General features: G+C 36.2%; 2 protein-coding genes and 1 pseudogene across 3 annotated transcripts; 2 read left to right on the top strand and 1 right to left on the bottom strand.

Annotated features, from left to right (window-relative positions):
- The first annotated feature begins 13,268 nt into the window (after positions 1 to 13,268).
- ODC1 (ornithine decarboxylase 1) lies at positions 13,269 to 22,104 on the top strand. The gene is made up of 12 exons (XM_051976193.1): positions 13,269 to 13,450; positions 16,578 to 16,715; positions 17,269 to 17,402; positions 17,600 to 17,773; positions 17,929 to 18,101; positions 18,374 to 18,508; positions 18,635 to 18,716; positions 18,964 to 19,047; positions 19,785 to 19,947; positions 20,037 to 20,149; positions 20,253 to 20,467; positions 20,973 to 22,104. Exons 3-12 carry the CDS (start codon positions 17,301 to 17,303, stop codon positions 21,115 to 21,117), a joined length of 1,386 nt encoding a protein of 461 aa, XP_051832153.1. The 5' UTR covers positions 13,269 to 13,450; positions 16,578 to 16,715; positions 17,269 to 17,300; the 3' UTR covers positions 21,118 to 22,104.
- A 10,498-nt stretch (positions 22,105 to 32,602) lies between these two features.
- HPCAL1 (hippocalcin like 1) lies at positions 32,603 to 217,953 on the bottom strand. 2 transcript variants are annotated; one of them, XM_051976197.1, is made up of 6 exons: positions 217,412 to 217,953; positions 124,818 to 124,958; positions 80,462 to 80,553; positions 45,558 to 45,960; positions 41,960 to 42,065; positions 32,603 to 33,807 (listed from the first exon to the last, which is right to left on the bottom strand). In XM_051976197.1, exons 4-6 carry the CDS (start codon positions 45,933 to 45,935, stop codon positions 33,710 to 33,712), a joined length of 582 nt encoding a protein of 193 aa, XP_051832157.1. In that variant the 5' UTR covers positions 45,936 to 45,960; positions 80,462 to 80,553; positions 124,818 to 124,958; positions 217,412 to 217,953; the 3' UTR covers positions 32,603 to 33,709. The 2 variants fall into 2 exon arrangements, with proteins under 2 accessions (XP_051832157.1, XP_051832158.1); XM_051976198.1 differs by lacking the exon at positions 124,818 to 124,958.
- Positions 217,954 to 234,910: 16,957 nt separating this feature from the next.
- On the top strand, positions 234,911 to 251,795 carry LOC127546540 (26S proteasome regulatory subunit 10B-like; annotated as a pseudogene).
- Positions 251,796 to 288,358: the final 36,563 nt, after the last annotated feature.

The raw sequence follows: 288,358 nt of genomic DNA on the forward strand, positions 1-288,358 counted from the left end.
GTATCCCTTCATTTTGTTTGAAACCTATTCCCCTAAATAAATCTACCTTTTGCCAAAGAGAATGGCCATTGTGAATTTTCACATGACCGTACCTCAATGCCTTCCATCATTTGGTGACAAACACCACACTATAGATCACATCACTACTTGCTAAACAATAGAATTACAAAAAAAAGGCAAAAGGCAGCTTCTGCTCTCAAAATGCTGGCAACCTAATGAAAAATAAATATAAAGTAATTTGAGAGAAGGGCTAGGGGACTGGAGGGTTGAGGAGAGTAGGTATGATCTGGAGAAGTTTCATGTAGAAGCTGGCACTTGAGGTAAGTTTGGAAGGAAGTAAAAGATTCTAACAAAGAGGGAATGGGTTCCAGTTATGGCAGACAGATAGGGCAAAGGCATTGAGATAAACAAGAAGTGTGTGTGTGTGTGTGTGTGTGTGTGTGTGTGTGTGTGTGTGTATACATACACGGAAGTAAGGCACATAAAAATGTTAAAGGAAGATAGAAATTCCAGATAGAGTTAAGGTGCTCATTCCCAAAGGTCTAGTGCCTTTAGGGTCTTGAAAGATTCAGGACTGAAAAGTGGAAAAGTGAGGAAACTGACCATTCTCTAGCAGAAGATCCAAGTTACCAATTTTGGACAAGAATTTCTCATTTTGAATGGACCAGCTGTGAGTTGGGGCCCCAGTTCCCTATCAGGGCATTTCTACCATTACTCTCTCCTGTTATCATCAGTAGTAATCTGTCCACTACTGCTGCTGAGAGTTGTTATCTCTCCACTGTCAGACAATAAGAACCAGGAACAATGTTCTTGAGGGAAGCAGTAAAGCTGTGGTTTTCAGACAATGTAGTTTTAAGACAAAAAAGTCACACTCCTCAACACTTTTCACAAACAATCTACGCAAATAATTTTCCTAGCTCACACTTTGTTATTTGTTTATTTGAGCAGAATGTGGAAAACTAGAAGCTACTCATGGCCCAATTCCAATACTAACTGGCTTGGAAGTTTCACCCTGCTCTTCTTTTTCTGACCTGGGCCAAGTGCCCTTCTGTAGGCAACTTAATGGTCCTCTGCTTAAGGATCATCACATTGGAGATGACCTGAGATTCCCTACTAGCTTTTGCCCTATTGCAGTAAGAGGAATTGCCAGTATGCTACCACACCCAGCAGTTCATGCTTTATTTAAGTAAAACTAAGAATTTCCTATATTTGAGAATCACACAAAAGAAATATTAAATACAAAATAATATGGCATATATTAATAAATTCCATTATAATTTTCATATTTGTAACCTTGGTGAGTTTTTTTTTTAAGTTATAGGTTACTTTTGTAGCTTTTTTTTATTCTATGTTTATCAAAAGGAATGATATTGAGAAACATAATAACTATTCTGGTACTTTTAACTTCCACATACAGATTGCTTGACTTTGAATTTGCACATTTCACATTCAAATGCAGAAAACTGCGTGAAAAACAACTCATATGTATCATGAGCATACAGATGGCTCTGGCTGGAGCAAAGAGTACTGATGTTGAGATTTGACAGGGGACAACTGTAATTTGGCCTCATTTGTATATAATAATTGTTGTGTTGGATTTATTATTAGGTTGCATTTACCATCTTAGTTTCATTTTTGTTGAATTTGATGTAAAAATTGTTTTCATGGAACAAAGTGTAAAGCTTTACACAGTTGTGCTTAAAATCATCAAATGATTGTGACTGCTGCTGTTCCCCTCCCCCCCTTCCCCCCCAGGGACACACCTCCTACATTTTGGAAAGCCCTCAGCAGAGGGTGAGGCCTGGACTCTGGGATGGCCTTTGAATGGAAGGAATTTAGCTTGTCACTGACAAATAGTCATCTTTCAGCCAGCCACTCCCCTGAAAAGGTCAGGATGAAAAGATTTCCTTAAAACTAGGGGATAGCATATCCTTCAAAATCTACTTGGATTTCTCTGACTTCTTTGGGAAATTCTATTTCTGCCCTTTCTATGCCCAAGGGGTTGGACAGCAGACCCCTCTGGAATGTTCAAACAGAGACACTCCTAGAGGACGTTTTCTCTCCTCTCCTTTATTTATCAATCAAACAAATGAGCAGCATTTATTAAGTACCTGTATATGCCTCATGAGAAAATTAGGTGGGCAAAATGCTGGGCCTGCAGTCAAGAAGATTCATCTTGAGTTCAAATATGGCATCACACAGCAAACTAGCTGCGTGATCGTGGGCAAGTCACTTCATCCTGTTGCCTTAGTTTCCTGTAAAATGAGCTAGAGAAGTTAATGGCAACCACTGCACTACTTTTGCCAAGAAAATTACAAATGGGGTCATGAAGAGTCTGAGCTGATCAACAACAAAAATTAAAAAAAGCATGTCAGACATTGTGCTCAGCTTTGGGAATACAAATGCAAAAGTGAAACAACCACTGCCCTTAGGAAGCTAACATTCTCATGAAGGACATAATGTGTATATATGTTGGAATCTTTACAAACTGCTAACTTATTAAAGTTGATAGATTATTGATCTGATCTTACAAGATGTTTTGGGCCAGAACCTGAAACAAGGTACTAAGTAGAACTAATTGATACAATGCTTGTGTTTACACTTTACTCATGGAATTCACAAGTATGGGAGATTCACAAAGTTAACTGTGTAACTCCTCCCTTGAAGCTCTTAGGGCCAGAGAGCACTCTGGGAAGAAACCCATAATCCCTCTCTCTCACATCCCACAATCCCTCTCTCTCGAAGGAGCATAAATAGAGCTTCAGTGAGCCCAGTCAAGAAAGTTCAGCTGAATTTAGATTGAGAGGGGAGCAGCAAGTGAGTTCAGCCAGAAGCCCTTTCTGAGTGAGGAGTTTTACTTGGGAACATGGACTGGGGTCGGAGAGGAGCACTCTGGGAGACTGAGAGCCAGAAGCCCTCTCTCAGAGGCAAGACAGATTCAACTTGGTGCTGGCTGGAGGCTGAAGAAAGCAGAGGCAGAAGCAAAGGACAAAGCGGCAAGAGCTCTTGGAACCAAGCAGAGAGATAGGCCTCAACTAACCGGGCTATTTTGGAAGGAGAAAATAAACATTTGCATTTTTACCAGCTGGCTGCATTTTGGGTGATTATTACTTTTAACTGAAACTAAGGCTGCCTCCAGAAAACCTCCCTGAGAAACCTGCTTTCTCCCAGAGAAGAACCATTTTATTATTATAAAGAAGAAAAACACCACATATATATAAATATATAGCAGACATAATGACTGGAGAAAGGAATGGAGGAACAAGCGTTTAGTAAGTTCCTACTAACTGCTAGGCATTGTGCTAAGTGCAAATATTATTGAATTTGATCTTCACAATAAACCTTGGTAGTAGGTGCCATTTTGAAACATTGAGATAAAAAGTGGATAGATTACTGGGTTTGAAATCAGGAAGATCTGAGTTCAAATTCGATCAGCCTCAGACATTTACTGACTGTTTGATGCTAGATAAATTCATTTAACCTATATGTCTCAGTTTCCTCAACTGTAAAATGGAGATAATAACAGCAACTTAAAGCTTAGTACAAATACTGACACATAATAAGCACTAAATACTTATTTCCCCCTCACACACATCATTTTTATTTTCATTTTTACAAAAAACTAAGATAGAGACACATTAAGTAACTTATTCTAGTCGTTTTCTGGGATATCAATTAGATCTGTTATTTCACTGGTATGGGAGCTCCTATAAGAAACTCGCTGTATAATGCAAGACAGGACAGAATCTACAACTCACACTTTTAGCAAGTTACTTAGAACACCAAAAGGTTAAGGGATTTAAGGAAGATTACACATCAATCATGAATTTGTCTTCCTGACTCCAAATTCAGCTCTTTATACATTAAGTGACTTGCCTCTCACATATACAAGTCCTATACAAATCAAATAAAAAATAGCTTTAAAAAAGAAAGGAAGAAGGAGGAGGAGGAGGAGGAGAGGAGGAGGAGGAGAAGAGGAAAGTGCTGGCAGCTAGAGGAGCAAAAGCAGGAGATCAGGAAGTCTCAGAGGTGACTGTACAGCCAGACCAAGCATGGAGGACAGCCCTAGAAAGGCAGAGACAGGAGGTGAAGAGCAATGCATAAAGGGGAACAAGTATGCTAGTGGGGCTAGAATGGAGAGATCACAAAGGGAAATCTTGGAAAGCTAAGAAGAGGCCAGTTTGTAAATAACAAACTGTAAACAGTTTGTAAATATATTTTTTATTTTCTACCCTCCTTTTTCTCTCCTTTAACAAATTAAAATACAATAAATATTTATTAAATGACTTCTGTGTACAAAGTCTTATTCTAAGCCCTGAGGAAATAAAGATAAAAGTGGCATAGTTTCTGGGAAGGAAGGAAACAGGTGTTTATTAAACACCTACTATATGCTAATCATTGTAGTATATACCTTATAAATATCTCATTTGACATTCGTGACAACCTCAAGAAGTAAGTATTATTATTATTATCTTCATTTTACAGTTGAGGAAACTGAGGCAAACAAAGCTCAAGTGAATTGCCAAAGGTCAGATAGTAGCAAGTCTCTGAAACTTGGACTCAGGTCTCCCAGATTCCAAGCTTAGTCATCTAGTCACTATATCAGCTAGCTGCCATTTGTCCTTCCTTCCCTTCTTCCTCCTTTATCCTTGCCTTTTTTTCCCTTCTTTATTTATCTTCCTTCCATTTCACTTTTTTCTACTTCTTCCTTTCATTTTCTTTCTTCCTCTATCCCTTTTCTCCTTTGTTTTCTTTTTCACTTCTACTTTCCATCCTTTCATCTCTCTTCCTCTCCTTTATTTTCCTTCTTTTCATCCTTCCTTCCTTTTTAAGGTCAGCTCTTTATCCATTAAGTGACACTGGCTCTCATACATGCAAGTCAAAAGCAAATCAAAAACTAAGTAACTTTGAAGGAGAAAGGCACTAGCAGCTGGAGGAGCAAAGAGGAGGCTTTCTTTCTTTCCTTCCTTCCTTTCTTCCTTCCTTCCTAATTTCCTCTCTTTTTCTTTTCCTTTTTTCTTCTATTCCTTGCCTTCTATTCTTTCACCTTCCTTTTATTTGTTTTTTCCCCCTAACATTTTTTCCTTCTTTCTGAGCCATTTGCTTCCTTTTTTGGTCATTGTCGACACTGCTCTGACAGGGGTTCTTAAATATTTTGTGTATCATGGATCACTCTGGAAGCCTGGTGAAGCCTAATACCACAGTCATTTATTTATTATTCAAAATTGAAAGAAATAGTAAATGTAAGTTAGAGGTTAAAAAATATAAAGATGTAATTTTTTCCATCCAAGTTCATGAATCCCTGAAATCTATACATGCCCCTATATAGTTTGATGAACCCAGTTTAAGAATCCTTGTGCTCTATGATATTTTTTTCCCTTTCATGAAATACATTCCTCCCCCCTTTGCTAACTACATCCTTGCTCTACCTAGAATAATAAAATAAATTTTATTTCATACCCAGGTTCTCTTCTGAGTGGGGACTGATACATTCCTTTTTACCCTTGAAGCCATGAAACTCTCAGCATCCTCCTTTCGGTCAGGTACCACTCCTGCTGCTGCCATCAGAGGGGTGGGAGCGGATGGAAACTTAAGAGGTGTGGACACTCTCAGACAAAGGCTAGGTGGAAGGTCAGCATCATCAGTCATGGGTGAGCCTCATCAGGGCTTGGCCGTCCACCCACATATCTCCAGTTTCCTCTGTTGAGAGGAACTCCCTCCTCTAGAAGCTGTGATCACTCCAAGGAAGTCACACCAGTCCTTTCTAAACATCTCCCGAAACATCAAAGATGCTGGGTGGTGCAAGGTAGTGGCCCTCTTGACAAAGCCCCTTCATGAATGACGACACAGGCCTTTCATAGGGCTCAGATACCTGTGCTGGGGCTTAGGGCGCACCTTCAGGAAGATGGGATTACACAAGCTCCACCAGTCCTCCCGACAAAAGTTATTCCCCTGCACAGAGGTGGAAGAAATCTTTCGTGACCTGGGGCTTCCCCAAGGTGTGCCCCATAACAGGGGTAACACCCCATAACAAGGGCCAGGGTGGAGCCAGACTCAAAATGGGACAGTAGTAAAGCCCAGCAGAAGTGCTGCTAAGACTTGTCCTGGAGGGAGGCAGCCACAAGGAGTTCACAGTGACACAAAAAGAGATTAGAATATAGTTCTAGTTGTATACATAGTCATAGTTCAAAAACATTGATTTTAAGGTTAGAAGAGTCCAGGTTGGAATTCCAGCTTCTATGCTATCTCTGTGATCCTAGGCAGATCACTTTGCCTCTTTAGGCCTCAGGTTCTGTAAAACTTGGCATAATATTACGTGTACTATCTGCCTCACTAAGTTGTTATAAAGGACATGCTATTTAAATCTTAAAGATAGACACATACTTGAGTATATATTCATGTATGCATGCACATATATGTATATATACATTTATGTATGTATGTGTAATATGTATGTAAAAATATTATTGGGCAGCTAACTGGTATAGTGGATAAAGCACATGGCCAGGAGGCAGGAAAACGCATCCTTTCAAGTTAAAATCTAGCTTCAGACACTTAATTGTGTGAGCTTGGACAAATCGTTTAACCCTGTTTGACTCAGTTTCACCATCTATCAAATGAACTGAAGAAGGAAAAGAGAAATCACTCTAGTATCTTTGTTAAGAAAACCCCAAATGAGGTCATAAAGAATTAGACATTACTGAAACCACTCAACCATCACCACTACCACCAAATTGTTACTGCTACCTTAGCAGATGGCTAGGATTCTGTTGGCTTAGATTGTTTCATGAGTATCTAAAAGTAAAAGAGCTAAGTAATATGGAAAAACCATTTGAATCATTCCTCTAATTTTGGATGTCACTTGAGAAGCAGATGGGTCACGTATCCTGTCCATGCTCATATAATTAAACTATCTCTGAAGACCATTCCTAAAAGAAAGGTTCTTGAAATGTCTCCAAAAAAGTCTTAGGGCAGCTTTAAGCTATTAGAGCTGTCATGAGACTTTTTGAGACACCTTGTATATTGATCAGTGACAGCAGCTTTGATGGAACAGCTAAGTGTAGGGCCAAACAAGGGATTACTTGGCAGAAGACAATCCTTATTTGGATAAAAGAGGAACATTAGTATAGTAGACAGAACTATACTTGACCTTGAGTTGATTCTTAGACCTGTTATTTACAATCTTTATGAACTTGAGAAAATCACTCTGTCTTTGAATCTTGTTCCTTCATTATGGTGGGGATATACTTTCATGATCTAACTTATCTGTTGTTAGGAGGATCAAAGGAAATAAGGAATGTATGTATGTAGAATGTTTTGTAAATCTTAGGTCACTATATACATGCCAGCTATTACTACTACATATTCCTAGTTTCAATCAAATTCCTAGTTAAATATAGCTCACTGGTGTGGAGTTTACATTTTCTTACTGCAAGTTTGATTTGTTTGCACAAAGGAAGATTTGCTTTTAAACAACAGTATATTTGCATAAAAACACAAGAGTAGAACAAAACAAGGGCATATACTTCACAAGAGAAGGGGACTTGGGAAACAAAAATAAAAATTTCCAAATGTTTAGACAAAATGGCTTAAAACATCAAGATATTGTGACACTCTTGGTCCTGTACTTCTCCCATTTTTTGGGTAGCTTCTGTATCAAATAAAATCCCTGTGACCATGACCAATCACTTAATCTTTCTGGGTCTCAGTTTCTTCATTTGTAAATGAAGGGAGTAGATTAGATTACCACTCAGGATCCAGGTCTAAATCTATGATCATGAAGTAATATCTTCATGCAGCAAAAAATCATGTGGCTAAAGAATGTCCATTACCCAGTTCAAGACATGCAGTTGGAAGGGGATTTCATCCATCAGTACATGAGTTCCTCCATCAGTACATAGAATGTAGATAGGTACCACAGCTGGCCAATGAGGATCAAGCCCAGAATTGAATAAGAAGAGATTTATCATTAGCAAATCATTGTTGATAATATTTGAAAAACTTTTAATGATCCCAAGAAATTTCTTGACATGAAAATCCATCTTCTTACCACCAAAATCCCCCTGGGAATGTTAAATGGCTATAAATCATGGTATACTGTAATTTCAAAGGGTTGGGAAAGGGCAAAGAGCATGCTAAGGAAGTTATGGTATAATACCCACAATAATTTGGGAATAAAAAGTGACATAGAAGATATTATCAGGGACATGTATGACCAGAAAAGAAAGTGGGTCCCTCACATATAAGGAATGAAAGATGACAAATGAATAATCTAAATTGTTCATACATTAATAATCCCAAGGGATTAGAAGACTCAGAGGAACGTCAACAGTATGTCCAGTAGATTCTCCCTGTACAAAAATACATGGGCAAGAATTTCAGAGATTGGAAAAGTATGGATTTAGAGATCTACAGAAGAGGAAGGAGTACTGACCCTGATGAGATCATACATCTATATAAGAATCTCCACGTGGGAGTCTTAGATTAGGAGCTAAAAGAACAGGATTCAAGTCCTGACCTTGCTTGTTATTGTTTTTGTTATTATTTATCCTTCATTTTAGAAGAGGACCAGTGACTTCACAAGGATTATGTCTTGACTTGCTCATGCTACTTAACAGCTGAATGATTTTAGCAAACCATTCTCCAAGCCACTATAAACTGAACATGAATCATCAAAGGTTTGCTCCAATGAGATAATGAATATTAAAGCACTTGCTAAGTATGAAATACTATACAAATTTAAAATATTATTGCAAAATAAACTTAAATTTCTATGCAATGCTTTATTTCATAATAATTTGCTACTCCTCTCTATTAACTGAGGAAGATATTAATGTACACTGAAAATATTTTTAAAGTATGCATTTAAATAAGATGTAATTTACTCATCAATGTATCAAATTTATCCCTCTCATCATATTGCATAAGACTACCATGGTGGAACTTCCCTTCTCTGTGAGTCAGCTACCAGACTCCAGGTGCTTCACTCTCAAAGAAAGTTTGCCTCAAGCAGTAGGAGTGAAGGCAATTACATTTCAGTCACTTCCACTTTTTTCTCATTAGGGACAGATGGGCCAAACTAGGCAAGGTTACTATGCTCAGAGTGACAGCTTGGTGTGTGTATGGGTGTGGAAGGAAGAGGATGTCTTGCTATTGACAATGGTATGGGGAGTAGGGTGGGGGAAACTACAGATCAAATGAATGAGTTAAGTAAGCCTTGAAGTAATGATTACAGATAATTTTATATATGTACTCATATATAGACCAGTAACTACTCTGCAACTTATAGTCTTGAAAAATTCCCAATACCAATGAAATCATGGGTCCTAGACCACCACCACATTTTATGTTTGTATGCATGTATATGAGTAACACTCTGGCTAAATGCTTAATAGAATAATTGTACAAATATATGTACATGATTTTATTTATATACTATAATACTTTTTGCTTTTCTGTTGTATTAAAGATCTTTGCAAGAGGTCTTCCACACTGTTTTCATTCTAAGATTCTAGCTACCTGCAAGGCTTGCTTCTGCAGTCTTTTACAAGGTATATGATAGGTTTGCAAGGCCAGACATAGCTAACTCAGGTCTGTAATGCTCAAAGATTCCAAGGTGTAAATCTAAAAATGAGATAAAATATGGAATTTATTTAATTGGTGAATTAAAAATGTAAAAAAGTGCAAAACAGATATCAGGAAGCAAACTTCAGAGATATTATCCCAAAAAGGAGGGTAAAAATAACAGAAATGGATTATAAGATTAGTGTTGTTTGTTTTTCCACAGATGCTTGATGGATGTTGGCATTGAGGTAAACATAGGCTGTTGGTGTAGAAAATATCAGAAGACAGAAGGGTCGTTTGAAGAACTAACATCCGTGGAGGCCATCAAGCTTTTGCATTTCCATGTTCTTAACATATCCCTAGAACCAGTCAATGGCAGTGATACTATTGCCTTGAGCAAAACTTATTCAGATATATGAGTTGAATAGAGATCATTCTCTTCATTCCTGTATTAAGGTCACAGGCTTATCTAACTATCTGAATAATGAAAAATGGTCAAGAGAAATTGGTCAACTCTTGGCCCAGACTTATGACAGGCTCTAAAAGGCAACACCCATTCAGGATGATGAAAAATAGGATAGTATTATGTGGAAGGATAGTCTTCAGAATGCTGGTTAAAAATTCTAGAAACTAAAATATAATGACAGAATTTTAGAGCAAGATTTTGGAACTCATCTAATCCTATACACTTATTCTACAAATGAGAGCATTCAAAGGATCATAACTCTTGGATGGGAAGGGATCCTCAGAGACAATCTAGTCACCCCCTAATTTTATAAATAAAATGAGATTTAGGAGAGTTAAGGTCACACAGTTACTTATTGGCAGAGATAAGATTAAAATACTAGGTTTCCTGAATCCCACTCTATTTTTTTCAATTTCAATTTACCACCAGCAAGAAAATATTAATGAAGTGTTTGCTTGGAATTGTATGGATGGAATCATTTGGTAACTGGCTGGATATAGGAAATGAAGTGAAAGGCATGGAAGAGTGAGCTCACATTTTCTCCAATGATTCCACAGTGAAACAGTTGCCTGGTCTCTTTATCCTTGAATAGGATCATCTAAAGGCTAATGTTGTCTATATCCAGCTGGTATTGTTCATAGAATATTCTGTTTCTCAAGGATATATGCACTTTTTTTGTTTGCATATCTGAAAAAGGATAGAGAATGCCTCCTCTTCCCCCCCCCACTTCCTATGCCATCAGAAGAGCAAGGACACATGCGTGTGCATACACATGGCACTTGGTCCCCCTAAATTTAGGTTCTCTTAGGGATTTGCTTATTTAGCACCTCATTTAGAATACTCTGGCTTGTATTTTTGAGTAGTTGTGTTAAAATGTATGCATAAGAGACAAAGAATCAGAGACAGAGTGTAAAAGAGAAACAGTCTTGTCCTGTCAGAGAGACTGTCAATTTAAGAGGTAGTATGGTAAATATTATAGATGTCTGTGTTTGAATCCAAAGCTTACTAGCCAAGTCACTTTGTTAGATATTGGTTTGAAAAAAATGTAGACAATGCTTCTTTTACTACCTAAATACTTTGCAAAAAACGTTCATGGCAAAATTGTGGTAACAAAAAACTGAAAACAAAATAGGTGCCCATTGATGGAAGAATATCTGAATATGAATGTGATGTCAATGTAACACAATATTACATCCTTAGAAACAAGAAATGTGAATAATTCAGGGAAAGAGGAAGAAAGAGACAGTATGTTGCTATTAGGGGGTGATGAAAGCAAAACTGAAAAAACATGATTACATTAATGTAAATGATAATGACACTAAGAACCAATCAAACTGGAGGGTTTTTAATGATCCAATCTCAGATTTGGAAAACTTAACGAAACAAACCTTTCCCTCACCAGATAGGTGAGGACTACAGATGTGGAATGTAGTATGAATATACTGGTAGACTGAATTGTGGTTATCCATTGACTGCTTAAATAATTTGTTTTGTTTTATTAGGAAGAGTTAGTCGTTGGGGGGGGGATTTGTGGTGAAAAACATAAAAACAAAAGATAAGATTATCTTATTTCTTGTTTGAACAAAGCTTTTTAAGTTTTAAACGTTTTTAAAATAACAATACCCAGTAAAGTTCCCTGAAAATTGGAATACAGGATGATTTTATTGGAGAAGGAACTCTAAATGGGGAACTTCCTCAGCTTAACTCTTCCTCAGTCCCAATTTAAAATTTACCATACATACTTCGCAATTTATAGTTTTAAGAGAGCAGCGTAGAGCATAGATGGTATATGATCCAGCAGTAGGACTTGAGAGTACCTAGGTATTGCTCACTCTGGGGCCTGCTCTGTACTATGCAACTGTTTCACAAAACTTAGTTATGTTTCATAGATTCATGGATATTGAAGATGAAAAAGACTTTAGAGAAGACTAGGGATACAAAGAAACAGTCCTTGCCTTCCGGGGGGAAGTCGAAGTAAACTTTTTGTGGGCAAGGACTAGATTTTAAGTAGTTTAAATTCTAATTGCATTCTCAATGCCTTGGGCAGTTCCAGACAATACTGGAGTAGTCGCTTAATCAATGTTAGTTAATTGATGATTAAAGGGTAGTGTCTAGAGTGGTAGACTAGGAAATCCAGCTTCAAGGACCTTTCTTCACCTTTAAACTAACATTTACATATCGTTTAAAATATGCCAGGCACTACCCTAAGTGTTTATCCTCATTATTTCATTTGATCCTGAAGGAAGAAAGTAGACCCCATGATTTATAAGGTTCTTTTCTTTTTACCGATCAGAAAACTGAGGCTTCAGGAGGAAAGGGATCTTGAGGATCAAAAATACACTTAAAACCCTAATCTTTTCACTAATTTACTGCAACAATACTTTCACATATAGTTTTCGGCAATTTTTACCTAAGGGATCCAGTTAAAAAAGGAAACCCGGATTAAGTTTGTCCTTGGGGATGTGTACGTTCCCTAAATCTGTGCGAAGGATTTAAGTACACATGAGGACTTTTATCTAGGTTGCTGGGAGGTCCTAAGAAAGATACGGATTGTAAAGAAAGTTCCTCCTTTCCCCATTATGGTTAACATCACTAACAACTGATTTCGAATAAAAACAAATTGTGTTTTGCTAGTGCATTAAGGAAAGATAGAAAAATGCTCAGGGTATAACGTGCAGTTATTTAAGACTAGTTTTCAAAAAGGACTATGTGGAGCCCACTCGAAAGGTACAAGAATTCATGCTAGTGCTTGAGTCCATAAAAGCACGCAAACCTTAAGAAACAGCTCTGTGTGCAGAAGCGCGCTCAAGGAAACCCAAGGGCGCGCGAGGGGGTGTGTTTAAGTGTTTGCGCGCGCTCCCGCCCGCCCAAGAAGGGGGAGTCCGTGAGCCTGCCGGAGGGCTTGCACCGCTTAAGCTGGGGCGTGAAACTGGGGAGAGGTGGGGTGGAGGGGGGCGTAGAGAGGAAGGCGGAGGATGGCGCGAGCCTGGCGCGCGGGCGGCCGGGGCGTGCGTACTCAGGGCAATATTCAAATACGTTGACGTTTAACCGCCCGCCTCCCGCCTCTTTTTCCCACCTCGTTCTCCTATTGGGTGCAGCTTCTGCCTCCGCCTCCTCCCGGACGGAACCGATCGGGGCTGGTTTGAGCTGGAGCGTCTCCATGACGACGCCGCCAGCGCTATAAGTAGCAGTGCCGCGGCGCCGTCGGGCTTTGTCAGACCCCTTCAGCCTCCGCCGCCGGTAGCTCCTCTGCCACCAGCTCTTGTGCCACCTCGGGCCGGCGGCTCGGCGCGGCTCCTCCAGCTGGGCAGAAGGCGGCTGAACGGGGGCGGAGGTTGGGGGGAAGGCGTCGTAGCCGTCGAACTCCGTTCATCTTGAGCATCTCCATGGGGTCTGCCCACTCCGTCCATGCCCTTTAAGGTGAGGGATTGGGGGTGGGGAAGCGCCGCTCTCCGTCCCTGGGACAGCAACCTACTGGCGGCCTGTGACGGGTCTGAGCGGCCACGTGTCTCTGTGGAGCCGGTTCCGTTCTCTGGTCGGGGAGGGACGTGGCGACTCTAAGCCCTGGGAGATTAGCTGGTGAGCAAGGCGAGGCGAGGACCCCCTACACTATCCTCCCGACAGGCGGGTGGGCGAGACCACCTCGGATGCTGCCGGGGACGGGGGGGGGGGGCGGGGAGGAGAGGAGGAAGCGGTGGTTGAGACCACCCTGCTATCGATGTGGGGGGAGTCGCTAGCTAGAGTGAGGCTGGAGATCCGACCCACTCCCCACGGACGGATTGGAGTTGAGCATCTGGTGATCCCCCCCGGACCCTGTCCGGGCCCAGCTGTGCGGCAGGTAACGGACGCTTTTGGGGTTTGATGGTTCTTCCCGGAGGCGCTTCCTTTCACTACGCCAGGCCCCATGCGGGTTGCTGGAGAGGCGGGAGGGTGAAAGAGCTGCAGCTGTCCTTTCACTTCTTCTTTTACCTTCAGTTCTAGGGACGTTGAAGGGGGGGTGGCGATAGGAAACAAACGCTCCAAATTCACCCTTTTGAATTCGTCTGTGGTGCGCTGCTCAGGAACTAGTCCTGTAGAGCGAATTCGGCCCCTGTACTCACTGACCTTCCACTCGGGGTCGTCACGTCACGCTCTCCCAGCTCCGTGTTACTGAAAGCAAAAATCAATCCACAGGTCCATTTGACCTGATTTGCAAAGACTGTGGGGAAGGGAGGGTCCTTAACTTAAGGTTCCTTACTTTAGCATTAAGTTTCTACGAACTCTTTTGACGAGGTTTTGTGACCTTAAAATGACCAAAGCCATTTTAATTTTTTCTTGTAGAAAGCTAAGTTATTCCAACTTCAGACTTATTTTAGTGTTAGAGATCCTACTAAATCTTCTGATCGGTTTTAGTACTCATCTGATAGACGGATTTATGTGGTAGTTGTGAGGAAGTGCTTGTAAGCCATATTGTAATAAGTATAAGCTGTGATAATAGTAAATTATTTCCTGTGTTTTCCAGCCAGTCTTACCGACAGGTGGCCCTTTTTTCGATTATAGCCTTGAGAGACATCTTTTTTCTTGCTGGGGGAGGAGGGTGTGTATGAAGTGGTTGCATGAGTATTTACCTGATACAGAAACTTGTTAGAGTTGTTCCTGTCTTTACTAGTTCATCATGCTGAAATGGCCTTGTAATAGTTTTGATAAAAACATTGAGCTAAAATGACCTGAGAAATAGCAACTCCCTTAGTTGGTGTTGGCTAAAGTTTTCTTAGTTCGTGAATGGTAATTCTATAAAGATTTAGAAGTAGACATGAATACTTTAGACCTTAATGACTATGGAATTTTAAACCCAGGAAGACCTTAAAGCTAGATATATGTATCTTGGCTAGCAAAACTAGTGCTGGTACCGGACTCTAACGACCAAAATTCAAAGTTGACAGCTGTGTTTAAAGTCAGATATAATTGTACTAAAAAAAAAAAAAAAAAACCTTTCCCTCCGTGCCTCCAACTGTTTAAACGAAATGCAATTTTCAGGGACACTAACCACAAAAGATATTAAATTTCAAGTAAAATTTGGTTGTGAGACTTTGGGTCTGCTAATCTCAAAATGCATATTAAATATAGTTCAGAAATTGATCAAGGGGTTAAGTAGACACATACCTGTGAGTTCATTGATATGGGGAATTTATTTAAAGTGAAGGAACCTCTCAAGTGGGGAGGAGCTGGTTAATATTTAAACCAGCCAGCTCTTTTTATAACTCTTGCCATTATAACTAATAATGAGTTTTTGCATTTGCATGGTATCTTTTTGGTAGATGGGAAATAAGGAAGAAGAGCACTTCAGCTATTAATTAAATCTTACATATCTTTTATCACAGACATATGTACAAAGGCTGAAGGACTAGACCATTTCAACCTGAATTTGTTTACCTTAAAGTTTACAGGGAAAAAAACAATCTTAACTGTTTAAAACCTTGTTTTTGTGCATTGATTAACTGTTTTCATATAGGCAAAAATGAACAAGTTTTGTCAAGGCTGGAAGAAAATTTAAGATTGTATTTTAAAATGCTGATTTCAAATACTCGAGATCTATTTTTCATTTACTCATTAGCCACTTTTGTGAAGTGAAGCCCCAAAGAACAAACGAGTCTAGCAAATTATACCCTAATTGCTCTGTTTTATTTTTGTTTGTAAAGATTAGAATTAGCAACAAAGTTTTTTCCTACAAACATTGAAAAATCTTTCATATATTCCGGTGATAGAATCCCAAGAATAAGTTTTGTAGAAAGATTTTTGAAGAAGGTAAAGATAATGGTATGTTTAGATAACAACTTATGATCAGCTATTAAAGAATAAAGGTTACTTTGTTATATTGCAAATATAATAGTTAAAATAAAAATAATAGTTATATTGCAAATATTTGCAAAAACACCAAAAAACCCCAAGGAGAAACAGTATTGAAACAATTCTCAAAATTAGTTTGGTTCAAAATTGCATATTAAACTTAATCTTAAAATTGTGCTACATGTTACAATTAGGGTTAGATATTTTAGGCATTTCGATAAAAATGACTACTTTTCAGAACTTAAGCTATAAATTTCATTTTGTTTTTGGTGATTGGCTGAAACATTTCTAAAGGGTGAATTGGGTGTTAGAAAAGGGCAATTTGGTGTGCATCAAAATTTCACTCATCAAAAAAGCATTTTGCATAAAAGCTTTATAAAAAAGTTTTCGTAATCTGAAATTGAATTTTGTCTATCCCTAAATGTGTTTTGAAGAACCATACATATATCATTTAAAAAAAAAAAAAAAACAACTGAGGAAGTACGACTTTTTCATTTGAAACTTGGCTAAAAACTACCTGTGTGTGACTTTGGACAAAGTTCTTAAACTTTTCTCTACCTCACTTTAGCGTTTCACTAAATAATGGTTTCCCTTAAAATAATTTAACATCAAAAGCTTTTTATCAAATTAAAATCATAAAATTATTGAGCCTCTGAAAACTAATTTATCATGAAGGATATATATGATCTTTTGAATTGTACATTTTGTATGTCTTTCACAGAGAACGTCCAGTGCAACGGCTGTACCGAAGGGACATTTGTAGCCTTGTATTTAACAGGACTTTTATCCTCCTGGAGAACCACCTTCGGTGTAAAGCTGAAAATAGTTTGTCTTTAAATTCCATCTTTTAGTTTTCCGTGTGAGTAATTAAACAGATTTAAGAATTTTAAACTTGCCATTTCTGGGTCTTTATTTGCCTGTAGCTTTGTTTTCTCCTGTCCTCCTCAACCCCTTGAGGAGGTTAAAATTCATGCTTTTAAGTCTTAGCTGTGATACTGTCTTTAAATAACTGATATGTACTCTTCTGCCTGGACATTGCTTTGTATTTATTTACCTATTACAGTATTGATTGGATTTGGAAAATTCACCAGGAAGAGCTGAATTCAGATTTTGCCATATTACTAATTTGACTCACCTAACTTCTCTGAACCTCAGTTTCTTAATTTTTAAAATGAAATAGCATCTATCTCTCCAGGGCTGTTACTAGGAACAAATGAGACAATGTTTCTCACAAATCTCTTTAAAGTATTATAAATGCTTGACTATTTTATCATTTATAATAGATCCTCTTTTTTTTTTTTTTTTTGAAGTATCCCTGATCCTTTTATATAATGTTGTTTCAAATTGAATTTTTAAAGCTTTTGGATCTTTGATATTCAGACTTGGATAAATTTTTGCTTTTCCTACTATAGCTTGTTGCACTTTAAAGGAACACCAAGAAACCATGAACAACTTTAGCAATGATGAATTTAACTTCAATTTCCTCGATGAAGGCTTTACTGCAAAGGATATTCTGGACCAGAAAATTAATGAAGTTTCTTCTTCTGTAAGTATTAAGCTAAGCATATATTTAAGTACGTAGAAAAAAGCCAAAGTTTATATTCCTAAAGAACATTAATAAATGTTTCTTTAAGTCATAGTCACTTTTTCCTGTCTAGGGTCATTAAATAGGGTAAAATAGATATAAAGAATAATGACTTGAAGAAAGGATAACCTTATAATCTCCATACTAACTTATTTCAGGATGATAAAGATGCCTTCTATGTTGCTGACCTTGGTGATGTCCTAAAAAAACATTTGAGATGGTACAAAGCTCTTCCTCGAGTAACTCCTTTTTATGCTGTTAAATGTAATGACAGCAGGGCTATAGTGAAGACACTTGCTACTATAGGAGCAGGATTTGATTGTGCTAGCAAGGTAAGTTTTATTTGTATATGAGTAAATTGCTCAAATCTCTATTTAAGTATAGAAAACTGAATCTTAAAAAATCCTATGGCTTAAGTACTCTCTGGTATATTCTGGGTTTTGTTCATTCCATTTTCATAATAAATTGCTTCTTCTCCCCTCCCCAGACTGAAATACAATTAGTACAGAGTCTTGGGGTGCCTCCAGAGAGGATAATTTATGCAAATCCATGCAAACAAGTGTCACAAATTAAGTATGCTGCCAACAATGGAGTACAAATGATGACTTTTGATAGTGAAGTAGAGCTAATGAAAGTTGCCAGAGCTCATCCAAAGGCAAAGTAAGTATTTAACAATATTCAGTATTTTAGGATTGGATAATTCCAAGTCTTCTATTCACTACATAGTTTACATTTCTGTAGATATACTTTAGTATCTGGGTTGAAAATAATCACATCGATCTTAACATTCCCATTATAGGGTAAACCATCTTATTACTTAAATATAAATGTGGCAAGGTGGGATTTCAAAAATGCTAAAAGTAAAAAAAAAATTTTCACTTGAAACCTAATAGTGTTGGTGAAATTTGACTGAATTTTACTTGATCCACTAGGCTTGTTTTGAGGATTGCCACTGATGACTCCAAAGCTGTCTGTCGGCTAAGTGTTAAATTTGGTGCCACTCTCAAAACTAGTAGGCTACTTCTTGAGCGAGCAAAGGAACTGAATATTGATATTATTGGAGTTAGGTAAGCTCATTTATTTTGGAATTTTATGGGAAGGTGTTAAATTTCCTTCTCTCTCTCTCTCTCTCTCTCTCTCTCTTTTTTTTTTTTTTTTTGGTCAGAAATAAGTGAATAATATTCTTTCCTTAGTTTCCACGTGGGAAGTGGTTGCACTGATCCAGAAACCTTTGTCCAAGCAGTTTCTGATGCCCGGTGTGTCTTTGATATGGGGGTAAGTAATAAGTAATAGGATTTTACAGGGGTATAAAAAAACCACCATTGCTAGTCAGCAGTAAAATTACTACAATTGTCAAAATAACAGTGCTACTTGCCCTAGCTTATTTAGTTTTGATTACTGTGAAAACTTGGAGCTTTTTAAAATGTTTCACAAACATGTAACAAGTTTTTGTGGATTATGAGGATGTCTGGGACAATCATGAGCTATGTTGTGACAGTTTGCTTAATTTCTTTGACCATAGGTGGAATTTGGTTTCAACATGTATCTTCTTGATATTGGTGGTGGCTTTCCTGGTTCTGAAGATGTAAAGCTTAAGTTTGAAGAGGTATTTAATTCTTAAATACTTTTAAAAAACTATGCAGGATTACTAGGAAATAATTTTCAAGTTTCAACCCTGCCATGATTTACTCTTAATTGACCTTTAAATTAAAATTTTGCAGAGCTGTATTTTTACTTTATTTCTCTAACTTCGGTTTTAATATGCATGACTTGATTTATGAAGGCTTATATCCAAAACATTTCTAGTGCTTTCTATATAATATATATAATTAGTGGGTTTTTTGAAGATTTTTTTGAATTATGGAAATAGGTATTATCTCATTTAAGGAAAGTTGGGAAAAACAAACAGCATTAGTTCATAGATAGAAAACAGGCTTTACAATTAAGACAGGTTCACAAATGATTAGTGGGTTTTTTTTATTTGTTTGTTTTTACCCTGAGGCATTTGGGGTTAATTGACTTGCCCAGGGTCACACAGCTAGGAAGTATTAAGTGTCTCAGGCCTGATTTGAACTTCAGGGCTGGTGCTCTATCCACTGCACCACCTGGCTCCCCTGATTAGTTTTTGGAACTTGGAACTTGTTCACAAACATAAAAACACCTTTTTTTGTGTGTGGAGTATAAGAGTGTCTGGGAATAAGAATATAGCTCTACTGTTTTGTGTTTTGGAATTTAGAATTCATGTTAAATGGTAGTGACCCCTATGCCATGGACAATTAGTCAGCAATAAATGCTGTCTCCTGATTTTCCTGTAAATAATTCATGATTTATTCTCTCACTTAGATCTCAAGTGTAATCAATCCAGCATTGGACAAGTATTTTCCTTCTGACTCTGGAGTGAGAATCATAGCTGAACCAGGCAGATACTATGTTGCATCAGCTTTCACACTTGCAGTTAATATCATTGCCAAAAAACTTGTATTAAAGGAACAGACAGGTTCTGATGGTATGTAACAGTCTATAGTACTGAAGTAAATAAACTTATTTGACTAATACAAAAAACTCAGTAGGATTTCCTCCTTTTCCCTTTTGTAGATGAAGATGAGGCAAATGACCAAACCTTTATGTACTATGTAAATGATGGAGTATATGGATCATTTAATTGCATCCTGTTTGATCATGCACATGTTAAACCTATTCTACAAAAGGTAAAAAAAAAAAAATCCCTCTAAGAAATAGGACTAGTAAAGGGTCTGGGTGAGGAGGTGGTATATAGCTTATTATGTTCATGTTTCGGTTTTTTTTTTCCAGAGACCTAAACCAGATGAGAAGTATTATTCTTCTAGCATATGGGGACCAACATGTGATGGCCTTGATCGAATTGTTGAACGCTGTGATTTACCAGAAATGCATGTAGGAGATTGGATGCTGTTTGAAAACATGGGTGCTTACACTGTTGCTGCTGCTTCCACTTTTAATGGATTCCAGAGACCCACTATCTATTATGTGATGTCTGGACCAGCATGGTTAGTTTTAAGGTTGATTTTACTACATAATAGTATAAATGACAATATATATGAAATGGGGTAAATAGACACCTTTCAGGATTTGTGTTCTTGGAAAGATCCTGGTATTAAAGAAATGGCTGCATTAAGAAATTTATATTGCAACTGTATTTGCCACAATACAGTGAGGGGGGGGGAGAGGGGGGAAGGAGGGAAATATAGGAGGCCATATTGTCAGAATAGGATGGCGAGGTGGCACAAGTGGGATAGAGTGCTGGGCCTATAGTTCCAAGAAACATTGAAATTCAGTCTCGCACTTATTAGCTATGTCATTCTGGGCTTAACCCTGTTTGCTGCCATTTCTTCATTTGTAAAATAAATTGGAGAAGGAAATGCCAAACCACTCATCTTTGCCAAGAAAACTTAATGGAGTCACAAAGAGTCAAACGCAACTGAAATGACTCAACAAAAAAATGAAACTTATATACAGTATGGCTTCTTAATATTCTGCTTCTGTATCTCTCAGGCAATGTATGCAACAAATCAAGAACCAAGGTTTTCCAGCAGAAGTAGAGGATCAGGATATCAACACTTTGCCATTATCTTGCGCTTGGGAAAGTGGAATGGAACATCACTCAACAACTTGTACTTCAGCTAGTATTAATGTATAGAAGCTGTTTGTAGCCATTAATTGCAAATTTAGCTTGAATTAGAGCATTTTGGGGGACCATTAACTTAATTCCTGCTAGAGTTTTTAAATGTTTTAAGAAATAGGATTGGCACAAATGCAACAATATGGAAGATGTAAGAGATGGGGTCACACTTATCTGTGTTCCTATGGAAACTATTTGAATATTTGTTTTATATGGATTTTTATTCACTTTTCAAAAATGCTTCTAAAGATTGCCCCTCAGCTGCTAAGCAAGCATTTGTAGCTTGTATAATAGCAGAATGGGATTGAGCTTAGTGTTGTGACCTGTTTTAAAATAAAAGTATATTGAAATAATTAGGTATTGGGAAATTCTTATGGTCATTCAAAACTGGTTTGCATATAATCCCATTAAGAGAAGTAACCATGAATACATAAAATGAATTCAGTTTCTTCAATTGAAGGTTTCAGCCGAGGATTTTATTCTTGTTGGGAGATATATATGGAGTAGAGGTGTATAAAATTTGAACTCCCATTGTAATGGTCCAAGGTATATCTATTTACTATTTTAAGGTCCTGTACTTGTCAGGATGAGTGCAATTCTGTCCTGCCATTTTTGTAAGTTATGGCTAGGAAAGAAGGCTATCAAAATTGAGAAAAGCTATCAAGTGGAAGGTTAAAGTAGACATAATCAACTGAGATACTTAACTTTTAGCCTTTTTTGCCACCAACAAGTCATTGTAACTATAGGTCAAAACATTGTCCAAAGCCAATTGACTATTATCTAATGTCTATTTAATGTCCTTGCATACTTATTGAGGTAATGGGACAACTTTGTTTCAGTCAAAGAAAATGCATAATAACTACATCATTGCCTTCTTAGACCTTAAACTCCATTTCTTTCTCTCCATTCTCCCTGTCTTTGCTACTGGGAAACGAGGTACAGTTGCAAATTGAATTAGGAATGTAAAATGTCAGTAGTGACAACTCAATAAATTCAAAGCAATAATTTTTTTGGTGTTGTAGGTGTTTACCCTTCATTGCATCTTATTTCTTATTTCCTATTCTCATTTTTTAGTGAAGGAAAACTAATTCTGGACTAATCTCTAAATCAGTTAACAAAATCCAAACTTGGGCTTATAAAAAAGATAAACTAGCAAAATATATTTTTAATTAATATTGATGGTGAACTACAATTTAGGTAGTACTTTAAAGCTTATGTATTTCACATAGTAGAACCTAAACATTTTCCCTGTAGTAAGTCCTAAACTCTTAATTTGGCACTCTTTAGCTTTGTTGCCACTTAGCCAAATAATTAGATGGATATTAACGAAGGAAAGCTTTTTATCACTCGCCAACAGATCAGATGTGATTGAGCAGAATTTTAACAATGATTTTGAAGGCCTGGTCTTTGGACTATGTTTAAGGGAGTAAGCAAAAGTTAGTGCAGCCATCATTTGGTGCCCTACTCCAAGAAAAATCTATTCCCACAAGGAGTTTTTCAGAACCTAGGTAGTCACAACCATTTTGGCTCCTAAGCACAAATCTTCCGAAAAAGTATTGGGCAAATCTGGTGGTAGCCTTTTAATCTTTTATCCCTAAGAATCTAGAGCAATAAGCAAATTGAATTGCTGAAATTGTTTTAATATTCTTCTGCCTCCATAAAAATAATACTGGCAAGTATTGAGGCAGACAGAAAACAACTTTGTGTGGTTGGGTTAGGTCAGAGTGAGTAAGCTAATTCAGGTAGCTAAGTTAACTGAGAGATATGGTCTGCTTTATCATCCAGTGGATAGATTGAGCACTGGGCCTGAAATCAGGAAGTTAAAAATCAACTACAGACAACTTACAAGCCGTGGGAATTGTCATAAATCAAAAGATGAGAACAAGGGATGGGTTTTCATGAACATCAAATGGAGTAAGAACTCAAAAGGACTCTGTTGAATAGACCAGACCCTATGGCAGGGGAATGAGATCGCAACAACAGGAAGGTTGCTTTGACTTGTTACCTATAAGAAGCTCTGGCCAGACCAGACCATCAGTAAGCTAATGTGTCCAACTCATAATCCATCCATTAGCAATCACTATCTTTAATGTTATTTTATAAGGAGTAAGTTAAAGGAAATTGATATGGATGCAGAGTATGGAAAGAAAACACTTGAGGTTTCTTTTGATTATCTCTCTTTAGGATCCAACTAGTTCCATTACAGATTTTATTAGCCTTAGTCATGTAAATTTGCCTTTAAAAAAAGGAATCAATTTAATAATATAGGCCCAAGAAAATTTTAAGTTAGAAATCTGAGGATTTCCCTAAAGATCACATGATATCACTGGCAGAATTTGGACCAGATTTCCGTTTTCCAGTTCTTTCTGTTGTAGCATTTATAAATTTATCAGAAAGCTATGTCATTGGAAATGGTCTTGTTGGCCAATCAATCTTCAATTTTGTTTTCTTATCAGTCATTTCCTTTTGAAAATCACCTGGGCTTAGGAGTATAGTTTTGTGCATGTGGAAGAAAACCCCTTGTTATACACTCAAAATTCCCTTTCTAAAAGGTACTTGTTAGCAATGAGATTATCTGTTATAGGAATATTCGCTTTTATTTGTAAAGCACTTCAGAGTTTACAAGATGCTTTTCATTTAACAGTGTGAGATAGGCAGGGCAGAGGATATAGTTCCCGTTTTACTGTGAACCTAGGCTCTGAGAAGCAAGTAATATATTCATGGTCACATTGAGCTGAGATTAAAGTCCATGTTGCCTTCATCTTTGTAGGTATCTTGGGAAGATCATATGAGATAGTGGATATTCAAATGTTTCATCATCATTAGGTCCTCCTTGTACTCACTGCAAAGACAACTTTTTCTCCAAATACATAAATCCAAACCAGTACTGACTGATACAATTCTAGGAATCAAGTCATTCAATATTTATACTAAAGTACACGGTATTCATTATAGTAGGGCATTCGTTGCTAACTTGTCTTGATTTATACTAGGAATAGGACAGCTGATCTTATAATTCACATTAGTACTTACACATCTAGGTTTGGTTTTGATTTTGCCACAATGTACAAAGTTGAAGATAAAATTGCCCTCCAAGAAATATATTAACATTATTTTGAAAGACAAAGGGGAAGGTGGGGCAGAGAGAAAAGGAACAATTTAAAAAGTCACTGCCTATGGAAATTCACTGAACTTTGAACTCACTGAATATCCACTGGATACTTTGCCAAGCTGGGAGAGATCTTAATTTGGGGGGAAAAAAACAAACAATAGAATAGTTGATTGTAAAAAAATAATGCATATATTATGTTTGCAAAGGAAATAGGTACTATTACCAGCACAGCATTAAAATCTTGGGATGGGAAATTGTAAATTTATTATAATTTCTTACCTTATTGCATTCGTTTGCTATTTTTGGGCCTCATGGTAAAACAACATGCTACTAACAGTTGAAGAGGATCTGCATTTAAATCTTGTCTCTATCGCTGTGTGACATTGGGCAAATCACTTTTCTGGATTTCCATTTATTTGTTAGATGAGCAAATTTAAATGACTAATAAGATTTGTACAGCTTAGAAAAGTACATTAATGTAAGGAGAACACTTATATAAAGCATTTCATATCAGTCCACGGAATTCTAGGATCTTTGATTTAGAAAGTTAGAAGGCACTTCAGAGGTCAACTATCTTGTTCAAATTTCTCATTTATAGATAAGGAAATGAGTCAATTTAAGTACTTTGTCCAAAGTCACACAGAGAGTGATAGAGGCGGGGTTTGGTTCTAGTTAATCATTTCAAAGGGGCATATTGAGGAAGACCCTTTGCAAAGTATAAAGTGCAGCAATAGGACACAAGTCTGCTTTTTGGGGCTTGTTGGGCTCATGAAATTGGCAGCACTGCCACAAAATATCACTAGATGGCAGGATAATATTGTGATTCCTGGAATCTGAAAATAACAAATAATAGGATTTTTAAGAGTTAAAAGAAACAAAAATTAAGGGTTCCTATAACTATAGTAAGATTTTTTCTTAAAAGCTATATGAGGCAGGTAGTAAGGGCTATGCAGTTCTTGCCCATTGTTAAATTTTAAGGGTAAATGTATATTTACATTGTAGAACACGAAGTCAGGACTCGATTTATTGTTTGTTCATTATCTAGACCCAGGAAAGTGGTAGATAAAACATTAATAATGCAAATTAAACTTAAGTGTGTCATGCAAACATTTTCCCAGAGAGCCTGTTGTTAAACATTTACCAACATGATTTTACAGATAAGAAAAAATGTTCATCGGGCTTAAATGGGTTGTCAATTAAGTAAAACTAATAAATGCTGGAACCATGATTCAAACCTAGGATTCCAATGACTTTTCTGCTACCCCAAATTACTAATAACACTACCTCCTAATTTTCCAGATGAGGACATCTCATTTTATCAATGAAAGGCTGATAAAATTTCCCAAGAGCATATAGTCAGTAGTACAACTGGGGTTTAAATCCACTTCCCTTGACTCCAAATCCAGGGATATTTTCACTACACTGCTCACCTCAAGGTCTGCTTGAGTTTATTATGAATGCCTATTACCACTACTGCACTGTGTATTTAATACAAGACTACTGACTCTAGGAGGGGCAACACCAGCTTAGTCAAGAGAACCCGAGTTCAAACTCAGATACTTAACTCTGTGAGCCTGGACAAGTCCCCTAACTCCTGTTTTGTCTCACATTCCTCATCAATGGCAAATCACTTCCAGTATCTTTGCCAAAAAAATTTTTAAGGGAGGAAGGGAGAGGGATGAAAAGTTGGACATAATTGAACAATAAACTGGTTCCAGGAATCAGCATCAGGATTCAAAAACCATCTCTGACACTTAATAACTACATGATTTGGGTAAGTAGCATAAAGGTTGCTGGACCAGATAGTCTCTGAGGGTTCTCTGACTTATTGGGTTCTCTGACTTATTACATGACTAATAAGTGTCTGAGACTGAATTTGAACTCGGATCCTTGACTCCAAGTCCAGTAATCCACAACTACACTACTTAAGATACCTCAGATCACAAATGGCTTTAAAATATCAAAGTGGAATTTGTATGAAAGGGATTCGGATGGAAAGCATTGGAGGGGTTGACTTTGGCAAGGTGAAGTACCCCCTTCGGATGAGCCTAGCATAGGTAGGGTCAGTAATCTACCTTTAACAACAGAGAGAAAGCTTGGCTCTTAAAGTTAGAGGTAGAAAAGATACAGTAAAGGAATATTGGACTGAAGTCAGAAGAGCTGGATTTCAAGTCCTGGCTTTAGCATTTACCTACTGGAAGACCTTGGATCACAAAGACTGGAATCCTGATTAGAAAACTACTGAACACCGAGGAGCTGCAGAAAGTCTCTCTGCTTCCCTGAAAATGTCTCTCCTCTGCATAAAATGAGTATAATGATCCTTTCCTTAGCTATCCCACAGAGTAGACGCAAATGGTATGTTAGGAAAGTCCCCTGCCATCTTAAAATAAGGCAGAAATATGGGGTGCTTATGAGCTACAAAGCTTGCTCAGAGGAGGTGCAGGATCAGGCACCAGGGGGCAGAGGAGAGCACATGATTATGTGCCCATCCTTCACTGCCTGTTCAGTTTGTATGTGTGGGGGAAGGGGTGGGGTGGGGGAGAGGAGGGGAACAGGGAGATGGGGCAAAAAGATGAACAGAAAGGCTTCCTAGAGATCCCCATTCAATCCATAAGAGCTATGGTTATACAAGCTTGCACACTAAACAGCTCCCAAGCAGTTTGAATCCAGTAAATAAATCTTTCAACTCTGGATAAAGGGGAATTCCCTTCTATCAAAATTGAGCCAAAAAAAAAATTTCTTTCCTTCTGATCTTTGGCTCTCCTTTTACAAGACCTGTCTACTTTTAATTCTAAATTCACCTCTCAAGATTGGGAGGTAAAAAAGAAAAGAGAAAATTGTCTTCCCCCAAAATAGAATTTTTTTTTCGATCATGTTTATAGGCAGTAAGGAAGGAGCCAATGTTTAAAGAAGGAATGAAGAAGAAAGAGAAAGAATAACTGAGATAGCTTGGTCCCAGAGAAGATAGGAGAGGGATGGATTCAAGAGTAAGGGAAGATTGGCTTTGGCAAAAAAGGAAGTCTCCTCTTCTTCATAGATTTTTCTCCAAAAGAGAATAATGGATAGTATAAAAGGTTTTTGATGTGTGAAGAAAAACTTAGAATGAATCTTTTCTGTTTCTTTGAGAGGAAGAAGGTTGTATAGGGAAGAACTTCACAATTACAGCTATACAAAAGGGGACTGCCTCAAGGCATGATAGGTCTTCCTCATTGAAGGTGTTGAAGCAAAGGCTAGATAGTCACTAGTTGAATCTGTTGAAGAGGGAATTAGATTAGATGATCAGAACTCTGGAATTCTTTGATTACATAAATCCTACTAAATAGGCAAAATGGTATAGTAGATAGATAAGAGTTGCCTTCTGAGTCAGGAAAGTCTGAGTTCAAATCCAACCCTTAAAACATTGACTCTCTAAGTTAATAAATGAGTTTACATTCTACATCAAAAGTTTTTCAACACTAATAAAATCACAAATTTGGACCAAAAGAGAGGCGTACCAATCAGAGGCTTTGTCTTAGTGTTGGAAACAAGATAGCTTTGAAGATGTATTATCTTAGCCTTGACAAATCGTTAATGAATTGGGCCCAGAACTGAACAGGAGAACAGACCGGATCACTTCTGGAAAACTGTCAAAATTACTTTAATCACCCCAAACTTCTCCCTTCAATAAATACCAACATTCTCCCAGTGATGTTTACCTGGGAATCATGGAACACCACTGTCTCTACAGATGGGAAGTGAATCATTGCTCATAGGACAATGGGGAGGTGCAGTGTGGTTCTGAGCAGTTGCCGATTATACAGAAATGATACAGGGAAATCAGTGGAATGGATATCAGCAAAGAAACATGATCGGATAGGAAAATGAGTTGGTCATGTGGCAATAGGTGCAGGACAGCCCATGTTCTTCATTGATGTCTTTGTAATGACAAGAAATACCCTTTTTCACCCTGCCCCTAAAATTGAAAGAATACCTATTGGGATGATCCAGTGAGATGATACATGGAACAATGCTATACACATGTATATTAAAGCAGCCTAGGGCACAGTAGTTAAAACCCCTCACTGGATCTGAAACCAGGAACACCTGTGTTCAATTCTGCCTCAGACATGTACTAGATGTGTGACACTGCATAAATCACTTGACCTCTATCTCATTTCATCTGTAAAGTGGGGATAAAAATAGTACCTACCTCCCATATATTTTTATAAGGATCAAATGATATGATATTAGGAAACCTTAAAGTACTATATAAATGTTAAGCTATTATTACTGATCTATTATTAATTCAGATTTGGGGAACTTGCTCTGCCTTTTTCTTTAAAATAAACAACAAAACTTACCCAGCAAAAATCTATAGCATCAAGCCTCATTAAAGAGTTTGTTTTTTCTCAATCTAAAGTGGATTTGGTATAGAAAATGAGCAGGACAAGGGAACTTATCAAACACCTCCCATCACATGCCATTTGATCAGGGGCAGAGCTGCCTGGCTTCCAGATGGCAGCTACCCTTACAGGGAGCTGGGGGGGACAGCAACATTCCCCTCTGGATAATGTTACTGGAAAACACCCAAATAAAACCTCTTAGACAAGTTTTCTAATGGAAACTGAACAGAACCCTTCTGCTGATTGATGGGAAGATCATTAACAATGGGTGTTGAAAACATCCCATTAATGTCTGCTCAGCTGCCCTTGCCCTGATCATTCAGGGCACTTCAGGGTCAGAACACAAGTTTGGAAATGGGATGGAGAGAGGAATCCATCCTGGCTTGGTTTGCTCTGCTCCCTCACATGAAGAGAAGGATGACGATGGAAGAAGAAAGAAACCTTTCTGTGCCTTAGCCTTGGTCATCCTTATAGAATGAGGTTCACCTATTAAAGGCCACAGAGGGGAGTTGCAAGACCACTGAAGCCCTTCTATTTCTCTTTTGGTTTCCAGTTTCCTGGAAAGAACATTCTATTCAATTGCCTTATAATTTTAAAGACTATTCCTTTTGGCTTAAACTATCCAAACACTCTTCCTGGCCACTCCTCCCTGGTATTTATTAGGTCAGGCTCTAAGGTGAGTGCTCTTTCCATACTCCACAATATAGCCTATTATCAAGCAATCACTCAACAAACACTTGATTTCCCTGAGCCTGTTTTTTTCATCTATAAAATGAGGACAGGACAGTGATAACCCTACTCACCATTTCTAGAAAAATATTTTACACATTTTTACCTTGGTACACTAGCTCAACTCTTGTTTCCCCTGCCTGAAATGACTTCTGCCCTCCTCTCCTGATCCTCAAAGGCCAACTTTTCTCTGTGAAGCATCTCTTGAGCTTGTCATGATTGCTTTCTCTTCTGACCACCTAAGTCAAGGATTCTTCTCTCTGTAGGGATCCACAAATAGAAATTGAATGAGAAAAAAAAATCACATCTTGATTTTCACTAACATTGAGTTGAAATGTAGCATGTCTTTCAGTTATTTAAAAAACCTTATTCTGAGCAGAGTCCATAGGTTAGTTTTTCTAAAACAGAATTTTTTATAGGATGTGGAAAGAACTAGATTTGGTGTTTGAGGTCTTGAGTTTGAGTTTGGCTTCTGCTACTGTGTATCTTTGAGCAATGCAAATGGCAGCTAGAAGTGAGTTTGTTGCAGTTACAAAGTCTGGATACCAGAGATAAGGTGGGGAGGGTAGGGACTGGAGTTGTAGAAAGTTAGGTATTTAGGATAGACTTCAGACTCCGGGTATTTTTGCATCATTTCCCTTGTTCCTATTCCTATCTGGGAATATTCCTTCTTTATTCTAGAGTGGTTTTTGCTTTAAAGAAAGCCAATGATTCTCACAGATTTTAGTTCTTTGACCAGGTTGGAGTCAAAGGAATTGGGTGAAAATTCCACTTCAGCTACTTACCTACCACTTATGTGACCATACGCAAAATTCCGTTCCTTCTGTGGGTCTTGGATTATTCATTTCTCCTCTGTGAAATGCAGGTGTTTGGAAATGTTGATCTCTAAGGTTTTTTTTTTTCCCAATTCTGTATCCTATGATCCTACTAATAAAAGGAGATAGACAGATGAGAAATAGGGAAGGTGGCAAAGAGGGGTAGAAGCAGAAAATAAAAGGAAACACTAAGTCAGGGATAGTTCAAGATAGATTATATTTAAGTGTGGATTATGATGCAGGCAGAGCCAATAGGCCATCTGGAAGGTGAAATCTTACTATTTGGGAAATGTCAGCTTTTCTTTTCTTTTCTTTTTAAGGACCAAATAAGCTCATTAATTATTTCATGTGTACTTGGGAATGAGATTTGTTGTTTTCAATTTTGTCTGACTCTTTTGATCCCATTTGAAGTTTTACTGGGAAAGATACTAGAGTGGTTTGCCATTTTTCCCCCCAGATTTTTGACAGATGAGGAAACTGAGGCAAATGGGGTTAAGTGACTTGTCTAGGGTGACATAGTAAGTGTCTGAACTCAGGAAGAGTCTTGCTGATTTCAGAACTGGTGCTCTCTCTAGCTGTCACCTGTAATACTGCCATCCTCTAATTTAGGTTTTGTAGTTCTTTCCTTGTTTTTTAAATTGAAATAATTTCATGTGTTTTAAGATCATTAAAACAAAGAGACTAGAAATTCATGGATTAAATACTACCCCTAGACTTCCCAGAATCCCAGTTTGGGTTAGTTGAAAGTCTGGGTAATTAAGGACAAGGTGGGAAAGTGAAGGGCCCCAGTCCTAGAAGCATTCCCCTTGTTCCCTCCCTCTCCCATTCCCATCTGGGGAAATCTATCAAAACATAAAATCCTAGAAGAATGTTTACAGATTCCAGATGCCCTCTCTCTTCATTCCCTCTTTCTTCTAGAATGGGTTTTGTCCTAAGAAGAGACAGTGATTCTCACAGATCTTAGTTCTTTGACATCAGGAAACCCAAAGATTATTGACTATGGAATCTAGGACCTAGGTATGAAAGTTCATAGTTTAACAGTTAGAAAAGATTGTAGGAAATAATTAGTTCAACCTTGTCTTTTGACTGATAAAAACTGGGCTGAGGAAAGGAAAGTGATTTGTTCAAGATCATCTAGCTGGTGAGTCTCAAAGTTGGGATTTGAACCCAATAGAGTAGAGAGTGGGCCTCTTACTATTGAAATTCTTCAGGAAGAGAATAGATCAGGGATTCTTATCTTCTTTTGTGTCACTGGCTCTGTTTGGCAATCTGGTGAAGCCTATGAACTCTCTATCCAAAGTTTTTAAATTCATAAATTGGAATATCCATGATTAAAGGAAACAAATTATGTTGAAATAAATATTTAAGAAACAAATTCACAGACCCTAGGTTAAAAGCCCTGAGGTTAGAGGGTTTGTCTGGGAGGTTGTGAGAGGGAATTCTTGTATTAAGGAAGAGGCTGAATTAGATGCCTTCTAAGAACCTTTCTTACTCAGAAATCCCATTACTCCTTTATTTGTTTCCCAGCTGCTCTGAAGCTGATACTTACCTTCAGGAATTTGGCCAAGCTGGAGTTTCTTTGAGCTACTCAGAGCATGTATAGAACATCAGCACTGTTTCTGGAAACCCGTTGGGCCATAAATGGCAAGAGGAAGCTGTATGTTAGTGGGGTCTGCCTCTGGAGAGGCTTTCTGGCAGCATTTTTTGTTTACCTTAACTGAACTATACATTTTACATAAAATTCATCAGGAACCTGTGGATGTAGTTTTATTCCATTTATATGTAAATAGCCATTCCTGATCTTATATTTAGGGAATATATTTTTCTTCAATCTTCCCCTCTTGGATGATATTGAGTGGATCTATACATTCATACTTTTTAATTATTTCATGTAACAGGCAATTTATCTGGACTCCAGTGAATTTCAAAGTACATTATCGGAACTTTTGGTAGCAAAATAATTTAGTAAAAAGATTATTTTTTCTCCACTGAATATGGTCAATGATAGATAGCCAAGTCCTTCAAGTAGCATGTGGGGTGAGTACCCTAATCCCCAAGATATGCTATCTTACTGGGATACTTCAAGAATCTAGAAACTTTTTAATCCTGCGACTCTCAGTACAGATGCAGAGTAAACTTCTCTATGTTTGAGAACTGTCTGGCTGGAAAAAATATCATTGTGTAACCAGTCTAGTGATGAGTCTTTCTAAACTTACCAAATAAACTGATCTCTGAATACCAGACATACTGGGCCTGAGCTCACTTTCCAGAGTAGCAGAACTTACCAGAGGTAGGACCCCAATGGTGTGGCCTGCAAGAGTACAGGCTCACCTCCAGATGCCAAATAGGCACCAGATGGGGGGGCTTTCATGCTTGCACTATCCCTGTTCATATTCGCCCTGGGCCCTGCTAAGCATCTTGTCTCCTTAATTACTATACTGATTAAAATTGGACAGAGAAACAGCTGACAAGAAAAGTCATTGTTTTATTTCAATTAATATCTCTTGGCATTAGGCAGATATTAAATAACACTGGAATGCATAAGATTGATCAACACAGTGACGGTGCAAGGGACAAGGGGAGGAGGCAATGTTTACAAAGAATAGGGTAAGTAGAGTAACTACCCCTCAGGGGATGGTGACCACAGAAGCCACATCCCCCGGAGGGAAACTTTGATGGAAAAATGCAAGCTTCAGATCATTCCTTTTATTTCATGATTTTAATGCAGGACACGCTGGACCAACCAACAGTAAAAATGAACCTTGAACAAATATGTGCATTCAGATAGTGGACAGTGGAATAGCCACATTAATGGCTAAACATGCATTTCTTTTGAAAGACGGCAAGTTGCAGATGCATAAATACCACAAAACAACCAGCATTAGGTTAATCACAGGCCACTAAGGGAGGAAAAAGCTGGAAAAGGTATCAGATGCATTAAGTAGGTGACCTTATCATGAAACTGTACTTCACCATATATATATATATATTTATATATATAATTTATATATTAAAAGAAAGCGAAGACCATCATCGGATAAGTACAAGCCATTTTTTCTCAACAAAAAGAAAAAGAATAAAATCATGCACAGGAAAGGGTTCATTCTGTCTGCTTTTAGCTCCCAACTATTCAAACAGTCATTTTCAAAGCAAAATAAATTAGCTAACCTTGGCTCTATTTTATAAAGTCCTATCTCAGCTCTTCTCATGGTTATTAGAATGTATTCATACAGATTTCCCAAGTGAAAGGAGATGTCGCTCACCCCAAGGACCTAAGCCCCTCTTGCTGTCTACATGAAACATATCTCTAAGTGATATCAGGGCTCTGTAAAAGGAATCAGGATGACAGAAGGAACACTGAAAAGAATTTTGGATGACCAAAAGACTTTGGTCTTGGCGTGGATGATCGGGGGAGCTGTGGCTGGCCATGCTGCTGCATGGAGGGAAACCACCGGACCAAGGAACCTTATCCGAGAACAGCAGAGGAATGGTTTGAGAAGGCATCCATTTCTGTAAGCAAAGCTGGAATGACAAGCCAGTGGCTTTTTGCAACTGTCCAAGTATGGGTGGAATTAGAACTGACTTGCGCTGCTTGGGTCGCACTGTAACAACCGGACAATGGAAGGATCACTCTTGGCACCTTTAATGAATTCTTCCAGTGACAGCTTGCCTGAAGGAAACAACAACAACAAAAAAGACAACCAAAAATTTAAAAAAAGAGAAAAGAAAAAGAAAAGAGAAAAGAGTAAAAAAAGAAACCAAACCAAACAGAAACCCAATACCAAATTCCAATCAAATAAGTTGTTCCAAAAAAGTGCTTACCCTCCTCAAAATTAATAAGCTCACTTTTCAAACCTAATCCTTTAGCTTCCTGGAAAAAGCAAAATATAATATGCTCTCTCTAGTTAAAACTGAGTCTTTTTAAAAAAAAAAGTTCTTCATTTTTCATGATGAAGTACCATTGTAAATTATGTGGAAGGTTCAACATAGTAACTACAGCAAATGCTAAAGAACTTTGTGAAATATTATAAAAATCTGCTTTAATTCTCAAAATTTCAAGATGTTAGTAACTTAAAAAAAAGATATAACAACCCAAACTGGGGAAGGTAGTACTTAGTTGGGGAACAATCTGAATAAGTTTCTCACTGATTGGAACTACTATATCAAAGTGAGTCTCCTACCTCTGGCTTTCACCACTGAGCCAGAGAATCACAGACACCACTGAGCCAGAGAATTACAGAATAAAAGAACTGGGAGAGACCTTCAAGATCACACATTCCAACTTCTTCATTTTATAGACTGGGATAATTAAAATTTGGAGAGAGGAAGTCACTAATAACTTCCAACGGTTCCCTATTACCTTCAAGATTAAATAGAAAATCTGTTTGGCTTTTAAAGCCCTTCTATCCTGGTCCTTTCTACTTTTCCATCTTTTTATACTTTACTCCCATCCACCAATTCTGAAATACAGTGACAGTGACCTTGTTTTTCTTCTCACAAGATACTCCATCTCTCAACTCTGTAAATTTTCACTGGCTATCCCCTATACCTGTTCATCCCCATCTTCTGGCTTTTTTGGCTTCTTCAAGGTCTTCAGGACAAAACTTCTTCAAGAAGCCTTTCTTGGTCTCCCTTAATGCTAATTTATCTTCCTTCTGAAATTACCTTCTATCTACTATTATCTATTTCATTGATCTATCTGTACATATGTGTATCTAGTTATATAAACATATCTCTATCCATTTCTCATATCTCTATAGATCTATCTTGTAACTATATAGTCTAAATGTCTATCATATTTATATAGACATATAAACCTAGACAGATATCTATATTACACACACACACACACACAAATATACATAGATATATCTTTACACATATCTAAGAGCATACACACATGTATAGATCTATGGGTTCATATTTTTCTACATATATTTATATAGATATATCTCTATATAATCATATGTAGATCAATGGAGTCTCTATAAAAACAGATATAGATTTATATAGGTACGTATGCATAGAGATATATAATAAATATCTATACATACATCTATATCTTCCTGTTTATTTCTCTATTTCTTGTATGTGTCTATATATTGTTTCCACCATTAGAATATGAGCTGCCTCCCCCAGGGAGGCAATCCAAATTAAGTGAATTGGCCAAGATGACATAGCCAGTAAATAAGTGTCTGAATCTGGATTTGAATTCAGGTCTTTCTGATTCCAGGGCAGTGCTCTATATACTGTGTCAACTAGCTGCCCCCATGGGCAAGGACTTTTAAAGCTTTTCTTTTTATTCCAGTGCTTAGTACATAGTAAACTCTTAATAAATACCTTCTTGACTGACAGACTGGTTATAGAATTTTAAAATGTTAGAGCTAAGATTCAAATCCAGGGCCCTTTGATTCCTGGTACATCTTCCAGCTTCTTGCTAACGGGATCTAGATACAGTGGTTCTCACTTTCTTATCTGTTTTCAGCCAGGACTACAGTAAGCCATTCAGAATGCCTGAATGAAAAAGAATACTTCTCAGTGAAGAAAAGAGCTCTTTTTTAAATAAAAGAAATCCTCACTAGTCTTTCCTTCTAGGCTGAGGGTTCCCATGGTAAGGAGGATATCATACTTCCAGCTTAAAGAGAAAGTAGAAAGGAATGAAGTCAAGGGACATGCTGGAGTCAGCTCTAACAGGTTTTCAATTATTAAATTTTCTTTGTGAGCATTTTGCCTCAGAAATTAGCAATCATTACAAATCAGGGCTTCTGTTGACTGTCTAGACTTAAAAAGTGTTCACAAGGCAGATTAAACTTCAAATTGTGTATAGCTACTTTTTTTTTTTTTTTTTTTTTGCTCCAGAAGATCCTGGTTGTTAAACATTTACCAGCACATCTATGTATTGTTCTATAAACATTCCTTGAGTTCAGTGGGAGTGCAAAGGAAGATTCATGTAATGAAATCATCATCTTATCAGAGGCCTGGTGAATACAGGTTAATAAGAATAGTTATAAAAATAAAGTAATAAAACAATAATAACTGATATTTATATAGTGCTTTGAGGTTCAAAGTGCTTTATATCCATTATCTCATTTGAGCCTCATAACACCCTGATATTTAATGGAAAGGAAATAGTACTAATTATTAGAAGAACTATGTTTGACACCTAGTCTTGTTATCTTAGCTGACTACTCAACCCTAAAATGGGTCTGATTCTCTTTGACTATAAAATGAGTAAAATAATACTAATTAAGTATCTTTGTAAACTATAGAAAATAATGCATTTCAAATTACTCAGGAGAGGATCTCATGTGAAAGAAAGTGCTTTGAAAACAGAGTTAGTTATTTTGGGGGACTTGTGATTTCATTGGTGTAGGAAACTAGAGTGAGGGATGTCTTCTGCAAATGCAGATCAGCAACTACAATTGTGACTCTTAGCCTGAGTTCAAGGGCCACATCTGAGAAATCCAGGTTGTGTGATCCTGAATATGTCATTGCCTAGACAATTGTCTCAATAGTTATGAATAAATGAGAAACCTTGCAGCAGACCTGTGTGAGAAATAAAGAGAAAAAAGGGGGGCAAAATTTTATAAATTAAATAGTTTAAATTTCAGTGGGAGTTGGCATGGCACAGTGGAAAGGGGCGATGGGCCCAGAATTAGAAGACCTCATTTCATCTACCAGCTCCACTATTTCCTACCCATGGAACTTTGAACAAGTTGCTTAACCTCTAAAGACCTTTTCCCAGCTCTGATTCTAGTATGAATTAGTGATCATTAGTGTGAGAAGTGATCATTAGAGATCCTGTAGACTGTAGAGATCCTATAAGATGTCAAACTAAGAGGCCCAAACCAGGTTAAAAGGTAACTGGGAAATATTCAACAGAATAAATAAAAATATAATGCAACACAAACAATGTTAATTTGTGGTTTTCTGAGTCAATATGCAGCCTTGGGGATATCTGTTTCTATTTGAGTTGGACACTATTCATCTAGTCAACTTCTGTTCTACCTGTCCCCCAGTCCGACCTCCTTATTTTTGTACATGGGGCAATTGAGATGAAAATCAGATGTTAACATGATTTATCCAAATTTGTGCAAAGTAGCACCACAATGCACAGAATGCTGGGCCTATAGGCAGGAAAACTCATCTTCCTGAATTCAAATCTGGTTTCAGTCACTTACTAGTAGTGTGACCTTGGGCAAGTCCCTTAATCTTGTTGACCTCAGTTTCCTGTAAAATGAGCTAGAGAATGAAATGGCCAACCACTCCAGTATCTCTGCTAAGAAAACCCCAAATGAAGTCATGAAGAGTTGGACATGACTGAAACTTCTGAATTTCAAGTCAAGAAGACCCGAGTTCAAATCTTGATGCAGACACTTCCTAGCTGTATAACTGTGGGCATGTCATACGATCCCTGCCTCAGTTTCCTCATCTGTAAAATGAGAATTATGATATCTACTGCTCAGGAAATTGTGAAGATAAAATGAGAAAATATTTATAAAATACATAGCAAACCTCAAAGAGCTATATACTTGCTGGCTATAATTAAATAATAGTATTGATATTTAAAGTCAAGTGCTCCAATTATAAATATGGCACTCTTTCTAGGACTGCTTAAGGCAGATTCCTGAGATAATTCAAGTAAAAGTGTTTTGTAATTTTAAATCGCTGTATAAGATCATCACCACTGTCATCATCACCATTGTCACTGTTGTCATCATCATTATCATATTCAGGAATGAAAAGATTCAATTTCTTTGGGTAATGTATTCCAAGGTCTAAAAGTCTGTTAAATTGGGAAATTGTCCCCTTAAAGTCTACTCTTTTGAGAATAAAAACTTCATTTATTATTCTGTCCCTGGTAAACACAGGGACCAGGATGACTACCTAGGGACATTTATAAGATCATAGAACTTACAGCTGAAAAAGTTCTAAAAAGATCATATAGTAGTAGAAGCAAAAATAATGGATGTATTTCTCCCCAGCATTTTAAGGCTTGCAAAGTGCTTCAAGTCCCTTGTCTCAAGGCAGGTCTTTTTACTATTGATTCCCTCATGTCCAAGGTCACTCAAACATGGAGTAGAATCATGATTTAAGCCCAACTCTTCTGCTTCTAAGTCTAAAATTTCTTCTTTTCTAGGATACTCGAGTCAGAATATCTAGAATAGTCTAGAATGCTAGAATGCCAGAACTAGTAAGAACTTCTGAGATTATTAAATTTCCCCAGCCCCATTTTCCAGATGGGGAAACTAAGGCCAGAGAACTAGTCACTTAGAGAACTAAGGTGAAAAGCAGATCTGGAAACCAAGACCAAGGCTATAACACCATCCTCAAGCACTGACTCTCTTATCCCTCTTCCCCATCCAGACTAAACAATGCCCATTTTCTTTGCCAGAAATTTATTTGTGAGGCAAAGAAACTTTACCTGATTCAACCTTTGCTCCCCTCAGGCTACCTACAGCACAACCTTGGACAGGAGGAATAGACCATCTCCTGTGTATTGTGACTTATTAGCATATAGTGAATGTGCTGCTTCTAATTATATAAAATAACAATAATCCACTGCTATTTAGCATCTGACTTTTTTACATGTTGAAAATATTGCAAAGTATTGTGGAAATTGCTTTATAATAAAAGAAGCATTGTGCTAAAAAAAATAATAATAAAGCAAGATAAGCATATAGCTTCTTTTCCTTTCACCTGACAATTAGGTGTTATTATGGGCTCTCCATCGCTCCCTCTGTCACTCCACCCCCGGTTCTTGAGAACTAGTGTTACTGTCCCAGTCAGTAATTAGACACTCATATGTAGGCGAGATGTCACTTGAGGGCCAGAGACGGAATTGGAATCCGGTGACTGAGTTTCCTACCTATCTTTTTAGCTGTATTGTGTTTAAATGCTTCCCGGAATGCCAGAGATTATGACAGACGATGATAAAATCTCATGCCCTGGCAGTCCAGGCACTGCTCAGCCCAGTTGGCCCTTATCAACAAGACTTAAAGAACTGGTTAAATGCTTAAGAAGGCTTCAGTGCAGCCAATGTCTCTGTTGTCTTCTCAGGATGGTAGGAAAGGGTAGGGGTTGAGAAGCAGGTCTGACTCTTCCTGATGCAGTAAATGTCCTGGGGTTGGAGCACATAAACTTAGTGGGCCATCAGTAAACCAAGCAACCCGTGATCCAGGACAGAGCCATTTGTTTTCCAGGAATGGGTTTAAAAGGTCCTAGGAGGGCTGAGTACACTAAATGCTTGCTTTTACAAATAGTCTATCTTTTTACGAGGCAGACAGGTCTCTTTCTACCAGCATATACTCAAATTACCTTAGTCACCACTTCCCATTATTTTAAATTAAAGTTAGGAAATCCTAGAATGTCAGAGCCAATGTCCTTTCCCTCCCTGTCACCCCACCTTCCTCCACTGGAGTGAATCTCTACCTCAGACCTCATATAACCCTTGAGTAAGGTATTTATCATGAGGCAGCTGCTGGCCTCTTGGCCTGGAAACATCAAGATTTGAATTTAAATCTGGCTGCAGAGACTCACTAGTTGTGTGACCCTGTTTGCCTCAGTTTCCCCATCTGTAAAATGAGGATAATAACAGTCCTTTCCTTGCAGGATTGCTGTGAGGGTTAAATGAGATAATATTTGTAAATGTGCTAAGCACAGTGCCTGATCATATATACTTATTCCCTTCCTTCTTCCTTCCCCATTTATCATGAAATACTGTTAAGTGACTACTATTCCATGTGTTTATGCCGTAGTCCCCTAAATCCTAGGTTCACAGTACAACAAAGCCAAGGATTTGGAGATGGAGGATCTGGGTTTGAAAATACTTTCTCCGGGCCTTCCTAAATCCCTAAATCAGGTTTTAGTAGATTACATGCAAGATTCTTCCCAAACTTTAACACCATATAATTTAAAATATCCCATCTCCCTCAGCACTTAGTTCAGTGACATTTAATAAATATGTTATTAATTGGGACTTTAGAAGCTCTCTCATTTTTCAGAGAGGTAATGACTCGTCCAAGCTTCTGAGGAACATTCCTTTAGGATGCTCTTCAGAATTGAAGCACCACTATTAGACCTTGGAGTTTTCTTTAATGAGATGGAGTTATTGTTTTTGTTTTTGTTAATTGCATAGAATAAGGATTTTAAAATTTTATTTATTTTTGAACAAGGAATTTTTAACCCCATATCATCTCAAAAGACACAGGTTAGGATCAAGAATGTAACTTTCTTAATTAAACTGTACCAAAGTCAAATGGCCTGAGTTGGAATGTTGTTGTTCAGTCATTTTTCAGTCATGTCTGATTCTCCATGACTCCATGTAGGATTTTTTTCAGCCAAGATACTGGAGGGGTCTGCCATTTCTTTCTCCAACTCATTTAACAGATGAGGAAACTGAGGCACACAGGCTTAAGTGACTTGCCATGGTCACAAAGCTATTAACCCTCTGAGGCCAGATTTAACTTCAGAAAGATGAGTTTTCTTGAACCCAGGCTGATATTCTACCCACCACCCCAGGTTTGGAAAATAGGAAGTGTGATCTTGGTATTTATTTGGAGATAGGAAACCTGTATTTAAATGCCAGCTTGAATATTTATTACCTATGGGACATTGGGTGAATCACTCAGTTTTTTTCATTTGTAAAATGGTAGGTATAATACGACTAGAGCAGGGGTTCTTAACCATTTTTAGGGTATTATGGGCATTTTTAGAAGTCTGGTGAAGTTCATGGGCCTCCTCAGAATAACAGTTTAAAATGCATAATATAAAATATATAAATTATATATACACATATATATAATATAGAATTACAAAGAAAACCAATTATGTTGAAAAATAGCTATCAAAGTTTCTTTTTTTTAAAAAGAAGTTCATGAACCCCAGATTAAGAACCCCCGTGCTACTTGATTCTAAACCCCTTTTTAGCTCAGTCGATTCTTTTTTTTTTTTTTTTGCTGAGGCAATTAGGATTAAGTGATTTGCCCAGGGTCACACAGCTAGGAAGTGTTAAGTGTCTGAGGACACATTTGAACTCAGGTCCTCCTGATTTCAGGGATGGTGCTCTATCCACTGTACCACCTAGCTGCCCCAAGTCCATTATTCTTTGTAGTTCCCAATCCCTGGAGTTTTATGAGCAGAGGCTGGATGGCAGGTATTAGGATGGAATAGAGGTGATTCTTGCTCAGCAACAGGTTGGACTAACTGAACTCTGAGTCTCTGAGACTGAAATAGTCTCTTGTTCCTTACAGAGAATGGACACCAGGGAGTATGGAGGGAGGAGAAGGTCACTATTGCTCAAGGTCCTCTCAGGCTTTTCTAAATTCACAGGGAGGGCCAACAATTCCTTTGAGTCCTAAGTAGGAAATTCTTAGCCCCAGAGGATAAATTAGAAGGTGGAACACATTGTTCTAATCTACAAAGTGCAGAGAATGCCATATGTATTTAGAGTTGGGCTGGATGACTGAAGGTGTTTATTAGGGAATACTCAACATGATCTGAAGATAGGAAAACAAACAGAGATGGCTGCAGGGTATAGTTTGTTACGGAAAATTACTAAGTTACCCAGGTTTCATCTGAGCATAGGAAAAAGTATTTTTAATCAGCTCCAAAGGTGACTTCAGGCACGGTCTGACTTTTTCTTCCTTTGCCGTACATTTCTCTGCTGTCTGTAGGTAATTCAGTTACTGTAATTTCCCACCCTTGACCCCCACTCAAGGGGTTTGACTTTAGACAGGATGACTGGAGGAGGGGAGGGAGAAACTAGTGGTATAAATGAATGCATTCTGGTTTCTAGCAATGACGATAGCCCCATAGCCTACCATCATTGTTTGTGTCCATCTGCCGGAATATTTTGTCCGTTCGCTTCTCGGGAGTGGACTCATCTTCAGGCATTTTCATTACTGAAGATACCATTTTGTATATGGCCTGGAAAAGTACAAGGAAGAAGTTTTTAAGGACTCTGGAAAGCTCCAGGGTGAGAAAAAGATCTAAGATCATTACCCAGTTTGCAAACGCAGTACTTGATGAGTTGGGACTTTATATAGCCAGAATGAAAAAAGGAAAAACTAGTTAAACCGTTCTATCCTTTCCTACCACCCACACCACTCTAATGATGCATGGTGAAAGGAAAGGTTTGGAAGCAAAATTCGATGAGTGAGAGATGTTTCCCAATATACTAATCATTGGACCATTTAGAGCAGGATCTCTGATGTGACTAGCTGCTACCAGAGTTTCAGGTTATCATTAACTAAAGCTTTCTCTGTCAGGTCTCTAATATCACAGCAGGGATTTGTTAGTTGCCAGCTAGTTAAGAGCTTACCATAAAAGAATGGGGCTAACATCATTAGGGCTTTCATAACCAAGTACATATAAATTTGAGAATCTCTAAAATCCTGCTGAGTCATATCTAAGGCTTATAAGCACTTTCTCCTGTAGTCTCACAAAAGTACTTAGTTTCATGAACTTGTCCAGTAATGCTGGACTTTATCATATTTACCTTCTAGACTAAGCTCCATATAGGCAAGGAAAATGTCTTATCTAACTCATCTTGGCACAGAGCTCTGCACATAGTACTTAATAATTATTCTTTTATAAAAGAAGCATAATAACCATTTATAATTATGTACCTAGTGATAAACATGGCACACTGAAAACATCAGAAGATACTGATCAGATTTTCAGGTTTCAGGATTTTGATGCTGATAGAACAATCCTGAATTAAGTCCCATTTGGGTGAACCTTAGTTTTCCCTCATCTGGAGTCAGAGCCAAATACCTCAATGGTTGGCAGTGATAACTGAGTCTTTTGCTGATAGAATATCTACCTAAAAATAGGTCAGTTTTTATATATAAGCTAGGGTGTAACATATAAATGAGCCCACAGAAAATAGAGCTCTGTTTTCTATCTTAGGTTTACATGTAAGAAACAGATAGGTGGCAATTGAAACATATACCTTAACATAAAGATGTCTCACAATTTAATCTATGCATGTTAAACTCAACCTATTTGAGGGAGTGATAGAACAGATTAACGATTGATCTATCCTGGAGAGTATGAAAATGCCTTTCACGGGAGTGGTACCTCCCCATCCTTTCCTCCCCCAGAGGAGGATGGCACAGAGAAGATGGTAGCCCAAAGTGTTCCAATATATCTTTCTGCCATGGTGTTCTTGGCTCTGAATAGGTTCCAGGAGGCCAGGACTCTCATTTCAACTTTTTGCATTCATAGAAGAGAGATGAATCCATGAAGAGAACTAGTTTTCCTCTGGAACTCAGAAGTTAAAGATCTAAATTTAATTGTATTACTGTCATAATTGAGAGACTATTTTGCCAATTATAGAGCAGTATGTAAATATCAATTACAACTCTTCTTGTTATTATTTTTTCTTCTTCCGCTCAAAGAAAGGGTGGATGATCTATAGCATGTGAGCTGAAGATGACATGCCATTAATAGGATCTGGGCTAAGACAAATAGGATTACTCTCAAAGAAAACTGGGAAATCAGTTTGTCTTTGGCCCTTTCCCAGCTCTGCCTAGATGGGTGATTTGGGGCAATTCATTAATCATGTCTGAATTTTAGTTTCCTTCTTTCTTTAAAATGGGAAGACTGAATTATGACAGCGATGGTCCTTTCTCATGTTTTAATTCCTTCTTTTCTTCCTGGTAACTAGATGCCTAACAGTTCCGGCTCATTCTTGCTTTTAGCTAACACACCATTTATTTATCCCTGCTAAGGAGTTAACAAATTACTAAAGCCACAGGAATTGGTGATAGCCTGCTATCTCATAAGGTGATTGCACACAGTAGGTACTCAATACATTTTAAATGGTGATTTAAATATGATTCCTCATAGGGGTTAGTTGCATTTATCTTTTGACCAATCACATTAGCTGCTGTGGGGCTAAGACTGTTTTCTCAGGGTGTTATTATGCATAAGGTTCAATCACCTCCTTGCCAATCCCAAGGGTGGAGTGAATGAAAAAAGACTGGCATATTTCCTCTGAGAGATTGCCAATGCATGTCCTCAGGCAATGTTTTTCTCAATGTTAGGGCTTGTCCTACCACACAACCAACCCAAGCAGCTGCTGGGGTCAGCCCAGACCGCTGAAAACCACTTATGTTCGCATAATGCTTTAGGGGTTACAGCTAGTACTCGGCTTGATCTTCACAAGTCCATGAGGACGTTGTGAAGATAAAGTTTGAGAATGGTTATACTCATTGTTCTGATGGGGAAACTGAAGCTTAGGAAGGCCTGAAAACTCGTTTAATGTTGCTGAACTGGCAAAGTTGGTACCTGAATCCAGGTACTATGCTCGGCTCTTAGGGGGAAATAACCTAAGGATTATTGGGTGAGAAAAGCAAGTCAAAAAACAGGAAATGAGACAGTTTTTACACACACAGGCACATATATATATGTTGATGCTTACTAGCTAAGCAACTATGAACTAGTCATTACCTTTCTGAGACTCATTTTTTTTTACCTGGAAAATGGGCATAATACTAGCTGTCACAGGTTCCTCCTAGAGTTCTTCAGTGGTACAAATAATATAATGTATGTGAAATCCTTGGTAAATTTTAAACCATTATGTAAAAATCAGCTATTACATTTATTGTAGTTATAGACTTGTCAGCCTTCACATGATTAACTGTTATTACTATTATTATTACTATTATAGATTTCCCAATTTTCATGTGCTTATACCATACAATCCATCATGAAGATACTTCAATTATTCAATTCTAGCTGAAGAGGAAGCAAAAAATGGCCATGTGTCTCAGATAAGGCTTAGAACACAGGGTGAGGAGGAAGCAATGCTTCATCATTTCTCAAAGGCTGTCAGATCTCAGAGCAGAAGAAGCATTTAGAAGTCAGCAAGTCCAGCTCTCTCCCTGCCTCCCAGAAATGTCATCATCATTATCACCATCATATTTATATGTTTTAAGTTAAAATCCTTTACTACATGCAAATCATTTTATATAATATAATAATTCACATTTATAAAAGCACTCTGAACTTTACAAAGTGCTTTCTCTGATATTATTGAGGGAATGGCTGCAAGTATCACTGAGGCTCTGAAAGTGAAATGACAAGGCCAGCATCATAGAACCAACTTTGGAACGGCTACTTGTTGACCCCAAGGCCAGTCCTTTTTCTATTATATCATAGTGGAAATCAGGCCTGAAAAGCAGGCAAATCCCATTTGTAAAAATGATAATAGAAAGATATCCTTCAATTTCCCTTAGCAAATAAGCTAAATTGATGCCAGTTTAAATAACACCATGCTTAAGGAATTTTACAAGCACCCTGAGGTCTAGTCCCAGCTCAACGGTTCCTTGCTGTATGATTTTGAACAAGTCACACTGGATGCTCTCTTATGCCCCTTCCAGGGACAGCACATGAGCTTCCCCGAGTCCTCACCTGTACAATTTCGAGCATCTCCCCACGGCTTATATAGCCATTACCATCCAGGTCATACATGCTAAATGCCCACTTCAGTTTCTGTTCCAGCTTCCCCCGAGAGGTGACACTCAGGGCAATGATAAATTCCCTGAAATCAATCGTCCCATCACCATTTGTGTCGAAGGTGCGGAAGACATGTTCTGCAAACTTCGATGCGTCGCCATAGGGGAAGAAGTTGGCGTATATCTTTTTGAATTCATCGACAGTCAAGTGGCCAGTAGGACAGTCCTTTAGAAACCCTTTGTACCATTCTTGCAGCTCATGGTCAGTGAATTCAGTGTTCTCCCGGAGATCCTGAAGCACCTCAGGACGGAGTTTGCTATTTTGCTTCCCCATTCTGTTGTCCCAGGGAACTTATAACCTGAAAAACATAGAACTGTGTTCAGTTACAGTTATTTACTATAGTCAATTTATGTAGCACCCAGATTATTCACCTTTTAATATTGGGTGGGATGGCCCAGAATTTTGAACTATTCAAGTGAGAGTTTTTCTTCTAATATATTCACAACTTTTTTTTTTTTTAAAGACTCTTTCCTTAAAAGCATTCCTCTTTTAAAAGATTTTTCCAGTTTGAGTCCATCCCAGCAATATTTTTCTTTCTTTCCAAAAAAAAATTATTTATTTTTAACATTCTTTAAAGACAATTTTCAGTTTTGAATTCTCTCCCTCCCTCCAGGTTCTTCTCCACCCAGTAAGAAGGCAAATAATATGACATTAATTATACATGTGAAATGAAGTAAAACATTTTTATATTAGCCTTGCTGTAAAAAAAAACAAAGCAAGTAGAGAAAATGAAAAAATTATATTTGAGTCTGCATTCAGATTTCACAGTTCTCTCTTTAGAGGTGGACAGTGTTTTTCACCATGAATCCTATGGAATTGTTTTGGACCAATGTATTGTTTAGTTTAGATATGTCTTTTACAGTTGATTAGCATTACATTATCTTTTGAATTATCCCTCCTCTCTAGTCCTATTGCTTCAGTTCTATTTTCTCTAGCCCTTGATACCTCCCATCTGAACTATCATAAATGCCTCCTAAAATGTCTTCCAGCCACCATTTTCTTTCTCTTTCTAGCTTCTACAAGGCTGGTATTCTTTACATACAGATTTGATTACATCATTCTTTTTCTTGAAACTAATCAATAATTCCCTAATGTTTAAACCCTAAATGTTCAATACATTCAACTCTTGGACAATCTAAGACTTTCCTTTACAGTCTTATTTTTTATAATTCTCCTTACATACTGTACACTGTCAAACTGGTCTGCTTTCTTCCCCTTGGACATATACCTCCATATTTTTCTTGGCTTTTCCCTCATTTTGCCTGCTTAATTGCTACTCATTCTATCAGGTCTAACTTAAATTCTACTCTTCCATGAAGTTGTCTCTGATCCCCTCTTGATAATAATGAACTTTTTGCCCATGGGGTTTCCATAATACTTCCCATCTTTTGCCCCTCCCTTTAATATACTTTTTATGTAATACTGTATCCTATAGTTATACATATTCATGCACAGCCTCCATGTAGAACATTTCAAGAGGGCAGGGGTTAAGACTTGTCTAAACTTTTTATTTCACAAGAATTTCAGAACAGGAAAGGTCCACTTGTGCAACTAATCCAACCTACAAATGAACAGGAATCCCACAGCTAGGTGGCATAGGGGAGGAACAGAGTCCCGGACCTGGAGCCAGGAAGACTTATTCAAATCCTATCTTTCAGACGCGTTTTAGCTGTGTGGCCACTTGACTTATGCCTGCCCTCATCAGTAAGACACAGATAATAAAAGCATCTGCCTCCCAGGGTGATTGTGAGGATGTAATGAGATTAATATTTGTAAAACAGCTTAAGAACTTTAAAATTCTTTATAAATGCTATTATTATCATCATTATTATTAATTATCAAATGCTATGCCATTAGATTGTAAAGTCTGGTAGCATCAAGAAGGAGGACATGGAAGGGGCAGTATTTGAGCTGGACTCTGAAAAATAAGTAGAGTTTCAAAGGTGGAGAAGATGAAATGGGAAAGTCATTCTATATATAGGGGACAGCATAAGCAAAAAAAAAAAAAAAAACAGATATAAGAAAGGATAGAGTATGCATCCAGGGAACATAAAGTCTAGTTTAGCTAATATAGAATTTATGAAAGGAAGTTGGAAATGTCAGGTCAAAGATAGGGGATTCAAGCCAGGTTGTAGTGGATTTTTGAATGCCAAATTTTGATTTTATTGTTCCATCTTCAAACCATAATCTTAGATACAGAAAGACTAAACCAGAGGTAAATATTTATAGAACACAGTCATAGTGAATGTAGGGGAGAATCTCTGTCCCCATTTCGGCACAGTATAGCATGCACAAAGATAAAATATAAACATGATAGTTTGAGCAATTTTGGCAGAGTACACTATTAAAATGGCTGGCAAATCTCATGGAGATCTAAGTTAATTAGATAAGAATCAAACACTCTTTTACCTGGGCTTCAAACACCCATTTTATATATGAAAACTCAGCAACTCAAAGGCGAGGCCCCAGACACCATATGGCCAAAGAATTTGCAAGCCTCTTGCTCTCTTTTTCATTTTCTAATTCAGTCCATTTATTCCTCCTTTGTCCAACCTCTCTATCAATCCTCATTCAGCTCTGGGGAAAAAATAACACTAGCTGCTGCTCATTAATGATATATATACAGCAGGCTGAGCCCTAGAGAGGGTGTGTTGCCATTAGCTGCTTCTGTGAAGGAGGCAGCTCCCAACATTGCAGCCCCTAGGGTTAGTTATTCTTGCTCCATCAATCATTCACGTTTGATTCCCTGTTGCAGCTTTGCTGTTTAAACAAACACAATTTCCTGGTTTCAGGGAATTTGAACTCAATGCTCCCGGCATCCCCTGAGATGCCAGTTGTCCAGTTGGCTCTGTTTGTCACATCACTAGTGGAGGCATTATGGTGTGAGAAGGAAGAAAGCTGGCTTTGAAAATAAGCGACTTGAGTTCTAATTTCCAACTCAGAAAAAAATGATCAGTAGCAGGTCACTTCTCTTATGTTGGTTCTCAATTTCTTTACTTGTAAAAAAAAGAGCTATTTTGAATCAGTGATCTCTAATGAATTTATTATAAAAATTGAGAATTCAGGCAGATCCTAGGCAATCTTGGAGACAAGTATGAGCAGGGTATCTTTCCATCCAACATATTTTAATACATCCCAATAATGACCTATAGGCAGGGGAGAATTAAGAAGAACCCAATACTGGATAGTTATAGTATCTTTGCTCCTATTGTCTTATTGTAATGTGAAGAAGAACCTGTATTCTGAACGCTATTCCAATGGAACACGATTTCTGGCAAGTTCTATTGAATGAAGAAGATTTTAAGTATAGGTCTTAAAATGAACTGCATGTTTGTTACCCAGATAAATTCACAGAGGCTTATTACCAAGTTATTTGTAGGATGAAGAATTTGTCAGTAACTCTTGAAAAACATTTACTAAATTTTAGCAGGGCTAAGATCTGTTTTGGGAGAAAGAGCACCAAGAAAAGAGTAGAACTCTTTAGTGGTGAAGTGTGAAGTTTTTGCTAAGTGACTCAAGCTTTTCAGAACACTACAAAAGCTCATTAGTATCCAAAACAATTAGAAAGAGATTTGTCTAACCGTCTACATAAAAAAAACTAAAGTGGATGAAAAAGCTATTATTTTTCTAGATCATGACATGTATGTAATAGAACCATCCATCAATATGTATATCCTGTACAAGAATTACACTTTCTTATTTGACTTCTCCATTTTAGTCTCCTTTGCTGGATCATCATTTATCCTAAGTCTTTGTCCTAGGCTCTTTTTTCCCTGCAAATTCCTTTGTTTAGCCATTATCATCATTGTTATCACCATCATTAATGACAATCAATCATAATTATCATATATCAAACTGACCCTGATATGTTTTTTAACCCGTCAAACAGAAATGTGTTATTACTGGTGGGGCTTTGAAAACTTACAGGCTTGTCTCAGTATCCTACAGTCTAAGACTGAAATCAGGAGCTCACTCTACTAGTACTCCCCACCTCACACAGGACTGCTATGAAGAATATTTTTTGGAAGCCTAAAACTATAGAGAAGTGCCAGTTCTTTGACTCTGAAGCCTTAATAACTGTGATAAATAAATGTTCTAAACATGGTTCTAAAGGTCTAATGATGAAGAATGCTACTATTATGCTGACAGATAATGGACTCGGGTTTAAACACGAGATACATTTTTGGATATGATCAATTTGGGAATTTGTTTTGCTTGATTATGAACATTTATTATAAATGTTTCATTTTTGTTATCTTTAATGTGAAGGGAATGAGTAGGAAATAAAATAAATGCTTTGTTAAATGAAAAAAAAATAATTAAAAAAAAGTCAATTCTTGGTGATAACCTATGAGCTTGTTTTCTCATGGCTGAAGGCAGTGATACAAACATTCAGCCCACTTAGTTCACAGGTTGTTGTGAGGAAGGTGTCCTATAAATCTTTTTTTTTTTTTTTTTTTTTTACTTTGGTCTTCAACTTTTTCTTTTTCTTTTAATTTGAGTGTTCTATAAATCCTAAGGAGAACTAGAAACAGAACCAATTTTCTTTAATTTATAAAGATAGGACCTCCTGGGAGAGTTTGAGTCTGCAGGCTGGAGCAAAAGCCTCCCCTATATCATCCAAACCTGTGTTAAACATCCCTCCAAGGGGTCCTACCCAGAATTCCATGCTTTTACATCAATGGAGAACCATTCGTCAGAGACTCACCCAACATTGAGAGCTTAGTTGTTCATTTTATAATCCACTCATCCTTGCTGGAAACTAAATCACTCCCCTGAATGCACAGATCAATTTGCCTTCAAAATGCATTTGTCAGGTTTCTTTTCTTACCCAGCATGTTAAGCAGTCAGGGCTGTGCAGCCTTCTTTCCCCACAAATTACATGTGTTTACAGAGAGGAAAAGATCAAATTAGAGTACAAAGCAAGGTGCACAACTGACAGAAAATAATAGGTTGAGTGGATTTTCTTCTACCTTGGGAGATTAATGTTCTTCCATCTACTTCCCATTAGCATCGCAGATTGAAGAAAGTGTAAGATTATGGACACAAACTGTTTAGATTTGGGCTCTCCGAATGCCTTTGCATTCTATTTTCACAGTTGACTCTCCATCATCTGGCTAATGAGAAAAAGCAGGAGGCACATAGAATCATTGCATTATAGTATTTTACAGCTAGAAGGGACCTTCAATCTCATCTAATAAAATCTTATTTTATAGAGGTAGGGGTGGGGAACTAAAGCCCAGGAAAGTAGTGACCTATCTAAGATTTTACAGTTCATCTAGATTTCTGACTGCACGGCTTCATGGAAAGAATACTGGATAGAGAGCTTCAAATTCTGTCTCTGTCACTTACTACTTGTGTGACTTAGACCAAATCATTCCTCTCAGGGTCTCATTCTTTTTATTCTGTAACATGATGGGGTTGGACTACATGGTCTCAAAGATCCCTTCCAGGTCTAAAATCTATGACCCTATGACTTCCAGATCCAATGTTCTTACCTATATGTAGAACCATCTCTCAAGAACAGAAAAAAAGAACTCCTTTAGTTACCCATTCAGGGTCACATGCATGGGCTCACTTCTAAATCAAGACAGTTCCTGCTTTCAAGGAGCTCACATTCTTAAGAGAGGATGATGCATATGGAAGGTGTCAGATGCAAGTCAGATGGAAAAGATTATATGGTCCCAAGGGTACACTGGCAAAGCAGATAGTAATGGCCATACTATCATTTTCACTGATAAAATCCTATCAGTTTCTTATACCATTTGACAGTACTTTGTTGGCAAGAATTTTAAGTAGCAGTGGCTACAGCACCCACAGAAGCAGTTGTCAGGTAGCATCCCTTGGATCCCTTGATATTTTAGCTAGGTAGGGGTGTCTGCCCCAAAGTGGCAGCTAAAGCAGTGGTACAGATGGGTGGCCCTTTCTCCCCAGAAGTTGCTTCCTTAAATAATGACTATTGTGGCTAGACTGGAAACTGCTTGAGTGGTTGGGGTGGAATCTGACACTCCAAAGGCTCTTTAGGAAAATAATCCTGCAAAGATACACAGTATGGATTGCAGTGGGAAGGGACTTGAAGTAGGACGATCAATTAGGAATCTAGGCAAGTAGTGATAAAGGTTAATTGTTTGGACAGAAAAAGAAGGGGATAAATATGAAAGATGTTGCTTTAGGTCAGGGGTCCTAAAACTTTTTAAATAAGGGCCAGTTCACTGTCCCTCAGACTGTTGGAGGGCTGGACTATAGTAAAAACAAAAACTTTGTTTTGTGGGCCTTTAAATAAAGAAACTTCATTGCCCTGGGTGAGGGGGATAATCATCCTCAGCTGCCACATCTAGGCCATGGGCCTTAAGTTTGAGGACCCCTGCTTTAGGTACAAATATCCACCATGCATATCTAGTCACTTAGAAGTGAAGTATGTAAAATTAGATAATACAAGAATTCAGTAAAAATAAAGGAAGCAACATAAAGGATGTCAACAGAAGCATACTCTAGGTGCCAAGACTGGTAGAGGCAATAAATGCTAACAGAATCAAGTCTTTGTGGACGGGGAGGATCACAGAAGGCTTCAGAGTATGAATAATTGAGCCCAGAGGAGAACTAGGATTAATATCAAATGAGTGTGAACTGGAAGGTATCTTCAGTGTCAGAAAGCATCTTAGTTCTACCTTTCTAGTCCTTTCAAATTAATCCCATTCATGTACTCTATGTTAAAGTCAAACTAATGTTCTAGAAATTACCTGAATTTTCTGTGGTCTCTCATCTCTTTGCACCGGCTGTTTCTTGTAACTGAAATATTCTTACCTTCACGTCTTAGAATTCTTAGCATTTTTCAAGGCATGGCTTAAGGTGACCTTCTCTGAGAAGCCTTTCCTGATCATCCCAGATGCTAGTGCTCTCCCTTATTTCTAATCATCTTATATTTACTTATTTGTGTAATTATCTTATTTCCCCCTTTCCACCCATCATCTTAAGATCCTTAAGGCCAAAGACTGTTTTTGTTTTGTGACCCAGTTCCTTTTGGGTAGTGGGCACTAATATTTGTGGCTGAATTTTATTGTCCAAGGAACTGATTCAAGCCCACATGTTCTAAATTCAAATCGAATGGTCTTCCCATTACATTGACAATGTAGAATGAAATAGGGTATTCCAGGCAAGAAAAATGGCATGAGAATGAAGAAAGGAGAATAGATCAGTCTGGCTGGAGTCAAGGGAAATGCCAAAAATTTGTGGCTTTGGGAATATCACTGACTTCCTCTGAGTTTTACTGGCCTCATCTTTAACTGGTGATAATAATACTTTGCTGTTAATGGAGTCCATGTGTGCCAAATAAACTAGCCTGAAGGTAAAGGGTGGGACTGGATGTTCTCTCATCTATCTTCCCAGACCTAAGATCCATGGTTAGTGATCTGTACTCCATGATGGATTCTGTTGCTGGTTTTTCAGACTGAGTTCATTTTAGAATTATCTCCTAAGTGACACTGAAATCTCCTCACCAGAGCAGCTTTGTAAGATGGACGACCTACTCTAATTTTTATGGGGTCATTAATGGAATCCATGCATGCCAAATAAACCAGACAGCCTCCCATTCACTCCCAGTCACCCAGAGGGAGCAGCCTGCATGCATTTAACAAAGGGCCTGTATGAAATATTTAATAATAAGTATCTCATTTTCAATCTCTCCTGGAGTCTCTCAGACATAAGTCAGACAACCTTGCCAAGAGAAGAGATAGTGAAAGACATAAGATGGGGTGCCTTTCACCATTCACTCTGCCATTCATTAATTAAACAAGCTAATGAACAAAAACTGGGTTGAACCTTCAAGTTTCTCAGCTTACTGGTGGAATCTGACTCCAGACAGCAAGTATTTCTGCAATAAAGAAAAATTGTAGCTCTGTTTATCAAAGAAATTATTGCCCTAATATAGTCATTAGAAATAAATTACAATTTTCTACTTCCTAGAATGTATTACTTTCATCTCTGAGGAAGACAGCACCCTGAGGAAAGAGGAGTGTGTGTGTGTGTATATATATATATATATATATATATATATAGCTATTAGTGGAGGAGAGGGGAGGGGATAGGAGGCATGGGCTATTTAGAGTGAAATGCATTTTATAATTTGCTTAAAAACCTTTACTGAAAGGCTGGAAGTGTTCTTAGAATGCAGAATATGTCAGAGCTTGAAGGGACATTAAAAAGAATAATGACTATTAGAACTGTGAGAGACCTTAGAACATAGAAAAATGAATGTAAAAGTAGGAAGGAAATTCAGAGATTGCCTAGTTCAAGATCTTTCTTTTTTTCTTTCTTTTTAAAACAGATTTCCTCAAAGTCACATAGCCAGTTAGGGGTAGTATTGGTACAACCTAGATCTCAACTCCTGGTCCATCCAAATCAATTTATAACTGATTATAAACTTATAATTAATTTGTTTCTGAGAGCAAAAACAAATGAAAAAAATTCTAGCTCGACATGCTTAGAGGGAAGGAGAGAAATTTCAGATGTATTTACAATAAAAAGCTGTAATTTACATTTACCTAGAAACTGACCCATTTAGAAAGCACTTTATAACAAGTCAGATAATGTAAGTAATATTATCTCCCATCTTTTGGATGAGATTAAGTGACTTACATCTAGTCATACATCTAGTAAATGGGAGAAAGGGACTTGAACCCAGTTTTTCTGAGTTCAAGATCAATAGTTTTACCAACATGCCAAGTAGTTTTCACATCTTAGATGCCCCTCTCTGTCAGCTCCTGTATACAATTGTTGAATTATTATCATGAAACTTGCATTAAGAGAACACCATTTAAAAACAACAAAACCAAAACTTTGTGTCACCTCAAAATTAAAGTCTCGCTACTATCTATGATTCGATGTCGTTTCCTGCCTCTCTGATTTTGATGGTCTTGCCCAATAAAGTGCTCAAATAGCTTGTTAATCACAACAGAAAGCCCTGCTGATGGCTCCCAATTGACATTTCATTCCCTTGCTCTAAAATGCTTTTATCAAATACATTTTTCAGAAGCCTGATGGCCACTTCAGACTGAGAAACAATTGAAGCTAAAGAGAGATGGTAGGTGATAAAAGGAGGTAGGTGGAAATCCTGAAAAAGGAGAAAGATTTCAGTAGAAATTGGTTATCCAACCCTTTTAAAAAAACTTTTGCCTTAAAATGTCCATGTTAGGGGAGTAAGAAAAAGCTAGTCCCACCTATGTCTAAATCTCAGTATCACAAAGGGAGCAAAAATACATAGGCAAGAAGAGAGAAGAGGAATTTAGAAAACAAGAGGTTCAAGATATTCCTTCCTTGTATCCAGACTTCTATTTTCCTTTCTTTAAAAATGTTTTATTGATACCCTATTTTTCTTCCTACATCAAAATCTTCCCCTAATGACACTCCCTCCTCCTCCTAGCCTCTCCCTGGTATATACCAAAAAGTTCTCCCTTGTAACAAGAATAGTCAAACAAAAGAAATTAACATACTGATCATATCTGAAAATACATGTCTCATTTCTTACCTATAGTCCACCACCTCTCTGCTATGAGGTATATGGTAGCATGCTTTTCTATCAGTCCTTTTTTTTTTTTTTAAATCCCCATCATTTGTCTTCCTAAGTTATAATTAGGTACTATATTGAACAATTCTAAAGTATTTCAATTTTATTCTCCTTTGTTCTGTTGTGGTCACTGTGTAAATTATTCTGTTTACTTCACGCTGTATTAGTTGATATAAATTTTTCCTCAAGTTTTCCTGAATTCTTCATTTCTCCTAGTACATTAATATTCCATTATATTCACAGATTCTAATTTATTTAGCTATTCCTTAAATGATAAGAAGATACTCTGTTTCTAGTTCTTTGCTGCTCCAAAATTTCTGTATACATGGGTTATTCACATGGGTTATTTTCATCTATCATCTTCAGGGAACATTTCTAGTAGTGGAATAGCTGAATCAAAGACTAAGTGTGGTTTAGTGCTATGGGGGAATTCCACATTATTTTTCACAACTTTTGGACCAATTCATAGCTCCATTTATAATGCATTCACATGTTTGGCACATCAGAGGTACTTAATGAATACTTGTTAACTTACCTGTCTTTTCAGAACTACTCTGCTATTTACCATTTTCATCTTTGTCATTTTGTCAATCTGATGTTTGTTAGGGAAAACTAGACGCTCATCTTCCTGCCCTAATGTATCAGACAAGTAATCTTTCCAGGTGCAATCATATTTCATGGCAACATGAAGATATGAATATATTTTTCAGAATCTAGGTTTGCTTACATTAAAACATTAGAGCTGAAAATGGTTTAGAAAAACATTTCTCCTGCACATAGCACTGTGATCCAAATATTCTCTGGCTTACCATGTGGCTTTTGCCCCACAGGCCTGTAATGCAGGGCTGTGGCAAATGCCAGATCATGGACATATGAATGATCAGTCAAGTTCATGGACTTGGTTCACTTGAAGATGCTCCAGATGATTGCTATGCAACAGACCCTCCTCCTATTCTTGATCCACTTATAACAGTCTTGTGAAAGTCTTTGAAAATCTCCAATCAACAGTCAATATAATAGTGTTTACTAAGCACCAACTATATGCCTAATTCTATCGTAGGGAGTGCAGTCAGGGTTTATACAAAAGATATATAGGATATTTATGGCATACAATTTAGTCAGGGAGATGACATGAAACAAAGATCAAGAAAAATATAAAATTTATATTATATTATTAATACATATTAGGTAACAAATTAATTAGGAGGGACTCTAAGGACTTATAGTCATGAAGATTTGAATTCAAATCCTTCCTTAGGCTTTGTGATTTACTCTGCTTGAGTTTATCAGTAAAAAAAAGGGGGGAGAGAAACAATATTTTTGAGGGTTGTTGTGAAGATCAAATGAGATAATATTTGTAAAGCACTTTGCAAACCTCAAAGTTTATTATTAAATATAATTATGTGTTTATAATATTATTATCATCATCCTTATTATTAAAGAATGTAGGAGTTCAGAAAAGGGTGAAAACACAGAGGATAGGTGTTTTCTGAGGAGGAGTCATGGAGGAACTTGGTCTTTTGATATCCCTTGATGGATGAGTAGTATTTGAATAGGTAGAGCAGAGAACATTTCACATCCAAAGAATAGTGTTGACTCCAACCAAAATTTCCATTAATCCTCCATATGAAAGGAAAATAACTTTTGCTTAGCACCATTACCAAGGGATACAAAGAAAAACAACCCTGGTGTGATAGGCTATGCTTACAATTTTAATACACATTTCTCCTTGAGTAATATGGCTAATTTAGGTAAAAGACTGAACCCATGAAACTTATGTTCAATATGATATTCTTCAAGTTTCTTGTAAAGATAACTGATTCCTGACTACAGGGCTACATTTCAGAATTGGAATCCTCAATGAGGGAATGAAAGAAATTTTGCATGCATTTACAAAAGCAGTAACTCATATTTGCATAAAAACTGACCATTTACAAAGCACTTTCTTTATAACAAGTCAGATAGTATAAGTAATATTATTTCCATTTTTCAAATGAAATTAAGTAACTGACAATGGATCATACATCTAGTAAATAGGGAAGAGGAATCTGAACCTAGTTTTTCTGAGTTCAAGGTTTCATTCTATGTTAGTAAGACATGGTTACCTCTTTCTTACCTAACTGTAAACGTTTATTTACACTGGACCTAAGGTAGTTCTACAAGATTTTGAGTCAAGGGAACTGGCTGATACTTATATGATCTTGGAAAAGTTAGACTCTAGGACTTAATTTCTTCCCTAGTAAAAAAAGAAAGGGTTGGGCCAGATTCATTTTAAAGTCCCTTCTAGAATTAAAGTTCATTATTCTGTAAGGGAATTCGAATTACACAATTATATGTGAACTCTATGTGTCTTCCATTGAAGTGAATATAGCTGTCAATTCAATATTGTCATTTAGTGACAAATGCTACCAAAATTTAAGGTTTTATTTAAAAACAGTTTAAAGCTAATTTTTTTTTAATTTCATGATGTAATTATGAATAGGATCTTTAGGATTTAGCCCATTTTTTTTTTTTTAAATAACTATGAGAGTTGGCTTCACCTTTTATGTCGCAAGAATCCTTTTGACAGGCAATCTGGTGAAACTTACACAACCCTTCTCAGAATCATGAGTTTAAATGTACAAATCAAAATCCATTAGTTACAAGGAAAAGCAGTTCTATTGACATACAGTCATCAAAATATTAAATAAACAAGTTTATGGACCCCAGTAAAGAACACCTAGTCTATATATGCCTTTTTTAGTTAAGAAATTGGGGAAGAATAATTCCATAATCAACAATTAGAGAGATTTCCTTTATTCTAAAGAAATAGAGGTCACTTTTAAAGATCTTAATTTGGAAATAAGTCAGACTATAGAGTTTAGTTAGAATGATACTATCAAAATTGTTTACTTCCTAGTCATTGAGCAGCATGGCTGACTTAATGCTAATGATTTCTTCCCAGCTCCCAGAAATATACAATTAACCCCTATCTTTCAATGGCTTATACCTTAGCCATGGCAATCCATCATGGTTTATATCTGTTATCATCTGGACTGAACACTGTCTTTGATAGCTTGCCTGTACTTAAAATTTCTTGCTCACTGCTTGAGCTTTTTTTAATTTAGGGCTCTCCAAAAAAATACATTTTAAAAAACTTCCATGTATTACACAAAGCAAGGGAGCCTTGACAAGTAACTGTGCAGGAGAAAGAGTCCTTCAACTCATTAGGGCTAAATTCAATTTACTAATTCAATCACTTTATCCTTGTGGGTAGTTTGTTTCCTCTTTTGTAAAATGAAAGGACCCATCTCCATCAGCTTTAAGGTCTCTTCTGGCTCCAACATTCCATATGAGATATCTCCTATTTATGCATACATGATATACAATAATTAAAAGGTTAATTTTTAAAATAATAAAATTTAAAACAATATTATTTATTAGGTTAATAATTAACCTAAAAAGGTTAATTTAAAAAGGTTAATATCAGATTGCTGCTGTCTTGGGGAAGGAGAATAGGGAGAAAAATTTGGAATACAAGATTTTGCAAAGGTTAATGTTGAAAACTATCTTTGTATGTACTTGGGAAAAAAATTCTATTTAATAAAAAGGTCAGGTTGCAGTGGCCAGAAACTGGAAACTGAGTGAATGCCCATCAATTGGAGAATGGCTGAATAAACTGTGGCCTATGAATGTTATGGAATATTATTGTTCTATAAGAAATGACCAGCAGGATGATTTCAGAAAGTCCTGGAGAGACTTATATGAACTGATGCTGAGTGAAATGAGCAAGACCAGGAGATCATTATATACTTCAACAACAATACTATATGATGATCAGTTCTGATGGACGTGGCCCTCTTCAACAATGAGATGAACCAAATCAGTTCCATTTGTTCAATAATGAATAGAACCAGCTACACCCAGTGAGAGAACTCTGGGAAACGAGTGTGGATCACTACATAGCACTTCCAATCCCTCTGTTTTTGTCTACCTGCATTTTTGATTTCCTTCACAGATTAATTGTACATTATTTCAAAGTCCAATTCTTCTTGTGCAGCAAAATAACTGTATGGACCCGTATACATAGATTGTATTTAACACATACTTTAACATATTTAACACGCATTGGTCTACCTGTCATGTGGGGGAAGAAGTGGGGGGGAAGGAGGGGAAAAATTGGAACAAAAGGTTTTGCAATTGTCAATGCTGAAAAATTACCCATGCATATATCTTGTAAATAAAAAGCTATTTAAAAAAAAAGGTCAGGCATATTTCAAGATTCAAAAATAAGCCACATGTTCTCCCCATCTTACCTCATCCTCCTCAATAATACATATGGCAATAGTTTAAATATTTGGAGTTAAAGACTAAAAAGTTGAGCTCATCAGCAACTTTCCATTTCTCATCTTAAAAGTAGTCAATCAGTTCATTCCTTATATACACTGTAAGAAAGTCAAGAAACTCACTTGAATCCTTCTGAAGAGGAAAACTTTGAACTGCAATCCCAGTGGAGTTAAGGTGAGCTAGTTGAAAGAGCATAAATGAGCCTCTGGAGAAAGGTAGAAAGGAAATGAAAATTTCCCAAAAGAAATAAGTTCTTCCTTATAGATGCTAATTTTAAAAAAGGCGGGGCAGGGCAGGGGAAGTATATGAGATCACAGAGTTCATGCATGGATCACTTTTCTAAAGGGAAAAATACATCCCTACTTCTACGTTTCTATCAAGGTGTCACATAGGCTATATGTGATTAGTGGATTACCCTTGTTACATTGGAGCTGAGAAAGGGTGGAGTAAAACTAGATAGATAATAAGGTAGTTTAGGAGAAGCTTTGAATTAGTATCAGGTAGATAAAGTAGTACAAAGTAGTACAATACCAACAGGTCAGGTGGAAGTGGAATCAAGGAGCCAGGAAGTCTGGAAGTTTAGATAAAGTTGGTCAGGAACCAGAGCAGTAACTTCAGGAAAGAGACTTAGCAACAAGAAGTCAGAAGTCAGCCAAAGAATCTATCTGGACACCAGTTACAATACACCCACAATAAGAAAGCTGTCTAATGTGGTACCAATTCTAGGGATATTTATATGTCTTCTGTAAAAACCTGGCTAGAGTAGGAAATGTGGGAGTAAAAGGGGTAAGAGGATATGCAGAAGCTTGCATTTCCTGAAAGAAGTACAGATTTCAGTTCCCAGAATATTCATTTACTAGTGTGTTAAATGAAATTAAAACTAAGATCTATGGATCATGTATAGATCAAAGACCCTATAGTTTAACAAACTATACTCATATCTGAATAATACCACAGTAGGGGAAAAATATAACTTGTAAGCTACAACACGATAAAAAGAGCAATTAACTATAGAGAAAAATATCTGCAGAGACACCAGTGCATAAATTTATATGGAGCAGCCAGGACAACAAAAAGGAAATTTTCCTCCAGAGAATGGTTGCAACTCTATGGCATGCCATCATGGTGATTTGACTTCCAAAGGCAGCATGCACTTCAACATGCATTCCAAACATCAGCAAGCAGTCTAGTTATCCAAAAGTAAAGGTGATTGTAATTCTCTTTTGTATCTGTGTACATGTTGATTCTACCCAGGGGAATTTAAGTTCCTTGAGTATGAGGATTATTTTGTTTTTATCCCTGTATCACTTAAAAATAAATACGTTGTAAATAGTAGGAGCTTAATAAATCTTGTTTACTAACTTAATCTGGCATAATTTAATCTCTTTCTCTCCCATTCCAGTTTTTAGAGCTGTAAGAGAACTTTTAGATCACCTGGTCTAAATCTCTAATTTTAAAAGCAAGGAAATGGAGTGTTCATTGCTTGCTTTCAAACTGTTTCCTCTTTCTAAGGTCTATAAGACATTCCTTCTACTTCTTCAGTATATCTCAAGGGTTGGTACAGAATAGGTACTTTCTCAAAAAAACAGTTCCATGATGAACCAATAGTCTTTTTTCCACTCCAGTATCTTTGGAGTCCACCATGGGAAGACTCAGCAGGAAGCAGATGGACCTAATACTTCCCCCTACTTCCCTAAACCATAATGGGAATCAGTCACAGTTTATGCCTGATTTCTACCTAAACTAGTTCCAGAAGGAGGAATGTAGGAAAGAAAAGAGGGGAAGGAACTCAGATTAATAAGACAAGATAGGCCTACGGAAGCTGGATATTAAAACAACTGATTCCTAATTCTCCTTCCACCTCTAAAATCCTGTGCTTCTATACATCACCATAATGGCTCACTAACAAAGGAAAATAAGAGCAAGAACAATGACTTTCCCCATCTCTATCATATGTTTATCATATCATAAAAAAGCTTCTCTCACAACAAACTTATGAGGAAGGTGAGAGAAAAGGTTATTCCTATTCTGTAGATAAGGAAACTAAGTATCATAGAAATTGACTGACTTGCTCAGAGTTAGGATGCTGAATATCAAATATATTTGAGTTCTAAAGTTTTACTGTTGGAGAAGACCTTAGTGATGTGCTAATTGAACCACTTTATCATACATATGAAGGAATTGAGTCTACGTGTGTATAAATGATTTCCTAAAGCACAAGGCAGAGATGGGCTACAACACAAGTCTTTATTTTTGTCATTTCATTGGGGAACTTATCTTACAGCTAACCTGACCAGGAGGAGATAGGCCTTGGTGAAGTAAAGATTTCATGCTGCCATGGCAACACAACAATGTCTCATGTAAAATAATATATGACAGCACAAGACTTTTACAGAATTCTTTTTCTTTTTTTAATGTGACCATCTAATGATGCATCAAAAAATCCAACTGCTGAGTAATGATGTGGTTAGCAAATTTCACAACCACCAAATTCTCAGAATCCCAGAATTTCAGCATGTGAAGAGATCTCAGCGGTCATCCAAATTATACCAGAATAAAAATTCCTTCTGAAATACTCCTGACTGGGCATGTGAGGGGGAGGGAGGAAGGAGGGAAGGAGTGTATGTTGTCACAGAGCCTCTATATAAAATCTGTAAAGAAGACTGTGGCCTTCAGGACTTCTCGAGTCTTACTGCCTTTAGTGGACCTTTTTTACATTTCAACAATTCTCACAGAAACATTTTCCTTACATTGAGCTTGCAATCTATCCCAACAACTTTCAAACCAAGCATTTATAAAGCACCTACTATGTACAAAGTACTGAACATACACAGACAAAAATAAACCAGTATTAACTCTCAAGAAGCCTACATTCTCTTATGAGGGGAAGGAGTTAGCTTATATGCAAATAAATCAACTCAAAATAATTTGGGGTGGAAGGGGCAGAATAACAAAAATTGAGTGGATAAGTTTTTGCTTTATTTTGTTTTGTCTTCAAAAAGTGGCACCTAAATTAAGCCTTAACAGAAACTCTGAATTCTATGATGTAAAGAGTATTAAAGATATGGGGGAATCACTTGTGCAAAGGACATAGAGACAAGAAAGGAAAGATAAAGATATGACTAAGTATATAAAGGGGACAATGGTGAAATAAAATGAGAAACATAGATAGACCTAACAGAGATTGTGGAAAGCTTTGAATGCTAAGCTGAGAAGAATAGTTTATCTAGAATAATTAAAGACTTTTGAGCAGGGGCAGATTTTTTTTTTAAATTAAATCAGGGTTACTGGTAACACACATTATTTTTATATTGTGTGTGTGTGTGTGTGTGTGTGTCAGAGAGACAGAGACAGAGAGATACACACATACAGAGAGAGAGAGACAGAGAGAGACAGAAACAGAGACAGAGAGAGACAGAGGAAGAGAGACAGTGAGAGACAGACACAGAAAGAAGTGAGATGGAGAGAAAGGTAGAGGAACAGAGGGAGGGAAGAAGAAAGAAGGAGGGAGAAAAAGGGAAAGAAACAGGGAGACAAAAAAAGAGAAGCAGAGGAAAAGGAAGAGGAAGAGGAGGAGGGAGAAGGAGAAAAAAAAGAGGAAAAGAGGGAAGAACAGCATAAGACTCCTTGTGAAAGGACTTAATGAAATTCAGTAAAAGCCCATGTCATGCCCCTAATCTACTTATCTAGCAAGGAAAAAAAAGGGGGGGGAGGGAAACGAAGGGGGAAAAGACATGATACAAGCTGGGTATGTCCCTTTCTTGTTGAAAACATAATGATTCCTGGTTATCCTGCTTCCCTTTCTAAATACACATAACCCATCGTTTTATTTGCAAATTCTATTTTCCATCTTTTTCTTTAAAATTGGGACATTTGTACTGCTCTAAAACTAGAAATCTTTCCCATTCTCCATGATTCTTTCAAAGGTTACTGAAGGTTGTTCAACAATCCCATTTATCAGTTCTTTTATGACACTGAGTTGTAATTCAATTAGGCTGATGATCTGATTTCTGAAAACAATAAGGTGATTTCTTACTATTTTCTCACTTATCTTAGGTTTCAATTCCTTCTTAAACATTTTTGTTCTCTTTTTCTCAGTTCAAACATTATGTCCCCACAAAGTTCTACCCATTACTCTAGGTCAAAGGAGAAAAGAATCCAATCATATGACAATGCTTCAAATACCTACAGACATTTATCACATACTTTCTAAATTTCTTCTCCAGAGTAATTCCTTCAATTGACCTCCTGAAGCAAGTTTTTTAAAAAACATTTTTGTTTTCATTAATATCTAAGTGAAATTTAGCAATTTCTTTAATTATGATTTTAAAAAATGTTCTGAGAATGTCCATGGTTTTATCAGACAATCAAAGGGGTTCATTACAAAGAAAAGGTCAAGAATGCTTTCTTGTATGGCATGGCCTCATACTCTTACCATTATTTTAAATATGCTCCAATTTGTTTCTCTACCAAAATATGGTACTGAAACCTTTCCAGTGTGGTCTGATCAGGACAGTGGATATTTCCTCCCTCATTCTGGACACATGAACTTCTTGGTTGACATACTACAAATGTGAAGCTTGCAGTCACCATAATCCTTAGTAATTTTCTAGAGAAACTGCTGTCTGTCCATACTTTCCCTATCATTTATTTAATTGTGAAGTTGATTTTTTTCAAGCCTACCTATAAAATTATATTTATCCCTATTAAACTGAAGCTTATTAGAACTGGCCTATTGCTCTAACATGTTGAGATTTCTTTTTTGGATTCTGTTACTCTATTGTCATTTGCCAAATGACCAAATAATGCACCTCCTTTTATGCCTTCAGTCAATAACAAAGACAAGCATATGTCACCTGGGTTCTATCTTTCCCAGTAAGATCTGGAGTGAAGCAAGGTTGCCCACTATCACCATTATTATTTAATATCGTATTAGAAACACTAGCCTCAGCAATAAGAGTCGAGAAAGATATTAATGGAATTAGAGTAGGCAATGAGGAAACCAAACTATTACTCTTTGCAGATGATATGATGGTATACCTAGAGAACCCCAGAGATTCTACTAAAAAGCTATTAGAAATAATTCATAATTTTAGCAAAGTAGCTAGCTACAAAATAAATCCCCATAAATCCTCAGCATTTTTATACATCACCATCTGGGTTCTAGTCATGGGTCTGCTGCTAATTCATCATCTTACCTTAGGCCAGTCACTGAATTCCTTTGTATTTCCTTTCTGGGTCTATTTCTGAAGTAGTATGAAATCTTGATACCTAGATCAGCTTACTGTTTAAAATATTTTCCTTCTTTCTTCCTTTTCCTTGCTTATGATTCCTAAATGAGGTACCTCATTCTTTAGCTTATACCTATGCCCCCATCCATAATTTCACATAAATTTTATGATTTCAAGAAATACATAATTTCATATTTGGAAGTTACTTTGAAAGTCAGTTTGAATTACCCATGCATATAACTTGTAAATAAAAAGCTATTTAAAAAAAAGTCAATTTGACCAGCCCATACTTGAAGCCTTCTATAAAATTCAGATGATGGTCATGATGGTCATTAATCCTCCACTTCAATGACTTTAGCTATAGGGAATTCATTATCTTACAATTAGCAAATTCTCCTTTTAGATATTTTCTTATCTCTCAGGACAAATTTGCTCTACTTTTAGTCCAGTTTTCTTAATAAAGAGGTAGTCCTCCTCACCAACAAGATCAATCCCTTTACAAGTATCCTTTATTCAATCCCCTTTCTTCTCTAGCAGATAGTCTCCAGCATTATCCTTGACCCCAACCTATAGTATTGATTTCTTCTCTGGTCCCTACATCGACATCACTTCCAGCCTTTAAAAAACAAAAATAAAAACCCTTCATAGATTTTCTCTCTTCTAGGTGTTATATATCTTTTCTCACCTCAAACAAATTCCTTGAAGCAACTGTATGTACTTGCTGCTTCCACATCCCTCCTCGCTCACTTTCTTCCAAACCCTCTGCAATATGGCTTCTGATTTTGTCACTCAACTGGAACTGTCCTTCCCAAAGTTACCAAGAATATTTTAATTGCCAATTCTGATGGTCACTTTTTATAAATCATCTTTCTTGGCCTCTTTAAAGGAGTAATGGCCATCCTCTTCTCATGGCTCTCTATTTTCTTTCAGTGAGTTTGATGGCTCCTTTACTGGATCATCAAAAAAAAAAAAAATCAGGCTTCATAAATGTAGGTATAATCCAGGATTCTGTCTTGAGCTTTCTTCTCTTTTCTCTCCTATACCTCCATGAAACTTTCCCAATTCTTTTGATAACCCTACCACTCTAGTCACTGAGGTCTGCAACCTCAGTATCATTCCTGACTCTTCTCTCTCACATCTCTCACACATCCAATCTGGTACTGAATCTTATTGTTTATACTTCTTTTTTTTGGCATTTGAAGGTCTTCATAATTTTGACTCCAACCTTTCTTTCCAATATGATTATAAATAACTCCCTTCTATACACTCCATTTTACCTCCCTTTCTGTACTTGTACACTGGAAATCCCTCTTGTCTGGAATGCTCTGTCTCATCTCTATTCCTGGCTTCTTTCAAGTCTCAGCAAAAATCTCACCTTCTATACGAAGCCCTTTCCAAACCTCTTTTAATTCTAGTATCTTCCCTCTGTTGATTATTTTCAAATAATCCTTATATATATCCTGTTTGTACATCATTGTTTGCTACTGTCTCCACCCATTGTGAGCACCTTGAAAGTGGCAACTTTCCCTTGCCTTTCTTTATGATTAGCATACTGTCTGGCACATACTCAGCTCTTAATAAAGGTTTATTGTCTGACATCACACAGTTCAATTAGCAGCAGAGCTGAGCCTCTTACATACATCTTCGTTCCCCCAAAGCCAGGCCTTTCCCCCCATTATACTGCTTCCATATGAGATCCTGGGGCTGGAAACACATTGGATTTCCAAATATGGAAAAACTCAGAATTGCTTCAAATGGGAGAAGGATGAAATGCAATCATTCTGTATGATAAAGAAAAGGGCAGGACCTAGTTAATTTTCTAAGGGCTTTACCAGGCTGCCCCAGACACAATACTTGTTAGGGATCATCATGGGATCAGAGATTTAAAGCTGGGATTTGGCAGAAGTGTACTCTCCTTTTACCTTTTAGGAGAATTACTTCCAGTCTATCTGCGCCCATCCCTGGCATGACTCAATTACTGAAGAAAACTGACTTTTGAAGGGAGTGCATGTCAAGCAAGAGAATCAAGTTCAGAATTAGGGTATGACACCTGGGTATGAGTAACACTCTTTCCCCAAAGGAAAACAAATATACTCTGCTTTGGATGGACACAACCAGGAGAGAACACCAGAAGCAACCAAACTTTTTCAATAATTATCCCCACCCTGCAGGAACCTGGAGCTCAAGATATGAACATGGCCACATTCTTCAGAAGCAGCTGGGTGGCACAGAGAAAAGAATGTTGGACTTAGACTTAAGACACTTCTTAGCATTGTGACCCTAAGCAAGACCTTATACTCCATTTGCCTCAATTTCCTCATCTGTAAAATGGGGGTAATAATAAAATTTACCACACAAGGTTATTGTGATGATCAAGTGGGATAAGACAGAGTATTTGAGGATCAAATAAGCCAACACATAAAGTGCTTTGCAAACCATAAAGTGCTATATTAATTCTAGTTTTTGTTGTTATTATAACTTTTCAGGGCCCAACTTACAGAAAAGAGGAAAGATATGTTTGAGAAATATGAATGACACAAGACTGATAACACTCAATAGAACAGTCACAATAGGCCCCTCTTAATATTTTCTTTCCAATTACTCTAACACATTCCTTATTTTGTCAGTCTTCCCAGATATGTACCTTTGCTCATCCCATTCCTTAAGAGTGAAATGTACAGACTTTCTCCTTTGCTGGTGAATTCTTAGCCAGTTCTAAAGCCCAATTTAAACCAAACCAAACCAAACCTTTAGTGATTCCACCAAACTCAAATACCTTATTGGTAACCTTTCTCACTCAGATCAGATTTCACAGAGCATTTTGTTTGGTATCTCTCTAATGCACTTGTCAAGTAACACTGTGTATCACAATTGTTTGTTTCTTCTCTCTTTGCTACACTTTCAAGTTCCTCAGGAGCAAAGGCTTTATCTTATCTAATCTTTGCAATGCCTCCCTCATTATCCACCATAACTTTTTGCTCATAGTAGGAAACTGATAAATTATTTCTTATTGCATCTGTATCTCAGACACACAAGCTACTCTGAAGATAGGAAGGTCCTTAAAACAAAATGGATATATTTAAGATACATTTAAAAAAAAAAGTTTGTTTTTGGATGCTATTCTATTTCCCTATTTTTAAAAAAAGGAATTTTTCTGGGGCCAAAATAAGTATGTCAAAGTAGAAAGAGGCTGTACTTATTTCCTTCATTTCCTCTCCTTTCACTTACTTCTCAACCCTTCACTGTCTGGCTTTTGACCCCATCACTCAGCAGAGACTGTTCTCTCAAAGGTTGCCAACGATCTCTTAATCAACAAATCCATATTTTCTTCTCCAGTCCTTATTCTTTCCTATCTCTCTGTATGATCTGCTCCCGCCCTCCCGGCCCCCCATTAGATACTTCCTCCTTTCTCCTCTAGTCCTCTCCCTTCCCATAACTGTTTTTTTTTCCCTGTCTCCTTTGCTTTTTAATCCATATCATTTCCCAAAAACAAATTGTTGAACATTAACAAAATGCAATATTACAGTGCTGTGAGAAATGAAAAAGATGACACCTACAGAGAAGCATGGAAAGACTTAGATGAATGACACAAAATAAAGTGAACAGAGCCAGAAAAACCATATAAATAACTATGAAAAGGACAAATGGAAAATAATCAAAACAAGATGCTTCAAAATCATGATGACCAAATTTGGTCCCAAATAAGAGATGAGTGATATCAGTTGTCCCTGATCCTTTGCAGAAGTAGGGATTGGGATACAGCATATGCAATCAGACTTTTCTGATGTTCACTTTTATGTTGATGTTTTTTAAATTTATTAATTTCTCCATGTTTTATTATAAAGAATGGCTCTCTGGAAGGGAGTAGGAAGAATTATAGTAGGAAATATAAATAATGTGAAAACTAAAGATTATCAACAAAATCTTATTTTGGAGAAAAAAAGAAATACTATCTTCTATACATTATTATTATAATAAATGGTCTTTGATTTTATTTGATCATAAAAGAGTTATAAGCAGTTTAACAAGTTGAATCACAATATGTAAAGCTTTTCCCTAATTAAAAGGAAACCATTTTGTTTCCAGTTCTTTGTTATCAAAAAAGTATGGTTATAAATATTTTGTTTTTGTTTTTTACAGGGTCTTTCTTTCTGTCATTGGTCTCTTCAAAGGTCATGCCTACGAGCGGAATATCTAGGTTAGAGGACATAGACATTTTGGTCCCTTTCTTTGCAAAATTCCCATAATGATTTCCAAGCAGCAGACCATGGATTTTGTAGCCTATACTCCAAAACTCCCTACCCTTGTCACAGGTACTTTTCTTGCTCAGAATGTCAATAATCACGGCTTTGAACTTGGGAAGCACTATATAACTAAGATTGGCAAAAATGCCAGGGATCACAGCCTTATATACATTTGGCTCCTTCTTTCAGGGCTAGTGAAATACTGAGAGTTAGAAAGAAGAAAATAAAAGAAAAAAAGGGGAAGAAAAAACATAATGCAATGGCCCTGGGTGTAAAGCCAGTATACTCTTCTGAACATAGGATAATAATTCTGCTTACATTGAAAGGAAACTTGTTTTGAGTTGGGAATCAGAAGCATTTCTCAGCCAGAGTACTTAACCCACCCAGGGAAAATAGGTGAGCAGTGTTGGTGGAATGCAGTGGTGAATTAAATCAGTCAGCCAATATAGTTAAGGTGAAGGAATGGAGACAAGATAAAATATCTTTATATATGGGTAATAATTTACTTCCTTTTCCTGTCTTTCTTTCCCTTCTTGCCTCTGTCTCCTTTTCTTTCTCTCCTGTCTATCTGTCTCTGCCTCTCTCATTGTCTAATTATTTTAAGCTGGAAGCACATTGGCCATTCACAAACTTCAACCTCATAAAGAAGCTAGATCATTAGGTGATACAGTACATAGATCACTGGATCTAGGGGTCAGTCAGTCAGGAAGCCTGAGACCAAACCTGAACTTATTAGCTTTGTCATCTCTGCTCAAGTTACTTAACCTCCCTTTGCTTCAATTTCTTCATCTGTAAAATGGTGATAATCATAGCACCTATTTCACAGGGTTGCTATAAGGATCATATGAGTTATGTAAAATGCTTTACAAACATCAAATCACTTTATAAATGCTATTGTTACTGTTGTTAGTATTAGAATTAAATAACAAATTGTTGAAATCTTTACAAACTGTTAAGTCATTAGAGTTGATAGAGACAATAATTATCTAATTTAACATGGTTCAGTATTATTGATCTGATCTTACAAGGAGATGTTATGGGCCAGAAGAAACAAGGTACTAAGTAGAACTGATAGACAATAATGCTTGTGTTCATACCTTTACTCATTGGAGTTCACATGTTTGGGAGATTTCAGGGTTTCGTATGAGACAGCCGAATTCACACCTCCCTTGAAGCTCTCAGGGCCAGAGAGTACTCTGAAAGAAACTCATATCCCACTCTCTCTCGAGGAGATCATATATAAGAAACAGACAAAGGCTCTCTGGGAAAATTCAGCTGAAAAGAGTTAAGAGGGGAGTGTCAAGTCAATTCAGGAGAAGCCCTCTCTCAGAGCCACAGCTAGAGTCACTTCATCTCACCCATTGTGGTAGCTGGGCTCCTGCACTTCCCCCACTGAGACCAAGCTGGTCTGAAAGGCTCTCCAGAAAGCTAGCCGAGCCCCAAGTAAAGGAGGCAAGAGAGATTCATTCCATTTTCCAGCTGGCTGGCTGGAGGCTGAAGGACAAACCTTTGGATTTGGAGACATTCGGAGGGAGTTTTTGGAACCAAGCAGAAAGATAGGCCTCTAAGAAAAACTAACCAAGCTATTTTGGAAGGAGAAAATAAATATTTGCATTTTATCACCTGGCTGCGTTTTGAGGTGATTATTACTTTCAACTGCAACTAAGGCTGCCTCCAGAAAACCTCCCCAAGAAACCTGCTCCCAGAGAGAACCATTATATTTTAAAAATTATTATTATTATTATTAATTATTCAACAAATTTCATTTTTCTGACCTGGGCTCATTTACCCCTTCTCAGGCAACTCTAGTGGCCTACAGTTTCCTGAACTTACCATATTGGTAGTGGACTTAATGAAGACATTTCAGTTAATTACAATTTCATTCAATAAACATCTATTCAATATCTGCTACGTTCCAGGCACTGTGTTAAGCCTCAGGAATATTTTTTAAAGGCAAAAAAAAAAAAACCAGTTTTTTTCTTTCATGGAGTTTATAATTAAGTAATAGAGATAACATTCAAATAGTCAAATACCAACAAGCCAAGAATAGGATAAATAGGAAAAAAATCAACAGAAAAGAAGGTACACAATTAAGGAGAATAGAATTAAGGGGGATTTTAGCCGAGCCTTGAAGATAGCCAGAGAATTAAGGAAGTAGAAATGAGGAGAGCTTTCCATGCATGAGAGACAGCCAATGAAAAGACTTGATGTCAGGAAATGGAGTGTCTTGTTCAATGAACAAGGAAGCTGTCAAGTCACTGGATTTGAGAGTACATGTAGGGGACAGAAAATTATTTTGTAAAGCATTTAGCACAGTGTCTGCCTTAATAGGTTAGGTGTTTAATAAATGTTTGTTCTCCCCTCTCCCCAAATGAGGAGGGGCAGGTTGTGATAGATTTTGAATGCAAAAAGATTTTGTTTTTGATCATGAAGGTGATAAAGAGCCATTGAAATTTATTTATTTGAGGGGAGACATATGTGCTACCATCAGAATGATAGCAGTATCAGATTGAATATGGGGGAGGGGCAAAAAAGTGAGAATTTGATGACAGCTAAACTGTGAGTCTGGGAGACTAGAAAAATGTGGTGCCCTTGATAGAAAAAGGAAAGTTTGAAGGGAAGGAAAATTTTGGGGGAATAACAAAATGAATTCAATTTTGCACATACTGCAGTTTGAAATGTTCATTAGAAAGAAACTATTATAGATGTGCAGCAAGGTTAGATCATGGATAAGTAGATTTGACAATCATTAGCATAGAGATGATAACTACTGAATTGAAGATAGCCATGGTTTCTCCATACCAAAAACAATAGTCAAAAAATATTGAATACTTGCAATGTGCCAGATGCTTTGCAAATACCCTGAATCCCAACAATCTGACTTGTAGAAAACTTGATGGTGACTTCTTTCAATTCTTTTAATGTCAGGAAAATAGCCTAAGTTTCACTGGTTGCCAAAGAGGCAATTGTTTTCCTCCGGGCCCACCTTCTATCTGCCATCCACACAATGGAAGTATGCTCCCTCTGGTGCTGGAACCATAGTAACTGCTTTTGCAGTTACTATCATCTTTGCTTGCTATAAGACTGATGTCATCCATGTTTCAAGTATCTAAGAGGTAAATATCTGCTTTGATACAGCTGAAAGAGTGCTTGGTATTGTAGTCAGAGGATTTGGGAACAAATTGTTGCTCTAACCCTTATTCCATGCTTAGGCAAATCATTTTCTCTTTCTGATCTCTAAGCTCCTTTTCTCTCATAAATAAGGGGGTGGAGTAGATGATGTATTAGATCCCTTCCAAATCTAATGGCTATAGTCCTCTAGTCTTCTTCTTCTTCTCTAAGAGGGACTGCAATGTCCTGGGAGTTTGTTACCCATCCAGGTCATGCCTCTTTTGCCTTGTGAGAAGGAGTGACATGCTCAAATCCTAGGGGATCCAGCAGAGGCAAGCAAAGAACCTTGATATAGGAGAAAGAACAATGACTGGGAATTCAGAAGACTGGAATTTGAATTTGGGGTCTTCCATGACAAAGGACATGAGACATAGAACTTTAGAACTAAAGAGATGTTGAAATTATTTGGTCCCATCTCCTTATTTTAGGCAAGGTATTATTGTTAAAGAAAGAAATGTGAGTACAAAGAAATATCCAGTGTCACACAGCCAGAAATTGGTAGGACAAAAACACAAATCAAAGTCTTCTGACTACAATTAACCTCTCTGAATTTCAGTTTTCTCCTTTATAAAGTGTAGCTAATATTAGTATCTTTCTCAGGATTTTGTGAAGATCAAATGATCATGCATATTAAGTGCTCTAGAAAACTAAAGTTCTCTATCAACATTAACTATTATTGTTATTCTGTATGAATGTGAACAAACTGAAAATGTATCACATCAAACTCATCACCTATTATAAAATTCCAGAGCTGAAGTTCCCTTTGAAATTATCTAAGAGATGAAAAAAAGAGGTCACTGTTCCTACCATCTGACCCAGCAAAATCCCAATTAGGCATATACTACAAAAATTCATAGACGGAAGAAAACATTTATAGCAACACTTTTTATGGCAATAAAAAACTGGAAACAGAGGAAGTGCCCCTGTTGGAGAATGACTGTGCAAGAGATTGAACAAGTTGTGGCTTAAGAGTGGTATGAAATATTATTGCACTCTAAGAAATGGCAAATATAAAGTTTGCAGAGAAATTTAGGACCACAGATTTAGAGCTAAAAAGTATACTAGATTATCTAGTCCAACCCCTTCATTTTATTGAAGGCCTAGTGGGGTTTGCTCAAGGTCACATAGGTAATTAGTACCAGAAGAAGGATTTTAACCTAGGTCTATGACTCCAGAACCAACGTTCTTTCAACTATATCCTACTATCTTACAAATATTCCAAATGTATATCTGCTTGCTTAATATTTTAACAATTAGTATAGTGCTACAGTACAAAGAACACAATTGGGAATTAATATGCATGGATATCCCACAAAGAAAAACACTGAACAGAATTACATGCTCATTAAGCCTGTCTGCTCTAACCTTTTAGGTAGGGTGATTGAGTGAAGTGATGTGTGTACTAAGTAATATATACTTAGTACATTTTACATACAAAGTACAGTTGTATATATTTATAGATATATAAAAATATTTCATTAAACAATAGTATCATTATCTTCTATTAATATGATAAATATATTAAATGTTATAAATATATTTATAAATATTTATTCAATAAATATGCATTATATACATACATGTACATATATTACTATTATGTATGCTTTGTAGATACATATCTATAAAGCATACTAAGTAGTATATAGTATGTAAACATATTTGTATACATAATTGTCCCTTTATATAAAAAGCATATTTAGTATATTTATGTGTGTAAATATATGCACATATATAGTATTACTAAGTCATGTGTATATACATACACGTAACTGTTCCCAACACATACTTTATACTCGCACACACAGAATAAATTAAGCAGTGTACTATTTGGTAATATATTAAGTAAGTAGATACACACACACATACTTATGTGTGTATGACAATTGTGTGTATTTACTTCCAATAATTCTATTCAAATCCATATATATACACATATATGCATATATAGACAAATATGTGTGCATATATATACATACATACACATGCACACATACACAGTAAATTAAGCAGTATACTAATTATTAAAATATTAAGCAAGCAGATATACATACATATAATTCTACTCAAATCCATATATATATAATAATATAATATAATATATGCACACACATACATACACACACACACACACACACACACACACACACACACATTTTAATAAAATCTTCAAGGCCCAGGTTAAATGTCACTTCCTCTATGAAGCCTTTCCCCAGTTAAATGTTCTCTATCCCTTGTCTAATCATCTAGAACACTGTAGAAACTTGAAATTTTTCTATCCAATTCCAGCACACAGAAAAGCATTATCCTAAGTATTACTGTTCTTTGTGTCCACTTTTCATCACTATTGTCAGACTATGTCTTTTTTTCTAGAGACCAGTACAAGGTATCTGCACACTGTAAGGACTCAATTAAATATTTGTTTGAATGGTTGGGAAAAACAAGAATAATGCACGTCAATGATATCAGATTTCATTAATAATAGACACAGCAGAACAGAATTCTAAGCAAGAAGATTCCTTGGAGACCACGAAGTCTAATGTCTACATTTTATTTTTTAGGAAGGAGCTGAGCATCAGAGAAGGAGTCATGTTCAAGATCATCCAGGTAAATCCCAGAACCTAGATGTTCAGACTCTTAATCTGGAACTTTTCTATATTAGGTCACATATTTTCTCTTCTCTTCTTTATCTCTAGCCTGCAGTTCCATGCAAAAGGAACTAAATTATTGTGGAAAACATCATCTACACACAACCTCCTACAGATATTACAAAAATATATCACAAACAGAAATACTGGGGCAGAACCCTGAATTTGTCATGACTCTTAAACTTGAGAGCTGGTATTTGCTCTTAAGGACAAGAGATGGAAAAATAACTACTGAGGTGGTAGGGCATTGTGATGAAGTGGGAAAAACGTGAACTCAAGGAAAAGGACTATGACTTTAGCCTTTGCTCTGCTACTATAAAGCTGTGTGACTTTGCAAGTCACCTCTCAGGGAGTCAGTCTGCTTGCCCATAAAAGAAAAAGGGGCTGGACTAGATAATTTCTATATTTCTTCCTGGCTCTCACAATAAAGCAAGGTAGAGAATGGGAAGGAAATGGTGGTCTGGGAAATACCAGATCAGAAACATTCCAACTACTTTTTAATGAGAAGCACAGAAAAATCTCACTCAAGAAATAGGGAGTCATCCCCATCATTGGGATTGTCACATTAGGTTGAAAGCTTGATTTGAGTAAATTCTGAGAATAGGGAGAGAACACACATTTTCCTGGAAACCCAGATTTGGAGGTAACCCGACTATAAAAAAGCCTGCATAAAAGCAATTAGCCATGAATTCGGCACAGACGGCTGTTGTTTTTGACCCACTGAGATAATCATACAGCTGCACGGTGTCCAAAAATGGAACTGGTAATTTGTCATCTCAGCCCAGCCCCCAATTCTTCCTGCTCTGAGACCCTAAAACTAGCAGCACATTTGCTGTCCAACCAAATCCACTTCTGGCAATGCCCCTGGGGTAGGAATCATCCAAGACTGAGCTCTAAAAAATAAACATGAGAGACACTTAAAACATGCAACTAAATGCACACACACAAATATCTCCCCCACCCCATCCCACCCCCCCCATCCTTCCTCTTCCTCTCCACACTAGTCTTTTAGCCTTGTGGCAGAGCGCTAAAGAACCAACCTTTATAAAAGTTAGTCAGACAATGATAGTAGTAAGTATTTTCAATTCTTTAGCACATTAAGGGTTACAGAGTCCCTTCTTTATGACAACTTAGCAGTGAGAAGGGCAAGATTTATTATCTCATATTACAGATGAGGAAACTGAAAGCCAGAGATGACTTATCCAAGATCATAAAATTACTTGGAGTTGGAGCCAGAGGTCTATTGAGTTTAGATCCGGCTTTTTTTTTTTTTTTTTAACAGAACACTACTGATGCCTCTCTGTCATGTTATGAAGTGATAAATCAGCTAGCAATCTAAACAAACACATATTATCTGCTTCCTGTGCCAAGGGAAACCTATTTAACCCCCAGTTTCATTGAGGGCTCAGGGCATGACAAACACATAAAATCCATTTCTAAAAGCCTTTGATGAAAAGAAATAAAACATGGGAAAAAACACAAACACATTAAGTACCCAGAGTCCTGTTGTAGATGTGGCAGCTGACCATTTGCCAAGGGAGGGTATTTCCTTATTCCACCTGGTCTACAGTTTTAATGACTGATTAAGGCTTAAGACTGAAGTAGGAGAGATTGGGCGAACTCAGCCCAGCCACCTAGAATGTTCGAACTGGAAATGATTTAAGTGTCTTTATGCATCCAACCTCTTCATTTTATAGATCATAGGCCTCTTAGTTCAACCTATCCATTTCACAGATAGAAACTGAGGCCCAGTGAGGGGAAGTAACTTTCCCAAAAGAAGGGAAGTAGAACTAGAATTGAGGTTTTCTTAACTCCCAGTCCAGGCAATGCTCCTTCTACTGCATCACAAATCACAAGTGCTGGGAGTATTGCAATTAATGACAAAAACAGAAGCTTCCTCCCCACTCCCAGATATCTCTTTCTTCCCTTTCACCAAATGAAGTTTATAGCATTTATTTTTGCCTCATCCCTTGGTTGTTGCTATAGAACTGCATATGGATGCAAAGGGCACCTAAAACCTGGTTTCTAGACTCAGTTCTGTCACTGGCTTAGTGTGTGACCCTAGGGAAAGCAACTCATCTCTGTAGACCTCAGTTTCTTCATCTGTAAAAATCAAGGACCTCAATTAAATCAGTGGTTTCCCCATTGACTGGCTTGCAAATCTCAAAATACACAAATATAGTTTCTATAGGTTAAAAAAAGGACACATATGTATCATAATTTATCAAATGTATATAAAATTATTATGACTATTAAAACAAGTTCACTTATTGAATTCATAGATACTTCTCAGTGTGTACTTTCTTAAACAATGATATCAATAGTATTGATTAGGTAAAAGAGGCACCAGGAGTGGTAAATGGAAAAAGATCTATTGGGGAGAGCAACAGATGGTAAAAAGAATATCATATAAAAGTTTACAACATGGAGCAACCATGACAGGACATCCATCACACGTTACAAAGGGAGTTCCCTTTACCAAAGAAATCACTGGTACAGTCCATATCTCTATCCTAATAGTAGAACCAAAACTAACTTGGTTTCTATACCCATATATGGGTATATTTAGATATTCAGTGTTCCCATTTCCCTACTTTCCCCTCTGACTTACAATGATAGATCAGTTTTTAGCTTTGTCTCTTTGGACTTCTGGGGATTCTAAAGAGTATTTGATGAGCAGAGTTTCCCTTTAGGAATATTATAATTTCTTTCCTTAATATTTTCCCCTTTTTTGGGAAGCTGTTATTCCTAAATTTAGTCTTTTTTGATTCTTTCATTTCTACCTTGTTTGGGGAGTTTTTTCCCAAGCGCATGGAGATCATGTTACTAAATGACATCAATTCCATTAACTCCATTTTTTAACACTATCATTATGTATATTGTTTTCCCAGTTATGTTTACTTTACTTTGCATCTGTTCAAGTCATGAAATGACTCCCTATATTCACTGTTTCTTAGAATACTGTTTTATTTCATTACATTCATGAAGCACAATTTGTTTAGTCACTTCCCAATTGATTGGCATCTATTTTGTTTTTAGTTCTTTGTTATCATGAAAAAGTTCTGCTGTAAGTATTTTGGTGGAAATCAATGATTCAGTTCATCAAAAAATGACTAAATAATAATAATGCAAAATATACATATTCATAGATAGCAAGGTACTCAGGGACTCAGTCTGGTAGAATTGAAAAATTGTTATCATTGACAGATGGAAACATAATAATTTGCTTTACATTGACCCATAATGACATAATGGCAAAAAAAGAACCCCCTTTTCACCAACTTCCACTACTAATCTAATTTTATATACTACACCATTATTATTTCAGATTCTTTCTTAATACCAATGGAAACATTTTGCTTGGTGACCATCTGTCTAAATCCACTGTCATTCAAAAAACTGGCTTTGTCATTGACACCTGGGGGAAAAAACACATGTGGACATAGAGGCTACATTGTTCAGAGGGAACTCAAGCTGAACCAACTGCTGAAGAATCAAACCTTCAGTCCCTTCCTGGGGACAGGCACTGTAAATTGATAATAAACTAAAATAGGCACTGATTGATAATCAGCTGAACTTAGAACTGAATAAGATGAAAGCAAAAAGATCTCAATTAAGAAATTATAGATCCCTTTTCAATATGATTCCATGAACTGCACACTGCTGTCAAAGTATTTCTTTTCAAAAGCAACATACTTCCAGTGATGTTGTAATTATGATAGGATTTAGAAGAATCAAAATTGCAGATCTCCCAAAGGGCAATGGAAAGACACAAGATGAATCTAAGCAGGCAGTACAGTACAGTGGATAGGATGCTGACCTGAATTTAACTGTTCTCAGAAACTTACTAGCTCTGTGACTCTCGGCAGTCTTATTACCTCTTTTTGTCTCAATGGACTGTTGTAAGGATCAACTGAAATGATATTTGTAAAGCAATGAACACACTGCCTGGTATATAGTAGGCACTCAATGAATGCTTACTTATATTCACTTCCCTTCATTTCTCTACATAACCAATAGCGACTTATTTGTAAAATATAAAGGATAGCATAGTGGATAAGTGATGGCTCTCTCTCGCTAATTTTTTTTTTTTTTTTTTTTTTTTTTATGTAATGTCGATTTACAAAAGACTGTAAAAAGGAGAAGGGCCATTCATGATGTGAAAATGATAATGGATGTTCTAAACTTCTCTACAGGCATCCACAGATTAGCAAAAAGATTAAGAGAAGGCCTCAGGGCCATTGGAGGGGACTTTTTAAAAATTTCATTTTCTCAACTAATGAAAATCTATTTTTTTTTCCTACTTCCCTGTAACATGTGCATAGTCAAGCAAACAAATTCCTATAGAAGATTTATAGACAAAAACTGCCTAGGATGGAAAGAAGGGGAGAGTTGGAGAGATTATTCATTTAAATGTCACTACTATTTATGTAAAATATAACATTTCCTTAACTCAATTAAAAAAAATTCTTGTTCTATCCTCTTGGGCAGCCCCTAGCTAATATGGAACAGCTTGATATTCTAAGACAGCCTCTGAGCAAATCACTAAATCATTAAATTTTACTAGGTCATTTGCAGAAAGTTATAAACTCACTAGAAGAAGAAACAGATAAAGAAGTTAATGGCTATTGTTCTTAGTTACTAAAGATTACTTTCTGGTCTCAGATTGATTAAAGGAATAATAATAATTAGCATTTATATTGTGCTTTATGGCTTGCATAATGCTTTATAGATCTTATATAGTCCTCACAATAATCCTGGAAGGTAAGTGCTTTAATCATCCCCAACTTTCAGATGAGGAAACTGAGGCAGACAAGACATTAAGTGACTTGTCCAGCATCAAATAGCTAGTTAAATGTTTGAGGCCCAATTTGAACTCATGCCTTTCTGACTCTTGATGTAGCACTCTATCTCCACTGTGCCATCTAGTTGTCTAAGGGAAAAGGGTAAATGGTCTGGTAAATCCCAGGGAATTCAGAGAGAGAATCTGATACTGACAACTTTTTCTAACAGGCCTGTGGCCATTTAGTATCTCAGAGAAGGGAAGAGAGACATTATTGTGGAATGGATCTGGGCACCAATCCTGATGTTGCTACTTACTGCTCATGTAATCACAGTGTGGTAGATTTAGAACTGGAAGAGACTTCAGATGTCATTTAGGGCAACACCAGCATTTCACAGATGAGCAAACTGAGGCTCAAAAAGGCTAAGTGTCAGAGGCAGAATTTGAACTACAGCTAATTCTCTTCCCATCCTACCAACTGGATCTAGGACAAATCACTTCGAATCTCTGAGAATCAGTCTCTTTATCTGTAAATCAGAAGCAATTAACACCAGCCTTGTCTACTTCACAGTTCAAGAATCATTCTGTTGGACTAATGTAAGGGACTTTTAATATTGTTATTATTATTTTACCTATTTTCCCAGAGAAGGGGAATACAATTTTCTTTAGATGTTATCCCATCTCTACTTTTCATTGGGACATAAGATCATAGATTCAGAGCTGAAAAGAAGCTGAATTGTCATCAAATCTAAATTCCTTATCTCTGCTCTTCCCCTATCTACCTCTACTCGACCCTTCTTCCCATCCAAATCCAATCCTCATAAAATAACTTACCCAAGGCCAGCAGAATTCAGAATCAGAATTGAGGTGGAAATTTCCAGGCTCCCAGATTCCAACTTTTAAGGCCAGACCGCTAGACCATGCCCCTGAAAGAGAAGACAGGTACCTGCTGTCATTCACCCATCAATGAAGGCTTAACAAGGCTCTGGAGTGGAAGCCCCAAGTGCGTATACCAGGCTGCAAACTTCTTTTTGAGTCAGCTTGCTTTTTATTCAGCCTGCTAGCTGTGGAGACTGTGCCACCCTATACTGAAATAAATAAAAATCACAGTTCTTGGCCAAAGCCCAAGCTTTTAATTGCTAGATGTTTCTAGTAGGTGGCTCGGGCAGGCTGTGATCAGAAGCTGCCTTCTGAGAAAAGGAGCAGCCAGCCTCATCTTCTGAAAGTGCCCTGCATAGTAACAAGGAAGGTGGTGGGTGGGAGAAGAATAGTGGGGAGAAGGATGAGTGGAGCAAGTGCAACCCCATCAATGGAGTTACAAAGCAAAAACCAACCTGAGCTCTGGGGCCACAAGATGGTGCAGTAGATGGAACTTTGTACAGTCACAAAGTCCCGAGTTCAAGTGTGATCTCAAATGCTTAATTTCGAACTGGGTGATCCTGAGCAAGGCACTTTACTTCTGTCTGCCTTGACAATAACATGAACTCTCATAGCACTTCCTTTTTGCCTCTCATAGAATTGACCGTTCTGCCTTGTAGTATTATACATTTATTAAGCTTGCTGCATTCTAGTGGAGAGCTAGAAAAAACCTTAGAGATAATCTAGTCCAAGGGTTCTTTGTTCATATTTATTTCATAGACTGGCACTCTAACGAAAACAATAGGCCCTCAATAGAGCAGTAATGAACTGAACCAGCTACACCCAAGGAAATAACTCTGGGAGATGACTATGAACCACTACATAGAATTCCCAATCTCTCTATTTTTGTCCTCCTGCATTTTTTATTTCCTTCACAGGCTAACTGTACACTATTTCAGAGTCTGACTCTTTTTATACAGCAAAATAACTGTTTGGACATGTATACATATATTGTATTTAACTTATACTTTAATATATTTAACATGTATTGGTCAACCTGCCATCTGGAAGAAGGGGTGGGGGGAAGGAGGGAAAAAATTGGAACAAAAGGATTTGCAACTGTCAATACTGAAAAATTACCTATGCATATATCTTGTAAATAAAAAACTATAATAATAAAAATATTTTTAAAAAATAGGCCCTTCTCAAAATCATGTTTCTAGATGCAGAAGATAAAATATAAAATATTACAAATAAAATAAAATTGTGTTGACTATCAAAGTTAATATAACTATATTTCCAAAAAAAATCATGGATCCCATGTTAAAACCTCCTAATCTAGTCCAAATGCCTCATTTTACCACGGAGGAGATTGAGATCCAGAAATGATTTTTCTAAATTAAAAAAGGAAGAATTCCAATCCAGTCCTTCTAACTCATTTCAGTATTAATATTTATTGTTTATAAAGCACTTACTTTTTACTAGGCATTATGCCAAGCACTTTACAAATGTCTCATTTGAGCTTCACAACAACCCTGGGAGGTAAAGGATATTGATAACCCTATTTTATAGATGAGTAAATAGAGGCTTTATGACTTGTCCACAATCATATCTTGCTAAGTATCAGAGGCCAGATTTGAATTCAGATCTCCTTGACTCCAGGTTTTTTTTGACTCCAGACTCTAGATTCAACTCCTTAAGTATTTCACAAATTAGTTTCTCTCTCTCTCTCCCCCTCTCCCCCTTTCCCTCTTTTTCTTTTTGTCTCTCACACACATACTTTAAATATTTTATTTTTTTCAATTATATGTAAACTTTTTTTTTTTTTTTTTTGCTGAGACAATTGGGGCTAAGTGACTTGCTCAGGTCACATAGCTAGGAAGTGTTAAGTGTCTGATACCAAATTTGAACTCGAGTCCTCCTGACTTCAGAGCTGGTGCTCTACCTACTACACCACTAGCTGCCCCAACATTTTTAACATTTAAAAAAAATTGAGTTTGAAATTCCCTTATATCCCTCATTGAGAAGGCAAACAATTTGACATACACTAGGCATGTACTGTCACATAAAACATGGTTTGTAAGTTTCTTAAAGGATGAAACTCAGTTGTGGATTTCTTCTTCTTTTCCTTCTCCCCATACATTCAGAGGGTTGCTGGGTGGCTCAGAGGATAGAGCACAGGTCCTGAAGTCAGAAAGTCTCAGTTTTCTGAATTCAAATACTGTCTCAGACAATATCTGTATGACCCTGGGCAAATTCACTTAATCCTTTTTCCCTCTGGTTCCTCATCTGTGAAATGAAATGGCGAAAAAAATGGCAAAACACTCCAGTGTCTTTGTCAAAAAATTCCAAATGAGATCACAAAGAATCAGAAAGAACTGAAAAAAAAAAAAACACAGCACTCAAAAATACATTCAGAAAAAAGCCTTGTATACAACAAACTCCCAATAAGGATTTGTTAATAAAAGTATGAAATCTCATGAAGTTTTTTGTACCCCATTCCTTTCCCAAGGCCCAGTATTAGGGATAAAGGGATGGAAGATCACCTATTCCAGTCCTTGAATGTTTTCTTTTAATTAACTTTGCATCCAGAAGGGAAAAGAATGTACCTGAAGAATGGCAATAGGGTTTTTTTTCTTTCTGCTTAATGGCCTCATTCCCTTAGGAAGGTATTAAAAGCTTAAAACATACATGCAGCAAATTATATTGATAGTTTCAATATAGTTTCAGCCTGCAACACAGGCTGAAATTCTGCTTTGAATTCTACAAGCCAAGTGCTCTGAATTGGAAGGAATGAGAGTTGGTATAGAATTCCCATATACCACGAGATAGGAGCCTAAGATAGGTAGGGAACATGGAGGAGATAATTCTCTCATTTGCCATATGTGTGGCACTGAGAATATCACGTAATTTTCCTGAGTCCATTTTCTTATCTCTAAAATGAATCACATTGGGTAGATCGGCAAGATTTCTTCCAGACTGAACGATGCAGTGCAATGATAATCAAGATTCAAATGCTAAAGATGAAGCAGGTACTCATCTGCTGAAAGAAACATAATGGACTCAAGATATACAACGAAACTTACTTTTTTGGACAAGGATAAGGAAGGATGATTTTTTTGTGTGTTTATTCATGCATATTTGGTACAAGAGTTTTTGTTTTCTCTTTTCTTCAATGGGTAAGGGTGGGAAGGAAAAAATTACTGATAGGAATCCTTACGCCAAAAGAGAAGAGGACTAGAATGGGATAAGCAAGACAGCTTTGAAAGTTAAATATTGTTTTTATTAGTATTCCTGGCTCAAGGGACAGTCTTTGAAAAGATTCAGAATGAGGAATTAGGAGAATACCTAGTAGATCAGTTTGTTCAGAAAAACCGTTCTCAAACTTTTGAAGCTTGAGACCTCTTTACACCCTTAAAAAATTATTGAAGATCAACTTGGGATGGAAAATGCCAACTGCTGATTGATGTCAGTTCCAATAATCTTGTGATGAAGAGAGCCATCTACACCCAGAGAGAAGACTATGGAAACTGAATGTAGATCATAACGTAACATTCTTACTCTTTTTGTTGTTGTTTGCTTACATTTTGTTTTCTTACTCATTTTCTTTCCTTTTGATCTGATTTTTCTTGTGCAGCAAGAGAAATTGTATACATATGTTTATACATATTGGATTTAACACCTATTTTAACATGTATAACATATATTGAATCGCTTGCCATCTAAGGGAGGGGATGGAGAGGAGGAAGGGAAAATCAGAAACACAAGGCTTTGTAAAGGACAATATTGAAAAATTAACCATACATATGTTTTGAAAATAAAAAGCTTAAAAAAAGAAAATGCCATCTGCAACCAGAGAGAGAACTATGGAGACTGAATGAGGACTGAAGCATACTATTGTCACCTCCCTCTTTTTAATTTACTTTTTTTTTCTTGTGGTTTTCTTTTTTGTTCTGATTTTTCTTTCACAAAATGACTAATATGGAAATATGCTTAAAATGACTGTGCATATATAATCTATATCAGATTACTTGCTTTTTTGGGGAGAGGAGAGATAAAAGAATGAGGGAGAAAAATAAATTTGGAACTCAAACTCATACAAAAATGAAAGTTGAAAACTCTCTTTACATGTAATTAGAAAAACAAAATACTATTGAATTAAAAAAATTATTGAAGACATCCCCTAAAGATTTTTTTAATGTGGGTTATATCTGCCAACATCTAAACTAATAGAAGTTAAATATTTTAATATTATTATGAAAATAGCTTTGAGGGCAGCTAGGTGGCAGAGTGAATAGAGTACTAGACTGGAGTCAGAAGGATTTGAGTTCAAATCTATCCTCAGATACTTGATATTTACTAGCTGTATGAACCTGGGCAAGTCAGCTAATCACAAATCTCACACACACACACACACACACATACACAGAGCTTTGACAAGTGCACATGTCTAGCAGAGAGGATGTGTATATTGGGACTAAGGAGAAAGGATAGATTTGGGAATCATCTGCACAGAGATATTAGTTAAACTCATAAAAACTGATGAGATGGGCAAGAAAGAATACAGAGCACAATAAGATAAAGAAGCTTGACATATACTTAGCCAAAGGTGCAGAACATAAGATTATGATTTTCATCTTGGGGCCTCCATCTTCTCACTTGTCAAACATGGATAATAATATTGATGGGATCTACCACACAGGATTATCATGAAATTCAAATGATAAATGTGCAGTCAGTTGTTATTATGTAGACATTCCCAGAGTAACTGAACTTTACATTTGTATTATATTTAATACCTTTCAAAATTCTTCAACGTAAATTAAAGCTAAAAATAATCTCTCTTGTGTGTATATAATACCTCAGAATTTGTGAAACATTTTCACAAACATTACCTCAGCTGATTCACCTAAAAATTCAGAGGCAGGCCAAGCAAGTATGATTTCCCTTTTTATAGATAAAATAACCTCATTTGTGAGAAGATGCAGAGAAAAGCCAAAATGATAACAAAGGACTTTGATATCTCTCATCAGCTGAAGGAACTGAGACTAGAAGAGAAATTTTGTAGATTCCTTCAAATCATTTAACCTTATTTACCTCAGTTTCCTCATTTGTAAAACAGGCTAGAGAAAGAAACGGCAAAGCAGTCCAGTGCCTTTTACCAAGAAAACCCCAAATGGGATCACAGAGAGTAGACATGACTGGAAAAACTGAATAACAAATCTTCAACTCTTCCAGGCCCTGTCAAGTAAGATTAGTACATTCATTTTTTGCTTGGTTCCAGTGAGCAGAGGTAAGAACAGTGGTAGAAGATGCAGAGAGGCAGATTTTAGTTCAAGGAATGGAACAATTTCTTCACAATTTCAGCTCTCTAAAAATGCAATGGCTGCCTTGGCAAGGAGTGGATTCTTTTTTCTAGGTCACCAGACCAAACATAGACAACAACTTAATGGAGATTTAGAAGAAGAAATTCCTATTCAAGTAACAACTGGTGTAGAAGACTTGTAAATCTCCAACTTGAAGATTTTCTGATTCTGATCTTTCCAAGCACTATACCAGCTGGAATCAAAGCCAGAACTAGAAAGCCCAAATACCTCTTCATACCTCCTCTCAAAGAGCATACTTGTTTACAAAAAGGATTCCTTTTAAAAAATGCCCCACTTAAATTCTCAAGTTGAACATTAGGTATCCCAAGGGTTGAACTACTGGCTCCTTTTCCTCACTCTGCATAGAGTTCTCCTTGGTGCTATGCACAAACCACGTCACTGGGAGTCCTCAGGAAGATCTTTATACCAGCCACCAAAAATGTTCCTTGCTCATACTTCCATGATCCAAGGACTTCTGCCATTATTGAGGGGGTTCCTTCCATATTACAAATTGCAGCCCTATCTCCAATTCTTATAAACAATCTCCATGAATTTTCTCAGCAACAGATATGCACCCAGTGACACACCTTCTAGCGATGAGTCCTTCTGGATCTGTCCAGGCTGCTCCCAGCTTGGCAGAGTATCTTGCATATGGTAGGCACTTAATAAGAGCTGCTAGGTGTTGCTATAGTGCACAAAGTGTTGCGCCGGGAGTTAGGAAGACTCATCTTCGAGAGTTCAAATCTGACTTCAGATACTTCCTAGCTGTGTGACCCTGTTTGCCTCAGTTGTCCCATCTGTTAAATGAGCTGGAGAAAGCAATGGCAAACCATTTTTTCAAAGAAAACCTAAATTGGGATCATTTAGAATCGAATATGACTAAAACAGCTAAGTAACAACAACAGCAACAACAAAAAGTCACTTAAGAAATGTTTATTAAATTAAATTATTCCTTCAAAAGCATACAGCCTGTGGCCAACATTTTTTTCACAGAATTATTATAAGTATCAAATAAATGACAGATCAAAAAGCACACAGCACAGTGCTAGGCACATAGTAGGTACTACATAAATAAATGTTTAATCCTTTTCTTTCTCCCTAAGTATAATAATCACAAAAACAGAACTCACCTTAAAATATATTAGAATTTGAATTCATAAGAACTAAAAAAGAAAAAAGGGGGGGGTTCTTATTGAAGGGAAACTATATACACACAAGTTCTTCATTCTCTAGTAATGTTGCTAACTTAAATGTTCAGTGCAGAAAGGAAAGAAAATAGGATGCTGTAAGAACTTTCTAGTATTACAGTCTTGGAGCATGGACTGGGGTACTATGAGATTGAATGCCTTGCCCCAAGATCACACAGTCAATAAATTTAGAATTGGGACACAAACCCATGACTTCCTGACCTTAACACTGGCTTATGTATCTATTAATACATTGTCTTTCATGGACCTAATTATGACAACTAAATTTCAATAGGTCTACTTTGTGTAGAGTTTACATTAAGTTGTTCTTCAGGGACAAGGCCTTAATCATTGTATTAGGAATCACTTTTTGGTCAAAAACAAAACAAAAACAAAAACAAAAAAACCTTTTTTGGCCCTAGAGTCAAATGTGACCTCAGATATCTATTAGCTGTGTGATCCAGGGCAAGTCACTTAACCCTGATTGCTGCCAAGACATCAATAAAAAAACAATAAAATAACAATAAAAATCTGGATCCAAATCCTACCTTTGATACCTACTGGCTGTGTAGCTTCACTGGATTTGGAATCTTCAAGCTGAGGATGACTGACCATTTGTGGGGAATGTTATAGTGAAGTGATTGTCTTAGTTTTTCATGGTGAAGATGGCTTCTGGGAGTCTCCTCTAACTGTTAAATTTTATGATGCTAAACTAAATCAAGACACTTGGCTACCAGTTCTCGGCTCTGCTGCTATTTAGTTCTGTGACTTTGATTAATCTCCTTTCCCCTCTAGACCTCAGTTTCCTCCTCCTGGAAAATCAGAGAATTTGATTCAGTGACACCGATGAATGTTTTGTGATTTGAAAGTGAACAATTCTAAGCAGGAAAAAGCTCCCATCATCAAAAAGAACTTAGCTAACCTGTTCTCCTCAGCTTCTTGGGAACACAAGATTAACTCGAATTGCAAATTTCCTAGAAGCTCCATCACTAAACCACAGGGGTTCCCGAATAGCCAACTTTCCTGTGACAGATAAAAATTACAGTCGTTGTTCTGGACCAAATCAAGGAGAAGTCATTACACAGAAATAATTATGCTGCGTTACGACTGGTTGCTCTCGATTTTTGTCTAGTGATTGTCTTACAAATTACCTCTGCCTTTTCCTCATAGAGCATAAAAATTCAGAGGCCTGGGAATGCAAAATAAATCTACCAAATACAATTTTGCAGCTTTCCACAAAAGGACAGCTAGAGGGTCACCGAGCTCTGATTCTCATTTTATGATTCTTCTATATTTTAAAACAAATAAACTACAAAGAAACCAAGGGTTCAGGGAATATGTATCATTTTCCATCCCCCAACAACATAAAAACAAAAAATAACCCCCCCTCAAAAAAAAAAAACACAACAAACTACCACCACTTTTAAAACTACTTTAACCATATATAACTCTTTCTCCCCTCAAAAAAAGTAGAACAACAATATGGAGCATAAACATTTGAATGAAAGTTATTTTGAGGAAAGGACCATACTTGCCTAAAATTCACAGAGATAAAGTAAGATTTAGCTGAGAACAGGGAATGAGCAGGTAGGCAAGAGGATAGTATTAGGTGCTTCATAGAGAGGAGTTGGGGAGCTCAATACTGAAGGCAGTAGAAAGAGAAAGGTAAATGCAATAAATGTCTATAATAGTGTGTGACTTTCCTTGGATCACAGATGATAATTATACTGGTGAAAATTCCATGCAATAAAATATTCCAGGTAATTCTGATAAATGGAGACTGTTCTGAACCAATCTTTAAAGTGGTTATTAGAAGTTTAGTTAATTAATAATAGCTCATTTGCACACCTCTATTAATGTCTTCATCAAAATTTTCATTAGGAGTAGAGGGGACCTGGGCTCCCAAGAGCCATACCAACAAAACACAGGCTCTGACAGGCTCACCCAAACTACAAAGCCTTCAAGTGTAGACCTGGAAACAAACTTGCACTTGGCATCTGAGACATCCTAATAAAATGTAAAGAGACTCCTCAATAGGTTTGCCTCAAGGCGATGGATTTTTGGCCAGAATAACTCAGTAAAACTCCCCTTAAAATATAGAGGAAATATTCCTGCCAACGAAGACCCAGATGCATGAAGTCTAGAAATGTTTTCATTGCTGTATCCCTAAGTGCTATCTATTACATTATCTCATTTGATCCTCACAGACACGCAGGGAAGTATTCTTATGCTCCCATTTTACAGAAGCCGACCCTGATGTCTGAAAAACATAAGTGAGATACTCAAGTATACACAGATGGTAAATAGCAAAACTGGGATTCAAATCTACATCTTTCTGTCACGGCAGGGGGAAGAGAGGGGTGCCTGAAAGAAATTTGCCCATAATGCCTCATTTTATTCAGACAACTCTGACATAGGAGCGCGATCTGGAATTCCAAGCAGGTTTCTCATCTCTTCCCGCTCCCGGGCCTCCTTCCCTCCTTACTCCTGCCCTAGTTTGGAGTGAAGGTACACATTCAGGAAATGACAAACTGTTTCACTATTACCTCAAGCCAAATCTAATCAAAAAGATAAGTCTAGTGTGGGTAGAGAAACATAAATACAAATATGTGTATATATAAATATAAATTTATGTGTGTAGACATGTACATACATGTGTATAAATACATATTACAATCCAAGTCAGAGAAACATTATCTAAGGATCGTGATCATTTGGAGGCTGTGTTTTAAATGAAAACTTTTACTACTTTATACCAGTCAGTCAATAAGCATTTACAAAACTCCTATTTTGTGTTAAGAGTTGATGATATAAAGAAAGACAAATAACAGTCTTCACTCTCAAGGAGCACACAATCTGGTGTGGGAGACATTATGTAAACAACTATATATAAACAAGTCATATACAGGTAAAACTGGAAATAATTAGAAAAGAAAAGGTTTCAATGCTGTTTTTCAAACTCTGGGGCTCTGAACTCAAATCCAAAGCTCTCCCCAGTGTACTGTGATGCTTTTCATGTTCTTCCCTCCTCTTTTCTTCCCCCCCCCAATAATTAGTTCCTTAAATAAGTTTTACATTGTAAATATAATTTCCAATGCCCTTACCATTTTACCCCAGTTTGTCAATATCCTTCCTAAAAGGTGATGACCAAAATGGAATAAAATACTACAAAATTGCTCTAACCAGAACAGAGTACAATGGGACATTTCCTCTCTCCTTTTGAACAACGTATGTCTCTCAGATCACTTGATCTTACAGTCACTAAAACTGTTAGATCTATTTTTGGTTGCTACATTTCCCTATCTTGTATTTGTAAAATTGATTCTTTAATGCCAAATATGGGACTTTGCATTTGTCCCCTTGTAGAGCTGGAAAAAGAAAATAAAAATTCATTGAATACAAGATAAAAAACTTTCCAAAATCCCCCTTTTCTTTATGAGGAAACTGAGATCTAGGGAAGTAAATAACTTGCTACCAAACTCACACAACTAATGGAACAAGTCAAATCCAGAGCCCAAGTATCCTCATCCCAAGTATTCACTAAAGCTCAAAAAAAAAAAAAAAAGGTAATCATAAACTTACAGATAAAACAAAACTTTGCCTGTGCTGAGCTGGAAAAGGAATTTTAATATATCTGATGTATGAACTGAAAATTGAACCTACATATAGCTAGACTGTTCATTTGTAGTCAACTTTTGATCATCAAACAGGGATGGGGGTAGAGCAGATATGTTGAGGCTTTATGCCAGATATAAATCTTTTTAAACTTTGTTTTAGTTTCACTCTCTTCTCCCATGGTCATTTTATCCCATCACCGGACAAAATGACATATTTAAAATTCCTTCACTGCTTTCCTCCAAACAAACTCAAGTCACACAAGAGGAGTAGAAAGTAAGAAATAAGTTTGGTTGTTCCTGATACAAATTACAAAACTTTTCCAATAAATCAACAACAGGTGAATCCCTATGTAGGTATCATTTGTGTGTGTGTGGAACTAATGCCAAATGCCTTTGTGATTAATCATTCTTGGGATATCTGGATATCTTGGGATATCTAAAATACATTTTTTTGATGTCCTTTCCTTCTGAATTTTTGTGATGAATTAGCCCCATGACTGAAGAAGAGGTTTGAACTTTCTCCTCCTTTCTGTTAAAGGAACTAAAACAGGAAAAATATGAAAGAAACTATGAGAAAGAATATGTAATATTGTCTTTACCTTTGGATTCTACAATGTCTATGCTGATTGTTTCAGATGAATTATGAATGGCACAACAGAAAGAGACTTTAGAAATCACCCAGAATGCTTCTTTAGCTATGTACAAGAGGAGAGCAAGACCCCAAGGATACAGATATTGGTCCAAAGTCATACAGCTATGGACATAGCCAGAAGTAAAGTTCAGGTCCCAAGCAATTACCTCTATTACAGCAGCCAAATAAGTAGAGTTCTGAAAAATCAATGTAGATAACTCAGAAAATATATATTAATACCAGAAATAGAAGTAAATCTGGTGTAGAGATTTGACTGCTTTTTTTAAAATCAGGAAACGGATATAATGGTTTCTCAAGGTCCACAACAGGCCAATAGCTATTGATGTTTTTAGTCATTTTTTTTTTTTTTTTTTTTTGGAATCAGTGAGGCTCAAGATGTTTTTTTCCATGCCTTTGGTATCTTTCTCACCTTTATATATCATATCACATTGGTCACTTAGTATCCTCACAGTTGTATAACCTTCAAAACAGATTTCTTCTGCAAATACTTGTCCCAATCCAAGGGTTTTTCTAATTTTCATTCTCTTTAATGACACTTCTACTTTATAAATGCAGTAGGTACTACAATGTTAAGATCTAAGTGTGATAGTGCCAATATCTTTGAGGGACAAATAATTTGTTCTAATTTTTGCAAACTCTTTCCATTTTTTGTTTGTAGTCCTCTCCATTTATATCCTTGAAAGCTCTTGGATAACTTTGTTTAATGGTACATCTCACCAAGATTTCTTTAAAGTGATTGTTTCCTCTACTGGTTTTCTAGGCTCGATGAGAAAAAACATGCTTATAATTGTCTACCATGATTCTTTTTGAAATATTTAACAGCTGATATTACATTGTAAACTATTGCTACTTTTGACATCCATCACTTTTAGTTTGGCAAGTAGGTCAAATATTTGTTAACTAATGTCCTTTTGAAGTCCTTTTGTTTTAATTGTAGCAATTAACTTCTAAATGAAATTACTATAATCAATGTCAGTCCTGTGCCTTTTTTCCATTTCTCATTTTATATTTTCAATGCTTGTTTAAATATTTCAGAGTTACACTCAACTGTAGGTCATATCTTTTTCTGAATACTGTTATTTATTACCAATTCTGATTTTAGTGTTGATATGCTGCTGCTGTTCAGTCATTTTCAGTGGAGGCTGACTTTGTGACCTCTTTGGGGGTTTTCTTGGCAAAGATACTACAGTGGTTTGTCATTTCCTTCTCCAGCTTATTTTGTAAAGGAGGAAATTGAGGCAAACAGGTGAAGTAATTTGCTCAGGATCATACAGCTACTAAGTGTCTGGGGCCAGAGTTGAATTCCTGATTTCAGAATTCCTGACACTCTATTATTCACTGTGCCACCTACCTGTTGATAAATTGACAGCTCATAATCTAAGAGGCATCCTTGCCTCCTCAAGTCAAGAAATAATGACTCCTCATTATCTCTCATCTCCCATATCCAATCTATTCCCCAAACCTATTAACCTCAGGTTTGGAATGTCTCTCCTCTGACAAGGTCACTACTCTAGTGGAAGTTGTCATCACCTCACACTTTGATTACTGTAACAGCCTGCTGGTAGATCTGCCTGCTCCAAGTCTCTTACTCCAATTCATTCTCCATTCAGCCACCAAAGTGATTTTTTTTTAAAGGGCAGGTCAAATCACATCAACCTCCTAGTCAATACACTCCAGTAAGCCACCTGTTGTCTCTGGAATCAAATACAAAATCCTCTGCTTTGGCAATCAAACCCATTAGAACCCAGTGTCCCTCCCTAGTTACTTTTTCACTCTTCTTATACCTAATACCCTGACAGATACTCTGATAGCTATTGATCCTAGCCTCTAGTCTGTTCAATGAACAAGAAACTCCATCTCTTGGCTCCTGACATTTTCTCTGGCTGTCCCCTGTGCCTGGAGTGCTATCTCTCCTCAACTCTGCCTGCTGGTTTCCCCGATTTTGTTAAATTCCCCTCTCTTCTATGAAAAGTTTTTCCTAACCACTCTAAAAATTAATGCCTTTCCTGGGTTATTAAGTTCTTATTTATCCCTTACATAACTAATTTGGACATATAAATTTGTTGTCTTCCCATTGGATTGTTAGATCTTGTTAGCAGAGGCTATTTTTCCTTCTTTTTGTATCAGCATTTAGCATAGCCATTAGCATATAGTAAGTGATAAATAAATATTAATTGACTGATCCGAGGCACAAAGAAAATTGATTCAGGATTAACTCTCATGTCCCTAATAAGTCTTTCAATTCTTTTTTGATGTTGTTTGGTGTTTACTATATTCAGAGCTTTCCAATTCTCCTTCTTTTCTTTCTTTCTAATTTTCTAGTTTTAAGAGGGGTTAGGAAAGACTTCTCATAAATGAGAGGGGGACTTAACAAAATCAGGGAAGCCAGCAGGCAGAGTTGAGGAGAGATAGCATTCCAGGAATGAGGGACAGCCAGAGAAAATGTACAGAGTTGTTTTCCTTCATAACGTTCTTGTCATTGCACAATTTGTTCTAGTTCTGCTCACTTCATTTTGCATCAGTTCACAGTGATCTTCTCCATTTTCTTTGAAATTGTCCATTTCTTCATTTTGTATTGCACATGATGTTCCATTACATTTATATATCATAACTTGCTTAGCCATTTCTCAATAGATAGGCACCTCCTTAGTTTTCAGTTCTCAGCTACCACAAAAGGAGCTGATATAAATATTTGTGTCTGGCTGGCTCCTTTCCTTCTTTCTTTGTATCCTTGGCTTTATATTGATAGGACTGGATCAAAATGTATGAACAATTTAGTGACTTTTTGGAGCACAATTCCAATAACTGCAATTATTTTCATGGCGAGTGATATTTTTGCAAATTTTTTATTATTAGTATAAAAGCATCAGATTTTTTTTTTTTACTAGAAATGTAGCTTTTGAGTCTATGATAAAACTTGTTCCATTATCTCAGCCTCTGTAAGGAGTACTATAAGGCATTCTTTCACTTTAACTTTACTTTGTTGTTGTGGTGGTGGCGATTGTAGTTGTAGTTGTGGTTCAGTCATGTCTAACTCTGTAACACAATTTAGAGTTTTCCTAGCAAAGAAATTCTAGATATCTGCCACTGAGAGGTAAAAGATTTGCTCACTGTTGGTGTCTGAGGCTGGATTTAAATTTGGGTCTTCCTAACTCTAAGCTCAGTGTGCTATCCACTGAATTATTTAATTGCTTGGTTTACTATACAACAAAAATCTCAACTGATATGATTCGGCTCCTTCAGCAATATATTCATACACATATCACTGGACAAGGATTTCCCATTTAGAGTACTAACAATCAAAATCAAAGTTCATTTGGCAGCCTAAAAACGTATACTTATTGCTCTTTATCTCTTCCTCTCCACCTTGCAGATCACACAGGACTAAGGATCATATTTCATTTTTCCCCATTTCAAAAGTTGCTTTGGCCAAAAAACCATTTCATTATTAGGTGTGACCAACTTGCTGGCAAGGTGTTGCCCTGTGATCAGCAAGGCTGGTCTCAGTAAAATAGAGCTGGTCTGTTCCTAGGCCTTTCTAGCATGCTACAATCTGCCTGAGCTTGCACTGCAAGTGTGAGCACATGCATGCACACACATATACAAATACATATATACACAGAGCCCTTTAAGTCTCCATGCCATAAATCACTACAGTTGGACTTTTGTGGAGGCTGAACTTGCTAGCAGTGCAATGATAATAATAATGATAATGATCATTATTAAATGTTATAAGAAAGGAAAGTAACAAGCTTTTGTATATAAAGCTTTTTTATTTTCAAAACACATGCAAAGATAATTTTTAACATTCATCCTTGTAAAACCTTATATTCCAAATTTGAAACAAGCATTTGTTAAGAGTCTATAAGCACTAGGAACTATGTTAAACATTTTATAAATATAATCTCATTTGATCCCTACAACAATCTTGGAAGCTAGATGTTCTTATTAGCTCCATTTTACATATAAGGAAACTGAGACAGACTGAGGTTAATTGATTTGCCCAGGATAGTGCAACTAGTAAGTTCATGGGGATGGATTTGAACTCATCATTTCAGGCCTAGCACCAGAGCTCACTGTGCCAACTAGATTATAAGGATGATAATTCTCATTTTTTTACTATTGTTGAATCATTCTAGTCATTCCCAGTTACTCTTCATGACTCCATTTGAGGTTTTCTTGGCAATGATACACAGTTTGCCATTTCCTTCTCTAGATCATTTTAGAGATGAGGAAACTGGGGCAAAAGAGGGTTAGGTATTGTACATACCTAGTGTACACACCTAGTAAGCATCTGAGGTTGGATTTGAACTCAAGTCCTTCAGAGTCTAAAGTAGCTATTCCATCTATTTGTCACCTAGTTGCCCCAAATCCTTATTTTACAAAGGAAGAAACAGGTTTGCTCATAGCCACATAGGATACTGCAATTCACATGTTCTGGTTTTGAGCGCAGTGTTCATTCTGTTATACTGTGATATCTCTCAAAGAACAAACAAACAAACAAACAGGGGACGACTGAAGTACTGGGTCCTCTGCATGCACCCAAATCAGCCAGCTTTCCCCAAAGGGCCTACGGGAATTGGGCTGCGGCCAAAGTTGTTGGATTTGAATGAGACATAAAACCCCATTCATTCAAGACTTTCTGGCAGACAGTAGAGCGAATGAAATAGTTAGTTGTATATTAACAGAATTCTTGGAATCGCCTAAGCTTCTGGCCACTATTTTAAGCATAATGGTATTCTTCCCACTCCTTCCTTCTTTTGCTTCTAATATACAGAGCTGCTTAACCCCATCCCATCCCACCCCACCCCACCCCACCCCCAGCTCTGCTCTTTTCCTTTGGATAATTCCAAAGTTCCTTCTCTCACAAGGGATTAAAATGGAGAAAGAACCAACAAATCCTTATCAACAGTAAACAATGAAATAGGCAAGAAGCCCTTCTGGAGAAACAGAAGAATAAATGCAGATCTACTTTTGCTATTTTGGGGAAGCCTTCACCTATGAATACAATCCTTGTTCCTGCATCTTTTGGGGTTAGATACAGGATCATAGGATATTACAGCTGGGAGGGACCTTAGAGACCATCTGCCTTTGTCTGTCCTGCCTCCAATCTCTTTCCATTCCACCTGTCATTTCATACATCTACCAAAACAAGTTTTCTAATTTAAAGAGCTCATCATGTAAAAATATCTTATGGCTCCCTATTGTTTCTAAGATGAAATGACAACTAAAAAGCTAGCTTGACATTTAGGTTCCCTCATAACTTGGCTCCAATCTACATTTGCAGCTTTTCACTCTATTCCCCTTTATGTACTGTATAAATACTCGTCAAATCCTATTGCTAGCTGATTCCTAATCAGGTCCTATTTCTACTAACAAGGTACTATTACAAAGGCCTCCAACCTGAGAAATGGATTCTTTCCGTACCTTATTACAAAAATTCCTCATAAGGATGAGCTCAGCCCAGGTGGTACTTTATCATGAAAGTCTTCTCTACTTCTCCTGAGCTAAAAGTAATAGACAGCAAGGTGGCAGAGTGATCTTGTATTATATCTGTTTGGATACATGTCAGATTCTTTCTGTTTCCCTCATTTGTTTTTTAAAAACTTTTTTTTAATCCTTAAATTACATATATTTTTAATAGCAAAAACCTGCTTCCTCTCTCTCTCACTTTCTCCCAAATGAAAACAAAATTCATCAAAAACATCTTTAAGTAAAGGGCAACTAGGTGGCACAATAGATATTGAATGCTAAGCTTGAAGACATGCGTTTAAATGTGACTCACTCACTAGCTGTGTGACCTTGAGCAAGTCACTTAACCCTGTATGCCTCAGTTTCCTCATCGTTAAATGAGCTGAATAAAGATATGCAAGTCACCCAAATAGGGTCATGAATACTTGGACATGACTGAAAGAATGAACAAGTATTTAAATGAAATAAATTTCTGCATTGGTTATATTAAATATATATATATCTTAATTGGCATTCTGAGTCCTTCAGCTATTAATCAAGAGATGGGTAGCATTATACATTATTAGTCCTCTAGAATTGTTATTGGTAATTTTCCTGATCAAAGTCCTTAATTCTTTCAGAGTTGTTTGTCTTTAGTATACTGTTGTCACAGTTAAAAAAAAAAATTTCTATTGGTTCTGCTCACTTCACCGCATCAATTCACATAAGTAATTACTTCTCTAAAACCAACCCCTTCATTGTTTCTTATAGCATAATAGTATTCTATAACATTTAGATATCATAACTTGCTCAGCTATTCTCCAATTTTATGGGTATTTCTTCAGATTTCCTTTCTTTTGCTGTCCCCCAAAAGCTATAAATGTTTTTGTACAAACTTTTGCTTAGAATTAACCCTTCCCTTACCCTTTTTCTCTTTCTCCTCTTATTTCTCTATTTAGTGAAGTGTATTTTTAAATCCAGTTCTGATATGAATTCTTCCCTCCTTTGCCCAATTCAGATGAGATTAAGGTTCAAGTGCCATGCACTCCATTTCAATCCATCTTTTGTGATTGGACTAATAGCTTAATTTTGTGAACCTTTTCTAACTACACCCCATGTCCTCTAGTGTATTCCTTCTTCTCTCTTTCTATTTTTCTCTTAAGATCATTAGGAAACAACAGAACCACTTCTAGACTTTGTCCACTGAAATTCTCTCTATGATTCCTGATGATGAAAAGTGCAGAGGAGATACATGTATCATTCTCCCATATTTAAATCCTTGTTTAGTCCTTTATGATTAGTCATTCGTGTTTCCCTTTTTCTATTTTTCTGAAGTCTTGTGTTTGAATTGCAAAGTTTCAAAGCTCTGGTCTTTTTATCAGGAATGCTTGAAAGTCTTCTAATTCAGGAAAGATTAATTTTTCCCTCTAGAGGATATACTAAAAATTTCCAGGTAGGTTATTCTTAGCTGTAAACCTAGATTTACCTTCTGGAATATTGTATTCTAGGCTCTCCATTCTTTTAGACTTATGGCTACTAAATGACATGTTCCTGATTATGACTTTAGTATTTTGAATTCTTCTCCCTCCCTCCTTCCCCACCCCCGGCCCTGATTGCAGTATTTTTTCCTTTGGCCTGGAAACTCTGGATTTGGTTACAATATTCTTATGAGTTTTCATTTGTTTCCCCCCCCCCCCCCCCCAAGAGATGATCAGTGGATTCTTTCTATTTTCACTTTGTTTTCTAGTTCTAAGAGTTCTAGGCAGTTTTAAGATTTCTTGTTGTCAAAAAGTTGGTTTTGGACATATAGCTAGTCCAATAATTTTTTTCCTCTTGACTGTTTCCAAGTCAGTTATTTTCACTTGGAGATATCTTACCTTTTCATCTATTTTTCATTCAGTCTTTTGACTTTAATTTTATATGTTGTTTCTTCATAGTCACTAGTTTCTATGTGGTTCATTTTAATTTTCAGGAAATTTGTTGCTTGAGTAAAATCTTATGGCAAGCTATTAATTTCTTTTTCAATCTTTTCCCACATTTCCCCCCCCCCCCAATTTTAAAATTCTAACACTCTCATTTCATTTATAAATTTTAAAAAAATCTTTTAAAGAAAAACTCTTGCATGGACTTGTACAGGAATTCTAGTTGAATTTATGCCAACCTGTATTTTTCTTGTATCTTTGTCTACAGATTTTTGAGTCTTTCTTCTAAGTTTGTATTTTTAGCATTTTTGTCACCATAAAACTTTTTTTACTGGGATTATTTTTTCTTGATCATTCTTCTAGCCTACTTCCTATCTTGGACTTGATTTAAGAAATGGGTTCTGTACACTTCTGGAGGAAGTCCTGATCTGATCCCGTTGCTGCTTTTTGGGAGGTATTGAGTGCTGCATTATTCTAGAATCTCAAAGACAGCTGAGACTGTTTCAATGCTCCCAAAGTGTGGGATCCTGGGCAATATCTGATTGCTGTACCCATTCCCCAGATCTAGTCTGAGCCCAACAAGTTCTTGCCTTGGATTTGGGTCTTAGCAATAGTAGATTACTGTTGGACTCAGCCACTATTAACCTACTGGTTCAAAGTGACAGAAATGAAAGTTCCCCTTTGATCTGTCCTGATTATTTCTCTTCAGGCTTCAGACTGGGCTAGAGCTAGAATTGAGACTTTGCTCTGCTCTTTAGAGTCTGAACAACACAGCTGCTGCTGGCTTCTAACCTTGTTCTTCTCTTGGTACACTGCTACTACTCCTTATCCTGACCACCTCGGGTCCAGAAGTCCCCTCCTGAGACCACCCTGGATCTGTGACCCAGAAGTGGGCAGTGGAACTGCCATATGACACTTCCCCTTGCAGTGCCCAGTATAGTTCTGGGATTTCATTTGGTCCTGGTGTATAGTTTCTCTTTGGGAGCTGGAGGGCTCTTTGTCGTGTGTTCCTGGCTAAACCCCGTTTTCAATGTTCTTGCTCTTCTCTGTCTCCTTTTATTCACATGGGCTGGAAAAAAAAAAAGACTTATTATGACACTTTCTTGGATTCCTATTAGGAATCAGTGTGGTGCATTCTCTGGCTCTGTTTGGATGAGTTTCAGGGTTAGGGGAGCTTGAAGTACTGCTTCCTACTAATCTACCATCTTGACTTTACCTCTTTGTACTTCCTGTGCCCAGCATAACAACCCTGTAGGCAGCCGATGCATTTATTGGATTGAGATGAATTGAATGAAGTCAAAGCCCACAGAGGCAAAGTGACCTCCTCAAAAGTCACACAACAGCCAGAATTCTTTTAATTGTGCTCTTCAGTTTGTTGGAGAAACAGTAAAAAACCCGATGAGCACATGTGCCTCCCAGAAAAGCCTCCAGCATACATCATTTATCTCCTATATGAATCCCAGTTGGAGTAAAAAAGTAATGCTAAGGGGATGAGATCTTGCCTAAAGGGCAAGAATAGAGATAAAAAAGAAGTCAGTTCACAGGTTTGTCCACAGAGACAGATATTATCCCACAAGGGAGCAATCTCTTTGGATAACATAAGTCGCAAACACTATTATTAATCTATTAAACTGGGTTTGGAACTAGGAATACTTAGGATCAATTCCTGTCTTTGATGCATATTGGCTATGTAATCCTGGGCAAGTTAGTTAACTTTATAATAACTCTCTTTTTAATTTTTTTATTTTAAATAATATGTATTTTTAAAAATTAATTTTTCCTTCCCACTACCTCTCTCCATTGAGTAAATAAAAATTCTCACATTAGCCACACTGGAAATGTATATTGCTTTCTAAATTTTAAGTCCCATCATCTCTTTGTCAGGAGATGAGTGGCATGTTTCATATTTGTTCTTTTTAACCTGTGGTTTATTATTGTGTTGATCAGTTTTAAAGTCTTTCAAAATTGTTTTTCTCAATAATGTCATTATCAATGTATAAATCATTCTTTGTTCTACTCTCTGCATCTACTCATAAAAGTCTTCTCAACTGCCTCTGAAAAACTGCTTACTTCATCATTTCTTATGGCACAATAATATTCTAATATATTCATACACTTCAACTTATTTCATTTCCCTAAGAGAAGGATACATTAGGCCTTTTTGTGATAGCCTTAATTTCCAATTTTTGGCTATCACAAAAAAGCCTAATGTATATATTTTTGTATATGTTAAATTATGTTACACTATATGTGTGTGCATAATCATATATGTATATACTTTTCCTCTTTTTTTGACTTGTTTGGGGCTTATGCACTGTGTTGGTAATTTAAGGGTATGTACAGTTAGTGACTTTGGGGGTGTGGTTCCAAATTGCTTTCAACAATGGCTGGATCAATTCATGATTCTATCAACAGTACCCTAGTACTGTCTCTAGAACTATAAGTTATAGAAAAAGTGCCAACTTGTATCGACATAGGAATGTTCCTCCCCTGAGGGTTTTGATGAACTCTCATATTAGTGAACTCATACATCTGTACCCTATCCCTATTCTTGTTTTATTGTAAAGTTTTGAAAATGAATCAAAGTCTAACAGTGAATTTGGTCAAACTAGTCAATATAATCTTCTGTTTCTATAAAACTTTCTAGAGAAGGATAGAGCTTTGAGAAGAATAAATAAGCATTCATTTCTTCCTCAACTCCTATCCACTGGAGTAGATTTCATCTGCTAGAATATCATTGCCATTTCATTTAAAATGAAAGCAGAAAAATGTCCAAAATAAGTTTCCTCTGGCATAGAAGAACGTCTCCCTTCTTACACTCAAAGACAATTCTGGGATATCAATGGAAAATGGTAAGAACTGGAGCTAAATGACCCAAGTCCCCAGACTATGAGAGTGCAAAATGTTTCACAACACAATTTCAAAGAAAGAAGGTACTTTATTGATTAAGGTTTCTGAATCTGGATTCTGTGTACTTATTTTTAAAATTGGTAATTACATTTCAATATAATACATTTCCTTTCTAATTCCATGCAGCTTAAAAAATAGACCCCTTTTAAGAAGGGGTCTATAGGCTTTTCCAGACTGAAAAGAGTCCATAACATACACAAAAAGGTTAAAAATAACTAAATGGTATGGGGGCATAAAGCACAAGAAGATCTGAATTCATATGTGGCCTCAGACAGTAGATGTGTGACTCTAGATACAACTTTATGTCACCTTTAGTTTCTTTATCTATAAAATGGGATAATAATAGTACTTTCTATCCAGGGTTATTATAAGGATGAAATGTAATAACATTTGAAAAATGCTTAGGACAATGTCCTTAGGACACATACAGTATATGGTACATGATGCTTAATAAATGCTTGTTAAGCCCCCCTATTATGGATCATCTAGTTTAACCACTGCATTTTAGAGAAAAGAAACTGAGACCCACAGAGGTTAAGTAGGTTGAGCAAGACCTTGCAAGCAAATAAAGGATCCAAGATCCTGATTGCAGGCTTCTTAACTCCACACACAAGGAGGGATAATACCACTTTATCATACTGCCTCTTTGAAACCTGAAAAGCCTGTTGTTGGAAGTTCTTTCTGCAAGAGCAACATGTCAGAGTACCTGTGTCCTCACCATATTCTAATTAATTAATTATACTTTACCTCTCTGTCCCTAGGGCTCCTTTGGAGGAAAAAATTCCTGGCTTCCACTGCTGGCTGGCAGGCAGTGTGCTTCTTGATTCACCCCACCCCAGCGCTAGTTTTCCTGTTCTTGGGGACACTGATTTATTCCTAGATTTTTAGGTCTTAGAAATAGAGAGAACAAAAGATTTGTTCCAGAGATTTAGCAACATCCACATCTGACAGAAGAGGAAACTAGGTCTTGGAAAAGAGAAAAGATCTTGCCTCAAGTTCACATACTGAGTTAAGAGGTTGATCAGGTTGTAGACCCAAGCCTTCTGATTTGATATCTAATGTTCCCTACTTGCCCTACTATAGGCCTTTTTAGAGACCACCCCCTTCTTCCCCCCTTCCTCCTTCCCACTGCAGCTTTCCCTCCACATTTCCTAGGAAGGAAATTATTTTATTAGAAGGAAAAACAAAATACACCAACTTAAAACATATCCCACCCTCTCAACTCTGTTTTATAATGGAGGGAAAGACTATACATATTACAGTTAACCTTCTAAGGAGAGCATACTAAAGCATTTTCCTAATGGAAGAGTGAAGAGTACCAGGGTAATGGGAATTGGACTCATACAGAAGTTAGCTAAGTTCAATGTTTTTGAGAGAAAACTGTATGAAGAATTCTTGTTTGGTTTGAGATGTGAAGATGAGGTGAAAGACTATTTATTATTGATGTTTCTCTCTTTCTCCTTTCTTCTTCCTTTTCCTCTTTCTCCTTCTCTGTATTTCTTCTTTTTCTCTTCCTCCTCCTCCTCTTGCATTATTGGCTGAGTAGAAATATTGTTCTGACAAGAAAACCCTAAAAAAACCTTGGATCTAGGAGCTAACTTACAAAAGAACTATTAAAACTCATGTGATTAGATGAGACAGTAGCAGCAGCAGTGTAATAGAGGAGCAAAAGATAATAGGAACAGCCCGTCAGATAACATCAGCAACTCTGCTGAGGAGCAGCAAGATGCTGCTGCAGAGGCAGAAAGTGCTCTGGGTTGGCTCAAACTCTAGGAAAAATGACTTGTCCAGGCTATAGGAAGAAAACAAGAGAGGAGAGAGGAAAAGAAAGGGATGGAGAGGGGAGTAAGAGGAGAGTAAGAGACAGAGGGAGAGATGGAAGGTAAAAGGAAAAAGCATTTATATACTGCCCACCTCATGATAGCTATTGCGTTAAGCACTGAAAAAATCTCATTTAATCTTTACAACAACCCTGCAAAGTATAGGTTATTGTTGTTGTTATTATTATTATTATTATGAGAGAGACAGAGAACTAATATGCCTTTTTGTCTCCATAAAATATTTCATATGTACTCAAACTATTTTGGATATTTGTAGCCTATAGAGTAATTTAAATCTTGATATAGTTTCAGGGATAATTGTGTGTGTGCATGTCTGTAATGTTTTATTACTTGTAACTCATCTAGGATTTCTTTTTTTTTTTTTTTTTTGTATTTTAAATATTCTAGAGATTTACCAAAAATGTTTTATTTTTATCTTTTTAAAAAAGATTTTCTCAACCCATTTCTATCCATGATAAGACAGTAAGTTTGCTTCTAGAATCATTTGTGGCTTCTCTGCTGAGCCACTACCACCACCTGCTGCTTCCCTGTCACATTGCAGTAACGAGAAGACCATTTCCCAGAAGAGGAGTATTGGCTCTTCTGTGAGTCAGACCTGTCAGTCACACCCAGCCAACACAGCAAGATGCCCTTCCATCAAATCTAGCTTTTTTGACTGACTTTGCTTTCCTCCCCAGTCATTGTCATTGGAATGAATAAACTCATTTCATGCCCTTGCAAAATGGCACCAAAATACTGCAGACTACTCTGGAGTTTTACTTAGTAGTATGATTAAATTGGTGAATTTGTCCTCTCTTACTAGTATAGTTATTCCCAAATTACTTCTAGGAACTAGGAACTCAAAACCACATAAGGCAACTCATTCCATTTTTTGACAGCTCTAATGATTAGTAAGATTTTCTATACATCAAGCTGCATTTTTCCCTTTTCTGCAGTTTCTGTCTTTTACTCCAATTTCTGCCTATGGAACCAAACCAAGCCTAAAATATATCTAATCCTTCTTCTCTATGATAGTTCTTCACATATTCATAGCTAGCTATCATGTTCCTCATAAGTTTTTTCTTCTCTAAATGAAATATTTCCATTTTCTCCCAAATAATCTTCATGTGGATTCATTTTCAGTACTTTTACCATTCTAGCTACCCACCATTGAATGTGCTCCAAGTCATTCAATATGACGAAAACTCTTGAAAACAGTAACTATTTCAATTTGGTTTTTTATCCCAATCATTTATAGTAAACGCTTAATAAATATTTATTGATTGGCTGATTTTTAAAATATTATGTGTAGAAATGAATAGAGTTCCCATTTCAAGATGTTTCCATTTCAACTTCTGGATGCCAAATGGACTAGTTTAGCATAATTAACTATGAGAATATTTGTTTTTTTATATATGTGTATATACATATATATATATGTATATTTATATATGTATGTATAAAATGTTATATAAATCTAGTATGTAAACTTAGAATCCTGAGAATTCAATTTTCTTAATAGTCCCACCCCGCACACTGTATATTTTATTATTTAATTCTTATTGTGTCCAACTTTAAAATTGAAAGTGCCAACACTTAGCATATTTTTAAGGATGAAAGAGCAATACCAGAATGCAATGAGTAAGCATCTATTACTAGCCTGCCTTCCACTCAATCAGTATTTACTATCTTTTTCATTGCACAGTCTTTTACAGGAAAAACTTGAGACATTTTACTTATCCTCAAAAATCGAGAAAATAATATAAATCAATATATAGATAATAAGATAGGACACAAATGATAAATGTTACTGGAATTCAAAGAGTGAAGTAGTTCCATATGGGCAAAAGGAATTTAAGAAAATATCCTGGAAAAGGTCACATTTAAATTTAGCCTTAAAGAGGGAAAGGCAGGCAAAGAGGATGGAGGAAAATATTTCAAGCAGAACTGACAACAAAATTAGAAAAAACAAAATTGACATAACATTTAGAGAGGATAATGATGAGAATGACCTAACAGGGCAAGAAGTTCCATGGTAGCAAGTAGTGGGAAATGAGATGAAACTCATGAGAAGGATGAACAATACTTAGGTATCAATCACTGAATACTTTTCAGAGTCTCACCTTCCTAATAGCTCTGCCCCATTCCATTCTGTGGTTTGTTTAATCTTCAGCTAAGACCCCAGTCACTTCTTGGCATTTTAAGAAACAAGTTCTTTTTCTGTTTGTTGCTGCACTGTTAAATTGTCATCTCAAATACATCACAAATGTTTGATCACTTGGAGATAAGATTTCTTGGCTGTACTGATTTTTGCTATCAGGAATTTTAGCTTATTTAGAATCTTATGATTCTAATGATTATAATCATTCATAAGATTCTAAGGTGTAGAAGTCACAGTATCATAAAATTTTGGAGACTTGAAGACATCTGCTCAAAACTGTATCCAAGCAAAGGCATCCCTACACAGTATCCTCATCAAGTGGTCATAGGATATTAGGCTTTGCAACTGGAGGAGCCATTCAAAAATCCATCTAGTCTAACTCTCTCAATTTACAGATGATGAAATGGGGCTTCAGACAAATTAAATGACTCACCAAGGTCACAGAGGTAATAAATGGCAGTCTAGAACCCCATATCGCTAAAGGCAATATAATGTAATGGATAGGTACTGAACTTCAAGTCAGAAAGATCTAGATTCCAATTCTGCCCTATAAGCAAATTATCTAACTTCTGGACATCAGTTTTCTAATCTTTAAAATAGTTTTGGATTCAATTGCTTTCTTCCAGCTCTAAGATATATGATCCTATGATTTATAATCCCTTGCTTCCAAAATCCAATACTCTTTTCACTATATTTCTGCTTGTTTGGTACAGGAGACAGTAAGTTGGACCTGTTATTAGGCAGACATCAGTTCAAATCTAACTTCAGAAACTTAATAGTTATGTGACCCTGAACAAGATGCTAAACTTTTCTAAGACTTCGTTTTCTCAATTATAAAATGTATGTGAGTGTTGGAGAGAATAACAAAGATTATTATGAAGACCAAATGAAATACACACACACACATACACACACATTCCATTTGTACTTCTGTTTAACATATAGATACACATATACACATATGTATTCCATCTATATTTCTGCTTAATTTCATTTCTATGGTACAAGATTCTCCTCTTAGGATAAGCTGATACCTTTATATCTCATCACCAAGCTACTATACTAACTCAGCCTTGGATACTCAACACCTTCCCACCTTTCTCCACCCCCTCTCCCCTCTGACAGGAGCATATTTAACTCCTCCCCAAACCTTACTTTATAAAGGACAAAAATTGGACTTCTAGCTCACTCCACCCACTTTCCATCTGCAGCTCTGTTTGGTTTCAACTGCAAAGAACCCCCACCACCCCCAAGTATCCCCTAGTGTCACCTCCATCTTTTTTCCAGATTTCTTTTATGTGTTGTCTTCCTCCATTAGATTGTAAAACCCCTTGGATGAAAGCAGGGGCTGTCTTTTTCTTATTTGTAACCCTAGTGCTTAGCTTAGTGTCCAGCACACAGTAGGCATTCAGATGTTTACTAAGTTGAATAAAGTGCTTTGTAAATCTTCCAGCAATAAAAACAAAAACAAAAACAAAAACTGCCAGCTACCCTTATTTCCAGGTAGACTCTCAAAATGTCAGGAATTTCTAAAGATTTTTGTCATTCTTAAAACTCCCAGAGTAGGCTAGTAATCTGATCTTTGTTCCCCAGAGCAACTTTACCAGAAATGAAAGCCATCTTTTTCTTTGCAAATTGAAGACTCACATCACAAAAGCAGAGGAAACTTGTGAGACTGCACTTGGAAGGCAGCCTGTCAAGAAGTCAGAAGTGTTACTCTCATAAGGGGTACAAGAGTGAGAGATTCTTGGGCAATGGCTTTCTTAACACACAATTTACCAGACCTAAGGGGACTAATCTCCAGTATCTGCAGAAGAAATCATTCATTAAAACAACAACAACAACAACAACAAAAGATTAAATTATTCATTCCCCACAAATAAAGAGGAATCTGGGTTACTGCTTCAGGAATCATAGTACAAATGTCCCAAAGCCCATCAACAGAGGCTCAGAGAATTTGATTAACTGTTATTTGAGAGCAAGGCACAGGATTTTGGTTTTATATCATACTACAACATTCTCTTTATCAATCTGTTCAGGCTTTGTACCAAACAATGGAATTAACTAAGCTCATTACCATAAATAGCTATCTTGGTCCAAGGGAGACATGGTAGAATCATTCCAGGGAAAGTATTTTTTTTTTTAAAGCAAATGGCACCCAAAGAAGATATAGATTTGAATCCTGGATGTGTCGCTCAATATCAACATGATCTTGAGATAATGTCTCCCTTCTTTGAGCCTTACATAATTCATTGTAAAATGAAAGTGTTCAAATGGTGACCACAGAACATAATAGAAAAAGTCAGCCTAGGAGCTAGAACTGGGTTAAGGTTCTGCCTCTAACATGTCCTGGCTGAGTGTACTGGTCATGACCTGGACAAGTTACTTAATGCCTCTGTGCCTAAACCAACTCTTTGAAGTTTTTGAGATGTTACAAAAAAGTAGCATATTCTCCATTGGAAGTTGTCTGTCATTTTAGCATGATGTTTTCAGTGATATTAGATGCCTTCAATGAGGATGAAAATGACATCAACATCAACTACAGCACTGACAGCAAATTATTTAGCTTGAAAAGACTAAGATTTTTAGTCCAAACTAAGGTGGAAGCAGAGTTGTTGTGCAAATTTTTGTTCCCAGGTGATTGTGTGCTAAGTGCTTCCTCTAAGTCTGAGATGCAACAAAGTAGGGATCAATTCTTTGCTGTTTGTGCTAATTTTGGCTTGACAATTAACACTAAAAAATAAATAAAAATTAAAAAAAGGTTTCCCACCAGCCAGCACCACACTATTCATATGTGGAACTAGAAGTTATAGAAAATGGAGAAATTATGAATATTGTAGCTAAGTTTATTTACTTTGGCAACATACTTTCCAGAGATGTATACATTGATAATGAGGCTGATGCACACATTGTCAGAGTTGGCTCAGTGCTTTGATTGTTTGGAAGGAAAGTGTGGAAGAGAAGAGAAATTAAGCTACCTAACCAAACTTAAGGTCTTCACTGACTTCACTGTTGTATGCCTAAGAAACAGGCTAGCATACCAGCACCATGCCAGAATAGTGAATCACTTCTACTTGAATTGTTTTAAGGAGATTCTGAAGATCACTTGGAAAGATAAGATATCAGACATAGAAGTCTTTTCTCGAGTTGAATTGCCAAGTATTCAAATATACCACAGAGAACAAAACTCTGATGGGCTGGCCACATTGTTTAGATATCAAATGTTTATTTACCCCAAAATGTTATTTAATGGAGAATTCACACAAGACAAGTGCTCACCCAGAGGTCAGAAGAAATAATACAAGGACACCCTCAAGTGATATCTGAAAAACTTGGAATTCATTGTGAGACATGGGAGATTGGCAGAGGACCACCCAGCTTGGCCCTCATCAAAGAAGATGCGGTGCTCTAGAAGCAAAGCAGTATTCAATCAACACAAGATACATAAAAGCGTCTACCCCATTTATAGGGATTATTTCTGTCCAACGTGTGACAGAGTCTGCTGAACTCATAGTGGTCTGATCAGCCACTGTCGGCCACACTATACCTTGAATGCAACATAGTGATGTTATTTTGGTCCTCTTTGAGAACAAAGCACAATAACCTTATTCTCTGGTGGGGAATTCAATTGGGAATCTCCCATTTGAACAAACACCCATGCCAGCCTTGCTTACGCTACATCTAATTCAGCTCATGCCTTCCCAAACTCCTTTTAACTGTGTCTTGGCATTAGTAACCAGGTACTTCCTCGCTTTCTTCCTCCTTGATAGCAGTGAATATCTTGTTTTTTATTTGTATTAGGATTCCTAGCTAGCACTTAGTACAATCTCTTTTCTCTTCTCTCTCTTCTATTTTCTGCCTCCCTTCTTTCTCTAATAAAATGACAGATCTAGTTCTTTTCCCTGTTATCTAGACAATCATTAAGTTTCTTTCTAACTCTGAAACCCATTATCTTTTAATAAAACAGCCATAAGTTCCTCAACTGCCCATAATGAGAGACAGACAGAACAAGAGAGAGAAAATCAGAGAAGGGGGGAGGGGGAGAAAGAGAGAGAGAGAGAGAGAGAGAGAGAGGAGAGAGAGAGAGAGAGAGAGAGAGAGAGAGAGAGAAAGAACCACAAGGTAAATATTAAAGAAAGAACTGTAATCAGTGTCAGAGAACCTGGAATCAAATCAGTTCTGCTCCTAATTAGAGACTTGACTTTGAATAATCTCCCTCTTTGAGCCTCAGCTTCTTCATCTGTCAAATGAAAGAGTTAGACCAGATGAGCTATAACATCTACTCTATCTAAAATCTGTGATCTCTAAGAACATTTGAACAGATTTGCCCTTGTTCCTCATTTCAATTGTGACAATGTAATCCAGTATGGTTTTTATGTCCCAGTGAAACAAGAAAAATTGTTCATGTTTCTTTTACAGAGAAAAAGAATTGGAAAAAAAAAAGTTAAATTTAAGTAAACACTAAAATCATGTCTTTTTTTTTTTTTTTTTTTGGGTAGCCTCTGATTTTTGAATAATGGCTCAGGTCCTTAAAAGTTAGGAGGCCCTAGATCTCTCCAGATTTAAGAATGCCAAGGCCAGTTGAAATATCACTTTCCTCAAGAAGCTTTCCCTGATTACCACTGCTAACAGTGATTTCCCACCTTTCAATTCTTAAATTTTTTTTCTCTATTATTTATTTGGATCCTAGGCTTTGAAGCATTTTAAATCTATGAATCAACCTTAAAGATTTGCTGATCCTAGAGATGGGATGAGGTAGTAGGAAGTGTGCCATATAGTGAGTCAGGAGAGATCTGAGTTTAAATCCTCCCTCTGACACTAGTGTGATGACCAAGAGTGAATCATGTAACCTCTCTAAACCTAACTTCCTTATCTGCAAAATGTGACTAATAATATCTGTAATGCCTAGACATCATAGGATATTGCAAGGATCAAGTAAGCTAATGATTTAAACCCTAAAAGAAGCATAAATGCCAGTCATTAGTATTGTTATAGAATAGATGCCACTTGAGGTCACACAAGTAGCAAGCAGATGATAGACCTAGGACTAAGTGAACTTGCTTTGAATTATGAGGATGTCATAGGTACCTGTTTTCTTTCTCTTAAGACCAAATCTCTTCTGGAGGGCAAAGTTCTATGTCCTATTTTACATGTATCTCCTAGAGTTAAACATAGAATCTTGCATGTAATAGGTGTGTATGTGTACATACATACATATATATGTATGTCAGTTAGGTAACGCATTGATAGAATGCTGAGTCTGGAATCAGCAAGACTTGAGTTCAAATCTGGCTTCAGACACTCATTAGCATGCGACTGAGCAAATCACTTAACCCTGTTTGCCTCAGTTTCCTCCTCTGTAAAATAAGCCGGAGAAGGAAATGGCAAGCCACTCCAGTATCTTTGCCAAGAAAATCCCAAATGGGGTCATGAAGAGTCAGCTATGACCAAACAACAACAGGCATGTATAATAGGCATTTGCTGATTGTTAATCATTCTTCAAATCATTTGATACCATTCCATAATAATAATAATAATTATAATAACATCTATATATTGCTACATATGCCAGGCACTGTGCTAACATTTTGTAATTATCATTTGATTTTCCCTCAAAACAATATTAGGAGGCAGGTATTATTATCTCCATTTTACAGAGGAGGAAATTGAGTCAAACAGGTTAAATGACTTACTTGTCCAGGGTCACATAGCCAATAATTATCTGAAGCCAGATTTGAATTCGGCTTTTCCTGATCTGTGATTCAGTGTTTTTGCCATTGCCCATTCCATTAAATTCATTCTCAACGTGGGGAGGAAAAACACTATGATATAGTAGCAATTATACAATAGCTGACATTTACATAGTACTTAAAAACTTGCAAAGTACTTTATATCTATTATCCATAATAGCCTTCTGACTTATTAGGGTATTATTACTCCCATTTTAGAAATGAGAAAACTGAGGCTTAGATTGGTTAAGTAACTTGTCCTCTGTCACAGAATCAGTGTCAGATGTATACCTAATGTGTACCCAAATTTTCTTGTTTGCAAGGGCTTATCACTATTTTTATTATTGTTGTTGTAGTTGTAGTTATTTCCAGTTGAATGTCAAAAGAGCGCCGTCTTGGGCTAGTGTCATGGAAATATGTGCTTTGTTGTCTTTGGAACTGCCCCCCCATCCCCCACCCCCGGCTAGAATGCTGACTTTTGCTATCCAAAGTACCATAACCAAATAAACAGACACTAAAATCATGCCTTTTTTTTTTTTTTTGTAGTCTCTATTTTTGAATAATGGCCCAAGTCCTTAAAAGTTAGGAGGTCCTAGATCTCTCCAGACTTAAGAATGCCAAGACCAGTTCAAATAAATCACTTTCTTCATGAAGCTCTCCCTAATGAAAAGTCTCTTTTCATTGCAAAGTGAGAACTCACATCACAAATGCAAGGAAAACTTGGGAACCTGAACCTGTCTCTTGGGATACTGTCTCTTTAAACAACCACATTTAAGCAGATACAGAATGTAATTTATTTATCATCTTAGGAGTGATGGGCTTAAGGGACTGGCTTACTAACATTCCTTTTATTGATATTTTTCAATATAGGAAGAAAACATCCTTCAGGTTGCTCAGGGAGTAGCCTACAAAACACTCGAAGAAAGAATTTTTCTTACTTCTAAAGAAATATTCCATAAAGTACAGTTAAACAGGAAGAAGTCCTAGGAAACCAAGTTCCAAGCATTCCGGAAAAGTCCTCTGAGTTTCAGTTTGGGCACTATTGGAAAACAGGAAGAGGTAAAATACCTCATGACTCATTTGTTGTGGAAACCACAGTCAACAACACCAGCTAGACACAAGCTTTTTGGACATCAGTCTTAACTATAGGAACAACTGAGGACACAGGTCTCCTGGGCTCTTGTAAAGAGGAAAGGTTAAAAAAACTCAATGAAAAATTATAAAGCCCATATAACTAATAGCTAGAAGGAACCCTGAGGCATTATCAAATTTAAGTCCTTTGTTTTGATGAGGGTGTAATAACACCCCAAGATCACCAGTGGACTTAATATTACTTACTATTACATTGTCTTAGTGGAAATCCTTAATATGATTCTTAGCAAAATTTTTATTTGGGAAATCAAGGACCAAGAAGTTGAAATGTTTTTTCTTATGTCACAGACCATAGAGCAAGATTGAGGTTTGCACATTTTCTGAATCCAAATCCAAAATTTTTAATTTTACTAAATCAAACTAAACAGACCATGACTTTACTGGTTTCAGGGCACATTTACAGTCAGGTGGACTCAATTATAAAGAAGTAGGGGGCTGGCCAATTAAAAATATTCCTAAAGGCTCATGATTCACCAGTTTCAGTAACACTTCCAATAGTGCAAATTGCAATCCCTCTATGAATTTCAATATATAGATCTTGATGGATTGGTATATTGATTGTCTAAACTGCTGGTAATGAACCCCTCACCACTTAGCTAGGCTAATTTGGATAACAGGCATAAAGTGTGTCACTGGGTCCTAATCTGAAGAATTTCTAGTTGGGTAGGACCTGCTAGAACTTGCATTGGAGAACCCAGTGTCACTTCTGAATCATAGTGAAGCTTCAGGAGACTTAAGGGAGGCAATTTAAAATAAACAGCCCCCTCCCCCAGGCTTTCATCATCTTATATAAATACAATTAAGATAATTTCTACAAGTTCTCACAGGGCACCAGCAGGAGCACCCTGGCCAACCAAACTCACTCAATGTTTAAGCCCATAGAACACAGATGCAGTTTCATAAGCAATTAAATTAGTCACTATACTTACACATTCAAAGCACCTAGTTCCAGGAAGTACTTACTTGGACACTTTTTGAGAGCTAGATTTCATTTCTTTTTAATACTGCAAAGTGAAAGCTGCAAATAAACATTTTACCCAACTGCTGTAGAACAAATTCTTCAAATCTTACTGCTTTAGGCATACATGCAAATTAAAATCCTTAAGGTTTGCTCATGGCAATTAAATATTATATGTCTATATGGCATCTGGAATCTTCAAGATAGAAGGGCTGCTTTGAGGAAAGGAAGCACTTTGTAAAGTTCAAAGCACTATGAAAATATAAGTTATCATCATCATTTTTATTTTTAAATTCATTTATTTTCTATTATGTACATGTTCCCTTTAAATATATAATAAAGTTATCATACTTTTTCTTTTTCCTTTTTTCCCCCATCTTTCTCCTCCCACCTGGTCCTACAGATGGCTACCATCATACACAGACACACACAGACACAGACACAAGTAAAACTATCATCATCATCATCATCATCATCATCATCATCATTATCACCACTTAATAGTTCTTTTATATGGAAAATTCTTGGAGAGGAAACTGACGGTAGGAACTGTTGTACAATTTCTAGCCACAGAGCTGCTTGGGGAGGGGGGGGGGGGGGCCGCAGGAGGGTTTGCTTGAATCAATACGACTCAGAGACGACTAGATACTCTTGGCTCCAAGGTGATTCTAGAAAAGGAGATAGATGGATTAATTATGTTTTAAGAATATAGGAGAAGATATGCACTTGCTCTGCTCCCCAAAAAGAACCAGAGGAGGGCATCAGGCAGATTTTCTATAGCAGGATTTATGAAAAGAAATGGTTAATAATAGCATAACTTTAAAAATGTTGGATTTTCTACACCACAGGAATCAAACTCCTGACCAACACAATAGCAAAACTACCCAAATTAAAATATATTTGGGAAATGTTTAACAAAATAAATACAAATATGACAAAACATAGATAATGTTAATTTGTGTTTTTCTATGTTAACCTGAAGCCCACAGGGATATTCGTCTATTTAAGTCTGACACACCAGTTCTATGCCAATAGAGAGAGGTCCAAAATATTGAGACAGATCGATTGAATTGTTAAAGTGGATGACAGACAAGACCTGGAGTGATTGTACATCTTCATATATTTGTAACTGCCTTTGCTTAGCCTAAGTACATTAGAGGTGACAGAGAAAGAACCCTGCATCTGGAATCATCAAACCTCAGATTTATGAGTTTACATTTAATTATTTTGTCTTTAGTTTCAGCTTTAACTTTAGGCTTTCTATGAGATAGCAATTTTTTCAGCTAATATATTAGCTATTCCTCTCCCAGCTTCAAGTTATTTATAAATTCTATAAGGACATCTTCTGTTATTATGGAAAGATAATAGGAACAAAAGCATAACTGATAAAAATCATTGAACCAATAGAGCCAAGTAAAAGAGTCCTAACCTATCGCGTTCCACTAGGGAGTTCCCTTCAACTTGATATCATTAAATCAATCAGAATATTTTCAACTTTCAGATGTTTAACCAGTTATGGATCAATCTAACTATTCTATCACAGAATCATTGAAATCAAGTTGTGCCAAATCTGGAATATTTCCTTAATCCACCAATCTCTAGTCAAGAGGAGAAAGTTATTTGTTTGATGAGGTCTTGAATGGTATGTTGGACAGAGAGAAACTAAAAAACTGATCCCTGAGGTAAGTAGGGAGAAGACTCTGAAAAAGATCAATTTAGCTCCATGGTTCTATCCTCTGAGGGGGTCATTCAGTCAGAAATCCAAATTATGTCAAAATCCTGAGACCCACCCTCTTAGGAGTCTCCAGCAATTTTTCCAGTTATATTTTAATTTGGATAGTTTTGCTATTGTGGTAAAGCCAGGAGTTTGACTCCTTTGGTGTGGAAAATCCAATATATTTGATCTTATGCAATTATTACCCATTTCTTTTCATAAATCCTCCTTTAGAAAATCTACCTGATATCTTCCTCTAGTTCTTTTTGGGGAGCAGAGCCACGTCCTATCAAAAATCTCAGTCATGTCCCTGAGGTTAAATTTCCCCATAAAATCAACTTATGGGCCATTCCATAGCTGCTGCCTTCCTTTGGGTCAGTCCTCCAAGGCACTCTGCCTCTGGGTGTCTTTTCCTTTCCCCATCCCCATGTCATGTGGTATCTCCCTTAACTCCACTAGACTTACCAACTCCACTTCTCCTCTTTACAACTAACAAACTGGGAGGGAAAACCATCAGACAGAAGAATGAATAAATCTGGACATTCAATGACTTGTGTGTAAAGCCTGGGACACATGGTTCCTAACACCTCTAAAATTCTTTTCCCTTCCTCCCACCCCCAAATGGATGCAGCCAAAATTAAGTTAAAATGAACCTCTGTCTTTGAAGAAAGAAAGAAATCATCTAATATTAAGGCCAAAAAAGGGCTTTAGAAATCATATAAGAATTCAGACCCAGAAAGGTCAAGGCAGGCAACCAAGGTCACCAGCTAATTAGTAGCAAATTCATGACTCTTAACTATGGTCTTCAGACTCTAATTCCTAAAGTCTGTACTTTTTCTACTACTAGGCAATATACGGCCTGAAAGGGATGAAGCTGATAAATTATGGAGGGGGAAGAAGAAACAGTCTCAGATACAAAGAAGTCTATAAAAAGATCACATATTAAGTAAGTGGCAAAGTTGTAGTTTGAACTTGGATTTTCTGAGTACAAATCCAGGACTTTCCCCACTGTAGTAAGCTAATTGTCTTCCTCTCCCCTGTCCCTTACATTATATCTCCTATAGTAGGGGTCAGTGAACTTCCTTTCCCTAGTCTTAAGTTCAATCACCCTTTCTCTGAATCTCTGACTTCTCTAACATGAAGAATCTGAATAAGACAAAGCCCTTCCTACCTCTGTCTGATTCTAAAGTGGATAATTACTTTTTCAAGCTTTCATCAGTTAGATTTCACTCTTCCCCTACTATACCACAAGAGAGTGACTGCAAATGCTGGTGGTCTGCTACAATTGTATCTGCCAATTGTATCTCCCTCGATCCATTAATCCTTTTGCTTCCAAATCATCTGACATAAAGCTTTTCTCAAAGAAGGCACTTAATGAATATTTTTTAGACTGAATCAGAACTGGAGATTGAAATGGACAAACAGCCCTTCTGTCCACCTCGGGCCAGCAGAAGAAAGTTTGCTCAGCTAGATTGGGGGATTTCTTCTGCATTCCAAAAGGCCGGCTCAACAATACCCTTAAGGATATCTGTTCCGGGAGGGTGGTTCCAGGAGGGTGGTACCGAGAGGGTGGTACCCGAAACCATCTATCTATATTAATGCCCTGGTGGGATTTCTCCTCTTATCCTGTAAAACCCCCATCTTCCTGTTGTAAAATGCGAATCACAGATTAAAATGTAACAAGCTCGAACAAAAAATGTTTATAAGGCTGTCTTTAGTTCTGTAAGGTACAGAATTCGATCAGAATTCCGTCCTGAGCTCCGTACCAAATAAATTCTAAATCTTCCTCATTGCGGCTGTCTTGAATTTTATTGCCTGGGCTATTTCAGAGATAAATCATTTTTGTTATTGCAAGTCAATTAGAAAATAGGATTTGATTTATAAGAATTAAACAATACAATGTTTCTGAAATATTATAGCTATCATATAGAAGGAAGTGTTTAGTTCATCTCAAGAAAATCTTGGGCAGTTACAGAAAACACTGTTTTTTTGGTGGGCACACTAATGCACTGTTGGTACAAGTAAATTGTTTCAATCATCTGGAAAGCAATTAGGAATGATACATTCAGAATGACTAAAATATCCATATTCTTTTATGCCATTACTAAAAAAGATCAAGTGACAAAAATAAAGAAAACCTATACATCAAAATATTATTGCTGTTTATTCATTTTTAGTCACGTCTGACTCATAATGATCTCTTTGGGGTATTTAAATTTAGATTTTCTTCACAAAGATACTGGAATAGTTTGCTACTTCTTTCTTATCTCATTTTATAGATGAGGAAACTGAGACAAATAGGTTTAAGTGACTTGTCCAAAGTCATACAACTAGTAAGCGTCTGAAACTGAATTCAAACTTGTTCTTCTGACTGCAGGCCTGCCTGGCACTCTATGCCTTGCACCATCTATCTGCTCTTAAAATATTTATTACTGTGCTTTTTGTGGTAGCAAAGAACTGGAAACAAAGGATGTCTGTTGACTAGGGAATGGCTAAATTCTGTTACGTGTATATAATAGAATATTACTGTATTACTGTGATAGAAATGATGAATACAAAAAAGCCGAGGGAGATAAATACTGACTCAAATTGAAGTATGCAGAATGAAAAAACCAATATAGCAGTGAGTACAATGCTTATCACATAGTAGGCACTTAGAAAATGTTGGTTGATTTATTGATAATGACCAAGCTTAGCTCTAAATAAGAAATTATGAAAAGATTATCCCCTTTGCAAAAAGTGTGGAATTATAGGTATGGTATATGCTGCATATAAAAAACTTTTTGATATGTTGATTAATTTTGGTTCACTTTTTTCCATTTTTTTAAAAAAAATTCTTTTATAAGAAAGATGGCTCTCTGAAAGAAAGAAGGGAAAACACTGGATTATAGAAAGATAAATGTAGAGTAGGAAGGGATCTTAAGAAATGTATGTGATGATAAACATCAATAAAAGTGAATTTAAAAAATCAAACAATAAAACTTCATTACTCATTAAATAAAAAGTCAAAGAGCAGTAATTTACTGCTCTTGTTTCAATGTTTCAAATGATCAATATGATCCTTGCAGATTATAACTCACCATATGCCTTAGGAGTCAGGTCTCTGTGAATCACAGTGCCCCCACCCTCCACCCCCCAAATCCATTACCTTGTAACTAAAGTTTGCAGATGACATTCTCTGCACTTAAGCCAGTCCTAGAATAATATACAATGGTCACTCCTCTTTGGTTTGTTTAAGAATTGAAAAACAAAACAAAAACCCTAAACAACCTAATCATTGGTTAGACTATTAAACAAAGGAGGTTTCTTGTTGACTGAAGTTACCTAATTATCTTTAAGGATATTTTTCTTAACAGTCACAAAACCAACACTCAATCTCAAAGTTAAGAAGGTTGCCCAGAAATTTTATTTTGAATTCCAAGAATGCTAAGTATCCTGACTTAATTGAGATATTTCCAAATTTACTTTTAGCTGGGAGTGGAGTAAAGTGGGGAATTTAGGACAGTAGACACTCAGAATACTTAAATTCTCATTTGTCAGTTCAATTAAATCTTCAGATTTAAGAGAGAAAGTTGAGAAGAAAAGGGGGCCCTTATCCAAAGAGGCTTCAGGCATGTTGCCAAAAGATACAAAGACCATGCTATTGACCAACCACTTGTGAATTATTGTGGGACTGGTTTCCTGCAAATCAGTAAATCAAGAAATAAGCACTTAATAAGTACATACTAAATGAACATTCCTTGCACTGTGCCAGGCACTCAAGACACAGGGACAAAAAAAATTAAATGATATGAACATTCCTTGAACTGTGCCAAACACTCAAGGCACAGGAATGAAAAAAAAAAAAAAAGTGATGTAGGCTCCTTGAAGGTAGGGACTATAAGATTAAAATAACATATACAGACAATACCTCCTTATGGCTAACTTGCCCAACTCATAGCAATAGTAGGTTGGGTCCTAGAGTTGTAGGGGTAACTCAGTGGGTAATTATCTTTTTAAATGATAGGTCAAGAGCTCCAACCAGTAAGCCTCCCCTTAATGAACAAAGACTGAATTAGCAAAGGTATTTCTTCAAATTCAAGGAGCAATTAAATGGTGCAAGTACAAAGCACTCAGCCTGTAGTCAAGATCTCAATTCAAATTTGCCCTGGGATACTGGCTAGGCAAGTCACTTAACCCTGTTTGCCTTAGTTTTTCATCTGTAAAATGAGCTGGAGAAGTAAATGGCAAACCACGCCAGTATCTTTGCCAAAAACCTCCAAATAGGGTCATGAAGAATTGGATAAAACTGAAACAATAAAATTGCAAAAATAAAAACCACCCAAACCAGGAAGAATAGTTACCAAGCATTTTCCCCAACACTAAAGGCACATTCTCCCATAAATAGAGTCCAAGATAGGAAAGAGTAGGCATAAAATAGCACTGAGGCATTAGTGATGCCTCACCTTGATGTCTTTTCTCTGGAGTATCCCAGCATGTTTGCTATGAGTTGCTCTGATGTTTACCTGACATGACTGTAAAACATTTCTATCTCCCAGCTTCTTCCCAGAGGGCAATCTCTTGGGCCCACCTGCTATTAGGCTGGGTAGAGCAGGTTACTTATACTAGTTCTTCATTAGTTTTCAGCGCTGCTGCAAAGGGCCAAGCTGGGTGACTTGGATTCTTCTGTATTCTTCTCAGTTCATGGCATTTCTCATGCAGGGATGAAAACCTGGATCACTTTTTCTGGGCAGAGGTAGTCTTCATCTCATCTTCAGTCACTGGCTGTGCTAGAGAAAGTGGGCTCTCAGGAGTTTCTGAGTTCTTTGACTCTAACTGAAGTTAGGGCAAAGACCCTTAGCTTTAATACAAATTCTGCATCATTCAAAAGTCCCCATTGCCTCAGGATGTTTTCTTTCAGTTTAGTCATTTTCACTTCTCTTCCTCCCAGAGCTACATAGCTATAAGGCTAAAAGGACAAAGGCTGTGTGCTAAGCCCAGGAATCTATACTATAGTTTTTTAAGGAAAGATGGAGAATGTCTATTTGTATTTGAAGGCTTTCTCCTTTACCTTTCAAAGCCTCAGTCTTTTAATATCATTTTAAGATATGCAAACATATCTTAAACTTTTGCTGAAATTTCAGTAGAGCACAAATAAAACATATAGAAAAAAAAAATTACCAACTAATTTGCAGGGGTATGGGATAGGAAGGATTGATTGTTGGAGAAAATCAGGAAACACCTTAGTCATCTTTTTGATCCCAGTCTCAAATGAAAGCTATCTGGCTAGGACAGGAAAGGTACACCCTAAGGCCATGGCAGTATTTTCTCTGTGGGCCAAACTAATTCTAAAATAGACATTAGGCTTTTTTAAGTACTCTAACTAAATAGGCCTTACAATTCCAGATTAAACACTGTATTGGGAGTATGTAAAGATTTACAAGTTTTACAAGTATTACTTCTTTTTTTTTTCTTTTTTAAATGACTTGCCCCAGGGTCACACAGCTAGGAAGTGTTAAATTTCTGAGGCCAAATTTGAACTCAGGTCCTCCTGACTTCAGGGCTGGTGCTCTATCCACTGCGCCATCTAGCTGCCCCACATGTGTTACTTCTTAAACCAATTCTTTAAGGTAGGTATTATTATTATAATATCCCTTTTACAGATGAGAAAACAGATTCAGAGAAGTTGAAATTTGCTCAGGGTTGCACAGCTGGCAAGTGAATCAAGTAGGATTTGAAAAACAGAGCTTCTTCATTCTAACTTTGGCACTTTTATCCAATATTCTACCTAGCTGTCTCCACTATAAGACCAAACTATAAAACATCCACTAAAAATGAATTTAACATCAATAAGATCCATATTTTCATCCTTTCTCTGATATGGATTCTCTTCTCTCAGGAATATCATTATTGGGGTCCACTCGTCTAGTTTCCCTTTCTGAGTTTTTCCCTTTCACTTTTCTTTAATATATTCATGTCATGCACATTCCAGCCCTTCTCTTCAACAGAACCAGGATAAACCCAATCACATGAAGAGCAGAACTCTTAGTGCAAACAATCATAGAAAGCTAATGGCAGGAAGGAAGTTGCGAATCATCAGTTCAATAGCTTCAATTCTAAGAAACCAGAACCTACAGGTAGAAAATAAAAGACCTAATTGAAAGCAAATTAGGAAGAGACAGGATTAGAATCCAAAGATCCTGACTTCATCATAGGATTCTAGAGCTAGAAAATGCCTTAGTCCATTTAGCCCAACTCCCTCTTTTTAGGGATAAAATCTCTATCTCACATTGTTTTGGAGTCATTTAAATTGATCTTTTCAAGAAGACTAGGGGTTTGAAAACGAGGGGAGGAAAGAATACATTCCAGACCTGGGGGACAGAAGCTAAGCAAAGGCATGGATATGGAAAATGAAATGTCTGGCATCTCTATTCCTAACCTAAGATCCAATATATATATTTTCTCTTAAAGTAGAATCTTAAGAAATTGAGGAACAGGAGCTGAAATAGAGAGAAAAGTTTGAAGCTCTTTGAACTTTCATTTCCTGATCTATAACATGAGGATAATAATATTTGCATTACTTAATCTTACAGTGATTTGATATGGAAACTTTTAAATAAATTTGAAAGTACTATTAAAATTGAAGCTTTTATTTTTTTTTCCTGAGCAGAAAAATGGAGGTTGGCTATTGTTAAATGAAAGGGGCAGGAGAAAATTAAGAATAAAAACAGAAGGGGGGGAGGAGGGGTCCTAGAAGCTTCATTCCAAAGTCACTGATCCAAGGATGAGAAACTCCAATACTGTTAGGATAATCCAGTACTCATACCCTGATTAAAAATATTTAATCTTTAGATTTTTCCTTGCACCTGGGGCCTAACTCACTATCTTCTGGAAGATAATACACCAGGTGTGTGCCATAGCATTGAGATAAAGGTTATATAAATAAAGAAGTAGAAAGTTGTTTTTTCCAAAATGTTTTGGAGCATATTTGAAGAAATAGATAGTTTTCAAGGATATTCAGAGAGCAGTTTAGGTTAGTTAATGATTTCCTTTACATTTTTAAAAATTAAAATTAGTCGGGCCTCTTAAAGGATAGCAAGGAAATTTGTCAGGCTAGATTCATGGGTTATCAACGAAAACAGGTAATTTACAATCCTACTCATTTTCCGTTTTGTTTCAAAAATCAGAACATGAGAATACCAACTGATTTGGTTAATATCAAATTATAGATACTAGAGCCTTTGCCAAGTAAATAAAGTCCAAACTTCTTATTTGGGCATCCAAGGCCCTTTACAATCTGATTCGACCCTTCTTTCTTTCTTTCTTTCTTTTTTTTTTAAACTAAGACATCTTTTTATTTATATAAACTCTATAATGATTCATTTCAAAAGAGAAGATTCTCTCTTTTTGTATTATAATTTTTTATATACAAAACATAGGCATGGGTAATTTTTCATCATTGACCTTTGCAAAAACTTCTGTTCCATCCCCTCCCCTAGATAGCAGGTATTCCCATACATGTTAAATATGTTAAAGTATATGTTAAATACAACATATATATACATATTTATCTTGTTGCACAAGAAAGATCAGATTTTGAAAGAAGATAAAAATAACCTGAGAAGAAAAAAAACAAAAATGCAAGCAAACAATAACAGAAAGAGTGGAAATGTTATGTTGTGTCGACCCTGTCTTTCTAAGTCTTTTCTCATAAATATAAACAGTTTATATAAAGCAATGGACAGAGAAGCAGGAAGCTCTGGATTCAAATCTTTCTTTTGGAACACAGAAGCTGTGGCTTGACTATGGTCAGGTCATTTTACCTTTCAGTGATTTTAGGTGAGGTTTGAAGGAAGCCAAGCAATTAGAAGGTGGTAAAAGGGAAGAAGAAAATGCCAGGAAAGGGGAGCAGCTAGTGAAATTGCCCAGTCAGCAGATTTTGGTGATGGAAAAGGAAGAAGAGAACAGCATTACTGGATTGAAGAATATGTGCCTCATATTTAATCTATACTGTACTGCTTGCATTTTTAGGGAGGATGGAAAGAAGTAGAAAGGGAGAAAAATTTTTGCAAAGGTGAATGTTGAAAATTATATTTTGTATGTATTTGGAAAAATAAAATACTATTTTAAAAATATGTGCATGAGTGTAGAGAAAATATAAGGTGAAAAAAGAATAAGAAAAAAGCAGAGGCAGATTATGAATGATTTTGAATGTCAAACAAAGATTTTATATTTGATCCTGGAAGTGATAGGGAGCCAAGGGAGCTGATTGAGAAGGAAAGTGACATGATCAGATCGCTTTGTAGCAAGATCACTTTGACTCTGAATGGAAGCTGGACTGGAATAGGTGGAGACTTATGGCAGGATGACCAACCAGAAGGCTGTTAAAGTAGTCCAGGTGTTAGGCAATAAGGGTCTATGGCAGGTTGATGGGACATATGTGAGATGCTATCAAGGTAAAATTAACTGTCCTTGGCAACATATATGATGTGGGAAGTGATGACACCCAGATTTTGAGTGGAAACTGGAAGATGCCCTTGACAGTAATAGTGAAATTTAGGTTTGGGAAGGGAAGGAAGGATAAGGAGTTCCATTTTGGACATGATGAGTTTAAGATGTTCATGAGACATCTACTTTGGGATGTCAACTAAACAATTGAAGATTTGGAATTGGAAATCAGCACCGAGATTAGCACTGGATAAGTACATTTAAGAACCATTAACACAGAGAGATGATAATTGAATCCATGGGAGCTGAGAAGATGTGAAAATATAGAGAAAGAAGGAAAAAAGGGCCCCACTCAGTTGAGAGGTTATAACGCACAGATCTTTGGCTTAAGTTTAACTGAGGAAATCATTGTGATAAAAAAAGGTTAAATCCATGTCTTCTGAGGGAGCCGCTTGAATCTTCATTTTATCTAATACTTTTTTGAGTCAGTAAGCCAAGCTAGCAAACATTTATTGTATATTAGCATAAAAAGAGACAGAAGGTATAGTTCTCTATCCTCAAATAAATGTTATCAGGAAGCAATCTTATTAAGGAAACAAAACTTGCATACATTAAACAATCAGAGACAAAGATGATATGTAATTGAGTACTAAATTTTGTGGTTCAGAAAATGAGTGGTAGAGGAGTACAGGAAAAGGAGAGATCACTTAAGTCTAGAGTAGTCAGGGAAGGCTTTTTATGTAAGAGGGCAAATTTAAATGTAAGTTGCATAAGAGGCAGGAATTGGTCTTGGTGAGATAGTGAGGGACAGGTCATAAAATCACAAAATGTAAGGGCTATAATAAGCATTAGACTTCATTTAACCCTTTCCCCCTTAAAGGAAAATAAGACCCAAAGAGAGGAAATGTCTTTTTCAAGAAAGATGAGACTTGATTAGTTGACCCTCCTTATATTTCCCCATCATCCCTTTTTGAGGGTATTGGTTGTTTGGTTATCTGACTGCAATGACCAAAGTGTAAGATTAGATGGATGGGTGTGTGTGTCTGTGTGTGTGTGTGTATTCTAAGATTATATACATGACTAAAAGCATACATTCTTTTTCTACTCACTATCATGCTAAGGTATTGTGGGAAAAGTGTTGATCTTAGTCATCATAAGACATGAATATGAGTCTCACCATAACACTAAGTACCTCATTAATTGTGTGCAAGCTTCTCAGAGCCTCAGTTTCCATATCTATATAAAAATGGAGTCAATAAAACCTACCTCACAGGATGGTTTTGAGAAAAGTGCGTTGTAGTTGGTTCTACAGTTGTAAGTGATGATGATAGTGATGAGGAAGATGGTAATGATATGATGATTCCTTTAGCCCAATGAAATGAGGTAGTTGCCCAGCATGAGCAATTTCTAAAAGCCAAGAATAGGACACAGAAAATCAAACCAAATGCATTTTAGACCTTTAAAAGATTCAATTACATGCCTCCTTATCAGCAGGGAGGATGTGGGTTCCCTAGCCCAAGAGGAGCTGAGCCTGAGAGAGTCTTCATCTTTACCTGCCTTTTAAATGCCAGTCTGGTGCTGAAAAGAGCTCTAGAGTGGGACTAACAGCAGGGCCAGGGCACATGATAATGGCAGGACCACAATGCTTCCAAATTAGCACCACAATGACAATTTGGAACTCTGTGTGCAAGTGGTACCAAAAACTCAGGCCAGCTCCCGCAATCAGCCTCCTTTGGCTGATGATGGAACTTGTGGAAAATCACAAGATTACAGAGCAGAGACACTGGCTAAAAAAAACTCAGTCACTTGTGACAATCTCGAAAGATAAAAATCAATTAAGACTTTTTTTTTTATGAGTATAATTTTTTTCTAAAAAAATCCAATTCCCAAAATTCCATTTAGGAAATGCAAATGATAAGGGGGACTTATTTTTTTTTAAATTTTAGTTTTATAAAACTTTGTATATAAAACACAAGGATAAAACTTAAAAATATTATTTAATTTTAAAATCTATAAGTAATAAAAAAAAAAAACTTGCTCATTGAGATTCTGCTGTGTTCAAGGCTTTTTGATTAAGTACTGAGGGTTATATAAATGAATGCCCTCTGGCAGCTTGGCAAAGAAGAATGGACGAGAGTAAAAGGCAACTTGGAAGAGTTAAGAGCGCTTGGGATTGAAGTCCACTTCTACCTTTTCTACATACCAGCTTTACAAACCAGACTTTAAGAGCATGGAATTTTGGGGCAACTAAGTGGCACAGTGGATACAGCATCAGCCCTGAAGTCTGGAGGACCTGAGTTCAAATCTGGTCTCAAACACTGAACACTTCCTAGTTGTATGACCTTGGGCAAGTCACTTAACCCCAATTGCCTCAGCAAAAAAAAAAAAAAAAAAAGAAAGAAAAGAGCATGGACTTTGGTTTTTTTTTGAATGCCCAATACTTAGCATAGGGCCTCATATAGTAGGTGCTTAGTAAATCTTAATCAACTAACTGACCTTTTTGCACCACAGTCTCCTCATTTATAAAGTTGGCATTAATTACCACATCTCTACCTTACCAGGCAATTTTAAAAGAAAAAGTTCTATAAAAATAAATATAATTTATAATAAAATAATTATAATAGAATAAATATAAATTATAATAAAAACAAAAAATAAAATACACATAGTATACATATACACACACAAATATACATACATATATGTATACACACATATACAAATGTAAATATATGTTATGTACATCAGTATTATTATTATGAAAGAGTGAGGAACTTTACAAGTGCAATCTAGGAAAAACGTTCCCCCTTTCCTCTCCCACCTGGATACTGTCCCCTCCCATTCCCAGTTACTGAAGAGTCTCTGTTCTAATTCAACCCCTCAGCCCATAGTCCAACCTCACTACAAACTCATTCTAGAAAGAGTGGAAGGGATCAGATTCCACCGTGTTGGAAGCTGCCCTCCCCTCCTCCCCTTGCACTGATTCACCTAAGGGAACCAATTAAGGACATTGGGTTTGTTATTATAACATGTACAAGGTTATAGAAATGGTACCAACAAAATGTGTTGCAGGAGTTCAGAGAATATAAAGAGCAATGTGTTCTGAGGTTGTGAAGGAAGATTCACATATAGTTTAATGAATATTAATTGGGTAGAAAAGAAGTCATGGTGAGGTAAAAAGAGGGCTAAATATATAATCAGAAGACTAGGGATTAAAATCTGGTTTATGATTCCTATAATACCTGTAAAATGAGATGGTTAGACTAGCAACTTCTATATCATTTTGTGCTCTAATGTTCTATGACGTCCTTGACAAGTATAGCTGAGAGGTATAGATGAATACGTCTGGAAAGGTAATCATTTGAAGTGGAAGGAGAAAAAAAAATTTTGGAGGATATAAATTGAAACTAGTCTAATGAAACTTATTCTGTCTGTTCTAAAAACTGCATAAACATCTGCTTACAGGTAACACAACTCAAAGACTAAAATTATTCTAAAGTCCCTATTTGAGAGTAACATTTTAAAAACTGGAAAATATACTAAAATTTTTTGATATATTTTGAAAAATTCCCCTCAACAACCTTTGATAGAGCTCTGTTGCCAAATCTATCCTTTGAGATTCTGTCTTTGGAGGTCATGGTTAGCTCTATCAGGATTCAATTCCATTCAACTCAATAACTACTTATTAAATGCATATTATGGGTAAGGCTTAGAGCTAGGTTAAAATTCATAAACATAATTCCAATTGTTTTTTAAATGCCCAGTAAGCAATTTGCCTGGGCAGGTGGACCTTCCTTTGGAAATAGGAGAAATACTGAATACATCTCTTCAAAGAGGGAGCCCACAGTGGCAGGTGAATGCTAAAGATTCTATTGCCCATTTTTGCAAGTCTTGAGTACCATGTGTGTATTTATGTGTACTTGTGGTATAAGAGTTATTTTGATTCTCAACTTAAATATTTATTTAGCATTTATTATGTTCATTCCAAGGAAAGTTCAAAATACAAGCTCACCAAGAGACCACTCTGCTTTTCTAGGACTACTCTAGTGAATTACAGAGAAGCTCATCACACTAGGCTGGAGCTTTGGCAATGAATTCATCAGCCATGGCAACTCATGAAAAAAATTCTGTGAAATAAAAAAAAAGGGATTGGTGGTCAGAGGGTACTAAATATCACAGAATTTTTAGATTGTCTAATAAATGGAGCCCCCTCCCAACCCTGGCCCATGTATACACACATGTATACACATATACAAAGAATTTACAAACTAACATGTATGGAGAAAAAAGAGAGAAATAACCTATACACCTAAGGAAAATGAAGCCCAGAGTATATTTGCCTAAGGATTCCAGGGCCAATCAGTGGCAGAGCTGAGACTAAAATCCAAGTCTCTTGATCCTTTTGTTTAATTGTCCTCCAATTAAAACCTACATCTCCACAGCCACTACTGAGGTTAATAAACATCAAGTTGAATAAATTATTTTCTCCACCAGCTACATTGTGGTAGTATCTTACCTAAGTAGTGCAATGTGAGAGAAGCAGCTGGTCTATGAAATTTTCCCCTCCACTCCACTCCCCTTCTCAAGGGGAAGAAAGATTAACTAAAATTTAAGCTAAGTCAACATGATGCCTAAATATCTGATAAAAAGTGAAAAAAAAACATGCAGTTATTTCCAAGTTCCTGAACATATAGTGGTGTGTAGATATGACATCTTGTGGATTTAATTTTTTCACTTTTATCTTGATGGGCCACATAAACATAGCCTGGGCAGTCTTAAAAATTGGTGGATTATTCATTTTTGGAGGAAGCTGGATAATCCCTGAATAGGGAATATTGTAAAGGGGATTCCTGTTTAAGTATAGTTGAACTAGAATTCAAGAGTTTTCTAATTTTTTTTTTCACAGACCTCTTTGGCAGTCTGATGAAGCCTACAGAGCCCTACTCAGAATAATTTTAAGTGCATAAAATAATAATTATTTTAAATTCATAAAACACATAGGATTACAAAGGAAGCCAATTATATTAAGATAACACGTATAAATGGCAACAAGACAACTATATGATGATCAATTCTGACAGACATGGTGGCTCTCTTCAACGTTGATATGATTCAAACCAGTTCCATTTGTGCATTGATGAAGAGAGCCATCTACATCCAGAGAGAGAACCATGGGAACAGAGGGTAGAACACAACATAGCATTGTCACTGTTATTTGCTTGTATTTTTTTCTCAGTTTTTCTTTTTCTTCTTTCTTGATATGATTTTTCTTGTGCAACCAGATAACTGTATAAATATGTATACACATATTGGATCTAATATGTATTTCAACATATTTAACGTGTACTGGACTATCTGCCAAATAGGGGATTAGGTGAGGGGAAGAAGGGGAAATTTTGCAACAAAAGGTTATGCAAGGGTCAATGTTGGAAAAATTATCCATGCATATGCTCTGTAAACAAAAAGCTTTTTAAAAAAATGCAATAAATATTATTTTTTTTTTTTTGAAAATAGCGCTGAGATTAAATGCCCCTGAACTAGATGGTCTCTGGGGTCCCTACAACTCTGACACTGTATGATTATATGGCTTGCCCAGCTCTTTTATCATCGACTTGATAACCAGTTGTTTAGACTTACCTACCAATTACAGACTCATAAACAGAAACCATCTGGCTATTAAAAAAAAAGAAAAGAAAATGTGAGAATTTGAGAAAAAAAAAGAAACAACCACATTATGCTCAAGCACTCACAGGTAGATGTTGGGCATAGAACTGAAGAATGAAGACTCCTTAATCAGAATCCATATCTTGAAGGGGATTTGGGGTGGAAATTCACGTCCTCAACCAACTATGTAGATCATAAGGGATGAAGAATTTGACTATGGGGATACACACTCATGAAATCTTCACACTGTAAATTAGTTGGGATTCTGAGGTTCACAATAGAATGTGAAAGTTGCTAAAGAAAGAGAGACAGACAGACAGACAGAGATACAAAGAGAGAATGGCACACTAGGAAAAACAAAAGAATTATTTGGAGTTAGGGGGCCTGGGTTTCAGATATTAGTAATCCCCATACTATCTACCTCAAAATTATTGTACTTTTTTTTGATTAGCACAGTACCTGGCAAAAAGAAATAAATGCTTGCTGACCAAGTCAAAAGTACTTTATAAACAATAAAGTGTGTGTGTGTGTGTGTGTGAGAGAGAGAGAGAGAGAGAGAGAGAGAGAGAGAGAGAGAAAGAGAGAATGAATGTAGGTTATAATTATTATTAGAACTATTCCTTTCTATTCAGAGTAATCTCTATGAAGAGGTAGGAGTTTTAACCAGAAAGAAGGGAATTTTGGAAGTAAGCATGATACACTGAAGATAGCCCTAGCTCTGGAGGGCTTAAATATCATCTTTGATTCTCATTGCCTGTGTAACCTTGGATAAGAGGTTTAATGTCTCTGGGTCTCAGATGCTTCCTTGTAAAATGAGAGGGTTGGACGAGAAGGCCTTCCAGATCTAAATCTATGGCTATGATCCTTTTGATCTCAACCAGAAAAAGAAGCTTTTTCTCTACAACCTGCTGCTCTTCTTCCCTAACTTGATGGTACATTGCTCTTCTCTATGTAATCTATAGTCTAGCTAAAATGGACTGTTCTGTCCCCCCAAATATAGCCTACATTTTCCTGTCCCTACCTTTGTTTTACACTATTCCCTATTCATGAAATGTTTTCCCTCCCCTTTTTCTCTGGAATTTCTATTCTTTCCTCAAAGTCTGTCTCCTCCCTGAACCACAAACAGGTAACAACTTTGCTCTTCAGACTTCACATAGTACTTTTTTGTATTGGTTTTCTGTATTTATATGTAAAACTATATGTTGCCATTATCTGTTTTGTAATTTATTCCCCTTTTGCCATGAGGGCAAACATCAACTTTTTAAGTAAATTTTCTAACACTCCATCCAGAATCTAGTACAGTGCTGTGCACACAATAGGGACTTAATTAGATTTTGGGCTTGAAAGTGTTAAAGACCTGGGGAGAAAAGAAAGTATCAAGAAAAGAAGTAGAATTAGTCTAAAGAAAAGGAAGAGGGAGCAGATTTTCCATTGAATAATTCACAGTGCCCTGCTCTCCATGGAAATGGCTTCTCCATTTTATCTGATTTATGTTAAGACACTAAATGTACTCCCCAAGACACAAGGAAGAGCTTTTTCCTGCCTCAAGTTATCTGATTGGACTCTTCTTCAGCTATACACACATCTTGCTGGTGATTAATCTTCCATGAAATCACATTCCATGCCATTCTATACTCTTCACCTTTCAACTCTGGAGTCTGCTTTCTCTCACTGCACACAGCTAGCTGGTCAGGCTCAGTAATGGTTTCCCAAGCCCCATCTCTAAGACATGTACATGTTTGCATGTGCTGAAATGGTAAAAAATGGAAAAACTCTCTCCTTCCTGGAGTTTTCCTAATTAACTTGAAGGCCATTGTTTTGAGTTCAAGATGGAAATTAAGATTTTAAAGCCTAAAATCAAGGGCACAAAGGGAGATAGTCTGGGGGCCAATCCATGGTACAATTATAAAGAAAAACTTATCAATTTCCTAAATCTATGATGACCATATATATATATGACCTGGTTTTCCAGGACAGGCCTTATTTCACTGAGAAAAAATGTGTACTATGAGAATATATAAAAATACATGTAAGTACAAATGTGTACACTGTATTTATGGAAAGACACTAAATGTACTCCCCAAGACACAAGGAAGAGCTTTTTCCTGCCTCAAGTTATCTGATTGGACTCTTCTTCAGCTATGCACACTGAAGTATGTGTTGTGAATGAAGATATTCCAATATCCATTGCTTTACTTTCATTTCATTTTATTTCTGAAATATTTATTTTGTGCCTACTATGTGTAAGGGAGGTATGAAAGAAAAATAAGATATGATTTTGCCCTCATGGGATTTATAACTTAAACAACAGTAAGTGATGAGGTGTAGTTAGCAGAGAGAAACTGAAGAATTGTTTAAAATTAAATTGTTCCTTGGAGCAAGCAAGAAAAAGGCTCTAATAATTGAAATCATTTTAGTTCCGTGGTCCCATCCTCTGTGGAGGTAATTCAGTCAGAAATCCAAGTTATATCAAGTCCCTGAGGCTAAATTTTCCCTCTAAAACAGCTTATAGGCCATGCTACATGAGTCAGTCTGCCACTGGCACTCTGCTTCACAGAGTGCTTCCCTGCCTTATGCCATGTGGTATCTTTCTTAACTCCATTGTGCTGCTCTAAACCCCATTTCCTTTCCTTACAGCTAACTAACCTTTTTGGGGTCTAAGTCCCTTTCAAGATTTAGCCTGTCAGCTAAAGTCAAGCCCCAACTTCATGGGGTGCTCCCTTTCTACTGGGTAATTGTGAGATTCACTGAGGAACTTGTCTTTCATATTTTCCATTCCTAGTGTCTATTGTATCCCTTCATTTTGTCAGTAATTTCTTTCCTAAATAAACTTGCCTTTTGCCAAAGAGAATGGCCCTTGTGAATTCTTCACATGATTGAACCCCAACTTTTGGGCTTCTACCAAAGTTCATCATTTGGTACCTATCATCATCTGGTGTCTACATCAGCCACATCATTAAGTACATGGAGAGGGAAGAACACCATCACTACCACCAAAAACCCAAGACTTATATGAGATCTGAGATGAAAGATTACTATGAGATGGTGAATCAGTTAAGGTTCAATGAGTGGGATTTGAATAGATCTTCAAAGAACAAATAGTAATTAAACAGATGAAGTGGGGGAGGAAAGACAAGCTTGGGAAGCAGCTTGAGCAAAGATAAGGACGCTAGGGAGTATACAGTGCATGTAGAGAACAGAGGATCCTCTTTGCCTGGAGTAGTACCCATGGAGTGAAGTAATATGTGATACTGCCTGGAGAGAGGTGTCCATGGAATGAAGTAATATGGAATAAGGCTAATAGGCCAGGTAACCTAGAGGATCTTGAATCATAGGCCATGGAATTTAAATATGATTCAACTCAGACTCAGAAAGAAATTAAAGTGAGCAAAGGAATCACAGTATCTTTGAAAGACACCTCAGACATGCTCAGGAGTCATTTCTGACAATTGCACTAACACTCATCAAGATTCTGCTAAAAGATGTTCAGTGACAAGGATCACACACTCTTCCAAGTCAAACCCTCTTTACTTTGGGGCAACTTGAATTGTTATGTTTCCAGAAATTTTCCCCTCTGTTACTATAACCTATTGCTTCTAACTTAGAGAGGATGAGCAGAACAAATTTGTTTAACTCGACTGCTGAAGAGAATGTTTCAACTTTCTGTTTAAACACTTGAAGCCAGTTAAAATGACCCACCTTAACTTTATCATCTCTGGGCTAAAATTTCCCAGATTTTTCCCAACAACCTTTATATTACTAACTAGTCAATCAACCAACCAACTAATACTTATGAAATGACTACTATATGTGAGGCACAGAGCTAAATTTTGGGGATATAAAAAGTCAGGAGATGGTCCGTGCCTTCAAAAAGTTTGTAATTTAATGAAGGAGACAAAATGTAAACAAATATATACAAAGCAAGGTATAGTCAGGATAAATAGGAAATAATTAACAGGGAAGGCATTAGAGGGGTTGGGAAAGACTTTCTGTAGAAGAGGTAGAGAAATCATAGAAACATAGAATTGAAAAAGACTGCAAAGACCATCTTGTCAAAACCTCTCATGAGAAAACCAGAACTCAGAGAGATGAAATAATTTGCCCAAGATGACATCATAATTAATCACAGAAGCAGAATGGCAAAGTTTCCAGTACGCTTCTCTATTTTCCCTTCTCTGGACATACGTCAGCTTGTAAAAGTCCTTAAAATTCCACAATGTATAATATAATGTTCTAGAAATAGATTCATCAGAGCCCCTACCTCATTCTGAATATGACATTTTAATTAAAATAGCTTAAGATTACATTAGCTTCTTTTTTTTTGTGGCTTCTATGTCTGACAAGCTGATTTATATGGAGCTTTTGGTCTCATAGATATCTTACATATCTATTGATATGCCTTCCCCATCTTGGAATTGTATATTGATTTTCTGATCTAAAATGTAAGACTTTACAGTTATACCTACTGTTGTTGTTTGTCTTTTGTTCTCTTAGAGGACATGATATCAAGAAGATGATATTATGATATACAAGTGAATTGGATTTAAGTGAGTGAGGGCTGTGCATTTTCCCCTCCAAAGCTATCTGGGTCCAGTAGTCAGATATAGACCAGCACCACTGGAAATGGCCCTGGATGCAATGGGAGATCTTGGTCTTTTTAAACTTAGGTCTTGTACAGATCTCAGTTTGGCACAGCCAGCACCCATTCAGAGATTAAGTCTCGGCAGACACCAAGATAAAGAATCTCCTCTTTTACCTAGCCAAAAAATAAAATAAAATAAAATAAATCATCTAAATAAATAAATAAAGCTAAGAGTGGAATACCCTCTGGGTCTCTGTTTAAAGCAGAAATGATTGCTAATTACATTCAATCAGAGTCAATCAGCACCCAAATAATGACCAAATATGATTTCACCAGGGACCTATTCTAACCAATAAATGAGAATCTGAGTGGTTTTAGTTTAAGGTATGATTCTTAAGAAAGAAATGTAGGCAGTAGGCTCCAAGATATCTTGAGAGGGTTTAGAGATACCTCCCCCCACCCCCTCAAAAAAAAAAAAAGCTTTTAAGAGCATTTTATACCTACTAAATTTTGTCTAATTAGAGTCATCTCAAAATCTTTTGGGTCCTGACTCTATTGTCCAAGATGTTAGCTCTCAGAGTCACTGATGAAAATATTGAATAGTACAACACCTTGGTCCAGGACAAATCTCCTGGGTACTCAACTAGAGACCTCTGTCCACATTGGTATTTATTCTAGTGACACCATCCACAAAGTTTGAAAAATCCATATCTGGTTTTAACAGCATGGAAGTCTCCACAGTTAGCAAAATACTTTCTCAGAATAACTTCAGTGTCATAGTAACTTTAGTAGATTAAATAAATGAGAGATAAGTGTAAGATCATTCTGGGCCTATCACTTAAAAAACAAAGAATACCAAGTTCTAAAGATAAATCTTTAAAGTTTAAATGTCTCTATTTCAAGAAAGAGGAAGAATTCAAAATACAGGTTACATTGCAAAGCAATTTTAAAGACCTTCCAGAATACTTTGACATGGTTTTGTAGAAAATAGATTGAGAGCTAGAGAATTTGACTCAACTCCACGCTCTGCTCTCTACAACCTAGATGATTTTATTTGTCACTTCTCATCCCTGGCCTCAGTTTCCCAATGAGAAAAATGAGTGATTGGAATAGATAACTTATAAGGGCCCTTATAATTTGAAATCCTATGAAGCAGCATAATTTGTGCTGAAACTACTTAAGGTTTAAAGGAGTTTGTTCCCCAAATAATGAGAATAGATAGCATAACTCACTTTTTCTCATGTCATTGGTATTATCTTTCTATCTGGGAGATAGTTTGTAAAATATCCCCACTAATCTCAATGTCATCACCAAGAACCTCCAGCACAAAAAATGGAACATGATCTGTTCTTACAGAAGAGATCTACTATTGTCCAGCCTCAGGATCTGGCAAGTAGGTAGAACATCATCAAGTGAAACTACAAAAACATACACTGTCGACAGGTCAGGGCTGTAATCAAAAAATCATGCTTTAACCCTAACCATGGCTACTAAATCAGAACTTGTAAAGCAGTCAATTCCCAATTCTCAAGGAAGCTCTCTTTAATTCAACAATTCAACTATATACTTAGAACTGTGCAAGACACTAGAGACATTAAAAAAAAAATAAAACAACCATAAAATAATCCCTGACTTCAAGGACTTTGCATTCCTATTAGGGCAAAAAGCCTTAACCTGGAACTTTTTTTTTAATGTTTTGATATCTGTATTTCAATATAATTTGCTTCCTTTCTAAGTTCTATGTATTTTATTTTATATATTTAAAATTATTCTGAGAAGAGGTCCATCATTTTCATCAGATTGTCAAAGGGGTAATAACACAAAACACAGTAAGAATCTCTGTTGAGTCACAACTTATAGATCACAAATAAGATAATTTGAGGAGGAACTGATCCCTAACAATTAAGGAAATTAGGAAAGGATTCCCAAGGTGTTAATACCTCAGCCAGACTCTGAAGGAAAGTAAGGATTCTTAAAGGCAAAGACAAAGAGGGAGGAAATTTCAGGTATGAGAGACAAACTATATAAAAGCGTAAAGATTAACGTCCTATAAAATAGGATCTGAAATGTGAGTGGAAGCCAGGTTATGGTAGACTTTCAATGCTAAGTAAAAGAATTTGAATTGAAGTCAAAAGATTCTTGAGTAGGGGAAGTGACAGATTTTGAGAATATTAATTCAGCAGTTGTGTGGCTGGATTGGAGTAGGGAGAGACTAGAAACAGAAAGATCATTTAGAATGCCATACTAATAATCTAGTTAAAGAAGCATTAAGTGCCTACTCAAAGATGGTGTCTGTGTGAATAGAGAAAAGGGAAAAGAGGTTGTGGAGACAGACCCAATCAAGAGATTAATGGATGTGTGGGGGATAAAGTAAAAGAAAGATCTAACAGTGACTCAAGTGACTAGGAAGATGGTGGTGCCCATTTGAAAAAACAAAAAGGGAATTTGTGAGTGCAGAAGAAGAGAATTATATCTACTTTGTACACACAGTTTGGCATACTTATGAGACATTCAGGATGAGATATAATGGGCAACTGCTTCTGTATGACTGGAATTCAGGAATTATACTGGCCTTCTGAATTGGAAAGTCGTCTTCATAATAATAATAAATGAATTGATGGGAGCAAATAATTTCACTAAAGGAAAAAGTACACTGAATAAAGGAGAAGTGGGCAAAGGATAGAGGCTTAAAGAATAAATGGATTTAGGGGTCAGAAAAAGAATGATGATCTAGTAAAGGGGGCAAAAGAACTAAAAGAAGGGCACCATCATAGAAGTCAAGGAGTAAGAGAATATCTAGGAGAGGGGATGGTTCACAATGTTAAAAGCTTCCAAGAGAAAAAGAAGGATATGACTGAGAAAAGATCAGATTTAGCAATTAAGAGATCATTGGCAACCTCAGAGAAAGCAGTTTCAGTCAAATAATGGGGTCAGAAGTCAGACTATAAAGGGATGGGAAATGAGTAGGAGGTGAGGAAGTAGAATCAGTACAGTGCTGGTGATTTTTTTTTTTTTTTTGTAATTTGGCTGTGAATGGAAAGAAAGCAATAGGATGACAGCTTGAAGGGTGGTGGGGTCAAATGGAGGTTTTGTTTTGTTTTAAATATGGCAGGGAAGTCAGGTCTGTTTGAAGGCAGCAGAGAATAAGAGCAAGGAGAAAAGAGACTGAACAAGAGGGAATGCCTTTTGAGATCTCGACAAACTTTCAGAGTTTTCAGAGGACAGAATAAAAAGCACAAATAAACAGTGCTGTTAGTCTCAGCAAAGAGTCTCTCATCAGAGAAGCAAAAGAAGAAAGAATGGGCAATGAGATACCAGTGTTCAGTTCAGTAATGACCTCTCTCATCACTCTTTCTAACTTGTGCAATGAGCACCTTTGTTCTTTGCTGAACCTACTGACATTTACACCACCCTACCTTATCCAATAATCAATTATTTAACAACATCAAACACACACACACACAGAGCCAAAAGTCTTAGTATAATTTTAAACGAGTAAAGCTTATAAAATCGTAGGCATATAGCTGAGCTATAACTTTTTTCTTTTATTTTTTTCCCTCATTTATTTTAGGGTTCCTCCAATTATCCAAATATATTCTCCTGTGTCCATACCACAGATAATCTTTTTCCTCCCTACTCCTTTTACTCTTGTTTCTTGAACTGCAGGATGAAAGTCAGCTCTCCATCACTGAATCTGATGGCTTCAGATAAACTGAGACCTGGTAAAGACCTTAAATCAGAAAGGCCAAAGTCACATTTATTGCACCCTGGCCCTCTAGACCTTTGTCTTGAAACTAAGCTTCAAGACTGGAGGAAAAAGTGGGCAGAAACTCCTATTTAATTCAATTGCAAGTCAAGATATTACCCTCATTGGTCCCTTTTGAAAACAAAGAACAAAACAATAACAACAACAACAATAAATCTGAGGTGAAATTTGGAATTATGCCCCAAAGGACTATGCAACTGTGCATATCTTGGCCCAGCAGTGCCATTACAGTATCCCAAGGAAATAACAAAGGAGGGAAAAGGACCCACATGTGCAAAAATGTTTGTAGCAGCTCTTTTTGTGGTAGCAAAGAACTGGAAAATGACTGGATGCTCATCACTTGGGGAATGGCTGGATAAGTCATGGCACATGAAGGTAATGGAATGTTATTGTTCTATAAAAAATGATGAACAGGCTTATTTTAGAAAGGCCTAGAAAGATTTACATGGACTGAGGCTGAGTAAAACAAGCAGAGGCAAGTATGCATTGTAGACATTACAGCAAGATTGTATGATGATCAACTTGGTTCTTCTCAACACTTCAGTGATCCAAGGCAATCCCAATAAACTTTGAATAGAAAATACCATCTGCATCCAGAAGAGAACTATGGAGAATGAATTTAAATCAACACATACTATGTTCACTTCTTTTTTCTTTTTTTTCCTCTCTTTCGTTCTGATTTCTCTCTCTCTACATAATTCATAAAGAAATGTATACTAGGGACAGGTAGATGGTCCAGTGGATAGAGCACCAGTCCTGAAGTCAGGAGGAATTGAGTTCAAATCTGGACTCAGACACTTAACACTTCCTAGCTGTGTGACCCTGGGCAAGTCACTTAACTCTAGTTGCCTCAGCAAAAGAAAAAAAATGTGTACTAAAAAAAAGTTAATATATTTGTATAACCAGAAAGAAAAAAATAAATAAAATTTAAAACAAAATTAAATAAATAAATATGAGTTGATGATGTCTTTACTGAAAGTTAATGATCTACTACTTATCATTCTTTATCATGAATTAGTGATGAATTATAAAGAAAAGAAACTTTTTCATTTAAAAAAGCACTTGATCACATATATGCCAGGGAAAGGGCTGTAACTACCGGCACTATTGGTGGGTGCATACAAGTGTTTCAAATTCATAGAATCCTAGAAACTTACAAGTGAGAAAAGATCTGAATGACCACCTAGTCCAACACACACTCTCTAAAAATATCTACAGTGGGAAGCTAGATGGCATGGTGGATAGAGCGTCAGTTCTGGAGTCAGGAGGATCTGAGTTCAAATTTGACCTGAGACACTTAACCCTTACTAGCTAGCCAAGTCACTTAAACCCAATTGCCTCACCAAAAAAACAAACAAATAAATATCTATAGTACAACAACTTCAGTAAGTAATCTTCTAGTCATTGCTTAATGACTCTTAAATGACACCTCCTGAGGCAGCTTATTCCACCTGTAAACAGCTCAAATTGTTATGACACTTTTTCATGAAATCAAGCCTCATTTTGCCTCTTTGAAGTTTCTTTAATTCCTTTCTGTCTTCTAGTGCTGAGCAGAGCAAGATGAATACATCTTTTCATACCTGAACATACCCATCACGTGGCCTCCTAAATCTCTTGTTCTCCCATTTATTTCAGCCATCGTCATGTTATATAAACTATAGGTCCCTTGCCATTCCTTTTTTCCTTCTTCTGGAAGTTTTCCAGCTTATAGAGATCCCTCCTAAACTATAATACTTAGAACTGAACTTCTGATGTGTTAGGAACAATTAGTAGAGGTTCATTAAATAGATCACTAGAGCTTGAGTCTGAGTCCAAATCTTACCTCAAATACTAGCTATGTGACCCTGGACAAGGCACTTAACAGCTATCTGCCTCAGTTTCTTTATGTGCAAAATGAAGATATTAATAGCTCCTATCTTCCAAGATGAGTATGAGGAAAAACGGAAATAATAATTGTAAATCACCCTGTTAACCTTAAAGCACTTTACAAACAGGATGATGATATGTAATGTGATTAGGGCAGAATAGATTAAGACTACCACCTCCTTCCTTATTCCTGGAAGCTACAATATGTCATTCAAGATCAACTTTTCAACTGCCATTTTATTCTCATATTGATGCACAGTGAGCTTGCATTCCACCAAAATCCCCAAGTCTTTTTCCAGGCAAATTTGTTTAGCCAAACCTCCCCCATCTTGTACTTGTGAAATCTATTTTTGAACCCCACTGAAAGACTATTTACATTTATTCATTTATGTTCAAATAAAATACTTTTCAACATGGTAATCACACAAGGCAGTAAATCTATCTGGAAAAGTTGTTTGGACACACTTTCATCAACATGTGAATGTTTAGAGGGTATGCAGGTTCACACACAAGAAACTGCGATATTTTTTTTTTTTTTTTAACAATCCTAGATTTCTTCTTTGGCACAGGAGCCCATCTTATCAGTACCAAGACTGTGTTAACACTATATGGCTCTGAATCATGATTTCAATTCAGTCTTAAAATGAGAATCAAAACAACTTATGTACTTTCTATGAGCTTATATAATCAGTCTTTTAGATTATTTTGCTTGCCTCCTCTAAATAGTTCTTCTGTCACCTTTGAATCTGAGAAATTCCTTTGAATTATTAAAGTACTAGGGTTTTGTTAACCATATAACTTAGATCTTTGAATCTGTTGTTTTTTTTTTTTTTCAGATATCTTTCTCTACCTAATTTACAATTTTCTTGAAGAAAAGGATTTTATTCAATACTTTTGTGGTATCACAATGGTGAAAACATTGAAGGTTCTGACTAACTGCAAACGAAAACTATACTCTCAGGGCTGTGGCCAACCAGATTCGTCATCGTTTTTTTTTAAGCCATTGTCTGGCAACCTAGATTTATTTTCTGCCATGGATTCCCCTGGCAATCTAGTGAAGACTAGGAATTTCATCTCAAGAATGTTTTAAATGCACAAATCACAATTCTTGGGATTATGAAAAAAAACATCATATCAAATAGTTTTTAGAACAGTAAAAAAAAAGTTCATGGACCTCAAGGTAAGAACCCTGAATTCTGAATGAAGTATAAAGCAAACTTCAGTCTAAGATTAAAATGATTCTTTTGAAAGTTTTTGACTCATGCATTTGCCAAATATACAACTATATGAAGTAGGAAGGCTATTTAAAATAGCAGCCAGGTGTAACACAAAAGCTTTGGGCATGGTTCTCTTCCCTTCTATTATTATTTTGCTGGATTTTAGGCAAGTCTTCTCATTTATGAAAAAGAGTAGATGACTTTTAAGATCCCTTCTTTCAGGTCTCATAGACTATGACTTAGTGAAAACATCCACTTGGATGAGACTATCCCCTCTGGACATGGTTTAGAGGAAATTTTATATTTGGTATCAAAGGATCTCAGTTTGAAGCTTGGCTTGTGTGTAACCTTGAACAAAGCACTTAATCTCTTTAGGCCTTAGTTTCCTCATCTGCAAAAAAAGGGATCTGGACTCAAAGACTCTGGCTCTGAATCATAACAAAGTTTTGAAGGATTCTGGGGTCCCTCCAGTCCTAGATTCTATGATTTTTTGGGACCTTCCTAGCTTTAATTCTATTATCCTATGGACAACAACAAATAGGTATAGCCTTCTTGATATTTTCCATGTGAGTTAATTTGAACCTTTATTTGGGATAAGTAAGTTTGATTTATGTCTGGGAGACAAGCAAAAATGTAGCCTCTGGGCATTACTTCATGTAACACAGTGCAGAGATGGGAAAATGTCTATCTTTTCTTTTTCCCAGCTTACCATTCAACTTGATACTATTAGGATTTATCAAAATAAACTCTTTTTCATAAGCCATGGGATGATTTTTAAGATTACTAAAGGGAAAAAGAGGGAACTAAAGCTAAACCCTAATTTCACTGTACTTTCCAAATTTGAATTTAACCACCACCAATTACTATGCATAAGATCTTATACTAGGAAACCTAGGGAACTTCAGATAATAGCCCTTAGCCTCAAAGAGTTTACATTCTAGTGCTTTCCCCCAAAAAATTACCTTATGTTTATTTAGTTAACATTTTGTGAACAATATTTAGATCTCTTTCTCTCAATTGATTCTCCCACCCAGTTAATGTAACAGGTAATAGAAACACTGAGATTATGGTTTTATATAAAGAATAAATAAATGTTTGTGCTCATTGTTACTCTTGTTTGAAATATGAAGGACTCCAAAAAACTTTTATCAAGCCTGATAAAATTAGAAAGGTTGCATGGAACTGAGTGAGCTTTAAAAAATTTGCTTGCCATTCTGGAGACTATAAAGAGACCTTTATGGAGGGTGATATAGGCAACAATGTGGAAGAACTTGAGGTATGGAAAAAAAAATAACCTAGTTTTTGAGAAGGGGTTACTCTGTACCTTTCCTTAATAGAGACACTTCCAAGAAATAGATGCTCTGAGAAGAAAAGAGAATAAACTATGGAGTCAAGAAAGAATTAAAACTCGGCTGTTGGTAGTTGAGCTATAAAGAAGAGCAGTCCCAGGAGCCCAAATGGCCAATCTTCCAGCAAAAACACTGATCCCAGTGGAGAGCAGTGCCAGATCACTATGAAAAGAAAAGGTTCCTTTAGTATTGAATATATAAATTGCCCAGCCGCATGTATTCTCCATGTGCCTGCTACTATGTGCATCACTTCCAATGTTACAAATTCACTCTTTCCATCGATACTGTATCTATGTTATTTATATTAGGTGGTCATCACAATGCAATTTTGATAAGTGTATTTTTAGTTAATTTTATCTACTGGTTAACAACTAAAGATAAATGTATTTGGGAGGCTCATCAGCTATAGTTTTAAAAGATGGACTCAAAGTACTTTTTAATAGCCAACCCCCTAAAACTAACCTGAGCTCAAGAGTGAAAAATTGGGGAAGAGGAAGAGGGAGAGGGAGGCAACCATTTTCACAAAGGGTGCTGCATATGTACATAGTACCTCCCCCAAGAAGAATGCAAACTTCTTGAGAACAGAGACTGTTTCAGTTTTGTCTATATCTCCATAACTTAGCATGGTGCCCGGCACATAACAAAGGATTAATAAATGCATGTTGATATATTAAAGGCAAGAGAACTGCTTTTCCCAGGAAGATTTGTTGTTATCTCATCCCTGACCCAATACCCAGGGTTTAAAGCTTATGCAGATTTGTTTTTTAAAGAAAAACGTTATATGTTTGTTTTTAAATCCCTATCGCTGTTTGGTTAACATTCAGTAAAAAGGGAAGAGACTGGACAAGGTTGACCTCTGAGTTCCTTTCCTGTTCTCAAATTCTACAATTTCCTATAATTTCTTATCCTCTTTTTTGGTTTGTTGCAAATTTCTTTAAAATGGCAAAACAACAATAACAACAACAACAAAAACCACCAACAAACACAAATGATTTAGAAAGTAGCTTGAGATCCAAAACCACACCCTTGGAACTTACCAGCTGGCTCAGCTGAAATAACCCAGAAAATTGTTTTAAAGAGAGTCACAGGCATGTGCCGGCATACGAGGAGGGGATAGGACAGATAATTCACCATAATTATGAAGCAAAGTCACTTAATATTCAGAAAGATTCAGCCCACTTTTCCCGGAATGGTGGGAGAGAACATTAAAATGATATTTACTACCATTTCCTTCTAGATTCATAGTAAGTAGCAATAGATGATAAAAAGTTTTTCTTAAGTCAAAGCACTTATGACAAGATTTCTTAGGAATGTGACATTCCTGAATCCTAAATATTCTCATTTATAAATACCAAGCAGAAAGGTACTAGGACAACTCTACAATTCAGTTCCCAAACTGGTTAAGTCTGTGATGAGGAAAAAGAAAACCTTAAGAAATTCTGGAAGTACAAACAAACAACTTGTCTGTGTAGCAACAAAGTGCCTGTGTAGACAGAATAAGTGCACACATATACTACATAGATACAGAAACAGAAATGAGTAACTGCCCTTTCCACAAAACAAATGATTCAGTATGTACAATGGCTAGTCAGGAATTACACAGTAGTACAGAATGTCAGAGCTGGAAGAGGCCTGAGGACACAGAAAATCATAGCTTGGAGGGACCTTAAAGCAGAAACAGGAACAGAGCTCCCAGGAACCATAGAACACAGAATATAAGAGTTGGAAGGGCCCTTTGAGAATATTTAATCCAAGTCTATTTTACAGATGAGAAAAACTGATATCTAGAGAGGGGAAGAGACTTGTTCTAAATCATACACACTGAGAAAGTGACAAAGTTAGATTCAGATTTCTCAAAACCCAGATCTGTGCTCCCTTTCTTGTATCAGAGTTCCTATCATCACTTTGATTTTGTTTAAATATCTTCATGGTTGTAAAAGTGCTAACAGGGGCAGCTACATGACACAGTAGAAAAAGCATCCAGTCCTAGAGTCAGGAAGACCTGAGTTTGAATCCAGCCTCAGACACTTCCTAGTTATGTGATCCCCGGCAAGTCACTTAACCCCAATTGCCTTACCAAAAAAAAAAAAAAAAAGTAAAAGTGCTAACGAGTAAAGAGGAAGGGAAAGTATGCTGTGTTGTATGTAAATGAGGTCACCATCTCTTTTGCTGTGTTTTTGTTGTTCAGTTATGTCCATGCAATCATGCATTATTCCATTTGGAGTTTTCTTGACAAAGATACTGAAGTGATTTACTATTTCCTTTTCCAGCTCATTTTACAGATGAAGAAACTGAGGCAAACAGGGTTAAGTGAGTTGTCAGGGTCACATAGCTAGTAAGTGTCTGAAGTCATATATGAACTCATGAAGATGAGTCTTCCTGACTGTAGATCTGATACTTTATCCACTGAGCCATCTGGCTTCCCTTGCCACCTCTAAAATGCTTAGACTGGTCACTTTGTTAAGATGAGAAGAACAGCAATGAGTCATCTTATTTCAGTATGTGACCTCAGTTTCCATTGCTGTTCAAAAGGCTTACTGTTTCACCTCATCTCAATAACTAGGCAGAAACCAAAGGGACTGAAATCAGTCCCCTTTGCTGAAAAGCTGGGACATAAATTACTTTGATGCTCATTTCCTAATAGTGAATGGTGCTTCCTGAAGGACTTATAGGATTTATTGCTGAGGATTTATCTAAACCCACTCTTCCTGGTTTTCATTTTCATCATGAAGAAACTGAGCCCCAGAGAGAAGCAAATGGCTCAAAATCAGACAAATAGTAAATGACAGAGACAAAATTTGAACCCATGGTCTCTGGCTTCAAATTCACTATTCTTTTCTACAATATTATGCTACTTTCCCAACAAGTCTCATTTAAGACCTCAGGCTGGTTTCTTACCAAGTCACATGTCACTAGTGCATGGAGATACCAGGAATGAAAACTGGGATAGTGTTATCATTTTAACCTCTGGGTTAAATTCTGTCACACAGACACAGATGAAAAAAACTGAATAAGTGTGCCCCAAACAAAACGAAGTCTAAAGTAGAAAAGCCAGCAATCTGGTAGACTGAGCACAAAACTTGCAATTGGGAAGATGCAAATTCCAATATTTCCTTGGATACCTATGAGCTATGTGATTCTAGCCAATTTACTTGACCAATATGGCCTCATCATTCTCATCTGTAGAAATGAAGGGAATGGATTCAATGACCTTTTAAAGATATTAAAGATATGGGAAAATGCCCTTTCTGAGGGGCTGAGGGTAGGGATGGGGAAGAGGAAGGATAGATAATAGTATGAATCATCTGGGAGCTAATGGATCCTTCATCCCTTAGAATCTACAGTATGAAGTTGAATGTACACTTGCTAGTGACTGGATGAGAAGGCTTCTAAGGCTTCTTCCACCTCTGAGATGCTATGACAGCAAAGAAAAGCAAATGACAGACCAGATTTTTAGAACAAAAACTCCCTCTTGCTTTTTTTTTTTAAGACACCGTCCCCCTGCTCCCCCCCCCCCCCCAATGGACTCATTTATCAAGGCAGCCAGGCTTTGGGTATATAAATAATCCACACAGAGCTCATTTGGAACTTAGACTCAAACAAAAGGCTAAGGCAAAGACATGAGAATGGGAGCTGTGTGATAATGTAACCCAGGAGAATTCATTAGTTCTCTCACTGGCTTCTAAGCCATTTATTGGGCATTTGCTGCTTTCTTGGCATTGTATTGGGGACATATGTTCAAATAGGTAAAGTGGCTAATCCAAAAAAAAATTCCATGCTGAAATTAGATAATCCAGGGATGAAACCCATCTCTTTAGTACCTGGGAATAACCCTGGGACAAACGACTAAGTCATCTAACTCTCCATTTTATGGTTCTTTGTTTCTATGAGAGATGTGGGGAGTAAGAAGCAGAAACAGGATCTGAATCCAGGGCTGAGAACTCCATTTCTGGCTTCTTTCCAGTATATCAATCAGGCTTCCTGTCTACAAAGGGTGACTCAAAACATCTTCCTGTCCTCCTAATCACTCCAGAGTCCCTGGTTCAGTGATACTCAATACACTCATGGGTAAGACTAGAGCCTCAAGAGCTCTTTTTTCCAAAAGCCACACAATAGCTACAATCTCTACCAGGAAGCTTAAGGCATAGTCATGGGTTGGGCCTGTGATTTTGTTGGTATGCTGGACTCCCCAAGGGGAAGCTTCCTTTCCCAAAGCAGATCAATACTTTTTAAGGATAATCTTGGTGACTTGCTTTGAACAAGGCCCACACAGCCAGGATGGGACAGGTAGAATCTGAAGCCAGCTACAGCTGGCTACATACAAAATACTACACATATTATTTATTATATCACTTAGTGCCTAAAAAAAGTACTTGGTGAATTCAAATCTGGCCTCATGTGATTATAAGGGATGTGATCCTGGGCATGTCATTTTATTTGTCTGCTTCAGTTTTTTGTTTATAACAAAAGCCAATAGACAGCCAAAGTGGAGCATTGGATAAGAGTGCCTGGTCTGCAGTTAGGAAGACCTCAAGTTCAAATCTAGCCTCACTTACTTGGCCTTGGTTTGTCTCAGTTTCCTCATCTGTAAAATGAGCCAGAGAAGGAATGGCAAATGATTCCACTATCTTTACCAAGAAAATCTCAAAGTGGGTCATGAAGAGTGGGACATGACTAACAAAAACACTTCTATATAATGTTCATTATATGCCAGACATGATGCTGAGATCTTTACAATTATTATCTCTTTTTATCTTCACAGCTGCTATTATTACCTCCATTTTACAGATGATAGGAAAATAAAGAAAAGGAAAAAAAGGGATGGAAAAATAAGAATATTAATTAAACAAACCTGCATGCCTATTATATGCAAGCCCTGTGTAATAGCACATAGAATTTAGTACTAAACAGGACCTTAGAGATCATCTAGCCAAGGGTTCTTAACCTTTTTTACTTTGTGCACTGATTCTCAGACTGTTTTTAAACACACAAAATAAAAAATATAGATTACAAAAGCAATCAATTATGTTGAAATCTTTTTTTATTTTTATTTTAAAGCTCATGGACTAAGTTAAGAAACTCTGATCTAGTCCAATTCTTTCACATTATAGCTGAGAGTTCTGAGGCTGAAAGCAGGGAAATGTCTTATCCAAGATCACCCAAGTAATAAGTAGCAAAGGTTGTACCGAATGTAGATTCACTGACTCCAAATCACATCCTCTTCCAGGACTCTACTTCACATCCAATCTAATTCAAAAATCATTAATAAGAGCTAGCAATTATGTTATCATTTAGCCCTGTGAAACAAGAGGTGCTATCATCCCCATTTTACAATGGCTGAAAGTAGTCAGCATCACATAGTCAATAAGTGTCTGAAACAGGACTCAAACTCAGGTCTTCCTGATCCCAAGTCCAGTGCTTTGAGCTATCTGCTAGCCAATTACATGCCTACTCCTTGCAAGGAGTGTGTTACTTATGGTACAGCAAAGACTAAAAAAAAAAAAAAAAAAGCATCTGCCCCCAAGATCTTATATTCTACTAGGGAAGGGGGAATACTACATAACACTTTCTCATACATTATTTCACCTAGAAAGTCACTATAATGTAGAGGCAAATTTTGGATTTGGCATCTAGAGGACTGGATTTGCTTTTTCTATTTGTAGTCTTGGTACTTAGCTCAGTGCTTGCTTGGCATAAAATAACCTGGAGAAACTTCTACTTTGACCTCACTCACTCCTGACTGTCAATCTGAATCACCGTTTCAAGAAGGACACCAGAAATGCCCTACTTCTAACACATCTTTCCTTCCTCCTCTTCAACATCTTTCTCCTCACCAGTTCTCTATCATTCCTTCTCACTATCTCCTCCTAATGCCTCATAACTCTCCTTTAGGTATTATCTTCCCCATTGAAAGCAAGTCACAATCTATCAGCCTTAGTTTCCTAATCTATTAAATAGGGAAAATAATAGCACCTACCTCTCAGGGTGGTTGTGAGGCATGAAGATAATTGTGAAGCACTTTACAAACCTTAAAGCACTATATGAATACTACCTATTACTATTTGTATTTCCAGCATTTGGCATATTGACTGGTACTTAGTAAATACTTAACAAATGTTCTATCTTTCTAGTTCTGTGATATTGAATATATCACGCAACTTCTGAGGTTTCCTCATCTGTAATTTGGGAATGACGACATATACAGTCCACTTTCAGAGTTGTAAGGAAAGTCCTTATTAAAAGTAAATGCAAAATATAATCATGAGTTGTAGATTCCCACAAACACATGAAATCAATAGAAATGTTATTAATGCTCATTACACAGTGAAGGAAACTGAGGCTTAGAGAATCAAAATGACTTGTCTATGGCAAAAAAAAAAAAATCCTATAGAATAATGGAAGCACAACAGAAATCACAGCAGAAATAGGTTTACCTTAGACCTCATTTCTAATGCTATAAATAAGTAGGATTGATCTAGGTGGTTTATTACTAGGCAGGGAGTGATTTCATGTAGCATAACCCTTTTTCCCTCAAAGGCAAGATTTTGCAGGTAAAGTAATTTCTTAAGTTACAGTAATATCTAATATTTATTTTGATATTTGAAGTTTAGAGAATACTGTTCTGATATCAATCCTCTGGGGTGGGTAAAATAGCAATTCACATTTCTATAAGATTTTAAGGTCTGAAGATTAGAAGGGAAGCAATAAATTGGAAAACATTTTTATATCCAAAGGTTCTGATAAAGGTCTCATTTCTAAACTATATAGAGAATTGACTCAAATTTATAAGAATTCAAGCCATTTTACAATTGATAGTCAAAGGATATGAACAATTTTCAGATGAAGAAATTGAAACCATCTCTAGTCATATAAAAAGAAGTTCTAAATCACTATTGATCAGAGAATTGCAAATCAAGACAACTCTGAGATACCACTATACACCTCTCCCTAGATGTAGATGGCTCTCTTCAATACTGAACAATTGGAACTAGTTTGAATCATCTCATTGTTGAAGAGTCATGTCCATCAGAATTGATCATCGTATAATCTTGTTGTTGCCATGTAGCATGATCTCCTGGTTCTGCTCATTTCACTTAGCATCAGTTCATGTAAGTTTCTCCAGATCTCTCTGTAATCATCCTGCTGGTCATTTCTTACCGAATAACAATATTCTATAACATTCATATACCACAATTTATTCAGCCATTCTCCAATTGATGGGCATCCACTCAGCTTGAAAAATATAAAGCTTTAATAAAAATTTTTAAGGTCTGCAAAATGCTTCTCTCACAACAACCCCATGAAAATAAGACACATAAATACTATATTCCTCGTTTTGCAGATGTGGAAACTGAGGCTCAAGCAATTTCTTCAAGGTCACCCAGTATCAAGAACCCAGGCATGTAATTGAATCCAAAAGCAGGGAAGGGCCACTTTCTTTTCTCTAAAACCAACAAAAAAACAAGACAGGCTCTATCCACTGGACAGCATGAGTGGAATCTGATTTGTGCCTCTGCATATAAAAGCATTCTGGGTGGTAATTATCACTGTAGCTCTGTTCAGTTGCCAGTTATAAGCTAGTCTGGCAAAAACATGGAGCAAATCGATGCAGACAACCAGGCTAAGTGCAATTACTGTAGCTAATTAATTTGAAATGACTGATTTTTTTCCTTTCAAATTCCAGCAAACACACACACACTCCTCCCCTCCCCCACAGAAGAGGAACACAATTCCAAAAGGCTTAAATAAAAACATCAACATTATAATAAGTCTCTCTGGTTATATCCCCACTTCTTCCAATAAGAGGAAACTATATGAACTTTTTTCAAAGATCTCCTGTAGCAAAGTCCTTTCGTGTGGATAGAGAGACCAAAAGAAACCTTAATGAGGTCACTCTTTATCTGCATAGCAAATTTTTGTCCACAGACAGGGCACTTATCTGCAGAAGTCTGGGCAAACTAATGACTTAATCTTGTTAAAGCCCAATAAAGTAAGCAGGGAATAGCTTCTTTGTATGGAGGAGCTCGGCCAAGGGACCAGAGTTTTTCCCACTAGATTTTAGTCTAGTCACAACAATCATAACGTGGAAGACTGATATGAAGGCACTGGGGTGCTAATTGTTTGTTGAAACTATTCAGCTCAGTTTTCTTGATTCTATTCTCTTCCTCCATCTCCAATTGCCCTCATCTTACCTCCCTAATTTGTCTAGCATCTGTCCCTTCCAATAGCTATTAATCTAGGATTGTTGTAATAGTGTCCTAACTGGTTTATTTATTTTGATCTAATTCTTCCTCCATTTGGTTAATAGAGGAATTATCTGAATTTATTACCCTAATCACTGGCACTCTCATGGATTCAAAATTTTAAGTGCTATAATTTATCTTTAAAATAATCTATAATAACATGTATATTTATAAATATAAACTCTTTAGCATGGCATTCAAGATTATTTGCAATGGAACACACACACATTTGTTAAGTGTCTTCTAGATGCAAATTATTGAGCGATACAATTGAATAAGAGATACAAGATTGATAAGGACAACATCCTTGTCCTGATGGGACTTGTGATCTGCTGTATAATATAATTCAAGCACAATGTTCTATGTGATGTGACAGAGATGATCCAACTTACCTTTCCAGCTTTATTTCACATTATTCTCTTTTTATCCTCTATGGTCCAATCAAAACCTGTCCTAAAATTCTGCTATACTTACTTCCAGTCATGTACTCACAAAGACCACCCCCTCACTCCTAAAATGGATGTTCATGTCTCACTTCCACTCCTTTTCTTACTTCAAACCCCAATTCAAATGCTACCTTGCCCAGGCAGAAGACATCTTTCCCATCTTAAATTCTCTCAAATTGCTCTCTTGGACCTCGGAAAGAGCACTGGACTTGGAGTCAGCTAAAATTCCAATCATGTCTCAGATACTTACTAGCCATATGGCTTTGGGCAAACCACTGTCTCCATCAATTTGCTCATCTGTAAAATGGGGATAAAATGAGTACCTACTTCCTAAGGTTGTTGCAAAGGCAAATCAGATAATATTTATAAAGCATTGTACAAACCTTAAAACACTACATAAATACTAGCTCTTATTACTATAATTGGACTTCTACAAACATCCTAATCTACCTTGCATTATAGTTATTTGTACATATCATTTCTTCTATTAAAATAGTACTTTTAAAGAGGGGAGATTAATAGTTTTTATCTTTTCATTCATACTTTTCAAAAGTTATCTGCCAAGCACTGAGCTAGATACTCAGTGAAGCAGGAAGAAGCTTATATCACAAAAGATACCAATTTTGCCCTCCTCATAGAGTAAAGACACAAAAACAAATGACTGTAATATACAATATTATTTGGTAAATTCAATAAAGAAGGGGGTAAACAAAGAGATATGGAGTATTTGGGGAAGGAGATGACCATTGCAGGGTATCATGGAGGGCCACATAGAGCAAGTAGTATCTTGAGCTGGATTTGAGCACAATGAACCTCACACAAGAGGTATTTAATACTTTGTGGAAAGAAATGAAAATAAAATCAGGTTAGAAAGCAATAGGGACTTTTCCTTTTTCTAATGTGATTAAATCTTCTTAATTGTTTTTTAATCATTCACAAACTAAGTGTCATGAGGGCATTTTATTCAGTTTGGTTCCATAGGATCACTCAATTGAGCATTTAATTAAGTCTTTACTGATCAAGAATTCTGCTAAGTACTGGGAGTACTAAGAAAGGCAAGTCCTCCCTCCTCAAGGAGCTTACATTCTAAGGGGTAAGATAAAATATCAAAAATTGGTATGTTAGATACCAATAGATGCTAGATACCTCAAAGTTAGCTATCTCTGATAGAATCAGAGTATATGGAAGGTAGCCTCATAAATTACCCACATATATCATCAGTTAACAGAATGACAGTGAAATATACTGGAAAGCATGTTGAATTAGGACTCCCAAGTTTTGGGATTTAAATACTGGCTCAACTAGTTAATAACTTACAGTTTCTGGACCTCAGTTTCTTTATTGATAAAAAGAAGTATTCAAATATATGTTTTCTAAGGGCCCTCCAGTTCTATGTCTATGACTCTATTATCTAAGGGACAGAGAGGGGAACATGGAAAGATGCTTTTTTAAAAAAGTCTCTGAACTGCCACATTAATTGTGAAAAAATTTATAGCTTAGTCCTTCATGCCCTTCCTTAGAGACTATGTACTCAGTCTTAGACATAATTCTCTCAAGGTAAAAGTATCTAGTTTCTTAGCCCACATTGAACAGAAACATAAAATCAGCAACTGGGAGAGACAATCTGGCTTCATGCTACAATTGCTAAGCATAATAACAGCAGAGACTGATAGTAAGGAAGAAAAGAGCAAAAACTATAATAGACAAAAATTTTAAAATGACAAAAACAACAATAATATGACACCTTGGTATGGTGAGGGAAAGATCCCTACTAAACTATTGTGCAAGAAACCTGGGTTCCACTCCTTGTTCTGCCACCAGTTAGCTGTCTGAAATATGGATGAGTCATCTCCCCTTTTACCTTCAGTTTCCTAATTTGTAAACTGAAGAATTTGGACTAGATATTTTCTAAGATCTCCTCTAGCTCTACCAACCTATAATTCTATGTTTCTTCAGTTTGTGTTCTCTATGATATATAACCACAGGTCCATTGTCCTTGTCTTAGTGAACCTATTTTCCAATGCTCTTTCTTCTGGGCTTCTCTCCAATTTTTAGACAGGAAGTTCTTGGCCAGCTTTTGGCAGTGCTAGATATAATGGCAAGATTACCATCATTCTATTCTACCATGTTGTAGAACATAATGCTGATGAATTCTTCTAAAAAACCTATGATTTCGCCAGTGTGTACATATTCTTTATCAACACATGTGGCAATTCCTTTTTTCTTAAGTCTTTCAGAGTTGCTTTGGCTTAAATGACTTATCATCTACGAGCCAACTTTCTCATACTGACGTTGGCTGTTTGGTCATAGCATACACTCAATCTGTGATCTTCCCTGTATATGAAATATTTCCAAGATTGCAAGAGTTTCTACTTCTTCTAGAAGAGTCTCCAAGAATACAAGTTCACTTCCATATAACAAAATAGGTTCAGAATGAACTTCAACGGACACCTCTGTGGTATAGTGGATAGAGTACTAATCTTGGAATCAGGAAGACTCATCTTCATGAGTTTAAATCTAGACTCAGACACTTATTAGCTATATGACTCTAGGCAAGCCCTGAGTTCTCCTCAGTCTCCTCATCTGTAAAATCAGTTGGAGAAGGAAATGGCAAATCATCCAGTATCTTTGTCAAGAAAACCTGAAACAGGGTCACAGAGAATTGAACATCACTTTAAAAAAAAATAACTGAACAAAAACAAAGGATTTCAATAAAGATGTACAAAAGTACAAATATAATGTTCAATTTTACCCTCCAGTTTACAAAGCATTTTCAAAGACAAGTATTCATTCAATGGCTTACAACACTATAGGTTATCAGTTTCTTCTTCAGTATAGATGAAGAATCTGAGAAGTCAAATGCCTTCACTGAAATCAGATTAGTGGCAGACTTGAGACTAAAAACATGGTCTCCTGACTCCCAGCCACAAGATTTTAATGTGATACCATTCCTCAATACACATTTGAGGATGTTGACTAAGGAGGAATAAGATGCTGGAACTGATGATAAGGTTTATGAACCTGAAGCTAAACACCACCCCTTTACTTGGAAGTCAACCATGGTTTTTTGTTTGTTTGTTTGTTTTTTTAATTTACAGAGAATTTCCTCTCTCACTGAATATTTCATTCAGATCAACAACAGTTATTAAATACCTAACTCAGTGCCAACAATTGATGGTGGGATAGGGAAAAGAAATAAGATATGTGTAAAGGAGGGTGTAAGTAAGAAGACAGAGGAAAAGATGCTAAGAATAAGGCTAGAAAAAGGCATGTGCTTATGAGAGAGTAGAGGGAAAGGATGGGGGATACATCAAAGATAGAGAAATGGTGGAAGGGAAGAGGTTATATATGCTTGAGTATAGGGGGCAAGTATATGTCTGAATATGTGTGCTTTATCAGAAAAAAAAAAAAAAGAAAAGGAAGGAAGGAAGGATTTTCAGAATGAAGAGTCCCATTCTTTGATCAAAGCATACTCTTGTCTTGGCTAAGATGTACCCCTGTGAATGTGTCAGAATTCTGGACACTCCTCATTCAGGCACTCCCTAAAATCTCCCACATTCTTCTGAGGGCAAAAAGATTTTCTCCCCCTTTCCCAAATAAACACTAGTCTCCTAGAAACAGGTTGAAAAGAGGGAAAGGGAACATAATTGGTTGTAACCTCCTCAAAATGAATATAAGCAACACCTTAATTTAAAATTATTATCTTGGACTTTTATTCATTTGGACTAAAAATCTATTTTCAATTAGTGTGGGGGAGGTGGTTGGGGTGGAGGGGGTGTGGAGGAGAAGAGACATACAGGGATGGGGGTGGGCAAAGAGCAGAGATAAAATATGTTGAAGTACTCCAGCTTTTTATCACCTTGAACATACAATAGTACATTTAGTTCTACTTGATATAAATGACTACTCTGCCTTCAAAAGCCTCCCTTTTATACAGACATGAAGGATATTTTCATTAAGTAGCAATTAATGTGGTAGAAAAAGGACCAGACATGAAGTCAGAAGTAGAAATCCTGGCTTCTACCACTTACTAGTTGTATAATCTTGGACAAATGAATTCATAAACCCGAACCAATTTCCCCATCTGTAAAAGGGGTATAATAACACCTGTGTTATTGTTGAAATTGTCATTTCAGATGTGTCTAACTCTTTGTGACCACATTTGGACTTTTCTTAGCAAAGATACTGGACTTTGCTAGTTCATCTTACAGATAAGAAAACTGAGGCAAATAGGATCAAGTGATTTGCTTCAAGACATTCCATTGTCCATTGCTCTACGTTCATTTCATTTTATTTCTGAAAATATTTATTTTTTGCCTACTATGTGTAAGGTCAGGGACATTATTTTAACACCTGGATTACTTATCTTTTTTTCCCCCTGAAACAAATTATAAAGTGCTTACATAAATGTAAGTTCTTATAGAGACAGTGATAGAGAAAGGACTTGCAGATTCATTTGTAGAGGAAATTCCCTCTATCACTATAGATCAGTACCTTCTCTGCATCTTAGTCTGAGAGGTATTGATCAAAGAAGCATCCCTAATTATAATTATTGGCATTCCAGATGGAGGAATTTTAGGTCATCACTCATCTCATTGTTGGAAAGAGTCACATCTATCAGAATTGATCATTGTATAATCTTGTTGTTGCTGTGTAGAATGATGCCTTGGTTCTGCTCACTTCACTTAGCATCAGTTCATATAAGTCTCTCCATGTAAAGGTTCTTAAAATGGACTGGCACAGCACAACAGGAGGTTTGAATGGCCTGGAAGTAATTTCTGTGGCTAGGGACTGCCCCATGGGCAGGACTCTTGTCATATTGAGATAGCTTCTTAACGAGAGACAGCTCCCTCTCTGATTGGCTGTGTGTGACCTCACAAACCTTTTTTAAGCCCACTGCAAGCAGCAGGTTGCTCTCTTTATCCTGGGGTAGCTGAGCTGGGTGGATGGATAGCTAAGAGAAGTAAGGAGCTTAGTAGTGAACATGTGGGTCTCCAGACTACATGCTCACTAAGGAGTTAACAGATCAGGGAATTATGTGAGCAAGTATAATAAAGACTTTAAGTTTGCACATGGCTGTTCTTGAGCGTGCTAACGGCTATTATATTACGATTCAAAAAATCATAGCCAGAGACCTCTGAAGGCCTCAGAGGAGGTGAGCCGGGTAGAATTAGTTCACATTGCAAAGGTCAGTGACCAGAGATGCCCTGACACCCTGGGAATTAGGAGAGACTGGCAATGTGATATATCAGGTAACGCTAGGGCTTTCACAGATGAAATGACTGCCCAGGATTAAGTAATAAAATGATATTTTACATCTCTAGGCTTCTCTAAAATCATCCTCCAGATTGTCTCTTATAGAACAATAATTTTCCATAACATTTATATACCATAACTTATTCAGCCATTCTCCAACTGATAGGCATCCAGCAGTGTTTCTATTGGGTTTATAGCCCAAAGAGATCTTAAAGGAAGGAAAGGTTCGCACATGTGCAAAAATGTTTGTGGCAGCCCTTTTCGTACAATGTACAAGCACATTATATGTTTGAAGAAGGGAATGGAGAAGGGAATAGAAAGACAGCGCTAGAAGGGAGGAAAGTGAGTCATTCTTTTCATTAGAAAATATTTCTGAGTTTCCAGATGATATAATAGCTGTTACAAACAAACTGATAACATTTCTTAACTCCTTTATGGGTTTCGATTTCAGTGTCCCAAACAGTGAAAGGTAAGAAGCTATAGATGAAGATCATAACTGAATCACTTAAGAAACATACAACTTTGAAAACATTCATTTAAAAAAAAAAAGGCATTTGCATTGGCAATTTCTTGTCAAATAAGCAAACCCTTGTTTGAACTATAGGATGCCTGACAGCACTTCAAACAGGTATGTTAAAATTCATGTGTAGTTTTGCTAATGCACATGCCAAAAGCACACAGGAAAATCTCTGGATCAGTGCCCTGTTAGATAATTAATGCTCTGTGCTCAAGTGAAGGGACACCATTCGTCATGTCACTTTCAATTTTGAAATAATAGTGTGCTTCGAAAGACCAAACATAAAAGCATCAGTTGTCTTCTCCAGGGAGCCAGACACTATTAGTTTCCAAGATCAAAGTTTTGGGGTCTTTGGGTTCATTCCAGCTCTCTGAGTAGTTGTCAAAAGAAATAAGAAAAAAAAAAAACATGAAAACCTCTTCTCAGCCCAGCCAGCAAGTCCTTTGACATATCAAAAAACTAGTTAACCAGCAATAGGTTCATTACTCTTCCCTGTGTGAGGCAGCTACATAAGCCATCATCCTCTTTTCTCCCCCCTGTAATGTCTAAAGTAGATCTTTAAAAAAAGAGATATTTCTCATAATGAAGAGAAGTGCTGATCCTTTTTGGAGCTTGGAGTGGGTAGAATGTCTGTGAAGACAAATTTGGCATTTATTCAAAAAGAGAAAACAGGCCTTGGAAAGGCAAAAACAGTCTTAAAGTTCTTTCCGTCTTTCTCTGTCTCCCTCTTTCTCTCACTCTCCTCTCTGTCTCCTTCTCTTCTTCTCTCCCCCTTCTCTGTCTCTCTGTTACCACCACCCCACCCCACCCACCACCCCTCCTCCAATCCCTAAACCAGGCTGGAACTTTGGGAAAGGCAGTTTGTAACAAATTGTAACTAATTAACTCTGAATTAAGAAAAAAAAATGCTACTTTGTAGATTTATAGAGATTTGTTTACCTACAAATAATCCATGTCTATAAATAGCTGTCCCAACCCTTCCCACCCCAAACTACAAGTAGGAGGGGGGGCCCCATGCTGTTGCAATAAGAACTAGGACTCACAGGGTATTAAGGATTGCTCGAAGGTCATCTCAATCTTCAATGTTGGAAATCACCTAGTCCAGCCTCCTCACTACAGGACAATCATAGTCAGAAAAACAATATAACTTTAATAGCTTACATAACTAAATATAAGACTTGAATTCCTGGTCTCCTAATTCTATGGGATTAGAGAATTCTAGAGCCCTAAGAGAATTCTTTACTTTCTGGTGTCCTGGGCTCTCCTTTAAGCCTATGTTCCCCTTTTCAGAATAATTTTTTTTTAAATTCATACTTGAAGAAAACACCAAATTTCTGGGGTTTTGTTCACTTGTTTCAGTTGTCTCTAATAACCCCATTGGGATTTTCTTGGCAAAGATACTAGAATGGTTTGTCATTTCCCTCTCCAGCTCATTTTACAGATAAAAAAACTGAGACAAACAGGGTGAAGGGACTTGCCCAGGGTCTAACAGCTAATAAGTGTCTGAGGCTGGATTTGAACTAATACTTTGAATCTTCCTGACCCCAGGCACAGCCTTCTAAGACTGTGCCACTTAATTTGCCCTAAACTTCAGTTAGAGATTAGTGAAAATAAAGATGTAATTCATTTCCCACTCAAGTTTATAAAGCCGCCTGAAATATACCAACAGACTTTGTGTGTGTGTGTGTGTGTGTGTGTGTGTGTGTTTGTGTGTGTGTAAGAGAGAGAGCCAGCCCCTTGATCTAGTCTAATCCCCTTATTTTAAAGATGAAGAAAATGAGGCCCTAAGAAGTTAGTAAAAGACAAAGGATTCAAACTCAAGATTCAAACTAGATCTAGTGCTCTTTCCAAAGCTACCTTTGGAAGAAATAAAAATCTTGATGTCTTTTAGAGCTGTCAGTGTGTGGGAATGATGATGATGTGAAAAGGAGTATCCCTAGAATAGCTGACCATCAGCAGAGATGGGTGGGAAGAAAGGCAGGGGACAAATTTCTAGGCAATCCTGTCTAGATAATGCGCCATTCCCATCCAAATTTTTTTTTTCTCTCACTTTATCATCTCTCAACTCATCTCTGTGCTTTTATTCAATCATCTCTTATACTGGGCAAGCTCTCTTGCCTTATCATCTTTTCTCCCATTTCTGAATTTTGAAATCCTTCCTTTCCTTCAAAGCCCATATCAGAGAGGAAAAAAGAAATCAACCCTCATAGTTCTCTAGGTTTGCAGGTTTTCCTTGACAGAACCTTGGTGGACAGATAATAAAAAGTATGAATATCTCCATTTTTACAGATTAAGATCCAAAGACCCAGAGAGAGAGGAAGGAATGTTCACACAGTAAATGTCAAAGATAAACCAGGTCCTCTTTATTCCAAGTCTATAAACTTTTTTGCTGCCTCCCTAACTGGTCCACAGAAAAAAAGTAAACTATACCTTCTCAAACTTCTCAGGATATTAGTTTAGTACTTTTATACATTTTGTCATTTTCTCTTTGGTAGGAGAGTTCTTTATGTTCCTGGTTTATTTTCCTAAATCTTCTCTGAACTGTAAGAAGTACTGAATTCCATTCATTTATATGTTGGGAGTGAGAAGTGCCTCTGGGTGTTTGGCTCATTTAGTGTGATCTGAAATTCTCCTAATTCATCGTTTTAATGAGTATCTTCTTAATAAATACAAATATCAAACATCAACATTTTATTAATTGCTGAATATGTGTCAGGTACTATGTTTAGTGTTAGGCATACAATAAGAGGCAAAGACAGCTTCTGACTTCAAGGAGCTTTTAATCTAAGAGAGGAGACAACACAAAAACAAATATATAGAACTCAAGCTATATACAGGATAAATAGAAAATAATCAATGGAGAGAAAGCACTGAATGAAGAAGGGTTGGGAAAGGTTTCCCTTATAGAAAGTGGAATTTTAGTTGGGAGTCAGAATCGAGGAGAAAGAACATTCTAAGTATGGGAAAAAATCAGATAAAATGCCTACAACTGAGTGACAGAGTGCCTTGTTCATTGAATAGGCAGGAGGCCAATGTTGCTGAACTAAAGAGAACAATACATTCTAGGGGATAAGGTATGAGAAGACTGGAAAGGTAGACAAGGACTAGGTTATAAAAGGCTTTGAATGCCAAACAGTGTTTTGGAGACAATAGGAAGCCACTAGAGTTTGTCAAGACTTGGGCAAAATCATTTTAGTGGCTAACTGGAGGATGGATTAAAGTGAAGAAGTCTTGAGGCAGGCAGATGCACCAGCAGGCTATTGCAATAATCTAGGTACGAGGTAGAGTAGTCTTCAGTAAAGTGGTAGCAATACTCTGGGGGATGTTCAAGGGCTCTGGCTCATACTAATCTTAATACTTTCCTCCCCAGAATTTAGCAGGAGCGAGTCAGTGAACCTGGATTCACATCCTGCCTCTGACCATGGCTACCTGTGCGACTTTGAATTAAACTACTTAGTCTCTCTTGAGATTTGATGCCCTTATCCATAAAATGAATAGAGTAGAAGTCTGAGGTTTCTTCTAGGACTAAATCTATGATCCCATTAAACAGAGGAGACGCAAACTTTGATTGGTATATAAGAAGGGGAAAGCACAGGAACCTGGAGAAAGAAAACATTTTGAAGAGCAAGGTTGAATTGGATGGGGTATATTAGCAGTAGGGGACTTGGGAAACTAGGGGCCAAGGGAAATAAGCACTGGGAGGCTAGAAGGAGCATAGAAAGGGAGTGCTGGGTTGCCAAAGATTGACTTCCCTTATTTTAATATTGTGCTTTATGGGCTGGCCCCGCTCCTCCTAGAAAGGGGAAGGAAACTCTTCTTCCTCCTCCTGCCTCTTGAAATGAGTGGTCACTTGTTTCCTGGACAAAGAATACAGACTCATACTAGTGGTACTAAGTTCAACTATATTATCAGTATAAAAGGCTTTTGTGGACTAGACTGGGAAGCTCACTATCATTCATAATACTTTCTGGAAGACAAAGCATTTTTAATTTTAAAGGAAAATTTCTAATCTCTCTCTCTTTTTTTAGAGACTCCTTTGTAGAGAAACAATCTTTGAAGAGATTGCTAGACCTGGAATTGCATTCAGATATCAACTCTAACATTTACTAGCTAGGTTATCATGGTCAAATCATTTAACTTTTAAAGGCCTTCATTTTTTTCACCTGTAAAATGGGGATATTTAGTTATAAACTCAACTAAAGCTCAAATGCAGTTATATGCACTAAATGCTTTATAAATTTTAAAACTGAATAAATTGTAAATTATTGTTACTTCTTTCTGTCTATAAATGTAGTCAGGTGTTAACCTTTCCTAAAACAACTTTCTCTCAATTATTCTATTTTCTCAAACTATCATCTCACCAACATCTTACCCACTTAATTGTCCAACTATGAAAAATATTGCATTTTCTTATTAATTTCTTACTTCCATTTTCTTACCAATCACCCACTCCTCAATTCTTTGCTATCTTGTTTCTAACTTAAGTTGTTTTGTTCAGTCATTTTTCAGTTATGTCTGACTTTTCTTTTTTTTTCCTTTTTATTTCTTTATTTACTTAAGATTTATTTTTTAAAATAGCTTTTTATTCACAAGTTATATCTATAGGTAATTTTACAGCATTGACAATTGCCAAATCTTTTGTTCCAATTTTTCCCCTTCTTTCCCCCACCTCCCCCCCTAGATGGCAGGATGACCAGTAGATATTAAATATATTAAAGTATAAATTAGATACACAATAAGTATACATGACCAAACTGTTATTTTGCTGTACAAAAAGAATCGGACTCTGAAATATTGTACAGTTAGCCTGTGAAGGAACTCAAAAATGCAGGCTAGCAAAAATATAGAGATTGGAAATTCAATGTAATGGTTCTTAGTCATCTCCCAGAGTTCTTTCACTGGGCACAGCTGGTTCAGTTCATTACTGCTCCATTGGAACTAATTTGGTTCATCTCATTGCTGAAGATGGCCAGGTCCATCAGAATTAATCATCATATAGTATTGTTGTTGAAGTATATAATGATCTCCTGGCCCTGCTCATTTCACTCAGCATCAGTTCATGTAAGTCTCTCCAGGCCTTTTTGAAATCATCCTGTTGGTCATTTCTTACAGAACAATAATATTCCATAATATTCATATACCACAATTTATTCAGCCATTCTACAATTGATGGGCATCTACTCAGTTTCCAGTTTCTGGCCACTACAAAGAGAACTGCCACAAATATTCGTGTACATACAGATCCCTTTCCCTTCTTTATGATCTCTTTGGGATATAAGCCCAGTAGTAACACTGCTGGATCAAAGGGTATGCACAGTTTGATAACTTTTTGAGCACAGTTCCAAATTGCTCTCCAGAATGGTTGGATGTATTCACAATTCCACAAACAATGTATAAGTGTCCCTGTTTTCCCACATCCCTTCCAACATTCCGCATTATCTTTCCCTGTCATTCTAGCCAGTCTGACAGGTGTGTAGTGGTATCTCAGAGTTGTCTTAATTTGCATTTCTCTGATTAATAATGACTTGGAGCATCTTTTCATATGGCTAAAAATGGTTTCAATTTCTTCGTCTGAGAATTGTCCGTTCATATGCTTTGACCATTTATCAATTGGAGAATGGCTTGATTTCTTATAAATTAGAGTCAATTCTCTATATTTTTTGGAAATGAGGCCTTTATCAGAACCTTTGTATGTCTGACTTTTCATAGCCCATTTGGGGTTTTCTTGGCAAGGATACAGGAGTGGTTTGCCATTTCTGTCTCCAGCTCATTTTACAGATGAGCAAAATGAAGCAAACAGGGTTAAGTGACTTGCCCAAGGTCACACAGTTAGGAAGTATCTAAGGCCTGATTTGAACTCAGGAAAAATGTGTCTTCCTGACTTCTGGCCAGGCACTTTATCCACTGCACCCTCTAATTTACCACTCAAATGAAATACCCTTTCCTGAGTTGCCAAAGACATTCATATCATTAAATCCAATAGCCTTTTCTCTGTTTACTTTGACTTTTTAGACTACAAGATATTGCCAAATTACTATCTTCTTCCCCCCCATTCTGGGTCATTCCATTCTCCTGTTTTGATCCTTTCTCTTCATGCTTTAATTTGAAGGTCATTAAGTCTCTCTGTCTCTCACTGGCTCTCTCTCTCTCTCTCTATTGTCTCCTCTTTTTTTGTCTCTCTTCATCTCTCTCCTCTCTCTTTCTCATTCTCTGTCTCTCTCACATTCTCTGTGTTGCTGTCTCTCATTATCTGTCTTTTTCTCTTATTCTCTCTCCTGCACATATATGCACATGTATTATTCCTTTCTCTTAATAATCTCATTTATTTATTCATTCATTCATTTATAATCTCTATTTCTGACCTCTCTCCAAATTTCTAGACTCTCTCTTCTCTCTCCTAAGCATACCCATGTGTAGATTCCACCAGCACCTCAGCTATCTAAGATTAAATGACCATTTCTCCCTAAAAGCTGCTTATTTTTCTTTTTCTGTTTCCCTTGCTTCTTTCTCCCGCATCCCCATTCTTCTAGTTGAGCCTTTAACACTGGAGTCATTTTTGATGGGAAGGAGTAAGGAATACCTGAGTTCAAATCCAACCTAGCTGTACAATTCTGGGCAAGTCACTTAGCCCTGTTTGTTGCAGTTTCCTCATTTGTAAAATGAATTGGAAAAAGAAATAGCAAAACACTAATATGTTTGCCAAGAAAACCCCAAATGAGGCCATGATGAGTCAGGCATGACTGAAACAACCAAACAACAACAACTCTGACTTTTTTTCTCCCTCAGTGTTCTCATAGATATAATCATTCTCCAAGTCTTGTCAATTCTAGCTCTGTAATCTTGCTTGCATCCAAATCATAAGATCATAGGATTTCATCATTTAGGGCTGGAAGGAACCTTACATGTCCTCATATCTAAATACCTACCTTCTTCTATATTGAAATCCAGAGAGATGAAGTCATTTGTCCAAGGTCAAATAGGTAGTAGGAAGCAAAGCCAGTATCCAAACTAAGGTCCTCTAATTCCAAATCCAGCCTTCTTTCCACTATGCTGTACTGACCCTTTCTTATCAAATTCTCTCCCAGACTTTTACAACAATCTTCTGTTATCTCTGCTGAGAGTCTATCCTTCACCTTGTATGATAATCCTAATACAGACTTCTCTCACATCTCTGCCTTGTTTTTAAACCTTCCATAATTTACTCAGCCTGCTAAATAAATACAATATAAAAAGGTAAAATGCACTACTATGGCAAAGTGTGTGTGTGTGTGTGTGTGTGTGTGTGTGTAGTAATAAAATACTCTTACTGACTCCAAGTTTTCCATAAAAATAAAAGCCTCTTTTCAATACTGTATTAACACCTTACTGGTGTTGTTATATGGCACTGAGGCATGTAACACCATTGTCTCTAAAGAATTATAGATGAGTATCACATGGAAGGCAATGAAGAAACAGATGGTAGGTGAGCAGGCTACTTATACAACCAATGAGGAATTCTGAAGAACTAGGGTAAACTTATTATCAAGGAACTGTATTATTAAAAAAAATGAGCCAATCACATGGAAGACAGATGGAGAACCGACACACTCCTCTGGGACCCTTATGATGTTGGGAAAAAATAGGGAAGTCCTTTAGCACATTGGGTGGATGCTGGGAAGACTGGAGAGAACATAGATAAGAGCCAACAAGGATGGGCCAGCACAGATGGGCTGTGATGCACTTTATTGGCCCAAACTCTCACATTAATGAGATCATAGAGCCATTTAATTAGACTCAGAGGATGTTAAAACTGGAAGGAATGCTAAAATCATCCAGGGGAGGCAGCATGGTCAGAGCTGTAACTGGAATTTTTTATGTCTGGGGCAAACAACATGAAGGATATCCTCATATGCTGCTTGTGGGTGTAGATTGTCTGTCAAGCTAGGGAAGAAGGTCCCTGGCATGCAGCTCCTAAAGGAGAAAATACACAGCACAAGGCACTTTCTGGGTTAATTATTCTTGCTAATTAAGTGCTAACCTCACTTGTTCCTAGAGTACTGAAGGAACTTTAAGTGTTGCTGCTGCCCTAGTATAAAGCTCGGGTTATTCAGCCATAGGTAATGCACAATCTTGTTTAAAGCATACTGGACTTAGTTCCACAATGCCTAATTTCCAAACTTCTGTTATCTTTGTGACTCAGGACAAATTCTTCAATCTGTCCGAGTTTCAACTTCTTCTGTAAAAAGAGGTAACAATACTTTCACTATCTACTCACAAGTTAAAAATAGCTTTTGGTAAAGTTTAAAGGATCACAGAATTATAACTTATCATCTAGTCCAGTCACAGGAAAATGAAGTGACTATTGAAGTCGTGTAGCAAATTAGTGGTGGAGCCAAGATTCGCAACTCCTGACCCAAAGTGCCTTCTACTATGCTAAACAGCATCCCCAAATTCATAGGATATCAACAACTGGTTTGCCTAAAACACTCAGACATAATCCCAACAGCTTCAAGCAAAAGAATTATCACTCTACAAAATCCAAAGATACTGGCTTTAATGTAATCGTGTACATAATAAGAGCAAAAAAAAAAAAAAACAAAACAAAAAAAAAAAAAAAACCTACCTTTTCTGAAAGCACCAACTCCCATAATCCCCATTCATTCATTTCAAAAAATATTAAGCACTTAACTGTGTACAAGAATGTTGAGGGAGATACAAAATTTAAATAATGCTGTGATTATTAATCTTCTGTGATAGGCACCTTCAGAGGTACAAAAATTGATGAGTGATGATCAATCAATTAGCATTTATTAAGTACCTACCATGTGCCAAATTCTGTTATAGGAACTGGGAATACAAATAAAGGCAAAGATAGTCCCTGCCTTCACTGAGCTTACAGTCTAATAGGAGGGGGTGGGGGAGAAGGTACAAACAGGATGTATACCAACTGGACCAAATGGAGACAATCAATGGAGGGAGATACTAGATCCATGCTGTCATGGGGTTGTAAGATTTGAGCAAATTCCTTCCCCTCTCTGGACTATTGCCATTTTACAAAATTGGAAACTTATTTTATGAATACAAGTCTATGTCTTTAATTTCAAAACTCAGACTAGAAGGTATATTAAGACTGCAAAACACATGTATGAGAGAAAAAAGCCTTCAAAATGGAAATGAAAGAAAGATTTACAGTCACAGAATTTCAAATCTGGAAGATACTTCAGAATAAAGAATGTTGGAAATTATAATAATGAAGTAATTTTCAAATTTTACAAAAAGGCAATAAGCCTTTGTAGAACACATGCAATTGTCTTTTACTTAATAAAAATCTCTAGGCAATTTTCTGAATTTAAGGACTCATTTGTATTTAAAGTTTCCAGCTTTGTTTATCCAGGCAGCATTTAATACTATTGTTATTCTTCAAACCAAGTCCTAGAAATGTATCCCATATCATCAAAGGAGCTACAGCTTGCTCAGAATTTCCATTTAAATCCAAATCCCTGGGGTATAAAGTCCAGACTTAGCATAAATCTTATAGAAGAGCCAATTTTTTAAAATTCCTCAAAATAAATCTGTTTCAAAAGGTATCACTCTGGAATTATTTTAAATGAAATGAGTCATTAGATTTATTCAGTATTTATTATCTATGTGAGATAGTTTCAAATTTTAGAGCACATGCTCAAACAGTAAAGAACTGGGTTTTAAGCCAGTGAAGTGAAATATAAGGGCTGATTTATTCAGTTATATCATGCTATTAAACAACAGAGGGAGGTGAGATAAAAACTAGTCTTTTTTAAATCCCTTTTATTATAAAGGAATTCTATAGACACCAAAGGATACAGTAGCTTTAGAGTCAGTCAAAATCATGCCTGTGGCCTTTATTACTTCTGTGATATTATGTGAATTAGTTGGTCTCAATTTCCTCTTCCCTAAAAGAAGGGGCTTAGATTATATTGCCTATGATGTTCCTTTTAATACTAAAGTATTACACTACCTTTTGGGAAGAGATTCTATGATTAACTAGGTGGTACAGTGGATAGAATGCCATGCCTGAAGCCAGGAAAACTCATATTCCTAAGTTCAGACACTTAGTAGCTGCGTGACTCTGGACAAATCACTTCACCCAATTTGCCACAGCTACTCATTTGTAAAATGAGAATAATTTTAATACTCCCTCACAGAATAAATGGTGAGGAAAGCATTTTGAAAATCTAAAATATTGATTAACGATACAAATTACTATTATTGTACAGAATCTTATACTCATAATAGACTGTAAAAATCTGTAAGGAAAATAGCATCTGAATTTTATCCCAGATTACTACACTATACACAGCAAAAGGAATTTACTATTTCTTCACCATCACCCCATCCCAAATATAAAGCACAAGCACCAGGAGTCAGAAAGAAATACAGAGAAAGGGATCAGGTAGTTTAATCTCAGGGCAAAGCACTAGCTACTGCAGAAGACAGGACCCGTGCATCTTTGTAGCTTATAGGTTTAAAGATTTTTTTAAATGTCTGCTGTCATCACATGTGTTGCAAGACTAGGGAAAGGAGAAAAGCAGACTTAAAACCAAATAAACAAATTTAAAATGGCCTATTCTCAGTTCTTGAGAATAAGGGGATTTATGAAATTATATGAACGTTATTCCAAAAATAGCAAATCCTAGATTCCCCCCTGGAACAGAAGGGGGCAATGATACTTTAATACGGATTAACCCAATATAGCACCCCCTTGGTCAGTCTGAGGAGGATAATGCTTTGTAATCTTCCCAGTGCCACTGCTAGACAAGCATTGGTCCCATATAAGATCAATGGAGGCCAGAGATGGATGAATCCCATTTGTACTCAAGTCTCCACAAGAGCATTAAAACTACATGCAACAAAGAGAAGAGGGGGGAAAAAGCACACCAAAATCAGAACCAAAGAAAAAGAACTGGAAGGTAGGGAACAGGAGGGGGGAGGGGGGTGGGGAATAAAATGGGAACTTTCTTTACTCAAAAACTTTTTATTGAGACTGTTAACTTTGATAACACTTCTGAATTCATTTCTGAATAAATAAGCACAAAAGCCTTGAGAGGGGGAAGCATTTTCCAGACCACCCATATTGCTTCCTCAAAATCACCATGCAGGAAATTAATCTCCACTGAGAAATAGCAAGCCATCCCCATATACTACTATATACTAATTGCCACAAGAAAAGCAAGCCTATATGAAGCCCTGAGAGAGAGACAAAAAGCAGCAAATGCCAAGCAAATCAAAGTCTATCTCACTCCATCTTGACTACTACCTCTCCTCAAATCCTGATGGAGACAGCCCAGAACTATAAGCCAGAGAGCTCCAGCACAGCATCCTGGAAAGTGACACCTATGGAGATGTAGCCTGACAATTACTTCAATAGCCACAGTTACTGAAGACCCAGAAAAGAAAGTGCTTATCATCAAAGGCTTTTGGCATTGTCCTAGGGCTCAACATTAGACACTGAAATCATTTTATCAGTAGAAATGGCATTAAAGATGATATCCCTTTACTTTGATGTTGTATCCCAAGGGGCATGAGATTTTTCCATCTGACTTGCAGCTGAAACCTTCCACATGCATTGTCTATCCTTGAGATAGTCTTCCTATTTCTATTTGTAACCCCAGAACTTAATACAGTGCTTTTCACACAGTGTTTAATAAATTCATTTACTCATTTATTCAACATAACCTTCCCCCCTTTATCCAACAGCTAAAGTTTGGAGGTAGCACATTTTCAGAGGCTGGGAGCAACATAAACAAAAAAATAAGAGGGAAAAGAAATAGATTTACACAAAATAAAACACAATCTCATTTGACTAAACCAAGAATCCTTAACTTTGTGTCATGACCTCCTTGGCAATCTGATGGAGCCATTGGACCTTTATTCTGAATGATGTTTCATAAAATAACATCTATAGATCTACGGGAAAAAAAAGTTATATTGAGATAAAGTTATCAAAATAAAAAACAACAACTTTATGGACTCTATGCTAAGGAATCCTATACTAAAATTTAGAATATAGTAGGGGACCACTATAGATAGAATAAGATAGATAGATAGAATAAGAATACATATTTAGTGGTGCAAAGCCATGAAGGGACAGCCAAACTCTAGTAAGTAGTCAATGTTAAGAAGAAATATTCTGAAAATGAAAAACTCTGTCAAACAAGGGGATTAGACTAGATAGCCTTTGATCCATGATCTAGTTGAACTCTTTCATTTGATGGGTAAAAAAAACCAGAGGCTCAAAAAGAAAGAAGTAATTTGTGTAAATTCACCCTGAACTGAGATCTAAAACCAGTTTTTAGACTCTGAATTTGGTGCATTAGGAAGCAGGGTTGAAGCGAGAGAGGAGGGGGAATGAGTTAAGGTAGCAAGTATTTACTGAATGCCCATTATGTATCTAACACTCTAACTTTACATCCAAGGTCATTCTACTACCTTTTTTGCACTTGGCCTGTCACCTGAACTCACTGGGTTCTTTCTAGACACTTGTCCAAATTGTTACACTATCCAAGGATTGGAAGAGATAACAATACCAGAAACTACAGACCACAATGCCCAATCCCAGCCTGGCCAACAAGGCCCGCCATCATGTCTGTTGGGAGTTTTGCTGGGAATCATCTGACTACAGGATGGATATCTGATGTCACCAAATCAAGCTGCATTTGAACAACCCTCCTCCCAGACTAATGAATTATTTATTTAGCTGATAGTTTATGATGTTCATTAGGGGATGTTAGCATATCAAAATGTTGATGCCCACCTGACAAAGCATTGATCCCTGTCAAGTATAAACTGTCCAGGTACTAACACACTGACTATGAAGAATAAAGGATGGATGATGACAGGACGGAAGCCCATAGAAATTCAGAAGGTGTGGGGAGGAGAGAGAATCCTACTTTTTACTAGAAATTGGTAATCATTTAATATTTCTCTAGATTAAGAAGAATATTAAATGAATTTTTATTAAGCAAATAATTAATAAGTTTATATTTGAGTAAGCTTTTAAAGTGTACAAAGCACTTTCCTTATAATAATTCTGTGAGGTAAATAACAAAGATTATTATCCTCATGTTCTAGAAGAGGAAGGTAAGGCAAAGATAAAGGGCTTCCTAAATTAAGAAAATATCAGTAGGAATTGTCAGAGACAGGATTTAAAACCAGGACTTCTGCTTTTAAATCCAGGGCTCTTTAAATATTGCCTTCCTTTTTATTAAATGAAAGACTGCTATCAATGTTGTAAATAAACTGAAAGCATCAGGAGATGTTTGAAGCCTCACTTGAAACATGACATCCCTGGAAAAGTTAGGAGGTGAAAAGGGTTTCAAAGACCACTGTTGCCTCCCTGCCTTAACTTGCAGATCACCTCCCTTTCTCTCCCCAGGATACATAAGCCTTCATCCCCAGGGCAGTCCTCTTCTTTCAAAGAGATGTCCTGCCCTCTTGGATAGGACAGCAGTTCCTTTCCTGGGGTGAACAATTCCCCAAGCTCATCCTCTTAGCACATGCTAAGATCCTTGCCATTTTCCCTTCTTATAACATGTCTCTTATACTGAGCTTGAAGTTCATTAAAACACATCAAATTTACCAATCACGCCTCTCCTTTAAAAAGCAAAAAGGAACCAGAGTTGGTTGCATGTGGACCATGAACTAAATAGTCATGCTCATTATTAGTAGGAGAACACTATAGGTTCTCAAAGATTAGAAGCAGAAAATGACAAAGTGAAAACAGCTGCTATAAATTGGGACCCTGGTAGTTATGAGAACTTGTCAATAAAAGAGGAATTGGGAAAATTAAAAAATGGCCCCAAGATAACAAAATCTGGCAGTCCAGAAAAATTGAGTAATGGGACAAATAACCTTAATACACCTAAGGACCTTCCTGTGTTACAGAATACAGAAAGATAATGAATATTCTAAAAGGTACCCTGATAAATTATGGTATATGAATGTTATGGAATATTATTGTTCTGTAAGAAATGACCAGCAGGATGAATACAGAGAGGACTGGCGAGACTTACATGAACTGATGCTAAGTGAAATGAGCAGAACCATGAGATCATTATACACTTCGACAACGATATTGTATGAGGTCATATTTTGATGGAAGGGGATTTCTTTGACAAAGAGATCTGAGTTTCAATTGATAAATGACGGACAAAAGCAGCTACACCCAAAGAAAGAACACTGGGAAACGAATGTGAACTATCTGCATTTTTGTTTTTCTTTCCGGGTTATTTATACTTTCTGAATCCAATTCTCCCTATGCAACAAGAGAACTGTTCGGTTCTGCAAACATATATTGTATCTAGGATATACTGCAACATATCCAACATATAAAGGACTGCTTGCCATCTAGGGGAGGGGGTGGAGGGAGGGAGGGAAAAAAAATTGGAACAGAAACGAGTGTCAATATAAAGTAATTATTAAATAAAAATTAAAAAAAAAATAAAAGGTACCCTGAGATGATTTTTTAAAAAGTTAATTATATTTACTAAATTCTCAGGGAAAGAAAGGTGTGTTTTTTTTTTTTTTGTTTTTTTTTTTTTGTTTTTTTTTTTTGCTGAAGCAATTGGGGTTAAGTGACTTGCCCAGGGTCACACAGCTAGGACGTGTTAAGCATCTGAGGCCAGATTTGAATTCAAGTCCACCTGACTTCAGGGCTGGTGCTCTATCCACTGTACCACCTAGCTACTCTGGCAAGAAAGTATTTAACACACACTTATATACTTGTAAACATATATGTACATATTCACATATATACATATTTGTACATAATAACTTTAGGCTATTAAAACTGCACCAAAACTTTTGGGATATATTCTCTCTCACTGTCTCTTTCTCTCTCTTTACCCACCTCCCCCAACCACGCATGACAAATTTCCATCCAAAATGATTAAAAAATAAGTGGCATGGAAGGCTCAGCACAATCAGGCTCCATCCTATTTTTCCAGCCAATTTTCACACCATTGCATTTCATGCACACTATAATCCAGCCAACTAGATTACAATGTAATCTCTAAGGAAGATTCTCCATCTTTTGTTTTTGCACAAGTTATTTTCCATGCCAGGAACATACTGTTGGTTCTTGAGTATCATCTTTCAGAATACTTACCTTCCTTCAAGACTTGACCTGATTGGCAACTGCTTCAGTGGGCCAATAAGGATCACAGATTTAGAACTGAAAAGAGACTCTAATAAGTCATCAAATAAACACTATTCATAAAGAAGACAGGGGAGGAGGGAGGGAGAGAAGGAAGGAAGGGAAAAGGAGGGAAGGAAAGAAAAAAAAAAAACCAAGCACTTTACAAATATCTCATTTGATCCTCACAACAACCCTGGGAGATGGCTGTTACTATTATCCCCATTTTATATTTGAACTGAGGTAAAAAAAAAAAGGGTAAGTAGTTCATCCAACTGGACACACAACTACTGCCACAGGTAGTGCCTGAGGGCAAATTTGAATTCAGGACTTTCTGACTCTACCAATAGTGCTCTCATTCTATAATGCCTCAGATGAGAAAACTATCACAAAGATAGCAAGTGGCAAAGTCAAGATCTGAACTCAAAGCCCCTGACTCGAAATCTAGAACTCTACTGACCACAGCTTCTCTGATCTCCCCTGCTATTAGTACCTACATCATTCTCAATTCTTCCTATACTATTGTCATTTATGTATAAACCTTGTCCACCTAGCAAAAGTCAATGTCCACAAAGAGGACAACCTTATTTTTGCTTCTATATCCCTAACATCTAGCACAGTGCCTGGCACATGTAACAAACATCTGTTTGATATTGAATTGCTGAATCACAAATATATGATCATCAATTAGCAAATGACTACACTGTCATGTTACATGAATATAAGGGAATATTATGGTGCTATGAAAAAAAAGAATATCATCAATACAAAGAAGCATGGAAAGACTTACATGAAGTGATTCAAAAATTAAATAACCACAATCAAGAAAACAGTATGCAATGACTACAATAATCCAGAAAGCCATTAAAAAAAAATTTTTTTTAAAAGAAAACAATCCCAAAGAAGAGAAATGAGAAGTTATCCCCCAAATCTTTGAAGAAGTGGGGGAGAGTCCACAAAATTGGAACATTTTATATATTGTTAGATTTTTTTTTTTGATATGTGCATTAATTCTGCTGAATTTTTCTTTTTCTTCCTTTCCTTCCTTCCTTTTTCTTTTTTAAACAATTCTTTGATAAATCCCTGTGAGGAGGGGAAAGGGATAAAAGGGAAATCTAGGCAACAGAACAACAAAATATATTTATATATTTTGAAAAAGAAAATAAAAAATGTATTGCTGAATTCACCTTCCAATCTTCAAACAGAAATATCTAAGTTTGAGCTTTTAAAATTTTTCAAAAGGACAGATTTAAATAATGTGAAATGTTTTGAGCATTGCCAAGACCAATTGTGTGGGTGTGACAGGTACATTCATTCCTTTTCAGATAGCAAGAATATTGCGAGAGTAATTCTCTCAGTATCTTTTCCGTGATGTTGCAACAGAAATATTCATCCAATTAGCACAATTAGATTGTACCCTTGGCATTGTCACTTATTCTGAAAACAGTTCTCTCAAAATTGACAAATTTAGAACATAGTAGATATAATCAGCTGCTTTTCTGAATAGATTTTATTAGAGCAATCATTAATAGGAGTCAAGTTGGCCAGGTACCATGATACTTGCAACCAAAGCAGCAGACTGGAGAAGTTGAAAGAAAAAAATAATAATGCATATGGAATTCCCATGCTCACTCAGTAACAGCCATTTGGGTAGTACTACTATTCTCAGAGTCAATGTATTCTATGCTGCATTGCAAAGAGACTGGAAGATTGGAAATGAAAGTGAAGATGACAAGAAAGATGGTATAGGAAGAGAGTTAATGCTAGGGGAAATATGCTTGAGTTGGATTCAGGTCTTAACTACCTATTCCACACTCCTTAGTTGAGTGACTATGGTCAAACAATTCTGCTAACTACTGTGGACAATAATACCTGCACTGCCTGTATTGAAGGGTAATGTTATGAGAAAATCTTGAAGGACAACATTAAAAGAAAATAATTTTAATCGGAACAGAAGTGAGTGCAAGGGATAATGTTGTAAAAAATTACCCTGGCATGGGTTCTGTCAATAAAAAGTTATAATTATTTAAAAAATTATTTTAGAAATCTTAAAAGCACTATAAAAATAGGATCAGCTCTGTCCTGATAGCCATGAAAGATAAAAGAAAAACTAAAATAACAAGGCCTCCAGAACACAGAGTAAGTCCCACATGGAAGATATATGCACCAACATAGATAAGAATAATATGAGATGAGAATCCATATGAACAGGAGGACCATCCATATCAATGAAATATCATTACTCATTAAGGGACACACACTTTCAAGTACCTCTATCATCTCAGTCTGCTCTTCTCCAAGTTTTTCTCCCTCTTTCCCCACCAAGTGCTTTCTTCTCATCAGCTAAAGTACTTATTATTCTTTATATACTAACATGTTTGCTTCTACTTCTGGGCTTCTGTTTTCACTGTCTATACCTCTATTCTTTAACTTTCTCCTCTTTTCCTTCCACATAGCTAAATCCAACATTCCCCCAATATATAAATTAACCCCCCCTTTTTTTTCTATGAAACTTTCCCTGATGATCTGACCTTGCTAATTTTTCTCCTTTTAACTCCTACCTCAAAGTTATATTGGGGGAAGAACTAAATCTTACTTATCTCTATGTCTCTCTCTGTGTTTCTCTCTCTCTCTCTCTCTCTCTCTCTCTCTCTCTCTCTCTCTCTCTCTCTCTCTCTCTCTCAGGGCTAGAAATACAAAGACGAAAAGAAAACAATCACTGCCCTTTAGGAACTTTCATTTTATTAGGGGAAACAAGTAGAAAATTAAAAATAAAGTAATATTCAGGCAGGAGGACATAGATTCAACATTAGAGTAGCTGGTTAACAATAGGACAGGTGGGTCCCAAAAGTCACAATGGAAAGGTGGGACACAGTAGAGATGGAGTGAACATGAATGTTTTAAGGTAATGGGGCATGGCAACACAAGAAAGGAGCTTCAGCTTAAGAAGTTTGGGACCCTGAGTCACAAGATTTCTGAATTGAGCAATATGGCAGCAGAGGTCATGCCCATTATAACAGAAACTTGGTTTCATTAATAATCTATGTTACATGAAATACCACCCATATGGCACTTAGCAAATGCTCTTTCATAGTATTATTTCTCATGTGTACATAGTTTAGTTCCTCAGCTAGGTTGATGGTTTCTTGTGGATATGGAAAGGCATATTTTTACTCCTCTCCATGTTTAATGCCTAAAAATTCACATATCTAAAGCACTTTCATGTTTGTAAAGGATTTTCCCCACAACAATCTGCCTAATTCTATTTTACCAAATAGGAATACAGGCTTAGAAAATTTAAGTGGCTTATTTAAAATTATATAGGGCATCAATTTTAAGCTTTAACAGCTAAACCAAGCATAAAGATTTGATTATAGATATAGACATAAATATAGATATGTGTATTATGTGCACACATGTATGTGTATACACACATACATGTGTGCACATAATACACATATCTATATTTTTATATATATACACATACACAAACATATATTTGTGGCTAAATATACATACATACATATGTGTATGGGCAATTGGTATGAAAGTTAATATTTAAACCCTCTCCCCTGACTCCAAAATCCAAAACCCCTTTCCACATCACAGAGCTATGGGCAAACGTGCCTTTTTCTATAGAACCTTTAAGGTCAACAGATCATAATTTACAGCAAGAAGGAACCTCTTCATTTTACAGAGAAAGAAAGAAAGAGGTGGCCTGGCCTGCCCAAAATCATACAAGAAAGAAGTGGCAGATGCAGGTTTTGAATACAGCTCTTCTGTCACCAAATCCTCTGGTCTTTCCTTCATACTATCTTGTCTCTTTTTAAAATCACTTTGAGTCAGGCAGGCTAAACTTTAACTTGCAAATAAGGAATCAGATCCCCACTAGTGGAGTACCTTGCCTAAGGTCACAGAGCCTGGTTTGGCTACACAGCTGGGGGCCATACACAATGGACGAAATCTTTCGGGAGACCAAGCTGGCAGTGTACAAGGGCCATAAAACTACCCATATACACACATACCCTTTGACCCAACCACTACTGGGAATATAGGTCAAGGAACTAATTAAAAAGAACGATTTGTACCAATGTGGTTATAGCTGTGTTGTACATAGTAGTAAAAAGTGAAAACTGTAAAAATGTTCCCCCCAGCATGAGAAGGAACAGGCCCTCTGTGCCCCAGAAGCAGAGCTCAACTTTAAAAAAATGAGCAAAAAAAAAGAAAAGAGTTCTGACCATAGATACCATGGTAACAGGAAAGATCCAAACACAAACTTAGAAGATAATGTCAAAACTTCTACATGTAAAATCTCAAAGGGGAAGATAAATTGGTCTCAAGATTAAAAAGCCATCTAGGAAGAGCTCACAAAAGCAGGATTTTCTTTGTTTTTGTTTTTTTTGGCAAGACAATTGGGGTTAAATGACTTGCCCAAAATCACACAGCTAGAAAGGATTAAGTGTCTAAGGCTGCATTTGAACTCAGATCCTCCTGACTCCAGATCTGGTCTTCTATACACTGCACCATCTACTGCTCCTCAAAAAAGATTTTAAAAATCAAGTAAGAGGTGGAAGAAAAATTGAGAAAAGAAATAAGAGATATGTAAGAGAAAGTAAAAAAAATGTGAAAGGAAATACAAAAATTGAGTGAAGAAAACAATTCCTTAACTATAATTGGGATAAAGAAAGCCATTTCTAATCATATGAAAAAAATGCTCTAAGTAACTATTATAGAAATGCAAATTAAGAAAACTTGAAGTACCACTTCATACCTCTTAGATTGGCTAAGTTGACAGGAAAAGATAATGATAAATGTTGGAAGGGATGTGGGAAAACTGTTGTTGGTAGAGTTTTGAACTGATCCAATACATTCTGGAGAGTAATTTGAAACTATGCCCAAAGGACTATAAAACTGCATATCTTTTGATCCAAATACATACTCTTTGGGTCTGTATCCCAAAGAGATCATTAAAAAAAAGGAAAAGGATCTACATATATAAAATGTTTGTAGCAATCCTCTTTGTAATAACAAGGAACTAGAAACTGAGTGAATTCCCATCAGTTGGGGAGTGGCTGAATGTTATGGGATATGAATGTAAAGGAATATTATTTTTCTACAGAAGTGATCAGTAGGCTGATTTCAGAAAGACCTGGAGAGATTTGTAAGAACTGATGCTAGAGGAAGTGAGTAGAATCAAAAAAATATGATCCACAGCAGCAATAAGATTAAGTGATGATCAACTGTGATGGATTTGGCTCTATTAAAAATTAGGTGTTTCAGGCCAATTCTGGCTAATTTTGATGGAGAGCCATCTGCTTCCAGAGGGAGGACTATGGGAACTCAATGTGGATCACAATACAGTATGTTCATCTTTTGTTGTTGTTATTGTTTACTTGTGTTTTTTTGCTTTTTGATATGATTTTTCTTGTGTAGCATGATAAATATGAAAATATGTTTAGAAGAACTGCACACATTTAATCTATATTGGATTACTTGCTGCCTAAGGGAAGGGACAGGAGTAGAGGAAGGGAGAAAAATTCGGAATACGAGGTTTGGGAAGGGTGACCATTAAAAACTATCTTTGCATATATTTTGAAAAATAAAAAGCTATTATTAAAAAAAATCAATTGAGCAAACAAGAAAAAAAAATCCACTGAAGAAAACTGCTTAAAAAGTAGAATTGGTCAAATGGAAAAGTAGGTACAAAAACCAATTGAAGAAAATAATTCCTTAAAAATTAGACTGAAGCAAGTGGAAACTAATGACTCTATGAGACATCAAGAATTAATCAAACAAAAATCAAAGGAATGAAAACAGAATAAAATGTAAAATACCCTACTGCAAAAACAACTGACCTAAAAAAAAATCCAAGAAAGATTATTTAAGAATTATTGGACTATCCAAAAGCCATGATTAAAAAAAAAAAAAAGCACGGACAACATTTTTCAAGAAAATATCAAAGGAAACTACACTGATACCCTAGAACCAGAAGCTAAAATAGCCATTGAAAGTATACACTAATCACTCCCTAAACAGATCCCAAAATGGAAACTCCAAGGAATATTTAAGCCAAATTCAAGAATTATCAGGTCAAGCCAAAAATGCTGCGAAGACCCAGAAAGAAACAATTCAAATATTAAGGAAGCATAGTGATGAATACATAAGACCTAGCAACTTCTACGTTACAGAACTGGAAGACTTGGATTATGATATTCCAAAAGGCCAAGAACTTGGATTACAATCAAGAATCAATTACCTAGTAGTGAGAAAAGAAGGATATTCAACAAAATAGGGAACTTTTAAACTCTCTTGGTGAAAACTGAGCAAAAAGTTTGATCTTCAAATAGAAGATTCAAGAGAAACATAAAAACTATGATAGACTTAGCTCTTCTCAATAATATAGTGATTAAAAACAATGGCAAAAGACTCACAATGGAAAATGCCATCCACATCCAGAGAAAGAATTATAGTGTCTGAAAGCAGATTAAAGTGTACTATTTTCACCTTTTTTGTTTTTTTCTTTCTCATGTTTTTTTTTTTTCTTTTTGTTCTGATTTTTCTTTCACTACATGACTAATGTAGAAATATGATCAATATGTACATGCACTGCCTACATCAGATTACTTAACTGTCTTGGGGAGGAGGAAAGGGATGGACAGTGGGAGAACACTTTGAAACTCAAAACCTTATAAAAGTGAATGCTGAAAACTATCTTGACATGCAATTGGGAAAAAATACTATTAAGTGAAGGAAAAAAGATGAGAGATGATGGACAAAGGTAGCATAGAATGGTTAGCCTTGAACTCCCTAAAAGATCAACTTTTCATTACAATTGGAGAATAGAGAAGTGATATCAAAGGTTTGTGTAACATAAGGAAAGGGAGGAGACAGAATTCAAGAAAAACAATTTATTTTCTCAATAAAATAGGAGGGGTGTAATAGGAACTTTGAGGAGAGAATAAAAAAAATAATAATTAACATGTATTTCATACTTATTATGTGCCATGTAATGTACTAAGCACTTTACAACTATGTAGGATCACCAATATATGTTTCTTTTAGAATACTTTAAAAGATCAGTGATTTCATCAATGTGGACATTTCTCTCCAATAACAAGTACTACTCCAGTTGACAATATTCATAAGATGCTGAAGCTAAAATGTTCCATTACTTGGTGGCCAGCCTTTTTTTTCTGAGCTTCTCTTCCCTTAGCCAGGAAACTGATTCTTATCTGCTGGAGTTTGTGGTTAGCATCTCTGTTCTTTGAGGAAATGATGAAGAACAAGAACAAAACATACGGAAAATGATGTTTATGTCTCAGTACTGATATTTGCACTTTTGATTGTAAGAAAAATTAAATACAAAGGGAAGGGAGAAACGGAGGCCACTAAATAAAGTATCTGTGGACACATTAATCCATCATTAAACTAAATTCTCACTAAAATGTAAAACTATTTTACTGCAGAAATTAACTACAGGAATTGTGGGACCAATGGAGAGACAGAAATGTACATTAACCATTTCTTAGGTACTGAATTTTGTACCAAGATTTATTGGGGTATTGATATAGAAAGGGAAGTGGTAGAAAAACAAAATTTACCAACAATTTCCAAAAATAAATCAACCAAGTCCAACCAAGATGGATGATTCACTAAAAAAATAACATGGGGAAATGAAAAGAGCCTAGGTCTCTTTTAGGGACCAGCAGCCCCAGGTTCGAGTTCTGACTTGATTACTAACTGTGTAATCTGGAAGCCTTTAAAATGCTGTATAAAATCCAGGTTATAAATATAAGTTATAAAAAATTGCTTTCAGACTGAGGAAGTCACTTTATTTGCTCAAACTTAGTAGCCTGTTAAATGAAGGTAAATAATACTTAAGGGCAATATTGCTGAAAAATCAAATAAGAGGCAGTACATGGGGTAATAAGTTTATGTTAAAAAAATTCATTGGTGAGAAAACCCAAGTTTGGCATCATTTAAGAATGAAACCAGAAAGAAGATAATGAACAAATGTAAAAAGTAGAAAGGTTTTATAAAAATGGCTCAAGAATGGACTTTAGCCTTATAGATTTTGATATGTTACAAGAAAAAACAGAAATGAAATAAAACAAAAATAAAAAAAAAACAAGTAGAGAATACCCAATAGATACAGAAAAAATCTATATTAGAAGCAGCATAATTTTTCAGGTATTGCTTGATCAATTCTCAAGGTGACTGAAAGAAGGAAAAACATCAATTAATTTAAGGGGAAAAAAATAACAAATCTTGCTAATCTGTGTGTGGGAAAGGGGTGTGTGTGTGTGTGTGTGTGTGTGTGTGTGTGTGTGTATTTGCAGGAATATAAATAACCATAAATCCATATACTTACTTTCCTATCCCTATAAAATATTTATGTATATTTAACACTGGCATCTTGCATAAGGATATGAGAATAGATAAGTTTTCAGAAATGATGTTCAAGAGTAGATGACACTTTTACAATCACACAACTGACTGAAAGGTGCAGATAATACAAAATTCCATCATGCTTACAATTTGCTGACTATAAAAAAGTATTTGGTTCAGTGGGGGACAAAAAGGCCACCAAAAATGTGTCTCAAGTAAATGTCAAAACCATACAAGATTCATTCAAATATATAACAGAAGAACTTTTATAAACTCTGATTATTAAAATCTGCAAAGCATAATACAAACAAACATATGCCAAATGGGTTAGCCATATTTTCCTGAAGGATATGCAAAATAAAAAGCCTTTCCAGATGTTTGCAGGTGATTTTTTGCTATTTTCTAATTGCATCAAGCACCAGAACACTCCAGAGCTTCTTAAATGAGAGTTATAATCAAAAGAGTGCTTCCTAACTCTATTTGCCTATGTGTATGTATACACATACATAAAGACAAAAGACTCAAAAGTCAACCCAGTTTTAATTTATTAAAGCTTTGAAATATACATATATGCACGTGCACACACACACACACACAGATACACACACAAAACACACTTCAATATCTACTTATTAAAATATACACACAAATACATAGGAAATACCAAGTGGGTGAAGAATGCCTGTTGTCTCAGCTTGGAATATACTTGAATGGAGAGCCCATAGAGCTAATCCATCAGTGCACACACCTTAGGGAGACATTGCAGATGGCCAATGGTTTGACCTAGAATTGAATAAGAGAACAGACTAGACTGTTTCTAGGAAAGTGAATACTGGTTTCAATGATCCCAAGTTTCTCTTTGAAACAAAAACCCCATGTTTTAAACATTTCACTGGTGGAAAAATCACTATGAATCATGAAATTTCACAGTATCCAGTGAGCTAAAGTTGCAGATCACCCAAAAGATAATGGAAAGATGCATGATGAGCATTGCTAAATTAAAACTATTACCAATTAAGAATTATATATGGGAAGCAAATTAAAGAGACATTTGACTGGAAAAGAATATAGGTCAGTCACATATCCATTGCACATTTCCATTGGAATTATTAATGGAAAGCTTGCATGCTCTATTGGTATCCATCCAACATCAAGAAATTTAGAGAAAGGAAGGGAAAAGACATATGACTAAAAAAGGATATGGGCTAGTCATATATCAAGAGTGAGGAATTACCAGTGGAAAGCTTGCATGCTCTAATGGTATCCATCCAAAATCAAGAGATATACAGAAAGGAATGGAACAAGTATGTTTTAAGTGTCTACTATATGGTAAACATTTTACAGATATTATCACATTTGATCCCCTAGTATGTAAGATAGATCCATTATGGAAGATTCTTGGGTATCAAGATTAACAGAAACAGCTAGACTGTGATTTGGACAATGTGGTACAAGGATAAAAGAACAGAGTTTAGAATCAAAGGAATTGATTCTAATTTTTAATACTTGTGTGTCTTTGAACAAATCACTTACTTTTTTTGAACCTTCATTTTCTCAACTGTAAAATGAGAGGATTGAACTAGATTGTCTCCAAGCTTCCTTTTGGCTCCAGAGTTATGATCCTTTGTCCTGCCTTCAGAGAACATCTATATATAAGACCCACAGAGCCATCCAAGTACTTACCTCACAATGCTGCTAAAAGGACTGCATAGAATCATAGACATACAATTTTTATATATAGAGAATTGACTCTAATTTATAAGAAACCAAACCATTCTCCAATTGATAAATGGTCAAAGGACATAGACAATTTGCAGATGAAGAAATTGAAACTATTTGTAGTCATATGAAAAAGTCTTCCAAATTATTATTGATCAGAGAAATGCAAATTAATACAATTCTGAGATACCACTATACACCTGTTAGATTGGCTAAGATACAATAAAAGATAATGACAAATGTTGAAGGGTATGTGGGAAAACTGGGACACTGATGCATTGTTGATGGAGTTGTGAATGGATCCAACCATTATCGACAGCAATTTGGAATTATGCTCAAAAAATTATCAAATTGCATAGCCTTTGATCCAGCAGTGTTACTATTGGGCTTATATCCCAAGGAGATTTTAAAGAAGGGAAAGGGATTTGTATATGCAAGAATGTTTGTGGCAGCTTTTTTGTAGGCTAGAAACTGGAAATTGAATGGATGCCCATCAATTGGAGAATGGCTGAATAAATTGTGATATATGAATGTTATGGAATATTATGGTTCTATACAAAATGACCAGCAGGATGAATACAGAGAGACTTGGAATGACATATATGAACTGATGCTAAGTGAAATGAACAGAACCAGGAGATCATCATATACTTCAACAACAATACTATATGATGATCAGTTCTGATGGATCTGGCCCTCTTCAACAAGGAGAGAATCCAAATCAGTTACAGTTGATCTGTAATGAACAGAACCAGCTACACTCAGAGAAAGAACACTGGGAAATGAGTATGGACCACAACATAACATTTCCACCCTGTTATAGTTTGCTTGCATTTTTGTTTTTTCTTCTCAGGTTATTTTTACCTTCTTTCTAAATCGGATCTTTCTTGTGCAACAAGATAATTGTAAAAATATGTATACACATATTGTATTTAACATATACTTTAACATATATAACATGTATGGGACTACCTGCCATCTAGGGGAGGGGATAAAGGGAAGGAGGGGGAAAGTTGAAAGAGAGGTTTTTGCAAGAGTGTTTTGTATATAAAAAGCTATTAAAAAAAAAAAAGAAACAATTTTTATCAAATCAGGACAGACATCAGCACATCTCCAACCTTCACACAGTTCTTTATGGCATCCCTGGACTACTCCTTTTCCCAGCTTTGCAAGATTTGTCATTGTTCCCAAGATAGTTCTGCTATTAGCAAGGGGAGTTTACTTTCAGGATGACCATTTGGAAAAGAGATGTCGAAAGAACATATGAGTTTGATTTTTTTCCCCAGCACCATACCAATCAAACTACCAAAATATTATTTTACAGAGCTGAGGAAAAAGAAAAAAAAAAAAACTAAATTTATCTAAAAAAATAGAGTTAAGAATTTCAAAGGAAATTATGAAAAATTATGAAGGAAGAGGGACAAGTAATACCAGATTTCAAAATATACTACAAAACTAAAATTATTTAGTACTGGGACAAAGATAGAGGTCAATCAGAGGAACAAAATAGCAATACTATATAGTAGCAAACAAACACAAATACTTAGTGTCCAATAAACTTAAAGAAGTCAACTACTGTGGTAGAAACTCACTATGTGACAAAAACTGTTAGGCAAACTAAAAAGCAGTTTTGTAGAAACAAAAATAACAACTCACACCACATAATATGATAAACTCCAAATGAATACATAACTTAGACCAAAAAAATTGTCATAAACAAATTGAAAGATCAAGGAAGAAATTATCTTTCCGACAGAAAGAGCCAAAGAAGATAAAATGATTCTGATTAAATAAATTTAAAAGGTTTGCACAAAAAAATCAATTGAGGTAAAATTGCTTTGATATCAGAAGCAGCTAAATGAGAGAAAAACACCTTTCCAGTATTTCTCTGTTAAAGATTTCGTTTCTAAGATAAATCATGAATTGATTTAAATTTACAAGAATAAGAGCCATTGGGGCAGCTAGGTGATGCAGGGGACAGAGCACTAGCCTTGAAGTCAGAAGGATCTGAGTACAAATTTGGCCTCAGACACTTAATACTTCCTAGCTGTATAATCCTGGGCAAGTCACTTAATCCCAACTGCCTCAGGGGGCAAAAAAAAAAAAAAAAAAAAAAAAAAAAAAAAAAAAAGAAAGAATAAGAACCATTCCCCAGTTCTGACTGTAGATAAACAAAGGATATGATCAGGCAGTTTTATAAGAAAGTTGAGCTATTAATAGACAAATGAAAAATATTCTGAATCACTTTTAATTAAAGAAATGAGAAACACTTTGAACTCTATTCCATGCTCATTAGATTAGTAAAGATGACAAAAGTGAAAATGGTAATTGTTGGAAAAATAGGCATTTTATTGGAGGAAAACGGAAATTTTAACACACTGTTGGTGAAACCATGAGTTGGTCTATCCATCCTAAAAAGCAATTTTGAATGTTGTCCTCCAAAATCACTAAGTTGTATATTTAATGTTGTATATAGTAATTGTATATTTGACTCAGCAATACCACTATTATGCTTATAGATACCAAAGAGATCAAAGGAAAAGGGAAAGGACCTTAATGTATAAAAATATTTATAGTAACTCTTTTTTGTAGTAGAAAAGAATTGGAAACTAAAGAGGTGTGCATTAAGAAGAAATGATGACATATGAAAGAATATTACAAGTAAGAATACATATTGTAAAAGAATACCATGTGTTATAAGATGATCAAAGGGAAGCTTCCAGAGAAAACTAGGAATAATTTATGAACTAATGAGTTAAATTAGAAGAACTAAGAGAATGGTTTATACAATTACAATATGGTAAAAACAAATATAACTTTAAGATACTTCAAGATAAGAACTCTGATCAGCATGATAATTCCACTATTCTAGGGGACAATTATGACTCCTGACAGATAATAGAATTAAAGTGCAGAGGAGACACACATATACAGTCATATACAATGTAAAAATTGATTTTGCTTGATTCTGTAGGCTTGTTACAAGGGTCTTGTTTTTTAATTTCCAGTGAAGCTTGGAGGAGGAGGGAGAAAGGAGAGAAAATGAATTTTTGTTAAAAAAATTCAGTTTTAAAAAACAGAATGTTTAAGTTAATGGCTTGGCCAAATTCAAAAGCAATGTCAGGGTCTGATTTTTCATTGCTACTTAATCTTCTGCTCTTCTGGATTCATTAAACTCAATAAGCATTTGTGAGATGCTAAGATACCTAGAATTCCAAATGGAATCTTGAAATAAAATAGGAAAATGGCTCGAATCCATTCTCCTGTATCATTTCACTTTCATTTTACCTCAGACATGTGGATTTCAAACTCATGAGTGGTGAGTTAAATCAAAGTGCTACAATTCATTTCCTAAACTGAACTTCGGACAGCTCCACTGCTTCTTCATTTCCCAGCATTGACATTCTATTGGAGAAGGGGAAGGGAATAGTGTAGGGAAAAGGTGAATACTGACCATTTCTCACTTAGTAAAGAAAAAAAAAAATCCAACTGATAAATGTAAAAGAGATGGAAACTGAAATGCTAATTGGGCTTAATTCTGTGGTCTATATAAATGGGTTATGAACAAGTCCAGCAGTCACATACGAAAGAAATCGCTCTCTCAGCATGCTGACACTTGTAAAGCAGATGTCTAATATGCACTTCAGGGTTCAGCACATCATTTCTAAAAACTATTTAATGTGTTAGGAAGTAACTCTGCAGGGCCATTCTAAAATTAAATGTCAAGATAGCTTCCAAGTATATTTATTTTAGGATTTAAAATTCAGGTAGCCTTTACAAAGATCAAGATTCATTTTCCATTTATTCAGTGATGTCTTTTATTCAAATACTAATTAAGGGGCCTACTCAGCGCAAGGCATGCAACATGACTTCAAGGGGTATGCCAGGTATTTCTGAGGACACAGAAACAAATACCAAACAATTCCTGCCTTCTAGAAGTTTATATTCTATTGGCAGGATACAGCATATGAATAAATAGAATCAGGAAAAGGATGTCAAAGATAATGGCAATTTAACTAAACTTTGAAAGGAACTAGAAGTTCCAAGAGGAAGAGTTGAAGAGGAAAAATTTCCTAGCTACAATAGATCAAGGACTCAAAGGCAAAGACATAGAAGATGAATGTCATGTACAAGAAATAGCAACTAAGCCAGTTTAGTTGTGCCCTAATGTGTTAGAAAGACAATCCATTAACCTAGAAAGATAAGCATTGATGGAGCCCGATTATCAAGAGCTCTAGAGGCCTTTTTAAATTAAATGTTTTAATTCTTATAGTTTGCTACATGATTTCTCAAAATACACTAACCCCATAAGGAGATCAAGGAAGATGACATTAAGATCTCTCCAATTCTAAATACTATATTATCTTATATAACCCTACCAAATACACATCGCAGGTAAAGTGAATTAGACCCAGACAGAACACAGTGCAATCTGAGGTCAGAGGGGAAGTGATTACCAACAAGGCAAAGCTTCTTAGAAGAGACAGCACAGAAGTTGGCCTTTAAAGAATGAATAGAAATTCATTAAATAAAGGGAAGAAAAAGAGGAAATTACAGACATTGGGGACAATATAAAAAAAGACACAGAAGTCAGAAAACAGGTGGACAGAAACAAAAAGCAGTTTAGTTTGGATTGTTGGTCAGGTTGGGGTTTTTGCTGGTGGTTTTCCATCAAACTTTCCCCAAGTTTTCCACATCCCTAACATGTTGGAGAACTGCCAGAGGAAAAGATACTCTAACAAGAAGCTGATCAGTCAGTTTTCCATCAGAATGTTCCAACAAAAAAGCTGAGGCACCCAGAAATTCATCCTTAAAAAAAATTAATTCTCCCTTCAAATGATTCCTGCCTCCTTAAAACTCAATGGCTCATAAAAAATGTCACTGGTAGATTAATCAGTCATCTTCACATAGTCTTTCCTTCTAGCTGTCTTTCTTCTCCTTATGAAAGCAACTCTGTGTACACCTCTGTCTCAAAAAAAGCTGATGTCCCATAATGCAATGACTATTTAGAATCAGACAGTTTTATTTTGGTTCAGCAGTTTTAGGTGTGTCTGATTCTTCATGAGCCCATAGGGGATTTTCTTGGAAAGATATTGAAATGGTTTCCTTCTCCAACTCATTTTACAAACACTGAGGCAGAGTTATGTGAATTGCTCAGGGTCTCACACAACTAGTAGATGTCAGAGGTGAGATTTGAACTCAGGAAGACAAGTCTGTGCTTGTGCTGTACTACCTATCTGCCCCATACATTTTCATACACATAAAACCTAAACAAAAATGAGAAAATAACATCATCATCTATTATTAATTAAAATAAGTAATTTCTGAAAGTCATAGAATATTAGAGCTGGAAGGATCCTTAGTGAAACTCCCTCTTTTTTATGGAGAAATCACTCAAAAAGAGAGAGGAATGATATAGATGCTTAAGGTCCAACAACTAGCTGACAAACTAGAACTTAAGTTTACAGACCATCATTCTACTTTTCCTTTTGCCAGTCCCTTAATTTGCTCTTTTAGGTCACTAATAGTTCTCTCTAAAGAGGGTCAGAATCTAGAAGTTGCTCAGAACAACCTTTGAGCCCTAATGCACATAATTCCCAAGCTTCTTAGAGCATCCAAAGTTTCCTAGGTACCAGTTCTGACACAAATCATTAGTTCTCAGAAGTCTCCTATAAACCCATACCAGTATAAAGACAAATTTCATCATTCCCCAATTACGCAATTAATAAAGGTTTTCAAAATTACCTATGAAAGAAAAATCCATTATCCCTTTGTTTTTTATATCTGCTGACAGCCTTAGGAGACTAGATTTTAAAGAAAGTAGGAGCAACACTCAAAATCTAACAAACATACTTTGTATTACTTTTACAACCTAAGATGCCTTCTTTACTTTACAAAATCCTGAGATCAGTTGCACATAAAGGTGTGTGAAAGTGTTTTGAAATCTAAAGCACTGTATTATTTGTAAGGAAAAAACTATGATATAAGAAAAAAAACAACATGGTACAGCAGAAAGCTCTAGACTTTGAGTCACATACTCTGGGTTTCAGTCTCAGTTCTATTCTATAGCTAAATGAGCTTGGGCCAGTCACTTCTTTCTGGACTTGTTTCCTCATGAGGACTTTACTTTAGATGCTCTTTTAGATCTTTGTCAGTTCTAATCTATTACACAATTCTTAAAAAAAAAAAAAAAGAAAGAAGAAGTAATAAATTGCAAAATAATGATATACAATGTTCCAAAAACTAGACCTCTTTCCCCATAATTCAAAAATCTAATAATCAAACCAAGTTACCAAATTTTGTTGCCAGACGTGCAGATAAAAACAGCTGCCAGTGGTAAATAAGGCAGATATGGGGGGGGGGGGTAAAAAAGGTTTTACTGAATTTTAAGCTTTAAGATTTCCTGTCTCCACCATTCTATAAAAAGTTGGCAACAAAGTTTAATATAATTTCAGAGTACCACATTCTAAATATACACTTTGAAATAAGCAAAACTCTATGGATGGTATTTGAACAAGTGTTTTAATCTAATACTCAAATTTCTAGCCAGCTGGTGCTCAGAACTTCCAAAGTAATTTTTTTCCTGCCTAAATTTACTATCAAGAAAAAAAAATCTGGCAGAAATAGCACACTCCAGGAAGCCTTGCAAGTTTATGTAAATGTTTTCCCATTTCCTTTGAGAGATGTAGCAGAGAAACTCTCCCAGCCTCTTCAGTATAGCTAGACTAGCTTTACTAAGAGAAATAAGGCTGTAATTTTACAGCATAGAAAAAAAAAAAAACCCAAACAAATCACTGTGCTTTTCCTGTATCTATGGGCCTGAATCTAGTGACAGATTAGGAAGAAAAATATATGGAACCAAATTTTCATAAGCTACTATGACATAACTTAAAATCTACTTTAGGCTTGATATGAGAAAAATTTCCTAATATAAAAATGAAATAGGTCAGAAAGTTCCACTATGGAGCTAGGAGATTCATCCTCTTTAGAGGTTCTCAATAAAAGTCAAAGGCTAGAGAATCATTTTTCCCAAACATTGTGGAAGGGGTTCCTTTAAAAAAAAAGAATTCTCATTCACATGATGGTTGTATAGATGGACAATGAGATTCCTTCAAGCTTTGTTCTGTGACTTAGTGGCATTAGGCAATTCAATATTAATAGAAACTGAAAAAAATCAACTGATAATCACCACTGACAACCACATGCATGCATTAATTAAGTATTTACTATGAACACAGCACTGTGCTAACAAATAAGAAAATAAAATGGCATAAGGCAAAGGAGACCCTTCCCTAAGAAGATTTCTAATGCCATTGGTTGGGTTAGACATGCATATAAAAAGCAAATAATACAAATGATATGGACTAAGAGTCAAACAAGGAGTACAGACAATTTAAAGCAATAGCATGATGTTTATTATTAGAGATTTATAGCATATGTACAGGAAATTGATGAAAATTGACAATCTGTATTTGGAGGGAAGAAGTATTAACTGTTTAGTCTTTTTTTTTTTTAAATAAACTGACAATCTCCCAGTATCTCTAAGATGGTATCACAATCCAATATAAGATAAGGTACCTCGTTTTCCCACCTACAATAGTTAGTATTTCATCTATTTTGACTTCTATGTGTATTATCACTTGCGTCTTTTCTTGTTTCTTCTTTTTTCTTTCCTTTTTTCTCTTAAACAATTTTCTTTTGAATTTACTAATGACACAAAAATTTCTACAAAGTAGAAAAAAAGACTGAGTGCATGTGTGTGTATAGCTATTTACACACACACACACACACACACACACACACACACACACACACACACACTCTCATACCACTAACCTCTATTACATACAATTTGCTTTTTTTTTTAAAGTACAATACTGAATTCAACATGTTGCTGTTGGAAACTGACCTGTTTGTGTTTTCTTTCTGAACTTCCCCTGTTATCTTTCTGGGCATTTTCATGACCTTCTTTTTGGCAATACTATCACTTGTTAATAAAATTATTAAAGGAATGAAAAACACAATTTTTGTTAAAAAAAAATAAGCATAGTAACAAGACTATATGATAATCAATTCTGACAGACGTGGCTCTCTTCAACAATGAGATGATTCAAACCAATTCTAATTGTTCAGTGATGAAGAGAGCCATCAACACCCAAAGAGACGTCCATGGGAGCTGAGTGTGGACCACAACATAGCATTTTTACTTTCTGTTGTTCGCTTGCATTTTGTTTTCTTTCCCAGTTTTTTTCCTTCTTGATACGATTTTTTTTTTTGTAAGGAAGATAACTGTATAAATATATATATGTGTGTGTGTATATATACATATATATATTTCATTTAACATGTGTTTTTACATATTTAACATATATTAGACTACCTGCCATCTAGGGGATGAGGTGGGGGGAAAGAGGAGATAATTTGGAACAGAAGACAATGTAAGGGTCAATGTTAAAAAATTACCCATGCATGTTTTGTAAATAAAAAGCTTTAATAATAAAAAAAAAAAAGCATAGTCAAACAAAACAAATTTTACACATGCCATGTCCAAAAATATACATCTTACTCTGAAACATGAATCTATCACCTTGTCAGGAAGTGATTAATACGCTTCATCATCAATCTTTTGGAATAATGACACTGATCAGAACTAAGTCTTTCAAAGATGTTTTTCTTTAAAATACTGTTGTTATATAATTATTCTTCTGGTACTGTTCACTTCATATTGCATCAGTTCTCAGACTTCTTTTTCTGAAATTGTCCCTTTCAACATTTCTTAGAGAATAATATTTCATTACATTCATATACCATAGCCATTCTCTGAATAGAGCACTCTCTTAGTTTCTAGTTTTTTGCCACTACAAAAAAAAAAAGTACTGCTGAATTTTTATACATATGACTCTTTTCTTTTTCCCTGATCTCTTTCAGGCATACTACTCAGAGTGGTATTGTTGGATCAAAAAGTATGCACAGTTTATTGACTTTTAGGGCATAGTTACAAATTACTTTCCAGAATGGCTGGACCAATCCACAGTTCGATTAGCCATGCACTAGGATGTCAGGCTTCTCACAGCCCTTCCAATTGTTTTTTTCCTTTTTTGTCATCTTTGTTTGCCAATTTGATAAGTATGAAATGGAAGTTCAGAGTTGTTTTAATTTTCTTTTTTTCCTAAGTATTAGAAATGGAAATTTTTCTTCATATGGGTATTGATAGATTTCTTACTTTGAGAGCTACTGGTTCATATCTTGACAGTTCATTGATTGGGGAATGACACTATTTCTTACACTTTTGAATCAATTTCATTTGTGTATGTGTGTGTGTGAGTGTGTATCTTGGATAGCAGAGACAAGATACTTCTTTATAGAAGTAAAACACATTCTGAATTCTAGTGTGCTATATGATATCTGAAACCTTTTATATTTTCTTGCCCACTATTATAATGTAAACTCTGAAGCATCACCAGAAGCATCAACTCGATATTCAGGCATCAACTCAATCACTGAATTCAGGAGATATTCCTAAAATATAATGCTTCTCTCAAGGACTCTATAATTTCTTTGATTCAACTATCCATTCTCCACGGTTTGGGGAGAAGGGGCCTCCCTCACAAGCATATTATCCATCAAAATCCTTTCATCAACAGAGAAAACTGTTCTGTGTTAAACTGTTGAAATTATCATTTGCTAGACATCTGAATATACTAGAAATGACAGAGTGGCACTCTGCCCCTTGCTAGTGAAAATGTTTTATAAACAGAAGGAAGGTGGGAAAAGGAAGTATCATATACATACTACTTTTTTTTTTTTTTTTAAATTCACCCAAGCCCCTGGATCTTTTTCTGTATCTTGTTTTGGAAACTATTTGTGGAATTTAGGTGGTTGAGAGAAAAGTTAAAGCTCTTTATTGGCCAAGTCAAATAAAGAGTTCCTCTTTTCTCCTCTAATAAACTAATAATTTATCATGACATTCTTTCCTTTTGAAGAATGATCCTGGATCAAAGTTCAAGAAAGCTCTTGGAGGGAATTATCTAATGTAGACAATTTGTTGTAGCCACTTCTGTTAAATTTTTAAATCAAAGCTCCAACTTTGCCCAAATCAAAATTACCAAATAGACTAGTATGCTGTACATTTTCAATATGACTTGGAAAAGCATCATTTTAGTGGGCCAAGTAACTACAATAATTTATTAAGTACATATCTCTCAGAACTGTGCCATCTAGTTTCATTTTTTCACTTTACAAATGAGGAAAATTAGGTACAACAAGGTTAAATGGCTTGTCCAAGGTCATACTTTTTTTGTCCTTAGGTAATGAGTACCCTGCTCTAGTCTCTCATTTCTTTCTGAAAGATAGTTTTTTAAAAGGAAGTTTTAGTCATTATCCTTCTTCAGCTATTTCTAAGGGAAACTTTTTATTTAGTTTAATCCAATTTTAATCTACACAATCACAATAATATCATGTTATCATTTCATTATAGATGGACATTCATGAGAGCAAGCAATCAATAAACATTTATTAAGCACCTACTACATGCCAGGCACTGTGCTAAGGACTAAGGCTACAAAAAGAATCCAAAGACAATGTCTACCCTCAAGGAGTTTACAATCCAATACTGGAGAGAACATGCAAATAGATACATACCAAACAAGCTACTATTCCAAAGAACTCAAAGTTGTTATTTAGTTTTCAATGAATAAAGAAAATTGTCATCCAACTAAAGATTCTGTCCAGCTTTTAGTTTCTATTCTCAATTAGTAAAAAGTCATCCCTGCATAGACAGTTTCTATCACCAGTAGCTAATAATGGCTTCCTGACATATTTTTGTTTTGACACAAAAGGTGTATATCCCAAACACAACTGCACTAAACTCTTTACTTACCCCAATAAACTAGCCATTAAACATTGCCACTGCTCTTAATCTCACCCCTTCCTTCCCTCTCAACAATGGTTCAGAATAGAGAGCCCTGAAGTGATAGCCAGAAGACCCAAAGTTCTAACCTCAGCTCTGTCTCACACTGGCTAGCTAAATCAGGTCATCTCTTTGGCCCTCCATTTAATGTGGACCAGATTAGATATTTTCCAGGTTCTCTTCTAGCACCATAGTACATGTGGTTTCTGTTCCAGTCTAGACATGGAGATGTAAGACCAGCTCATTGTACTTGATTAGCCTCTATAATATGTCATTTACTTTGCTTTAATCTGCCTGTTTCTAAGACTCAATGTCAGCAGCATCACAGCTATATAAATAACATTTACATGTATTTATATAAATCATGTTAAAGATAAATTTTAAAATGACCTAATTCTACTAGCATAACATATTACTTGCTTTTTTTTTGGGGAGGGTGGTGGTGGTGGTGGAATGTAAATCTCTGGTAACAGACCTCAGTTTTACTATGAATTTCTTATTTGATAATAGTCAAATTCCTTCCCTTTCTCTGGCTCTTAGTCTTCCAGGCTAAGATAATCAATGACTATGAGTTGAACTGGATGTATTTTTTCCTTAACTTTTCACACACACACACACACACACACACAACACACACACACACACACACACACACTTCCCCAATACATGCAATGATAGTTTTAAACATTCACCTTTCTAAAATTTTGTATCCAACTTTTTCTCCCTCCTTCCCCTCATCCTTTCTCATAGATGGGAAGCAATTCAATATTAGATTCTTCTAAACATATTTCCCTATTTGTCATGCTGCACAAGAAAAATCAGATCAAAAGGTGAAAGAAAACAACAACAATAAGATAAGGTGAAAATACTATGCTCTTATCCATATTTAGTCACCATATTTCTCTCTCTGAATGAGGATGGCTCTTTCCATTACAAGTCTACTTAGCTGTACCAGATCTAAAATTATATTATAGAGCAGCAATTACCAAAAACATTTGGTATTGGCTAAAGAATCGATTAGTTGATCAGTGGAATAGGTTAGGTTCAAAGGACAAAACTGTCAATAACTATAGCAATCTAGTGTTTGACAAACCCAAAGACCACAGCTTTTGGGATAAGAACTTACTTTTTGACAAAAATTGCTGGGAAAATTGGAAACAAGTCTAATGTATTCCTTAACTCTTACTAAATTATAATTTGCTTTCAGGCAAAGATGGAGCCTTTCTTAAACTTTGTATCTCTATTATACTCTAGTAGAATTTACTGAGATAGAGATATGTCACGTTGTATTGTATTCAGCACTGCTACAATATTATTATCCCATGCACCAAGAAGTTCCAGTAAACTGTAATATGGATACTATTGATAAGAGACAAAAATGATAGCTAACATCAGCACTTGAAGGTTTGCAAAGTGCTTTTTAAACATTTTCATTTGATTCTCACAAGAGGGTATCATTATGACCAATTTGTTCTTGTTCAGTCGTTTCAGTCACATCCAACTCTTTGTGATCCCATTTGGTGTTTTCTTGGCAAAGTGTTTTGCTATTTCCTTCTCCAGGTCATTCCCTCAACTGAGGTAAACTGGGTTAAGTGACTTGCCCAGGAGGGCATAGCTTATAAATGTCTGAACTAAGATCATCCAAACTCCAGGCCCAGCAACAAGTAGCTGTCCCATGACCAATTTACAAGTGAATAAATAAAGAGGTTAACTGATATGCCCATAGTCATATAGCTAGCAAGTCAGAGATAACTTCCTGACATATTTTTGTTTTGACACAAAAGGTGTATATCCCAAACACAACTGCACTAAACTCTTTACTTACCCCAATAAACTAGCCATTAAACATTGCCACTGCTCTTAACCTCACCCCTTCCTTCTCTCTCAACAGTGGTTCAGAGTAGAGAGCCCTGAAGTGATAGCCAGAAGACCCAAAGTTCTAACCTCAGCTCTGTCTCACACTGGCTGGCTAAATCAGGTCATCTCTCATCTCCCTCAGCCTGCAGCATTTATTAGCTGTAAAGAACCTACTATCTTCCAGGCACTGTGCTAAGAGCTTTACCTATCCCATTTGATCTTCACAACAACCTTGAGAACCAAGTGCTTGCTTACTAGCCTTCATTCTCAGACAGAACCAAAATAATATAATTGTTAGAATCAACGTGCAGTATGTCCAAAGCTATGCAAGGGTCAGTGTTGGAAAATTATCCATCCATATGTTTTCAAAAGAAAAAGCTTTAATAAAAAATTTTTTTAATAAAAAAAAAAAAGAACATAAGTCACTCCTCAATTGATATATGGTCAAAGGATATGGACAATTTCCAGATGAAGGGAATAAAAGCCACTTCTAATCAAATGTAAAAAGGCTCCAAACCACTACTGATTAGAGAAATTAAAACCAAGACAACTCTGAGGTTCCATTTCATATAATCTAGATTGACAAAGAAGACAGGAAAAAATAACAAAAAAGTTTGAAGCTGATGTGGGAAAACTGAGACACGAATGCATTGTTGGTGGAGTTGTGGACTGATCCAAAAAAGGATCCACAAGTGCAAAGAATGTTTGTAAGCAGCTCTTGTTTGTGGTGGCAAGGACTGGAAATTGATTGGGATGTCCCATTAGTTTTGGAATGGCTAAATATTTTATGAAATAATATTCAATTACATTCATATATCATATAAAAAATGATGAACAGACTGATTTTAGAAAAGTTTACATGAACTACTGCTAAGTGCAATGTGCAGAACCAAGAGATTATGGAACACAGTAAAATCAAGATTATGTGAGGATGAATAATGTGTTTAGCTCTTCTCAAGCAATGCAGTGATGCAAGACAATATAAATAGATTTGGGATGGAAATTGCCATTTGTAACCAGAGAACTATGGAAACAATACATATCAAAGCATACTTTCTTTTTTGATTTGGTTTTTTTTTTTCATTTTTTCTGATTTTTTTCTTTCACAACATGACTAATATGGAAATGTGTTCAAAATGATTATAAATATATAACCTATATCACAATGCTTGCTATCTTGGAAAGGAGGGAGGTAATGGGGGAGGGGGGATTTGGAACAAAAATGAATGCTAAAAGCTATCATTACATGTATTTGGAAAAAATGAAGAAATACTATTCAGGAAAAAACAACAGAATATACTGAATGTCATCCAAAACAACAACAAAGTACAATGTGTCCAACAGTAGCTGCTCAGACTAATATGAGCTTGGAAGGGCAAAAATAGTCCATATGAATATTTGGAGGAGAGATGTCATTGAATTTGCACATCATATGTTTCTTTTAAACTCCTGCATTTCTGCTTTCCTCATAGAATACAGAATCTTCTTTGTTGCAGGCATGCCATGGACAAGGTCTTCCATGTCTCACAACTAATTCCCAAGTTCTTCAGAGAGATGCTTGATGTTGTCCTTGCTTCACTTCCTCTGACCTCCATATGAGTGTTTGCCTTGTATGAGTTCTCAATAAGTCTTTTAAGTAAATATATATTTGGCATGTAAAGAATGTGGCCAATCTACACCTAAAGAGAGGTCTGTGGGAACTGAGTGTGGATCACAATATAGCATTTTCATTTCTTTTGTTGTTGTTTAATTGAATTTTATATTTTCTCATCTTTTTCCTTTTTGATCTGATTTCTTATGCAGCAAAATAATTGTATAAATATGTATGCCTATATTGGATTAACATATATTTTTAGCATGTTTAACATATATTATATTACTTGACATCTAGGAAGGGGGTGGGGAGAAGGGGGGAAATTGGAACACAAGATTTTGCAAGCATCAATGGTGAAAAATTATCCTTGCATATGTTTTGAAAAAAAAAAAAAGCTTCAATTAAAAAAAAAGAAAGAAAGAAAAAAGAATGTGGCCAGCCCATTCGAGTTGCACTTTCTGCAATAGAGTTTGAATACTTGGCAGTTCAGCTTCAGAAAGGACCTGAGTCCTTGGCACCTCCTTTTGCCAGGGGATCTTCAGAATCTTCCTAAGACCATTCAAATGGAGGCGATTCTATTTCCTGGCCTGGCACCAGTTTCACAGACATACAATGAAGTTAAGCACAATAGCTCTGTAGATCAGTTCATTAGTGTTTGGGAGGCTCTGAAGTTAAGTCTGGGAAAGAAAAGGCTCTTCTTTCCCAGACTTTCCTTCAGAGCCTCCCAAACATTAACCTAGATCTGGCATCAACTTCCTCATCTAGGTATACTTCCCTAGAAAGTATACTTTCAAAATAAATGAACTTTTCCACAGCATTCAATTTGCTAGAACCAATTGTTCCACATAAGGACCATGTGGGACTGGTGGAGAATTATTTTCTTGGTGTTGATTGTTAGACCAAAGCTAGCACAGGAAATAAGAGTTTTACTATAAGAAATGACAACTAGGATGCTTCTAGAAAAACCTAGGAAGAGTTATATGAACTGACAAAGAAAAGTGAGCAGAACTAGGGACATAGTAACAATAATGCTGTGTAATGATCTTATTTACTCTTAGCAATACAATAACGCAAGACTATTCCGAAGAACTTATTATGAAAAAAAGCTATCTACCTCCAGAGAAAGAAGTAATGGAGTTTAAATGCAGATTAAAACAACTTTTTTCACTTTATTTGCCTTGCTTTTTCTTGCAACACGGCTAATAATGGAAATGTTTCGCATGATTCACATCTATAATTGATATCACATTTCTTCCTTTCTTAATGGGTGAGGAAAGGGCGGGAAGAAAGTAGAGAATTTGAAACTCAAAATAGTTTTTAAATGAATGTTAAAAAATAAATAATATAGTTGAAGGAAAAAAAAAAGAGAGAAACCTTTCTTAAATACATACCCCCCACCCCCCCCATAAGTGATTTCTTCTTAAATAAGTCATAGCATTTTGCCTAGACTTCCCCTTTACATTATTATCAATTATTCTGTTTCCCCCTCAATTATACACATCCACACATGCACGAATGTGTGTGTGCAGGTGTATCATGCACATGCTTTTCTTCCCCATTAGAATACGAGTTTCTTGAGGCCAGGGACTGTTTTGCTTTTCTTTGTATCCCCAGACCTTGAACAATTCTTGGTACATAGTAAGCGCTTAATAAATATTTGTTGACTTGGATAGTTTGGCTCTCCTTTATGTCACAGTTTACACTGCTAAATAGGACACTCTCTGCCCTGTGCCTCCCCACCCCCTTTTTTCCTTACTCCTTCCACATAAGCAAAGTATCTGAAACACAATAAATATTTGATGTTCATTGTCTTAGAGCAGGAACATAATTTACTAAAACACTCTAACTTAACATGAAAAAACTGAGGCCCCCAAAGGTGGGGTAATTTGCCTAAGATCACAAGGGTAAGTGGCAAAGCTGGAATTCAAATATAGGTCCTCTGCAAGAATTTCAGATTTGAAATGAGCCTTACAAATATTTCCCCCAGGGGAAAATAAAACCTAAGACCAATTAACTACCTTTTCTGGGTTGTGCAGCTAGGGAGGGGCAGAACTAGGGCCAAAGTCTTCTAGATCCAGGATTAAATCCTCTTTCTATTGCTCCAAATAAAAGAGCCTCTCCCCCCCCCCCCCAAACACAGAACCCCTCTCTTTTTCCTTTCTTTTCTGGATGAAGGAGATAAAGTGAGGTCTTTCAAGACAGTTGTGAAAATCAAGTAAAGCTTCATCTATTTCAAAGTTTGAGTAGGCCTGAAGGGCTTTAAGTATTAAGTCAAGGGCATACTTAAAGTCTCCTCCCTGCAATCTTAAGGACATACTTAAAGTCTTCTCCCTGCTACCCCATCCCTGTTATCCCCCTAAGGGCATACTTAAGTCCCCTTCTTGTTATCCTCCCTATTCCAGCCAAATATGGGCACCTAAGTACTTATTGGTCAAGTTCAATTTCTTGGATAGTTCCCGCATGTAGAATGTAAGATCCTCAGCCAATAAGGATGAGGGTCAGTGGTGGGAGGGGAATTTTCGTTAGGGATTAAAAGCGACGACCCTGCCCCCTACGGTGCTTCCTCCCTTCGATTGACTGCTCAGTGGGTGGAATGCCCGTTCTCAAGAACGTATAATAAACTTTGCTTTGCTTCTAGAGATCTATCCAGTTGTTTTATTAATGATTTCTGACCCACACATGAACTATTGATTTCAGGAGTGCTAGGGAACTCCCAGTAACAGAAATTCTTTCTATAAATACAAAGTAGAAAATACTCTATGCAAGACAACTATATAAATATATATACAAATATTGCATTTAACATATTTAACATGTATTGGTCTACCTGCCATCTGGGGAAGGTGTGGGGGAAAGGAGGGGAAAAGTTAGAACAGAAGGTTTTACAAGAGTCAATGCTGAAAAATTACCCAAGTATATGTCTTGTAAATAAAAAGCTTAAAAAAAAAAGAGTAGATACAGGGCCATAGACTCTTGGTTTAGGTAACAGTTCTTATTATAGTTAGGATAATAAATGAAAAAAACGTAGAAGCCTGGGATTTTTATTGTCTATGCTTTAATAAAGGCCGTGTTACATATTAAAAATAATAATAATAATAATAATACTCTAAGAGTTGCCAGGGATACTGAGAGGTTTAAGTGACTTGCCCAGCTTTTTCTTTTATTTCCTATTTATACTGTATGTAGTTTGTTAATATATTTGTGCTTGCCTCTCATTGCCCTCATTAGCTTACAACCTCCTTATGCCTCCTTTCACCTCTTTCTCTATCTCCAATGTCTGGCATATAGTAGGTACCTAATAAATGTTGATTGACTGACAGGCAATATTTATCAGAGGCAAAAACTGAAGCCATATTCCAAGATAGACTTTCTATTTACTAGGACCTAATAAAGATCTGGGAAGCTCCCAATTCTACTATTTCTCCCTACCAAAGAATATCAGTGGTCAAAAACATTTCCTAAGACCAGATACATTCATATTTCAACAAGCATTTATTAAGATCCATATGTACTTAACTTTCACCTACTGCTTCTAGCTCTGCTATTTGGGGCTTATTAGAAAAAGTCTAATCCCATTTCCACAGGACAGCTTTTCATATACTTGAAGACAGCTGACCTGTTTCCCCTAGGGCTTCTCCTCTCAAGGTTAAAGTTCCTTACACGCAGAATGGATTAGCAAGGTCTTTTATATATAAGATAATGAAATAATATCTATCTGCTTGACTACTAATTTGGAACTGGTAGGTAAAGGACAAGAGGGTTAAAAGTTTACCGTTAAATGGATTTATGAAAGAAGTTTGCTAAGCAAATTAATTGTGTAAACAAGATTAGAGACTAAAGTGTATTTAAGAGTCAGGCTTCAATGGCACATTTGCATACAATCAATTCATGTGTTAATTCCAAAAGAACCTTAGCTGGTGTTTTTTCAGGCAGGACCTTTAGAAAAAAAAAAAAAGAGGTTAATCATTACACTACTGGTTCAGGTACTGGAAAATAAAAGAATATACGATAATATGGCCAGACTGCCAAAGACCTGAAAGGAAGATACAAAACAGTGCAATTTTGTTGCCTGTTTTTCAACTGTTAATTTGGCTTGACTCAAAGTCACACAATATAACCAGAGGAATCTGGCTATGAAAAATATGAGATTATAGGCAAACATGTTTCTGGCAAACTGGAAACTGAGTGGATGCCCATCAAGTGGAGAATGGCTGAATAAATTGTGACATATGAATATTATGGAATATTATTGTTCGGTAAGAAATGACCAACAGGATGATTTCGGATGATTTCAGAAAGGCCTACAGAGAGCTACCCGAACTGATGCTGAGTGAAATGAGCAGGACCAGGAGATCATTATATACTTCAACAACAATATCATATGATGATCAATTCTGATGGACCTGGCCATCTTCAGCAATGAGATGAACCAGATCAGTTCTAATGGAGTAGTAATGAACTGAACCAGCTACACGCAGCAAAAGAACTCTGGGAGATGACTAAGAACCATTACATTGAATTCTCAATCCCTATATTTTTGCCCACCTGCATTTCCTTCACAAGCTAATTGTACAATAATATATTTAACATGTATTGGTCATCCTGCCATCCAAGAGAGGGGGTGGGGGGAAGGAGGGGAAAATTTGAAACAAAAGGTTTGGCAATTGTCAATGCTGTAAAATTACCCATGCATATAACTTGTAAATAAAAAGTTATTAAAAATTTTTAAAAATGTTTCTGGCAGCCCTTTTTGTAGTGGCAAGAAACTGGAAATAGAATGGACACCCATCAGTTGGAGAATGACTGAACAAATTGTGGTACATGAATATTAGAGAATATTATTGTTCTATAAGAAGCAGCAGGATGATTTCACAAAGGCCTGGGGAGATTTACATGAACTGATGCTAAACAAAGTGAGCAGAACCAGGAGATCATAATAAACAGCAACAACAAGATTATACAAAGATCAATTGTGATGGACTTGACTCTTTTCAATAATGAGATGATTCAGGCCAGTCTTGTGACCATTGGACCAAAGTCATAAAAAAAAAACAATCTGCACCCAGAGAAACAACTATGGGAACTGAGTATGGATCACATGACAGCATTTTTTCTTTCTCATTTTTTTCCTTTGTGAACACATTTTTTCATGTGTAGAAATATGTATAGAAGAAATGAAGATATTTAACATATATTGGATTACTTGCCATCTAGGGAAGAAGGTGGGGAAAGGGAGGGAAAAAATTTGGAACACAAGTCTGCAAAAGTGAATGCTAAAAAAATTATGTATATATTTTTTTCTATGTATGTTTTGAAAATAGAAAGCTTTAATAATTTTTTTTTTTAAATATGAGATGTTGGTTCAAGTATTAAAGTATTAAAAGAATTGAACAATTTTTTAAAGGGACCCCAACACCCCCACCCCTATCCCTCCCTAGCCCATTCTCCTACTCTAGTTCAACTTAGGACCTAACTCATTATCCACTGGTAACATCTGAATGAGATAAATGTTCTCTCAATAGTTCAGCAGCTAGAGTGCACAGTGGATAGAATGCCAGGTTTGGAATCAGGAAGACTTTTCTTTCCGGGTTCAAATCTAGCCCTAGACATTACTAGCTGTGTGTGACCTTGGACAAATCATTAAACCAAATAGGTCTCAGTTTTCTCATTGCTAAAATGAATTGGAAAGGGAAATGGCAAACCACTTCAATATCTTTGCCACAAAAACTTCAAATAGGATCAACAAGAGTCGAACACGACTCAAAAACAATTGAACAAAACCAGAAGGTTGTCCAACCAACATTCCACACTAGGTATTCTTCATCTATTTGGTTTTCTCTGTTTGTATGTTTAGATCAAATTTTTTTGAGTAAATACAGAATATATATAGAACTTGTTTTAAGAAATGTTGATAACAGCATTTTAATGTAATTTCTTTCCTTTGCAATTTGTACGTTCTAAAATATCATTGAGATGAGGGAAGAGGTCCTTGATACAAAAAAAAACAAAAACAAAAAACTTCAGACTTCATGTTCTAGAAATCTTCTAGCCCCATGAAAATAACACTGAACTAAATAAGAGTCAGAAAGCTTGGCTTCTAGTTCCAGTTTTCCCTTTTGGTAGCAGTGGGATTGAGCTTTTTAAAATTTATCATACCATTGTTATTTATCATCTTAGGTACTTCAACAATGTTCAGGGATTAAGGAAATTCAGCATATTGGCATCCTCAAAGAGGAACATCTGGAATACCTGAATTTTTTTTGAATTAATTTGTTCAGTCCTTTCTTGTTAATGACAAAACGTCTAGTGCTAAGATTTTTATTCTTAAATGCTCATTTGACTGTTTTTGCTGACTGTCAAGTTTATAATATAAATACAGTGTCTTGCTGATAGTAATTTAATAAATGCTTGTTGATTTGAATAGTAATTTTTAAATTCAACTGTAGCTTAGATATATTGGGAAATATAAAGGATTGCCATAGCCCAGATTTAAAAAAAAAAAAAAAAAAGGAAATTGGTTCAAATAACAATTTAAAACCATTAAAAGAATTTTAACAATTTCTTAAAGGCAACCCTGCCATTCTACTCTAGTTCAACTCAGGACCTAACTAACTGTCCATTAATAGCATCTGAGGGAAATATATGCTGTCTTACTCAAAAAAGGTTGTGACAGCTGAATGGCATGGTGGATAGAGTGCTAGGTTTGGAATCAGACAGTTATTTACCCCCCCCCCCCCCCGCCCCTCCCTTAGTTTAATAGATACCAGGGTTCTCAAAGGCATCTTTGCTCAACAGAAGTAATTATCTCCTTCATACAAAGCACTGTGCTAAGCTGAGGAAGATATAAAATTGAAGTAAGATAGGATCCCTTCCCAAATGTACCTAACTAGAATGAGAAGGAATCTGGAAACTGACTCCTCTATCATTATGAATAACAGAAACAACTCACATTTCTATGGCAAATTAAGGATATAAAGTGCACTAATACCTTGTTAGATAAGAAGTAAAAACATCAAATCATTTTTATAAACTAGTAAGTGCCTACAGCATCCATCATAGTTTCATAGATCTAGATTTGGAAGGGAATTCAGAGGCCTTCTGGTCCAACCCCCTCATTTATTAGATAAGATCCAGGGAGATGAAGTCATTTGCCCATGGTTACCTGGATAGTAAACATTAATACTGGAAGAATCAGATAGCCAGAAAGCAGCAGAGCCTGCATTGAATCTGTTCTATTGGTACTAAGTCCAGTGTTCTTTCTATTCTTATGCCAGACTACCTCTTGAGTAAAGAGACAGCACTTAAATAATGTAGCTAAAAAATGTCAGTCATCAACTAACCAAGTCATGCAGATTGCTCAGTTACTTTCTTTGCTTCCTTCTTTGGATTCAGCTCTATACTTCTATTAAAAAAAAAAATTTTATCTATGTCTCCTAACCACCTTAATGATAGCACTATATGAATGTTGCTCATTAATGAGGTTCATTTGTAGGTTAACTTAACAACAAACTTTCTTTGAATTCTAGTCTGAATAAATACATCACTCCTCTATTTGATTTCATAGAAAGAGTGAGGATATCTTATACTATAAAATTTAATAATTTGTATATTATATAATATTTGATGAGTTTTGAAGGTAATAATTACCTTATATCCATTATTTCATTTCATTTTCACAATAATACTGTGAGATAATAAAAGTATCATAATCTCTATTTTATTTATTTTTTTTTTTTAAGGAAACAGAGACTCATAAAGTCTATTGATTTGCTCAGGATCACACAACCAATAGAAAACAAATACAGCACACTAACTCTGGCTCTCTGACATCAAAACCAGTACAGAGCAGGGTTTCTTAATCTGGGATCTATAAACTTGATTTTAAAATGTTGATAATAGTATTCCAATGTAATTTGTTTCCTTTGCAATCCAATCATTTTATTTTGTATGTTCTCAAATATCATTGAGAATGGGTGTGTGTGGGGGGGGAGTCCTTGATACAAAAAAGCTTCAGAATCCATATTCTAGAAATCTTCTAGACTCTTGGAAATAACACTGAACTAAATAAGAGTCAGAAAGCTTGATTTCTAGCTCCAGTTCTCCCTTTCAGTAGCTATGTGACTGAGCAAATTATTTATCATCTCAGCTTGTTTTCTTATCTGGAATGTGGAAGTAAAACCACCTACCCAGACTATGTCTGTTTGCAGATCAAATGAGGAAAACATACAATAAAATCTTTCTAAATTTTTGGATATCATTCATTATAAAAGTAAGGGCACCGAAGGACAAAAGAAATTAAGTGACACCAGTCAGTCAATATTTATTAAGTACCTACCATGTGGAAGGCACTGTACTAAGTGCTGGGAACCCAAAGAAAGACAAAAATAAATCAGTCCCTGCCTTCAAGGTGCTTGCAGCCTAATGGGGAACACAACATACACACAACCTTGTATGAAGAAACTACATACAAGATAAATGAAAATCACAGGTCCAGAAATTAGGGGTCAGAAAAGACAGGGAGGTTGTCTCATTTTACTGATGAGGAAACTAAAACCTAGAGAGATTACATGACTTGCCCATGGTCATATAAGAAGACAGAATAAGGAAATGTTTTTTTCTGATCCTGCCTATTCTCTACCCTATGGCAGAATGAGAAGTCAGAAGGGAATAAATATTTCCAAAATTTCCCCCACCACCCCCCAAAAAAGCAGCAAGAGAAAAACTGAAAAGAAACAAAACTACCATAAATGCTTGAAAGAAGTTTTAAAATCAAGAAATGAATGAGAAAACCAGGAGTAACTATGCACTCTCCAAAAGTGGTTGAATATGTATAAAGAAATTTCCATCAGTATATTTCCCAAGGACATAGCATAAGTATAATTATTCCCAATTAACAGATTAAGAAACTGAGATTCAGAAAAGTTAAATAACTATCTCTTGATAAAGATGACCTTCAACAATATGGGGAAAAGCAAAAACAAAACAATTATCAATTGATTTTCTTAAGAAAAAGTAAAATTGGTATTTTCCATACTAAAGGAATTAAAATGTAATCAGATGAGAAAAAAATTCAAAAAGAAAAAGAGGTGTCGGAGTGAAACTAAGGAATCTTAGGATAAGTTGAATTGGTTAGAAATACATATGAAGACTATACTGGCAACTAAATTCTGTGAAAAGAATTGGCAAAAAACAATGGGAGGAAAAACATTACATTGGAAAATTGATTGGGAAAAATATAGACAAAACTAAAGGAGGTGTGTATGTGTGAATTCTAAACATTCAATCTCATCTAGTTCAAACTATTTGAAAGATAAAGAAATGAAGGCAAAATGGCTTAAGATAATTACTCAAGGTCAAATCATATCTTTTTAATAGAATGTAAGTACTGATCTTTTTACTAGGGTCCACAATGACCTTTAAACCACCCTGATTATTTTTTTTAAATTAAAGCTTCTATTTTTGCTACAATTTTCTCTTTAGATTCTCTACCCTTATTCCCCCCAAATAAGGGCCTAGAAAAATACAACCAACAAAGAACTCAGAAAGGAAATAAATAAGAAACAAAAAGGACTGCTTAGTGGTGTCTAGCCTTCCTATTCTTTCCATCCTGAAGTTTACATTACAATGTCCCATAGTGTTGTCATATTTACAGCAATTGGTTTCCTATTAAACAATTAGGAAATCTTTAATAAACTATATTAAGGAGAGTGATTGGGGAATTCTTCGGCAAGAGCAGAGAACAAAGATTGAGAGTCTCAGGAGTCTTTTGTTTCTGTCTGTAGATAGATGGTAAACTCTGAATTAGACAACCTGGAAGGAGACACAGGGTGTAGCCAGGTGGAGGCTGCAGTTGAAGTCAGAAGACCTGGTTTTACTTCCAGGCTCTTCTGCCTCCTACTCTTAAGAGTTGGGAAAGTTAGAATCACCCTCTCCAGATCTTAGTTTTTTCATCTATAAAAGTAAATAAAAAGATGAATGAATGAATGAATGAATGAGTAAATAAATAAATAGATGGATGAATGAATAAATAAGTAAATACATGAATGAATAAATGGGGGAAACACGTGGTCATTATTGAAGTGAACCCAGAAGTGAGGTGAAGGAGAAAGATCAACTAGTTCTAGAATTAGAGAATTAGCATTCAAAACATGGCTCTACTATTTACTACCTCCCTGACAGTGGTGGAGAGGTTTAATCTTTTTCTCAGCTTCATTTTCTTCATATGTAAAATGAGGAGACTTTGGAGTAGATGGCTTCTAAGGTCTCTTCTAGCTCTAAATCTATCAGTCTATAAAAATGATTACAGCAGTCTAGATTATCAGAAATCAATAAGCAAACAAAAATTTATCTCTTTAATGTCGCTATTTGTTTAACAATATGGTAACGTTGCAAGTTTAGATACAAGAATCTACAAAAAAACTGAAGCATTAGGTAATTAATGAAAATAATGGAGAAATACATGTTAGCCACTGAAAGTAAGCTACCAATATAGAAGCGCACAAGACAAATGTCATGAAAGATATCATCAGAGAAATGTGTGACTAGAAAAAAAAGAACAAGGGATAACTGATGCAGCCTACATGTTCCTAATATTAGGAGCAGGATTTCTTAATGTGGGATTCATCGATAAAAAATGTTCAAGGGGTCTGTGAAATAGAATAAGAAAAAAAGCTTTACAGGGGTCATCAAAATCATCTGGTAATGGCTAAGAAATAGAGTAGTTGATCAATGGAATAGGCTAGGTCCACAAGACACAATAGTCAATGACTTTAGTAATCTAGTGTTTGATAAATACAAAGATTTCCAGGTCACTATTTGACAAAACTGCTGGGCAAATTGGAAAATAGCATGGCAAAAGCTAGGCACTGACCAACACCTAACACCCTATACCAAGATAAGGTCAAAATGGGTTCATGATTTAGACAAAGGGTGATACTATAAGCAAATTAGAAGAGATTGTCTACTTTTCAGATCTGCAAAGAAGGAAGGAATTTATGGCCAAAGAAGAACTAGAGAACATTATGGAATGCAAAATATATCATTTTGATTATATTAAGTTAAAAAGTTTTTGTACAAACAAAACAAAATTTTGCAGCCAAAATTAGAAGGGAAGCATAAAACAGGGGAAAAAAATTACACCCAAAGTTTCTGTTAAAGGCCTTATTTCTAAAATGGAGAATTAACTCGAATTTATAATAATACAAGCCATTTTCCAATTGATAAACAGTCAAAAGATATAAGCTGAGACTTTTCAGATGAAGAAATTAAAACTATTTTTAGTCATATAAAAATGATTTAAATCACTATTGATTAGAGAAATGCAAATTAAGACAACTCTGAGGTGACCTTTTATACCTCTCAGATTGGCTAAGATGATATAAAAAGACAATAATAATTGTTGGAAGGCATGTGGGAACACTAAGACACTAATACATTGTTGGTGGACTTGTGAACATTCTGGAAAGCAATTTGGAACTATGCCCAAAGGGCTATTCAAACTTTGATTCAGCAGTTATCTCTACTGAGTCTGTATCCTAAAGAGATCATAAAAAAAAGGGGAAAGAACCCATATATGCAAAAATGTTTGTAGCTACAAAAAGGGCTATTACATACATTCTACTCCATACATTGACTAATTGACTCACACTTGAACAATCAATCAGCCTCTCTCAGCTTCAGTTTTCTCATCTACAAAATGGGGCTGATAAAAAGTACTTATCACACAGAATTGTTGTGAGGATCAAATAAGACAACAAATGGAAAACACTTGCAAAATTAAAAGTCCTTTTATAGATAAATAGATAGACATTCAGTTAGATGAATGGATGAATACTAGATATTGTTGTTATTATCACAGCCATTAGAGCAGAGATCCATCAAAGTCAAAATAAGGAAGTTGGGCTAGATGATCTCTAAGATCCTTTTGGCTCTAGATCCCATGGAAACGTTAGGTTTGAATCCCAGTTTGTAATTTAATACCTGTGTGACCACAAATATATCATTTTCCTTCTCAGAACATTAATTTATTCATTCTGTAAAGTTGGTAATAATACTTGTACTATATATCTCACAAGATCATTGTGCCAAAATTTTAAACCCTATTGTTGTTCAGTCATTTCAGTCATGCCCAATTCTTGGTGACCCCATTTGGGATTTTTTGGACAAAGATATTGTAGTGTTTGTCATTTCCTTTTCCAGCTCATTTTACAGATGAGAAACTGAGGCAAATAGGGGTTAAGTGACTTGTTCAGAGTCCCACAGCTAGTAAGTATCTAAGGCTGGATTTGAACTCAGGAAGATGAATCTTTCTGACTTTAGGTCTGGTACTCTGTGCACTATGGTACCACCTACACGCCCTTATAAGCCCTAAAGAATTGCAAAAAATGTGAGCTGTTATAACATTATCTAGCAAGGCTGCAAAAGTGCCATGCAATCATCATGGATATGACTTACAAGCACAGGATTTAGAGCTAAAAGAGCCCTTAAAGATCCAGACCACCCCTTTCCAATTACAATTGAAGAAATTGAGACCCAGGGAAAGAAAGTGACTCATCCTTGAATATGCCTTCACTACATGAAAAACATTAAAAAGCCCCAGCAAATACTCCACTAAATTTCCTACAGAAATGGACCACAAAGTCATAATGAAGAAAGGACCTAAAATTGGAAAATGGAGGACTTTATTGAGCACCATTAAAATGATCAATTCTTATCTTGGAAACTGCAGTCTCATGCACAGAAAGGAAAGCAGAGGCCCTGAGCCCTCACAGAGGAAGGAACTATGGACCTGTCAATTCTAACCCTAAACCTAAAACACCTCCCCCCCAATTGCCTTACCCAAAGAATCTATGCTTATAACAATTTCAATAAATGCTCTCCATTCACCAAAATGAGGGAAATCAAGATTCCATAACAATGAGCACTGTTCAATTCCTGATGATGAATTACAATGAGACCCATTTGAATATTCATTCCATTTCCATACCTAAATTTGGAATTATTACTCCTCTACATCTCTTTGAGAGATTCTAAGGACAAAAGTACAGAGATACCCACAGATGTGTTCTGAGTTTCCTATATTACAAAATGGCAGCTTTCCAAAGTGCAATATAAAAACTGTCTCTGGGATATCCTTTTGGCTTTCTGCAAGTTTCTGTCATTAGGTTTCCATACATAATGACTTTACTTCAAAGTCTGATTCAGAGTACAGTAAATATGAATTCCAAAAGAAATTAAAGAGGCCTCTCTAAGTCAACCAATAGCTAAGTAACCTTTGACAAGTCACTTCATTTAGGTACTTCAATTTTCTCATCTATATAACTGTTAATATTTTTTCTTGAAAGACAAAATAGACACAAAATGTCATGGATCATTACTACCATTACTATTAACGATATATTTCTCTTTTGTTTAAAATTACAAAATAACCACTCAAAGTAGGCTATAAGAGTGTTATAAACCTTAATTTACACATGAAAAAACTGAGGCACAAAGGGATTAAATGAGCTAAGATCACATAGCTGGCAAGATTCAGGGCTGGGACTCAAAATAGAGATCTCCTGATTCTAAGTTCAAAAAACTTTTTTTTTAAAAAACTACATCACAATGTCTCTTGAAAAGAAAAAGGCAGTGGGGTATCCTTCAAATTGGAGGACCTAGGTAGCACTGTGGATGCAACACACAGCCTGGAATCAAATCTGGCCTCAGACACTAGCTATGTGATCCTGAACAAGTCCTATTTGCCTTAGTTTCCTCATCTGTAAAATGAGATGAAGAAAGAAATGATAAGCTACTCCAGTATCTTTGCCAAAAAAAATCCCAAATGGGGTCACCAAGAATCAGACACAAATGAAAGAACTCAACAAAAACAACATCCTTCAAATTGGGAACGGCTGAATAAACTATGGGATATTAATAAAATAGAATATGACTGATGAGTAAGAAATGACAATTGTGGGAAATTTAGAGAATTATTCCAACTCTAAATCTATGATCCCTTGTACTTCTCCAAAATGGCAGGGGATACCAGAACATAAATTATGTCTATGGAGCCACTTTGCTGAGATTAGATGTCTTTCTTCCACTACTTGTTCCCTTACCCTATAGAGAAAATCTGTTCCTTTCACATCAACTTCAGAAAATTCTGATTACCTTCAAATGGCAGGTTTAGTATAGCTTCAAGCCAGTAGTACATTTTGACAGGTGGAGTATTTCTTAATAGCTATTGAGCACAGGTTGAAGGAGATTTTATCATGTAAGCAGTGCCATAAATCTTTGTAAGCATATTATCTGGACTGGGGAGTTTCAACTAAGAAATTGCATTTTGGAGGAGAAAATTAAGACCTATATGTTCTGAGGCAGGTATACAGCTTATGAAAGATACTTCTATCTTCCCTACCTCTATTAAATATTCTGGTTATCTCTTCTAGCCAAACCCCCTCAACAAACATCAACCTTATCATCATCATCATCATCATTGCTAACTTTTATATGGTACTTAAAAGTTAACAAAGCACTTTACAAATACTGTCTGATTTTATCCCCACAACAATCCTGAAAGCGATTAATAATAATGGCATTTATGTGTAACTCTAAGATTTTTAAAGCATTTTTCAAATATTGCATTTTAGCCTAACATCTTGGGATATAAGTGCTATTATTATTTCCATTGTAGAAATGAGAAAAATAGGACAAACAAAAGGTAAATGACTTGCCCAGGATTACTTAGCTAGTAAATGTCTGAGGTCAAATTTGAACTCGGATATTCCTGACACCACCATTAATTATTCCATCAACTTCATCATCTAGCCACCTAGAGAACAAGAGAGATAGCATTATGGGATGAAGAATTAATAATTTTGATTACATTAAATTTAAAAAGATTTGCACAGACAAAACCAATGTAGCCAAGATTGTAAGGAAAGTAGAAAACTGGGGAAATTATTTTTCCAGAACATTTCTCTGATAAAGACTCTATTTCTCAAATGTATAGAGAACTGAGTCAAATTATAATAATTTGTTCTCCAACTGATAGATGGTCAAAGGATATGAAAAGATTTTTTCATACAAAGAAATCAAAGCTATCATTTTTTTAAATGTTCTAAATCATCAATGACTAAAGAAATGCAAAATAAAACAACTGAAATACCATCTATCAGATTGACTAATATGACTGAAAAGGAAAATCACAGATGTTAAAAGAGATATAGAAAAACTGGAATATGAATGAACCACTGATGGAGTTGTGAAACGATCAACTATTCTGGAGTGCAATGTGGAATTATGCCCCAAAGGCTATAAAACTGCATATCCTGTGATTTAGCAATACCATTATTAAATCTGTATCCCAAACAGATCAAAAGAAAAGGCCCTATGTGCATAAAAATATTTATAGCAGCTCTTTTTGCAACAGCGAAAAATTAGAAACTGAAAAGATACCCATGAATTGAAGAATGACTGGACAAATTGTGGTGTATGATTGTGATGGAATACTATAATGCGATAAGAAATTATAAGCAGAACAGTTTCAGAAAAACTGGGAAAATTTGTGCAAAGTGATGAGAGGTGAAATGAGCAGAAACCAGGAGACCACTGTATACACTAACAGCTATTTGATTATGAGCAGCTCTAAATGACTTAGCTACTTTCAGCACTACAAGGTTTCAAGACAATTTCAAAAGACTCATGATGAAAAATGTTATCCAATTCCAGAGAATGAACTGATGGAGATCAAAATATAACATATTTTTTTAAAATTTCTTTGAGTTTTTTGTATTTGTTTTCTTTTACAACATGGTTAATATGAAAATGTTTTACATGACTGCACATATATAATCTTTTTATTTTTAATAGTATTTTATACATGCAATATATAATGCAATGATAGTTTTCAATCTTAACTTTGGCAAAACCTTGTGTTCCAAATTTTTCTCCCTCTCCTTCCCTCCCAAAGCAAGCAATCCAATATAGAATAAACATATACAATTCTTCTAGACACATTTCTATTTGTCATTCTGCACAAGAAAAATCAGATCAAAAAAGAAAAAAACATGAGTAAGAAAAAAAAAACAAACAAACAAACAAACAACAACACAACAAAAAGATAAAAACACCATGTTTTGTTCCACATTCAATCTCTGTTGTTCTCTTTCTGGATGGTACTTTCCATCTGTACACATATAATCTATAGCAAACTGTTTGCCTTCTCAAAGATGGGGCAAGAAAGAAGGGAGAAAATATGGAACTCAAAATTTTTAAAATAAATGTTAAAAATTAATTTGTTTACCTGTAATTGGGAACAAATAAAATAAAATAATATTTAAAAAAGAAATCGTAGTCATTTCTTCAGTTTATTATCCTATCCTAACTAATGGCATGTTCACTTATGACATGACCTTATTTCAGGTTTTCTTGGCAAAGCTACTGATTTGCCATTCCCTTATCCAGTTAATTTTATAGATAAGGAAACAGAGGCAAACAAGGTCAAGTGATTTATACAGGGGTACACAGCTAGAAAGAGCCTAAAATCAAATTTGAACTCAGGTACTCCTGACTCCAATCCCAATGTTTCTATCAATTGTGCCACCTCTTGTGTCATTAGTTTATTATAAACTTAAAATAGAATTAATGACATGATGTTAGGCAGCCAAAATTATTTCAACTTTTCATTATATATATATAACTTTTCATATATATATGAATCAATATGTATAGACACATATATGTATGTTCACATACAGATATACATAAAGATGGGAGAGAGACAGAAAAAGAAATATATACACTCAAAGAGAGAGAAAATGATCAGCCATAAAGACCAAAATATAAACCTGCCAATCTTTTAATCTCTCTGCCTGGACTAAATACATATTCCAGATCTCAGTGCATTAGCTATCACTATTTATGTTGTTTTGCTTCTTTCATAGTGTTCTCAGAAGCATAAGAAATAATAAGGACCAAATAGGTGAGAATATCTTGCCTGAAGTCACATAGGTACAATTGGCAGAGCCATAATTTGAGCCCAGGTCCTCCAACAAATCCTTTCCATCATACCATGCTGCCTGTCTTCTTCTGTACATAAATCAGAGGTTTAAGAAATGTTTATTACATTGATTTGTGGAAGATCCACAAAGATATAAATGCATACATCTGAATATGTGGCAAATCTAGTAGATGATTTGGAGAGTTTTATCCCTAAAAACACAAAATGCCCATAATCATTACATTATAACTTCTAGACACAAATGGCATCAAACTGTACTGACAAATTATTTTAAAAACACATAATCCTCATCAGGTTTATACTTGCAGCTCATGAAATTAAAGTTTTTTCCACAATTAAATACATACAATTTAGGTATACCTCAGAGTGAACAGCTCTAATACAAATAGCACACCAATCTAAAGGTTAACTTAAGTAGCTCAAAGTGTATCTTACCTGTTGGAGTGTGGATCTTTCCACAAGGATTCTTCATCATCATTGGTTCATACCTAAACTCAATATCGCACCACAATGATGTCTCCCCAACTTCTTAAATCATTCATAACCTGGCTTGCTGAAAGACATACTGTGAGAAAACAGAGCTGCCTCTTCTAGGAAAGGGAATAAGAGGAAGAAAGGAAAATGGGTCTTGGACCTAGAATCATATCATCTAGTTCAAACTAGCAATTTTTCATATGAAGAAAAAGAAGTTTAGTGAAAGGGAATGACTTATTCAAAGCCACAATAAATTATTTATAAGTAATATATTTAAGGTCATATGGATCAATGACAAAATCGCTAGAACCCAGGATTGTTAAATGCCAATCAATCCAGTGATCTTCCCACTGTACTGCAACTAGACTCCTTAGTTATGTTTAGAGGTCATTTCTTGCCCAAAGGTAAATCTCCAATCCCTGACAAACACCTTCACTTTCACCAAGTTCACCTACAAAGTCACTAAGTATTTCTAGTGACAAGAAAACACCTCCTGATGCAGTTTGCAAAAACCAAAAGAAAGATCTGGATCAACAAGTATATTCCTTTCATTCCGATATATATATATATAAAACTATACCTACTAGACCAAACAGAAACTATAAGCCTTTATATTCTAGATTTTTATATTTCTACTTGAGCACTGAACTCTACTAAAGTGACAATATTTCAAAAGGACTATACTAAAAACCATATTGCTGCAGATCTTGCTGAAAATGAGTGGGGTCCTGGTTAACCTTGTCATAGAGAGATTTGATAAATGCTTTACAGGGATTTATCTTGTTCTTTTTCATGTAGAGAGCAGACCAACTCTCAATATTCTTAGAATGTTCTCACAACCAAGTTGATTTCTTATTTTATAAAGAGAAAAAAATTGATTCAGACAGAGAATACTGATAGAAAGGGGCACTAAGTCACACCACAAGTCAGTGGCAAAGCCAAGAATAGAACACAGCTCCCTGGATTTTCAATCTGGTACATTATCTACTGAAACCACCAACCCTCTCTATAATTATGCGTTCTTTTCCAAGAGAGCCTACAGTTGAATAGAAATGGATCTGGGATCAAAATACTGATTTGCTTGAAACAAAAGCCTAGTTTCAAACAAGAAAAAAGCCCTTGGTCTGTCTTCAGTACTGTGAAAGACAAGCTAATTTTAAAAATTTATTATTATTGAATCTGATTATCTGATTATGGGTTTGAAAAGGAAGACTCACAGATGCAAGCCCAATTTTGTCCAAAAGGATGCAAAATCATTTTAGAAATCAGAAATAAGTTGAATTCTATATGTGTCATTGTCACCAAGTTTGCAAGAAAAATCAAGGATTGGGTTCACATTTATCACCTACAGTCTAAAGCTTTTCAGTTCACTCCAAAGTTAAACTACACAAAGCTAACAGAAGAGATTTTTGTTTTCAGTCTCAAAAGCCACAAAGCATTCCAGCTTCCCTGAAACCATTTACTATGGGGATACTTATGACTCGGGAATCAAATCTGATACTCCAGCAAAACCAAGCTGTTAGTTTCCAACTTGTCATGGCACAGATGACAAACAGATCATTTTGAAGCTGTCTCAAACATAGATAAGGTCTGTTGTTCCCTGGATCCAATATAAATTTATTTGGATGATTTTTAATATTTTGCTAGTAGTATTGAAATTACTGGGATGAAAACAGGGAAGGGGGCCAGTGGAAATGGGATTAACAGTTTATCCCTGAAAGCCACTGAAGGTCCCCTGCTAGCATCAGGTGGTAGGAGTTCTCAAGGGAAAGGCACACCTCAAAGCTGAGGAAGATCGTTACCATAGCTTTACTTTCCAGTGACAGTAGGAAACAGTGAAGCAGAGTTGGCAAGAGCCTCTATGTGTGTGTGTAAGAGAGAGAGAGGAGAGAGAGCTAATCTTGGTAATGGTTTGAGGCACATACACACTCAGCAGAGTGTAATTTTGTGAGTGGGAGGTTTCAAAACTGAAGATTTAAAACAAATACATAAAGAAATATGAAGATATGGGTGGTGAGGAGGAGTCATCACCACCACCACCCCTTTGCTGATCAGCTGAGAGACAGACCTGCTTTAGGGATGGAGAGTGGACTAGAAAATTCCTAATTAGGGAGATTTTAGTAATGAAAAGTCACTAAGCACAGAAAGAAGGTTGAAATTTTCTGTTCAACAGTTTTGAGCAGGGCAAGGATTCTGATACTGGATGGGAGGAAATAGGAAGGGCATTCAACTGTGATTAAGAACTGGGGACAAGCTGAATTGAGAGGGGCTCAGGCAGGGCTGAATCCAGTAACCAAGGTTGCGCAATCACAGTCCTACTTACAGTCACTCCCTGCAAGTCTCAGACATTTCACAAGCCTGAAAGCATTCGCATTTATTGAACTAGAAGGCTTTTTGAATTACAGCAGTTTGCCCTCAAGCAGAAAGGAAGCTTCTTTTCCACTTAGCCCCTAAAAAAAAACACACCAGACCCCCCATAGCATGGCTTACCTACTCCAGGGATGTATATAACTCCAAGAAGAGTCAACGCTGTGACTCCACTGCTAAGATTTGAGAATCCCAGAGAACAGTTTCTTAGTTTTAAGCCCAGGCTGAAAGTGGACCAGGAGGTAAAAGATTAACCAGGGCTTTAAGTTTCCCAGCTTCTGGGCCCTCCCATTAAATTAAAGAAGCTGAAGCTACCAAATAACAAAACAAAATGAAAATCCCAGAACCATCTAGTCACCATAAAGCAAAATAAAATAGGCTTTAAAAATGAAAATAATGAATAAAGGTCAGAAAGTTTAGCTTTGAGATATACCCTACCGAAATGAATAGTAGACTAAGGAAGCAGAAAGAATTGTGATAAACTCCCTCATCCCCATCCGCAGATACAAAGAGATCAAGGGATCTCCAGCAGGCAAGGATACGAATACAAGGTGGCAGTACTAGCTCCCGACCCCATAAAATGCAGTCAAGCGTCCCGTCCCCTCCCCTTTGCCTGAGAATTGAGAATCTTTAATCGTTCTCCACCTGCCGTGTTCAAATCTTAAGGAAACTAAGAGAGATCTGCGAAAATCGCCTCCTCATCAAGGAATCGGGAGCAGAACCCGAGTATCACGGTCCCTTTCACCACCACTACTAAGGAAATTCCCACAAGGCTGAGAGGTTAGGGGAGGGAACCTGCACGCACAAACTCAGCAACCAAACTGCGCTGCAACCTCAGATTCCCTGGTCTCCTTCCTTAGGTAAACGGTGATTAGGAGAGGAGTCCCTCAAGTCTCTGCACTGTGCACAAAACAGTAGGGTAAGGCCAGGCAAGAGGACTCATCCGGAGAGGGGCGTCCAAAAAAAATTCTGTTCCACCAATGCCTGTTGGGAGCAGAGCCCGGTACCGGGAGCAGAGAAAGACACTCGATTCACATCACACGGTGTTAGTGTTTGTAAGGAACATTAGAGACTGTCCAGTCACAAATCCTCCCTTTCTGGATGGGGAAACTGAGGACCAGAGTAGGGATTCAAACCCAAGACCTCTGGCTTTAAATCCACCTCTCCACAGATAAAATACCCTCTCTGCCCTCAGGAAGCTCACCGGCAAGTACAGGGATGAGACACAGACGCAGATAACTCCAATTCACACTGTTTCACGCAGAGTGAATTAGCGAGGTTCCCAGGCAATGAAATGCACCCTGTGGGGAGATGATCCTTTGACTTACTGATTTTGGTGTGGGAACCCTCAGTCTCAAAGATGTCCCTCAGCCAGTGACAAGGGAGGGACAAGACAGGGGGTGACAGATATTCAGAAACAGCGAAGCCTAAACCAACACACACACACACACACACACACACACACACACACCCCTCTTTTGCTTCCACCTCCTTACCGGATCCTTACGAAGAGGCAGCAGGTCCCCCAAGTTGTGGCTCCCGCTCCTGGTCCGCCTCCGGCTCCCTATTCCTGACCGCGGCACCGGGACTCTCCTCCCAGGGCGACGTGGAGGCGGCGTCCGCTGAGCGCCTAGCTAGCAGGCTAGCAGCGTTGGCCCCCCTCCCGCTCGAGCCACCGCTCCAACTCTGCGCTCATCGCCACCGAGGAAAACAAAAGGAAACCGGCGGAGAGAAAAGAGGAAACGAGGTGGAGGCGCATGGGGAAGGGGGAGGGAGTGAGGGAAGGAGGAGGCGGCAGCTGGGGGGCGGAGAGGGCGGGCGGGAGGGATGGCCGAGAGGGCGGGGATAGGACGAGCAGCTACCTAAGAGAAGGCTAGAGATGGAACACGTTGCGCTGAAGTTTGGCGCTGACGCGGGAGGGAGAGGAGGCAGGGGACTAGGAGCGAGGAAGGGACAGGCAGAGATCACCCCTCAGTGACCCGCCCCTCCAGCCGAGAGCCCTGGGACTGGCCCGTCATTCATGCCTCCACCCTTCGCAGACCAGATTCTATTACGAGGGCGGGGCCGAAATGGAGGAGGCACCACGGCTGGACCCCTCCCACCAAAGCGCGCCTTACGGACCTTCCTTCTCCCTCCTCCAGCCTTCTTACCTCCGACTCTTCACCTGAGGACAGCGGAGGAGGGAGGGAGCAAGAGGCCAGGGAAAAGGCCAGGGGCGTCCGGGGAGTTCTTGTAGCGCCGGTTCACTCGGTACGCGCCTGCCCCGCCTCTGCCCCGCCCCCTCCCCAGCCTCTGCAGCAGGCAGGAAGTCCTGAGCAGCCTGGCCTCGGGAACTGGGCGAGGGGCGGGTTCCTTGAGTCTAGAAAGCGAGGAACATCCAGCGGCAGCTCTCGGGAGCCTGGAGTCCTCCTCAGATTCAAGGTCTGCATCCCTAGTGCCCTGCATGCACTTGGATCAGGAACTCAGGTTTAAATCCTAGCGCACAACGCTAGCGGCGTGACCCTTGGACAAATCAATCTGCCCGTGTCTAGTTCCTTCATTTATAAAACGAAGGTCATTTTATTTTCTATTTCACAGGGGCCAATAAGATTCAATAAGAAAAGCTATTTTAAAAGCTGCTCAAAACTTAAAGCTCTATATGTTAACTATATTATTAGACTTAGGAGGTGGAATGATCGTAGACCGTTGTGTACCAGAAGTCAGACGGACTTTCATTTTTCACTCCATCCCAAGGCCCTTGCACATAGTAGGTGCTGGATAAATGGTTCTTTTGCCTTTTGAAAGAATGGAGTGAATGAATGAATTGTACTCCTGATTCAGATATTTACACACGCCCCCATAGATTAATTTGATCCTTTCTTTTACTAACCTGTAAATTGATTCTAATAATACTTTCACAACCTAGTTCACAGGATTGTTGTGAATATTAAGGTGTACTATTAAGAATATACTTGATGACTTAAAGGCAGTGGGAATATACTTTCTATTCACTATGCTACCCAGCTCTCTTGACCCTTTTCTCAACCTCATCTCCCCTTCCTTAAGAAACATGCAAAGTGTCTTCAGAAGATGAATCTTCCTTTTCTCCCCATTTCCCAGAAAAGGGAAAGGATGAGTCATTTGGGGGAATAATGGTCAAGACATTTAAAACGGATCCTTTCCAGAGTCTTTTGTCACTCCGAAAATTAGGTTTGTCTTCTTCGGAGAACAAAATATATATATATTACCCTTGCCCACTTTCACCCCCAAAACTGCCTTAGTTTCTGAATAAAGTTTCAATTCCAGAGTTTATTATTCGACTAAAAAAAAAAAAAAGCTCAAATTGTGTGGACATGGAACTACAAGGAAAATTGGAGATCTCAGAATTTTTTAACCTAGAATCCATGAACATATATATGCATATGTGTGTATGTATGTATATATTTACTACATACATACAATTTGTAGAGGAACACATGTATATAGTTAACTCCGTATCAAAGTGCTTGGTTTCTATTGTAATCCTATTTATTATGAATTTTAAAATATTGAGACGGGGTCCATTGGCTTCACCAAATTGTTGAAAAATTAACAGCATACACACACATACACACACAAAAAAAAAAACTTGAAAAATTCTGCCCTCATTTTACAGATAAGAAATTGAAAGCTAGAGAAGTAAGGTGTTGTTACCCAAGGTCATACTGTAAGGGACACAGTTAGGATTCTAACCAAGATTACCAAAGAATGCCAATCTAGTACTGTTTTCATTCCATGAGATAGATACCTCTTCAGAGTTACCATTCTAGTATCTCTAAAGAGAAAATCAAACTAGATTCCCCTCCTTCTGCAAAGCCTCTGATGGATGGATACACTCAGGTTTTTTGATTTTTAAATCATTAAAAGACTTATTATATTCAAGACCCCGGTCACCTTCATATCCACTCCAATGGATACAAAGATGAATTAAGTAGCAGCTGCTGTCCTTGAGGTTACAAACAGTCTAGTAGAGGAGAAAAAGTGATATACAATAAAGAACTGAAATACAAAGAAGAATGTAATTAAGTGCATCCTTCAAGGTGTCGATCCTATGAAATTCTCCCTAATCCTTCTGGCTTCGATCCCTTTTCTGAACTCTCACAGGACTTTGTAGCCTGCCAGTATATTCCAATCACTTGTGTAGGAGTTGTGTCTCCCCTGCCACAGTAGGGGAGCTCCTGGAGAACCGAGATTGGAGATTATTTTTATATCCCTAATGGCAGAGAGCTTTGGAAAGACTAGGTAGGTATTCGGTGAATAGTTGTTAATTTGCTGAATTAAGTGATTTGCCCAGGGTCACATAACTACAGATCCCAAACTAGAATCCAGACTCCCAGCTCTTTATAGCTGACTCAGGCACCAATATAAGTATTATTTGATAAATAGTTATAACACTATGATTAAATTCTATAAATTCACTCAGTCTAAATCAGTGTGATATAATGGAAAAATCACTGAATCTGGAGACAAGATAGCTATATATCTATGGCCTTCAGCAAGTCCCCTGAATTCCCTAAGCCCTTGGGTTCCTCATCTGGAAATGAGCAACTTGGATTAAATGATTTCTAAGGGGGCCCTTCCAGCACTAAATCATAAGAGGCTATGAAGCTCTTAGAAAGAAACCACAAGCCAAGCATTTGGAAAGGTTTGTGATCAATTTGTTTACATGGGCTACTTTTATTTCCAATGTATTCTTTCCCTTGTAGTATTGGGACAGTTAAATATAGAAGAGTTATAGAACAGATATATAATTATAGCTATAAATAAAAATAATTTTAAAAAAGGATTGATATGTCTTTAGCAGATATTATGGCTGTGGTTGTGGCTGCTTCAGTCTTGATCCATGGCATCTCTACTCAGTATATTTTCAGAATCACAGAGTCTTTAAGAGAGATTTAATGTAAACTTAGCCCAACCCTTTCTTAAGTAAGAATTTATGACATACTTAACAAATGATCAACCATTTTTTGTTAGAAGATCCTCAATAAGAAAGAACCAACTCCCTCCTGGAACATTCCATTCTGCTTTTGGATACTTTTAATCACTAGGATGTTTTCTATGAAACTATGAAATTAGTTTCTACCTTTGCAATATCCAGCCTTACTCCTTATTCTTTCCTTTGGGGCCAAATCTTCTTCCACTTGATAGTCATTAAAATACTTGAAGTTAGCTTTTATATCCCATAAGCCTTTTTTCAAGCTGAACATTCTCACTTTCTTCAGCTAGTTTTCATATGGTATAATATCAAAGCCCTTCACTATGTTGGATATCCTCTTCCAGAAACTCTGCCTTAGCAATGTACACCCAAAATCATGGTGCCAGAAATTAACACAATGCTACAGATATGGTCTGATCAGGACAGCATATAATGATACTATCTCCTCGATAGTCTCTCTTAATGTAGTCTAAGATTGCATAGACTCTTTTTACAGCTATAGGAACTGTTGAATAATATTGGGCTTTCTGTTTCCTAAAACCTCTAGTTCTTTTTTTTTTTAAATATGAATTGCTAACTAGACAAATATATCATCTTATTTTTGTAAAGCTAATTCTTCAGACTCAAGTGTAAAACATTTATCATTAAATTTCATGTTATTAGATTCCTGCAAATAACACAGCCTGATTCTGTCAGGAACCATATTGGTTAATTCTCTCAATTTAAGACATGTGAAAATCTGAGAAGTTTATCATTGAAGCTTATATCATCTCTGTCCCTGACAAAAATGTTAATCAGCCCATGGACACTACTAGAGATCTACTTACTGGTTGGTATCAAGCCATGAATGACAATTCACTAAGTCTGTTTAGCCAACCAGTTATGAAGTCACTGCTCTGGGTTGCTTTTCTTTATCAGTCAGTATCTTAGTTTGGGTGCTGTGAGCTATCTCATGATATGAGGAGTTTTTAATGTTTAAAGATCTCCCCATCTCCCTAAGTGATGGCTCATAACCAGTATTTTAATTTTTGTTATTGTTATAATTACAAATTACTCTGTATTGAAAGTGCAAGTTTGACCTCCAATTTGGGGGGGAGGGGAGGGAGCAGGGAGGGTTCTTCCCCAAATTGAAGAAACTTTAATATTGTTTTATTATAATCCTTTTATGCTTTCTTGTTAAAAGTCCTGGATAGGAGCTGGACCAGGAATCAGGAAATTCTGAGTTCAGGTTGAACCTCAGACACTTACTAGCTATTTGGCCTTCAAAAATCACTTAACTTGTTTGCCTCGCTTCCTTAACTACAATAGGGATAATAGTAGTATTTATTCCGAGGGTTGCCATGAAAATAAAATGAGGTGATATTTGTAAAGCACTTTGCAAAGCTTAAAGTTCTATACAAATGGGGAAGGGAATAAGTATTCATATAGCATCTTCTATGTGCCAATCACTATGCTAAGATTTCTTTTTCTTTTCTTTCTTTTTTTAAGCAAACATCTCATTAGTAGTAGAATAGCTATTACTATTTCCATTTAAAATTAAGGAAATCAAAATAGACAGATATTAATTGACTTATGTAGCATTCTGCAACTAACAAGTGTCTGAAGCAAAATTTGAACTTGGGGTCTTCAGAGTCTGTACTTCACCACTAGTTGCTATTAGCTAACAACTATTAGAAGCATTTCCTTTTGTAAACTCACAAATTTGCTTGTCAAAAGTGCAAGAAGATTTTTTTTTCCAACTTGCAAAAAGTTTTATACTTATCTCTTCATTCAGCTGTAACAGTAACCTCTATCAAGGTTATCCCTAAGATATTTATTAGCATGCAAATTGAGAAAACTCCACATCCTGAAATAACTGCCAACTTCCAATATTATGGATTGCACAAGAACCAATTTATTTTAGGTTCCCCCCTAAACCAAAAGCATCTACATCTAAAGCCTTTGAAAGTCTTGCATATGAGCTTAGGCCAGATGGTCTGAAATACCAATCAGGTGTGTAGAAAGATTATCCACAAGTGCCCTGACCAATTAGCATAAAGAAAATACCATTCTTAAACTCAGACATTTGCCACCTGGATTTTTATCATTCTCAGAACTTCAAGAAGATCTGAGAACCTTTCTGCTAAAAAATGATATTAGAAGGAGAACTTTTCCCCCTCTGCTAGAGCAATTTAGTCTCAAATATCATTACTGTCAAAAACTTGGAATTCTATCTTTATACAAATATTTGGGATTGTATCAGTTTGGAGAAGGCTGTTGGAACAACAAAAGTGATATTGGTCCAGAGGAGAGTGCGCTTCTATCCATAAAAGCACCAGTTGGGGTAGCCTTCATTTCTTGTTATAGTTTATATGCTTCAATAAATCATATCCCAGAAATATATGGATTGTGTGTTGTTGTTTTTTCTCAAATTTTAATGGGACAAGGATAGCGTTTGTCTAAACCACATAAATAATTTAAAGACTGATCACCCCTCTAGCCCTTGGAATTAGTGTCATGAATCTAGAACATCTTCTTAACTGTTTTGTTGTTCGGTCATTTCAGTTTCATTCAGCTCTTTGTGATCGCATTTGGGGATTTCTTCTCAAATTTACTAGAGTGTTTTTGTTATTTTACCTCTCCAGCTCATGTTACAGAGACAGAAACCAAGGCAAACTGGATTAAATGACTTACCCAGAATTCCACAGTGATGGTTAAATTTGAATTTAGGTCTTCTTGATTCTAGGCCTGGTGTTCTATCCACTGTACTACATAGTTGCCCCTTAGCCAACTCATATATTCATCTTTTCCACTAGAAATAACTGGCACAACCATACACTACATTCCCCAATTGATGTAGGAGTATATTGAGTCCTCAGAGTGAGGCTCACTATTTCCCATCAGCATTCAAATCTTAATTGATTAAGGAGGTATTTTTCTAATACTCTAAGTCAGGCCTTCTTAAACTTTTCCCATTCATGACTCTTTTTGCCTGACAAATTTTAATGTAAACACTGGGTATATAAGTATATAAAATGGATATACAAATCAGACTACTGATAATAAATCATATTTTTAAGACCCCCACATTCAGTTATGAGACCCCTTATGGGGTCGAGAACCACTGTCTAAGAAACTGGGCTATAAATCATGAGCCTTTCTACCAATGTGCTTCTCTCCATAATTAGTTTTTAGAAAGAGGTTATCTATTTAGGATATTCTAAGAACAGTTAGCATAAACATTCCCCCCAAATTCATATCACTCTCCAACTAACACGTATAGAATGAAGGCAGTATAGTCTCAAGTTTAGCGAACACATAGAACAAAATTTATAGGTATGTTAGGGTTCAAAGAGCCAGTTATTAAATTTCCAGTGCAAGAATTTACACCTCAGAAATCACAAAAGCTACAAATCTGGGCTGAGTTTATCTTTTTTTTTTTTTTTTTTTTTTTAGTATCCAGACTTAAGAAAATGATGGGAAAATGTTAATAAAGCAAACCAAACTTAAAAATATGATATGTATATTTTGTTGTTACTGTTGTTCAGAAATCCAATTATTAGACATTTGCCAGCATACCCATGCAAATGGGTAACTCACAGTTCTTGATTTCTTGAATGTTCTTTTATTTTCTTTGTGGTATCCGTGAAATTGCCTTTAGTCATGGTGTAAATTCTGGGCTTCTTGAAAAGTCTAAAGTTCCTTTTCTCAGGTGACTAGTTTGTCCTTGGCTCGTGTAGTCAGCTGTTCCAGGGTTACCACTAGGACTAGAATACAGATAAGAAGTCCAAAATTCTATATCCTTCAAAGTTCCCAATGTCTTTCCCTAGTCAAAGTTGGAAAGGCAGAGGGGCAGCAAGATAGTCTTCTCCCTTCAAATGTGGGCTGAAGCTGTTCTTTTTCTCTCCTGCCATATGCTCCAGTCCACTATTCCAAATTAGCTTGATGGCTTTAATCAAGCCTTACAGGCCATAACTAATCCCTCAACCAATCTGAACAGACTTCCTGTCATGCTTTGTTGAAATGAATTTGATTGATGAAATGGAGGTATCTAGGTTTAGTCACACCTAGTTTATACCTCTGATTAATATATTCAGTAAGAGCTTTTGTCACCTGATAAAAGCATCAGAACTAAGTGGGGGTGAAATGATTAACTCCACAGACTTCCTTACCACCCTTAAACTTGTATTGTTTTATTTTTCTCTATAAAGAAAAGATCTCTCATTGAAATAATTTAATTTTTTAGTATTAAGTGCCTATGAATAATGAACTTGAGAATTGATATACTTTTATGTTGAAGAGTGAGCATGTAGAATTATACTGAAAACCAAGAGATGTGGAAACTAAAAAAACCAGAATGATTGGGAACTCCTCAATAGATGATTTCTAAGTTCTTTATAACTCTAAATTCTAAAATCTGTAAATCTTATCATTCTCCTCTCTCTCCAAACCTCATGCCAGTCTTGTTTGTCTTTTAAGGCCCAGCTTCAAAGCTACCTCCTCTATGAGCTCTCCTTGTGCCAGTGTCCTTCCCTGCTACAAGAAATGACCTCCCCTTCTTCTGAATTCTTCTGAACATCACTCTGTGCCTCTCATTCCCTTTTACCCTATATGCTGTATTATGATTATTTGTATGTGTGATTCAGTTTTGTGTCCTCATAGTACTTAGCATAGCACCTCAAGAAAGTTTTTGTTTAAAAAAATGAAACTTACAAATTGACAACCAAGAAATAATTTAATCTTAGAATGCACCCAGAGGGTTAATAACCAGGAATTATTAGGAAATAATAGATTTGGTCAGGCTACATTAGGTCTAATTCTAAGCATAACACTTTGAGAAGGACGTTAATAAACTTGAGTATCTGGATAATAAAGTTGGTAATGGGTCTCAGGTGAAGGATTAAGGAATGGCCTTCTCTTTACCTAGAAAAGCGAAAACTTATATGACCTGAGAGCTGTCTTCGAAGAAATTGAAGAGTTGTGAAATAGAAGATGACTTTGTCTTGATCTGTTTAGGTCCAGAAGGAAAAATTAGGAAAAAATTGTGTATTCAGTCAACAAGTATTTGTTTAAGTGTTTCCTATAAACCAGGCTTCTGTGCTCAAGGAGCTTATATATAATTGTATATACGGAGCACATGGGAGTTGGAGGGGGTTGAGGGATCTCGGAAGAACCTCTTGTAGAAAATAAATATTTGAGATGAATCTTGAGAAATCCAGGAAGCAGAGCATTGGGGTGGGAGTGCAGACAGTGATAAGGCAAGTAGTCAGAAGCTGAAGTGTTAGGTATGATGGACAGCAAGAAAGCCAGTGTCAATAAATAAAGTATATAGAGAAGGGAGCAAAGTATAATACAGAAATGGTGGGAAGACATAGAGTGGTAAAGGACTAAAAGCCAAATAAAAGATTTTTCTATTTGATCCTATAAGTAATAAAGTTTATTGAGTAAGGGTGATATTGTCAGTCCTTCACTTTAGGAAGATCACATTAGCAACTGAATAGAGAATGGACTAGAGTGAGGAGGAGCTTGAAGCAGGGAGACCAATAAAAAGGCTATTGAAATAGTCCAGGTGTTAGATATTAAAGACATGCTCTAGAGTGGTAGTTGTGTGAGTAGATAGAGAAGGATGAGTGATATGGAAGTAGGCTTGGTAATAGACTGCATTTGTGGGGTGAATGTAAATAAGGAATTGAGGATGATAGTAAGATTGGGAGCCTGCCAGAATGGTGGTACCCTGAGAGAGTAGTAGGGAAGTTAGGAGAGTTTAGGGGGAAAGATGATAACCTTTGTTTTGGACATATGGAATGTGAAATTACCACTCTAATGTTAATATAAAATAGACAGTTTGTAGTTCAAGATTGGAAGTAAGGAGAGAGGTTACAGCCAAATAAATAAATCTGAGAATCATCTGCATTGAGAAAATAATCAAACCCATTAGATATGATTAGATCAATAAGGAAAATAATAAGCAGAGGCAAAAGAATGGAACCAAGGACACAGTCTTGGAGGGCCTCCACAGATAATATGACCTGGAGAAAGATTTGACTGAAGAGACTGAGAAAGATATATCAGATAAGTAAGAGGATAATCATTACAGAACATTGTCACAAAAGCCTAGAAAAAAAGAAAATATTCAGAAGAAGCTGATTCACAGTGTCAAAATCTGCAGAGAAAGTTGAAGATTCCTAAAAGTTCCTTAGATTTGTCGATTAAGAGACCACTGGTAACCTTGGAGAAAGGAGTGTCAATTGAATGAAATAGGAAACCCAACAGCATGGAGTTGAGAAGAGGATAAGTGGAGACACCTATTATAGATGTCTTCTCAAGGAGTTTAATCAGGAAGGGGAGGGAAGATATATAAGAATGATAGCAAATATAGTTGGGTCACGTAGGGTTAGGTTTTGTTTGTTTTTTATTTTGTAATGGAAAAGGCTGAGTTTGTAGGCATCAAAGAAGTAACTATTAGTAAAAAGAGATGGAAGGTTAGTGAAAATTGGAGTGATAGGGCAACTATTGAAGAAAATGGGATAGAACTGGATCATTTATATGTGTAGAGGATTTTGTGTGGGCAAAGAGAAGGCCTATCTCTTCATGTGAGATGGAGTGAAGGAGGATATAGTGACAGAAAGCATCTTCATGATAGGAAATCAGGAGAATAAGAAGAGGGAGCTTTCCAAAATAGCCTCAATTTTTCCTATGAATTATGAATCCAAATCTTTAGCTAAGAGAATAGGAAGAGAGGATGCCATTGGAATTTTGAGAAGAAATAAAATAAAAGTGATGCAAGATCAAGGATATGACCATCTTTGTGTATAATTGAGGTGCATAAAGGAGTAAGGTCATAGGAATCAGGTAGACTAAGGAACTGGAAAGTTAAAGGTTTGAAGCACATATGTTGAAATCCCCTAAGAATTTCACGGACAAGAGTTAATAGAGAGGAAAATTTGAATTAAGCACTGAATTCATTGAGGAAAGGAGAATGCTGGGGGGACAGGAGCTGGAAAATGTAAAGAGAAAGATTTGGCTTTAATATAAGGAAAAAATAATAATTAGAGTCATAGCCTAAAATAAAATGGATAATCACGGGAAGGAGTAAGTTATCTCTCACTACAGGACTTCAAACAAAGGATGGATAAAAATTTTGTCATGTATGTAGTAGAAAAGAATGCTTGCTCAAGTATGGCTTGAACTAGACAGCCACTGAAATCTATTCCAACTCTGAAATTCTATTAGTTACACCACACTTTTCTCTTTACCTTTCTCCCCAATATAAATCTTGTGTGTGTGTGTGTGTGTGTGTGTGTGTGTGTGTGTGTGTGAGTCAAAAAATATTTTTCAAGTGTCTACTATGTGAAAGGCACTATGCTGTGTGTTAAGGATACAGACAAAGCAGATAGTTCCTGCTTTTCTAGAATTTACAATCTAATGAGGGAAATCATATGCAAGTAACTATATACAACTTATGCACAGAATAAATAGGAAATAATCAACAGAGCAAAGGCACTAGAGTTAAGAGGGATTTAGCAAGATTTATTGTAAAAGGTGGGATTTTATCTGGTACTGGAAGGAAACCAAGGTAGCCAAGAAGTACAGATAAGGAGGGGGAATATTCTAGGAATGAGAGGCATCCACCGAAAATGTCCAGAATTGACAGATGAAATATTTTGTTTGAGGACCTGTGTGTGAGGAGATGAGGGCCTTTATCAGGGTGTATCAGAAAAGGAGACATATTCAAGGGATGTTACAAAGGTGAAATTGGCAGATGTTGACAACAGATTGGATGTGGGATAGATGGATGAAATTAGGATTTTTGAGGATAAAGGAAATGTTGGCATGTTTGGAAGAACTAGGGAAGCAGTCAGTAGATTTAGAGAGATTTAAGGTAAGTAACAATGTAGGAATTATGAAATAGGCAACTTGTTAAAGCAGACAGAATGGAATGGGATCATTTGTGTATGCAAAATGATTGACAAAGAGAAGGGCTACTTCATCATGTGGCATAGGGTGAAAAAAGAAATAGTGACAGAAGGAATCCAAGTGATATGAGATAGAGGGGAGAAAAGGGAACTCTCAACAAACTGTTTCAATTCAATTTTTCATTAAAATATGTTTTTTATCAATACCTAACACCCTGTACCAAGATAAGGTCAAAATGGGTTCATGATTTAGATATAAAGGGTGATACTATAAGCAAATTAGGAGATTAAGGGGATAGTCCTTCCCTCAGACGTGTGGAGTGGAGAAGGGAGGAATTTATGACCAAAAAAGAACTAGAGCATATTATGAAATGCAAAATGGATAATTTTGATTACATCAAATTAAAAAGGTTTTGTACAATCAAAACCAATGCAGCCAAGATTAGAAAGGAAGCAGAAAGCTGGGGGTAATTTTTTTATATCCAGGGTTTTGATAAAGCCTCATTTCTAAAACATGTAGAGATTTGACTCAAATTTATAAGAATGCAGGCCATTCCCTGTTATGGGCCAGAACTCTGTATTTAAAACAAGGATTCTTACAAGGTGCTAACTCAGTAGAATTGATAAAGACAGTAGTTATCTAGTTTAGCATGGTGATTAATAGTTCTCCAGTTCAGTACATGTACTTAGTACTTTATATAGTTCCATGAGATTGACACCTATTCTACAAAATTCACACCTATGATAACATAATTAGAATAGAGCACATCAGTGGGGACAAACTCAGCCAGGGTCAGACTCGGAGAAGAGAGAGGACTGGATGTGGGAGCTCAAGTTCTCAGAGCCAAGGAGAGAGATTGATTCCATCTTCATCAGCCTTGTAGTGGCTGGCCTGTCCTCCTGCTCCCCCCACTGAGGCCAAGGCCTGTCTGAAGGGCCTCAAGAAAGCTAACCGGGTCCAGGCAAGGAGACAATAAAGACTTTGGACTTTGGACTCTAACACCTGGCTATTCTCATAGTGATTAATCTACTGAAACAAAGGCTGGTCCAGTGACCTCCAGAAAACCAATCAGAACATTACAATTCCCTAATTGATAAATGGTCAAAGGATACGAATAGATAATTTTCAGATAAAGAAATTAAAGCCATTTCTAGTCATATGAAAACATGGTCTAAATCACTATTGACTAGAGAAATGCAAATTAGGATAACTCTGAGGTACCATTTCATACTTCTCAGATTGGATAGAATGACAGGAAAAGATAATGATAAGTGTTGGAGGGAGTGTGAGAAAACTAGGACACTAATACATTGTTGGTGGAGTTGTAAACTGATCCAAACATTCTGGAAAGCAATTTGGAACTATGCCCAAAGTTCTATCAAACTGTGCATATCTTTTGACTCAGCAGTGTCTCTACTGGATCTGTATCCCAAAGAAATCATAAAAAAGGGAAAAGGACCCACGTATACAAAAATGTTTGTAGCAACCCTTTTGTAGTGGCAAGGAAGTAGAAACGGAGTGAATGCCAATCAGTTGGGGAATGGCTGAATAAATTATGGTATATGAATGTTATAGAATATTATTATTTTATAAGAAACAATCAGCAGGCTGATTTCAGAAAAACTTGAAAAGATTTACATGAACTGATGCTGAATGAAGTAAATAGAACCCAAAGAACATTGTACATAGCAACAAGATTATGTGATGATCAACTGTGATAGACTTGACTCTTCTCAGCAATGCAATGATTCAAGGCAATTCCAAAAAGACTTGTGATGGAAAAAGCCTTCTGTATCCAAAGAGAGATCTATGGAAACCGAATGTGGATCAAAGCATAGTATTTTCACTTTTTTGTTGTTATTTGTTTGTTTTTTCTTTCTCATGTTTTTTTTTTTTCCTTTTGATCTGATTTTTTCTTATGCAGCATGACAAATGTGAAACTATATATGGAAGAATTGCATATGTCAACCTATAGTGGATTGCTTGGTGTCTGTGGGAGGAGATGGGGAAAAGGGAGGCAGAAAAATCTGAAGCACAAAATTTGCAAAGGTGAATGTTGAAAACTATCTTTGAATGTATTTGGAAAAATAAAAAGGTATTGTTAAAAAAATTAAAATATGTTTCTCAGCTGAAAGAAGCTTTGGAAGAAACAGAAACCTTAAACTACTTGAAGGTTGAAAAGATTTGGATGAGCTGCTATGATGAGATAATGATTAATTATGGGGATGTACTAAAGTTTCCTAGCAACAGTGAAGGCCCAGCTAACATTACATATACATCATAAATTTGTGATAGACCATTAGAATTGTTGCATGATTTTATCCACCTTTATGGTCATAACTATAAACTTTCTTTTAACTCTGCTTAAGGTCACGGCTGATAAATGTAAAATTTGTAATTTGAACTCAGTTCTCTCCTGTCTTAAAATCCTCTGTTCTTTTCCATAGACCAGTCATTTAGAGGCTCAAACCTCTCTGATTTTTTCTGGGACCATGGATCATACCCAGTATTAACTCTCTATAGTTTGTTCCACATTGGTTTTTCTCAAACTGAGCATCACAAACTTGATTTGCTGAATTTAAAATAACCATCTGCTGGTGAGCATATCAATCCCATCAAGTGAGGTTAGGCTCACATCTAAGTGAACAGATGTATTATAATAATGTAAGAAAGAGTTTGTCTCCTCACCCCCTTCCGATTGCCTTGGATCTTGAAATCCCTTTGATTTTACTTTGTATCACTCCTTTGAAAAAAGGTAATATCTCTAGAAGGCTTCTATTAAAAATAAAAGTCTTATATCTGAGAAAATACCTATTCACATCTTAGCAGAATTAGTTTGCGGTTGTGGGGAGAGAACAGGATTAGCCACGAAACAGGAATTAGGTAAGGCAGTGTGAGGTAGTGGAAGGAACAATATATCTCCAGTCAGAATATCTGAGTTCGAGCCCTACTTATGTTGCAAATTCTTATGTGACCTTAAGCTAATCACTTAACCTCTGAGACTCAGTTGCCTCTGTGAAATCTGATTATTTGAGGTCCCTTCCAGGCCTGACTTTCTCATTATACATGTAACAAAAGATGCATTGGTGAAAGGAGTGTGAGATCACTGATGGTGCAAATAAGATGGGAATCATTCTGCTTCCATTGTGACCATGAAAAGAATTGCCTCGCAGAAAGAGAGCCCACTAACAGCCTTGTGATTGCAAGTAGCCATAGCAGAGACAGCTGACTGTTTCCAAAATGGCAAGACTGCTTCATTCTCAGGTACTTTTTAAAGGAGCCTTTCCTGGCTTCTGCTGGCAGTGTCAGAAGGAAGACAGATGGTAGGGATGACAGGAGCATCAGCAGAGTGAGGTGATGTCCCACCAAGGCTTGGCGCTCTCTCCCTCTCCCTCTTTCTGCTGGTCGTTGGTACAGGCTGTTTTCCTGACTCAAGCCAGTGCTAGCAAAAAAACCCAACAGCAACAACAACAACAACAACAACAACAACAAAAAAAAAAAAAAGAGGAAAAAAAAAAAAACCCGGTGATTGTAACAAAGCTAAGTGATCCAAACACTGGGTTTCAAACTCGCGTTTTTACGTGCCTGGGTGGAAGAAAGAGGAACCCCCTTGCTGACTTTCAGTGGTCCTGAAGGAGAGCGGAGATGGGCTCTTCATTCAAGACTCACGGAGGCTTCCCATATGTAAAACATAAGGCCTGGTGAACTCACACTACAAAGCACAGCAGGTCTGACATCTTTTTCATGTCAGTGAAGGATGAGGGAAGCAATCCAAAGAAAACCTGGTTGCATAAAATAATATTAAGGCACAAAATCCAAAGGCTAAACAAATAAAATAAGATTTGCCTGAGACTAGTCCAAGCCAGAACATTTAGCTTGTCATTTTTCTTCCAAATCTAATTTTTAAAATTATTTTTGCTCTTTCTCTCTCCCCTCACTCCCTCCTTAATTGGCTTAAAAGAAAACCTTTATAACAAATATGTATAGTCAGGCAATACTTGGACATGAGCCATATCCAAAAATGTATGTCTTATTTTATATCTTGTATCCACCTCTCTCTTAGGAGATGGCTAGCATGTGATTCCTCTGGAACTGTTGTTGGTAGTTCTTAAGTCTGTCAAAGTTGTTTTGTTATTATAATGCTATTGTCATTGAGTAAGTCATTTTACTGGTTCTGTTCACTTAACTTTGTATCAATTCATCTAGATAACTTCCCAAGATTATCTGCATCCTTTTTATCATTTCTTATAACACAACATAATATTTATGGACCATAATTTATTCAGTCATCTTAAAATGATGAGTAATCCCTTACTTTTCAGTTCTTTACTACTATAAGAAGATGTTTCCTGCCTTCCCGTCTCCATTGCCCATTATTTTTCTGAATGGATGTGCTTGGTATGAACAATAAGAGGTGCTTCTAACTTCTTCCTATGATATCAGCTTGTCAATAACTGCTTCTTAGATCCAGTCATTTAATCTGTCTCAAATCCATCTAATTGTACATATATTTACCATATTTAGATGTAGTCAAGTGGTATGTGAATAGACCACTGAACTTGGACTCAACAAGATTGAGTTCAAAAACTGTCTTAAGACACTTACTAGGTATATAACTCATGGGAAGGTCATAATTTCTGCTTCTTTCAGTTACTCTATTGCAAATCAGAGCTAATAATAACACTTATCTTCCAAGCTTCTAGTGATTCAAATGAGGTAACATTTGCTTTTTTTTATACTAAAAACTTTTATTTTTCAAAATACATGCAAACATAATTTTCAACTTTACCCTTTCAAAAGCTTATATTACAATTTTTTTCCCCTTCCTTCCCTACTCCTCCTCCCCTAGATAACAAGTAAGCTAATATAGGTTAAGCAGGTGCAATTATTTTAAACATATTTCTATATTTATCACATTGCACAAGAAAAATCAAATCAAAAGGAAAAAAAATCAAGAAATAAAAACAAGCAAACAAATACCACCACCAAAGAAGATGAAAACATTATATTTTGATCCACATTCAGTTTCACAGTTCTCCCTCTAGATGCAGATGGCCCTTTCCATCACAAGTCTATTGGAATTGGCCTGAATCCACTTTTCTTTTGAAAAGAGCCTAATCCATCATAGTTTGAGCATCACATAACCTTGTTGTTGCTGTGTACGTTTTCTGCTCACTTCACTCAGCATCAGTTCATGTAAATCTCTCCAGGCCTTTGTGAAATCAGCCTACTGATCATTTCTTACAGAACAATAATCTTCTATAACATTCACATATCACAATTTACTCAGCCATTCTCCAACTGATGGGCATCCACTCAGTTTCTCGTTTCTTCCCACTATAAAAAGGATTGCTATACACATTTTTGCACATGTGGGTCCTTTCCCCTTTTTTATGATCTCCTTGGGATATAGGCCCAACAGAGACACTGCTGGACCAAAGGGTGTGCACAGTTTATAGCCCTTTGGGCATGGTTCCAAATGGCTCTCCAGAACAGTTGGATCAGTTCACAGTTCCACCAACAATGTATCAGTGTCTCAGTTTCCCACTTCCCCTCCAACAATTATCATTATCTTTTCCTGTCATCTTAGCCACTCTGAGAGGTGTGATATGTATGAAATATGAGGTAATTTTTATAAAATGCTTAGCTCAATATTTGATGCATAGTAGGCAATTCTTGCTTCCTTCTGATATTACTCCATCTTGCTCACTTCACCAGAATAGTATGAGATCTGTCAAATTTTTTGCTGAAATCCAAGCACACTATGTTGGCAGCATTCTTCTTATTTACCAGTTTATTTATTCTGTCAAAAAAAAAAAAAAGAAATAACAACACTAGCATGATTTATTCTATGTGAAAGTATGACTATGATTTTTTTAAACTGATTTTTCTAAATACTCACAAACTGTCCCTTTAATAATATGTCCTAGAATTAAATCAGAAATTAAGGCCAAGATCATTAGCCTATATAGTTTGCTGATTTACTGAACTGTAGTTTGCTCCATATTCTTTCTTTTCTTTCTTTTTCTTTTTTTTTTGAAAATTTAAAAACATTTGTGCTTTTTCATCCTGAGGTAACTTGGAGAGCAATTAATTTAGCTTTGGCAGAGACCTTTGAGATCACATAGTGCACTTGACTACAAAGATGAAGAAGCCAAAGCTTAGAGATGCTTTGTTACCTGAAGACATTTTTACAGGTCAGTGATTCCAAAATCAGTTCTTTTCACTAGACCCCATTGCTCATTCTCCAATGTCTATCAAAAATGAGACATAATGAGTCATCAACAAAAAATACTGTTCTTTTAGTACTCTGGGATGAAGTTCATCAGGGCTAACAATAATTAATTGAATACTGCTAGATGTTTTCTTACAATCTCCTTCCATATCTTGAATTCTGATTCCCTAAACCTTATCAGTTTGTTTTTGCTAGTCCAAAGGTCATTCTCCTTGGAAGAAAAAAGATAAGTTGAGTAGCACTTCATTCCTATTGTCAACCATTATCATTATTTTATCAACATTATTCCTGATCATCAGTCCTCTCCTATTCTTTTTTTGAACCTTCTTCTGCCCCCAAGATAGCTAAAGATGTTCTTTTTTATTGTCCTCTGTCTGAGTCCAGAATCTCCATCATTTTGGGCTTCAACATTCCTGACATTAATCTTATAAAGTCATGCCTTTCTTTTGAATTCATGCACCATTACCTGATTTTGCTTCTGTCATCTCTATATGGCCTTTTGAAATATGAGTTGTCAACTATAGCAGTCTTTTTAGACCAGAGTTGTCAAACATGAGATCACAGGCTGTATGTGGTCTACAACACACCTGAGGATTATTCAAACTCTATTAAAATACAATTGGGAAATATTTACTAAAATAAAAATACAATAAAATATAGATATTACTTTTACTTTTTATTTTCTTTTTTTTAAAGAAGATTTTTAAATTTTATTTTTTATTTACAAAGCATATGCCTGGGTAATTTTTCTAACATTGACCTTTGCAAAACCTTTTGTTCCAAATTTTCCCCTCCTTCCCCCCACCCCCTCCCCTAGATGGCAGGTAGTCCAATACATGTTAAATACATGTTGAAATACATGTTAAATCTGATATATCTATACATATTTATACAGTTATCTTGCTGCACAAGAAAAATCAGAGCAAGAAGGAAGGAAAAGAAAAACTGAGAAAGAAAACAAAATGCAAGCAAATAACAATAGAAAGAGTGAGAATGCTATATTGTGTTCCACATTCTGTTCCCACAATCCTCTTTCTGGATGTAGATGGCTTTCATCACTGAACAAGTGGAACTGGTTTGAATCCTCTCATTGTTGAAGAGAGCCATGTCCAACAGAATTGATCATCGTATAGTCTTGTTGTTGCCGTATATAATGACCTCCTGGTTCTGCTCATTTCACTTAGCTTCAGTTCATGTAAGTCTCTCCAAGCCTCTCTGAAATCATCCTGCTGGTCATTTCTTACAGAACAATAACATTCCATAACGTCCATATACCATAATTTATTCAGCCATTCTCCAATTGGATGGGCATCCACTCAGTTTCCAGTTTCTTGCCACTACAAAAAGGGCTGCCACAAATATTTTTGCATATGTAGGTCCTTTTCCCTCCTCTAGGATCTCTTTGGGATTATATCCCAAAGTAGAAACACTGCTGGATCAAAGGATATGCACAGTTTGATAATTTTTGAGCATAGTTCCAAACTGCTCTCCAGAATAGTTGGATCCATTCACAGTTTCACAAGTGTTCCAGTTTTTCCACACCCCCTCCAACATTTATCATAATCTTTTCCTGTCATTTTAGCCAATCTGACAGGTATGTAGTGGTACCTCAACTGTACTTCTTAATTTCTCTGATCAATAGTGATCTGGAGCACCTTTTCATGTGACTACAAATAGTTTCAGTTTCTTCACCTAAAAAATTGTCTGTTTATATCCTTTGACCATTTATCAATTGGAGAATGGCTTGAACTAGATAATATTGCTTTAAAAAACTAATCCAATATACAGCAGGCAGGGGTTGTTTGAGGAGGGGAGTGGCCTAGGTCTAGGTCTTTTAGGTTTCTTTTTGTGTGTCATGGATGACTTAGGCATTTTAGTGAAATCCTCTAATTCCTTGTTTGTGCATATGTTTTAATTCTGAGTATTCTTTTGTTATCTCCTCCAGCCTAAATGGTATGTTAAACAAAGTAGGTAGTCAATAAATGCTTATTGAATGAATGAATAAATAAATGAGTAAGCTAAAATAAAATCCTATGAATCCCTTCTCAGAATAAACATAAAATAAAATAAAGATTAAAGAGAAAAATGATCATATTTAAAGTTATGAAAAAAATATATTTTAAAAACTTAATTTATACACTTCAGATTCCTTTACATTGACAATTGCTTTTCTTTTCTTCCTAATTGGAAAAATTTCTGTTTTTGTCTTCAAAATCTAATTTTTGAAGGATTTTATTTTATTTTACATATATGCAAAATCAATTTGGAAATGTCTCTTTGAAGACTTCTACTAAAAAGAACTTGTTTCTTCCAGAGACAGCTTATTCCACTTCGGAGTAGCTCTAATTGTTAGGAAGACTTTCCTTATATCAAATTGAAATTTGCCTCAGCTGACAGCTGACAGCAGAGGAAAAAGAAGAATGACAAAAGACTGTCACAGGAACTCAAAAAACAATAATAGTCTAGGGATCTTGAGTGATGAGGCAAACAATCATACATATCTCAATAGTCCCTGATGCTACTACTGGATTACTGCCCAGAACAGTCATAGATATCCAGAATTATAACTGAATCACCAAGAAAACAGGTCAAATTGTGTTGTTTACGAGAAAAGGAATCTGTGAAATTATGTCTTTTTAGAAAATTTTCCATGAAAAATAGTTTAATTATTTTTAACACGGGGAAGAGAATAAGCATTTATTTATTGCCTACCACATTCCAGATACAACTAAGCACTTTACAAATATTATCTCTTGTGTTACAACTCTCGGAGGTACTATTATTATCTCCCCTTTTGAACCTCAAAAATGGTTTTTCTGATTCTAGGTCCAGTGTTTTATCCACTTCTTGAACAAGCAAGCCCATCCCCCTTTTATAGTTAAGAAAAATTTAAGTAACTTGTCCAGATTCACACAGCTAGTAGGTGTGTACTTTGGATTAGAACTAGACCTATTTTAACACCATCTCGATATTCTATGTACTGCACCACCTAGATGACTCTAATTCAGTATTGGAAGGGATAAACATCAATTATCCAGAAAAGTTGTTTAAGTGGAATAGATTATTCTTGGGGCCAAAGGAACCTATTTATAATACTTAACTCCAACTTACTTTTTGAGTCTTACTGCATATTACCCTCTTCTCTCATCTTGATGTACTCTACAGTTTAGTCAAATTGGCCTTCTTACACAATAGGGCGTCTATCTACCAGAGACTTGTTCCCTCACTTGGAATGTTCTCCCTCCTCATTTCCATCTTTAAGAATATCTAGGTTTGAGCAAAACCAAGAGAACAGTAACAGTAACAACAAGATTATGTGATGATCAACTGTGATGGGGTTGGCTCTTCTCAACAATTCAGTGATTCAAGGCAATTTCAATTTCAATTGGGATGGAAAATGCCATCCGCATTCAGAGAAAAAAAAAACTAGGGAAGCAATATGGACCAAAACATGGTATTTTCGCTTTTTGTTTGAGGATCAAAAGAGATTTTGTTTTCTTTATTGGACGGTGTTCCAGTGAAATTGCATTAGTAGCTATTCCTTGAACCCCCGAATTCATTTCTAACCTTCAGGCATCTCCCATTCTCCTCATCTGTTAGTAGGAAACCTTGCCTTCCTTCAACTTCTACTTAGGGGCTATCTCTAACCCTGATCCCCTATTTTGTGCTCTTTTCCTCCATTTTTATACTGTACTTGTTTATATGCATTTTTATTACCCAAGTATAATATAATCTTACTGAAGTTAGGGATTGTTTTGACTTGTCTTGTGTCCCCAATGCCTGGCACAAAGTAAGTGCATAATAAACATTTATTGGATTGATTTGGTAGCAAATCAGCCCTACTTCTCTCATTCACTGCTGTTTTCAATACCTTGGGCTGTAAGTTTGAAGCCTTCTCTTCATTATTTCTCATTTTTGTGCCCAAATATAGCATTATACAATCCACGCGGGGAAACTTAAAATTTCAGCAGAGTATGATCCCAGGGGATGTAAGCTTTATTTTTTAGATGAGATTGTGCTGCAACTTATTTTACCTCTCATCTTACTTCTCTATATAGTTTCTTCTTCTCGGGGAAGAAGGATTTCTTTGTAGACTGCATGACATTGACTGTGAGTCACATACTGGTAAGAAAATGGCTCAGAATAAGGAGAGAAGCTCATATGAATATAAAAATTAAGGTCATGTTGACACTGAATTTAGAAAGGAATATGAAAGGGCTCTGCCTAAGGTAAGCTTGAAGAAAACTATGTAATTCCTAGGAATTTAGAGCTAGAAGCTACCTCAGAGGTCAGCTAGTTCCAGACCTTCTTTTTTACAGAAGTGGAAACTGAAGCTTTAAGAGGCAAAGGGACTTTCCTATAGTCACATGAGTAGTTCCAAAGCTGGTGCTTTGCCTCGAAATGCAGGGATATTTCCACTTTGTGACATTGCTTCTTCACAAGTTTGTCTTTGTGACCCTTCTCTCCCCATCTCTATACAATTAAAAAAATCACATAGACCTATTCTATTAAAAATTAATGAATGGTCATGTATGTAGAGATCCTGTGCTGAAGGAGGATCATATACACAGAACAGTTCTATCCTGTTTGTCAAAGGGACTAAAAACTTCTGCAGAATCTCCAAGACTGTATACTGAGAACTTTCTAGTTCTCATGTGTAGAAGACTGACTGAAACATCTTGATTGGTTGCAGAATTAGTCCAAACATCCCTAGCCCACTATTTCTAGTTGGCTCCAGACCAAGCTTCATATACTATCTGGCTGCCTACTTTGGCCATCTTGCCACATACCCTGCTGCAGGCATCCTCTACAAGAAGTTATCAAATCCATTCATCATTTTATAAATGAGGAAACTGAGATGTTTATAAAAATTAAGTGACTTGCCCAAGCTTACACAGGCTGTGAGTGTCTGGGGCATCATTATTGTTATGTAATGCTGGAGAAACTGAGGCAAGATAGAGATTAGAGAGTTTTTAATGTTTTATTTGAAAGGGAGAGATTTACCAAATGGATTCATGGTTTGGTCCCAGGGCTGAATGAGACTATCATCTCCAAGAATCCAGCAGCCAATGTGAGTTCTCAATAGAATATATAGAATGGGGAGAGGCACCCAACATTCGATGATGTCTAAGATAGAAGGTCTTCTTATCTGGATCATTATGATAAGGAATGAAGGGTGGTATTGCAGGATTGAACAGAACAATTAGGAAATGAGGCAGAATAATTCAGGCAAATCAAAACAGAACAATTAGGGAAACTGAGTCAGGACAATAAAAAGGAATTGTGGCACAACATTTACAAGTCATTTCCCTACCTTTTCCATCCTCATAATTTAATATCTTAATACACACATTAATATCCTCTCAAGTTCTTTGTCCTCTCACCTCATCACTCTCCTTATACCTCCCTCTTACTTTAATCACTCTTAGCAATGGTCATCCCCTTTATCTCATTATCACCCATAATTTTGCTATCTTAATAATCTTGAATTACGAAATTCCTCTTTCTCATCATAATTTACTGTTATTGTCTCTTATCTCCTTTTCCCTACTTTTTTTTCCCCTAAGGCAATTGAGGTAAAGTGACTTTCCTAGGGTCACACATTAGGAAGAGTTAAGTATCTGAAGTCACATTTGAACTTCAGAGCTGGTGTTCTATCCACTGTGCCACCTAGCTGCCCCCCTTTCCCTACTCTTGGGAAAACCTATTTTTGTCTTCTCTCTGATCCTCTCATCCCTCTCTTTCTCCTGAATCTCCCAGTCCAGCACCCCTGCTGTGACCTCAATTTCCTCTTTCCACAGTCTTGACACCATGGCTGATCAATTCCATTATATACTCTTCTTTACCCTCGAATCTCCTGCTGCCTTTTTTATGATATGATCATCAATTGTGACTTGCCAAATATTATCTCTGGGGTTCTTCCACCCTTAAAATCCACTATTTTGTATGCTGCTGATTGCTTCCAGAAAAAGTAGCACAACTATGTCACCTGGATCTGTTATAAATGTATATTAACTTAGAAAGACCATGTTTTAGAACTCTACCTCCTCAAATTATATTATATTTACTTACCTACTTATATCCCATGTCCTCTCCCTTCCTCCTTCCCACCATAAAAAGATAAGCTCCTAATTAGGAGACTTATTTTTTTTTATTATTATTATACCCAGCACCTGTCATGATTCCTTATACATATTTTTTTTGGGACAAAACCTGTAATTTCATTGGCATAAGGACTCTTAATGAGGAAACATAATCTTCTAATGCTGAGTGTCACTTTTTCAACCAAACTTTAGTCTTAGGCAGTTTCCAAGAGAATTCAAAGGTTAAGTTATTCACATAGGATCAAATAGCTGGTCAATGTCAGAGAGGGGATTTGAACTGATTTCCCAGATTTTGAGACCAACTCTCTCTTGACCATGCTGTAACTACCTCTGCTTTAGGTATTATATGTGCTTTTAAAGTATTTATTGTAGGAATTTTTTTTATGCCACGGACCATTTGGCTATTTATAACATCATTCAGAGACCATACAAAATTATCACCTTATAGAACTCAAATAGTGGGAAATTGTTGTATGTAGTTTTCAGGTCATCATCATCTGTGGTTGCCTTAGCAAATTATTTTGTGGGCCTTATATGACCTGTGTGCTAGACATTCCTCACCTTTGGTTTATTGATTTGAATCAAGTAATCTCTCTCTCTCTCTCTGTGTCTCTGTCTCTGTTTCTGTCTGTCTGTCTCTTGTCTCTCTGTCTCTGTCTCTTTCTGTCTCTCTTTGTGTCTCTGTCTCTCACTCCCTCTTTTTCTCTCTCCCTCCACACACATACATACTCTTTCTCTCACCATCACCTATACATTTACATATACTTAGTTGCACACACACACACAAATATACAGACACAAATAGTTAAGTAAAACAAATTTCCACGTTGGCCACATTTGAAGATGTATGCATCAGTTTGAAACTCTGACTTGAGATGCAAGGTATGGTTCCATGATAATAAATGAGAAAGCTTTTATTAATAGGTACATGAAGTACTGCTCCAACACCCCTTACACTTTCTGTCTTCTTTTATGTTTCTCCTCCTTTCTCCCTTTCTCTCTTTATTTCCATGTTGATATTTTTGCTTTTTCTTTGTTATGAGAAAGGAACTTGGAACTCAGGAGACCATTGTTCTAGTTCCAGCTTGGCTGCTTTCTAGTTATGGGCTTTTAAACCATTAACCTTTTCAGACTTCCTCATTGCAGTATTATGGAAATGTCACTTGACTCTGGAATCAGAAGAGTGAAGAATATAGCTTTAAATGTGGCTTATATGGGAATTTTTGCTTGAGAATACTTACTTGATGCAAAGATTTTCTTTTTCTTCCTTTTTTTCAAGGGTGGTGGGGTGGGAAGGAGGGCTACTTTAAAAAAAAAGAAAAGAGTCTTTGAAGCATTTTTTTTTTTAATGCACAGAAGAGAACAGAAGGAAAGAAAACACAAATGAGCAATTCATCTTTGAAAGCTACATATTGAATATATTATATTCCTTTTTTAAAAAATAACTTTTTATTGACAGAACCCATGCCAGGGTAATTTTTTACAACATTATCCCTTGCACTCTCTTCTGTTCCGATTTTTCCCCTTCCTTCCTCCACCCCCTCCCCGAGATGGCAAGCAGTCCTATACATGTTAAATAGGTTACAGTGTATCCTAGATACAATATATGTGTGCAGAACCGAACAATTCTCTTGTTGCACAGGGAGAATTGGATTCAGAAGGTAAAAATAACCCAGGAAGAAAAGCAAAAATGCAAGCAGTTTATATTCATTTCCCAGTGTTCTTTCTTTGGGTGTAGTTGCTTCTGTCCATCCTTGATCAATTGAAATTGAATTGGCTCTCTTTATCGAAGAGATCCATTTCCATCAGAATATATCCTCAAACAGTATCGTTGTTGAGGTATATAATGATCTCCTGATTCTGTTCATTTCACTTAGCATCAGTTCATGTAAGTCTCTCCAGTCCTCTCTGTATTCCTCCTGCTGGTCATTTCTTACAGAATAATAGAATATATTATATTCCTAAAAGTAAAAGCAAGACAAATATATTAGACACAATTTCATGAAGAATCCTCTTTCTGTTCTTGATGTATGGAAATGCTCATTTTATTTGGTGTTTGTTAAATTCATAATTTAACAAAGAAAAGAAAGTAATTGACTTCAGCTTCAACAGAGTACAGAGCAGAGAAATTAAAATCAGGGTGAGGTTTGAAAGTAATCTTTCTTGAGGATGAGAATTGAGGTTTCTTATTCTTTTGTGTGTTTCCTTGGTTCTCTGAAGGTCTGAGTCAGCTGGAACAGATGTTCCCTGTGGGAAATGTACTTGCAACTGGTTGTGTGTGCCGGGAGCTGTGAAAATGGTCAGCACAGAGTCAGGGAAAAGGACACTGATAGAACAAATAAATACATATCAAGCTCCTTGCTGGGTCCAACTGAGACTGTCCCCTTTTTCTGAGGACAGTGCTCATGGTAGATGTCATAGACACAATGTATCTCTTACTGAATTTGTTCTTAATATGATTTGATGAACAAAATACCTCTATAAAAGGTTTAGTCCCTTCAATCCCAGGCTGTTGCCTTAGGGCAACTAACCGTCCCCTCTATGCAATCTCTTAAAGAGTTAAATTGGAGCCAGGAAATTGCTAACAGTAGTTAGTAAACTTGGGCTCAGGTGAAGTCCCACAAAAGTTTGGAGGGCTTGATGATAGATATGAATCAGAAGTTAGAACCGGCGCCAAAAAATACTACACAGCCAAGAGGCTTGAGCAAAGGCTGGCTTCAGTTTTGTGACCATGGACAACTGTTCTCTTCAATTTTCTTCATCTCTCCAAAGGCAGAATGATTCAGCATTTTCAGTCAGATTATCTGCATCAAGTTAATGTCCCCCCTCCCCCTTCTATCTTATAGGTTCTAGCTCCCTGTACTCCTGCTCCAAGGTTTGGGGCACACTATCCTTAGGAAAGGCATGCCATGGTGGAATAGAAAGTATACTTGAACTAGGAATTGGAAAGCTAGGGCTCTGGCCCCATCTCTGTTGCTATGTAACAGTGGGACTTTTGGTAAGTCTTACTTCAACACCAGACCTTCAGTTTTCTTATTTGTAAATTGAGAGTAATAAATTCTGCTCTATTTACTTCATGGGATTATTGTGAGAATCCAATGAGATAAACATTGAAATGCTTTATATATTGCAAAGTATTTTGATTACCCTTGATTTGAGAGGAATAATAGCAAAAATCCATTTTGTATAGAGTTTTATAGTTCATGAAATATTTTACTCATATCCACCCAAGGGACTGGACATTGACACCATTATTGTCCCTATTTTTCAGAAAAAAGAAAGGGAAGCTTAGAGAAGATGAACACTTTGGCGTAGGTGTGGGATTCCGAAATCTTTTGATTCCCATTTCAATGCCCTTTTCTGTACACTTTAATATCCAACCTCTGCTCTGTTCAGGGTTGTCTTATCTCAGTTTCTCCCACAAACCTTGCTCATTCTCATGCATTTTATGCATGATGTAACCTAGGCTGTGGACAGCTTTCATCTTCTCCATCTAAACCCACACCATTCTTTCAAGGCTCTGTTCAATTGTTATCTATTCCAAGAAAGTTCCGATTCACTAACCCACAATGATAACACCGAGGTCAAAGAATATGTGCACATATTTCTCTTTAAAGTTCATAAATTATTTTCCTCACAACAATCTAGTAAGGAGGTGTGCAGATATGATTTTGCCCCTTTTGTAGGTGAGACAACTGAGGCTTAGAGGTAAATTGAACAGCAAATATCACCTGGGATAGAACCCCACCTCTCCAAAGTGTAAAACTAAGCATGCTTAATAATTATAATAAGTAACATTTACATAGGGTTTTAAGGTTTGTAAAGTATTTTTAAAATATAATTTCATTTTAACCTCACAATAGTACTAGGATGTAGGCATTATTATTAACCCCAATTTATAGATAGGAAAAGTGAAGAAGACAGAGATTAAGTAATTTGAATAGGAGCACTCAGCTGAAAACTATCTGAAGCTAGATTTAAACTGATGTGACCTCAAAGTTTGTTTAGCAATCTATTCAAATAACGTAGAAAGTATATTTGCATACAATTATTTATATACTTATTGTTCTTCTCTTTACCTTGCCATGGAATGTAAACTCCTTGAGGGCAGGGACTTTTTCATGTTTGTCTTTGCAGTCTCAGTTCTTAGAACAATGTCTGGCTCAGTGCTTAATATCTTGATGACTGATTAATTGCTCACTTATGCAGAATTTGTCCTGTTTTAGGGTTCCTATTATATTTATATTTCTTATCACAGAGGCTAGTATTTGTTTTCTGATGGTTTTGTTGAGATTGGGAAGGGACTTCAAAAGGTTGGGGGTCACAGAATTTGCAGACTTGAACCCACATGCAAGTCAAGGGACAAAGTTTCCTGTTGAAGTGGGCAAAATTCCAAACTCATTTTATTGATGAGGAAACTGAGGCAAAAGGTGAACTATCTTGTCAGGGCCACGTGGATAATAAGTGAGGCTGAATTTGAACTCACAAAGTTGTGGGCCTAACACTCTATTCATGGTGCTACCTAGCTTCTTTTGCTCAATAAATGTTTATGGATTGATTGCAAGTTGTTACCTGTGTGACCCTGGATAAGTTCTTTCGTTCTTTCTTTCTTTCTTTTTTTTTTTCTTGGCTGAGGCAATTGGGGTTAAATGGCTTGCCCAAGGTCACACAGCTAGGAAGTGTTAAGTGTCTGAGGTTAGATTTGAACTCAGGTCCTCCTGACTTCAGGGTTGGTGCTTTATCCACTGTGCCACCTAGAACACTTTGGATAAGGGCTAACTGTTCCAGAACTCAGATTTTTTGGTTGTAAAATGAAGGAGTAGGACTAAAAGACCTCCACAATCCTGTTGAGCCCTGTTTATAATCCTCTGAATTAAGAGTATATCTTATTTCAGTGAGATATGTTTTTTGTAAATGAGAAAGTACTATAGAAATGAAAAAAAGGTTGTTTTTATCCATAGACAAATAACACAAATAACAAGTATTTTTCCTCTCTCCAGCTCTCTCTCAGAACAGGAGACAGTGAATGTCACAATGTACTAATAGATCTAGCCCTTTTTGGAGGGGGAGGATGGGGCTGGGTAGACTGCTTGGCCACCGAGGATCTGTCCCAGATCTGGGGTCCTCTGATATTAGCACTACCAGCAGTGGGAGTTCTAGCATAATGGAGAGTCTCCAGGTGGGGTGTGGCTCTTGATTCAAACCTGAGTAGCTGTGTGTGCCATTAATGGAGCTGGGTTAGACTTTAATTAGATGCAAAGTATTTTTAAGATACAATCTTGTTTTTAGCCTCACTTGGAGAGTCCATTAGTGCCCATCACAGAGTACAATGTTGCTTTGTACTTGAGCTTGAAACCAGCTCTCCAGTTTTATAAAATAATGCCTCCTTCTCTGAATTTTCTCGGCCTTCCTATCTCTCCAGCTCAACTCTACCCCCAGCCTGATGATTGCAAGAACTGTGAGAGATGTTTGCAATTTCAGGAGAGTCTACAGGTTCTTTCCCACATGCTCTTTATTTCTCTTTAATAGATTTTTAAAATTGCTATAGTTCATTTTTACATTGCTCTGATTTCTTCCTGCATCCCTTCCCCCTCTCAGGAAGCCATCTCTTATAAGAAATAGCTTTTTAAGGGATAGAGAAGAGAAGAGAAGAGAAGAGAAGAGAAGAGAAGAGAAGAGAAGAGAAGAGAAGAGAAGAGAAGAGAAGAGAAGAGAAGAGAAGAGAAGAGAAGAGAAGAGAAGAGAAGAGAAGAGAAGAGAAGAGAAGAGAGGAAAAAAAAATCAATGTCAACACATGGTGGGGTGGAACTCCTGATGTTATCAGCAATTTTTGTTCTTTTGCTGAGATGCCTTCTCATATCTCTTCTTTGGGACCAAATTTATTCTTTATAATTTTGCCTCATTCATTTCCCACTGTTTTGTGATTACTGTTCTTTCTATTTACACCGATGTAGTCATTTATATCTTGTTTTCCTGGCTCTGCTTACTTTATTCAGTTCATGCAAGTCTCCCAAAACTTCTCCGAATTCATCATGTTTATCTTTTCTAGCAGAACAGCAATATTATAATTCATTTATAGACCATTTCCCAGATGGATAAACATCTATTTTCACACCTTTTCTTCTCACTAACTTAGAGGAAGCTTTCAGGAGGCTTTCAGATTCCCCTGGGAAGGACTCTTCTTGACTTATCTAACATCTTACCATCCTGAAATAAACTTGATTTGAAAGGGAATCAAGAATCATTAGGTAAAAGAGACACCTCAAATGTACTTTTTGGTTCTGATCAACTGTTGATATCCTAAATTAAATTATGTTAAATGAATTTATGTATAAGACACTGTGTTATCCCTGTGTCTTCTGTTAGTCAATTAAGTATTTATTTACTCCCCTACTATGTACCAAGCCCTGTGTTTTATGATAAAAAATGAAAGCAGTCCCTTGAAGAACTTAAATTCCATCTGGAGAAGTAACATGTACACATATAGATAGCAACAAGATAAATATCAAACCAATAAATTAATCAACAAGTATTTATTAAATGTTAATTATAAGTTAGAGGGGAAGCTAGGTGGCACAGTAGATAGAGCACCAGCCCTGAAGTCAGGAGGACCTGAGTTCAAATCTAACCTCAGACACTTAACACTTCCTGGCAGCGTGACCCTGGGCAAGTCACTTGACCCCAATTGCTTCAGGAAAAAAAAAAAAATATATATATATATATATATATATATATATATATATGTTAGAAAAAAGTACAAAGAATGAAGAAATCCTTACTCAAAATGGGAAGAGAGAGCAACAAGTACATATAAAAATATATGGTATGACATAAGTTAAACAAATACAAATATATGCAAGGTAATTAAATAAAAGCTAATATTATAGGGAAATATATAAATAAAAGGTAATAAAGAGGATATCAGCAACTGGGTGGGGGGATGTCAGGAAAGGCTTCACAAAAGCTATGGTACCTGAGATGAATAAAACAAGGAATTTTCTGAGGCAAAGATAAGGAGATGGTACATTCTAGGGATGAGGAATTGGCCTTTGTAGAGAAACACAGACAGGAAATTGAATGTCATGTGTGATAAAAGGCAAATAGACTAATTTAGCTTGACTTTTGGGCAAATTTCTTACTCAATTCTAATCTTACTTTTCTCCTTTGTAAAATAAGGGGATTATAATAGATGGAATCTAAGGTCCCTTTCATCTCTGAAATTCAATTTTCTAAGCTTTAAAATCCTTTTTAAATGCTAACGTTAGGTGATGTAAATTCTAAAGTCTTTTCCAGATATAATGTTCTCTAATAGTCTGATCTGGGCAATTCAAAAAAAAAAGTTTGTTTATATCTTTCAATCATTTATCAATTTGGGAATTACTTTTATTCTTCTAATTTTGAGATTCCCCTCCCTCTCCAATTAACTGTTTTCATTCTAAGGTACATTGGATTTGTTTATGTAAGACTCTTTAGTTTTATGTGTCAAAATTGTGATTTTATCTTCTGTGATCTCTCTATCCCTTGTTTGGTCATGAACTCTTCCCTTATCCATATATTGGAGAGGTGATGTGTTTCTTGTTCCTCTAATTTGTTTATGATATTATCTTTTATATTTAGACCATGGATATACTTAGAGATTACTTTAGTATTTAGTATGAAATATTGGTTTAAACCTAATTTCTTCCAGACTGCTGTCCCATTTCCCCAGCAGTTTTTTTTACAAAATAGCAAGTTCTTATCCCAACAGCTTTGGTTTATTTCTCTATGTTGCATAGTTAATTTGTTCCACTGATTGCTCTCTCTAATTTTTTTTTTAAACAAATACCAAATTGTTTTCATTATAACTATTTTGGACTATAGCTTGAGGCATGATATTGCTAGTCTCCTTTCCTTCCCACTTTTTTCCCCATCATTTTTCTTGAGATCCTTGACGACGACGACGACGACGACGACGACGACGACGACGACGACGAAGAAGAAGAAGAAGAAGAAGAGGAGGAGGAGGAGAAGGAAAAGAGGAGGAGAAGGAGAAGAAGAAGGAGAAGGAGGAGAAGAAGAAGAAAAGAAGAAGAAAGAAAGAAAGCCTTGAACCTATGAAAATGCTATCCACTTCTAGAAATTTATTGTTTTCTGTTGAAATTTTTCTTATGTTCTGCTATGTACATGGAAATGTTCTTTCCCTCTCCCTTTTTTAATTTTGTATTTAAGTTTAAAATGAATAAAAATTTACAAAAAAAAGAGATATTTGACTTTTTCTTTCTCCAAATTAATTTTGTTTTTTTTCCCCCCTAATTTGATAAAATAATTCTTCTTCTTTTTTTGCTGAGGCAATTGGGGTTAAGTGACTTGCCCAGGTTTGCACAGCTAGAGAGTATTAAGTGTCTGAGGTCAGATTTGAACTCAGGTCCTCCTGATTTCAGGTCTGGTCTCTATTCACTGCACCATAACTTGCATATTTCTCCAGTTATTTAGATCTTTATTTCTGTAAGCATTCTTTAAAGTTGTATTAACATAATCCTGGTTTATATCTTCATAGATTTGCTCCAAAGTATTTTATACATTCTAAAGATATCTTCAATGGGATTTCTCTTTCTATATTTTCATGCTGGGTTAATTGTTATTACACAGAAATGTTGGTGATTTATATGGATTTATTTTATATCTGCAATTTTCCTGAAGTTTTTATTTCAATTAATTTTAGTTGACTCCTTAGGTTTCTCTATGTATATATCTCATCTACAAAAAAGAAAAAAATCCTTCTTTGCCTATGTCTATTCTTTCAATTTCCTTTTTTATCTGATTGTTATGGCTAGGATTTCTAATATTATGTCATATGGAAATGGGGACAATGGACATTCTTGTTTCATCTCTAATTTTATTGTAAAGTACTCTTGTTTATTACTGTTACTTGTAATGCTATCTCCCAATTTAGATATCTAATATTTACCATTTTAAATAAAGGTTCCATTATTCTTGTGTTTTCTAACATGCTAAAAAACAGAAATGGGTATCATATTTTGTCAAAAGTTTTTTATCCATGAGTTTTGACAGAATAATGTGATTTTTATTATTATTATTATTATTAATAAGGCTAATTATATTTATAATTTTCCTAATATTGAACAACTCTGCATTCTTTATTTAAATACATTCTGTTCATAATATGTAATCTTTGTGATAATGCTGCTGTAACTTCTTTGCTCATATTTATTTATTTATTTATTTTGCTTTTAATGATCATTAGGGATATTGGTCTATAGTTTTCTTTCTCTGCTTTCATTCTCCCTGATGTAAAAGTCAAGACAATATTTGTACCCTGCCCTTCTCTCTCCCTCCCTTCCCATGTCCAGATGACCCGATAACCTAATGGACATTTCCAGCAACTCTGATTAAAGGTGTCTTTTTGACATAGTGAACCAAAAGATATCTCTTGAGAAGGCCAATAAGAAGCTAGAGCACAAGAAGACTGATGGATGCCTCAAAGAATTAAGAAAACAACTGAAAAATCTTATTATTTTTGAAAGGCAAATAAGTGACTTGCCCAGGTTCATACAATATTATATGACTTCAGATTTGACCTCTGGTCCTCCTGACTCCAGGACTAGTACTCTACCCATTGCAGCATCTATCTGCCCCTGAACTGAAAGACCCCATGAAGCCATATGAAAAGTCTGAAAATGAACTGAAAGCCTTACAAAATGTTGAACATTGTGGATGCATTGCCTAAAGAAAAAAAACAGAAGAAAAATTCACTGTTAAAGCAACAAACAGACCAAGATATGTTGTGAGTTGTCAGTGTCATCTTGACAAAACTAATCTGAAGCCAGGGACAAGAATTGTTTTGGATTTCACTATACTTGATATCTGCCAAAGATATTTGCCAAAAAAAAAAAAAAAATCCACTGATTTATTACCTCACATGAGACCCTGGGAATGTTTCTTAAACATTGAGATTGTAGAGCTGGTTGATAAATCAGAGAATTGAGAGAATTACCCCTTATAAATTCTGTATTATTCCAGTGTGTAGGGATAATAACTCCAAAAGGTCTACCAGAAACAAGAAAAAAAAAAAAAACACTTTTGGCAAGAGCTGTTGCTAGCCAGCTGGATTTCATTTTTCAAAGATTATAGCAAGTTCTATTGTAGACAAATATGTTGGTGAAAGTGTCCATTTGATCAGAGAAATATTCAATTATGCCAAGGATCACTAGCCATGCATCATTTTCATGGATGAAATTGGTGGCCATTGTTTTTCTAAGTGTACTTCAGCTGATGGAGAAATTCAGAGAACTCTAATGGAATCACTGAATTAGATAAATATATTTGATACTTTTCACAGAATAAAAATGATCATGACTACAAACAGACTAGATCTATTGGATACTGTTTTGCTGAATCTAGGAAGATTAGATAGAAAAATAAATGTTGATTTACCAAACATACAAAATTCCATAAAATGAAGATTTATACCTATTCTATCACACACAAAAAATGTGAAATAGATTATAAAATAATTGTGAAGCTCTCAGATGGCTTTAATGGTGTAGATCTGAGAAATGTTTGTACTGAAGCAGGTATATTTACAATTCATATTGATCATTATTTGTTTTAAGGAGGATTTCATTAAGGCAGACATAAAACTAGTTAATTCTAAGAAGCTGGAGTGTAAAGTAGACAATAAACCTGAGTGATACAACATGAAAGTTATTGTTGTAATATAAAAATAAAGTTGAGGATAATAATATATGTATTGAATATCATCTCATTAAAAGCATATGATATACAATTTCTATATACACTACCAGTACAGAAAACTATACATTGGTCAATGTATTTGTGGTAGCAAATTACATGAGCTGCATTAGATAAGTGGCTGTTTTTTTTTTTTAATAATTAGTGTATGAGCAATATATAAAATATTGAAATAGTTTGAGATATTGGTTTTAAAGACCATTTCTTGAAGGCACTTTATATTATTTCCCTTATTTTCTTCTTCCCAAAGAATAGAATAAAATTTGCCTGATTCAATCCTTTCATATAGTAAAAACAAAACAAAACAACATGCTTCTATAATAGCATGAAAATACAATAAAAGGAATTTGGTAAAATCCCATCTTTTGTTAGTTTATCTAATAGCAGAATAAATTGTTCTTTGAACATTTGATAGAATTTTCTTGTGAGTGTACTTGGTTTTGTTTTACTTTTTTTTTCTTTTGGGAGTTCATCTATGGCTTGTTCAATTTCTTTTTCTGAAATTGTGTTGTTTAAACTATCTACTTGATTCATTAATCTGTATATCTTATATTTATATAAGTATTACTTCTTTCACTTAGATTTTTGGTTTGTTGGCATTTATTTAGTTAGGGAAAATTTTTCTAATATTCTTTATTTCTTTTTGATTTGTTATGAATTCTCTCTTTTTTTTTTTTGAACTGGTAATTTGGCTTTTTCTTTTTTAAAATCAAATTAGTTAATAGTTAAATTTTTAAAAAATGCTCCTAGTGTTATTTATTTTTTGCTTTTAATTTTATTAGGCTCTTCTTTGGTTGTCAGGGTATCTTTTTAGTATTTAATTGTTATTTAAATATTTGTCCATTTTGTAGTTTTTAGTTACATCCCCAATTCAGCTGTTATTTTCTCCTTTACTTGATGAAAGTGTTTAGAAATATTAATTTTCTCCTGCTTTGCTTCATTGAGGATCACTACATCTTGAGACTGACTCTGTAGTGCTAGAGAAACTGAGGCAAGACAAAGATTAGAGGTTTTTAGTATTTTAATAGTGGAGAGTTTGTACTGGCAAAGCTTTATTAACTAGCCAGTTTGGATGGGATTCTTGTCTCAAAGTACTTGGCATGGAGTGAGTAACTCCAGAGACTTTTATAGGGCTGCAGTGATCAGGGAAACAAAAGCAAGGAGGGGGCAGAGCACTGGTAGAGTAGAAAGTCCAGGAAGGACCATAACTTTTTAAATTCTGACAGGGTGGGGGGTGGAAAGCAGGAGGGATAATAAATTCTAATAAATTCACTTTGGGAGTAAAGACACTAGGAGACAGGAAGTCTGGGCCCAGGAGATGGTCAAGCATTTGAGATAAGCCATCTGGAGTTTTATGACTCTTAGAAATGCTAGAGTGGCCAGAGTTCCCAGCCCTAATTATCACAGTCCTAATGGCCAGGAAGGTGGTGGTGGTAGGGGGTGTTGTCACTAGGGAAACTGAGGCATAACAATTCAATGTCTGATGATTCTTTGCCTAGAACTATCATAGCATGAAAAGTCTTAGATAGACTGCTTCTTGCCTTTCCAGTCTACTCTAGACTGCTTCATTTCCATGCTGATTTATCTTCATCCCTTTTGGGCATCTCTCTTTTTATTTCTATTTCTTTTTTTATGTATCATCTTGCACAATTAGAATGTAGCTTTTGAGTAGGGATTGTCTTTTGTTGTTATTTTTCCATCTCCTTAGTTATAATTTACACAGTACTTGGCATATAATAAGCACTTAATCACTTTTCTGCTAATTATCCTTGACTGCATCACTAAAATTAAATGTTGTCTCATTGTTATTTTTAAAATAAAATTAATTATTTTTTTCTAGGATTTGTTTTTTGACCCAACAATTCTTTAGAATTTAGTTATTCAACCTCTAGTTAATTTTTCAACCTTTCTTCACTAATCCCTCTTTTAAAGTATAATTTTATTGCATTGTGGTCAAGAAAGGGTTTATTTAATACTATTGCTTTTCCATTAGAATGTAAATCATCCTTACAAAGTTCCTTCTAAATCCTCACTTCTAAGTTCCTTTTTATGTTTCTCTTATCTCTTGTGTTTGTATCTCAAAGTTCCAATTTAGCTCTGTTTTTTTCATCAGGAATGATTGAAAGTAATCTCTTTCATTTAAGGATTATATTTTTCTTTACAGGATTATATCCAGTTTTTCTAGGTAGACTATTTTTGATTATAAACCTATATATTTTGCCTTTTGGAATATTGCTTTACATTGGTAGCTGCTAAATCTTATGTGATTATGATTGTGTGATTCCTTAGTATTTGAATTATTTCTTACTGCTTAATTTTTTTTTCTTAGATCTTAGAGTTCAGGAAACTCTGGATTTTGGCTTCCTGGTAATTTCTATTTTGGGATTCTTTAAGGATATGACTAATAGATTATTTTCACTTTGCCCTTTAATTCTGAGAGATCTGGAAAGTTTTAAGATTTCTTGAAATATGTCTAGACCTTTTCTTTTTTCATTGTGGTATTCACATAGTGTAATGATCCTTAAATTCCCCCCTCAATTTGTTTTTCATGTCAGTTGTTTTTGCTATGAGATACCTTATATTTTCTCTTTTCCCAATTTTTTGCCTTTGTTTTAATATTTTTTCTCATAGAATCAATAACTTCTATTTGATTCTAATTTTTAGGGAGCTTTACCAGAGTAAATTTCTGAGTTTCAGTTAATTATCTTTCCTAGTTTCTCATCTTGTTTCTTTTCCACTCTCTCTCTTATTTCTTTAATAATTTAGTTTATAGATGTATGACCCTGAGCAAATCATTTGACTTTGCCTCAGTTTCTTCTTTTACAAATTAAGAAGGATTGGATTGAATGACCTCCAAGATCTATTGTAGTTTTAATTATCTTGTGCCATGATCCTATAAACAGGAGTCATAACAACTACCCTGCCCCAACATATGAATTATAATGGTAAATAACACCTTTGAAAGGACAGTATTCTTCTTCACCAAAATCCAGTTCTGAAATAGGAAAATTCCTGTGATCACTGATTTCAATGGCTAGTTATAAGATATATGCAGACACACATGTATGTATGTAAGTGTATACACAAACCAGCAACTGCTTGATTCAATAAGTTCCTTTCAGAATATCTCTAAATTGTTGACTATTGACCCTATAGAGTGTAACAGAAGAAAGTCTTAATCTCAATTTATTATGGGTTTTGATATAAATTGAACAGTGGAAAGTACAGTGTGTCTATAGCTTTCTTTGTTTTTACTTCTATCAAAACAATCTAAGATTGTTTCCTCCCCGCCAAACCCCTATGTTCTATCATAATGTATCTGTAGTCTACTAAGTATCCAGGTCTGTATTCACATACATTGTTATTTAGCCATACCTTTCCTATCTGTATGTATGCTATTGATCTTTTGAACTCAAGGATAGAAACTTACTTTTGTATTTAGTAAATTTCAGTTTATTAAAAAAATATCATTTTGACTGTTTTTAAACATAGGATTTCTTCAAGGAATTCTAATTAATCTTTTTTTTTAAATAGATTTTTATTTTCAAGATATATGCATGGGTAATTTTTCAGCATTGACAATTGCAAAACCTTTCGTTCCAACTTTTCTCCTCCTTCCCCCTACGCCTCCCCCAGATGGCAGGTTGATCAATACATGTTAAATATGTTAAAGTATAAATTAAATACAAGTATACATGGCCAAACAGTTATTTTGCTGTACAAAAAGAATCGAACTTTGAAATAGTGTAAAATTAGCCTGTGAAGGAGATCAAAAATGCAGGTGGACAAAAATAGAGGGATTGGGAATTCTATGTAGTGGTTCATAGTCATCTCCCAGAGTTCTTTCGCTGGACGTAGCTGGTTCAATTCATTTATGTTCTATTGGAACTGATTTGATTCATCTCATTGCTGGAGATGGTCACTTCCATCAGAATTGATCATTGTTGTTGAAGTATATAATGATCTTCTGGTCCTGCTCATTTCACTCTCAATTCTAATTAATCTTGAAGCCAAGATATTTGTATTTGTAGATTTTATTGTTTTTTTATCTTCCGGGTTATTTTGTTAACCCATAACATAATAATAGCTCTTTAATTTTTGTTGTTGTTGTTGTTGTTGTTTTTGTTTACTCATTTTTGATGTTGATGTCTTTCTCCTTACAGATTTCTTCCATGGATTTCAGGGTCATATAAATCTTACTTAGGGCTTTTCCTTTTGGAAAAGGATGAAATAATGCCCCTTTCCTTTTCCCTCACTGGACTGTTTTTTGTTTATTTTTTGCCTAGCAGCTGTCTGAGGTACTCCCATCTCAGGACATCATGTCCTGTTGAGGTACTAACCTTAACCTCAAGGAACTTTCCTTTTCACGGAGTACAAGGTCTCTTCCATCTACTAAGTCCATTCCTCCACCTGAAAGCTTCTCTTTCCCCCTACATCTGGTTCTGAAGTGCCTCTTCCTTCAGATATCAGATCTTTGCTCAAGGAGACTTTTCTTTATCTTGTGGTTGAGTCTGTGGAGAATCCTTTCCCCTATCCTGGATAAAGCAACTATCATACTAAAGCTCTTCTTTACCCTGTGGGCTAAGATGTTAAAATGTCTCCTCCTTCTCTTCTGGTGATAGGGATCACAGTGATTGTGCTGAAAGAATTGAGTCATATCATAGTTGTACATCTTCCTCTTACTCCATCATTTTGCCCTCATCCTGAAAGTTTGCATTAGCCTTGACTTCACTTTATCTGAGAACTGCATGGATTATGGAGCTAGGGTGAAGGTGAAAAAGACATTTCTCCATGCCTACTTTAAATGTCCTGATACAGAAGACAAATACAGAATGTGTGCATGTATGTGTATATATGTGTGTATGTATATTGGGGGATAATCTCTGTAAGAAGAGCCCTCAGACATGGGATTATTAGTGACTTGGAGATTTGCATATACTTGTGGGATAAATGGTTTCATTTCCAAGGGTTTCTGGATTTTTTAAATCTTTCTTTTAGTAGAACTTTCTCTGATTTTATGAACTATATGCTTATGAGAAGTTACTCTCTGTGTCCTAGAAAATATCATGTGCATTTTTCAGAGTTTCTTACTTCTGGATATTTTTCTCAAGTGAGAAAATCTACCAAAGTGAACCAGACCTTTTTTGTGTCACAAAGAGTCTTTGACACAAGGGTGAGATAGTTCCCCAGTGCTATGTGCCTCTCCAAACGAGACTATGAGCTCCTAGAGGGCCTACATGATGCTTTGTCTTATTTTATCTCTTGGTGATCAAGGCCACAATTACTCATCAATGGCCACAGGAGTATGGTATTTCTCTGCTGAGGTGATTTTTTAGAAGTTTGGAATGAAATGTTGTGCCTTAAATTCATTACATCAATAAAAGAGGCAGAAACAAAAAACTTTTTTTAATGTTTATCCCAACTTTAGGAGGAGGTAAAAGTATTAGGAGGGGACATGATGGGGATGCTTTTAAATACTGGAAAAGCTTGGGGAAAAGGATTTAAACTGGTCCAATTTAGCCCAAAGGGCAGAACTAGAAACAAAGGATAAGAAGTTACAAAGAGGTCCATTTCCTTTCCAAATGACAGAGAAAAAAAATGCTTTCTTTACAAACAGCTTTCCAAGAACAAATCAATGGCCTCAGGATGTGAATTTGTCAACATTATGACATCCGAAGAGTCAAAAGATCTAACAATAAATTTCCATTTCAAGAAAACATATGTAATAATAATATTGTATTCATAGCTATCCATTTTTTCTTTGCTTTTTTTTTGTGCTGTGTACTTTTTACTTTATTCTTTTTTTCCCCTTTCCTCCCGACCCCCACCTCTCTCAAGCAGGCTGCAATTAAGCATTGATATATTTATATATACATACATATGTGTATGTATATATACATACCCCTGTACACACAAAGACATGCACTTATACATATATTTGTGTATATACACACAAACATACATATACCTGCATACATACATACACACACATACTTATACATACATCTAAAATAATATTAATATGGATGATATATATTGTAGATTTCTCTCTTGACTGAATCTTGTTTGACTTTGTTATCAATAATTACTACCTCTACTTTTTTTCTAATAATTTCTATTCCTTATCATTGTTATTATGTTTGTGTATATCTCTTATTTCCTATTCCTGCTAAAAACATCTACTTTACTTCTACCTGCTAACTGGCCTTGCTATTATTTTACTTTCCCACCATCCCACTCCCATGGATTTCTCCCTTATTTTCTGCTCCCCTACTCTTTTCTCCCCCTTTTAAAAAATCTCATTCCTATTAATCTACATATCCTATTTTATCCTAAGCCCCCCTTCCCCTCCTTTTTTAATTCCTTTCCCATTAATTTACACATCTTATGCCACTCTGCTGAGAGACACTCTTCTATATTCTACTTTCCCTGCCCCTTTATTTCCTTATACATTTTGGAAGGGTTATATCCTGTTTTGGTATACATGTATGTATGGGTATTATTCTCTCTTTAACCCATTTCTAATGTGAATAGATTTTCAGAACTTCCAGCCCTGCTTCCTGACCTAATCCCTCTATGTTGATTCTTGCTATTCCATCTCATTTGAATAACATAATAACTATTTTTACCTTTTCCTCAAGGCTTTTGCTTTTAGGATCATATCATACTCCTCATATTCTACTACAATCTTATGGACTACTCACTTACTAATGTTAATCTTGGGCATGTGGTTTATATTTCCACATATGAAACATAAACAATTTATCCTTATTAATTCTCTTGAACTTGATCTTTGATATTGGCTCTTCTATGTTGAATTTTCTATTGAGAACAGGTTTTTTGAGACAAAATCCTGAAAATCTTACAATTTATAAAATATCCATTTTGCATTCAATATCATACTTAATTTTGATGGATGTAATATTTTTTATCACAACCCTAGTCATTTTGCTTGTTGATGTATAGTACTTGTGGTTTTTTATTAGAGTCACTGACAAATCTTATGCAATTCTTATTGCAGCTCCAGCATATTTGAATTGGTTTTGTTGTTGCTATTGCTTGTAAAATTTTCTCTTTGATCTGGGAATTTTGACATTTAGCATTGATATTTCTATATTTTCCTTGTAAGAACTCTTTGAGGTGGTGATAGGTAGATTTTTTTCTATTTCTACTCTCCCTTCATGTTGTATTATTTCCAAACAATTTTCTCTGCTTATTCCTTGTATTATTGTGTTAAGGTTCTTTTTTTGGGGGGGGGGTCATAGTTTTCAGGTAGCCCAATTATGTTTATGTTTTCTCTTCTTAATCTGTTCTCCAGTGTGTTGTTTTTCTTATAAGATGTTTCACATTCTCTTCTATTTTTATGATTGTATTTTATTATTTCTTGGTCTTATATCTTCATTGGCTTCTACTTGCTCAATTCTTGTTTTCAAAAAGTCATTTTCTTTTTTAAGATTCTGGATCTCCTTTTCTAGTTGGTTAACTTTCTTTTTATAGTCTTCTTCTTCTTGGATTTTTAAAAAAGTCTTTCCTCAGTCTCTCACATTTTATTTTTAAAGTCTTTTAAAAATTCTATAAATTATTTTTAGGAAGGTAAACAATTAACATTACTCTTTTGGGTAGGGAAGGCTTTTTTTTTTTTTTTGCCTCCTCTGAAGATGAATCCTAGTCTTTACTCTTCCCATTGTAACTTTCTGTAGTTGAGTTCTTTTTCCTTTGTTTGCTCCCACATTTTTTAAAAAAATAAGAACTTAATATTATAATTCCTTCTACTTCTGGAGTTGGGGGGAGGATGGTGCCTTTGGCTTCCAGTTTTTCTTTAGTTCTTCCCTCTGACCTGGAACCCCAAACCAAGAACCCCCCCTTCTATAAGTGCCTGCAACCAACAGCTTTTCTATTGTTTACAGTTTTTTTTTTTTTAAAGAATTTCTTTTTCTACTTCTTGCTGATGGACTTTGTTGGTAATACATAGAAATACTGATGATTTACATGTATTTATTTTATATCCTGCAACTTTACTAAAGTTATTAATGCTTTAAACTGTTTTTTTTGATTCTCTAGGATTCTTTAAATACACCATTATATGACAATAAGTATCCTTGCTTTACCCCTATTCTTATTGGGAAGGTTTTTAGCTTATCCCATTACAAATAATGCCAAAAAAAAAAAAAAACCCAGTAGTGCCTGTTGATAGTTTTAGATAGATACTATTTCTCATTTTAAGGAGTGCTCCATTTATTCTTATGTTCTTTAGGATTTTTAATAAGAATAGGGTTTTTTTTTGGTCAAAAGCTTTTTCTGTATCTATTGAGATAGTCATAAAATCTATTAGTTTTGTAATTGACATGAGCAAATATACTGAGTTTTCCTAATATTTAACTTGCTCCGCATTTATAAATTCCACTTAATCATAATGTATGATTGCTGTAATCTTCTTGTTTGTATTTTATGTAAAATTTTTGCATCAATATTCATTAGGGAAATTGGTGTGTAGTTTTCTTTCTCTGTTTTTGTTCTTCCTGACCTAGGTATCAGCACCATATTTTTGTCACAAAAAAGGATTCAGTAGAACTTCTTTGTCTGCTTTTCCAAATTGTTTATATACTATTAAGATTAATTGTTCTTTAAATGTTTAGTAATATTCACTTGTGAATCCATTCTGTCCTGGGGATATTTTTCTTAGGCAATTGATTGATGATTTTTTTCTGAGACAGGGTTATTGAAATATTCTACTTCCTCTTCTGTTAATCTGAGCAATTGATATTTTTGTAAATATTTATCTATTTTGTTTAGATTGGCAGATTTATTGGCATATAATTGAGCAAAATGACTCCTAATAATTACTTTACTTTCCTCTTCTTTCGTGATGAATTCACTCCTTTCATATTGGTACTAGTGATTTGGCTTTCTTCTTTCCTCTTTAAAGTCAAATTAACCAATGATTTATTTATTTTATTCCCCCCCCTTCCATTACCCCCAAGACCAGCTTGTAGTTTTATTAGTTCATTTTTTTTTCAATTTTATTAATCTTTCACTTGATTTTTAAGATTTCCAATTTGTTATTTAATTGGGAAATTAAAATTTGTTCTTTTTCTAATTTTTTTTCATTGTATGCCCAGTTTATTTATATGCCCTTTTCCTATTTATTGAGGTAAGCTTTTAGAAATACAAATTTTCCCTTAAGTAGTGCTTTGGCTGCATCCCATAAATTTCAATATGTTGTCTTGTCATTCTCTTTAATGAAATTATTGATCATTTCTGTGATTTGTTTCTTGACCCACTTATCCTTTAGGATTAAATTATTTAGTTTCCAATTAATTTTTAATTTATCTTTCTACTGCCCCATTTGAATGTAATTTTTGTTGCATTATTAATGGGAAAGAATGAATTTTGTATTTCTATTTTTCTGCATTTGATTATGAGCTTTGTATTCCCTAATACATGGTCATTTTTTGTGTAGGTGCCATGTACTGAAAAAAAAAAAGGAAGAGAAGGAGGAGGAGAAATAGGAGGAAAAAGAGGTGATATATTCCTTTCAGTTCATATTTGGTTTTCTCCAGAGGTCTAACATAGCTAACTTTTCTAAAATTTTATTCACCTCCCTAATTTCTTTCTTATTTACATCTTGGATAGGCTTATCTAGTTTTGAGAGGGGAGAAGTGATTTCTCATCTAGTATAGTTTTACTATTTCTTTTATAACATTATTTTTTTCTTTAAAAATTTAGATATAACAAATATGTTGAGTATTGGTATTACTTTATTGTTCATAGTACCTTTGAGCAAGATAATTTTTTCTTTATCTTCCTTAATTAGATCTATTTTTACTTTTGTTTTGTCTGAGTTCATATTTTTTTATCCCTGCTTTTTTTTTTTCTTGAGTTGAAGCATAATAGGTTTTGCTTCAGCCTCTTTACTTTATATATGTGTGTGTGTCTGTGCTTCAAATGTATTTCTTGTAAACAGAATGTCATAGGATTCTGGTTGTAATCTATTGTGCTATCCACTTATGTCTTAGAGACAAGTTCATCCCATCCACATTTATAGGTATGATAATTTCTTTCCATCCTGTTATCTCCCTGTTTATCCTCTTTCATACCTTTAATTATATTCCTCTTTACAAGTATTTTACTTCTGACTACTGCTTCCCCAATTTACCTTCTATTTTATTAGTTCCCCACCTTCTCTTAGCGCCATTTCTTCTTTCCTTTAGGATAAGATAAAATTTTTATATTCAACTGAGCTGTATGTTATTCCCTCTTTGAAACAATTCTGATGAAAGTAAAGCACAAACATACCCTCCCCCCATAGTCTTCTCCACTGTAATAGCTCTTTTGTGCTTTTTAAAATTTGAGATAATTTACACCATTCTCTCCCTTCACTCTTTTCCTAGTGCAATACTCTTTCTCAACCCTTAATTTTGTTTTTTTTGAATATCATTCCATCATAGTCAACTCATATCTACATGCTCCGTCTATGTATACTCCTTCTACTTGTCTTAATAGTGATATAGTTCTTAAAGTTATAAGTATCATTCTCACATGTAGAAATATAAACAGTATTTTTAAAGCCATGTCAAATATCTTATGTTTTCTCTTTCCTGTTTACATTTGCCTTCTGCAGTAACATATTCTAAGCCCTGTTATCCTTTAATACAGAAAATGCTAAATCATGTGTCATATAGACTGTGGCTCCTTGATATTTGAATTGTTTCTTTCTGTTTGCATTATTTTCTCTTTGTCCTGGTAGCTTGAGAATTTGGCTACATAATATACCTGGAGGTTTTCATTTTGGGAGCTCTTTCAAATGGTGATTGGAAGAGTCTTTTAATTTCTATTTTTCCTCTGGTTCTAGGATATCAAAGAAGTTTTCCTTGATAATTTTTTATAATATGATATCCAGGTTCTTCTTTTGATCATCACTTTCAGGTAGTGCAATAATTCTTAAAGTCTCTCTCCTCAATTTATTTTCCTTTTTTTTTTTTAAATAACTTTTTATTGATAGAACCCATGTCAGGGTAATTTTTTTACAGCATTATCTCTTGCATTAACTTCTGTTCCAATTTTTCCCCTCCCTCCCTTCCTCCACCCCTCCCCCAGATGGCAAGCAGTCCTTTACATGTTGAATAGGTTACAGTATATCCTAGATACAATACAATGTGTAGAACCGAACAGTTTTCTTGTTGCACAGGGAGAATTGAATTCAGAAGGTATAAATAACCCAGGAAGAAAAACAAAAATGCAAGCAGTTTATATTCATTTCCCAATGTTCTTTCTTTGGGTGTAGCTGCTTCTGTCCATCTTTGATCAATTAAAGCTCTCTTTATCGAAGAGATCCACTTCCATCAGAATACATCCTCAAACAGTATCGTTGTTGAGGTATATAATGATCTCCTGGTTCTGCTCGTTTCACTTAGCATCAGTTCATGTAAGTGTCGCCAGTCCTCTCTGTATTCATCCTGCTGGTCATTCCTTACAGAACAATAATATTCCATGACATTCATATACCATAATTTACTCAACTATTCTCCAATTGATGGGCATCCTTTCATTTCCCAGCTTCTAGCCACTACAAACAGGGCTGCCACAAACATTTTTGGCACATAGAGGTCCCTTTCCCTTCTTTAGTATCTCTTTGGGGTATAAGCCCAGTAGAGACACTGCTGGATCAAAGGGTATGCACAGTTTGATAACTTTTTGAGCATAGTTCCAAATTGCTCTCCACAATGGCTGGATGTGTTCACAATTCCACCAACAATGTATCAGTGTCCTTGTTTTCCCACATCCCCTCCAACATTCCACATTATCTTTCCCTGTCATTCTAGCCAATCTGACAGGTGTGTAGTAGTATCTCAGGGTTGTCTTAATTTGCATTTCTCTGATTAATAATGATTTGGAGCATATTTTCATATGTATAAATAGTTTCAATTTCTTCGTCTGAGAATTGTCTATTCATATCCTTTGACCATTTATCCTCAATTTATTTTCCATGTTAGTTGTTTTTCCAAGGATAAACTTAATATTTTCTTCTATTTTTTAATTCTTTTGATTTTGCACTTTTTTTCATTTTTTGATGAATCTTAGTCATTAGGTTCTAGTTGCTCCATTCTAATATATAACAGATTATTTTCTTCAGTGAGTTTTTTTATTTCCATTACCATTTGATTATTTCTATTTTTTTTAAGGAGTTGTTTTCTTCAGTGAACTTTTGTATATCTTTTCCCATTTTTCTGCTTCCTTTACCAAACCTTTGACTCTTTCATCATATTTCTCTTGCATTACTCTCATTTCTATTCCCATTTTTTCTCTATCTCTTTCACTTGATTTTAAAAATCTTTTTTGTGGTCTTCCAGAGATTCTTTTTGAGCTTGAGACCAATTAACTTTTTTTTCTTTCAGGCTTTGCATGTAGCAGTTTTGACATTATAATCTTCTTATAAGTTTTTACCTTGATTCTCCCTATCACCATAGTAACTTTCTATGGTCAGATTTCTTTTTCACTTTTTGCTCATTTTTCTGCCCATTTCATGACTTTTTAACTTCATATAAATTTGGCTCTACTGCTGGAGTGAAGCTTTTCATCTTTTCATCTTGTGCCAGGGCTTGGGGCCTAGCTACTAGCTTACACCAGGCTTTGGGCTGACTTACACTAGAGTGGGGTCTCACTATTTACTTGTTGTGGGGGCAAGGCCTTGTTGCTAGTCTTTCCTCAGAGGTGGGTCTCACTGTAGGCTTGTCCCAGGAGTAGGACCTCCCTGCTTGCTAGGAGGATGGGGATGGGGTTTCTCTGGTGGCTTATCTTGTGACTTGAAGCTTCATGACTGGTTTTCTGAGGTGCAACCCTCTATAAGAGTGCTTGAGTATCATTCATCAAACCATCTCAGTGAGGTAGACCTTTCCTGTAGACCCTCCAAATTGTTCAGCCCTGGAAAACTGCTTCACTGTTCCAAGTTTTGTTTTGAGGCATGTTTTCAAAGTTGTTTGAGGGCACTGTGGGGAAAGCTCAGGCAAATTTGTACCACATTCCACTCTCCTAGCTCCTGGAGTCCTGAGGCTTCTGAGATTTCTCCTAATACCATGTGTATGGTACTATGCATTGTTGTTGTCATTATTGTTGTTTGGTTGTATCTGACTTTTGCTGACTCCATTTTTTTTTTTTTTTGTCAAAAATATTTCCTTCTCCAACTCATTTCAGCATTAAATGACTTGCTCAGGGTCATACAGCTTCTGTCTGAGGCCAGATTTGAACTCATGAAGATAAGTCTTACTGATTGCAGGTCTGGCACTCTACACAATATGTCACCTTGCTGCACTGATCCCTTATGTAGGAATGGTAAAGGAGGCCCCTTGCTATAATAAAAAGAATTCTGGATTGGGATTTAGGAGTTTATAGTTCTAGCTCTTCTACTAATCAAATAAGTAACTGAAAACCTTCTTCTATGTGCAGATCAAGGTAGACTGAGCTAAATGATTTCTCCAGCCACTTTCAGCTCTAAATCATACGATCTTATCTATAAATAATTAAATTATAAATATTGTTATCAAAGTCCTGGATATTTTCTTTTAGATAGACTCAGTTTCAGATACATTCTTCTGGTGCCATTCACAGATCAGGAAAACAGCAAAAACAAAAGACCATTTCTTTTAATTTGATTGGGAAGATACATGATCACCATTTCAGAGGCCCCTTTCAGCTCTAATCCTCAACCATACTGTGTTTTATATAACCAGGTGAGTCATCATATAGCATGATGTCACCAACAAGTTTCTTAGGCAATGTTTTCTTTATAGAATGGTTCTGGATCTAGTAAATATTCTAATGTACTTTAAAAAAATGTATTGTTTTACTTTTTTCTGGTTTTATATGTATATTAATTTTTTTAAATTCATATTTCTTTATGAATCATGTTGAGACAGAAGACTCAGAACAAAAGGGAAAAAACCATGAGAGAGAAAAAAACAATAGGAAAAAGAAGTGAACATAGCATGTGTTGATTTACATTCAATCGCCACAGTTCTCTTTCTGGATGCATTTGGTGTTTTCCATCCAAAGTTTATTGGGATTGACTTGGATTACTGAACACTGAGAAGAACCAAGCCTTTTATAGTTGATCATTACACATTGTTGCTATTACTGTGTACAATATATTCCTGGTTCTGCTTGTTTCTCTCAGCATCAGTTCATGTAAATCTCTCCAGGCTTTTCTAAAATCAGCTTGTTTATCATTTTTAATAGAACAATAATATTCCATTACTTTCATATACCACAACTTGTTCAGCATTTCCCAATTAATGGGGGATTTTCCAATTTTTGCCATCACAGAAAGAGCTGCTACAAACATTTTTGCATATGTGGGTCCTTTTCTTTTCTTTATGATTTCCTTGGGGTGCAAACCCAATAGTGGCATTGCTGGGTCAAAGGTTATGCACAATTTGATAGTCCTTTGCACATAGTTCCAAATTGCTCTCCAGAATGGTTGGGTTAGTTCACAACTCTACTAATAATGAGTTAGTGTCCTAGTTTTCCTATATGCCCTCCAACATTTATCATTTTTTTTTTTTTATCATTTTAGCCAATCTGAAAGGTGTGAGGTGGTACCTCAGAGTTGTTTAATTTGTCTAAATCAATACTTGTTTAGAGCATTTTTTTATATGACTATAGGTGGCTATAATTTAATCATCTGAAATTATTTTTTCATATTTTTCGACCATTTGTCAATTAGGGAATGACTTGTATTTTTATAAATTTGACACAGTTCTTTATAAAGTTTAGAAATTGTTGGGTTCCCCAGCTAGTGCAGACCTGCTGACACCAGTTGGAGTCTGAGCACTTATCCAATTATCATCTCCTCTACGACCTTCAGAGACGGAGGTCTCTGCCTCTGGTTATGACAGAGCAGTTCTGATACCCTTTATGCAGTTAAAGAAGCTTTATTGCTTGGTTACATCATCTTGTCTCTCCTCCTGCTTCCTCTCTCTCCTGCTTGCCTGCTTCCCTGCTTCTCCCCTCTCCCTCTGTTGTCCTGTTCTTATACCCCTCTCATTTCCCCTGCCAATGTGCCCCAACAACAAATATGTGTTTAGCTTGTGTATCCAGGAGCAACTCCTGAGATGGTGGGGGCGATCTCGATTTGATGCATGCTAGATGACTGTCCTGGTGTACCTACAGGGTATGTACCCCAGACCTTTAGCCAATGAGGCAGAATTCACACCTGAAGCTTCAACATCCATTTCCCAAGAGTGAACTGACTCAGATCCAACCAGCCAAAGACCACAAGGGTCAAGTTTACACAAGACTTGTCTTTGCACAGACTTGTTGCCTATGCAAATGGGATATTGTGTGCAAAGTACATGATGAAGGGTCTCAGGATTAATGCAGACTCTTGTTATTCTGTTCCCTAGCATTCATGTTGCTAAATACCCTAGCAAGAAATGAGACTTTTATCAAAAAATGCTGGCTGTAAAAAATGTTCCCAGCTCTGTACTTCCCCTATAAGAGACAGAAAGTCAGTGGAGTAAAGTTCAAACATTGCCTTTAAAACCTACTTAATAGCTCTATGTGATCTATGTGAGCAATTCCCTTCCCTTTTCTAGGTCTCAGTTTCCTCCATTAGATGGATTTGGAGGAGGTGAATTACAAATTCTATGAGAACCTTCCAGAGGATCAAAATAACTATCTTTAGTTGAAGATCATTTCTCAGGAGGTGCTTTCCACCAAAAGCCTCCCACTCAAGACCTCAGGGATTTCCTTGCTTCTTCTTTGACATGTCACCCCAAGGGAGATAGCCAACAAGTCAACACCTCTCTACTTACTCATAATCCTTCTATATCTAGTTTAAGGTAAGTGCAGTTTGTGAGCAAATAATCCTTAGCACAGTGTTAATAGAGTCTATTCTTACATAGAGTGGGTTCAAATCTGAAAAGTTGCTCCAAAATCATATCTCTTTGGTGTTATGTCTCAGTTTCCTTGCTTCAGCTTCCCTGCCTCAGTTTCCATGAATTGTTCTGCCTCAGTTTCTCTGGTGGCAACTCTTCCCTTTCTGGTCATTAGGACTGAGATAATTAGGGTTGTGGAGCTCTAGCCACTCTGGCATTCTAAAGAGTCATAAATCTCCAGATGGTTTATCTCAAATACCCAGATGGCACTCTCTATCTTCCTGAAGGCCCAGACTTACTGATTCCTTTTCAACCACCTTCTTATCAGAATTTATGATCCTTACCCTCAACCTGTCAGAACTGAATTATAGTCCTTCCTAGAATTTCCACTCACCCAGTCTCTGCCCCCACCCTTGGCTTTGTTTCCCTGATCACTGGAGCCCTATAAAAATCTCTGGAATCACTTGCTCATGGCTGGATGCTTTAAGACAAGAGTCCCATTCAGCCAGCCTGGGGAGGGGGAGTGGTGGTGGTGGTAGGGTCAGACATGGATCCTGTTTGGCTGCCAGTCCAAATTCTCCACTATTAAAATACTAATCTCTGTCTTGCCTCAGTTTCTCCAGCATTACATTGGCTTTTTTATTCTCAAGTAGAATGCTCTCTGAAGAACTTAATAGACGGACACACATGTTCTCTAAATACTTGTCAGAACCAGAGAATGGCAAAAAAGGAAGGAATGGGGTACAGGGACATGGAGGGGTAAAGGAAAAAGGGAAAAGAGGAAAAAAAATTGACAGACATTTTGTGTACACTTTAAGAAGTAAGCACCTGGGAATTGTTCAAACCATTCTGAGAGATTACTTAGAATTATGCAAAAAAAAAAAAAAGCAATTAATACTAATAATTATTCATACTCTTTGACCCAGAGATTACCTTGCTAAACATTTACTCATGAATATAAAGAAGGTTCTCATATAAACCAAAATATTCACAAAAGCATATTTCGTGGTAGCAAAAAACTGAAAATAAAATATGTCCATCATTTAAGTAATGGCTAAACAAAATATGGAACATAAATGTAAAATTATTATCGTGCCATGAAAAATAATGAATATGTAGCTAGAGGGAGTCATAGGAAATCAACATTCCTCTCCAGACTTTGCTTCTGATTCTCAGTCTTCATCACTATACCTCTTCAGCTACTTTCTCCCTCCCATATTCAGCTCACTTTTCAGTTCCCTTTGATAGGTTGCATCCCCAACCCAACTCTATTAGAATATAAGCTCTTTGAGAGCAAAAGCTCTAGTTCAGCTTAAATTTATATCTCCAGTACTTACTCTGGTGCCTGAAACATGATAAATCCTCTTGCCTTTCCTTATGTGAGTTAATGAAAAGTGAAGTAAATAGAACTAGAAAAGCAATATACACAGTAACTATAACAATAAATTGAGATAAAAATAACAGTTAATATATGTAGTCACATGAAAAGATGCTCCAAATCACTATTGATCAGAGAAATACAAATTAAGAGAACTCTGAGATACCACTACACATCTATCAGATAATGATGAATGTTGGAGGGGATATGGGAAAATTGGGACACTGATACATTGTTAGTGGAACTGTGAATGGATCCATCCATTCTGGAGAGCAGTTAGGAACTATGCTCAAAAAGTTACCAAACTGTGTATACCCTTAGATCCAGCAGTCTTATTACTGGGTTTATATCCCAGAGAGATCTTTTTTTTTTTTTAATTTAATAATTACTTTATATTGACAGAATCCATGCCAGGGTAATTTTTTTTACAACATTATCCCTTGCACTCGTTTCTGTTCCGATTTTTCCACTCCCTCCCTCCACCCCCTTCCCTAGATGGCAAGCAGTCCTATATATGTTAGATATGTTGCAGTATATCCTAGATACCATATATGTTTGCAGAACCGAACAGTTCTCTTGTTGCACAGGGAGAATTGGATTCAGAAGGTATAAATAACCCGGGAAGAAAAACAAAAATGCAGATAGTTCACATTCGTTTCCCAGTGTTCTTTCTTTGGGTGTAGCTGCTTCTGTCCGTCATTTATCAATTGAAACTCAGTTAGGTCTTTTTGTCAAAGAAATCCACTTCCATCAAAATATGTCCTCGTACAATATCGTTGTCGAAGTGCATAATGATCTCCTGGTTCTGCTCATTTCACATAGCATCAGTTCATGTAAGTCTCACCAGTCCTCTCTGTATTCATCCTGCTGGTCATTTCTTACAGAACAATAATATTCCATAACATTCATATACCACAATTTACCCAGCCATTCTCCAATTGATGGGCATCCATTCATTTTCCAGTTTCTAGCCACTACAAACAGGGCTGCTACAAACATTTTGGCACATACAGGTCCCTTTCCCTTCTTTAGTATTTCTTTGGGATATAAGCCCAATAGAAACACTGCTGGATCAAAGGGTATGCACAATTTGATAACTTTTTGGGCATAATTCCAGATTGCTCTCCAGAATGGTTGGATTCGTTCACAACTCCACCAACAATGCATTAGTGTCCCAGTTTTCCCGCATCCCCTCCAACATTCATCATTATTTTTTCCTGTCATCTTAGCCAATCTGACAGGTGTGTAGTGGTATCTCAGAGTTGTCTTAATTTGCATTTCTCTGATCAATAATGATTTGGAACACTCTTTCATATGAGTGGTAATAGTTTCAATTTCATCCTCTGAAAATTGTCTGTTCATATCCTTTGACCATTTATCAATTGGAGAATGGCTTGATTTCTTATAAATTTGAGTCAGTTCTCTATATATTTTGGAAATGAGGCCTTTATCAGAACCTTTAACTGTGAAGATGTTTTCCCAATTTGTTGCTTCCCTTCTAATCTTGTTTGCATTAGTTTTATTTGTACGAAGGCTTTTTAATTTGATGTAATCAAAATTTTCTATTTTGTGATCAGTAATGGTCTCTAGTTCATCTTTGGCCACAAATTTCTTTCTCCTCCACAAGTCTGAGAGATAAACTATTCTATGTTCCTCTAATTTATTTATAATCTTGTTCTTTATGCCTAGGTCATGGACCCATTTTGATCTTATCTTGGTATATGGTGTTAAGTGTGGGTCCATGCCTAATTTCTGCCATACTAATTTCCAATTATCCCAGCAGTTTTTATCAAATAATGAATTCTTCTCCCAGAAATTAGGGTCTTTGGGTTTGTCAAACACTAGATTGCTATAGTTGACTATTCTGTCTTGTGAACCTAACCTTTTCCACTGATCCACTAATCTATTTCTTAGCCAATATCAAATGGTTTTGGTGACTGCTGCTTTATAATATAATTTTAGATCAGGTACAGCTAGGCCACCTTCATTTGATTTTTTTTCCATTAATTCCCTTGAGATTCTCAACTTTTTATTGTTCCATATGAATTTTGTTGTTATTTTTTCTAGATCATTAAAATATTTTCTTGGAAGTCTGATTGGTATAGCACTAAATAAATAGATTAGTTTAGGGAGTATTGTCATCTTTATTATGTTCGCTCAGCCGATCCAAGAGCACTTAATATTTTTCTAATTATTTAAGTCTGACTTTATTTGTGTGGAGACTTTTTTATAATTTTGCTCATATAATTCCTGACTTTCCTTTGGTAGATAGATTCCCAAATATTTTATGGTATCAACAGTTATTCTGAATGGAATTTCTCTTTGTATCTCTTGCTGTTGGGTTTTGTTGGTGATGTATAAAAATGCTAAGGATTTATGGGGATTTATTTTGTAGCCAGCTACTTTGCTAAAATTATGAATTATTTCTAATAGCTTTTTAGTAGAATCTCTGGGGTTCTCTAGGTATACCATCATATCATCTGCAAAGAGTGATAGTTTGGTTTCCTCATTGCCTACTCTAATTCCTTTAATATCTTTCTCGACTCTTATTGCCGAGGCTAGTGTTTCTAATACGATATTAAATAATAATGGTGATAGTGGGCAACCTTGCTTCACTCCAGATCTTACTGGGAAAGGTTCCAGTTTTTCCCCATTACATATGATGCTTACTGATGGTTTTAAATATATGCTCCTGACTATTTTAAGGAAAAGTCCATTTATTCCTATGCTCTTGAGTGTTTTTATTAGGAATGGATGTTGGATTTTATCAAATGCTTTTTCTGCATCTATTGAGATGATCATATAGTTTTTGTTTGGTTGGTTATTGATATAGTCAATTATGCTAATAGTTTTCCTAATATTGAACCAGCCCTGCATTCCTGGTATAAATCCTACTTGGTCATAGTGTATTATCCTGGGGATGATTTTCTGTAATCTTTTTGCTAATATTTTATTTAAGATTTTAGCATCAATATTCATTAGGGAGATTGGGCTATAATTTTCTTTCTCTATTTTCAGCCTACCTGGTTTAGGTATCAGTACCATGTCTGTGTCATAAAAGGAGTTTTGTAGGACTCCTTCAATCCCTATTTTTAAAAATAGTTTATTTAGCATTGGAGTTAATTGTTCTTTAAATGTTTGGTAGAATTCACATATAAATCCATCTGGTCCCGGGGATTTTTTCTTAGGGAGTTGATTGATAGTTTGTTCTATTTCTTTTTCTGAGATGGGACTGTTTAGGATATTTACTTCTTCCTCTGTTAGTTTGGGCAAGCTATATTTTTGGAGGTATTTTTCTATTTCATTGAAGTTGGGCAAAGTAACTCCTAATTATTGCTCTAATTTCCTCTTCGTTAGTGGTGAGTTCTCCCTTTTCATTTTTAAGACTAACAATTTGATTTTCCTCTTTCCTTTTTTAAATCAGATTTACTAAGGGTTTGTCTATTTTGTTGGTTTTTTCATAGAACCAACTCTTAGTTTTATTAATTAATTCAATAGTTTTTTTTACTTTCAATTTTATTGATCTCTCCTTTTATTTTTAGAATTTCAAGTTTAGTGTTTGACTGGGGGTTTTTAATTTGTTCCTTTTCTAGCATTTTTAGTTGCAAGCCCAATTCATTGACCTTCTCTTTCTCTATTTTATACAAATAGGCCTCTAGAGATATGAAATTTCCTCTTATTACCGCTTTGGCTGCATCCCATACATTTTGGTATGATGTTTCATTATTATCATTTTCTTGGGTGAAGTTATTAATTATGTCTATGATTTGCTGTTTCACCCAATCATTCTTTAGTATGAGATTATTTAGTTTCCAATTATTTTTTGGTCTACTTCCCGCTGGCTTTTTGTTGAATGTAATTTTCATTGCATCGTGGTCTGAAAAGGATGCATTTACTATTTGTACCTTACTGCATTTGAGTTTGAGGTTTTTATGTCCTAATATGTGGTCAATTTTTGTATAGGTTCCATGAACTGCTGAAAAGAAAGTGTATTCCTTTCTGTCTCCATTACATTTTCTCCAGAGATCTATCATATCTAACTTTTCTAGTATTCTATTTACCTCTTTGACTTCTTTCTTATTTATTTTGTGGTTTGATTTATCTAATTCTGAGAGTGCAAGGTTAAGATCTCCCACTATTATAGTTTTATTGTCTATTTCTTCTTGCAGCTCTCTTAATTTCTCTTTTAAGAATTTAGATGCTACACCACTTGGTGCTCCCAGAGAGATCTTAAAGGAGGAAAAGGGACCTGTATGTGCAAGAATGTTTGTGGCAGCCCTCTTTGAAGTGGCAAGAAACTGGAAATTGAGTAGATGCCCATCAATTAGGGAATGGTTTAATAAATTGTGGTATATGAATGTTAAGGATTATTATTGTTCTGTAAGAAATGACCAACAGGATGATTTCAGAGAGGCTTTGAGAGACAGACATGAACTGATGCTGAGTGAAATGAGCAGAACCAGGAGATCATTAAACATGGCAACAAGAAGACTAGATGATGATCAATTCTGATGGCTCTCTTCAACATTGAGATGATTCAAGCCAGTTCCACTTGTTCGGTGATGAAGAGAACCATCTACACCCAGAGTGAAAACTGTGGGAACAGAGTGTGGCACACAACATAGCATTCTCACTCTCTGTTGTTTGCTTGCATTTTGTTTTCTTTCTCCATTTTTCTTTTCCTTCCTTCTTGATCTGATTTTTCTTGTGCAGCAACATAACTGTATAAATATGTATACATATATTGGATTATTTTAACATATTTAACATGTTTTGGACTACCTGCCAGCTAGGGGAGGGGGTAAAGGGAAGGAGGGGAAAATTTGGAACAAAAGGTTTTGCAAAGGTCAATGTTGGAAAAATTACCCATGAATATGCTTTGTAATTAAATAAATTAATTAATTTAAAAAGAATCTGAAGCTTTTAAAAAATGAAACAAAAAAAGAAAGTCTTGCAAGTCGTGTGTAATGAAAAATTGAATACAAATATTAACTGGCCTTAAATTTTTTCCTACTGCATCATGGAATTTGGTAGCTCTTACTATAGCTATGATTTATATAACTATTGCAAAATGGCAGGAAATTATTTTTAATAGCCTCATTAGATTTAAAATAGCCCACTTTTCAGCAGTAGCAACAGCATTATGCAATTCTATCCATCTAAACATTATTTTCTCCTCAGATAAAATAGCCAATGAATGATTGTTTCTAATTATTTCAATAAAAGCATAAAAGAAAAAAAAACAGTAACAGTTAAGATTGAAATTGAAAGCTATGTCATTATCATGGCTGAATTTGCTCCCATAAAAAAGTTATGAGAAGGTTCTACTCTGTGAAGAGTGAGAAATTTTGAGGGTAAAACACAAAATAGAGTTAGATTTTGCTAATGTACTGTTTAATTTTACTCTTATCTTTTCTATTTTATTCTTTCTTATAAAGGATAAGATTGATTGAGGAAAGAGTGAGAATAGATTGAGAAATAAAGTGATTAAAAAAGTAATAGCAATATATTCTTTCTTTAAAAAAATGTAAACTTTGTTGGTAGCAAAAATGTTGTAGTGAATGAATTTATGAATTCTATATTTATCCTTCACCCTCTTTTTTGGCCAACTATATTTCCATTAGTTTCTTTTCCAACGAATAACTTATTAGCCTATCACAGTTTTGAGGGATTCCTATTAAAGAAAGATCTGCTTTAAAGAGTAAAATTCATATCTTTTATCCAACTGATAAGAGGGACTATGCTAAATTCAATCTCCAGGGGCTGGATAGATTAGTTCCAATAAATGTTCTCAATAATAGTTTTCTACTCAAATGGGGAACCTGAATTTTCACCAGAAAGACTGTTTTTATAGAAACAATAATACCTCTGGCACTGCTGGGTCTTCCTTATCCTTGGCATGAACAACCCTGAAATTTCAAAGAAAAAAATCAGTTCCTGCTTATCCTGTATAGTCCAACTCAAGTAGCTTCTCCTCGGGGTAACCTTTTCTGATTTCCCCAGGCCCAGATAATGACCTTTCCCTGCAGACCTTCCAGGACGTTTTGTTTCACACTTCTCTGTTGCACTTATGTATTTTTAAATTAATTTTTGAAGTATTTTTGTTAGTCATTTCCCTAAATGAACTATAATCTAGGAGATAGCAGCAATTTTCCTGAATCTAAGTTTGAGATTTTTCCCAACTCTGCATACAAAAGATAAATGATAAGTGTTGAATCAATGAATTAGTTCATTCACTAATGGTATTTACCCTCTGCCTTGAATAAAAGTCCCTAACTCTCTCTAGTAGCAAAGAAAGCTCAGGCAAGCAGCAAAAATTTATAGCTTTTTCTTCTGGCAAATTGTGGCACATTGGCTTTTTGCCAATTCCTTCCTCTCCTCCAGGAGAAGCAAGAGCAGGCAACAAAGGATAAGGTTTATTTCAAGTCTTATTTAGTCATTTGCCTAAGTCCTTAAAATGGTAGATTAAAACAGACACTGATTCACATACATATGTCAATCTTTGTCTAACACTCATATTTTGAGGTTCTCCACTGTCTACTATGCTACATTGTTACCCTCTGCACCCCTTATTTAGAAGAGAGAGACAGAGGCAAAGATACAGAGAAGCAGAAAGAGAATCAGGGAAAAGAAGAAAAAGATGATGAATTTAATTTAAAAAAAGAAGGAAAAGAAGAAGGAGGAGGGGAGGAGAAGGAAGAGGAAGAGGAAGAGGAGGAGGAGAAGGAAGAGGAGGAAGAAGAGGAGGAGGAGGTAGAAATACCTAGGACAGTAGCTGGCACATACTAAAGACTAATAAGTCTCCTCCCCCTCCTCTTCATTCTCTTCCTCCTCCTTTTCCTCCCTCTCCCCCTCTTTAATCTCCCACTTCTCCTCCTCCATCCCTCTCCTTCCCCTCCCCTTTCTAACCTCTCCTCTTCTTCCCTTTCCCTTCTTCTCCCTCCTCCTTCTCCCCTTCCCTTTCACTCCCCTCCTCCCCCCTTTTCCTTTTCCTATCCATCATCTCCCATTTCTTCTCCATTCCTCTTCTTCCCCTCTTCCTTCCCCTCCTCCTCCTTCTCCTCCTCCTCCTCCTCCTCCTCCTCCTCCTCCTCCTCCTCCTCCTCCTCCTCCTCCTCCTCTTCCTCCTCCTCCTCCTCCTCCTCCTCCTCTCCTCCTCCTCTCCTCCTCCTCCTTCCTCCTCCTCCTTCTCCTCCTCCTCCTTCTTCTTCTTCTCTTCTTCTTCTTCTTCTCTTCTTCTCTTCTTCTTCTTCTCTTCTTCTTCTTCTTCTTCTTCTTCTTCTTCTTCTCTTCTTCTTCTCCTCTTCTTCTTCCTCTTCTTCTTCTTCTTCTTCTTCTTCTTCCTCTTCTTCTTCCTCTTCTTCTTCTTCTTCTTCTCTTCTTCTTCTTCTTCCTCTTCTTCCTTCTTCTTCTTCTTCTTCTTCTTCTTCTTCTTCTTCTTCTTCTTCTTCTTCTTGTTAGATCTGGAATCAAGAATACTTGTAGACTGAGTGACCTTAGGTGAATCAACTAGTTAGTCTTTCTAGGCCTCAACTTCTTCTACTTAGATTTGCCCTTCCTGGTGTATTATAGAGAACATGCTCATGAAATCTTGAAAATGTGTTTAGACTGCTTTCAGCCATAAGTGACTGATGGGTTGCTGCTGTGCCAGAAAGACTTATGATGGAGCTTGAACTGAGTTTGCATAAAAAAGAATCAATGGCTCCTCCCTCAGTCCTTCTTGCATATGGGATATGTTCTAAGGACTGGATCATAATGGGCTAATTTCTTTTATAATAATACTAGCATTCCCTGCTTCACAGAGATATAGAATAAAGTCCTTCATAAATATTAAAGTGATAAAGAACTGGGAAGTCTTATTTCTGTAAAATGAGTTTGGATATAGTTGGGTGGTTGTGGTAAGGAAAACTCTTTGGACAATACTGCGGAAATGTGAGTTATTCATTGTTGTAGCATTATAAATTTTTCCATAGGATTTTTGTAAGGAAAGCACTCCAAAACACCTTTAAACACTATTGAAGTGTAAGCTATTCATTATTATAACATTATAGACAGAGGTAATGGAGTAGTGGAGATATCAAAGTGGGTTGAGTCAGAAAGAATGGGGTTCAAGTTCCATCTCTGTACTTGCTGTGTGATTGAACCTAGGTTTGTGAGAGGGTAATTCCTCATTGGGCTAAAGAACAGGCAAGTTCTGGTCTGCTGTAGTTGAAAAGGAAGGAATTTTTGCCATGGTGGTTGTGGTATGGTGATAGTGGGGTTGATGGAGGAGCAGGTTGTCAACAAGTTTGCTAAACCAATGAAATTACAGCTTCAGTTCCAATCCCATTTTATAAACAATAAGTACAGGAAGCATAATAGATTATTTGGAGCTGGAGAGGTCAGGGGAGAAATCTCTTCCCCACAGATTTGGTATTTGGGTTGGATGTTGGAAATTGGCATAGACAAGGAAACAGCTATGGAGGGTCTTGAATATCACATTTGGCATTTTAACCTGTAGGCAATGGGAAGCTATTGATCAGGCTAGAGAGATGATAGCTATGCTTTAAAAAAAGTTAATAGAAGAAAAAAAAAACCATTCCACTTTCTCTTCCAAGAAAAACCCAAATAGGGTCATAAAGAGCCAGATACAACTGAAAAACAACTGAACAATGAATGTGGCATGAGAAATGATTTACAAATATTATTTTATTTGAGCCTTACAAATGATTTACAAATATCATTTTATTTGATCCTTACAATAACCCAATTTTTTCTCAGTTGAGGAAACTCAGATAGACAGAGTTTAAGTCAGGAGGAAACACTGGTTAGTTTGTGGAAAAGATCATGATTTGTAACCTAATATTTTCTGTTTCAGGTTAACAGTGGGACATTCGGGTTGTCATTGTACATGCAGGTCATGGTGGACTTCAAAAGGATCTTAGAGGTCATCTAGCCCAATTCTTTCATTTACAGAGAAGAAAACTGAAGTCAGAGAGATAGTGTCTTTCTATCTGCATTTTTAAAAAACCTTACTTTGTGCTAAGTGTTGGCGATACAAATTCAAGCAGAAAGAAAAACAATTCTTGATCTCAATAAGCTTATATTTTAATGGATAAAATGACGCATAAAAGTGAGCTAAAAATGAGAAGGTTAGGGTCAAGAGAAGGGGAAAGAAAGGAAGTAAAGCTACTTGGCAATGAGGCATATCAAAGAAAATCCTGTGAAGAGTCAGAATGGCAACTTCAAGATTAATAAAAATATGATAGGCCTGGGCTTCCTTTCCTAAATTGGAAGTTCTGGGAGGAAGTGGCCAAGAAGAAGGTAAGGCCTTAGGATGCAGAATACTTGCCCAAGGTCACTCTGGAAGTAGAGCTAGGATTTAAATTCAAGTTCTTTGACTTTGAAGCAAATTCTCTTCCTATAGAAGAACATTTAGATCTGAGAATCATCTGCAAAAAGATGATAGCTGAAGCCAATAATGAATATAAAAGTGAAGTGATAGTGACTGTGAAAGGATAGAGCATAAATGGAAAAAGAGAAGTCCAAGGGAGCAAGGGCTTCTAAACCTATTTTTCTGTCATAGAAACTTTTAGAAGTTTGATGAAGCCTATAAAATCTGATGATAATGTTTCTAAAGATTTGAAATAAAATACATAGGATTGTAAAGAAAACCAATTATATTGAAATAAAAATTTATTTTTTCCCATCTAAGTTCACAGATCCTCTGAAATCTGTTCAAGGATCCAGAGGAAAGAATCTGTTTTAAGAGGGCAGAAAGAAGATGAACAACCCATGTAGGAGAGAGAAAAGCAATTATTAGTAAGCTTTATTTAAAACACATTGAATTAAATATGCCAGCAAGAATCCAGAAAGAGATATCCTTTAGATTTTTAGAGATATGGACCTAGATACTGAACTAGTGGGCAGTAGTCCAAAAAAAAAAAAAAAAAACCCTCTGAGCTTTGGGGCCACATAGTTCTTGCCAGGCTATCTCTATTCTACATATATTTCTTTCTCCCACCTGGTTACTTGTTATTCTCTTATCTCCCAGATCCCTTAAATCTGGAAATTTCATTTCTTTTAATTGGTACTTACTAAGTCTTTGACATAAGCAGTGGAAAACCAATTAGGCTTGACTAAGTAAAATTCTGACTCTAACTCTAAAGTGCTTCTCCCTCTTCTGTATCACTGAGTAGCTATTGTGTGGGATGACCAAGGCATCCCCAGGTAAAGGATTGGGAAGAAAGACAAGAGTTTCACATAACGTGAATGCTTGGTCTAGAGGGAATCCCTAGCATGATTATTGACCCCTTCTTTCTCCAACCATGGTTTTGAGATTGTCCTACTCAAAGCCTGGACTTCCCTGATGAGAACTGTCACTATAGATCAATTTAATTTTTCCAGTTTCCCTGGAATTCTTGTCACTGGTTCCACTATCACTCTGATTTATCCCTGCTTCTTATTCCTTTCCCCAATCCTCATGCCTTTGTATAGCTCGAGTTAAGTGATAAGACTTTCTATTGTGTGAAATAAAATATGCTAAATAAAAATCTCTTGCTTTTTAGCATCACTGGCCATTTCATTTCTTCTGTAGAAATCTCTAAATTTCCCACAACTGAAACAAATGAGGACAGCTGGGAGAGAGGGCAGGATATGCAGATATGGGGGCCAACTGCATATAGGTGATAGCAAAGTTGTGAGGCTGGAAGAATTCTCTGGAGGGGCCAAGAGGATAGACAGTTCTAGGACTGTGTAGAAAGCCTCAGGGGAATGCAAAGAAGTCATGGCTAGCTGTATTTCATATTGACCCAATCAACACTTAGAGTCAGTGGAACAAACCTTGGAGGCCCAGACACACACCAAAACAGATGGGTAGGGAAAGGCAGGGCCATTTTCACAGCTAGTCCCCAGAGCAGAATGGCATGTTAATTACAGCAACATGCTGCAGTTCTCTAGTGAGCAAACAAACAGTTTTCTCAGTTTTTAGGGAAAGGCAATCAGAGATAAAGGTAACTTATCAGGGAGCACAAGCCCTCCAAAGCTGGAGAGCTGGCTTCTATGGAAGTTTACAACTAGAAAGTGGACTAAATAACTAATTAACTTATAATCAAAAAATAAGCAGGAGTCCTGGACCCAAAGACAGGAAGATCTGAGTTCAAATGTGTATGACCAGATACTAGCTGTGTGACTATAAGCAAGTCATCTGAACTTGTTTGCCTGTTTCCTTATTTATAAAATGGACTTAAAAAGGAAACAGGGAACCATTCTAGTATCTTCCTCCTAGATGGCAAAAGGATCAAAAGCTAGCTCAAACTCAATCATATCCCCTAGATGAACAATATTTAAGGGAATAGATAAATAAACTTCCTGTCCAGTTTTCTCTGTGAGAAGAGCAGAGCAATGGCTCCAACCTTCTGCTTCCCTTCCTGTCAGGAATGAAAATTTCCCTTTCTTAGAGGGGGGCAGAGGCAGAGAAGAAGCTAGAGATGTTTATTTTGTCTTCCTTGGAGTCACAAGGCAGGCCTTTTGTAACATGAGGGCCTTTCTTCATGTATGGGACCAACTTTTTCTATTCCTACAAGTAAATATAAAATAGACAAGGTAATTTTAAATACATAGAGTTGACCTAGGTAATCTCTAATGTCTTTCTAATGCTAAATCCCATGAAACTGAAAATCTTCTATGTGGTTGTCTTTTTTATATTAGAAGTAGCCATGTCTGCTCTAATTATTTCTCTTCCATGAGATAGTTGGTACTTTCTCCATGTTGAATCCTTTTATTAGTGGATGAAATATTGCCTCAGAAGGCTGTTTCTTGGACAAGAGTCTAGGAGGTGAGGTAACATTCTTTATAAACCACTGACCTGTCAGTGATTCAATTAACTTAGAATCAAATATTAGTTCCCTTTGGCTTCCAATGATACACAGGGTATCAGAAAATTACAAAATGATCTCACTTTCCCAGGTACACACTTAACGTTGGTTCCATAGTAGCAGTTGCTCCAGATCAAGGGCAGGAGTTACTGAACTCCCATTAGAAATAATAAGGCTGATTATCAGATACCTCATGGGGAAAATTCTTTCAGGCATTGAATCCTACAATGGTCTGTTCTTAGAATATGCAGCCAGAGCTAAAAGCCTTTAATAATGCTCAACATTCTGAAGGTGAACGGGCAGAGATAACTAGCAGTGTCTGATATTTTGTGCAAGATCTTATTGCTAGGATAGGATGAGTGTCCAGCCTCCAAAGCTTAGTAGCCACAGCTATATGGAAAAGCCACAGCTTATGAAACTCTCACTGAATCACAAAAACTCAAGAGTTAGAAATGTTTTAGAGATCACCTAGTTCAACCCTTTCCTGAACAGGAATTCCCCTCTGAATGTTCCCCTTTGAATAAAATAATCCAACACTGGCAATTAGCATGTTCTTAAAAAGTTCTAGTGAGAAAAAGCCTATCACCTCCAGAGGCAGCACATTGCTTTTTTATGTCACTCTAAGTGATAGGAAATATTTTCTTACATTAAGCTGAAACATGTCTCTCTGCAAGTTTCATATATTGTATTTTATTTTGCCCTCTTGGATTGAACTGAAATCATTGAATTTCTCTTCCTTGTGGCAACTCTTCAGATACTTGAAGACAACTATCATATCACTGAGGGCAGCTAGGTGGTGTAGTGGATATAGTGCTGAGTCTGCTGTGAGTAAGACTTACCTTCATGAGTTCAAATCTAGCTTCAAATACTTACTATCCTTGGGACCCTTGGCAAGTCCCTTCACCCTGTTTGTCTCAGTTTCCTCTTCTGTAAAGTGAGCTGGAGAAGGAAATGGCAAACCATTACCGTATCTTTATTGAGAAAACCCCAATGGGGTCAATGGAAACAAATGAACAACAACATTCATATCCCTGATAAGGCTTTTTTCCTTTAGACTAAATACTCAAGTCCTTCAACTAATCCTCTTATGAAATACTTTCCAATTCTCTCCCTGTCCTTATTTCCTACAATTGTCATGTTTCACTTCGTCAATAGCCTTCCAAAATATGGCACTGAAATCTGAATGCAAGACTCCTGTTGTTACATTGTACAATGATCAATTATGATAGGCTTAGCCCTTTTCAGTAATACAATGATCAAAGACAATTTCAAAAGAGTCATGATGGAAAATGCTATTTATATCCAGAGAAGTGGATATGGATATGGAGTCTGAATGCAATCAAAGCATACTATTTTTATTCTTTTTTCTTTTAATGATTTTTCCCTTTTGTTCTTTTTTTTCCCCTTTTATAATATGATTAATGTGGAAATATGTTTTACATGATTGCATATGTAAAATCTATCATATTATTAACAGTCTTGGGGAGAGGGATTGGGGGCTAGGAGAAAAATTTGAAACTCAAAATCTTTTAAAAAATGAATGTTGAAATGAGATGAACCAAATCAGTTCCATTTGTTCAATAATAAAAAGAACCAGCTACACCCAGAGAAAGAACTCTGGGAAATGAGTGTGAACCACTACAAAGCATTTCCAATCCCTCTTTTTTTTTCCCTCCTGCATTTTTGATTTCCTTCTTGGGTTAATTTTACATTATTTCAAATTCCAATTCTTCTCTTGCAGCAAAATAACTGTTTGGACATATATACCTCAATTATATTTAACATATACTTTAACATATTTAGCATGTATTGGTCTACTTGCCATCTGGGGGAGGGAGTAAGGGGAAGAAGGGGAAAAGTTGGAACAGAAGGTTTTACAAGGGTCAATGCTGAAAAATTACCTATGCATATATCTTATAAATAAAAAAAACTATAATAAAAAGAGAATGTTGAAAACTCTTTACATGTAACTGGAAAAAATACTATTTCCAAAAAATCCCAACTCCTGCTATGGTCTGACTAGGGATGGCTTGGGAGCAAGATGGCATTCATTCTAGGTCATTGATCAATAAGATTAAACAATCTAGACACAATTCCTGATTTCCTCAAAGTACAGCAAAATTTTCAAGTTAAATTCTAATCATTGTCTCTCAATGCAACCTAGAAAAAATTATTGTTTTTTGGGGGAGCTTGTAATACTATTGACTCAATTTGAATTTGTAATCCACTAAAATTTGGAGATTTTTTCACATAAACTATAATATAGCCACATATCTCCTATTAATATTATATTATCATATAAAATTAACAATAAAATATGTAGGATATGTTATATTATGAAATTGAATATATGAACTCAAGTATAAAACTTTACATTTTTCCTTTTTAAATTTAATTTTATTATATTCAGATTGGAATTCTAGCCTTTTATCTTCTGATTCTATTTTCTAATATGATAGATATCTCTTTTTAATATTTTTTATTTTTTTATTATTATAGATTTTTATTTACAAGATATATGCATAGGTAATTTTTCAGCATTGACAGTTGCAAATCCTTTTGTTCCAACTTTTTCCCTCTTTCCTCCCACTCCTTCCCCCAGATGGCAGGTTGACTAATACATGTTAAATATGTTAAAATATAAGTTAAATACAATATATGTATTCATGCCCAAACAGTTATTTTGCTGTATAAAAAGAGTCAGGCTTTGAAATAGTGTACAATTAGCCTGTGAAGGAAATCAAAAATGCAGGTGGACAAAAAAAGAGGGATTGGGAATTCTATGTAGTGTTTCGTAGTCATCTCCAGAGTTCTTTCCCTGGGTGTGGCTGGTTCAGTTCATTACTGCTCTGTTGGAATTGATTTGGTTCAGATAGTTAAATCTGAAAATTTGATAAGTCTAAGCTATCTAAGTCACTGAAAAAAATTAACACAATGGACTCCACTGAAGACCTCTTCTTTAAAGCAACACCAAACCATTAATTACTACTCTTTAAATATGATTCCAAATCAACTTGACTGTATCCTCACTTGATTTGCATCTCTCCATCTTGTCTGCAAGAATAATATGAGAAAATATCTATAGTGGCTTTCTGATTTACCAGCCTAGTTGACCTTTTGAAAAAAAATTAATATAGCATTATATTTTTGATGAAGTCTTACTTGCTGTCAGTGACCACTGCCTTTTTTTCCCTAAATTCTTCCAAACCATTCCTTTAATAATTTGCTATAGAATTTTGTCAGAAATAAGTCATTTTTACCAAATTATATTTTTGGTAATTTTATGCTTTTCTTTATGTTAAAAGCTAGTACAATACTTGTTCTTATCCAACCCTATTATCCACTATCTCAAAAATTACATATGATCCCTGAGCAATCACATCTACTGCTTTTTTTTCAGTAATCTACAATGTAATCACTAATGGTCAATAATTTAAACTTGTTGAATAAGCTTGATGTTTTCTTACAATATTCGCAGTTACTCTGAGTTTCAATTCTTTCTTAGTCACTTTTTTATCATTCACAATCAAGAGAGAAACAAAATAAGTCATTTTTTCAAAAACTAAGTGAGCTCATCCTATTCAGCACCATGGTCAGCAACACAAATTAACTGGTGTCTCTGCCATTCCTGATTCTGTTTCAAATTCAGTAAAGGTTTTGTTGTACTCCAACTATGTACAGAGCATTGTACTTAGTGCAGTAGGGAAAACAACATTTAGATAAGACAAGGACCCTTAAGATTACAGACAATTAGTAAGATGTGAGGAAAATTCAGATAATAATATTACATGTTAAATATAACATAAAGATCCAAAGCAAAATTCTATGTAAAGTCACCAGGAAGCCTTTTTAGGAGATTGGGGTGGCAAGAATCAAAAGCCCCTTCATGGAAGAGATAGCTTTGGGGTCAGATTTTAAATGGGGGATAGAAAGCTTTCAAGCTTGGCAGGACCTGTCATTTTTGTTTTGCATTTCAGTGGCATAGCCTTCAAGAATGCAAAATTGCCTCTACACCATGATGAAATATTAGAGGAAAAATTTCATGGTACTTCAGTTCTATGCATAAATAATATTAATGTGTCATTGGGATGAACAATGTATTGAACGGCAAAGAAAGTGATGGTGAGAAGCCTTGTCATGAAGCTATTATAGTAATGCTGTCATGGAATACTCTTCCTCTTCTACTCTGTCTAACTTTCTTTAAGTCCCAACTAAAATCCCATCTTTTACTGTAAATCTTCCCAATCCCTTTTAATTCTAGTGTCTCTCCTTTGTTAATTATTTCTCTTTTTACATATGATTTGCTTTATATATGTTTGGTTGCATATTGTCTGTCCCATTAGATTGTGAGTTCCTTGAGAATAGAGACAGTCTTTTGTCTCTTATTCTATCCTCAGAATTTAGCATAGTACATGGCACAGAGTAGGCACTTAATGCATGTTTATTAATATTTGAGATAAGTGGTCAGGTAGAAGTGCATGGAAATGGAGAGTTCAGAAGTGGAATTATTGGGACTTGATAACTAATAACCAAATGTAAAAGAGACAGAAGAGTCTAAGATAATCTCAAGGTTATAAACTGGCTGGATAAATAATGATTCCACAGACAGAAAAAATTACCAGGAAGAGGAGCAGGTTAAGGAATTTGGTTTGAGGCTCGCTGAGTTTGGAAATCTTATAGAACTTTTGTGTGTGTGTGTGTGTGTGTGTGTGTGTGGCAATAGGGGTTAAGTGATGGTGGGATTTAAACTCAGATCCTCCTGATTTCAGGGTCAGTGCTCTCTTTACTGAGCCATCAATCTAGTGGGATTTTCAAGTAGTTATGTACTGAAGGTAGCTGAAAATGAAGGTGTATAGCTTGGGAGAAGGGTCATAGCCACAGATCCTTTATCTTCATAGAAGTGGTAACTATATACTTAAAGTATATAGGATGGTATTTGAAGTTATGAAATGAGGCCATTAATGAAGAGTAGAAAGAAGTAATTAAAGAGAACTGAGGAGAAAATAATAGGGAAATATCCTACCTTAAAGAGTTGGAAGAGGTTAAGAAGCTTATGAAAAAGAAGAGAACCAGGAAAGTGTGGTGTTTCAGAAGCCAATGAATAAGACCATCCAGTAGTAAGGAAGGGATGGTAAACAGTTTCAAATGCTACAGAGAAACTCAAAATAAATTTAAGCTGAAACCAGGTCATTGTTTTTTAGTAATTAGAATGTCATTCTTGTGAGAGTTTTCATTGGAGTGTTGAAGTCTGACTATAATGAGATAAGGAAAGATTTGGTAGGGAAGAAGGAAGAGTATTAATTAGATACCATCAAAAAAAAATATTTGTGAAGGGGAAGAAAGAAGTCTGAATGAAGATTTGAGCAAAGCCCATTTCTTAGGATTGAGGAGACCTAAATAATTATGTAGGGAAATGGGGGGAAAAAACAGAAGAGGGAGCTTGAAAGTACAGGAGAAGGAAAGAATGGTTTCTGGGAAAATCTCTAAAGGATTCCCTTGATGAAGGGATGATCCTTAATGAAGCAGGATGGGATGGCACCAAAGACATAGGTAAACTAGCCTTCTCAAAAAGTAGGGATACCACCTTCTCTGAGAAAAAAGAGAAGAAAGAAAAAAATGATATTAAGAAATTATGAATACACACCTGTCAGATTGGCTAGAATGATAGGGAAAGATAATGTGGAATGTTGGAGAGGATGTGGGAAAACTGGGATACATTGTTGGTGGAATTGTGAATACATGCAGCCATTCTGGAGAACGATTTGGAACTATGCTCAAAAAGTTATCAAACTGTGCATACCCTTTGATCCAGCAGTGTTACTACTGGGCTTATATCCCAAAGAGATTTTAAAGAAGATGCAAGAATATTTGTGGCAGCCCTCTTTTTAGTGGCCAGAAACTGGAAATAGAATAGAATCCCATCAATTGGAGAATGGCTAAATAAATTGTGGTATATGAATATTATGGAATATTATTGTTCTGTAAGAAATAACCAGTAGGATGATTTCAGAAAGGCCTGGAGAGACTTACATGAACTGATGGTGAGTGAAATGAGCAGCACCAGGAGATCATTATATGCTTCAACAACAATACTATATGATGATCAATTCTGATGGACATGGCCCTCTTCAACAATGAGATGAACCAAATCAGTTCCAATAGAGCAGTAATGAATTGAACCAGCTACACTCAGCGAAAGAACTTTGGGAGATGACTATGAACTTTCCCTCTAACTTTGTCTGCCTGCATTTTTGATTTCCTTCATAGGCTGATTGCACACTACTTTAAAGTCCTATTCTTTTTGTATAGCAAAATAACTGTATGGACATGTATACATATATTGTATTTAACTTATACTTTAACATATTTAACATGTATTGGTAAACCTACCATCATTGGGGAGGGGTGGAGGGAAGGAGGGGAAAAGTTGGAACAAAAGGATTTGCAATCATCAATGCTGAAAAATTACCCATGCATATATCTTGTAAATAAAAAGCTATAATAAAAAAATAAATACAAAGATATTTTTAATTTAAAAAAGAAATTATGAAAATAGGAAGGGAAGATGAGATAACTCCCTCAGTCAGCCCAGTGAAATGTGAAACTAATAATATCTGGGTTTGGTGCCAAGAAGATGAGTTTCAATTCTACATCTTGTATATCAATCCTCGATAAATCACAATCTCTCAGGGGCCCTAAGAAATTCTCTAAAGTTATAAGTCGAAGATCTGCTTATGTAGAAAGAGATTCTTCACAAGTTTCTTACATAAGGAAAAATGCAGATCTAGACATTAAAAAGCTAGGAAGCTTTCCCTTATTTTTAGCTTAAATTTGCTTTTCTTTTAATCTTATTAATTTCTAAAGTAATTATTCCAAATTTTTTTTTTGCTCTTCCCAAACTTTTCCCTGAATGAAGGTAAATTAATTTACCTGGACTTACCATAACTTATAATTGATACTTTAGCTTCATATTTTACTGAGCAGATTGAGAGCAAGTTTTCCCTCTTATATTTATAATTCCTTAGCATCATTATTGATTTTTTTACTTCTCTTATTTCTTAGGATAGGAGGCATCCTTACTTCATGATGAGATTTGCTTAATGAATTCAGTTGTTTATTGGAATTGGTGGAGAGCAGAAATGTCAAACATCTAACCCTAGCCTACAATGCTTCCATTTGCCACTAGAACTAAATTAAAATGTAATTGGGAAATATTTAACAAAATAAATAAAAATGCAATTGAACAAAGATAGTGTGTGTGTGTTTGTATATATGTGTAGTCTGTGCTGTTACCAGCAATTCTTTTTATGGTTCAATGACTTTACTTCTATTTGAGTTTCACACCACAGGTATAGTAAGTATGCTTGTTCGGGTAAAGGTTAGACTAGATGGTTTCC

The sequence above is a fragment of the Antechinus flavipes genome, chromosome 2 (assembly GCF_016432865.1).
Source record: "Antechinus flavipes isolate AdamAnt ecotype Samford, QLD, Australia chromosome 2, AdamAnt_v2, whole genome shotgun sequence".
Taxonomy (NCBI): Eukaryota; Metazoa; Chordata; class Mammalia; order Dasyuromorphia; family Dasyuridae; genus Antechinus; species Antechinus flavipes.

Coding starts and splice junctions, on each gene's coding strand:
- ODC1 (XM_051976193.1), top strand. CDS start 17,301: ATGAACAACTTTAGCAATGATGAATTTAACTTCAATTTCCTCGATGAA. Junction 17,774..17,928: donor GATTTGATTGTGCTAGCAAG/GTAAGTTTTATT, acceptor TCCCCTCCCCAG/ACTGAAATACAATTAGTACA. Junction 20,468..20,972: donor GTGATGTCTGGACCAGCATG/GTTAGTTTTAAG, acceptor TGTATCTCTCAG/GCAATGTATGCAACAAATCA.
- HPCAL1 (XM_051976198.1), bottom strand. CDS start 45,935: ATGGGGAAGCAAAATAGCAAACTCCGTCCTGAGGTGCTTCAGGATCTC. Junction 42,066..45,557: donor AGATGCTCGAAATTGTACAG/GTGAGGACTCGG, acceptor GTACTTTTCCAG/GCCATATACAAAATGGTATC. Junction 33,808..41,959: donor GATGGACACAAACAATGATG/GTAGGCTATGGG, acceptor TGTTTCCTTCAG/GCAAGCTGTCACTGGAAGAA.